The following is a 288,358-nucleotide window of genomic DNA, read 5'->3' as shown; positions in this document are numbered from 1 at the left end:
ACTTAAGAGTTCAGAAGGACTGTTTTAAACATTAAAATAAAGGCAGACTGTTTATTCAGCTTTATCATAGCATTTTAAAGGAAAAAGGCCCAGGAGGCCAAGACATCCATGTAGAAAGATATCCTCACACAAAGTCACCCACAGGAGCAACCTTACAGATCTAAGTACAGCAAAACCCCTGGTGTGAATAGTGCTACCCAGGCAGCATCCAGATGTTAGGGCTCCTTGGTCTCCTTGAGTAATATAACCCCCCAGTCACAGTAAATGAATTCTGGAAGATATTTGCATGAACAGGCCAACTTCTCAGTTTGCAGAAATCCTTTATGATTTCTCTTTCTGCCACATCAGACCTGCTAAATTAATCTTTGGCATTCTAATTTTTCTAAAGAGCAGCAAACGACAGAGCGAAGGCAAGGCAAGGTGCGGAGCTCCACATGAAGGGACAGCGTTACAGGAGCACAGCGAGAAGCAGAAACGAAGCTCTATGAATTGACCTACCGCCACCCCCAAGCAGAGACAGGTTCTTAGAATTCACCTAATCTCCATGTAAATGTCAGGCACCAAAAATGAGATATGGTTCGGAAATGAAACACAACTGTCTTTGTGATTTCCAGCTTTCCTTCTTTCCTCAACAGAGCAATCATGTTGCAAAAAGCCTTGTAAAGATTGCAGTAGTGATATGCGTAAAAGAATTACTCTGAAATGATTTTTATATTCATCACCATCAAACAAGAATTATTCAGAATCTTGTATGACTAAATTACATCTCAAACTAGATGACCTGGAAAGTTTTTTTCAAATGCAATTTCTTCTGCACATAACCTCAGGCAAAGGAACTCTGCATACGCTCATTCATGGCATGTAATTTGACTTTACAAAGATGTTTGATTCCTGACACAAGGAAGAAGCAAGATTTATGAAATCAACACAGTGACTCAGCAAGTTCAAAGGCAAGGCTCTTAAAGCTCACCCAGTGACTTTTTACACGTGCAAAATCCAGGCAAATTTCAACAGAATTCAAGACATTTTCAAAAATACTAAGGAGGAGAAAACTCCCAGCCATTAAGCCTCTATTAAGTTTAAAAATTGTAACTTGGAGGAAAGGGAGACACAAAAAAGCGATCAATTTTAAAGCTATCCGTTTTATACTCTGATTATCCTAACAGGAGAGAAAAAAACAAGACAGAAGCATTGCCACGTGCTAAACACATGACCCAAAGTACAAAGTCAACATTTCCACCACTCTGTTAAACCTCTTCGCCAACCAGACTAAGATGACAAATACGACCCTTTGCTCTTTGAAACCACACAACTGAATTGCGCAATCACACCCAGCTCCTGGCCGCTCTTTGCTCGGCGCGGGACCCGCGCCCAAATCCCCGCAAAGCGAGGCGCTAAGGCAGGCTGTCCTGGCTGGCATTTCGCCGGCGGGGCTGCCCTCAGCCGCTCCTTCGGCGCACGCCACACTTTCTCCCAAGGCTTCCACCCTTGCGGCATGGCCCGTCTGCAAGACGTCACCCGCTGACAGCGCCAGTAGGGACCTGCCTGAAGAGCCAGCACACCCTCATCTAAAAGCCAAATAATTGTCTAAGGGGCTTAGCAACGGAGAAGTGTTCACAAGGTAATCCTTTTCAAGACAAGGAACAGAAACATTAAATACCGAAGGCAAAAAGTATTATACCAAACTAGCTAGTTTTTCAGTATAATTTTCTCCCTGCAGTTTCTCCCTACCTCAAGGTCCAAGTAACAAAGGAAAGTCCAATTAGCACTTTCTTTTCGGGATCAGGCTTGGAAGCTGGCTTTAAGAAGCAGTTGTAAAATAAGGCTGGACAAAAGCAATGCACTCAGTTATTTTAGGCACGTACCGATCCCTTTAATGTGCCGGCAGTTCGGGAGGGTTACTGGGGCTATTTCCCGTGAAGCATTGAGCCTGTTCCTGCAAGAGGAAAGAGCAGGGTTAACAGCACACAGCCACTTTTAAAACAGGTAACATTCCTAGCGTAGTTTTATCTTCGTTTTATTGTCTGCCATATTGCAGCAACAAATCAGCCGTAAAATACTGAATACGCAAAACCCAGAACTGACAACAGCAATCACTCCAAATCACTGCGATGGTTACACACGTCCAGGGATTAAGTGATTCTCCTACACTGAATAACTTCAGGAACTTGACTTTGTTCATGAGCGTCGGGAACAAGCCTTCATGACCCACCACAGCTCAAATGAGAAAATAACATATCCACACTTTCTTCAGGTTTCAGCCACCTAAATATAGTAGCACCCCACAGTTAGGACCAGCATGTCAGATGAGGAGAGGATGACCTTCTACCCCAACCCACTGGCTATTTTTGGTGACCAGGCCATCGGTTGCACTTTCTTCATTTCTTAGTCCACATTCAAAGGTAGCGAAAGCACTGTTGCAAGGCAGGATTAGCCATTTCCTAACAGCAGGTAGGACTTGGCGGTACGATTTTCAGCAATTAACCTGTCCCTTCCTCTTCTCTCCTGGTACCCACACAGGGCATTACCTATCAGCACTTCCCGAATGCCCACAAAATGCGATCTCTGGCTCATGCTTTACTGGACAAGCAGATACAGACAGGTACCTACACATGAGTTCCTATTCCTCCATCCTCTCCATTCCAAGTTGTCTACAAATCTATATGAAAGGCATCCCACTACCAGGAGTGCTGTGTTTGACCATGCTGGTCCGCAGTACCCTAAGAAAACATGTTGTGTTTCTATATAAAATGTCAAGCTAGTGTACTAGAATATTTCTTCCTTTTTTCCCCCAAAAGAAAGCATTTAAACTAACCTAGTTATTCCTTTGCATGCCTGTCATACCCATGTGTTGAGGCTGTACCTGATCCAACCACATGAAATTCTGAATGCAAAGGATCCCATAGCAAAACTTAGCCATGTTTATGTTACAGTTTTAGGCATAAACATAAACTAAACAGCAGTATCAGTCTGTGATATGAAAACTATGCGATACAGCTGAGCACTGTATGGTATGTCCATCCTGCATTTTTTTTAATCACTTAATTATGAATTGTAAATTGCTTCAATGCTGTATCATTGACACAGGTTGTTAACATAAGGCCAGAAAAAAAAAAAGAAGAAAAAGGGTAAAAAGGGCAGAGGACAGCAACGGAAAGGAGCCAAGTTAAACTCTCCCAAGCCCTCTCCCCCAGCTCAGGAGCCCTGACAGAGAATCGCACTGGCTCCCAGCCCGCAAGCAGCACAGGAGGGATGTCAGCTCCCCCCTCGCCCCCCGGCATCCCGGCACAGCCGAACCCACCCGGCCCCCGAGGGTGGCTCGGGGCGATCATGCCCGAAGTTTGCACTGTTGCCTGCTTAGGGCTTTTCCCTTTCCTATCTGCATCAGTTTTTCCGGGGCAGGCTGCAAGCCGCCCAGCGCCAAAAGCACAGCAGGAACTCAGCCAGCAGCCGATGAGGGACTATGATATCCCGACAGCATTCCCAGGGAAGCACTTCATGGGTTGGAATGAGAGTAATTCAAAAGGACGCTGGTCACAAGCCTGCAGCATATATAGAGGCTTTTCCAAAATGTGTCAGTTTATCTATTTCAGACAGCCTTAGCTACTCAGCCAGATGGCCTAGATAACTAACTGGCCATACCAAAAACACGGCGGACCTGCAAACTGTGGGGGATGCAACTTAAAAGAAAAGCAGGAATGTTTCTCCTTGGAGCAACCCCAGTGCATGGCACCTTTCCCACCCAGTTCCTCTTTCCCAGTTTCAGTCCCCCATCCCCTGTCCCACTCTGTGGGAGACAAGACCACAGGCATTCCCTTTCCTTCAGCAGTAACCTGTTGCATATTCAAAGACCTCTCTCTCTTTCAGTTTTCCTCTTCTCTAGACTAACCAGTCCTGGATCTTTGGGGTTTTTTTCCTGACAGGACTGAAAATCACCTCTTTTTGGTTTTTTGCTCCTAATTCTTTTCAAACTGTCAGCATCTTCCTGGAAGCACGCTGCTGTTTTGAACATAGTATGCAAGCTCGGTGCTGTTATCAGAGTGTTATGAAATGATTACATTGTGTGTATATGTAAATATATATACATGAATAATAACATCACATGCATATTGTTCTGAGGAAAACAGTAACACAGTATAATGCACATTCAAGTTTTACAAATTAGCTCGAAGCTTTCTTCAGACAAGAATTAGCAATTTAAAATGTCAATAGGGGAATCGGTGTAATTTTAGTTGGTAACACACAAGAACTTCACCTGTTTGCTGCTGCACAAGCCCTACTCAAGTCCATTTGGTAGCTATCAACAATATAATAGATGCATGAACAAACCTGATTTAAGAAGAATTAAGTTTGTAAGAGATTTGGAGTAATTCTTCAGGCCTTATCTTTTAAGCACTTAATGGATTCTTGTGTCATACTATCTAGACACAATATACCAAACTCAGAAGGAACAGCAAAAAGTCTTTGCTGGATTCCTGTCTTCTTGGGTGGGTGATGTGTAACAAGAGGGGCCTGACAAGAGTTAACATTACCCCCAGTTTCTCCTCTCAAGGCTTTGTTAAATCATTTTAGAGTACTTTGCTACTTGGAGTCGTGTGTTTTCAAACTCTGCAACTGTCTTACGACTGCTGCTACACTGCAGTTTGCTGAAAACACAGCACAGAGGAAAAACCCACAGAGAGCTACAGAGACAGGGGGACCCTCTTTCCATCAGGAGGTTCTGCTTTACCAGATTCCTGATACTGCATTTGTTCATTCAATTTAGAGGGGACATGGGGTCCCCTGCTCTCCACAGTGCTTTGAAATGGCTTGCTCCCACTGAAGCCTGGGAGTGTTTTCCAGCTCCACCACCCCAGCTTGTGCAACGCCAGGGCAGGAGGGTCCTGTTGCGGCAGATTTCGTGCAAGATGCAAACGCATCTATGCGAGGTACCTGGGTCCAGGGGCTATAGCCCTCCTTCTGTAATTAGCTACAATTACTATCTACCCAAAGATCAATTAGCTGGATGTTGTTGCTCTGAAGTCAGGCATTTGGAGTAATTCACCATCACTTTTCTGGCCTGAAACAACCAGTTACCTGTTCAGTAGCTTTCAGGACAGAAGCTGCTGTAACACCAGGGTTCACATTCGCACCTCATGATCTGAGGTGTACGATATGGAGCACGATATGGCTGGGTGTCTTAGGTCAGAGCGGGTGAGGTCCCAACTTACAACCACAGAAGTCCGTGCTCCTTCAGAGGAAACTTCATGTACACAGGGGCTATTGTTAAAACCTCATGTACACAGGGGTTATTGTTAAAACCTCATGTACACAGGGGCTATTGTTACCCAGAGGTTAGCTTCGGTAGAAAACAACGCAAGTTTCTGGCAACCTGATTTCCAGTTACCATTTGGCTAACTGGCAGGAGATAAGGTAAATTTGCAGATACAGGCTTTGGCAGATCCCTGTTAACTGCAGCCTCTGCAAAAACAGAGGTGCCAGCCCCCCTGTCCCAGGGCACCCTCTCCTTTTGGCGCCCTTGACCCCAGCATCTTCCTGGGAAGGATTTCGCACCCTCCCTTACTGCAAAGGGCTGGACAAACGCTCCTGAAGTTAGCTGATGGCTGATGGAGGATGAGAAGGGCACCGCTGGGCAAGCCAGTGCCCAGTCCTTCTCTGGGGAAAACTGGTTCTCTTAATAACGATGATGGTGATGGTGATGATGATGATGAAGAAACCTTCTCCTCTGGCCGCAGCCGTGCTTGTGCCAGGGCAGCTATTCGCTGAAGTTACACCCCAGGCAGGAGCTGAAATGCCTCCACGCTCGGAGCGCAGAGGGGGGCTCCCGCCACCCCCGGCCGGCCGGGCCCCGCGCCGGCACCGGCTGCACACACACACACACACACACACACACACACACCCCCACCCGCCGCGGGGTCGGCACAGCCCCATCCCGCTCCGCGGCACCGGACCCCGCAGCCCATCCCGTCCGGGATCGCCGCTACCCCCCGGCTGCCCGCACCGCCGTTATCCCCCGCGCCGTCCGGCGGCCCCGCACGCCCCGCGGTCGCACGGCGGCTCACCGAAAGGCCAGCAGCCGCTCCGCCGCCAAGGCTACCGCTATCCCGACGACAGCCACCGCCAGCAGCTTCCCCATGGCCGCTCCCGCTCCCCGCGCCGCTCCCCGCTCCCGGCTCCCGGCTCCGCCGCGTCCCGCCCCGCCGCACCGCCCCCGGCGCCGCACACACCGCCGCCAGACCCCCCCGCCCTTCCCGGGCAGAGCGGCCCGAACCGGCGGCGGATAAAGGCGGAGAACGGAAAGCTTTCCCGGGCAGACAGGGCTCTGACGAGCCGCCGCCCCCGCCCACAAGCCCACGAGTTGCAGGGCGAGGGGCTGGGGGAGAAGGGCTGGGGGAGAAGGGTGGAAGGAGGAGGCAGGGCCCCGCCGCTCCGCGCGCTCCCGTTACGGCCCCCCTGCAAAGGGAAGCGGGCGAAGCTCCGGATTCTGGTGTAAAAACACCCAACAACCAAACAAGTGTTGTATAAAAATACGTGTGTTAGACTGCGTGATGCAGGTGCACAAGTACTCCATGTACACCTCTACACGGAGATATACGTGCTAGTACATGTGTGCCGATACCAAAGTTTCCCAAAAAACTTATGCTTGCTCTCACTCCCACAACAGCTTTCTTCTCCACGCAGGACAAGGGCTACAGAAGCCGCCATGGTTGCCTTCAGGGCTCCGGGGTCCCCAGGCAGCAATCTGCATTTGCATCAGCTGCAGCATTGGCCTCCCTGTGCTTTCTGCTTTTTTGGGGAGCGCACCTTGCTGCGTCGATGCCCTCCCTCAGCAGCTATCTTTCCCTTCCCTGCACAGTGAATGCCCTCACCTGCAAGGCTCACCTTCCTTTGCACATTTCTGAATGACTGAGAAATCACTAAAAAGTGCTTCTCCACTCTTTTTGCCCTTGCCCTCGAGGTCAAGCAGGCGCTCCACACTTAGGAACACATCAAGCAAAGCATGGCCAGGAAGAGGAGGAAATACATGTCATCATTGCATTTTACGGCAACAGTGCTATAATATCGCCCTCCCTCCCTTTTGTAATACCGCTTTTCCTCTTTCTGGTCCTTGATTACTTTGGAATTATAGGTAGGTGGGATTGGGGTTGGGAGGGGGAGGGTACGGGGATTGGCCCTTTTTTTTGCCTGTGTGTACAAATCTCACTCTCATGAAGTCTGCTTCAATCCTAGTAGTATGTGGTGGGATGGGTGCGAAGCGGTGTTTAAAGTTTTGGGATGTTGGGGTGACAAAATGAAGTTTGGTAGCCATTGTTCAGAACTAGCATTTATTAATGCTGACAATCCCCCAGTAGCCACGGGCTTTGCCTTCCCCATGAACACATGCACCTTTTGAAAATATATTCCATGGCATCAATAAGATCATGAAACATATTGTGTCTCATTTTGAATGTATCATTCAGAAGTGTGAAAAGGCTTACACAAAAATCATTTCTTAGCTTGCTGCAGCACCACTTCGTTGGCATTTGTTTCATTTATTTATTTACACCACAGTTTAATTTGCAAGAGCACATACTGCTTACCGTCTGGCTCTCAGTTTTGGCACAAAGTGGGTGCAATTCATCTCGTAAAATGTAAATATCTACAGGGGAGATGCAGACATCAGAATTGGTCATAAGATCCGAAGAGTGGCCATACTGTGTCAGATCAAGGTTCATCTAGCTCAAAAGCCAACAGAGGGGGTAGGCAGGGGCTTCGGCAAGAGTGAGGAAATGGGGGGCATGCTGGATAAATCCCCTAGTTTTCTTTCCCAGTTCCTAATTATTTTCAGCTCAGTATGATGAGCTTTACCTCTTTAGTATCTACTAATAGATCTATCTTTCAAGTATTTTTCTATCTTAGCTTGAAGTATGTTGTGCCTTTACCGTATTTTCCCTGACGTTGAGCCACCTAGGCACCCTGTATAGTCTGGGCAGGAAAACAGTCACCTTGAGGTAGCAATTCATGTGAAAGGTGTCTAAAATAGATCAAGAAAACTTCCCTAAAAAGTGTCTGTTTCTCTGCATTCATTGGAAAAGGCAACTACAGTGACTAATCCAAGTGCAGAAATCTGCTCTGTAGATGCCTGAAGGTAGATGGAGTGAATCTCCCTTGAAGTTGCCGCTCATCAAGTCACCTTTCACCGAAAAAAGAGCCTGGTTTTTTCTCAACAGCTCACCTCCTCAGCAGGATCCCAGCCAGCCTGGGGTCTGCTCGTTGGCACCGGCAGCATCGACTGCGGCTTCCCTCCCCGGCACCCCACCGGCTGGCCGAGTGGCTGCAGCAATACTAGAGAACACATGGCTGCTCTTCGGTCTGTTCCAAATTCCCCTGAGCTCTTTGCCTTCGGAGCACTCAGGAGAGACCTGGGAGTGACCTGCTGCCACGTAATATAATGACTAAAAGCAGGAATGAGTTGTGTGCACATAATCAGCTCTAGAGGGATATGTACCGAGCCTAGGAGTGGAGGAAGTGAGCAGAGCAGGGAGACAGGATAAGTCTTACTCTCTTTTAGTCATTTAGACTCCTCCACAGACAAGGAAAGAAATAAATACACCCACCCATCCAAGGGTGCATTTATTCTGTCAGGAGAAGCACAGGTGAAGCAGGACAAGTAGCACTCTATAGATGCTTAGCCTCCCTCTCTCTCCACTCACGCTAGAGGGAAGTTCGACAACTTGCTAAAGAAAATAATATAGCATTTACCTGGCTAAAGGGAATAGTTTCTAGAAAAAACTCTGGAAGCCTTAAATCTTTCAGTTGTGAAAGATATGCCCTTTACATGTGCTTCTCTGACATATATCATCATCTTTTTTTTTTAAGAGATAAGATACAGAAGCTGTGTACACACAGATTTGGATTTCACAGCAAACTATTTCAAAATGCATCATGCTTGAGTCATTAATGAAACACAATGTGTTTTACCAAACCAATTTTAAAAAAGCTGAAACTCTCTTTTCATCCAGATTTTTCTCTCTCATACTGATGTTAACCTGAACTAAATTCATCGATATCTGCATTGCCAAAGTATTTACAGTGGACTTGACTTACACTAAAGATTAAAGGTCAAATATTATTCTAGAGCATTTGGGGGGGGGCTGATCTGACTAAATACAGAAGCCTACATTGCAGACATGACAGTATTAACTAGACCCTTCAGACTATGGGGGGCTATGAGGCACCCAAGCTATGGAGGGCATTGAGGGCAAATCTGATCGACAGCTCGTGAGGAGCCAGACAGCACTCATTGACCCAGAGCTGCTTTACAAATACTGAATCGAATGCAGAAGAGGACATGCGGTCATGAAGACAAGGCAGACAAGAGGAAGCAACTAGAGATCAACCTCGATGTTGCTATGGTTTAACTGCAGAAACAAGAAGAAGATGTCAACACAGTGTGGAAAGTATCAAAGAGACACTAATGAGATCTTAAACTGAACTCATCGGTTTTGCCGAATGCAGATCTTAGGAGTGGGTTAATGAAAAGGGCACATCCATCAGATTGCTGCTGACATGCAGGTGCTGCACCAGCTTTAGGTAAAAATAAAAATTGGCAGGCAAGAAAGCTGCTTACCACAAACGCAGGCAGAAATCACAAGCAAAGCATACCGAAAGGTGAGGGGAAAAGCTTCAAAAGCTGTCCATCATATAAATTACAAGATTCTATACAAAGGCTGTGACTTATAACTACTTTAACTCTGTTAGTTGATCAAAGGGAAACTGCAGATAGCTCACTCAAAGACTTCAGCAATTTCTTAAACCCTGCATGCTTCAGCTCTGCTGGAGTTAAGAACCACTTCTCAGCTCCCCATTCCAAAGCAGGGAGCAGAGATTCCTACAGCTGCTGAGCAGCTGCCACAGGGCAAGGCAAAGTCCTGCTCACACCCTACCACTATACATAAGTACAGTGTCACCAATTAGTTACAAAACTGGAGTTCACCATAATTACCTAATAAAGAGATGGTACCTCAAGGGGTTCAAGAATACAGATGCATAGTGCCTTTTACAAAGAAAAAGATGAAAACATTCCTGTAGTGGCACCAAGGTATATCGATTTTCTCAACTCCTGTGAAAAATTCGTGTCAAAATGATATCAATGGGTTTGTTAGTGAGGATGTTGAAAAGGCTCTTGCAGAAACAATCTGGCTTTCAGCCTTGCCCTCTTTCAAAGTGAGCAAGGGTCTCTACCTGGCCTTTGCAGAGCTAACCAAGGACTCCAGCACTGTCAGCCACGGGCAGCCCAGAGACATCTGCATAAATTTGGATGTCCAAATAAGTTTGTGAGCATATTTTGCTTATTTCATGATGGTTTGAGGTAATGCAAGGGTTCTCAGTGATGACAAGATGTCAGAACAGGTCACTGTTAAAACCAGCCCCAAGCAGGGCTGTGTCCTAGCCCAAGTCTTGTTTACTGTCTTTTATGCAGCAGTGCTTCTTACTGCATCTGGAAGCAGCAGCGAAGGGAGCTGCTTTAATTATTTTATAGGTGGCAGAATTGCTAAACTGGAGAGATGCCAGGCTAAATCGAAAGCCAGAGAGGTCCTCCCAGGCACCCTGCCCTTTGCTGCTGACAGTGTGCTGGGTGTGCAGAATATTGCTGATGGCTTTGCACTGCCGTGGCTCAGCCTTGTCGCAAGCATACAGCAACTAACACTCTCTTTTCCCAGGCAGAAGCGTGCTGAGCCAGTAGTGTGCCTTGGCAATACAATGCTTAAGTCTTGCGGGTGAAATTCTGCTATCTTGGCAGCAAGGTCCTCAAACACCATGACTGATAACGGTTGTGCAAAGGAGGGAGGGGGCTATGCAGCTTTTGAGAGATTAAATCTGTGTATGAAATGACGAGGCTCCTGGCTTCTAATACATGTAAAGGAGAGCCATATTCCTGTCATCATCACTCTTCTGTACAGTAGGACTCTCAAGCGATACACAACGATTTCTCCAAGCCTCAGCCCAGCCTATGTGCCCTACTTTCACGCCCTTGCAGATAAAAAAGTCAGGATAACGTCCTGAACGCTGGGATTTGAACTACTGTCAAATATTAACCACTCCAAAGATTCTTGTGTGCTTAGCTACACTGGCGTGAGCACTGGTGCATGTATTGGGCAAAGCGCTGCGCATAGTTGTGTTCTGGGGTGGAAGGTGAAGTACATTCCAGTGCAACCTTACGAGAAGCCATCCAACACTGATTTTCAATTGTGACATGAGTTTCACAACACAGGAGGCTCACCACTGGCTGCAGTGGTAGGGATGATGCACGGATGCCATCGCAGCCTCTCACTGAAGTGGAACAACCCAATGACACAGAGGACGAAGAGGGAAATGCCTAATTAAACATTACTCCTGTGCTAGCCCTGTTTATGCATTGCAAATATCAGGGAAATTTCTCAGAAATGAAACCACAAAAGCTGAATTTTCAGGATTCAGTATCTCAATAAAAGATACAAAGTGACGTTTAGAACTTCAGGAGCTTTCAAGAGGCTTTAACACAAAGAAGGGGAGGACATATCCTTGACTCATAAACACAGTAACAAACAAGAAAAAAACTGTTCTGCTCACTATGCCATGAAGTCAGTGCGCTAAAACAAAATACAAGTGTGGTTAAGAGCTTTAGTATATAAAGTTTATTTATAAAATACAGTCGTCTTAAATTGTATTGGCACCATGAATGATAAAGAAAACAAGATGAAATGGAAGTGTAGAATGAACATAGCAGTGCATGTTTCTTCATCAACTATGACTCCTATACCTGGTTTCTCACTTTCTGGACTGCACTGCATGTACAGCCCAGCCTACTTTCAGACTTACATCAGTGTAAAGCCGGTATAATACCACCAGGATTAATTTAATCTTTTCTCACAGCTCTGAGTCCTGATACTAGTGTTACTGGAGTTGCTTCAAATACATGAGTGTAGATGTTGGCTATGGAGGCTCTTACATGAGACAAAGGTAAGGAGGCCTTCAAACCAGACTGTTCTAGTGGAGTAATCATAAATTCTGATGCTGTGGAAAGCACTTCGTCCTTCTTCATTGGAGGGATGGTGACCACAGCCTGAAACTGTACCGGTGGATTGGGACTATATGCAACATGTGGCTGGAATATTTGGGATTTCAGGCAAACAGAAGCAGCAGAGAGACCCAAATTAACATTCTTACCTCCAGGTGAGATGGCAGTGGGGGCTTATTAGTTCTATTTGGCCAGATCACCCTGTGTGCACTGAGCTGGCTGAGCCACAGTCTTATCATGTAGGTTGCTTCATGTCCTGTGAGGAGTGGCTGAGGACTCTAGTTTGGAGAGAAGGAAGGTTGAGGGACGACGTCATTGATCTCTACAGCTTCCTGAGGAGGGGAAGTGGAGAGGGAGGTGCTGAGCTCTTCTCCCTGGTATCCAGTGACAGGAAATGTGGGAATGGTTCAAAGCTGCTCCAGGGGAGGTTTAGGCTGGACAACAGGAAGCATTTCTTTACTGAGAGAGTGGTCAAACCCTGGAACAGGCTTCCTAGAGAAGTGGTCGATGCTTGAAGCCTGTCAGTGTTTAAGAGGCATTTGGACAATGACCTTAATAACATGCTTTAACTTTTGGTCAGCCCTGAAGTGGTCAGGTAGTTGGACTAGATCATTGTAGGTCCTTTCCAACTGAAATAGTCTACTCCTATTCCATTCCATTCCATTCCATTCCATTCTATTCTAATCTATGCTAGAGTTCAGCTTCATGTTCAGCTGTATCCAGCTGTAGCCACGTAGGAAGAGACAAGAGATGTTGTGAGGGGGCTCAGGGAGGTTGAACTGAAGTCTCTTCCTTACCAGCGAGGGAATCACACATGCAGAGAGAAGCCAGAGTTGCTGTGGTAGGGAGGTCATATATAGAGATAAAAAACCACATGCACACATCCACACCATTAATTTTATTGCCAGTATGCGGAGCAAAATGTTTACAAACCTGAGAGCAACCTTGTGATTAGCAGCCATTTCCTTTAGCATGGGAAGTACCTCTAGCAGGAGAAGTAGTTTGGAGGCCAAGACAGGAAGACAGAAGGGTCAGCACATGACAAGTAACAGAATCAACTTCACTCACATTTTTTGGCAGATTTGAGTAATTGCAGTTGTAAAAGATATTTGGCAGTTAGACCAAGTTATTACAAACCCAGCCCAGGAGCCTGCCTAAGCACAAGCAAGAGGAATTGCATATCCTTATCATTGCTTTCAGTGGGAAGAACTTTACACAGGTATTGTTTGATTGTTTTTATCTGTGTCTGGATTTGTTTTCTGAATTTTCAAACCTTTCTGGTAAAACTGATGTAAAAAAGAAATATACTGTTATAATGCTACGACTTACAAAAAATACTATTATCTAATCCTTTGGGTATATAGGGTGGGACAGACAACTAAATAATACGGAGTATGCACCTAAGAGCTGATCACTACACAGAGTATGATTATCCACCCTCCATTGGAATTAAGATGAAAATGATAAAGGAGGATCAAGGTTTTCTTGTCTGATCCGAGAGTTGACATGCTGCAACAGCCACATAATCTTTCCAGCTATCTCACTCTGGCTGGTATCTATCTTTGCACAGGTTTTTTATGCTTCTCTGTGCCTATGAAGGAAACAAAAGTCTGGTCTTGAGAAAGGTGGAGGCAAAAATGAGTAACTGTATCTTCCCCTGCCTAGTTACCCTTGCTTCAGAAACGTTCTCACTGCCTCTCCCTGTGCAAAAATCTTCCCCCAGCCTCAGGAGGAGAGGACACAGTGGTGTGCGGGCTCTTTAGCCTGTTCTTCTCTCGGAGAAGATAGATATATAGTTCAAGCAGGAATAAAACCACCACTTTAAATTACCATTTCTCAGAAGGAGGTAGATTATTGACAAGATTTGGGCTGCAACAGAGTGATAAATGGGTTGGTTTTTGTTAAGGTTTGTTTATAAAGAATCTTTCTGAAATATCAAGGCTTTTCTCCAAGAGCTTTTCAGTTTTAGATGCAATTCACCATATCTTTGGCATGACTGTTAGGTTCATACTAGAAGGTATCAGACTCCTAAGGCTTTTGATACTTCAGGACTCCTTCCTATATTAGGTCTGGCTGATCTGATGATGATAAAGAAAGCCCACAGTGTGCAGCATTGTATTTTCCTGTTTCTTACATAATTATTTAAAAGGAAGAGCCCAAGTAATGATCTTTATTTTAAACTCAGTCAGAACTCTTACTGACTTAATTGAGAATATGGTTGGAAAAGGTCAGACAATGAAAAGAATAAAAATGAGTTAAATGAGGACTTAGCCCAGAGAATGCAGGAGAAAACATCAAACAAAGCAAAAATATAGCATGCATCCAATTCGTAGACAAAGCTACTGAGAAAGTTGTGATTGGTCACTATGGCAACAGATTTTTAAATAGAAATAAAATGCTTTTAATACTCCAAGCACATTTTTCTATACAGATCTAATAAATTGACTCAGGCCTCATTAAAGTGAACATAATTTAACAATAGGTATCCTATATAATGTTAGAAACACCGATACACAGGGAATCAAAATATAAATAGCTATAAGATGTTGATGTGTTTACCATATTACTGGTGCAGTCATTCAGAGGCTCGGGAGGTAAATGGTAACATTAGTTATTTTCTTTCCTCAGGGAGTCTTTTAATAACCGGTATAAATCAAGGCAACTGTAAGTATAAATGAGAAATATTTGCTTTTGTTTTCTTGGCTTTTATACTAATGGACCCGCATTGGTGAATCAACATATTGAGCTCTATTCCACAACGTAAGAATTTGTTCATGAGGCCTCTACTCTGGTGGAGGTGACTCATTTCTCACTCCCTTTGCTCTGCACCCCTCACAAAGGCATCGGGGCCAAGCCAGCCTTGCATCCTTCACTCAAATTTTGGGTGTCTGTCCATAAGAGCTGGAATTCCTGCAGCTGGAGCAAGATTTATCCCGCACTGTAACAATAAAACTAGCGTCTAGTATGCACATTCTGATTTTGACTAATGGAACTACATTGTCACTTCTGCACTTAAGGACTTGGTCTGTCACGTTCAGGGAAGGCAGATGGCAAGACTTGGAAGGAGCAAGATCGACAGCTTATGTCGCTTAGAAATATAACAAGCAAACCACTCTGTATCAGTGACTGATTTATCATGAAAGGGTGGGAAACACAGGCAACAGCAGAGATTGAAAACATTCATCAAAAGCACTGGCACAACCATACTGGCACAGGATGGCTCTGGAGCCACCACAGACCTGCACTGTCCATGTCTGCCTCACCGCTGTGTCCAGCCCTGCTTGTGATGCGCTGCTTATTTCATGATATCTCATCCTCCCCCTCCACACGTTCCACCCTTTTGGCAGATTTTTCCTCATGCTTTGTTTTGGCATTGCTTCAAATTCAGTCCTTCAGAGCAGGAATAGTCTTATCCCTAGCCTGCCTGATGGCTGTTCAAAGAATACCAGTACAGCTTCTGCTGAATGTGTTCATATTCCTTCATACATCAGTATTTTGATCCAAAAAGACTGGCATTTTTGAGCAGTTGCAAAACTGGAGATCCTTTCACACCTTGGCTGTTTGCCTATCCTAAAACCCCCACGTCACTTTATCTGATGCATGTTTAATACAGAGGAAACAATTGATTAAACAGCAAACATCTCACACACACCATCTCAGCCCTGCACAGATTTCACTTCGGACGGCAAGGCAAAAGTCGCTGCGAAGAGCCTGATGAGAATGTCTCATCTTCGGTCAACCAGAAGATGTTGGAGTTCAGCCCGGCCAGCCCCGCCAGGGAGCACGGCCAGGCAGCGGGCATGAGAGAGGGTAGGAGAGACACAGCCGCCCGCAGGGCCCTTTCTATGGCCAAATGAATTTTTGTCTCGCTGCTGTGAAGGAACACTTGTCTTTAAAGAATGGCTTTCCCCAGGCTTCATTAAAACCCATAGTCCATGCCATCAGGAGGAAGGAGGTGGAAGAGATTCACATTTTAAGCTTGGTTGCAAAATCCCACTGTTTTAAATACTGTCAGATACTATGACATCCAGCTGCAAAAAATATGAGAAGAATTTCCCACTAAGCAGAGATAGGCAAGATTTGTTTTTTCCATGCCTTGAAAATACTGTCCACCTGATTTCTGTGGACAGTATTTAATTTCTGTTTGTGTACATGCATCCTGTTTACAACTCTCATGCCCTTTGAATCAAAGAGAACCTACAAGCATTGTGTCTCAGTAAGTATGGTATTTAACTGTTTTGCAGAATAAGTGTATTTTGTGCATACTTTTTATAGAACAACAAACTAATAATTATGTTATCTTAGTAGTAATTTTGGGGAGATCATTCCTCCTTTTAAAACATCCTAAATTCAACAGTTAACACCCTAACATCAATAGCTAATCCAACCCTGAGCTTCTGGACATCCTAATAAATACACTGATAGCAGGAGTTGGACCAATATGCAGGAACGAAGGAAACAGATATCTGGGGCTGAAGGTGGAAATAGTGGGCATAAAAGCCAAGCCAAAACCCATGGAAGGATGGGCTAAGCTTTTGCCATGTCCTCAGACACGAAGTTCAATGAGAACAAATTCAGGATTGTTGGCATCAACCTTTGTTTTCATAACATGCATGTACCTTAAGACTTAAGCAACTTGCTTGATCTATATTTCTAAATTACGCTTGCTTTACTGAAAACAATCCCCCCCCCACTCGCACAGATACATATGTTCCCAGCTCCCAGGAACTTGACTTCCAGTGATTTGGGGGTTTTATGTCCAAATGCCTTTGAGGATCTGTGACTATTTTTTCTGCAAATGAGGACAAAAGTGAAATAATACAACAAAGAACAAGAGGAGGATTCCAAACTAATGACACTGAGAAGGTTTCAGGTGAACCAGCCACAGGGATGAATTTACAGAGAGGACTTTTCTCAAAAGATGATTTACAGCTGAGCACCTGGAGAAAATAGTTTGCACCTGGCACAGCTAAAGAGCTTTTTTTCCTACTAAGAAATAAAGCAAGAAGCATGGGGAAGTTTTGTGTAATCTTCACACTCAGAGTCAGCATCCTGGAAGAAGAAAATCAGATAAAATATAGCCATGGCTAAAGCAGGCAGAAAGATGTACAGCAGTGAAAAAAAGTCAATATTAATATTAGCAAGAAGATGTGTGGTGTAAGTAAGAGGGCTGTGCTTAATCCAGTTTGGTAACTGAGATCTGTCAAGAAGAAACAAGGGATATACTTGGCAACACAAGGGTTATGCAAGGCAATACTGCCCACGGAGCGGGCAGCAGCGTGGCAGACGGGCTGCAGGTGCTGGAAGGGCCACAGCAAAGCGAGGGGATTGCGATCACGACTGCAACAGTATTTTTACAGGCGTGCGCTCTTCAGATGAGATGAAAGTGTGGGATTAACTCAAGGATCTGTTTTTTGCTTCAGGCCCACAGATCTGGTGTTCAGTACATTGCTCTCCTTAACACGTGAAGGCTTCAGAGCAGGACAGGCTGCTGCTTCAGGCGGAGGCTGCGTTACTACTGCTTTAGCAACACGCTTGAGCCAGCGACCTGCTGAGGGAAGGAAAGGGCAGAGTTAAAACCTCCCTAGCCAAGCGTGCTGGTACACTGCGGCAAGGCTCGGAGCGGGAGGCTGCGGGCAATGTTTCAAGGTCCCCGCTGTAAGTAGCGGGGGGAGAACATTCCTAACAGCCCTGCTAAAGCTGCGGGGAGGTGACCCTGCATCTATTACTTCTCTCCGTACCCATCCCCATGGGCGCTGCCGCTGGGACAGGCTGGCTGCAGAGCAGGCTGGCTGGCAGGCAGCTGCCAGGCTTTTCTGTGTTGCAGCTAGGAACAACTCCACTGCTCCGGTTGCATCACCACCATTCTTTTGGAGCGTTTCTCCTTTTGACTGCTTTCTGCATGCCCCAGCGTAGAGTTCAAGATGTTGGTTTTCACCTCCAAAACTCTGCTCGAGCCGTTCCCAGCACGGCTGTGACTTACCTAGCTGCCGACAGATTATTGCTCTGCATCAGCAAGGCCCTGGCGCCGCAGGAGACACACTCTGCACGGCCTGCCAGTACGTCTTCGCTCATTTTCTCCTTAAGGCTGTCCTTATCTTCTATGAGCAGTCACAAGGGGGCTTATAAGATGGGGACAGACGTTTTAGTAGGGCCTGTTGTGACAGGACAAGGGGTAATGGTTTTAAACTAAAAGACAGCAGATTTAGACTAGATCTAAGGAAGAAATTGTTCACAATGAAGGTGGTGAAACACTGGCACAGGTTGCCCAGGGAGGTGGGAGTTGCCCCATCCCTGGAAACATTCCAGGTCAGGTTGGACGGGGCTCTGAGCAACCTGCCCTAGTTGAAGATGTCCCTGCTCATTACAGGGGGGTTGGACAGATGACCTTAAAAGGTCCCTTCCAACCCAAAGATTCTATGATTCTATGATTTTGTGATTCTATGATTTTCATACACACCTTCTTGTAATACCACCCTGACAGTGTTCCTGCACTCACCTCCAGGCAGCTTTCCCTGGCTCAGCGCTGCTGCTTGGTGCCCAACCTAATCAGGGACTTGGCCCACTGAAATCAGTGAAAATACTTCCCTCGACTTCAGTGGGCTTTGGAGCAAGCCTGTGATAACCTTGCTGGAAAGGGTCCTCAGCAGCCCATCTGAAGCCAGTGATGACAGTCCCATCGCCTGACATGGAAAGCCGCATCCACCCCATTGGTGCTGCCTGCTCTTCTCTTGCTTGCTGTGCCCCTTCACACCTGGTTCTTCTGACCTGCTATGAAGGGCAGATCCAGCCTGTCCCCATGAGGTGCCGATACTTGTGCGCCTGCGGCTTGTCCTGTGAACAGGAGCGTGTTGGGTGGCACTGTGTGGAGCGGAAGGAAACCTTGGGGGCAGGAGTTGTCTCCCTGGTAAGAATGCGCCTTTGCATTACCTGTGTAACTTAGACAATGGATCCTAAGTGTGGAAACCAGGTTTTCTTAGTGTGTGAGTGCACAGTGCCCACCACAGTGGCCTCAAGTCTAACCTATAAATATCGTAAATACTAGTACTGTTATTTATATTAAAAAAGGGATGAGCTATTGTTTCACAGTGAGATGTTCAGCATATTTGGAAGCCTTGGGGCTTGGATGACATAAGTTTTGACTTTTAAAATCAAACTGCCACCTTGTGGTACGGTGGGGAAGATGTCTGTAGGGAATCACACTGGTAGCAAAAATACAGATACACAATAAAAACCGGTCCTTTTGCCCCACCAGTGACTTACAGTATTTATGCATTCTTATATATATTTTGACTAGACTTCAGGCAAGTTAACAAAAATTCTTATGTCATGCTTTAAAAAGTCAATCTAACGTTTTGTAATTTTTTTGTTTGTCAATGTAGAACATAAACCTATTTCCTCGTTCTTGTACTGAAACCACCAGTGCACTCATACGAGTAGGTTTTTCAAGATTAGACCCAAATGCAGCTTACAGGAAAACACAGAATCACAGAATCACTAGGTTGGAAAGGACCTTTAAGATCATCAAGTCCAACCATTAATCCAGCGCCACCATGTCCCCTAAACCATGTCCTGAAGCGCCACATCCACACGTTTTTTGAACACTTCCAGAGATGGCGACTCCACCACCTCCCTGGGCAGCCTGTTCCAATGCCTGACCACCCTCTCAGTGAAGAAATTTTTCCTAATATCCAATCTAAACCTCCCCTGGCGCAACTTGAGGCCATAACACTAACTATAAAGGTTATAAGTGTCTGTAATTGTTTCTCTTCTCTCTTTTAAGCTCATTAATGTTAAGAAAAATTTCTGTGAGAGTCGGAGCAGGGCCACACAAATTGTTGAAGTTGAGCAAGTTGTAATGCATCATCTGGTCTGAGGTGCCATTCCTGTGCATGCTCTTGAACCATGACAGATGTAAGGTAATTCTATTCAGCTCTCTCTTTCACTGTGGACCAAGCCATCACAAATTACTTCACCTTGCTTGTCAACCAAGAGCAAGCATGATGGATCAGCAGATGTGCAGTAATCTGTTACAGCAACGTGCTTATGCATCTCAACCTTCAAGAAGCAGCCCAGCATGGAGATGTACTGGCAAGATCCTTTCAGCTAGATTGAATGTCCTGGTGTCATCTAATACTATTTATGAAAGATGATAGATGAAAAGCTAGTCCATTTCAAATTGAAAAGTGTAGCTGAGGTGAACAACTGATTGCAGCCACATATCAGTGCTTTGTACATCCATGACTTTTCAGGAATACAGTGGTTTGAGAAAAAATGTGCAGGTAACATGAATACCGTAAGATCTGGCATTTGCATCTTGTCCCTCTGCTCATGCCAGACAAGCATTAACACTTTTTTTAAAGCATGAAGTGGAGTTGTCCACTACTGAAAGTAACAAAGTAAGAGGGAGGCAGTCATGCTGGATGGAATGTAAAGGTATGGAGCACCTGATGCTGACTGTCCTGGTTTCAGCCAGGATAGAGCTGGTTTTCCTCACAGAAGCTAGTGTGAGACTGTGTTTTGGATTTGGGATGAGGAACTGTTGATAATGTGCTGATGTTTTGGGTTGCTGCTGAGCCGTCAAGGACAGTCCAGCTTCTTGTGCTGGCCTGCCAGCGAGCAGGCTGGGGGTGCACGGGGAGCTGGGAGAGGACACAGCCGGGACAGCTGACCCAGACTGGCCAAAGAGATATTCCCTACCATACGACGTCATGCCCAGTACATAAACTGGAGTTGGCCGGGGGGGCGAAAATCGCTGCTCGGGGACGGGCTGTCGATCACGGGGTGGTGAGCAATTTCTGTATTGGGCCTCACTTGTTCTTGTACATTCCTTTGTTGGTATTATCATTATTGTTCCCTTCTTTCTTTCTGTCCTATTAAACCGTGTTTATCTCAACCCACGAGGTTTTTCCTAATTCTCTCTAGGCTGAAACCAGGACACTGACTCTCCTTTAAGTAAGCCTAGAAAGATCCAGATGAGCTGCCTGGAACCTATAGCACCAGGGCGAGCCGTTTTCCTTCCCACTGTGTCTATTTCAAAGTGCAGTACCTCAGGAAAGTAGCTTTTAGAAAGTATTGTTCATCCAAAAGTACATTGATAGAAGGAACTCACAAATGTCAGTTCTCCGTGAACTGCTGTCCTGTAACATCTTTGTTGAGCACTGGCTCTAGGAGAGAGCTGGTAAGCACTCCCATGGATGGGATCCTGCAGGTCCTCAGCGGGCTGCCCGAGGAGCCTGGCCCCTGGAAGCCTTATGAGCACAGAGGCTGCTCTGACTTCCAGCATCACCAGTATCACCTGGCTCACATTTCCCCATCAGCCCACTTGGCAGCCAAACTCCCAGGAAGGATAAACATGAAAATTTCTTCTTACTGGCTGTGGTGGCATCTGCTTTGTGGCAGGATTTAAATCAAGGGTGGACGGCCTCCTTGTAGCTATGGTCTCATCCAACAGCCCAAGCAGGTGCAAGTGTGAACTGCTTCTATGCGATGCATGGCAGCAGCTCATGCTAGCCATGTGTGGGTTTGCGTCTTCACAGACTGCTGTCAACACAGGAACAGGACTGGCTAAGACAGAAAGAAAAGGGAGGGAGAGGAAAGTGTTCAGTGGGTGATGGGGTTGTGAGGGAGAAGGTCTGAATTTAGATGAAGGGTAGGCAGGGGAAAGAGAAGAGCCCATGGATCCACAGAGCCTCCTGTGCTTGCAGGAGTCCATTCACATGTAAGCCCGCCGCAGTGTGTGAGATCCCCCACCCCATAACATGGCTGTACAGCTCTGCAGCCCCCTCGTCCCAGCATCTCTGCTTCCTGGGAGCACCGCTTGCGGCCCCTGAGCAAATTGGGGGAATCCTGCTGCTCAGGGTATTGAGTATATATAGGTATAGGTATATCTCCTATAAAGGAGGGTGGGCTAGATCAACACAGTGATCCCTTGGGGCTTTACAGATCAGGGTACCTGTGAGACCTGCAGGGAGAGGGGCTCTTGTGGAGGCCTGCCTGATGGCTGGAGGAAAGAAACCAGGATGAATGCGGTCCTGGGGAAGAGTGAGCTACCTCCCACAGGAAGAGTGCCTTGGGGATTTTAGGTTTTTTTCTGAAATGCACTAGTTAAGAGGCATCTGCAGGCAGCATATCACATCCCATTGCAGTCAGTAAATCAGCAATGGTAACCATGAAAGGAAATGTGAATGCTTCTCCAGCTGAGAAACAGCACCCGGGACCAGTCTCTTTTAATGTAAGTCTATGGCAGGAGCACATGGTAACCATGTGGTTAATGAATCTTAATGTGTATAAAGCCCATGGAGATAACTCTTATGTTGGTGTTATTGCCAGTGTGTCTGTCCTTGCTTTCATAAAAAGAGTGTGGTGATATCTAACAGTGGCATTTCGATGCCTGAAATGCTCCTCATATAAATAGAACAAGCAGATCAGCATGACCGAGTGATAAAATTACCTTCTGGTCTTCAGGAACTTCAGCATGCAACTGTGCTATAGGCACCTCAGCATAGCCCTCTTCACAGCACAAACAAATACATTTGGAAATGGATCTGGAGGAGACATACAAAGAGGGAGAGAATACGGAGGGGAAAATTACTCGAGCTGCAGGTGCGAAGTTGGTGAAAAAGGCTTTTCTCGAAGCCCTGAAGTCCAATGACTTTGAAACACTGGAAGAGCTCTTGAGCCAAAAGAAAATAGATGTGGACACGGTGTTTGAAGTGGAAGATGAAAACCTGATTCTGGCATCCTACAAACAAGGTAAATGTGGCAGCATTCACCAGCCAGGACGTAGATGGGTTTGAGTGATTTTCAAGAAACTGTGGCCTTTTATCTGTTCTGAAGCTGCAGCATAAGCTGATTCATAGGCAGTAACGTCCCAGTAGGTTCATACGGCCACGATCACCACAGCAGGGTTGCTTATCAGCTGTACCTGCTGGGTGGAGGGTAGAGACCAGCCATGGTGGAGGGTGGAGACCTCCATGTCACTGAGGCAGCTGCTGCAACTTCAGGGGTGTCCAGAAAGAGGAGTCCTTTGCCGTTCCCTTGCAGAGAACTCGGGTGCAAAGCCCAGAATAGACACATGCAGGCTAAGTGTGGTATATACATTTCTTGCATGTGCCCAGTCACATATACAGACCATTTAGAAACATAAAATATTCAATTCTTCCATTTTCAATTCACAGCAGTAGTAGAGTGAATTCCCCTTAGCTCAGGAGAGCTAAGGAAATCCTGTGGGCCTTGGATGTTGCTGGATAGTAGGAGATTTATTTTTCAAACTGACAGAAAGTGAGGATGTGCTAGTTTATCAAAACAGAAAAATCATCTGGAAAAACACAACCGGAAAAGACACCTGTTTTTGGAGTGTAGAAAATCCAAACCAGTTCTCAGCCAGGCACTGGTTGAGTTTCCAAAAACTTACAACGTAAAGCAATAAACCAAGTTTGCTCTCTGCTAAAATCAATACACTTTATGATCTACTTGCTAACAGACTCTGTGTGTGTATCCAGAAAACATTAATGATCAGCCTCTGCCAGAAGTTAACCGTATGTGGAGATAAACACCTCCAGTGCCAGCAGCACAGCAAATGCACTTTCTTTTCTGTGCCATCAAGAAGGGATGACATCCCACCTCTTCTCCTTTCCCGTGTTTACCTCTTATTTAATGATTGGCTCCTGTTCTTTTGATTCCATTAGGGTGAGGATGGTGTAGTCATGACGTACTTGCTTTGGGGACAGTGCCTGAACTAAGCCACACAGTGATATATGTATCTTAAAATACCTTTTCTTCCATCCTCAGCAGGCTGAGATGCATTCTGGTTGTGGTTTGAGACTACTGGATTAATGCGTAGATTTTTAATTGTGGATCATTTGACGGCAAGCATTAACTTGTCGCTTTTGGGGAAGTCTCTCCTTTCTCCAAAACGTAGAGAGGTAAATGCACCCTATGGCCTAAATCACAGCAGTGTATTCACTTTGTCTGAAAGGCAGGAGGCACTCTATCAACGCTCATGCAAATTTTACTTTTATTCCGAATCCCAGATAATCTGGGATTCAGTGTAACCTGCATAGTCAGTAGGTTGAGAGAGGGTTGATCGGCTGCAGAGAAGCCTGTTGTCCTGCTTGGGCACTCAGGTGCCTCAGAGCTGCCTCCTGTTGCCATTTGTGGCATTGGTTCCTTGGGGACTGGCTTTGGTAGTCCCCAAAATTTAGTCCTAGAGTGGATGCCACAGTCTGCAGACAGTTTCTCACCCCTGACATCTTACAGGCTGGTAGTAATATGCACTATAATAGATACCTAAATTGTACATGTACTTTGTAGTAATAGATACTATAATAGATACCTAAACCAGTCAGGAAGAAATCACTGCAGCCAGTCCAGAGCAGCTGCTGTTATGACTGTCCATTTTATATTTGTAACCTTTCAGTGGAAATCTAGCATTTTTCAGATGGATACAAGTACTGCATTACTGTCATCTGTCTCAGAATATACTTGCAATTTAACCAGGAGAGAAGAAGAACTTTAATCCAAGTTTCTCCCTGTCACCAACACTTTGTTTTTATCTCTTTCCTTCTCTCCATCTTCCTTCTGTCTTCTACAACACACGTGAATACTGTAAAAACTGTATCTGTATGACATTAAGGTTGAAAATATACAACTAGACATTAAAAGATGAAGGTCTGTATTAATCTGACCTCATACATCTTTAGTATTGTTTTCTGTGTCTTTTACATAACAGTATTCAACCAGGCATCCGTCTAAGAAGAAACAGATACATCAAACCCATACTTTTTTATAGGCACATTCTAGCTAAGATGCAGCTGTTATATCTAAAAAAAAAAAAAAAAGAGAGAAAAGAAGATCTTTTAGACTTCTCCTACCCTTCTGCACATTATTATTGTGGTTTACTTTTTTTAAAGAAATGATTACAGTAATCACTTCTGAGATTGTCTCTGTGCAGTCATTAAGCATGTAGTCCTATTTTGGGAACAAATATTTAAGCTTTATTTGGTCCTACACCTGTTTGTAAGTTTAAAAAAAAAATCATTGTGAAATTTTCAGAGAAAAATCCATATATTTTGGAGCCAAATTTCATGCTAAAATGCCGCTGTTGCTCTTCAACCTAATTTACATCAGCATCCAAACTCCTCACTCGATGCTCCTCAGGGGCAGTAGCTGGCAGGAGGTCTGCCTTACAGCTGCAGCCACATTGCCAGGGATCATCTATGTGCAATGCATCACTGGAGGTCTGAATCCAGCTCCTGACATGCAAGATCCTGCGATCTCCTACACAGAAACAGCAGGATGAGCTATCTGTTGAGTCACTGGCCTAAGTAAATGCTGTCTTCTTATTCCAATGCCACCTTTGTTCAGCTATTGGCAGGCTGAAGATCCCATTTCCCCCATACTTCTTAGCCGGTGGCATTTCAAATGCTCTAAGCATATTTTTTTATTTAGTCTACACAGGTCACAACAAAAACAACAGCTGCCTTCAGAGTACATCTACATGGGAATTATCTCTCTAAAAGGCAGGCTATTCAGCATGCATAGTAAAAGCGCTTAATGAACATGAAGTTATACGTGAGAGAACTTCATGTGCCCTAAGCTGTGGCTGATGAAATGACAGTAAATTAAAGCAAAACTCTAACCCTTCCTTCCCCCTCAATTGTTCTCAGTAGGTGGATAGTCCAAAGAAATGTCTTTGCCAAGGGTGTTAACACGTTTTCACTTTTTACAGGGTACTGGCTGCCTAGCTACAAATTAAAAATATCCTGGGCAACTGGGCTTCATCTAGCTGTCATGTATGGACATCTGGAGAGTCTTTCAGTTCTGCTCAATCACAAAGCTACAATCAACTGCAGGCCCAACGGAAAAGCTGCAATCCATGTAGCGTGTGAAACAGCAAATGTTGAGTGTCTCAAGATCCTTTGCAACCATGGAGCTAAGCTGAACTGCTTTTCAATGAGTGGGCAGGCGCCCTTGCACTTCTGTACGACACGAACCTCCATGCCTTGTGCCCAGCAGCTGGTTTGGAGAGGTAAGGTAAAGCTCTGGAGGGTCTCTCGTGGCATCGCTAGAGATAGTAGGCATGGTCTGCTGGTCTGCCTCCTCTTAGGAGGCAATTTGTCAAAAAAGTACATGTGTATTTATCCCTTCCATCCGCAGCTGACTCATGTCTTCATCTCAGACATTTTTTCCGCATCTCTTTGATCAGATGAAGTTTTTCCCATTCTGATTCTTCATCCCATCTGTCCTTCCCTCTCCCTGGACACTGGCCCTTACTCCAGGACTTTTTCCCATTTCAATGCCTCCAGACTGCTGCCTGGTCAGTCTCTCAGCTGAAGAGCTCCTCTGAATCAAGGAGTTTCTACTTCTCTGTTTTTTTCTGTCTTCTTCTTCTATGTTTACTACTGAGATGTTTTCACATGAAAGTGTGCCCCTGTCCTCTTCTTTCTTATTCAAATTTCCCTGATCTCATGAAATTCTTCCAACCACTTGTTTTTTAAGACCTGGCCTTGAAATGCTGGATGCAGTTGTTCATACCATCTCTTCATTTGTCAGCAGTCAAACTCTCACAGCTGTGTAGGGATTGGGTAAAAAAGGCTGTTGTATATGATTTTTTTTTTTTCCCCAAAGTAACATACATTATGCTGCTGGTCATCTGTAACAAATGAAGCTATGAACAGCCATAATTCCTAGATAAATCTATTGTTGTCACACACTATTTACTTAACACAAGGATGTTGACTCAGGACACAGTAAGACAGACATAAAAGGTACAGCAAAGTCAGGCAGTTCAAGTCTTAAGTTGCAAACAGACAGATTCCCCTCTTTATCACACTGTGCCATGGCAAATACAAACAGTTTGAGGTTTTTGTTTTTGCTACATGTGTTGTTATTTCTTGAGATGCAGAGCCCAAGTAAACTTTGTGGGCAAGGCAATCTGCAGTCCCAAATGAATAACCACATCGCTTTTCTTCTGCTGGAAAGATACATATTATTTTGTTTAGTTGAAAGGAAAATAAATAAGTGCTGCCAGTTGTGTCCTGCCCAAAGCAAACACTCCTGGCAGCAGAAGTTGAATTTGCTACCATGAAAAAGCTTAAAAGTCAAATGTAGTCTTAGAAAATGTAGCATAGGATGAATGCAAATGAAAGCATGTATTCTCTAGGCTTCCTCCACCCACCCTTCAGGAACAGAATAATAATACTTTACAAGCCACTCTGCATCCCAAAGCACTCTGTAAACTTGCATCTCCATATGATCTAAATGTCGAGACTCCAAAGAAAATGGGAAAGGTTTGGAACAAAACGTGGCAGGTGTGCACGTACACATAGCAGCACCACGCAGCAGCCAAAACCAGGTTTTAGGTTAATGTTCCTGCACCAAAGTCTCTGCAAAGCATCTCCCACCCTGCCACCTCCACTGGGTCCATTCAGGTAAATGCAGCTTAACCACTTCTGGTTTGGGCGACTCTCCAGCCAAGCAAAACTGATCCCATGTTCACTTAGCCACCTCCAAACTTAGATTGCTGGTGCTCTCATTGACATCTAACATGACTTAACACTCAACATGGCTTAACAGCATTAGCATTTCCAGCCCAGAGGTAATTTTTGACTCCTCTTCCTTCCTCCCAATCCTCACACCTCAGTCTTAGTGTAAGTTTGGCCACATAAGGGCTTTTGTGAGTCCAGAGAGAAGAGGGGTGGCCACACAGCATGCACTTGCTTATGCTCGAGCGCTTGCACAGCAGTTTGCCAAGGCCCCAGGTTCAAGGAGACCTTGTCCACCCTGCTGCCACCATCACCTTCAGCACCCTCCGTCACGGGAAGAAGCCCCTTTGACCCTCCAGCCTGCTGGCCCCGCTGCCGTCCTACACTGACTGCAGTTCTGCTTTGCTCTGGGGAGCGGGGTCTTGCCAGCCATCCCTCTTTTCCTAATAAGCAATGTTGAGTCCAACAGGTGTTCGTATTTCTTTAGAGCAAATTGCCGGTAACTGGAAGGTGGGAAGGCAGCCTGGCAAGTCAGGCTGCAGCCGGCAGGCCCTGCGGGGCCCCGCCGCTGCTGGGGCAGGGGCCGGGCAGACGCCGGGCCCGGCAAGGTCGAGCGGGGCCGGGCAGGGGCCTGGCAGGGCTGGGCAGGGGCAGGGTCGAGCGGGCCCGGGCAGGGTCGAGCGGGCCCGGGCAGGGTCGAGCGGGGCCGGGCAGGGGCCGGGCAGGGGCCGGGCAGGGGCCGGGGCCGGGCAGGGGTTCGGGCCGCCCCTCTTCGCTGCTCAGTAGATGGTGCTGTTGCTTCAGCCGCGACAGGCGCTCGGCACAACCAGAGCAGTCGTGGCCAGGCCGCTTGCCGGCTTGGAAACAGGATCCAGACCCTGGGGACTTCGGCTGTGGAGTTTTTATATCAGCTGTGGAGCTATCCTAAAATGTCCTCCCTTCCCGGCTCGCGATTAATGAGGTGCTGCAGGAAACGTTCTCAGGGTGTAGATTTGAGCAGAGCTGCTCTCGGGAGTAGGAGTAAAAGCTCTCCTTTTTCCTTTAGTTCTTGATTTATAGGAAAAAAGAATTTTACACAGATATTTATACCTGGATGCTGCTCCAAAACAGAGTGTTCAGAAAAGGTCTTCTGCCAGCTCGGGGCCAAGCTATCACTTCTGAAACTGGATCCAAGAACCTGAAGTTTCTAAAGGTTTCCTGAAGGCTTAAGAAATGCAGAATCCATGCCCCTAGCATTTTGCATTTCCATGTGTGTCTTTCATGCCAGTTGCCTACCTTCACCTTCCTCTCGGGTAGCAGGGCTCAAGCAGAGAGATGCCTCAACCAGGCTTTTGTTGCCTTCATATTTTCCCATCATCTTTCTTTGGCAGGAGCAAATGTGAACATAAAAACAAACAACCAAGATGAGGAGACTCCTCTGCACATCGTTGCACGCTTGGGTATCCCGGAGCTCGTCGCCTTTTACATGGAACAAGGAGCGCACGTTGATGCTCTCAATGCCTACATGGAGACTCCCCTGGCCTGTGCAGCCTATTGGGCCCTGCACTATAAGGATCAGATATACAGCCCAGATCACCACCTTGTCTGTCGGATGCTCTTAGACTATAAAGCTGAAGTGAATGCTCGTGATGAGGATTTCAAATCACCGCTCCACAAAGCTGCCTGGAACTGTGACCACGTCCTGCTGCATATGCTGCTGGAAGCAGGAGCAGAAGCAAACATTATGGATGTCAACGGCTGTGCACCCCTACAGTATATCATAAAAGTGACATCTGTGCGGCCAGCTGCCCAGCCTGATATCTGCTACCAGCTGCTACTGAATCATGGAGCAGCTAGGATATATCCGCTGCAATTCCACAAGGTTAAGGATGGATTTCTATAGTAACAATATGGAGAGAGGTGATGTCTTGAACAGGAATGGGATGAGAGATCCAAACTTCAGGGTTTGGTGGTATCTGGATTTGCTCAAGTCTTACAAACTACGGGCCCAGAATGCCCAAAACGTGACCTGACCTGCTGTGAGAGTGGTATCATTTAAATGAAGTGAAATTACAGCTGTTAATGCCAGAAACCAGACCCAGATCCCATTTTTGTTCTTACCCAACCTGAAACCCCGAACTCTAAATGCTGGTTCAAGCCTAACTTTTCACTTTCTCATTTCAGAAAACCTACATGCCTTTGTCAAACCTAGCTCCATACAGGCTTAACTGGGTTATATGAAATGCATATTTCATGACCTCTACCAAAGATTGGAGATCAGAGTAGTTGATTCAGTTTGTCATTTCTGACCTTTAAAAATCTATGCAAATCTATTCCAAATGAAATGGATCTCAGTAAAGCTTTGGCTTATTCCCAGGAAATGTGAGAAATTAAGTGGAAATGCTGGGCCTGGGCTCATAGTTGATGAAAAAAAAAATAGAAAAAGAATTGCAGGATCCCTCCCAAAGAATTTCTAAAGGTCTGCAAAGCCCAAGACACTGACAGAATTAGCTGTCAGACTTCTTATATCAGGCAACTAAGTAAGCTTGCTGTGGTCAGGACTCACTGTCTCTTCTCCAGTGCCCTGAGCAACATTTTGCAGCTCCTTCACCGTATATGAAAAGTTTTAAGAAGGCAAGCAACTAGAAGCCTTTGAATAAAATGCCAGATTTTTGGTTGTGCCCTCTTCAGCCCAGGATGAGCTGGCCCTGTCTATAACAGAACAATACTTAGTCTCCTAAAGCATGTTTGAGAGCCAGATCTGGGGTCTCCTCTTCCTGCCTCTGCCTTTCTCCTGTTGCATGGAGTGGGTCTCCCTTCCAAACCACCATTTCCCATCTGTAAAATACGTAGGATGATATTTATCCCAGAGGGATTTTCTGCAGTTTTGTTTGTGAAACCTTGTCTACGGAGTGGAACAAAGTTGTGCATCATACAGTGTGAATGCAAAGTGTTATTCCATGTGTGTGAGTGACAGTAGACTTTGTTTTTTCCTACTGAGCTAAAGTTACTAGGCAGAGCAGTTGTTTCAGAGGCCTCATGTGGCTTGGAAGCCTTACTTCTGAGCTGTGTTAACTCCCAGTGTCCTTGTTTCTGGGCTAAACCACGACACCCAGTCTTCCTTTAAATTTTCCTGTAACTGCATTTTTGACTCATATGATGGGATTTTTGCTGTTCCTGTGCTGCATGACTTGGAGCAGGGACTTTGTGCATGGCTTTGCCTGGTGTTGAGTTACTCAACTTAGCTATGAGCAAGTTATCTTCTGATTCAGGTGATAAAGCTACCCCCATCAGCTAGCTGCTGGAGATCTAAGCCAGTATTTCTGCATGGTGTTGCACTGGGGTGTGCACAGCTCTCCCGGGGGCTAGCCTGGGGTTTCTTGCTGCACTTGCACTGAGCAGTGTAGACTTTTGTCTTTTGCAGCGCCAACCTTATCCTATCGGGATTCTTTGGCTGTGATCTTAGTATGCCATTGCACAGTGCCAAGCATCCAGGCTAGCCCCAGCTTCTTGGTGATCCTCATGGTCTCTATGCATCCTGCCTGCAGGTACTACAAGCCTGTCATTCCCACCCCAGAGCTGTGGAGATTGTCGTCAATACCTACGAACACATCAAATCAACAACAAAGTGGAAAGCAGCCATACCTGATGATGTTTTTGAGGTAAGCTCTTAATGAGTTGCAATTGAGTAAAATCCAGGCTCATTATTTGCATTCCCTGTATCTGGTCAAAGAAAAGTGAGAATGCTTTTGAAAGAGAAGAACATCTTTGAGGATTCGGGACTTCCCCATTTAATGTCTTGCACTTGACAAAAGCATATCACTCACGGTTAAAAGATATTTTTGGGAAATTGTCATTGCAACATTATCCTTTGGAGCACCCCGTCAAGGGTGCTGCAGGATCTCAGCTGTCCCTGCACTCAACAAGTGCAAAGATTCTGGCTCTGATTGGTGTTTCTTCAGATGTATCAATACATATATTTTTTTTTTTTAAGTCAGCAAATGTTTTAAAATGCTACATGTGAATGACTATATGTCTTTAGGTTCTGTTGCACAGATTGGGTTTCTGTGAGCAGAACTAGTTAGTTGCAAATACAGGGGAGAATTGAAATGAAAAATAAGAGATCAAAGAGGAAAAGATGTTGTCAAAAGACAAAATTGTGGGACAAACTACACGCTTTGACATAATTATCCTTTTACTTCAGAAATCTGCATAGTCCCAATATTCCAGATTAAAACTAGTTTTTCAGTAGTACTGAGTTTTTTCAAAATTTTCAAGTCAGTGCTGAGGTTAAGTGCACCCATATGTGCTATGCATTATCAGTGGTGTTTAGGGAACCCCATCTGTATTATAACATGGAGTCATACAGCCAGAGGAACTGTGAGACTAACTGTTTTTTCAGGTCAGCTTTGTTCAGAAAAAAATTGAAAGAAACTATTTTGGGTGAACACAAAATTAAATGTTAAAGATCCTTTTTCACCTAAATATTATAACAACAACAACAACAGTAATAATAATTGCTGAGCTACAAGTGACATTAGAAAGGAAATAACTAATTCTTTTTCTCCAAATAAAAATTTTAATCTGAAATATTGAAACATTCTTATTTGGAAAATTGTACAGCTGGTCTATTTCTTTGTTGAGACTGTAATTTTTGTTGTCAAAGCCATTTGCAAAATTTGACATGGAATTGAAGAAAAAAATTTTGTTGACACAAATCTCTACTTTTCAGTACATAAAGTGTACATGAAAAAAATGTATCCAGATCTATGAAGTAGCAAGAATATAAAGTAAGGTCAAGTCACACATAGTCACACGTGTTTACCATTTGCTTCTTTTATTTCAACATCATTTGTAAGCATCTGCACTTTTCCTCTCGCGGGGGTGTGGTTTTATTTATTCTAAAAGGCCAGGGGCGTGCTGAGTTAAGACCAAAAGTCCTTTGCCATTCACAGCCCCAGTGAACTCGTCAGTAATGCCGGCATTACGTGGCCTCGCTGCCCCCCAGTGAGGTTTAGGGGATTAACTCATCCACGTGCACTGACCCTGAGCTGGCTGCAGCATCTGTTCAGATCAGGACTAACACCACAGAGGAACCCCCACCTCAGACTGATGGATATAAGACACATCAAGTGTAAAGATTTCATCATGGTCTTTAACTTAACACTAAATATTTGAGGCAAGGGTAAGAATTTTGTGCACGTATTTGGCTAAACCAAGTCCCTGGTGCTGGGTGTGCTTCCAAGGACAAGATTGTTCTCCATGCTTTTTACCTTGTTCTGCCAAGGGTTGCATGTGGGCAGGGGAAAGGGAGGGAAGGAAAACAGCCTTATTGCCCTAAAACAAACTTGTGGTTTTTTTACAGCAGCACCAGGATTTCTACAACTCTTTGTTCACTGTGTGCAGCAATTCACCACGGTCACTCATGCATCTATGCAGATGTACTATTCGGGCGATATTGTCAGAAAGGTGCCACCGAGGAGTCCCCTTGCTCTCCATCCCCCTGTCCATGAAGAAGTACTTGCTGCTGGAACCAGAAGGGATCATCTACTGAGCTGCAGCAGCATCTCCCTTCCCAGATCTGCACGCCTCTGCGGGGTGCTGGAGATCCAGGCACAACCCCTGCGCAGCCCTTTGCTTTTGTACAGTCGCAGGCCAGCCTGAAGCTGGGCTGGGATTTACCAACTCTCCTTGGAGCTGCTCTCTTTCCCTGTACTGAGGAATTGCAGCTGCAGGCTGTGGGTCACACTGGGGAAGGCAGAGCTGGAAAGGCCCCCTCGCTCCCCTCAAACAAAATCAGGGGTGCATACTTCCATGCCTTGTTCAGCCTAGCTTAAACAGTGCTGCTGCTGCCTTTGGTATTTATTCTGCTGCCTGCTAGATAGCATTAGATTAAATCTGAACAACCTTTGATACTGTTTTACTGCAATTTTCTTCAGCTGTCATTCTGGGAGTAAAAGAAAGGATACCTATCAAAAAAATAGGACATTTATTAGCGGCACAGAAATGCTTTCCCAGAAGGAAATGGGCAAACTGCTTTGAATCATGACCACAGACAAGTTTTCAGTAGTTTCCATATTTTCCTGTGGATTGACTGGCAATTCAGTGTTAGTTCACTATTCACCCTCTGTATCTTATAAAGCTTTGTCATAATAATATCCTTCTTAATTGTAAGATTTTTTTCCATTATCAATCACAATGTTGAAATCTGCAGCACTGAAATTTCTGTACATTGCTATTCATGCCCAGGTAGCTTTTAGCAGGTGCTGTCTCTGTTTCTGCTCTCAGTATGACTGATGATAATTTCATGTTCTGGTGTTGAGAAATGTGGGTAGCCCACATTTTGTGGGTAGCCCCTGCAACCTGGGCTTATACCCAGCCATATATCCCTCAGGAAGGTGTTGGATGGGATCTGGGAAGAATACGAGCCTTTCTTGCCATTGACTATAAAAAGACTCTAGCCTGTTAACATGGACTACACACCTCATTTTTTGGCAGCTAAACACAGGTGAGAGGAATGCCACCTTAACTGAAAGGTGTTTCCAAGATGCAGATGTGTTGGCTGAACGTCCCCCTGATTTGCAGGCCCTCTGCTTTTGGACCTGCCAATGCTGGTTTCCCTGCTCGCAGGAAAACTTTACTCCTGATTGAGCTGCTGTCTACAGTCCAGGAGGATGAAATGCAGGGCAGAGGCAGTTCACACACCAAGTATACTACAGCAAGGGCAAATGTGTGATCTGACCTACAGATAAAACCCATTTTTCTTCCCTTTTTTAGTTTGATGCAATCCATCTGGGCTGTTACACTTTTTTTAGACCCTGACAACTCCAGGCTTTGTTAAAAGAGAGGTGAGCTGTGCCCACCACTGGGAGCAAGACAGTCCTGACTTCTCATTGCATCTCTGACTGTGGAGCTGTCAGTCCTTATCATTATTATTATCTCTTTTCAAGAGAGCCCACAGCACGTTACGCTCTTCCCAGCTGGACAGGAGCGGCCAAGCTGTTCAGTGTCTCTGTGCCTTGCAAAGTGGCAACAACAGCACTTGAAGAAATGTGCAGATTATTTAGTGTGATAAATCACTTTGCTTTCTTTTCATCTCAGTTTTCATGAATCAAAGCCTGTAACACTGTGTTAGGAGAGAATCCAATTCATAGGTCTGTTTATGTTTAGCTAGACAGCGAAGTCGATTGCTATTTAACAGTTTCCAGTTCCAACAGAGAAGTTCAAAGACAACACAGACCATGAGAAAATGCTTTCTCATATGAATGAAGTTGTACTTTACTAAACTGATGAAAGATTTCTACAGGGTTGCAGAGGTATCTCTGTCAGAGACACCACAGTAGTTTACAGGGGAGAATGATCGGGATCTGGAGCAGACTGTCTACAGAAAAATCCACTTGAGGCATGGTCAATAGAATCCACTGAATTCTGTACTGAGGGAAACCAGTGAATTTGGAAGAACGAAAGAAACTTAGGTTATCTAAACCCACTGCTTTTTTAGTATGTGTACCTATGGAAGTCAGGCATGAAGAAGAGGATTTGCAAACTGGTTAAGGCAAGAAGATGTTTTTTGCTTTCTGAACAGTCTGACAACGTGGCGAGCTGGGTAGTCCAGAAGAAACAGATGGAGGTAGCTGATTTATCGGGAATGCATCCCTGCACTGGCTGCTTCTGGAAGCAAAATTCTGCATCTGGAAGAGGGAGGTTTAAGGCAGAACAATAGCAGCATTTTTTGACCTGTCATAGTCAGGACTCTCTTGCTGAGAAAGAAGAAAAAAGGCTGTCACCAGTGTTCCTAAATTCTCTGTGATCCTCCCCCTCTACAGTGAACATGCTTAATTTTTATTCTGTGGGCACCCAGCCTCACTTGCAAGCTTTGTACCAAGCAGGTGCCAGATTATAGCCATTGTGGTATCTGACAGGGAGCACAGTGGGATCAGGCTGATTATAGTCATAGGAATTTGCAAGCTGTTAAAAACACTGGAGAACATCCCTATCAAAGAAAAAAGACCTGATTGATGCACTTTAATTGCTTATGTTGTTGGAGATAGAAAGACCAACAGTAAGCAAACCTTATTATTTGTTACCTTTTAGCATTTCTTTCTTTTTTTCTCTTATTGTACTCTGTTCCCAGGCACTGGATGGAGTTGCTCATGTGAGGCATGGGGGTACCCGATAATAAGCTCATAATTTATTAAATTTATGGGATGCACAGTGTTATTATTCTGACTCAGTGTGGATGCCTTGAAATTTCATACTGTCATATAACTCCTGATCACGCTTTTATATTTTCAAAGCTGCAATAGATTGTATGGCTGCAGGTGGAAATAATGAGAGACCAAGCTGTCACCCCTACACTGCAAGTTTGAACCTAGGCATGACCTAAAATGACAGAAAATTGTTTTCAGGGTTGTTCTGTGTCTTCTGTGAAACGAGTTGCTTTTTGCCGTTTGACTTCTTAGATGTAGGCATGTTTGAGACATTTTCACTGCATTTCACAGCCTACTAGAATATTTAAAGCACAGATGGGCACAAAGAATGAACTATCCTTTCCTGTTGGCAGCCCTTTCCCACAGCAATAAGATTACATGTTTTGGTCCTTGTGCTTTTTAAGATGTGTATATGAAGGGATGTTCTTAAGCAATGTGCATTGTTCACAAAAGTTATTCCATCTATGAACATAGAGACACTCTGCGTGTTTTTGTAGGCCAGTGTAGAGCCATAATTCAGCTGTTTAGCTAACTGAATTCCAGTTCATGGAAATATGGACATCCTCTTTGTAAAGTGATCTTGCAATAATTTTAAACCTAGCCCCTGATGTCTGATTGGATCCAGCTTGACTCAGAACTCCACTGATTTCTCCATGCAGAGCATGTAGGTGACACTGAAGTCAGAGTCAGTCTAACAGTGTTCAGGAATGTATTTTCCTTCAACACCTTTAAACATCTATTCATATTTGGTCAGCCTTTAGAAACAAGCACAATGGGTCCAAAACAGCCTGTCTGGGCCAGCTCTCCAACACTGCTGCTTGTCCCGCCAGCCTAGTGCCAAGAAGAGGAACCAGAGTGTGCAAAGCAGAAACCTGGGACATTGGAGAATGAAGCAGTGAATCTTGACCAGTTCCTGCTCAGTCTTCAGTCAACATGTCCTTAAAACCTTCACCGTTCACCCTTGAGACAGGCTAGTTTTCCAGTGCTGCTGGCAGCAGGCGGCCAAGGATATGTTCTCAGCTGTGTTCCACTGTGTGCAGTGGTATCAAGACCACATGGGTTGCACAAGGGTTATGGATGTGATAAGTAGGTCTTTTCTCTACAAAGGTGGCTTTGGATGACTATTGACAACTGTCTGCATACCTATTGGTCTTAGAGCGTGATACATGTTTTGCTAATATGCTCATTACTGGTACTTTAAGACAATACTCATAAGTCAATGTCACCAACCCCTACTCCAAAACCAAGCTACCTGATGAGAGCCTATTGGTTGGATGAATGACAGCAATGCTTAAGTCTGAGGACCTTCAGCACAAGGGGTGCTGGTTTGACATACCTCGCTCCTCTCATAATGAACTGTACTAAGAAGAGTTTGCGTTATAAAGGCTCAAAGCCGAAACTATAAACATAGGGTCTTGGGGCCACCTGGCCCAGGCAGCCAGGATCTCCATGTCTTTCTGCCCTTAGCATTTGAAAAGCTGGCAGGGGAAGGGAATGAGTTGCCTGTGCCCCTTTTCATGCTCTTACATGGCATTGTGATTAGGGCAGTGTGGAGGATGATGAGGCTGTCTGCATCATCTTGAAAGATTTTGGATCAAAGCTCCCGACTACATGAAAGCATAATGCTGTTGAAATGCTTGTTTTGATTCTGGCAGCCCTGCATGGGTCTGTGTGTGCATCGGCATGTGTGAGGAGACTTGCACAGAGATTCTAGTCAAAATCTTTGCTCCAGAGCTGAAACCCATACATTCCCATAAGTGTTTTGGCACCAACGAAATTTTGCTTACTCAAAACCACTTACCATCTTGAAAGACCATTTCTCTTCTTTCTGTGGGGCAATACCTTACAGCCTATACACCAGTTGTGTGCATCAAGTTAACTGCTGTGATCATGAATTTATGTCTCCTAGACTGAGCAAGACTGATGGCTATTTTTGTAAAATTTCAGAAAGACAAATATTAGGGGGTGGGGGAAAAGGTCTGGTCTGCCATGAAAGCTGTCAACTTTACTTTTAGGTGTAAGCGCTGCTGGACCAATTAAAATGATCACGGAGGCTCACCTCATTTGTATTTGAGGAATGTCCTTTGAAAATCTGCTAATGCTTTTGGCAGCACATTTTGCCCATGGGACAAGTACCTTTAAATTAGACATACAAGAGTTCAGTCTTCAAGATTGGAAGGAAGACTGAAACAGTCTGGGGTGGCCTATTAATTTATATTAATAAATATACCTTTATTAAACTCTAAGAAGCCAAAGAGGCATGCCAGGTTTTTAGTGTGCTGGAAGATTTGCAGGGCTCTTGAAGCGCTGCTGCTGCTTTTCTGAAATGCTACAAGATATAGATGGGTCAGACACGGCAATATTTCCATTTACTTTCAGGATACGGCAGTAGAATTTCCCTGTACTCCCTAGGGTTCACTCTTCTACTAAATGACAGTGCAGAACATGCTATTAGCCGAGATGCCAAAGCCTAGCTAGTGTCTGACACCTTAACCTCACCAAGAATTATATTAAAGTAGTGGAAAGATCTACCACAGTCTCTCGGCAGGGACCTCTGGTACAGCAGATGAGTGGCCCAGAAAAGATTGCTAGATACAGCAACTGTCAGATGAAATTAGTTGGCTGTTCAGAGATTTGTTTCTGACTACTTGTCCAAATGTATCTTAAGCTTCTTAAGACACAAATGTGATGAGATATATTACACATTCCAATGACCTGTTTGATTTTAATACACAGTTAACATTTTCTTGGCATGTGGCAACTGTGTGTTGCCCTTTACCTTGCACAGGCTCCCTATGGAGTGCTGCTAAATTACAATTAAGGTGTTTGAAACAAGGACAGCAGGGCTCGTGTTGATTTTTACACCACTGACGAACCGTTCAGTTCTGTTCTGTCAAGGTGGGGCTGGGTAGGGATGCTGATATCAGCTTTTTGCCTGGTGCCAGAACACCACCACTCTTTAGCCTTGTAACAGTGTGGTTGATATCACTGCTTAGGCTATTCATACTGCAATTAGCACTGAGTTAGATCATGTCAATAGTAACTGTCAGTGGGGAGTTGCTCTGCCTGAGTATAGCCATAAGCTTGCTGGCTTTTTGTGGGGGGAAAGGTTGAATCCAGATTACTTTCGTCAAGAAAAGGGACCTTTACATATTCCTGATAACCTTACAAAAAAACACTAGTTTGTCAGGGACTAAGAATGAGTAACTCTTATGATCTGAGGGAAAAGGTGCAGGAACAAAAGAGCAGCAATACTTGCAGAAAGTCTATTTTATAATAACACACTATAAAGGAGGGAACAGAATTGTGCGCTCTATAAATATGTCAGTGTTGGTTCATGCCGTACGAAAACGCAGGCATTGCTGAAGGGCAGGGCAGCGCCTGTGCAGACTACATGCACACAGTGGGCTGGAGAGCATAGGCAAAGAGGCAATGCTGCGGTCAGGGCAAAGCCAATTCCTGACAAAAAGTAATAGAGGTATTTTAACACCCATGCAGGGTAAAACTGACCCTAAAGAGCCAGTTGCAGCAAAGTCCTTTGAATTACACCTACCTCCCAAAGTTGAGCCAATCCTTTGGTGAGTCTATCCTGCTGTTTCCAAGTTCACTGCTGGGGAAAAGGTGCGTGACTGCCCTAACTCAAGGGCACGCTGTCGGCCAGTGTCTGTGGGGAGCACACCCCTTGGTGCCAGCAGCTCTGAACTATATTTTGGGAATCCGGAACCCAGTCTGTCATCCCATAGCCCTGCCCTTCCCTCTACCATAAACCCACAGAATTTCAGTGATTTCTTTCTTTCCCACCTTATTGAGGGTTTTGATAGCTTTTGTTCAGGACAATTTTTTGACACAGTGAAGGGATTTCTCCCAGTTAAAAATAAACTGAAATGAGTTGCACTGGCACCTTCACACACAGAGTAACAAGACATGAACAAAGTCAAACTCTTCTCAACTAAAGGAGCTTCAACCAACTGGAAAGAAAAGGATTAATGTATTTTTATATGTAACATTTGGTTTTTTTATGTCAGTACACTGATGGTGTAATTTGCAGCTGTTGGGTAGATGGAGTACAGTATGTACCACAGCATTGCTCCAGTCTTAAAGGTCTCTAAGGCAATCAAGCCTGGTGTGACCTGCAGAATATGCAACATTCCAGCCTAAAACTGAGACCCAATTTCCTTACTATTTTTGTTGGATTACTTCAGATATTATTTGGAGGGTTTAACACAGGAATCTTTAGTTCCTGCAATAATTTACAGTATTTGCATATTATTTCAATGTTTCTCTGATGGTGTGCTCCGGCAGTCGGGTGCACAGCTTTGGAGACTGGGTGCAGTAGCCAGCAAAGGTGGCAAGCAAAGGCTGCAGCGCTTGGGCAGCTGGATTAGCCTGAGGATATGGATGGGAGAGAGCAGAGTGTCTTCCCCTCCCTGGCTCTGTGACCTCTGGTACGTGAGATGGTACCTGATCCCCACTACTAGTCCATCACTGCACCCTCTTTTAGCAAGGGTGGCAGAGCTGCTACCCCTCTCTGCTCCTCTGCAGTTCTGTGGGTTTGTGCTGCCCTCCACCACCTCTGGATTTTCTAGCCTGCAGGAACTCACATACCCAGCCTGCTGAAACAAAGTCTTCATTTAAATGCCGCTTGCTCATACGGCGGGTGGATGAAACCCAAATGCTGGATGGATTTTGGGGGGCAGGCAGTGTGCCTTACCTCACCCAGCACCAGCTGAGGTGACCCGTGCTCACACGTTTCATCTGCCAGTGTGGTGGGAGGTTCCTATCCTGTAGTCAGAAACATAGGAGACACTCCTTTTCCTGCCAGCTTTCCCCAAAATCAAATTCTGCATCCTCCAGTGGTGTGGGAGTAAGTACAAACCAGTGGCCTTGGCTTCTAATGACACCAAGACCCTCTGGAGACCTGAGGTTTATCAGCAAAGCCCCTGGTCCATGAAGACATTTATGAAGACAGCTTGTTGTGCCACCAGGGCAGTGGTTGCACCCTGCCCTGGCCAAGCCAGTGCCCTCTGGGTGGGTGGAAATGGGCAGATGGGGCAGGGAGCTGTGCAGGGAAGATGCAGGAGCTCAGCTGATCTGAGGGCAGGGGGGAAGAACTAAGGGAGAAAGGGGAGAAGCAGCATTAGAATTAGAAGTGATACTGTGGGTTTTCCCATGGTCAAAACTGAGTGTCTCAATAAACCAGGGAGAGTGGGCATGCACACCCTGAGGTGAAGTCCAAAAACAAACTAGAAAAAGAAAAAAGCAAATCCAATGTAAAACAAAAAGATTAAACATTGTTTATTTAACAGTGAGAAGCAGGATTTTAAGGGCTGTGATCTGTGACTTGTGATACTTGAAGCTAACAATATTGTTTTGAACACAGGACTCTGCACTTGGTCACAGATAACCTTTCTGTGTGCTCTTCCCCCAGGCACACCCAGTGGCCTGTCCCTGGCGTGAAGGACTCGTGAGCCACCAGTGTGGGCTCCAGCCCATCTGTGGAGAGCAGCTTCCCACCAGAGTGACTGCACTGAACAACACCACGCTGTGGGATGACACACCAATGTTAGAGGGACGGGTTGCTAGCGAGGCCCCTCAGCCTGTTGCACCAGAGAACAACCTGAGAGGAACTAAACTAGGTTCCTCTAAGAGGGTAACAGGGCCAACAGCCCAGCTGAAGTGCCTCTACACCAATGCACGCAGCGTGGGCAACAAACAGGAGGAGCTGGAAGCCACCATACTGCTAGAAAGCTATGACCTGGTTGCCATTACTGAAACTTGGTGGTTGAAACCCATGACTGGAGTGTGGCTATCGATGGCTACAGGCTGTTCAGAAGGGACAGACAAGGAAGGAAGGGCGGAGGTGTTGCCCTCTATGTCAAGAAATGGATAGAGTGTGAAGAATTGTCTCTGAGGAACAGCCACGAGCAGGTTGAAAGCTTATGGGTAAGAAACAGGGATCGAGACAACAAAGGGAACCTTGTAGTTGGTGTCTACTACAGGCCACCTGATCAAGGGGAATCTGTTGACGAAGCCTTCTCATTCCAGCTACACGAGGCATTGCACTCACAGGCTTTTGTCCTGCTGGGAGTCTTCAACCACCCTGACACCTGCTGAAAAAATAGCACAGCGAGCTGTAGGCAATCCAGGAGACTCCTGGAGTGCACTGAGGATAACTTCTTAAGCCAGGTAATAAGACAGCCCTACCAGAATGGATGTGATACTGGACCTGTTGGTCACCAGGGTCCTGCACCTGAGTCAGGGCAACCCCCAGTATCAGCACAGGCTGTGGGATGAAGGGATTGAGAGCAGTCCCGCTGAGAAGGACTTAGGGCTAATGCTGGATGAAAGGCTGGACATGAGCTGGCAATGTGCGCTTGCAGCCCAGAACGCCAACCACATCCTGAGCTGCATCCAAAGCAGCGTGGCCAGCAGGTCGAGGGAGGTGGTTCTGCCCCTCTGCTCTGGTGAGACCCCACCTGCAGTCCTGCATCCAGCTCTGGAGCCCTCAGGTGACCTGGGTACATTGGTGAGACTGGGGATAAGCGGCTCCACACAGGCAGGAGCAAACTGCAGGCAGTTCCTGAAACAGACTTAAACGTGGGCTTGAACTTTGACGTTGCTCCTTCCAGCATTCTTGAAAGGGAGGGAGAGTGGTGATGTGACCGGCCCGGGTGGCTCTTGCTGACTCAACATAAACATGTTTTTAAGTTCCTGGTGCAGCCGGCAGAGAACATGCTGTCCCCGTGGGTTCCCTGCCTTTTGCCCGTGAGGCTGCCAGAACAACTCCAAGAGGCACTGCTGCTTCCTGTGGCCCCCAGCCCTGACCGGAGGAGGCCATGTTGTATACTTAAGCCAGTTTTTGTTCTTTAAAAAACAGGAGAAAAAAAATGACGCAAAGCTGCAAGCAGAACAAAAGAGCCAGCAGCTAGCAACTGAACAGCAGCCATGCATTTCCAGAAGGGTCTTTTTAAGGTTTATAATCGTTCTCTCCTTACTTATAGTGCTGTTTTTTGTCCTTTTATCTAGCGCTAACTGCCAGTCTGCCCTCCGCTTAAACCAAGCTCTTCACATCCAAGTGTCTGGAGCTCCACTGACTACGGGAGGCAAGCTTAGCTTTTTCAGGCTCCCAGCCCCAAACAGCTGGAATAATCTTCCAGCTGTATTGAAGTGGGCCCTCACATTGTTCGAGGTTTGGACACTTTTAATCCTTTTTTTAAAAAAGCCTCAGCTGTGTGAAGTGAGCACAAGCAGTGGCTGGTCACTGTTGTATGCTGTAGCCTGTCCTTCTGTCTCCAGGCATGGGAAAAGCCCCTTTATCCCAGCCAAGATCTTGGTGGCCAGGGACACAAGGACAAATGGCCCACTTTGCTGGACAGGGACAGACTTGCTCCTGAAAGACCACAGCAGCTCTGCACCCAGACTTCCTCAGCATGGACCTGGGCTTTTGGTCCCTCCTGGCTTGAACAGAAAGGCTGAGAGCTGACCTCCCTCTGGTCTAGGGTGTTTGGAGCTCAAGGTCTTCTGGTACACCAGTTGCACTGCCTTGGATAAGGGCGACGGAGCTGAAGCCAGAGCCGTCAGCCAAATTGGCCTTATGTGCATATACACGTTTCTGTTCAATGTATCTTGAATGTCTAAATGTATATCACACACTCCTCTTCCTCCCCTAAGTGTGTCACTTGATTGTAAATTCCTCCAGCACAACATGTGCCGTCTTGCAGACTGTATGGCAGGTAACACAGTGAGGCTGGCCTCTTGCATGGTCTTGCACTCTGAAGGAGTTAAAAATTAATTTATTTCTTGTCTTCTAGAGACCTTCAGGAATGCGTGTATCTCCTGTGCTGACCAGCAACAAAAACCATTTTGGCTTTGTCCACAATTCACTGGTGTCAACAGGAAGCTTGTAATAGATTTCGCTGAGCATAGTGTGAGGTCTAAAAATGAATTCTTACTACTCTAATATTTATCATTTACATTGATTAATATATTGACCACACAATATATTACACTTTTTTATTGCTCAAAAAAGAAAATAAAGGGTTAGCATATGTTAGAAACACGTGACAGAAAAGAACAGTGTTGGCTATGGAAGGTGAAATTACATCAGCAGAACTTCTCAGACAAGCTTATAGACAATCTATTGATCCATCACCTATATTCTGTATTCTATACCCATACTCTATAAGAAGGAGAACAATTGAGTAACAGCTTCTGGAAAACTATTATCTTAAAAAAAACTCTTATAAGTGAAAGCTTAATATAATGTATGCCAATCTACTTCTATTCTGGTAGAAATGTTTAAATTAAAGAAAACCCCAACCTTCCAGTGTTAATATACTTTAAAGAAATGGTGAAGAACATTTATTATATTTTAGCTTTTCATTGTCAACAGCTTTGCTGGAATCTCCTTTCTGCTCTTACAAAATGAAATTATGTCCCTCTGAAAGAGCATGCTGTTGAGGACAGACCTTCTCCCCAAAACTCTCATTTCCTATAGCAGTGGCTGTGTTTATTCCTGGGAAGAAACAGAAGGACCTGCAGTTCTTCTTTGCTCTGAGTGCAATAGTGCAGGCTTAAAGTCAAGACACATCTTCTCCCTTAATATCAATACTCACAGGTGGAGAATATCTGCTGCAGAGGGAAGGAGAGGGCAAGGACAATTCTTTGGAGAAGGATAAAAACATCTCTTTCAGTCAGCCCTGAATACTAATCTTGGTAATATAATTTCCAAAGTCTGCCTACATCAATTTATGGTACACCAGTGAGTAGTTTTGCCATTTCTCCAGCTGTTCTAACACGGATGTTGTCATTCAAGAGACAGAAGCCTGGGAATATGCAGAAGGTGGAAGGTGCTATGATTTATTTTTTTTTCTCAAGTGAATTGATCATCCAGTGGCCTTGAAAAATCATCAGAAGCTTTTGGAAGTGTAATATGCCTCTGAAGCACTGTTCCCATCCTTCAGCTACAGATGATATGCCCAGAGCATGCACAGCCTGGCACCAGCAGCAGGAATAGGAAGAACAGAGGAAGAGGAGGCAAAGCTCATGAAGTGATCTGGACCAGCAGAAGGCTTCTGGGCATCTCCACAAATAACATGAATAATGAAAACTTCAGTGTCCCCTGTCAGAGTTTGAAAATGAAGCTTTCTTCATCATGTATTTATATAAAGGGAAAGTTGATTAGAAACAAGGGAGAGTTGTCCAGCGAGTTCAGAGGGTTTTACAACAGGCCCTAACTAACAAACAGGTGCTCTGTGTCAACACAAATGAAGTTTTATGCCTGAGCAAACAGCTTCCTACGGTCTGTGAAGCAATGACACATGCCCGTTAATATCCAGAGTGGCATAAACCACCTGATCCACCCCTGCACGAAGGCTGAGTTCCTCCAGTAATACCCTCTGGAAGCAGGGGAGTGACTCCGGGTCACCCGTACCCTTTGCAGCGCACGTTACTCGCCGGGCTGCATGCTACAGCCCTTGGGGGAAAGGACAAGTATCCCTGCCAGGTATTCCACCCTGTTTCCCAGTTAACCTGTTAAAAATCAACCAGGAGTGTTGTGGACAGCAAAGCCACTAGAAAAGAGAAAGCCACAAGCATAAACACTCAGAGAAGAGCTTTCAGTGCATCTGATTTCTCACTATGCCTCATGATATTTAACAATCGGCATCAGTTACAGTTAGTTCCTAATTTTCTGTAAAAGGTCGGCTCAGTTAGCAAGTTAAGTGGTATTTGGGTGTCCCAGGAGGAGTAAGCGAGGCTCAGACAGAGCACTCAGGTGCTTGTGCTGCTGCCCTGTGGGGTGCAGAGCCCCGAGTGATAAGCCTCGCGCTGCCTCCGGCGCTCGCGTGGCACCATGGCCAGCCCCAAACCCAGCCCCAAACCCAGCCCTGCGGTGCTGGGAAGTGCAGCCGGTGGTGCCGGGCTGCACGGGGGCAGCTCCAGGTGGACACAGCTTGTGCCGGCAGCCAGCAGGGTCCCTCTGCTATGATCCCACTGGCAGGTGTTGCAGGATAAATACTGTCTGGGATTTTCCATGATCTATCCACCCTGGCCAGCGACAACGCAGCGGTGACGTTGTTTCAAGCTCTGTAATTCCAGCCTCCCACAACCACCCAGAATTAGTAAAGGGGACTTGAGTCATTCACCTAAACATAAATGTTCACTGATACTTGAGAAAGCCAAGAGCGTCCATACAAGGTATGTGCATGGGACGGGCAGACGTGACAAAGGACCTGTGGAAGATCTCTGTTCTTCTGGAGTGACAGACGAGACAGGCGGAGTACTCTGGGGTCCCTCATATAGCATATGGCGTCTATTTTTAGGTAACTGAATTAGCTGAGAGCCGGCTCACAGCCGAAGCCATCTAAATGCCGGTGCCTACACGTGCCCCAGGTGCCTAGGGTCCCATTGCAGCCAGCTGAACTCTGCCGTTGAAGACGGGAGAGCTATTCAGCTGGCCAGAAGTAGGTGTCTGCTTCAGGAGAGGCCGAGAGCTTTCTGGGTTCCTCTGGATATATTGACTCTGGTCTCTAGAGAGGGAGCTTAGATATCCAACTCACACCTCGGCACATACGTGTATATAGTGTCATGATAAGGTGTCGTACTTGCTGTGCTGAATCCCATGCCAAGGTTCTCAGGTTTCAGGCCCAACCCCGTAATGCAACATAGTACAGAAAGGCCAACCTGTAAACAACAGTGAAAAAAATTATCCTTTTTAACTTGATTTTCTTATTTGAGCCTTTCAGACAAGGCATATCTGGATGTATCATACTAACGTAACTTAAAGTATGGTTGTCCTAAACTAGAAGCTGTCCATCACCTTTCAGGAGAATGCTCTGCAGCCCCAAATGGTGGGAATGGTGGTCACTCCTCTTGCTCTGTCTCCTGCATTGCAGGTCTGTCTGAGTTTTCAGCTGGACATGACTCCAGGAAGGCAGTGTGAGGCTTGTTCCTCAAGGTTGTCCCCCTCACACAGCGGAAAATCGGGGAGGTCCTTTCTTTTTTTGCCCCTTCATGCTAGGAACTGCAAAGCAAGGGAGTGACACAGGAAAATCTGTGCTAGTTCTACGGGGGCCAATTTGTTGCACTGCTTTGATTTTCTTTCATAGCTGTAGAACAAATATTGAGAAGAGTTGGTGAGGAAGAGCTCTTGATAGCCCATACATATTTTTCCACTTACATAAAAAATTACATTATTAAGAAGCCTCAGAATATTCTGATGACACATGATTGTGTTATAGCTGTTTCCTGTGCCATCCAGCATTTGAGACAGCAGGGAAGGATTCAGATTGCCTGTGGGGATTTTCTGCCCTTTCCTCCCTATGAGGTGAGTGGAGAGAAGCAGGACTGAGGCTTCCTGATGGGGTGTCCTGCTTTCTCCTTTGTTGACTGCAGGGTGGAGCCGCATCTGGCCAGGTATTGAGCAAGTCATTCTGTCTTGAATGTGCATGCCAGCACAGATGTGCAAAGCCACCTTAGGTCCTGTAATACAGGATCGGGATATAGGCATCTAAAATTATGTTGTCAGCTTCTGGGGAATGCGAACCCAAAGATGTTAACCCAGAAGTAGATTTAGACTAGATATAAGGAAGAAATTTTTCACAATGAAGGAGGTGAAACAGTGGAACAGGTTGCCCAGAGAGGAGGTAGATGCCCCATCCCTGGAACATTCCAGGTCAGGTTGGACGGGGCTCTGAGCAACCTGCTCTAGTTGAGAGATGTCCCTGCTCACTGAAGGGAGGTTGGACTAGATGGCCTTTAAAGGTCCCTTCCAACCCAAATGATTCTATCATTCTGTGGTTCTATGGCTCTATGAAGTGTGCCCCTTCCTCTTCATCATTCCCACTCCTCCAGATTAGCTGAGTTGAGGGATTATAAACTGTCAAATTCTACCTGCTGCCAAAACTGCTCAAAAATGTAAAGGCAGACAATTCTTGGAGGTTATAACCTGATCCTCTCAAGTCATCACTACTGTAAGGGGAAAAAAATAACCTATTTTTACAGTCCAGTAGTGTTTCTTATCAAAGGTAGCAAGGCTTGTTTTGTAATAATGCTATGGGAAGGACATTATTGCATGCTAAGGGCAAAGTCTGGTGGATCTGAAAGCTTGGTTAAGCATTAGGAAAAAGATGATAATGAACAACCACTCATCAAGACTCCAGGGAGATTAATCTGGATGTGAGCCCAAGGCGCCAGTATCAAAATTAGTGTACACATTTTAGCTAACGATCTGGAAGAGAAAACATAGGGTGCTTTGGCATGGTTTCTGTTGACATCAGGAACCTGGCTTTGTAAGGTCCTGATCAGGGGGCAAAGGGGGAAACATGTGACATCTGCTTATCTCCTGTGAAACCAGAATGTCTTTTAGCCATGAGTAAACTTGCTGATGCCAGTGAACCTCTGACGCACTAGAAGCAAGGCAGTCCTGGAACCTCTGGTGCTTTGCTGAATCAGGAGCTGGGTGCGTGGCCTCTGTCACTCATTGGGTTTGTGCTGGGGAAGGAAAAAAAAAACAAAACCAAACATTTCAACTTCTGGCACCTTCTGGACTTTGCAGGAGGTTGGCTGGAACTGAGGGCCTGCAAGCAGCGCACTGCGGGGAGACTGCGCATTGCCTGCTGGGGCTGCGTGCTCTACACGGAGCTGCGGAGGAAGTGGGGTACATCTCTCCAGCATCTGCGGCACCCCCAGCTCCCGCCTGTAGCTGTGGGTGAGGTATAGAGTGCACGTATATGTGTTGCTGCCTGGAAAAACCTGAGGGGAAATGCGCTAGTCCTGTCTCTGGGGGCTGCAGGACCATAAAGGTGGATGGGGAAAGGAAAACAACAATGGATGTTTTTGTTGTTGGTTTTGTTTTCTGTAGCAGCTTGTTAACATCCCCGGTGTACCTTGGTTCTGGGTTTTTTCTCCCAACAGACCTGACGTACTGATACATGTCAGAGTGGTACATTTCCATTAATTGCAAAAGGCTTGAAGTTTACACCATCTGATCCACCTCCCTGGCATTACAGGTGAAAAAACATTGTTAAGAAGGGGAAAAAAAAACATTGTTAAGAAAGGGAAACTCAGCACACAAGGCTGTCACTTGTATATTTACTGCCACACACCCAGTTTTTCACCTCTCCACTTTTAGGTAAAGTACCTACACACACTATTACAGTTACTCTATCTTCTTAAAATTAAGGGAGATGCAGGGCATGCCCAAGGGGAATCAAGCCCACTGAAGTTGTGCAGGACTGTTTTATCATGGCACAGCCTGTCCTGACTGATAACCACCATTCTCTTACAAACCAGCTAGTAAAAGCCCGTTGTCCCATTGCTTCAGTGCTGGAAGAGAAGCTTTCGTTTAGCCTGTGGAAGAAGTTGTTTGTTAAACAGAGACTTGATGATGGATGTCTTTTTTTACATAAAGCTAAAACTGATGCTGAATTTTCACATTCTTTACAGTTGAACAGCAAACATATTTTAGAGGGTAAAACATGCACTGATGAAGGATTCTAAATTCTCATCTCTGAAGATGGGTGCTATCCTAATTAGAAAGAATGAGGTGATGCACTGATTTTAGGCACTGTGTAAACTCTCAGCAGATGCAGCATTAAGCATAATTAGACATGTCAGTGTTTCTCTTCCCTGCTACATCTCTTTGACACAGTAGGAAAATTGCTTCGCTCAACTCCATTTGATAGGACTTTAAAGAAGGCCCTTGCTTGCACTAAGCTCCATAGAAGAAGAAAATAAAGATACTAGACAACCGTTTAGAAGATTTTATTACAAAATTATTTCAACATCTACATCCAAGTAAAAGGCTTAAAACTACAGCTCTACTTTCAGGAATAAAAATTCAGTAAATGCTGAAAGAGGTACTGTATTATCTAGGTAGATAGCCCTTAAGTAATTTTTAATACTACAGAGATTCCGCGTGGGTTCCTCAAGTGCTATACACACTCCTGTCTGCACAGTCAATATGTTCTGCAGCTTCCCTCCGCAAGCAACATTACAGACATATTTACAGCACCCGTGTGCTTCAGCTGCTTTGAGAGAGAAGTTACAGCTCCTACCTGGAGCAGCTGCAGCCCTGCTACCGCTGTACAGTATACCATGAGATGGTAACTCACATTCAAGCATTACCGGGAGCAGGAGAGAGTATCATTTGTGTTTACTTGACAACAATGCCTACCTAGGTATGTTTTTGTAACCTGGTATTCAATACAAAAATCAACAAATATTCAAGTATATTATGGCAGTGAAGGCAGCTTTTTAACACCTGTATATTCTAGACAAAGATATTTAATTTTTGTTATCCATTTCATTCAATGAGCTGAGCTCAGATACATGATCTGGTGACCTTTGGTGACTGCAGCTTATTCACTGGGATAAAAACAGCCTTGATGCAGTACTGAAGTCATTACGCTCAGTAATTACCACAAGCACTTCTAGATTTAGTTCTTAAAATAAATGAAGTATATCACAAAACTCTTACATTTTTGATTGGAGAATCTATCCCAAGAGGATTTCTGGAACACAAAGGTAGTTCCAGCTTTCTCTCATTCCTATTAAAAAAGTATTTTATATTCACAGCAGAGTATGGAGTGGCTTTCTACCCAACAAATACAGATCTGTTTTAGAAAACTGTCATACAACTGAGCAGGATGCTTTAAATATTGTACTTGCAACTTCTTGCAAAAAGATCATATACACTTAAGATTTAGTAAAAAAAATTCAAGTAATATTATACAGCCCTGATGAACTTTTACTGGCCAGTTTGGCCATGTCCAATAGTTTAACTTCTATTCTGTTGTTAAGTTTACCTTGCTTACAAGGGGAAAAATGCAGAAGGCAGACAGGAAAGGAAGCAGCTTATTGAGAATGGAGTATTTTCCCAACAGCTGTCCCACGGGGTCTGTTCCTGTGACAATTCCCCATTGTTTTGCTGTTCATAAAAGTTATTCTGTAGTTTTCAGTACTGTTCATCTTTTGACACTTCTCATTTCCTAAGCCCTTTCCACTGCAATGACGGTTCTTAGAATAAAATTCTAGTTCCAACACCACTCTTCCTGAAAACCTTTCAGACAGACCTTCACTGCTCATCACAACTTTCAAGGTATAGTATCCCCATGTACCTCTTTGAGCCAGTGTGCTCCAATACAAATTTGACACAGATGATCAATAGGCAGATTTTGGTTTAGTGTACTGAGCCACTAATTTTCTAACATTGTGACAAAAAGGAACCACAAGACCACGTTTTAAATGTGCCATTCCCCACATCATGCTTACATAATGCATACAGATCACCAAAACCTTTCTGTTCAACTTGCATGCCTGACTTCAGTTCTTGGAAAATCCTAACCTACTTACCTGGCACATGCTTTCCAGAGTGCAGGGATGTAGACTAGATGTAGCCTAACCTTATAGCTGCTATAACCAAGTAGCTTTCCATTTCTCTCCAGTAGCTTTCTGAAGTATCTTGATTTCGTTCTTAGTTACCTTATGTATAGGAGCCTTACTTGGCTAGTTTTTCCACGAACAGCTCAACATAAAAAAAAAAAATCTAGCAGTGTAACTCACAGAGCAAGGCATCACATAGGAATTATGACTGGAATACTTTTTTTTTTTTTTTAGATGGGGCTTCCTTATATATGGAAAGCACTTTTTCCCTACCTCCCAGGGCTTACTCCCAGTCAGGCTGTATTTGAACGCTGTTTGTATCTTGCTACAAGACTGCCATGCTAAGCGGATCTTTTCCAAATGTTATAAATACAGCTTTAAGGTACAGGTGTTATCTATCTACCTGAGAAGATCTGTAATAAGATGAACTGCTGATAACTATTCTAGGAGGAAAAATATACACCAGCATAACTGACGTTTATCAGTATTCAGAATTCAAGCATTAAACAGGATTCAAATTGCACACCTCTACCACATCAAGTCTTTGATCATAAGAAAAAAAATAGACTGATTTTCCTCTATACACATCTCTTCTTTAAAGACATATGTGCTCCTATGTTCCTCATCCTGAATTCCACAGCAAGATTTCACATTCAGTGCATACAGCCTAGGCTATAACATCCTTATCTTCTGTCTCTTCTGCCAGTCCTGAAACTGAAGAATTTGCTTGTTTGGAGGTAGACAAATACTTCCAAACACTAGTCTTTTTGGAGAAGCCAGCTTGATCCCCTTGGGTGCCTGGATACGAACTTCTCTTCAGAGCGCTGCACTCTGCTTTGACATGTTCTTTGGGTCTTTACTTGGGACACACCAGTCATCCGCCTCTGAGGTAGCTTGGTAATGCTTGGAAACCGATTTGTTAAAAACTGGGAGTTTTTCTACTGATTCTGTTGATAGGGCCTAAAAATCAAGAAGGAAAAAAGTTACTTTGTTTCTACCTTTCAATAATGCCACTTCACAAAAATTCATGCAGTGTATTTCAAGTAATAAGCCAGTGACACTACAAAACAAAGTTATCTACACAAATGTTTCTACAATAGATGCAGTAGTTTATGTGCTTCAGTATCTATGTTTGCTTTGCATAATTTGGCAGGACAAATGCAGTAACATCAAATCATATCTATGCCTTTTTATAGGCCTTAAGAGTTAGTCTGTAACCTGTTTTCAAGATAGTCCTGGCAGCAGTAGAAAGGAACGTTGATTTACAAAATTCCAGAGAAACTTTAAAATGTGTTCCTTTCCTACTTCCATATTTTGCAGATAAAAGAAAAAATCATATTCTATTTGGAAATTGTTAAATAGAAACGTAACATGTATATAGCTGAACCGCCTCTTCCTTTTGTACTGCTTCTCTGGTTGTGTTTCAGTGTGCTCGGAACTACGTTTTTCATTTATTACAAGAAATTCAAGCAAATTTTTCCCATGAGTAAGCGAAAAAAGTAGAAAAGAATATGTAGTCCTTTTTTACAGGTTACTTATAAAAACAGCAGTGCATGTTATACACCAGGTATTAAAGATTACCGATATCTGAATCCCATATATGGGCTATATATGACAGATGTTGAATAGGACCAGGTACTAGAGTCTTAAGGATTAGTTTATACAGACTTTCTAGTTGTCATGGTAAAGAAACAACAGTAAAGAAACCAGATCTGTTGCTCACACCTTTCTGTTTCTGATACTTCACTTTATCGCAGTATTTTGTATTCCACGAACCAGTAGATAACAAATCTTAATACAATCTAAAAACTAATGAGGCTGTCACTAGTAGTTATTCAAGTAGACTGCTTAAAGCCAAGTGACCTTTTTAATTCTAGATACCAGTTACAATCTTACTGGTGTTTCTTAATAAAAATGAGAGCTTTTCTACTCATGAGCAGAGAATTTGTTTACCTTAAAATGATACCAAGTAGTTACCTCCCTGCATTAATGGTAGCTATCTTTTTTTTAAACAAATCAAAATACGTACCTTCAAGTAGATAATAGCATCTGTTCCATAACCACATATGGAGTAGAGATTTAGGTCTCCTTGGAAGTATTTAGCATATAGACGAGAAATTGGCAAGCCGTACCCAAAGCCAGCCTAAAAATAAAGTGCAAGACAAAATTAATTTATTTTTTTTACTAGCTCTTATGACTTAAAATTAAATAGCTGGAAAGTGTTCAGAGATTTTAAACTTTTACAAAGTCCTCTGCACTTCCTCTTCTTCCTATTCATACAGAATATTGAAACTGACCTTTAAAATAACAAAAGCAAAAGAAAGAAAAAACCAAACCTCCATGAAGGAGGGAAGGTTTATATATACATCCTACTTTTATGCATTATATTTCTGTATTTTCCCTGACCTGTTTTAGCTAGTATAGCTCGATTAGTAAAAGCAGTTTGCTACTGGTAGATAAACAATAGTCCAAGCCCAATGCAGTTGTGCTTGCCTCCATAAAGATAGCACAATTTATAGTAAGTTTGAGGACTGAGCAGGAATGAAGACCAAGTAAATTTACCAAGTAAAAAAAAAAAATATTAGATTCACATTGGAATGTTCTTCTTTGTTTATACCCTAAGAGCATATTTTTTGTCCACTAAGCTAGATATTAAAAATCTGCTTCAGAAAGTGTTAATTTGTATTTATGAGGCTCAATAATCTCTGCATACCCCACAAAGCAGTATGGTGGACGTACATAGCGTTTTGTAATTTATTAACCTACCAATCTGTCCAACACTTATAGCAGCCTTATTAGTAACATGAGTATTGAAAATATCTTACAAGAGGGGTATTTCGACCATCATCCATCCTTGGCCTTGGTGCTGTGGAATACATGTAGCTGAAGAGCTGCTCAATTTTCCTTACTGGAACACCACCACCTCTGTCTGAAATCTGAGTTAAGAGAGATTAAAGTTAACTACAATCGTTGACTAGGAATGGTATTTAAAATGCTGTTATTTGAACAAACTCTTCCAACACTAATAAATGCAAACATTTGTTTTGCAGTGTATTATTTTTCAATTAGATAATTGTGCTAAATGGAAGCTATCTACAGAAGGTCTATGCATAGTATCTTTGATCTGTTGTCAGAGTCTGCAAATTCTGCTGCAGCATATGCAATGATAAAGATTACATTAAGCCCATCTTGTAGTAGGCCAACAAAATACCTTGATTGCCAGGTCTTCTTGCCCTAGAACAACTGTCACTTCAACCGGAGAAAGGGAAGGACTGTTTTCTTGGAATTCAACGGTTGCCCTCATTGAATTCTATGGAAATGAAGGTTACCATTATCAGAAACTGTTGGATCTGTGCACTTAAAATCATATCCCTGTTATGCAGAGGCTGAGCACAGTTACCCTGCATTCCTGTCAGTGACTAGCTTTCAAGGAACACACTTAGCAATTTAGTGTAACAGGAGCAGATGAGGTCTTACACTTAAAAGTGACTAAGCATAGCCAAGACTCTTCTATGCTTGAAAGATTACACTGTTCTTGCCCAAAGTATAACTCAGCCAATGTAAAATAAACAACATAACTCCTTTAAAAGTCACCAGGTATCTGGAGAAGAGCAGAGTTCAGCAGTTGCTAAAGGCTGCCAGAATTCTGCACTCTATGTTGGCAGCACATGAGTGCAGAGCCATTCACTACTTCAAGATGTACCACCCACTCCACAGAAAAGGCACCAGGGCAAACCTGCACTACAGATGTAACCTCTAAAAGCAGAAGGCTAGCGATGGTCACAACCCCATGTCCCACTTTTACTCTCTCTCTCCCTTACCCTGTCCCATTTACCACCACACAAAAGTGTCCAAATACTCTCCTACAAACTGCAATCATTCCCTTCCCAACTGCCAAAGCTATTTCCCCAAATAATAAAATTTTAGAAATCTCACTGTCCTGTGCAAAGCTTTAAAACCTCTAGCTGATCTGAATTAATTAAATATGGATGGTCCAGCTTGGACTACTAAGGGAAGAAACAGCTTATATTGACATACCTTAAAGAGCTCAAAAAGCATGTGAAAAAGATGAGATGGAACATATACGATGTTAATTGGCTCTCCTGGAAGTTTTCCTAGAGGAAGGGAAAAAGACAAGCAAGATTTAAAAGGGCAACAGAATCTTTCTGTATTGTATCCAAATTTTACTAAAAGCAAGTTATATGCCAGAACAAACAAGAAAATACATCAGGTCAGGTTTTGGTTTTTTCCCCCAAATGAGCAAAGAACTCTATGCACTCATAACAGTGTTTAGAATGTAATTACCACTTGCTTAATACAAATAAACAAACAAAAAAATCAAGTATTAATTCCACTTTATAAGTAAAAGATTTTAGAAGTTAAGCAGATTGCCTGAGATCAGACACTTGCAGGCAGCTTGGACCAGAACCAGCATTTCAGTCAGTAGCCCCAGATACACAGCTCCTTGCCAGCAACTTATCATGTTACTTTGAGTACAGGCTAGTCTTACTTCTCTTAAATTCGTAAGTATTACCTCAGGAAATCTAGTGTTTAAGATACAATGACATTTGAGTTCTAGCATGGGAGATTAAATGAGGTGCTTAAAATAGAAAATGAAGAGGAAGTAGCCCAAGACAGATCAACTGGTATCCACCATTATGGCTATAGAAATGGGAGCCTTTTGATTCAGTAAAAGCAGCAGTTTGGCTACCGATTGGGAGAGAGACATAAAAGCTCTCATCTTACCATTCACTTGAGTAAGTTTCAGTTCTGGAGATGTCAAATAATACTGGTCACACAACATCTTGGAACTTTCAAAAGCATCTGAAATATTTATTTAAATAAAATACAAGAAATGTAATGTCAAATACTGTAGAAATGCATGGTAAAATATGATTTTTAACTGCATTAGCTATTAAGGTGTTACAGACTCTAAGGCTGTATCCACTGTGTGCATTAAAAACTGAGAATAAATAGGCAATTACAGGAGCACAGGCAAATCTTCAGTACAATTTGATAATTCCGTAAAGCAGATGCATCTGTTATCTAACAGTGGGTAAGGCCGATTTCAACACCACAAACAACTTTAACTCCCACCTCATCTGTCACTTGCTAGGCCTTATTCCAACACATTTTTTACAGCTGCTTTGTCTTTTAAACTCTGTCCTACAAAAGCTTGTGTTTTGATAGACTGCTTTCAGTTTTATTTCAATAAAAAACAGTCAGCATCCTATACAGCGCATGTGGGTTACCCAAATTACTTGCAAGCAAATATAAATACTGATTATGAAGAGAAATGTTAAGGAGCTGAGAATACATACCATTCACTACTTCGACAACATCACAGCAAGGATCAATACTTCCAATGTGCCTTGGGTGCCCTGAGCCGGATTTATCATCAAAAAGAAGGGCTGTTTGAGATGAAAACAATACTCTATTCAATCCCAAATACTGTATTCTAGAAAAGCCTTTAAATTTAGACTAATACAGTGTGACCGCAGCCTAGAATCACATAAAATACTAAGGGTTGTTTATGCCTTTTGCAAGTTAAAAATGTTACCTACTGCTAACAAACTATGTTGGCTTTTTCTGTAGTTCAACATCTAACGGCTTGTCAGATGTAAAGAACAAGATCCCTACATATTCCACACGACACTTACTACAATTAGTCTGCAGTCTAGAAAACAAGTTTTCCCATTACTTTGCTAAGTCATACATTCAGTTTCTAACTTTTCAGTGTCACACAAAATCATCTGGGGCAGATCTCCCAACAGTTTTAAATGTTTGCATTAACACCCTTCTCATTAGGTTGAAGTTTTTCCCTCAGGTAAAAAATTCTACTTACTGTGTTGGTTCATTAGCATCCGGGTGGAAATACGGCTCATGTAAAAGCGATCCAAAAAGTACTGAATGTTTTGATTGGTGACAGGATCTACTTTAAAAGTATCTTTGTATTCAATTACTCCTTGTGCCATTGTAGGAACCACATCATGGTGTCTGTTTCGGACTCTAATTAATGTATCTATAAAGCTAGGTCAAAAAAGAGATCTTTTTAGTGTATTATTCTAAGACTACATAGAGGCAAGCTTTGTACAATGTCACTGTCTAACCCAGCCGCAGCACAGAAAACTGCAAAACAACCTTAATATTAAAATACAGTCGATTTTCTCATTCTTTTTAAAGTAATTCCTCACTGACCTAAAAGAGAAGAGTTTGATATTTTTAATATAACAGGTGTAATCATTAGCCATATCAAACTTGCTGCCTGTTTACTCATTCAAAATAGTTTCAGCAGAGAAGAATGCAGGGAGGTGAAAAGACCCCTAGCTGCTATCTTGGAAAGAAGGTAGTTTCTGCTGATATTTCTGCCATGACAGTTCAAGGGACAGCATGCCCTCAAAACCAAGCTGCAACGGGTCATGTTTATTTGCAGTAATGCTAAACATGATCACAGACTTAAGCCAGCTTGCTTGTGCACAGCACTTCTCCCTAGATTATCAAATTCAGCTCATGACAGCTGTCTTCCTAAACAGACTACATTACATTGTGAAAAATGGAATGTGAAATCTAAAGCTCAATGAAACAAATGAAGAGCTTACTCAGATAAGACTTTTTGGTCATCTGGGCTTTTCTGATGGAACTCCACCAGCTCCATTAGGCTTTGGATGTACCTATTGAAAAAGAACACAAGAAATACATGCTATTAATTTGATTTTTTATTAGTCTAGCAACAGGAAAAATACTGTCTTGTCCAAATCATTACTCTTAACAAGTCAGCTAGAAGTTTGAAGTATCAAAGTTCCAGCCAATGGAACTTTGGAATCACAGATGGACACTTCTTGACTGACTGAATGCTAGACGTTTTAAAAGCCTTTTCTTGTGCCTGCCACCCAGAAAGGAATCTGAACCCTCACTTTAGGTACACAGGATTTCCTTACAATTCTTGAGAAGAGAGGCATTTCAAAAGAAGATCCAAATGACAATACTGCTCAGGAAGCCACCTGAGCAAAATTCTTCCACATCTGATCAGCTTTGGCATAAGCTAAGCACTTGAGCCTCTTTTGCTAACATCTGACAGCCTTGAAGCCTATTGCAAAGGCACAACTGTTAGCTAGATTAAGAACAGTTTCTGGATCTCACTCTAATACTTTTGCCCTTTATGTCAGCCATCCTTGCAAAAGTGCCAGTAAAGCAACGTTAAATCAGATTCAACCACTCTGTCAACCCCAGAGATTATGTTAACTTAATTCCAAACACTTGGTGTACAGGCCAAGGCAGTTTGCTATGGAAGAGAAGCTCTGTTAGCAATTCTATCAGTAAGAGATGCAAACAAGTATATAGCCTGCTCTTCCATTTTTGGGTAGCTCTGAGGGTCTGTAATGCTACCTGAAAACAGAATACGTTTTCTTCTCTCCCTTCTTAAAAAGTAAGAAGTGAGATTTGCTCTACCAGCTATTTCAAACTGTTAGTTCAGAAAAAAAAAAGTTTAAAAATAACAATATAAATTCTTTTTCAATTTAATTTTAGTATGCTAGAAAAGGACAGTGTATAACAGCTTGCAATTCAGCTTTGATAAAGAAACTGCATTTCCAGTGTATTTTGTTATTGTCTTCTATTTAAAAAAGTCTATGACAACCAAGTTGTCAAAGCTATGTTATTGTAGAGGCTGAATTCAAGTAGTTCTTACTTACCAGCTTTTTACTAATTGTACTGATGGAGTGCCTAGTAATTTATCAGGAAGAAGATCAATTTCTCTCAGTATGTTTGCAAACCTCACCGGAAGTTCTTGTCGCAAAAATGCAAAAGAAGTTCTCTCACATCCATTAGTTGAGCCTATGAATAAATTCAAAATAAATATTTAGTAAAAAACCCAAGTACAATTCACTGCCTTTCCACAGACTTCAGGACTATACTGTTTTGCAACCAGCATGCTATTACTGGCCAGTTCTCCTAAGTGTATGTTTGTGCTGAATGTTGTTTATAAGATAGCAAGACACAGCATGTTCCTGCGAGGAATACTTGTACATTTCCCATTTAGACACGGGACTGATTTGTAATCCTCCAGAAGCAGCACTCCAGCCTTAGTAAACACGGGCTTCTTCAGGGTGACGTCTGAAAATGTCATGTGAGCACAAACTTCGCGGCTGCCAAAGAGGTAATCGGATCTGGGTACAGTTTGTTCACTCCATCAGCACAAGACTAATGACTCCTCCCCGATAACGTGTACCTCAGGACACGAAAACACCCATTAGCTCATTTAACTCTTAGCACAACCCCCCCCATCCCATTAACACCGCCGAAGCAGAGCTTGTAGCGTGTCTTCAGCGCTGACCGAGGCAGTCACAGGTCACCGTCGCCTGGCAACCGGCCGGCGGGTGTCTCCGGCCAGGGGTGGTCGCCCGAGGCCACCTCCCCACCGTCGCCACCCCCGAGGCCGGCAGGGCCCCGAGCGGGGCTCGGCCCCGCCGCACCCCTCTCTCCGCCTTGTCGTCGGGGTCTCAGGCTGGGGGAGAGCGCGGACCCCGGCAGGCGGGGGATGGCCGCCTCCTCCGGCCCGCGCAGCGCCGCTCCCGCAGCCCCCTCCTCCCGCCGCAGCCCCCGGGCTCGGCCCTCAGCAGGGAAACGAGCCTCCGAGCCACAGGCCTGCAGCCGTCTGCCGCCGGCCGGGCTCCCCCCGTCCCTCCTGACTCGTCCCGCCTCTCACCGAAGTCCAGCAACTGCTTGATGGAGAGCGGGGAGGGAGAGAAGCGGGAGAACTGCTCCACTTCCCGCGGCAACCGGCCGCGGCTGCTGCTCCCGCCGCCGCTGGCCCCTGCCAGGGGGGCGGCGGTGCGCAGAGCGATCCGGGCGGCCTTCATCGCTCCCGGGGCGCCGGTCGGTCGGTTGGTCGCTGGGTAGATGGGAGGCAGGTAAACCGGTCGGTCGGTCGGCGGGTGGAAGGTAAGCCGGCGGGTCGGTCGGTCGGTGGGAGGCAGGTAGGCCGGTGGGTCGGCGGCTGGGAGGGAGGTTAGCCGGTGGGTGGGTGGGCTGGTAGGTGCCGGTAGGACTCGCGTTGTCCCCTCGCGTGTGGCGGGTGGCTTCACGTGCCGCCTCTATTTACAAGTGCCCCGAGGGCGGGGCTCAGGCAGGCCACACCCCACCACGCTAACGGGACGTTCCCCGCGCGGGGCAGCTCGCGACAGCTGTTGGCGGGGCTCTCCCGTCCTTTCTCCCCGCCCCTTCCCCCCCCCCCCCCCGCGCCGTTCCCCGTCCCTGCGGGCAGCGGGCGCCCCGCCATCGCCCCGGGGGAAGCGCCAGGGGCGCCGAGCTGGCCAGGGAGGCCGCGGGCGAACCTCGGGGCCGGGGGGTGGGGCGCTGGCCCTGCGCCGCCCCCGGTGACCTTGTTTACGGGGCCGGGGCTGGGCAATGTCAGCGGCCGGGCGGCCTCGCCAAGAGCTGACGGCGCTGAGCTGCTCCCGCTCCTCATTGGCCGCTCGGGGGGATCTGGCCTTGTGGAGGCGTTGGCGCCGGCGGGGTCCCCTGGGCGGTGGGGCGCGGGTCCGGCCCGGCCAGGCCACTGCCCGGGCGGCTGTGGCGGGCGGCTGATGCGCAGCTGGTCTGCCAGCCCTGAGGGGAGCGCTGGTGTCTGGGGGTTAACCGGAGCGGACGGCGTCTCCCCGCGCTAAGGGCGGCGGTGATGGCGGTGGCATTGCTGAAAGTCCAGGGTCGGCGCAAAGAACACGTGGAGGTGCAAAGGGAGCAAAATCAGATCCACAGGGTTCGGGGTGCTTGACGTGTAGGTCATCACTGTGACCCGGCTTAATAGTGACGAAATAGCTAAAGACAGCTGCTTTGGTGACGCACTAGTCCCAAATCGCCGTGTGACCCTTATTTACTCTCTCTCTAGAGCGGACTTATGAGGTGACTGACCGAGCAGCCGTCTCACAGAACAGCTCATCTTCCAGGGCGTCGGATGAGCTGGGAAAAGCCTGCACACCTTTCCTCTCCACTGGAGAGGGAACTTTGGTCGCCAGGGGTGCCTGGCTTTTTCCCAAAACGCCAAGTCCACTCACTGAAGGCAGGGTTTGCATAATGCAGTTGAAGAACGGAGTTAATGTCAGCAGAGGACTTCCTGACATCCTAAATCTTGGTCAGTGGCAGCAGGGCTGCATAGCAATAAAACAACAATACAAAAGATTATTGCCTTAACACTTACACATATAACTCCTCAATCCGATTTTGATATGTGTATGTTTCTGTGCACGCACAAATATGTATATTTTTATTTTCATGGGAAGAAAGATACACTCCTAAAAAGAAATTAATATTTTAATGTTTAATAGACGCATGAGAAGACTTTAGCTTATCACTAGATTTTTTTTTAACTTTATCTCATTTTTGTCTTCCTAGTGATAACTATATCTGTTATCACTGCTTACTGTTCTATTTCCAGAGTACTTTCTGTTTTATTATTTTATTGCTTCCTGTTTTATTATTTTATTGGGAGAGTTACCCTGTTATTGTTCCATCAGATATATTAAGTTTTACCATAGTGATTGAATGTTGGCATATGAAATGTGAAATGAAGCAAAATGCAGACATCTAATAATAACAAATGTAACCATTTTGATTTTTCCTGTGCTTGCCAGAAGTTAAAAATTTGAGAGTAGATGTTGGGGTTTGCTTTTGACTGTTTTAACTTTGTTTGCCTGCAAGTTGCAGATGACTCATGGAAGTAGAAATATCCCACAAATTTGTTTAAATTATGGAGCATGTGTATGATAGCTTTTGTTTTGTTCCACATTCTTCCTGAAGCTACTAATCAACGGGAAGCAAGAATCTCTCAAGATTAACACTTTGCAATAAAATCTGAGCCATGAAAGTCCTCCATATTAGGCAGTTATTTTAGTTCATAAGGTCACTATTTCTGTTTTTGTTGAGATACTTCATTTTTATTCTGCTGGTGTGCTGACCCTGCTTAATGTAAGTAACTTGAATAACCTTTGTGAGTAGTCATATTACACACTCTACTCCGAATAGGGGAAAAGCCTACTAGGAATAATGCCTGTTGTTTACATTCCTTTTCTTTACGGCAACCTCTTTTTTCGGCACTTTCCTGGTAGTTATATGCACTAAGGGATGAACAAAAATCTTACATGTTCAGTTTAGCTCTTGAGAAAGAGTACCATTGTAGTTGCAGGAAGTATAGGAAGTGTGTTGCCTTCCCCAATTATTAAAAGGGCAAGGCTCCAATAACTCGAAACCTGGATGTTTTGCGAATGAGAAAACAAACTCCTACAAGAACTCTACGCATCAGCAGCGCAACAGTTAGCAGAGTTTTATTACTCCAGTGAGCTTCTGGAAGAAGTGTGTCTCCTTTACAACGCAGGTTTGGTTTTTGCTCTGTGGATGATGGGTTAGACATTATAGTAGGTTCTGAACAATATAACTTTACATTCCTGCAAACATAAATGATGTATCTGGGAAATCAATGTTAAGCATGTCCTAAATATTGGCCAAGATGGCTAAGTTTTAGGCAAAAAAGTAACAATGGCAGGATTCAGCCATTCCACCCGAGCTGCATGTGGAGAAGGCGGTGCTGTGAAAATTGTAACCACTTCATATAACTCCAGAAGCTACCCTGACTGCAGCACTGTTTGTTCTCACTTCATTCCCTCTCCAAACCACCATTTTCCTCCCCTCCTGAAGCCCCAGCTGTAAGTGCAGGTGTCAGAGAAGAGCGTTTTGATGGTGAAGGACAGTGCCCGATTCTGACCTGCAGCATATGTCAGGCGGGGACTCATTTCTGCTGCTTTAATATTTTAACTTTCTTCTTCTGAACTGCCCTGGTGCAGTTCAAGGTTTGAAGGTTTGAAAAAGCCAAGGTTTCAAAAGGCAGTAACAACTCTTTCAGTTGCTCGGTCACAGTGGTGTTTTGCCGACTATCCTTAATAAAATGGAGCTGTGTTAACATTCTACTTTTTTGTGTGATGACAACCGGCGGGGTTTCTGCTTTCTGGTAGAATAAGCCTTGGCCCTGCCTTTTCCTCAATGTGGACCAAAATTTGAATCTCTCCTCCCAAAACCATCTTCCAGTTTGCACCAAGTTTGTAGGAAGTTGATTATCTGTTCAAATTTGGTTGAAATAGTTAGGAGGGATGGTTTGGCAAATCGGTGAACCAGCAACATTACTGACTTTTTTTCCCTTAGGAAACTGAACTAACATTTTCTACTAGGGGCAAAGGCAACTTCTAATTCAGCTTTTGTAAGGAAGGGTAAATGATGACCCAGGAGGAGCCGTAAGTCAGGGTGGAAATTAATGGTAGCTCTAGAGAATTTTGAACGTAAGCGGAAGGAATGGTCTGATGACTGAAGGGCATGAGCTGCATTCGCAGCACATTTCCATCAGTGCCATGAGCAAAGCGCTCGCCCTCTGCCTGCGGATGGGTCTGCATTTATGGAGTTGGATTGATACTTTAATCCACTAACACGTTTGTTTTCTAAATATTTTATGTGGCCCTCTGCATGGAAAAAAAAGACAGAAATAGCATTACAAACAAGGATCATATCTTCCCGCTCTCATATTTCTATCACCCGACGCTGCAGCCGCAGGAGCTGTTGAGCTGCCGAGGGCTCCCGGCACGGCCAAAATAGCCAAAGTAGGTGAAAGGTTGTGGAGCAGCACACAAACAGGCTGGAGTGCCCAGCGCCAGTTCAGTGAGGGAAAGGTCCTGCAGCTGCTCCAGCACTTGCGCAATCTCCCCCGCCTGCTCATAGTTTGCAAAAGTCAAGAGTACAGTAGCGGGATCATTTTACTGCCGGAGCTCCGGCCGGCCAGCAGCTGCTCGGAGCTGTAAACACCAGGATGCGCGTGGCAACCCAGCAGCCCTGAACAGGAGACGCTTTTTCCTCATTCCCTGCCTTTGTTATCCATGTCTGAAATTGTGTGTTAACTGCTTTAAAATCAGGGAAAAGGAGAAGGAATCTCTGGTTTCAAAATTGTTTTTCGAAAAAATAGGGAGAGGCTTGCACGGGATTAACTGTGGGTGTTTCAAACGGGGAGTGTAGAGATAGCAGAGAGGGAGAAAACTGTTTTGGAGTATAGCTGTACACCTCAGGAAAAAAGCTAGGAGTCAAACTGTCGTAAAATACCACTCAAAAGTATTGATCTTGAAAAACTTTTTACTAGAGCATGTTGAATTCAGGAAGCTGCTTACTATGTAGGAGAATAGTAATCTTCAGCCAAGTACACCGCTGCAGAAGAAATAGAGGTGAGCTCTCATTGTGAGCGGGCACTGATCTAAAGTATATAACTAGGCAGAAAAGTGTCCTTCTCTAGCCTCAGCTGGCTACCGTAACAGTTCTTGTGGAAAAGCATGTGGCATCCTCTATGAGAGCTGCTGACGCAGAGGGAAAAAAAAGAGGAAAGGTATCATCAGGACAGCCGCCTCTCTGGGCGACGGCTGCCTTTACTGTCAACAGCCCTGCTCTGGAGAAGAGCTGCTGGGAAAAGGTGAACAACTTACGAAAAGTCAGAAAAAAGTGAATGCTACCAGGAGAATACAACTTTCATGGCCTAGATATGTTTCAGCGGAACCAGAAAACGCATACATTTTTCTGTAGAAATATGGGAAGGGAGTTAATGGAACAAGATGAATCAATTAAAAAGTTTTGGGTTAGACATCTTAAAAAACACCTCACCCTGAGAAGCAGGAGCTCTGGCTTCATCTGCAACCCTTACACAAGTCATGAGCTTTGAACTGGTACGCATACTGCTTGTCTTTTTCAGTGTGGACCGCTCTGGGTGAAGATGAGATGGTTTTGCTAATTGTTTTGTATCAGCTGCACTTGATACTGTTGACTGTCGCAGAGTATTTGGTAAAGTGGATGTGGTGGCTTGAGTTTCTGCTCAGAACAATAGCCTTGAACAGTCACTTTAGGTTATTTTGTCTGAGGATGATCTCAGAAAGCACTCCATTTCACCAGTTGTTCCCTCTCAGCATTTCTTTCATCAGATCTGGAAGAATTTATTTTCTTTCAGTATCTGACATAGGAACTTGAAGTGAGAAATCTAGCCTAGGAAATAGTGAGATAAGACAAGAGACATCATCTAGAAGAGGACTTGCTATGGTGTTATCTGGCCACGCTTTCAAAAGAGATGGGGAGTTTATGGTATTACCGGAATGCCGCTTCCTCCTAGTGTTTCGGATTACCCAGGGGAAGTTTGTTTCCTGTTTGCAGTGTTGTGACTATTATTACTGAAGTGTGAACTCACAGATAGTAAGAAGCTCATCTCCTAAAGATTGTTTCCATAATGTGCTCTACAGAAGATATCTGCACAGGAAGCCTATGGGACTTTTCTTATTTGATGAAATGTATAACCACAGGCTAAGCCATAATAGCTGCAGTTAAATATGAAAATGTGTATTAAAATAGTCCTGATAAAGAACCAGTACAATAAAAAACGTTGCGGTGCATAATTAAAATTGTTTGCCATTGGGTCCAAATAAGTACAACAATATTTTTGTGTCATGTGACTAACAGGTACCTAATTATGGGTAAATCATCAATGCACCGTTGCTGGAATATTAAGAGCAGCCTGCACATAGGAAGCTCTCAATTAATTGTGGAACTGTTTTAACTTCATTATATACTAGACTTTAGCAAAATACACAGAATTTCACTCTGCAGTATTAGTATGTGGATTTTTTTTTACTCTAATTATTTTAATATTCTTTATTGCTTTATCCACATTGTCATTGTGGATATTTGTCAATGTAGTGTCAAATTAATTTTGTCAATGTAGTGCTTATCTAATAGTCACTGAACTGGAAAATAAAGTAATCGGAGCTATGCTGGTACTTGGTTTCCAAGATTTCAATCTACCTAAAGTGACATAAAACCCTATGCTAGTTTAATATTTCTTCATTTCTCTCATTTAAATGACACCAATATTCTAAATTAATTGTGGTAGTTATGTTTATATGCAAACATTCAGATGCATACATGTTATTTAGTTTCTACTTGGGAAAAGACCCCTAGGAATTAAAAAATACCAAATGAAGAATGTAGAGTTTAAACTGACATACTTACCTATTTTTAAAAAGTTCAAAATGTGTGCCAATACAAATCTTGATTCCCTACTACCTGGGACATAATACCTGGGTATAAATAATCAACAATTTATTTGCAGGCATTGGTTTCAAAAAGCCACCTTTGAAAGAAAATCATACTCACAGTAGGATACAGTCTGTGAAATGGAAATGAAAAATGTCTTTGCCTCCTCTGAGACCAGCTGATTTATAAATTTAGATGGAAAAAGTTCTTTTATTAACAAGATAGCTTTTCGCTGCACAAAATTAAATTCATTGAAATGTGCAAGATGTCCATTTACACCTGATGGGAAACATTGTCATTTCCTCTTACATACTCACACAACTACTGTTGAAGTGTGAATTGTCAAGTCTTCCATTTATTGGCTGGTCATTATTAATACATATTTGAGTAGGGTTGAATATTTGGGGATTTCCTCATTCACAGAAAGAAATATAAACTTACTCTCTGGTTCATTTGGTACTGGAGAAATGTTATGAAATTTTAATATTCAGATCAAGCAATAAATCTACTATAAGGCACCAGAAGATGCTATAGCCAAGAGAAAACTTGGTAACCGCCACAAGAGACCTTGCTAGCTTTCGGTGAGTGCTGAGAGGAAGGGTGGTGTTTTCTCCCAGGATAGCTTCTGGAGCACCAGTTTCCCTTCTGTTTTCCATTCTAGATATGCTGTGTGGGATCCTGAAAACCTGTTCCTTATTTGCAACTCCCTGTATGCTGAAGCTTAAGAAACAGTGATAAGGAAGTTATCAAAGAAGCAACCTGGAATTCAGAAATGCATTTGTAGTTCCAGCAAGAACAGAGTAATAATTTGAGTAAGATACTTAAACTAATATTACATGGGTGTTGCCACACTGAAGTGAACAAGGGCTATCTGTATTTATTTCACAGAATCACAGAATCACTAAGGTTGGAAAGGACCTTCAAGATCATCAAGTCCAACCATTAACCCAACGCCACCATGTCCCCTAAACCATGTCCTGAAGCGCCACATCCATACGTTTTTTGAACACTTCCAGAGATGGTGACTCCACCACCTCCCTGGGCAGCCTGTTCCAATGCTTGACCACCCTCTCGGCGAAGAAATTTTTCCTAATATCCAATCTAAACCTCCCCTGGCGCAACTTGAGGCCATTTCCTCTCGTCCTATCACTAGTTAGTTGGGAGAAGAGACCAACACCCTCGTCACCACAACCCCCTTTCAGGTAGTTGTAGAGAGCGATAAGGTCTCCTCTCAGCCTCCTCTTCTCCAGACTGAACAACCCCAGTTCCTTCAGCTGCTCCTCAGAAGACTTGTTCTCCAGACCCCTCAACAGCTTTGTTGCCCTTCTCTGGACACACTCGAGCACCTCAACATCCTTCTTGTAGTGAGGGGCCCAAAACTGAACAGAGGATTTGAGCTGCAGCCTCACCAGTGCTGAGTACAGGGGCATGATCACTTCCCTACTCCTGCTGGCCACACTATTTCTGATACAGGCCAGGACGCTGTTGGCCTTCTTGGCCACCTGGGCACACTGCCGGCTCATATTCAGCTGGCAGTCAACCAGCACCCCCAGGTCCCTTTCCGCTGGGCAGCTCTCCAGCCACTCCTCCCCAAGCCTGTAGCGTTGCATGGGGCTGTTGTGACCCAAGTGCAGGACCTGGCACTTGGCCTTATTAAACTTCATACAGTTGACCTCTGCCCATCGATCCAGCCTGTCCAGATCCCTCTGCAGAGCCCTCCTGCCCTCCAGCAGATCAACACTCCCACCCAGCTTGGTGTCATCTGCAAACTTACTGAGGGAGCACTCAATCCCCTCATCCAGGTCATCTATAAAGTTATTGAACAAGACCGGCCCCAGAACTGAGCCCTGGGGAACACTGCTTGTGACCGGTTGCCAGCTGGATTTAACGCCATTCACCACAACTCTCTGGGCTCGGCCATCCAGCCAGTTCCTCACCCAGTGAAGAGTAAACCTGTCTAAGCCACAAGCCGCCAGTTTCTCCAGGAGAATGCTGTGGGAGATGCTGTCAAAGGCTTTACTAAAGTCCAGGTAGACAACATCCACAGCCTTTCCCTCATCCACTAGGCGGGTCACCTGGTCATAGAAGGAGATCAGGTTGGTCAAGCAGGACCTGCCTTTCATGAGCCCATGCTGGCTGGGCCTGATCCCTTGGTTGTCCTTCATATGCCCCATGAGCACTCTCAAGATGAACCGCCCCATCATCTTCCCCGGTACTGAGGTCAGGCTGACAGGCCTGTAGTTCCCAAGACCCTCCTTCCAGCCCTTCTTGTAGATGGGCGTCACATTGGCAAGCCTCCAGTCATCTGGGACCTCCCCTGTTAACCAGGACTGCTGATAAATGATGGAGAGTGGCTTGGCAAGCTCCTCCACCAGCTCTCTCAGTACTCTTGGGTGGATCCCATCAGGCCCCATAGACTTGTGGGTGTCCAGGTGGCTTAACAGGTCCTTAACTGCTTCCTGCTGGATTATGGGTGGGTTATTGTGCTCTCCATCCCTGTCTTCCAGTTTAGGGGCTGAATACCCTGTGGATACCCTGGACTGGCTATTAAAGCCTGAGGCAAAGAAGGCATTAAGTACTTCAGCCTTGTCCTCATCCTTGGAGACAATGTTCCCCGCCATATCCAGTAAGGGATGGAGATTCTCCTTGCCTCTTTTTTTGTTGTTAATATATTTGTAGAATATTTCTAATTTTGTCCCTGCTTGACCTAACAAGATCCTTGTAATCTCTATGGGTATTTTGGGCTGTCTTACAGCATGCACATCAAGTGATGTATATGCTAATCTCCCCTCATATAGGGTTACAGAGCATCTTTAAGTCGTAAACATACAAGTTAAAAAGTAAAATCCTTGCTGGATTCAAATCAGTGCTGAGAATCCCAGCTGGGATGTGATTTTTACTGAAAGTGACCTTCTTGGGAAAAATCAGAGAGTTTGCAAATGCAAACTAATACAGACACTTATATCACATTTCCCATTAAAAAAAACTTAGTCAAACCTTCATTACCCTTTTGACTCTTCCTGTAAAATACAGTGTGTGGATATGGTACCTGCACTTTCCAGGAGAAAGACTCGAAGAAGTTGTGGACTGCATTTTGAAAAGCAGTCTGTAATTCTGTGTGACTCAGTTTTGGCTGCTTAATAAAAGCTGTGAGACCCTGCAGCTCTGAGAGACTTCAGTCAGGGCTCTGAACCCATATCACCTTGAAAAATTAGGTGCTAGGTCTGACCAAGATCCTGAATTTGACTGTACAGTTGCAACTGTGAGATAAATTTCCACCCCAAGTCACTCAAAGAGACAAATTGCAACGTTTTGACTCCCAGAATTTTCTCTTTCAAATAAAAAGGGTGTGTGTGCCTTGTTTAACCATTCCCAGAGAAATCTATCTAAAATTGTACTTTTGAAACATCCAGATAATTCTAGCCCTTTACAGTCAGTTTGTGTTTCAAATCTTGTGCCAAATGCTTGAATGCCTTGTAGTAGAGAAGACCCAGAGGGAACACATAAAATGATGTAGGAAAGGCACCAATTCACTCTTGCTGAGCAGTTATTTGGTTTGGTTTAGTAACCTGTGAAGTGGTTCACTAAAATGATGAACTTTAAGGAAACTGTAAAGAGTGTGATTATTGATATTTGCTGCAGGTGACCCTTATGTGCTGAAAAGATCATGAGGTAGTCAAGGCAAAAAAATTACAGCCTCCTTTTCTTCTTCTTTCTAATAGTCTGAAATTGAAAAATTGGACTATTGAACCCCAGTTAGAAGTTAGGACAGCCAAATAAAACAAGGCTGCAACCTGCAACTTGCAGTTTTCCAGGTATGTTATTTATGTACCTTAGAGACTAAATGCTCCTGCTCAAGGGAGTCGTGACTCACCAGCCTCATCTGAACATAAATCACTTCAGGTTATTTCCGTCCATTCACCACCTCTTCCATTAACTTTCCCCTCTATGGTAAGAAACACGTACCAACATTTCAGAAGGAATAGATAAGGCACAAATGCAGATCATCCAAAGCTTTTTCTCCTGATTCCTTTTTCAGTGCTGTGATAAGGACTGGGTGCCTTGCTATCTTCCCTACTTCTGAGTATCTTTTTCTGGCTGCACTTTGTTTGCTGTTTGTATTAACATAATCTAAACTCCTGCCAGTATTGTCAAATTTATACTGGTATTGATCAGCTTGCTTGATATGGTTAGTGCTTTAGCATCACAGATCCTGGCATTACATCGATGTATAGCAGGTAACATTTCAAATGCATTAGCTGCGCAGGTGACCTTTTAACTCTCCTTAGGAGCATCTCTCACAGCTGTACAGACTCAGCATGCCGATTACCACAGCGTTCTGAGGGTGGCAGTTCAAGTGTCACTCCTCATCTTGATAAGGGACCAAAATGCAGTAGCATGCCATTGGGTGTGTCCCATGACACAGACATTGCCTGGGTGTGCTAGATGCTGGGAAATGCTGAAGGGGACCCCAGCCAGAGTCAGAAAAGCGTTGCTTTCCTTGATGTAAATAGCCTCTAACAATCCCCCTGTAATCACGTCAGTTGAATTATTTTTTCCACAGCTCCCTTTGGAAAGGGCCACTGTCTGGTCCTGTCCTATCCTACTCTTTTCATTTTCCAGAAGTACGCTGAGAAATGTGACTAGTGTTTGAAATATGCAATTGCATTATTATTCCAATTTTTCCATTAGAAAAATTACTAATTTCTGAATTTTTAAAAAATTAATTTTTGTATGATACACTGTTTACAGCATGGCCAAAAGGATGTGTTTCCCAGTTCTAATAGAACTGTGTGCACTCTCTGATCCCAGCTACTGTGTGTATTTGCTACATAGCCTTGGTTTGGCCTCAGAGGAAGTTTTTATGCTTGCAGAACAGATTTATTCTGTGTTATAACTGGGAAACTGCACCGTCACCAGCAGTGTTCAACCCAGACTTTCAAATGCTTTTTGAAGTATTTGGGGATGTGACAGCTGTGTGTCTGAAAATAGGTTAAGGAGAAGTTGTTTAGAGGAAAGGACAGGCTTGGTGTGCTCACTATGTGTTGCAGAGCTTGCTGTAATGTTCTGTACTCATCAGAGTTCAGATAAAGACCGACGAGTTCACATATGAGTAAAGCGGATGATTTTCAGCAAGGTGGTATGAAATCTTTTTGCCAGCTGCAAGTAGTATTAAGTATTATGCATAGATATTGCAATGTGCGATATCAGGGGGGATCACTGGGACATCCCTAAAGTGATGGGTTAACTTCTCAGCAAGAGGGAAGTTGTATATGTGTTACTTCCAGTTACTGGGTAGCATGTGAATGACTGTGAATGAAGTCCTAGTCCTATGTCCACTGCATTCAGTTAAATGTTTCCAGTCATTTCAGCTGTAGTCTTCAGTGTGAACTGGATCAAACCCCTGTAACATAGGAGAGGGCAAAACGCCCACTGAAAGGAAAAAATCAGTTTTAGGCTTCATATTTTAAAATTTTCAATCATTTTTAACAACATTCAGAAAAGTATTTTGGAGTCTAATTTGCCCCTTGTTCAGCTTCCTACATTGCACGTAGATTAATTCAATGAGTTGAAAATTGTTTTCTTATGACTACCTAATTTGAGGAAGACCATGACCTAGGCTGTCTTTACAGCAAGGAAAAATAAAACAGACATTCATATTCTTGTTTTGAAATCCTTTTCTGTGCATGCTTTGTTCTTTCTGGCTAAAATAAGCCGCACTTGAGGATGTCGTGTCCATCATTGGTCATGGACTGTCAGAGGAAAGAAGTACAGGATGCTTGAACTGAGAGAGACCAGCAAGGAGTTCTGGGATCTGGTGCCAGGAACCAGGAGGCATGAGTGGAGGATGAACTGATGATTCCTCTCGTGAGCACCAACATCCAAGTGCACTCAGATCAGGAGGGAAGCGGGGGACACTTGGAACACCCTGGAACTGCTGAATGACACAGCAGTGTTACCTGTCTCTTCTCCAGATGTCCTGTACTAGCTAGTAAGAAAATATTAGAAAGGCAGAGTGGAGCTCTGCATGGAAATCTGTAACACGTTCAATGTTGCTTTATGCAGGATCTCATGAAGATGAGCTCTCTCGTGAAGAGAGCCTCCTCCTTATTTCAGTTAACTGTTGGGGCCATGGACACTGCCTTCTGTTAAATAGCTGTTGTGAGCTTCCCAGACTGGACATGCATGACATGCTAGATAGCTTCACTAAGCCATCCCAGTTGTGTCCATACAGCATAGACTCCTTCTAGGACAGATATCCCATATAGTGGTCCTATCAAGGCCTTTTTACGATTCATACCACTATGATATAAAGGGCTCTGATTAGCTGATGCTATTACACTTCAGTACCTCATAGCTAATAACTGAGAAGAGATGATCTTGCTGGGTTTTCTTTTGGTGTTGGAGAGGGAGAGGAACTGCAAGAGAAAGTGTACTTAAGACCGATGTTCAAAACAAGACTAGAGAAGAAGACGAGACATGGATTGTAAGTGCTGCACACTTTACTCCTAGCAAGGCATGAAGGTGTCTTGCATTTTTCAGGTCAAAACATCTTTACTTTTCTTACTCCCTCAGACTTTGGATAGATGCTCTTGCTAGCAGCCTGAATATGATTTTTTCCACGACTCAGTGTGGAAAAACTCAGATATACAGATGTTTAGAAAACTGCCCAGACATTTTACAGGTGTAACTCTGTTGCCTGCATTACCTTAAATTCTGAAATGGGGTACTCAGCAGGGAATCAGATGCAGCCCACCTCAATCCAGACAGTAAGACTTGGTGAAACATGGGAAAAAGTGCTCAGAGCCCTTCAAAGAATTGCGTAAATTATGCATCCTATAGCAACAGTCTCTTAGCTCTAAGCTAGGTAAAATTCTCTGAAAGTTTTTCACACCTCACTCTGGCCTTTTGTGTTAGCTCCTAAGTCAAGACTGTGAGCTTTCTGCCCAGTTAATCAACATCTGGAGAGAATAACCCAAAGCTACCATTTGCTACTGCCTGCACGCATCCAGTCTGAAGATCCAAGTCAATGAAAACGTCTCTCATTGTAGAATGGTATCCAAAATGATCAGAAGCTGAAGAGTTTTCAGAAGAAAAAGAAATCTGAGCAGATTGTCACAAAGAATGCCTCTGGAAGATGGCTTGACTGCCTCTTTAAGAAGGTTAGAGGAGAGGACACAAGCTGACCCCTCTCTTTGTGCTGGCTTAGGAATGGTCCCAGAGATGTTATGAGAGTTGGTGTCTGTAGAGACCAATGCCCACACTTTGAGTTTTGCTTGAGGTTTGGCACCTCCATGCACCCCTGAGTAGGGCAGGGAATAGGGTTAATTTGGGGAAGAGGGGAGGATGCCTGAATGGAAGACCTCATGCCTTATCCTATAGGGAGGTCATTTTTCAGTCAACTGCACACAGATGCTTACCATTTGGCACAGGGGATGTTTGAGAGATGGGAGAGCTCTGCCCAGCAGTGGAGAGAGAATAGTAGGCATGGCTGAAGTAAGGGCAGGGCTTGGAAGGCACTGGAGGCATGTTTTTGTATGAAGCCCTGTGTCAAGGGCTTTGCAGATTGGGGTGGGGTTGGACTGAGGAGTGTGCAAGGCTGGTGGGTCTCAGGTGGACACTAAATCCTCAGTCCCAGCTCTCGCTGCCTGTGGGCAATGTTCAGCACTGTGTTCAGAGCCAATATCCTATGCTTTATATCAGGGTGGATAGCGGTGTTAGAATTGGGGTAGAGTTACAGTTAGGGAAAGGAAGAATGAAAGGAAAATTGAAAGAACCTTGGTACCATCGTGTCCTGTGTGATCTGCATGGACATGGACAGGTCTGGTGTTGACAGTGCACTTAGGCAACGTTTTAGTTTATGTACTCAGGTCATGTATTTTCTTGTGGGCACTAGTCTCTTTGCTGTTTTTACTTTAAGGATTATTTCAGATTTATGTTTAGGGAATGACTGAAACAGAGTGGTTTTTTACCACCTATCTAATTAGAGTTCAGATAAGGGTTGGTATCCATACAGGCTAATGATTTATGATTGATTTCAGTGAAAACTTTAGTCACAAAGTATGTTGAAGGCAGTGGCTTGGATTCAGAATGGGATTATGAATGGCAACCATTATGAAAGCCAAAGGGCTTCTCTCTCTAATTTTCACCTTCACAGAATTATCAGTGAGGTGGCCTCTTCTTTATGATGGCTTGAATATGAAGCAACATAAAACACTTCGGCTCCATTTCTCCATCTTTTTTTACTTCAAAAACTGTCAACAATGTATTTAATATATTGAGACTTTTGAGGGTGACACTGCCAAAACCAAAACATCTTGACATTTTTACTGCAGGTTTGTATCAAACTGACTGTCTTAATGGGAATTTATAGTCCTGAAAATCAATCTATGGCACGGGCTGTTTCGGGGAAGGCTCTGATGATAGCAGAGAGTCTTCTGGGAGGGTAACCTTTTGTGAAAGAACCCTGATCCTAGAGCCCTGAAAGTCACGCCGACTGGTGGAGGGTGGCAGGATAATTGCAAAGTGCATAATTTGCACAGTTCATGTCATGTATATTCCGCCAAAACACACTTCTGTGGTCTGTTATACAAGTTTTCAGAGCCAGCAGCCCATAATCCAAATTTAATCGAAGAAGTGCAGCAAAATCTGTTCTGAGGAACATCTGATAATGCTTCCAGGCACAAAGTTAGCACTGGCACCTGTTGTTTGGTCCCGGTGTATAGCCTAGCTTTTTGGGTCAAGTCTCTCATTAAACCACAATTTGTAACTCCAAGGTGACAGGGAAGGGTAGAACTTCCATGCCAAGGACAGACTGATATAAAAGTAATTTGACTAATCGCATTGCTGAGAGCATTAAAAAAAGTTTGTTCTCTAATGGTAAAGGACAAGATAAAGAATTTTGGCTCTTAGCACTGAATTAATCAGCTCCATCAGCATTTCCAGAGCGTGCTGCTACAGTGTATCTTTTGGAGATGTTATCTGCTTATTCTGCTTACTTTCACTGATTGCTGGAGTACATACTTTCCATCTTCTTCCTTTCATAATGATCATCCAGTTCATTATTACAGAGAAACTTCTACAAATATTATTACAAAGAAGCGCCTAACCTGCTTTGAAAATGGTGGAATTGTCTCAGAAAATAACATGCCTATGAAACAAGTTCTCCATTAAACCCTTGTTGACAATATATGAATTGCACATTAACTTAGCAAGCAGGGAGATGAAAGGAGTGTACCTGCGGGCTCCATTTCTGTTTAAAAGTTGGAGAGACAGAAGGGAGAATGCCTGAGAAAAAAAAAAAGGGAGTGATGGCAAAGAGGAAATTATTGAGTGGAAGAAAGAAAATGGAAGGAAGAAGTGGAAATAGATTCCTTGATGTGTTCTTCCTTACATCTTTTGGTTTTGTTTAACTTCCCTTATACTTTTACCTTATTCCACCTTTTTCTCTTCTCTGTTGTCCTTCACTATCAATGACCTCCATATTCTCTTGGTACAATCACTTTTGGAAATTGAAGAATTCGGGTCCAGTGACCAAGGTCTTTTTGAATACTATGAAGCCTAAATTAAAAAATTCCTAGAGCTTAAGAAATATTTAATTTGTTTTATTTTTGTTTCTATTGCTAAAAAGGTAACTTTTGTTAATTTTCCTCTCTATACAAAAATACCTCTAGAACATCAGGGAACCTTATTTTAAAATGCTTTTTTATAATGATTTTTTCACTTCATTCCACAAAGAATACTTGCTTGTCTCATGGTGAAGCATATTTTATGGTCTCCCCTGTCTGTAGTTTTGGAACAAAAAATATCTATGTGAAAGGTTGCCTGCATAGATGCCGCTGGGGGTGAGAGATAATGTAGCCTCCAGGCTGAGGCGGTGCTGCCACCTGCGTTCGTTCACCCTCCGACAGTTCCAGACCTTTTCTGAACCTTGACTCACAGAGAACATTTCCCATCGCCTAGTAGAGTAGTGTTACAGTTGGTGAAATGGAAAAAAGAAGTTCTGCTTTGGAAGCGTAAGAAAAGACTACGTACGCAGCCTGTGTGCCTGGCTAGCAACACAAATAGAGGAGCTAGTTTACCAGCCTGATGTTTCCAAGAAGCACTAGTATTTCATACCTGTGACTACCAGCCTGCTTGATCATGTCTTTCACAGAAAGATTTATATTCCCCCCTGAATGTTAATATTTTAGTCTTTTTTTTCAAACATTATCTATTTTATTGAGTACTTAGTAATGTTTCACTGTATTTCACCTCTACAAAAACCCCAAACCAGTCAACCGCAAAGTAGAAAACCCAGCAAATGAACCCAAAAAGCTCTGCATCGTTTATATACTGCTTGTGGTTGTTTTTTCTGGTGTGTCACATTCCTCTGATGGACAGGGAAGCAAACTCTGTCCTTTTGATTTGGAAAGCTTTATGATTAAAAGTTTTTGTGGAGGGAAAGGAAGATGACTAGCTAGAAGTGACTTATCTTCATAAATGATGTCAGACTTGAACTACCTGGGTAAAGATTAGATTTCTGGTCATTTTTACAAAACAAATTGATAGGCTTCATTATATGAATATCATATCATGTTATTCATCATAACATGCCTGTTATGCTGCATAACAGGCAGCACCCAGAAGAATAATGTCGAAAACAAATCTATAAAGTTTGGGCTACTATGGGTTATGAGCAACCTTTGATGTAACAGTATGGTTTCTCCAGTTGAGGTTCTGTTCTGCTAATAGGTAAAGGTGTACCACTGTCTGTTGTGTGAACAGTATGATTTTTGAGGATATAAATTTTCCATAAGTATTAAGCTCCTATAACTTCTTTTCCTGGAGAGAATACTGGTGAGAACTGACTCTAGTTCTGCAAGGAACTTCAGATACAATGTGGGTAGGACAATGAGAAAGGTAGTATATTACTATCATCTAGTTTCCAAGCAAACAGGTTGTGAGCATTTGAACTAAGTCTAGAGATAATTAGAGCCTGGATTACATCTGCTGCATGACATAAACCGAAGGTACTATCTCACATAAATGGAAATTACTTAGTTTAAGAAAGGTATGAAAGAGATATAAACATAGCTCAGACAAATTAGCTTCTGTCAGAAGCATGGCAGTTATAGGTGTTGATTCTTTAGAAAGAGTCTATTTATGAAAACTAGACAGCAGTAAAATGATACAACATTCCTATTTTACTCTGGGAGACATTATTTAAATATCACCTTGCAACTGAACACAATAAAATGAAAAATCTTATTTACTATTCCATGGACCTTTCCCCTTCCTTATGTCTGAATTTGTTGAAGATGCATTGTTTTTCTCATTTGTGAAGTGTCAACATTTCCATAACATGTAAATCTTTTCCCACCTTGGAAAGAAGCAATTTCCTGATTAATCGGCATTTGTCTGACAGCCTGGCATGCCTACATGGGACCAAGTATCCACACGCAGCATGATTTGTGTTTTGGCGTCTGAGCAGAGATGGTAAAGGAAAACATGATATTTGTGTACAGAAATAGATTAGGTATTTAGGATTCAAAACAAGTTGTTGTCAGACCTAATCTAGGCCTCTGGTCAAGCTGTACCTGTTTTCTCTTTTAACACAGACAAATTCTGTAATATTTTGGGGGAAAATGCTACAGAGTTGAAAATGAAAACTTCCATAGGAATTCAAGATTATTCTTCTGAAATTATTCTATACATTCAATGGTTTTCAAAATTCAAGTTTTCCATCTAAAATTTTCAAAGCTGTGCCAGTTCGCACTAACTGGAAGTCTGTCCCTTTGTTTAAATAAATACCAGCTAACAGGGGGATAGTATTGCCACTAAATCTCTGTGTATGCTTCTCGTGCAAAAATGGAGGGAAATGGTTTTAGAACTGACAAATGCCTTTTATATGCCCAAGTTTCTGGGAGTGCAACACAAAACATCTTAAATGGACAATGAAACCTTATTTCAGAAAGTTGACTTCCAGGCTTACACTGAGCAACCAGACAGTGCTGTATCCCCGATCTTCAGCATAGTGAAAATATCTGCTAGGGAAGCTGCTGCAAAACATATCAGCTCGTTCTTCCTGGACCAGAAAAACTGAGTTTCTCCTAAGTGCTTTTAACTGGAGTTTACTCCTGAAATGTAGAAAATCTTGGTGTGCCCTATGCAAACATGATTAATGTAGCTGTTCGGAGAAATGTATGTTGTAGCCATTCTTGGTAAATAGAGAGAAAGCTTGGAATTCAACAAACTCCCTAAGTTAAATGGATTCTAATAAATGAAGAAGTAAAATTTTGTAAAAACAGTGTTATTTTGTCTAGAGAGCAGAACGTTTTGAAATGGACAGTAGACATCATTACAACGGGTGAATTCTGGCTATGTTCTTCAAGACATCCCACCCCAGCAGATTTCTGTGGTGGTGCACAATGTGATGACAGTTAACCCAGGCTGGGTTAGGTATGCCCGTGTGGAACTGTCTGAGCTCAAGGCTGTTGCCTGCTGAGATCCTGAAATGTTTTCTTCTTATATTGCTGATTCTTTATTTTGCCTGGTTGCTTTCAGTCATACTTAAGACTCCTATTTACAGTTTTTATTTTTATTTGTTTTCAATGTTTATATTTGGTCATTTGAATGTCTTTTGGTGTTCACTGAAGAATCTTTTTTTTTTTTTTAAGTTTCTTTGAATCATAATTGCAGATTTCTGAGCAGAAATAACAAATATCCAAGAGAAGTCTCCAGGCTGCTTTAACAAGTCCCTTTTGCTTTTTACATTCCTGCATTGTGTCACCAGACATACAAAACCAACCTATCACAGCATTATTATATATGACCAACAGGCAGCCCTACGGAGTGTGGAAAGTCTGTAATTACTTTGAAGGTGACTTTATTACAAGTGCTAGAAAAATAATCTTTTTCCTGAACATTTTGTCTTCATTATTAGTTGCAGGCTGGTTCATGTTTCTGATGGTAGCAGTGGTGGCTTAAAATGAAACAGGAATCTCAGCTATAGCACACATAATATTAAAAATATAGTACAAGTATATAGTAATATACTTGGGTCCAGTCCCAAGTCGCAAGTCCAGTCCCCACACACAAAGAGATGACCCTCAAGTGACTTGGCAAAAGGAATCTGGGGTAGTTCTGTGGATCCTGCACAAAGGACTGCCAAACCCAGGGAAGTCAGTTGATGTCAACAGAATAAAACATATTGCATAACAGGTTCAATATACAGCACAAATTTAGATAGTAATATCTGCAAAATAATAATAATAACAACACAGTAGGACATAAGCAAGCCTGGAGGTTCCTGGAATGCATTGATGGTAACTCCCTCCTCCAAGTGATAGAAGAGCCAAGGAGGAGAGGTGCTCTGCTGGACCTTGTACTCACCAACAAGGTGGGGCTTGTTGGGGATGTGAAGATCAAAGGCAGTTTTGGCTGCAGTGACCATGAGATGGTGGAGTCCAGGATCACGAGGGCAGAGTGGTGGGTGAAAAGCAAGCTCACAACCCAGGACTTCAGGAGAGCAGACTTCAGCCTCTTCAAAGATCTGCTTGGAAGAGTCCTGTGGGATAAGGGCCTGGAGGAAAGAGATGGGGCAAGAAAGCTCGTTAATGTTCAAGGATTACTTCCTGCAAGCTCAAGAGAGCTCCATCCCAATGAATATGAAGTCAGGCAAAAATGCCAGGAGTGCCATGTCGATAAACAAGGAGCCCCGGGCCAAACTCAAACACAAAAAGGAAGCATACCAAGGGTGGAAGCAAGGATGAGTAACCTGGGAGGAATACAGTAACATTGTCCGAGAATCTAGGGATGAAGCTGCGAAAGCTAAAGCCCAAATGGAACTGTATGTGGCCAGGGATGCCAAACAAAACAAGAAGGGCTTCTATGAGTACATAGGAGACAAAAGGGAGACTGGGGAAAATGTAAGCCCATTGTTCAACAAGATGGGGGACCTAGTTACACAGGATATGGAAAAGGCTGAAGTACTGAATGCTGCCTTTGCTTCTGTCTTTACTAGCAAGACTAGCCTTCAGGAATCTCAGGTCCCAGAGACCAGGAGGAAAGGCTGGAGCAAGGAAGATGTACCCTTGGTGGAAGAGGATCAGGTCAGGGCATACTTAGACAAACTGGACATGCACTCCTATCTTGCAGAAGGGCAAGAAGGAGGACCCAGGGAATTACAGGCTGGTCAGCCTCACCTCGATACCTGGGATGGCAGCAGCTAATCCTGGAAACCATTTCCAGGAACATGAACAACAAGAAAATCACCAGGAGTAGTCAGCATGGCTGACCAACTTGATAAACTTCTATGATAAAATGACTGGCCTCGTAGATGAGGGGAGAGGAGTGGATATTGTTTACTTGGACTTCAGTAAGTCCTTTGGCACTGTCTCCCATAAGACCCTCTTAGAGAAGCAGTTGATATATGATCTGGAAAAGCAGACAGTGAGGTGGGTTGAAAACTGGCTGAATGGCCAGGCCCAGAGGGTGGTGATAAATGGCATAAGGTTTTGCTGGATTCTCACCAGTATGTCCAATGTCCCTCTTCTACTGGAGAGTCTAGAACTGGCCACAGTACTTCAGCTGTGGCCTCACCAGTGCCGAGTAGAGGGGAAGAATCACCTCCCTTGACGTGCTGGCAACAATCCTTCTAACACAGCTGAGGATACAATTAGGCTTCCTTGTTACAGGGGCACATTGCTGGTTCATATTCAACTTTGCATCCACCAGGACCCTGGATACTCTTCTGCAAGGCTGCTTTCCAGCTGGGTGGCCTCCAGCATCTACCGAACGTGGGGCTGTTCTTCCCCAGGTTCAGGGCTTCACACTTTCCCTTTTTGAACTTCATGAGGTTCCTGTCCACCCATTTCTGTCAAGGTCCCTCTGGATAGCAGCACGACCCTCTGGTGTATCAGCCACTTGTCCCAGCTCTCAGATTTGTGTCATCTGCAGACTTGCCAAGGGTACACTCTGCCCCATCACCCAGATCATTAACGAAGATGTTGAACAGGATTAGACCCAGCATTGACCCCTGAGGGGCATTACTTGGTGCCTGGTCTCCAACTAGACTTGGTGCTACAGATCACCACTCTCTGGGCCCAGCCAGACAGCCAGTTTACAGTATACCTCACTACCTGCTCATCCAGACCATATTTCATCAGGTTCTTTGTGGGGATCTTATGCGAAACAGTGTCGCAGGCCTTATGGAAGTCCAGGCAGACATTATCTACTGCTCTCCCCTTGTTCTTGTACTTTCTTTATACTTTGCCTCTAATTTCTCTCTGTAACTCCCTCACACTATGCTTACCAGGGTGGCAGAGCTGAGTGCATCAGTATACAGAGTTTTCAAAAAAGTGACCTTGTCAAAGAGAGGATCAATTCCACTACAGTTTTAAAGCCTCTAATTGAGAAATGTAAGAGAGTAGACAATATTATCACTAAATCCTTGGAAGACATGAGCAGGAATTAAGTCAGCTAACCGGTTGCCTTAACAGAGTGAATTATTGCCCTGCCACCTAGTGGCAACATGTCACTGTATAGCAGTAATTAAGTCTATAATATTAGCTTTATTATGATTCTCACATTTTTATGAGGTGTCTTATTTTTCTTTGCTATGTATTAAACCCCTTTGTACTAATGGAAGATCAAGCGTCAATCCATGTTGAGAGTCTTAATAAAAGTTCTTATATGTAATGAGAAGCCTGAATAAATAGGAGGATCAAGAATACTGAATAACTGTATTTTACTAGCAGTGTATCAAACATATCAAAACACCAATATCTGAACAAATTCAAAATACAGAGGTGAGTAGGGAAACAACAGTAGTGTTTTTGTAACAAGTCATTTAGGGATGTTTTTCTTATCTCCTAAATTCGACACAAAACTTAGTGCTTAAACAAGAATTTAAATGGGAAAATAATGAAAAATTAATGGTGGCTGTTCCAATCACTCTGTTGTATCATGTATATACTCTCCCTTGGAATATAGCCATACCCTGTTATCCACCCATCATATCTTCCTGAGAAGTGTGATGGTTAATGATACAATGCGCAGTGAAACAATTTCTCCCGTAAGAATTAAAGGGATGTGTTCATGGACTAAAGAAGTATTCATCATGTAAGTATGCAGGAACAGAATCCACGGTTTGGGTGATGGAGAGCAGGATCATCAACGGGATGAGGTGCTGGCTTTTCAGGGGCTGGCACTGTGCAGCAGCTCACTCTTCTGAAAGATCCCAGCCATTTCGTCTGGAGGCTGAACATCCAAGTGCTTCCCATCAACCGACTTGATTGATCCTGACATCTGAAGAAGATGATGATTATGCAAATGTACTATTCAGACAAAGGCAGCAAAAGCACTTACAGTGGAAGACTTACATCGAGCATCTCTGGAGCGAGGGATCACAAAGCATGAGAGAGGCTGCAGCTTTGGGTAGCAGAACATAGGATTGGTATCAATGGCATGAACCTAATGATCCGTTTATGAGGTTCCCAAATGCAGGCCTCCTTTGTGCTATGCAAATGGCCGTGCCAGACTGATCTCACAGCTCAAGAGTCACTTTGTACACAACTCAGCTTATCTTGAAGGAGGGTGGTGGTCTGAAATAAATGCTGTGAAATAAATACTGTGGCAGTGGTATGTAATACAAAAGCTTCTCCTTCAACATGACACCCAGACGGTGACGCTATATATCTAGCGTGAAGGTTTTCACAATATGCATTATATGCACTCTGAGCACGGGGGATTTTGGCACTGACTTCAGTGCAATCAGCGCTGGCTCCTATACACAGACATAGGCCCCGGGGTTGCCACTGTAGTGTTGCACACTTACATCTCCCATGGAGCTCACAGAAACTTTTTGCATAGTCTGTTTCACAGCCTACCTCTATGCCAGAGGTTTTGGCACAAGGATAGAATACTCCCCAAATATGAAGGAAAACCATAAAAATCAAAATATATACTATAAAAGAATAGAATTGTCTCAGCATGCATTGAAATTCACTGAAATGAAGCTTCCTGTTTAGACATAGAGAAACATTCTTCAGGCAAAGAGGGAAGATAGTATAATATAGCCTTTATTAAAAAGTAGAACATTAGCTGTCTTTCCTCAGGATAGTCATTAAAAAAAGTAGATTTATAGGATGAACCAGTGGAAAGCAGAGTATCTGGTCGTGCCCCCAAAAGGTATTTATATTTACCGGAGAGAGTTGTATGTATATTGTCTAGACACATACATAGAACTATTTTTATTTTCATCATAGCTGTGGTGAGAAACCCATGCTGAGGTGAGGATAGATTCATATTCCTGGTGTGGAGTGTGATACATAGGTAATGGTTCCTCTTGACATTTTTCATAGATATTTACTTTTCTATTAACTTTATCTCTCCTTTAGAGTAATACCACAGGGGTTGGGTTTTTTTAGGGGATGGGGGGAAAAGTAGTATGCCTTTATAAATCCATCTACTCTAGTTAGTGGTTGCAAACACAAAAATCCTTCATCATGATAATATAGTTACAGTGTAAAATCAGTAGTGCCCTTCCAGATCTTTATACGATCTGTTGTTGTTTGTTTTTTTTTCTTATGTAACCCTGGAGCAGGATTTCTTGGCTGTGTAATAGTTTGAGGGACAATTACAGCACCTTTGTAAACTTTTTACTCCTAAGCTGCTTACAATGCTTTCAGCATAACTCCATGTTATCATCATTTTGCCCTGGTACACTTCTATTAATAGGACATGAATAAAAGCTGCTGCTGGCGAGTAGGACGTTACCTCTGTACTGTACTGCAAAGCTTGACAGTTAATTTTCAAAAACTAATTCCTGCTAATGAGTTACTACTCCTGGATGCTTTTGGAGAGGCATAAACGTGCCAGACCTGCCAGCTACCCCGCTGGGAAGACGCGAGATCTAGGAAGCACATGCGGACTGCAGGCAGCTGACAGGCAATTATGTAAAAGAAGGTATTATAGAAAATATATGTGCACTGCACAGCAGGTGCAGCCCAAGGAAGAAGAGGCAACGCTAGCTGCTGACAGAGAAATGGGAAGGGCTGCTGCGGTATGGCTGGTGGCATGTCATGGCTGCCCGATGAAACACACGGTCCCAAGGCTGCAGTGAAGCCTCTGCCTTGCCTAGCTACGACTATGCAGGAGCAGGCTGTGAGAACTGAAGTGGCTAAAAGCGAGTCTCTGACAAGGTGCATGTACGGGATATTTTACAACGAATGGGTGTAGTTGATGTGCAGCTCATCTGGCTAAAAGATGTCATCCACATTTAGGCTACAGGCATCTCCCAAAGCCAAGGCCTGCGCTCAGTCAGGCAGCAGGTATCTTGGTCCTCTGTTCATTCAAGGGAAGCCTAGAGGCATGGAAGGCTGCAGGTGGAGCTCCAGCAGCCCTGAGCTGTTTGCCAAGGCGGCTGCAAGGCAGCCGGTGAGAGACCCCTCACCCTCTGCCCCATGTACCATAGCTCTCCCCCTGCAAAAAGGCCTTGGGAGCCCATGCTCTTCCCCGACAGATGAGACCCCCATGTACCACAAGGTCCAGGAAATGCCAGCGTTGCTGCGTGGATGGAGGGCAGCAGCCCTGGTAGGGACAGCAGATCTCCAGCCTCATGTGCATTCCCACACCTCAGCCACGTCATTGCCTTCTGCTGCTTACACGAGTAGCAAGAAGACACACCTTATCTTGGGAATGGCGGGGGTAGGGTGGGCTTGCAGTGAGGCACAGCAGCACCTTGGGCAAAAACTGTAGCCAAGTCAAGATAACACTGACAGATTTCTCTGCTGACAAAATTTCATGAGCAAAAATTTTGATCTTCAGTTTGGTGGTCCCCTCCCCTGATTTCCCCAGGCACCATGCAGCAAATTAGACCCATGGCAGCTCTGCATCAGCCCGGGTGGACGATTACAAATAACCCTGATGTAAGCAGGTTGAACAGTGTACACACATGAAATCAGCGCTTGCTCTAGCCACTCCAGAGCATGGCTTCTGCCTGCTCCGCAAGGAAACAAAACCCTTTCCAGGAGGATGACAGTGTGGCGTGGGGCCTCTGAGATGATGTAGCTCTGGCAAGAACTCCCTTTCCTCCTCCACATTTGACGTCATAAACAGACAGGCACTTTGGGGACTGTCACATTCCCTGCACTGGGCTCACACAGTCCTACAGGGAATGTGGGTCCATGGGTTTCCTGCTATGGCACTTAACTGATGCTCCACTCTGCAGCTGCCTGCGTTACAGACGGGAGTCTGGGATGCGATTGCGTTGCGGAAGTTAGGGACTAAGTTCATAGGGCAAAAAACAACTAATTTAATACAACAAGTCACCTCCAGCATGGCCAACAGTAAGGTATCAATGCAGACACAAGGCGTCTACTAATGACTCCTTACTAGTGCTCTTTCATCACACAGACGTCACCAAGCCAATGCATAAAAAGCACAGTACTTCTCCTCTGACCAGACTGTACATTTTCCCTTTCTCTGTACACACCATTGCCAGATGTCTCACAAGCTACATGGGAATATTGTCTGGGGACAGGCATTTACATGATTTGGCCATCACAGAGTCTGGCCACTTTTAACAGTCCAAGAAGTAACAGAGACTTACATACACAGACCTCCACCTCCCTAATACTCCTCTCCTCTCCCTAGTCTACACTGCAGCCCATCTCTCCCAGAAAGCAGCTATCCAGCAGAGAGAATTCTTCTTGAAAGATCATCTTGGTCTTACCTTCTCAATCAATGTCTTAGAATGTGGGCTGTCTTCTGTGCTGCAGAAAACAGAGGCCAGCAACTGTTGCACATTAAGATGTGCTGAGGCGCTTTGGCACTGCAGAGCACTATTGCAACAGTATGATCACTCATGGATATATTTCCCAGTGTCAGTTAATATCCCAGCACCTTCCTAATAATGAGGCCCGTCAAGCCAGTGTGCAAAAGGAAAGCCATGACTCAAGTGAGCCCTTGCTGTACTTGATGATCACAGTTCCAGAGGTAAGACAAGTTGCCACCACTTGGGGCCATGAAATTCAGACAGATCTCTCCTTTTTCTTAGATGGAGACAAAGATATGGCTTCTTTCCTCCTTCCATCACTGGCTGAACATCATCTGGGCTGTGCTAGAGGAAAGCCTAAACTTGACATCGCAGCAGGATCACCTTTGACAATTACCACCCCTCCTTCACTGCTCAGGGAATTTTTGTGCTGTGACTGTTGTCATTTATTCACAGACAACTACCCCTGGGGCGACTGCCACCTCAGCCTCTGCAGCTCCTGCCAGACCCTCCCTCCCCAAAAGGCTTAGGAGTGGATTCCTCCACCACACTCCTAGGAGACAAGGGAGGCACAGTGCTGCCTTTCAGACCCTCCTCACTCCCTAGCCCTATCGCTCTTGGACCCTTGCCTGAATCTTGCAGAGCTGCTTGTTCTGACCCCATCCAGAGCTACGTTCATCCCAGGCCTTAGCTCTCCCTAATTCCTATTTACTCTAATAGATACTGGCCTTATACCCATCTAGTGTACAATTTCCTAAACAATCCTGCTGCCTCCATCTCTTCTGCAGTCTTCACTAAACTCTAGGCTAAGCAGAGTGGGGCAGGAATTTTTATTACCAATGGACAAGATTCATTCTTGTTTTGCCCCAGGCATCTCATTCTAGAGATGCCTTTTTGGTGCAGACATAGTTCTGTCATGCCTGAGAAGAGCAAGCAGCCTGACCTTGAGAATGGCACTGGGCATGAAATGCCTTCATCGCAGGGGATGGATTAAAGGAGATGTGTCAGTTGTATATGTGTGAGTGTGACACAGGCAACCCTCAAAGCAAAAATGTCTGAATTGAGCTGCCTACCAAACACAGATATCTCAATGCAGGAGATGAGTGTGTTATAGAATTGTGGGGAAGTAGTCAAGATGCATCATTGTCATGTACCACGATGTCTAAAATGGCACTAGATGCCTGCCTACTTTCAGTTTCAAGTCATAATCTTAGTGTCCTGGGAGTCTTACCTTCTTCATGCTACAGACATGCAGCTCTTTGTTCAGGCATGAATTGAGGACAGATAGTCCCCATTCATCATGCTATTCATTTTGGCTACATGGAGGCAGCCTCCTAACTCTGGACTGAAATGCATCAGTTATCTGATTTTCTAAAAGCCTGGGTATGAAGGCCACTTGTCTGCTGAATTGTAATTTGCACTGTCTTGGTGGAACAGCCTGTGCTGCCCTAACTTTTCCCTTAGGCTGCCTTACTAAGATGGTTGCTGCGTCTGAAAGCTCATTGCATTCAGTAGTAATTTTCCCCAGCTCCTCCACTATTTACTTTTAGACTTCAGTGAGAAAAAACATACCCATGTACAACTCTAGGCACTGACAGCTATTTGGGATCAGAAACAGTGCCAAAATAATCATGATCACACGATGCAACATTAAATTCCCTTAACCAAGCAGCAATTCAAAGCAGTGGAACAAGCCCCACCCCAGAACTGTTTTATCAGCTAGCCCCTTTAAGAAGATTAAACTGTTATATTCCTCTGCTGCTGCTTTCATCTTCCCTCTGTGTGTGTCATCCAGGCCTCCAGGCAAGCATAGCTTCTTATCCTCCTCTGGAGACTTTGAGTCAGGAAAAACGAAGGAGAGAGCAGAAAATACAGGCCTGTTCGTCAACAAGCAACGGGTATGTATGGGAAAAGCATGGTCACAGAATGGAAGCCATGGCCAGGGCTGGATGTCTCAGGCCCCAGGTAAGTGGTTTTGTAAGACTACAGCATAAACTCAGAGCTAGGACACTGTTTGGAAACTTTTCTTGTGCACCAGCACATTGATAGGTACTTCTAAAGAGATCCAGATCACTACTATACTACCACCTATTGTTTTAGTCTTTGTAGATGGGACATTAAGGCCACAATTTCCTATTAACTTACACCAATTAGTCCATCCAATTCATGGTTAAGGCATAATGGAGAGGCCAGCAAAGATGACTGTCTTGGGCAGAACTAGGTATGAAAAATAAGGGACATGTCAAAGAGACATTTTAGGGAAATAATTTCTTTTCGGATCTTCTCTCCATAATGCATTTCTACTTTCAATCATATGAATAATTTGCCATAAGGTTCAATTTGTTGTCAAAAATAGCACTTAGCTGGTTTCATACATTTTAATACATCTTCATGATGTATTAAATTTATGGATCACCTTGTATGTACTGCTGATTTTATCTTTGACTGGTAAAGCTGAACTTCAAGCTAATATTTGGGAGGTCTCAGGAATCCTATAAAGAAATGTAGCATCCTTCAATGTTTGTAAAAATGCAGATTGTTGTTGTTTTAAATCAAACATGAAGGATTGGATTTCAAACCAAAGGTGGTGTGGGGAAATCAGACTGCATTTTATAAAAAGGACCCAATAATTGTAAAAATCTCTCAGTGCTGCCAGTAATTCTGTAAACTGAGACATTTCTTTTTCTCCCTTCAACCAAGTTCTTGAGTCATCAGGAGCTCAAACCAGAGCTGAATGGAGACTCCTATTTGGTTTGATTTTTAAGACAGTATTTCAGTCTATGTTCCCTAAACCACACATCCAGTCCTGCCCCAAGCCAATTTCTCTTCCGGGCCCTACCATACAAGCTGTGGAGCTCTCCTTTTGCAGCTTCCTCAGTAATTCAGAACATAAGCACAGTAGCAAAGCACAGTAAAACCCTTCAAGCCTGAAGTCCTCTACAGGTCACTGAGTCTGCAGAACCATTGCCAGGAAGCTTGGGGAACTGTCTCCCAGAACCTTCCAGTTCCTTCCTAAGGTAGCTGCTTTGCTGCTATGTTTCCAAGCCCTTCCCAGTACACTGAAATTTTTCAAATAAAAGGAACCAGTTGCATGACGTGGCAAGAACCTGATATTTAAAAGGCAGTAACAAAATTTCTGGAGGCTTTCTTTCTTGCATGCCATACCTCGGTTACAAGTGCAAAACCAGAACCTTGGGTAATGATGTGTTTTAACAGGCAGAGTCTCAAACGTGAAGTCATGTTCATGATTCCTAATCCAGATGTACAGTACTGTTGAGTTTTAAGGCAACATGAAAAAGACAGTTTCTTGGAGAATGAGGGTTAACATTTATCGAAAAACTAGGATTCCTTAGAGTGAATTCTAGCTTAAGAACCAGTTGAATCCACAGTCATCCTGCTCAAGTGTTGCTCTGCTAAGGTTTTATCAATTTATAGAAATGTAGCTCTAACTTCTAGCCAATTGCTATTTTAGTTGGTGCTTATTATTATCACTTAACATTTATACTACAGCTCACCAAGCTTTTTCAATCACAGTTAACACATTAATCTACTAACTATTGCATAGGTAGATTGACTGAAGAAATTATAGTCTCACATAAGTAGCAAATATAGAGTGTACATGAATCACAATGTATAGTCAACATTGTGAATGCAGTTAGCTTTTCAATTTTTTGAAAGTAGGATGGAAAGGAGGGCATGCTGCTATTCCTCTTTCTCTTGACCTGGACTAGGGTTCCTCTATAGGGTAACAGGCCATACATTATCCTCCCTCCAACTTTGTATCTCCACAAGCCAAAAAAGCTGAGAGAGCTTTCAAGGCGAAGTGAACCGGTCAGAGACAAGTCAAGGCTACGGAGTGATAGTTGTATAAACAGCAGGGATGGAGCTGAGGCACCAAATCCAAATGGTTGTGTCAAATGCTGCTCTGTTTGAGCATGGACATGTTTTCCTCACTTGCAAGTACCAGTGTGTTCTTGGCTCCCCTTAATTTCCTTTTCTGTTGTTTGAATAGCAGCCAAAATGAAATGGACTGCTGCAGCCTTGCTACTCCTTCCAGGGACACTCCAGGCATCATGTGGGCCACTGCGATCCTGAATTGGGTTGATTTGCAAATCCTGAAACTGGTACCTTGTATCTTCTAAGTCCCCCAGTTATCCACCCATGGTCCCACAGAACTTTGTTGAAACTATTATTTCCTGGCCATCTGACTAATGCCTTTGATGCCAATGTTGTAGGACAGTGAGGGACAAAGCAAGAAGAGAGGCTTAGAAAAAAGCCTGTCGCTAAAATCATTGTTTCTAAGAGCACAGGGTTGCAATATCTTTGAAGAGTAACCCAAATCCAGAACAACATGGAACTCACCCATCTGCCACAGATCTCCCTTTACCTTCTACTTCTCTACCACATCTCTGATTTTTGTTTCTTTCTGAGAAATAATTTGTCCTTTTTAAGATACATGCTTTTTTAGCTTTGTAGACGTGTTTGTGCAAAGATCTTGGAACTGGCAATCTACCAATAGCAAATCAGTTGTCAGAGGAATTATTAGTGGCTGTGGACGAGGTATATTTAAACTCTTTTTATATTCTCGCGCCTATTGTGGATATTCAGGCTTGCAGAATCTTCAACTCAGTGATCAGCCTGGAGAACTAACTGTTTTTAGCAAACAGTAAGAAAAGCTCTCCAATACTTTCTGCTTATCTTTTTCATAACCAGGTAACCACCCATGTATTTCTTCCAAGACTAACTATTTCATTTGCGAAGAAAAGATTTCTAAAGCCATGTGGAATAGTGCCCTAGAGTGACTTTACTGCCATAACAATAAACCTGACTTCAGTAGTGATATTCCTTACTTTTTCTAAAGCTTGCTTTTATTTTTAATTCTGCCTTTTGATCCTTTGTTTAAATCATTGTCTTTGAAAAGCTGGAAGGCATTTTGTAACATCCTCTGTTATTTGCAGAGCCCAGGTGAAGCCTATCATGCAAAGTGTCTAAAAAGTGCTGCCATTTCCATTAAGCCTTAGAAATGTCTGCTTTGAAGTTCATTTTTAATCTTCCAGTGGCACAAACTTCCAAGCGGGTTTGCTTATTTGTTACTGCCCTTTGTGAAGTAGGAGTTGCTGATGCCTAAGGCAGGGAAATGCAATGCACTACTAATTATTTGTCTCATGTTGCATCATAAATGGTTAGTGGTTTGTCAGAGCAACTTACGCCAATCTTCATTAATAACTTACATGTGAACAACTCCATATAAAGTAACTTCAAAAAGAAATTATGTCAAATCGTTTTCCCTTGAACTTTTCAAATATAGTAATCAACTACATATTGCACTTATTAATGTCCACAGAAACCTCTAAATTTTACAAGTGTAAGATAGAAGAGGCCAGACGGGCAAACAGTGAATTTTTGTAATTTTATCAATAGTCTTTTTTGCACACAATCCATGGTCTATGGTAAGCCCCAAACTTCCCCTTAATCTTTCATTTCTCTTTAGCTGACAGCACGATTGCCGTGTGTCCAACTGACCTGTGCTGGAGAGAAGGCAGCTTGTCAGATGTGCATAGTAAATACCCTCTGAATTCACAGAGTGAGAACTTTGAAGTTTTGAAAATAATCTTAACTCCACCTTACTGCACATTCACCTGGTAATTAAGACAGATACATAATCAGATAATGCTTACCAGCAGAGTATAACAAATTGGATAATATGGATTTGTGTTTCATGGGAAAATGTAAAATTAGTACACATCCTGGGGTGTACTGAAATGACTGGAAGTTTTTCATTAAATGCTGTTAAAAAAACATTATTGATCATAATGACTTTTTTATAAAAATGAACATAATCATATCTTCTTGGAATATAAAGATTTTAGCCCTGTCTTGTAAAATTAGTGATAACACAATCTGCGCCCCTAGAACATAAAACCCACAAAAATGGTGAGAACTTTTGCTGTGGAAGATTAGAGAAGACAATGGTGAGAATGAGGAATCACTTGTAGGGAAATCAGTTATTCTGTCAGACAACTCCTTAACTGGGCTGGTTGTGTATTTTTCTTGTGTTCTCGAAGTCTGTCAGTCCTGGGATCACCTATTAAGAATACAGAGCAAGGCTTGCTTCTCTCCAAATTTCTTTACAATAGTTGATTCTGAGGAGAAATTGTGTATTTTTTTATACTACCCTGTCCACTGAAGTTCTTTCCAAACTCTTCTGTATAGGATTCCCCATTATTCAATAATAATTTTTACCAGATCTGTCATTATTTTTCATGAAGGGGATTTTACAGTTTTTCTTTGATGTTTCCATTTTCGTACTTTACTTGTGTACTTTAAAAGTGTGGATCACCTCTGGCAAATGTGAGTACAACAAATATCAGAATTGTGTCCCGTTGAACTGAGGTTTACAGTGTTTTTTGAAAACATCCTATATGAGTTGTTCGTGGAACATAAAATACCATTACTTTGTAACAAAAAATGGAGGACTTAGCAAGCTTTGATGACTTATTTTTGATGTATATCAGTGTGCCTGATACCATCATACAGTGTGATGGCATGATAGTCTATGATACTGTGTTGCATGTATATGATACTATGGCATAGTGGTTATATGTATATGATAGCTTGTTAACAATAGCAGAACCTCACTGGGCACCCTGGAGAACCAGTCTGATCTGTTGATTCAGGAATACTAAATGACCACAAGGTCCCCCTTAGGTCAGGAACAATTTAAAGGAATCCGCTGAGTTTGCAGGGAATTTGCAAAGGATGCACAATCCAAAGAAATCTGAACAAACCCTGTGGGATTTATGCTAAAGCTGAGACTAAGGCCAATAGTTCCAAAAGCAGACAGCAGTCTCTGAAGCTCAATTTTCAGTGTCTGATTTTGGAAGGGTCTTATTTTAATAAAGAGTTGCAAACTGAGTGCCCCAAATTGTGTATTTAAAACCACAGACTCTTTTCCACATGCTCCAGCCTGCACAAGCAGAAAATGTTGCTCTTGAAGGACTCTTGGAGAGCAAGATATGAATCTTTCCTGCTTCAACTCCAGTTAAATTGAGAAACTGTTATTTCATCACTGTATCCTCACCCGCAATGGATGCCATTGTTCCTCTTCACTGTCCTTTGTCTCCTGACCAGGTGCAGCCCGGCTGGGTCTGGCAGGAACTGGAGGTGATGTGATCTTTGATGGCTTTTCAGTGGTCTGGGTATACCTCATTCTGCCCAGGACAGGCCCTGGAATGGCAGTGGCTGGAGTTAGTGCTTCCCACCAAAACAAGCCAAACATGGCTCCAGGGACAGGTTTCAGAAGGGTACCTTTCCTGCCCTCCCGGGCCAGAGGGCTGGAGCACAGTCAGGCATATGTCCAGGACATCACATTTTTAAAGACCAAACCATGGCACCAACAGGTCCATGTTTTCATCCAGTGTGGGGCAACATACCTGTGTGCAATAAGAGCGAGAGTGAAGCTGGGTTATCAACATCAGGGGTGGATGTTATCTGCAGGAACATGGACTACCTCCAGCAGCTCTGCTTGGCTGCTTTGCCCCGGGAGGTGGATGTGTCAGTGTGAGGAGAGGAGCAGGCCAGAAGGAGCCTGGCCCTCCTCTCTGGTACCCGTCCCCACAGGAGCGGTGTGAGCAAACAGGGACAAAACAAAACCTCTGCCCTTGGGCAGCCTTGCCCTTGTCTACTCATGACAGCTGGGTATGGCTCACCTGCTCTGGAGCTCTCCCCATTCTTCCCCAAAGGGGCAGGGCCTCAGCAGGAGCCTGCTGCCCTCAGGACAGTTGGCCAGGCTGCTGTGGGGCTGATGGCCAGGCCATGACAGGGCTGATGGCCAGGCTGCTGGACAGGTGATGGTGAGGCATGGGGGGGGATAACTAGGCAGGTTTCAGTGTGATGGCTAAGCCATTGTGGGGCTGATGGCTGCTGCCATGGGGATGGTGGCAAGGATGCTGTGGTGGTGCGTGATAGCCAGGCACAGGGGTGAGCCTGTGCCAAAGCGGGGGTGGCACCCACGGGTGACAGCGAGGGGACCTCGGAGGAGCCGGGGGAGCCCACTTCAGGCCGGCGCTGCTGCGGGGGCAGGCGCGGGGCTCCAGGCCAGGCGGAGCCCCGGGCGGGGCGTCGCCCCCGCCCCAGGAGACCCCGCCGGCGTTGCTGGGCTGCCGGGCGGCGGCGGCGGCGGCGGCGGGCGGGGGGAGGGTGTCGCTGCCGGGGGCGCGCGGGCGGAGGAAGAGGAGGAGGAGGCGGGAGGAGGAAGGCGGCAGCAGCAGCTCTCGGGAGGAGCCTGTCCAGCGTGAGACAGCACATTCAGCCGGCGGCGGCGGTCCTGCGGCAGCGGCGGGCGGCACGGCGCGGCACGGCACGGCACCGCGGGCGGCAGCCGTTCGGGCACCGGGGCGTCCCTCCGCTCCCCCGGCGGCGGAGGCTCGGTGAGGGCTGCACGGCGCCGGGAGACCTTCCGCATCTCCCGGGCGCCGGCGGAGGTAAGGCACCCGCGGCGGGGCCGGGACGCGGCCGTGCCGCGGCGGAGGGGGCGAGCGGGGACTCCCCATGGGGGCCTGGCGTTGGCGACGGAGGAGCCGGGCGAGGGGGACGCTCCTCGGGGTGTGCATCAGCCGCGGAGCATCGGCGCGGCCGCCGCAGGCGCTCCCCGGGCCGCCGGGCCGGGCTGGGCTAGGGAGCATCCCCCGGCTGCCCCGCGGGAACCGGCCCGCCCTCGCCCGGCGGTGTGGGCTCTTCCAGCCCGGCAGCTCGGGAGCGCTGCGGTGAGCCCCACCGGCCTCAGCGGCACCTGCTCCAGTCCCTGGGGCTCCTCCCGGCACCGGCACCGACACGGCCCCTTCGCCGTCCCTCTCCGCGGCGATGGGCTGCCCGGCTTGTGTCTCAGCGCCGCGCAGCTTAAAGCAAAGGGATGGTGAGAAAAAGTTTCCCCATCTTTAATTCTTTGCACATCGTGAGTAAAAGCGGGTTTACTCAAGCCCACGACGACAGCAGACGGAGAATTAGATCTTTTCCCGTTCCTAAGGTAATTCCTAAGGTAATTCCCTAAAAGGGTGAGGGAAGGAGGGAGTCAATGAGAGGCCTTTTTCACTAGCAGTCCATTGAAATATATTTTCAAAAGGATGTTATTACGGTTGCATCGTCCTGGGAATCCCCCTGGGTCAGCAGGGAGCACAAGGCCCCTAGATACCTCCTAGACAAAGCCCCTGTTTCAGTGACTGGAACAAAGTATGTTTTTCTGTCAATATTAGCATTGACAGAAAGTACAAATTTCAACTATAAATACATATAAAATAAGGATTCCTAACAGACCAAGCAATCTAACCTGCTATTATAGGGGAGATGAGATGGAAAGACCTGACATGAAGTTGGCACATGGCTTTGGCGCTTGCACCTGGTAGTTTATCCTGACATACAGGGTTTTGTCAGCCCTTTGCTTCTCCATGAGGACATTACATTACCTCTGAAATGTCTCTAAATATCATGAAGCACAGTGCTGCAAAACCTGTTTCAGAATGGAAATCCAAATCCCAAGACCATCTATCTCCTGAGAGATGGTATTATCAGAGCCACTGAGGAATTTCATTTCTGTTACTACCAATGTGCTTTGTTGGAGGGCCTCATTTGTTCTTGCTAAGTTAATGGGGAGAAGTTCCATGTTTTCTTTTCTGATTCTTTTAAGTTCTTCTTTTTACTTTCTTTGCATTTGAGAAGATATCTCTAGTGACAGTCTCCACACTTAGTGAAGGTGGATAAAATCCCTTCTAGAATTTGTGTGTAGCATTTCTCGGCAAGAATGGGTTTCCTCAACACAAAGCTTGGGACTGCACCCAGGTCTTTGCCCCTGGGAGTGCTCACTCTGATAACCATCCTCTGCTTCATTTTGTTTTCCCAAAACCATCCATTTATAGTCCATGAAAATACAAAATGTGTTGCCCCTTCTGCACCTTCTTCTCTGTGTACAGACTATTTTGAAGATTTGGACTTGCTACCCTCTTCCCTGATGTGTGAGAGACTTCTGAGGGCCAGGTATGTGGAGGTCCAAGAGATTGTTTAGGGTTGAATTAGCTAGATTTCTCCTAGCTCTAAACACCTGTCTCAAATCAGTCTACCCTAAAAATGCATTAACTGCAGTACTGCCTTATCCACAGTTTAAGAGAGGAATCTAATTTAAAGGAGCAGCAATAAAGCACACTCTACACATGCACTGACTGTTGAGAATTTGGAAATATGGCTACTCTAAGAATAGTCAGGCAAATACTCTTTTGTACCCTGCAGATTAAGCAGCTGACCTTCCAGCTCTTTCTATAGGAGGAAGGGCAGTGAGCTGCCCTCCTTTGTGACGCCTTTCGGTGGCTACGTTTTTCATTATTGAAATGCATTTGTTTGTTTTCCAGATTGTGTTTTTCCAGCTTCGGGTTCCTGGTTCCTGTTATGTTTCTGATAGATAAAAGTCTTGCCCAGCAGCTGTCTTCAGTGTAGGTAGTCTAAATGATGCAGCAAGAACTTACCTGCTTTATTTTCAAATAAATTAACAGATCAAGTCTCTTGGTCTCCTTTTCTTTTTTAAGACAGATTTCAAGAATCATTCCTTGCTGGCATCAGTTTTGCAATCTGCAAGAAAAGAGAGAGGGAATACTAAATAGAGCTGGATGCAATGGGTTGTGGTAGAGGTCTCACCATTACAGGATACTGGACAGTGAGGTGGAATGGGCTGGGAGGGAAAAAGTTAAGGGGGGGAAATAGAAAATTGTAAGGGTGCAGAAAGGCATTGCTGTTTTTCAAAGCTTCACCAACTCCTGCTAATGATTCAGGTAATCGTGTGGTATCTTTCACCTCCTCAAACTTGACTTCTTCTCGCAGAAGTTTAGAATATGTTCACAGCGTCTCTCTAGGACTGCTCAGGCTCACTAGCTAGGGCTGTGCCTCGGGTGCCCTTTGAGCTCCTTTGGCGTGGTTTGACCAACAACAGAAGTAGTAATTAGGAATCTTTCAGAGTCACTGATGCCTAGTGCCAAAATGAGCTGCTACTTGGAGATGGTGGAGGCATATTAACAGAAAGATTCTCCCTGTCCTACCCATGGGTTTTAATTTTCAGGGAAGTTAGAGGGAGCTAACACTGAAATCCTCACTGAGGTGCATGAGGAAATTCATATCTGCAGAGGTATGGTCTCAGGCTTTCTGCAGCCGTAGCCAGACATCATGACCTCAGTGCAATACTCATCTGATATCTTCATATTTTCATTTTAAAAACCTTAAATGAAAGAAACCATAATGACTGTAGATGCAGTCTGCGTGTAAAAGGGACGTTTTCTGGCAGGAATACTGATGGAGTATGCTGGCAAAGTGCCCTTAGTACAGAAGCAGCTTGTATTAGTAACTGTGCTTTTGCCAGTGCAGCTTATTTTAGTTCATCTGAGCAACACAGGTTACACAGGTGCATACACATTTATGTGTCCATAAGGGACTTGCTTTCCAGATGAGGAATCGCATGGTCTTCCTCTCAGCTGACCTATATAAGCAGGCAGAAATGGTGACGCAGGAATGATACTGCTTAAAAACAGCAAGTTTGAAAAATCTGAAAAAAAGTATCTGAAAATCTGCAGTGGCAGCCTGAGACCCTGGCTCAGTCTAAATCTCAGATAGAGACACAATATGTCCCTTTTGCTACTTGGTAGTTATCAATCTAAAACCATGCTAGCTCTTTGTCATCAGACATGACATTGGGAGCTATTGTTCACTTGTCCATCCGCAAGCACTCAAAGTAAGGCAGTGTGCAGTATACACGAGGTTGCTCCCCCAGTACTGTTCATTTTAGGTGGCATCGTCCTGTCAACTTTTCTGGGAAATGGCTACTTCCAGGCAGATGGCAGGAGCTGCAGGGTGCTCTGAAGCAGACTGATGTGGGAGCCATTAGATCTCAGACACAAGACACCTCTGATCACCTGCGAGAGCTATGACGTCCCACCTCCTCCTGAGCTTAAAACTATACCCCCTCTTTTTTTTTTTTTTTACTGTGCTTCTTCAGCATTTTTTTTCCCCTTTTGAGGCAGAAGCATTCTGGTGAGTGCCCGGGAGTGCACTGCAGCAGCAGGCACGGAGCAGGAATGGCAGTTCTGGAAGTGTTTTGTGGGCAGCACACCGTAAGACCATGCTGAAGTTTTAAGGGCAGAGGACTCAGCCCTACTATCACTACTGACGGTAATAGGAGTTTCTCTGTGACTTGTGTGGTGGTGAATCTAGCCTCTGGAGTGATGGCAGAAGTCAGCGATGTACATTGTTTGAAAGCCATGAGACATCTCCGAACTCTATTGAAGCCAATGAGAGTCTTTGCATTGACTTAACAGACTTCGGATGAGGTCCTGTGTAACTGCTGCTTTGACCTGTGTGTAGATACCTGTGTCACCTGATGAGTGATCACTGCTCAGATGACTCTTGTGATTCTTGGCTGTTAATCTTCAAGTAAAAGTACATGTTATCCTATTGTCATATTTAACACTGCTCCCATGCATGTAGATCAGCTTACCTGACCTGGAGAGAACAGGTTACATCAACCTGAGGAACAAACCTCCCTGGAGCCCTTCTTGACCAGCGCAGTTCTACCCTGTGTATTCCCCAGATGCTGGCTGACTGTCCCTGCTTGGCCCTAGAATAATTAATGAGTAATTAATTCAGCAGAGGAAGAAGGCTCATTTACTGCCACTCAGCAGAAAACAATTACAGAGGGAATCTTTTAAGGACATTTTGTTTCCACTGAGATCTTCTCTTCACATTTCCTTTCCTTTTTGCTATCACTCTCTGAGGCTTACCCTTTTCTCTCTTCCTCAGTATTAGTCTTAATGCCATGTTCCCTTCTCACCGGTCTTTCCTTCCCTTTTGTCTTCTCTCCCTGGGATAGAACTGGTTTTAGTTTCTTGTTCTTTTCTCCCTCCATTTGTGGTGCGGTACAAGTAATTCCAAATCCTGCTCCCAAGTTCATTTTTCAGTTCAGTCCAGCAGAAAGACGCAGTGAGTTCTGTGTTCAAACAATGGGGAGTTGTAATAAGGTAAAGATACAAAACTGCCTAGTACGATTAAATATAAATAAGTATAATGGAAGAGATTTTATCTATTTATATCAATATCTCCAATGGTTGGTTCTAATATTTTCAGGCTAAATTTGACAGAAAAAGCTACCCCCCAAACTATGCTATGTCAGTGTTGAAAGTTAATCTCTGTAGGTCCTAGACCACATGCAGGGAAAATATGGATCTCTCTTGCTTTAAACGGTTCAGCCCTTCCGTTCTGTATCCATTAGCACAGATCTTAGCTTTTAAAGTGCATAGATAGTGATATTAAATCCATACTATTCAAGGGATGCCCTTGTTTCGTGTTTTGCACATTAGGCCACCCCTCTTAGGATCAGAATGGTTACCAGGTCACTTGGTAATTGGGGCAAAGACATTTCAAATGATTGCTATTGTATATTTTCAGAAATTAAAATATTTAACAAAACAGGGTCACAGGAAACCAAAACAAAACAGACTACTATCTAATATGGTTCCTTGTATTTGAACCTGTCTGTCCTGGTTTAAGGACTGTTCCGCTGACTGGGCATTTAAAAGAACTTCTATGATTCTCACAGCACAAAGAAAGTTGGGGGACTGTCTGAACTCATGTCACTTTCTTCATAATCACGTTTGTCTTCTCTTTAATTAATATAAAAGGATCACCATTTTCATTAAACATACTATTCAAAGTCCTGTGACACTGGTTTTTTTCATCAGTTTGTTTCTAGTTACATTTTGAGCAGTTGCTGAACCAGAAGGTGGTTTGTACCATAATCTTGAAGGATTTCAGATCTCAATTTGCCCCTAAACGAATTCTTGTTTTCTTTGTCCTTTTTTAGCTCTGACTGCTCATAGAGCTTTTTTTACACACTCATAGCAGTTTGTTGAGAGAGAGATTATCAACTTTTGCCAGTCTTCATTGCCTAGGAACACAAGTTACTTCTGCAAAAAACAGAGAAAAGATAATTCATATTATATATATGTATGGATGTAAGCTGTGTGGTACATTAAACAATGAATGGCTTACAAATCTATAACCTTTTGGAATGAAACAAGAAATTTGACCTAAATCATACCCCCTAGTGTGCAGTTAGCTATTCATGTTTGTAATCTGCTGCACTTGGCAAAGCCTGTGAATGTCGTATTCCTGCCTTTCACTATCTCCATAGTAGTAATAATAATACAAAAAATTTGTGCTGATGGGATAGGGGGGTATTGTACTGGAGACAAAAAAACAGTGATGCCATTCTCTGTTTGTACTGAAAGAGCCCGTGGGAAAACTGTCCCATTATTTCCCACAATATTTTCTTTTTCACAGAAAGTTGATTAATAGCAAGAAAACAGAGGAAAGCCTAGTTTCTCAGCCTTTATGGGCCTCTTCAAATATATTAAAAACACCCTGTGCAAATTCAGCACTATTTTTATCTGATAAATATAAATCATAGAGCTTTAGGTTTTTTCCCATATGTTTAAAGCACAGAACCCAAAAGATGATGGTAAATAAAAAGAAATCATATATTATAATATAATGCAGTATTGGTATAAGTTTAATTCTTAACGTTTAGTTACAAGTTCTTCCCAAGAAAATTTCTGATCTCACTAAACTAAGTGAAGAATTAGGCATAAATATAATAAAAGTCAGTGGCCTTCCATTTTTTGTATTTTTTTTCTTAAAATACTGAATGTATCTATAAAGCAATAAGACTGCTGTGCTTTCTCATAGCACATAACATCCATTATTGCTAAACGGCTGCCTGTATTACTCATGCCTTTGTTGTCTCTTGTGATATTACAATGATATTATGTTCTTACCCTTGAACCCCCAGACTCCACAGCCTGGGTACCCAGTGTCTGTCTCTTCTAGGCTGCTTCATCTAGTTTGTATTTCATGAGCCCATCTGTCAGGCTGTGTGCTCCATGCCAAGCTGCAGCTGACGGCGTGTGCTCCCTCTTTTAGTGCACCTAATGGGTTTTAATGGACTTACCTAAGGTAAAGGAGTCTTGGGTAATTTTTGCCTTTGCTTAAAGAGTTTTTTGTCTTCACCTATGCTCTAATCAGCAAGCTACTCTGCAGTAGGCACCCTCCCAGTCTTTCCCACTGAAGCTGCTCCACGTAAGTCTAAAGTATTAAAGATTCTTTGGGTGTGACAGAATATGTGGGAAAATGAGAAAGGACTCTTCAGTGCTTTGCTTCAAGCACCCAGCAAGAAAGAGGAGCCTTGGACTCCAGATACTAAATACAGCATTGTATTTTAAAGTAAACAGTCATTGCGTATAATATAAATGAACCCTGGTTCAAAGACTAGAACCCAGGGGCCTCAGTTAGGGAGTCTTGCATCTGCTTCTTTTGGTCCAATGAATCTTTGCAGAAAAGAAATTAATAGAAAATACATTCAGTGGTTAAACATGCAATCTCCATTCCTGTAGTCTTTCTCCCCTGTTAGCCGACAGTCACGCTAGGGAGGTAGATTTCAGTCCTCTCAACACAAAAAAACCGAAAAAAACCCCCAAACCAAACCAAAACACCAACAACCACACACATACCCCCCCATTCCATTTGGGTGGAATACTTTAACCACAGAGGAGATAAATGGAAGACATAGACTTCTTGTCTTCTCAGTCCTCTCTCATATTAAAATTTTTTGCAGTTCTTTATATGTCCTTTAAATTATCCTGTTAGACATCTGCATTTGTCATCTTGCCTTCGTCTCTTGGCATATCTTTTTCCACTTATGTGGATCAACAGGGACGATTGGCTGAGGCTAGCTCTGATCATTCATGTTGCTTTGTTAGTATAGCTGAAGAAGCCCTGGGGAGTACATAGGGAATGGTAGTGGTGTTTCTCCCAGTCTGCTTCCTTAAAAATTATGAGAACTCATATGAGATACTCTGGATATTTCTAACAGCCAGGGCTCTTCCTTGCTTTCTAAATCTTTAGGTGCATTGACTTCAGAGATGAAATCAATGTGTAATATTTTTAGCCTAATTACATCCTTGCAAACATCAGCTGCAAAGCAAAGCATATTTTTGTTTTAAGAAAGAAGTGATATCTGGGTAAGTCTTCCAGCAAAACCTGTATGTCGGCAGCATAGCTTGTTCTTTGATGTCTGTCTGGCAGTTGTCATAACTGGGTCAAGAAGCAGACACCAGATCATGCATTTTTCATGTTTGGATAAATGGCTTTAAGTATCAGTTTGCTGACTATATACCTCTAGGGTTATCTCAGGAGGAAGGTAGAAAAGTTGGAGGGGTCAGTTTTACCCCCTGTAAGGACTGGAAGTACATGTTTTAATATCTGAAATGTTTGCAGAGTAGAGACAATGAGTCTTTGTTCCAGTTCAGGAGAGACTAGCAGACATCTTGAAGTGAAATTCTACGTTAGGTCTTAGTAAGTCATCAAATATACTCCCGGGAGTATATTTACTCTTTGGTACACTTATATTTACACTTTGGTACTGTTATGATGAACCAGGTGTTTTGCATAGGTTCTGAAGAAGCGATGATATCAGTGATAGCAGCAGATATCATTGAAATCTGAGCATTATATAAGAAGTACATACCAAAGCAATTGAAATCAGAAACACAAAATACAGGGCTCTTATTTTTTCTAGATAAGTGACCTGCAGCTTGAGGATTAGATTCTGTCATCTCTACGTTATCCATCTCTAAAATCGTATCAATTTATAGCTTGCATTTCGTTCTCTTTGGATGTCAGAAAACACTTTTAAGCTATCCTGCTTGGTCGTGCAGTTCCTCTCTGAAGCAAGCTGGGAAATTCACAGAAGACAACACAGCGCAACTGGTAAGACCAGTTAATGTCTGAGGAACATAGAGTCGCAAAGATTCAGGATTGTGATAAGTCCATTCCCCGCCAACTGCAGAGCCGCACATGAGCTCACATCTCCTCACATATGTGGAGCCCTGTGTTTTACTGCAGCCAAACAGTAAAAGATAACAGAAACGGAAGCTGATAGAAAGGGAACTGACCAAGAATACCTAGAAATCTTGTATTGTACAAGATCAAAATGTTGTCAGGCATGTAATTGGTTGTTTTGTTAAAAACACCCGCTCTTCATCACTGGGGCACAATTGCTGAGTCAGATCCTGAGGAGACACAAATCAGTATTGGCTGCATCATTGAGGATCATCTCCCAGCACCACATCTGAGATCACAGTGCGGTTATAACTGTGCTCATTAACGCTTATTGAGGGAACATCCAAGACATGTGAAAAGACCTATTTAGGATCTAGTTTTCTTTGAGGTGATACATGCAGTCGGTTCTGTGGAACTCAATATAAACGGGGCGCGTTTGGTGGGAGATGCGCAGCAGCTTTGCTAGAGTGACCTGTTAGTATGTAGTACTTAAATTCATTTTAATCCTAGCTGGAATGTCATGTGTTCCTTACCTCCAGTGAGTTGTTGCCAGCAGCTTGTTCTCTTCAACCTTGATGGCTCTTCCATGGAACTATGCTTGTTGGAATTGAAAAGGTCATGGTAAATTTAAGAGGCTAAGGGGACATGAGAGAATGGGATGATGAGAAGGTGATGCTTCATTGACACTACGCCTGGTGCCGGAAGAATGGGCCATGGTAGAGCTTTGCTCATATGCTGCTGTAATGGAGTTCATTTTGTAGAGGGGCCATTATGGAAGAACAAGGGTGAAAAGATTAACTGATAATAGATTGTAAGGGATGTATAATTGAGCAGTTGTGGGTACATGCCTTACACCCTGCCAGCCTAAAAATAAATAGGCTAGGGATACACTGACCTGTTGCATAGCAACCAGGAGGAAGCAGAGAACCAAATCTCTGGATGCTGTGATTCGTAAACCTTTACAGAACAAAGTACAAGACCTTTGCCCATCTGCTGGAAATGTTCAGAAGCTGAAGGCTAAAAATGGTACATTCCCTGAAATCTAACACCTAACAATGATTTTTATTTGTAGATAAAAATCACAGATGCAGTGTAAAAAGCTTGACTGTTTTGCCTAAAGGTTATGTAGGAAAAAATGCTTAGTTTGTCCAGTTTCACTTAGTGTTTCCCTGAACTCATCACACAGGAGATTCCTTAAAGATACTGCAAGTGCTAAGCTTTTGCAGCTGCAAAAATTTGCCCATTGTTGTGATCTTGTAAACATTGATATACATATTTAGCAAAAGTATGTGTTATTTGACTGAAGTCAAGTACAAATTCTGATGCATGATGAAAAGAGGTACTCCTATGTTTACTTAAAAATTGCTGTCAAGAAGATGATCCTAGCCCCTCTGGCCCATTTGAAGTGTGTTTCAAACATTATTTTCTAATTAATACCATGGATTAGAATGCCTTTATGCTAAGCTAACAGTTCGCTCTGGTTTCTTGCAGACTAAAGATGCTTATCTGCTTTGTACAGTTTCATACTTTGTATGCACGCTTTACACTTGTAAAAGTCCCATGGGAATTTTTTCTGTTGTAAAAATGTATAATATTCCTAATTGTAGGAAATATGTTAGTTTGTACAAAATAGAGACAAATATGGTCCATAATAGAAATGAATAGTTTTCTTCCAGTAGAAAACTCCATATGTAATAGTTTCAATAACAATAGTATTCCCACTCTATAAGCCCATTCTTTAAAACAATAAATCACTGAGTAACATCTTTTATTGTGCAACATCCTTTGCCTTTCAAACTAAAGACATTTTGCTGTTTTGGACTCAAGAGTAATGGGTTCTTTATGAAGGCATATGAATAATACATGGACAACATCTACAAGCACTAGATGCTGCCTATTTATTTTAGAAAAATATATTAACGAATCAATTATTTATAATTAGTGATATAGGATGACTAATGGCATATGTAACAGTATTTAATGAACCCCCTTGGTAATTGCAATGGAGATAATAAGAGGAAAACATAGGAAGTCACAAAACAGGAAAGACTTTGAGGCTGATGAAGTGGTGAACATAGTTCTACTCTAGTGCAGCCCACTGAATGAACAGCATGTAAAAAGTCCCCAAACACCGAAAAGCAATAAAACCTGTAGGCTTTTTTATCTCCTACCAGATTTGAAAACTAAGGTTTCTTTTTAGGTGACCTCGGTGGTAACATACAGACAAGATGCTATTCTAAGAGGTATAAAGAACAGACTTTAAGAGGAGGGAGATGTTTTATCTTCTTTTGTTTTTCTGCTTATAAAAAGTGTGTAGTGTCATAATTTTTTTTTGTCTTTATTGTATTCATTATACATTGCGCACTTTGTGCTTGTTTTTTTCTTATATTTTGTCCAAGCTACGTACATGTGTTGCCACTCTTTGTACCTCTGTAACTCTGTTGTTTTATTACTCTTGCAAGCCTCTATTTATTAGTTCTGCAATTGTAGTAAACCTATTTAGATGCCTGTGATGGTTTCTGCTGTTAAGCACTCACATAAATGGTTCAAAAAAATATCTGCTCAAATATTTTGATACTGATCATTGATAAAGACTTTGTAACTTATTATAAAACTGCAATAAGTCTCCTGGCTTGTGCCTGTAAAAGTACTTGCATGGCTTTTAGTCCAGTCGAGGTTAAAATGCTGTTGTTTGCATCTCCCATGCTTACGTGCTTACTGCTGCCACTAATGAAACGGTCGTGAGATGTTACTACCTGTGCGTTAAGCTTAGTGGAGTAGTTCTGTTATGTTCTGTACAGCAGAGAAGTTTGTGCAAACACCATTATTATTTTAAGGTCAATGTAAATGGTCGTTCAAAGATTTTGTTTCATACACCGACAAGCTAAAAGGAGCTGCTGGGAGCATATTAAGGATTCTTCTCACCCAGTCCAACATTTACAATGGAGATTTCTAGAACTTAACTGATCACCCAGGGCCCTGTTTCCATCACTGGAGAGGAACTGGTGGCTTTGGGACACACTTAATCTTAACTGCTTTTAGACGTCTGCTTTAGTAAAAGTGGAATCACATCCTAGGATACCCAGACTTTTTGATTTTACCTGCATTGATGGTAAGGATAGCTCTGCATCTACATTGTGGGCATCCAGATGTAGTGAGATAAGCCCGGTAGATGGTGATGTCCCAGAACGCAGTCCTCAGAAGCCTTGGTGCTGCATTTGCACGTGCCTGGGAGGCTGCCGTCCTGGTGGGTCTGGTGACCCTTTGATGTGTAAGCTGAATTGGCTGTATTTCCAAGCCCAAGAGGGGACTCTTGAGGCATATTTAATGCATACAGGGAAAACTAACATCTTGACAACAGTCTGTTTCATTAAAGTCATGCCAAGAGGAGCAGGCTCCTTTCTCCAGTAGCTCACAGTAAGGAGAATTTCCTCAGAGTATTAGGAGTGCAGGCAAGTGCTCTCTGTGCAAGGAGGTTCACATCCATGTATCCTGCTACATCTCAAGAACGTTAGCACGTGGGTGGTAAGCTCTTCTGGAGTGGGAGGACTTTCTCCTTTTAAAACTGTGTCACCTGACAGTAAACTGGGCCAAACAAAATAAAAATTGATGTAAGATTATGAACCTCCCTTGTGGAGGGGAGCCCTAGGCTGCTGCCCTGCTATGAGAACTATTTCTATAATTAATGCAATCTTCAGTGTGTTTGTTCCTATGTGTTCTTTCTCCCAGACAGGTGATTTAATTGCTTCACTACAAAATGTACTCCTTACCGTTTCCCTCTGACCAATGCCTTCTGCCAGGCTGGAGAAGATTAGGTCATACATAAGCCTTGGGCTGTCATTCTGCACCACAGAGAATGTTAAAAGTAAATCTTTTTTACTGTTTGCCTTTATCTCTCTCAGTGTGGCATGCCTTTTGGCACTCAGAATGGCAATTACTAGAAATTCGTTCCTAGTAATGAATACAGAGTGTTAACTCTGTGGTTAATGCCATTATGTGACGAGTACGCTTGCCTCATTGCTCACTGCTGACTTGCTGACATCTGAGAAAGGTGGTTACATAGCAGCGGTGTTAGATTTGTGATACAACTGTAAATAGCCATTTGAAGGTTGGTAAGCTGTTTGGGGGGCTAAGGCATGACTATAATATATGCAGGATGAAAGTAACTTGAGATTAATTCATTTCTGTAACTCTGCTCTGGCAACATTCTTTGAAGGAAATTTAATATATCGTCTTTGTTGCGTGTAAGATCCGTTTTGTTAAAAATAGGGTGAAGTTATAATAGGGTTTGATCACCCTGACCGGAGCACTGTAAAGAAGAGGCCAGGCACTAAACCATTGGTGCTCAAAAAAAAAGCTAGTTAGCTTCCCTGACATTAAGGGAACAGATTTTTAGAAAGCCGTTCATTGATCTCTGACAAACAGCTTGAAAGGGATGCCAAACCCTCAGGGTTTCTGTCATGAGCCTTAAAACGCATTTGCCTATTTTTTGCGTAGAAACAGGAGCTCGCCCTCCGTCGCCAAACTGCAGAACTAAAAGGATGTAAAAACCATCTAGTCTGAAGGGCTCTGAGGGGAAACTTCATATTCAGAATTCAAATGTGTACAAGAGATTAGGAAAATGACTTCAAATGGGATTTCAGCCATATCTGAGAGAGACCCACAAATCCTGAGCACGCTGATAGGCAAAATATTACCTGCATTGCCATTAAAAAGCTTGTTTTCTTCTCCGGACATTTCTCGTGAGAAAAATAGCTCGCTGACATCAACTGATCACACAGATTAATGTTGTTTAAGGTGCTACTGCTTCGTTTTCTTGATATCGAATGCAATTTTTCTGACAGTTTTTATTTCTCTTTCTCAAATTGAAAACAATATCATCATGAACAGAAACAGAGTGATGGAGGAATAAAGAAATGATGGTCCTCCGCATACAGCCAGTGCTCCCAGCAGTCCAGTTGGTTAGCTGTTTAATGTCCTTCCTAGCTATACCGTTTGCTGTGAGTTGTTGTGGACTGAACCTGGGCCTTGAGAGGACGGCAGGTCCTTGCCAGGGCGGGCAGCTCTGCTGGAGTAAGTGCAGCCTCTGTGACGGTGTGAGCCGGGCTGGGGTAACGCCTGCTGGTGGGCTTCAGCTGGGAGTTTGACTGGGAAATGGGAGCATCTGTGGTGTGGTCCACCCACAGATACAGGCGTGCTGGCCCCTCCGGCATCCCTCACGCTGCTCTAATGCCTGCCATTTTCATTGAATGGCTTCCTCTTATGATTTCACGTTTTATTCTTTTCTTTTGTTAAAGAAAATGCTTGCAAAGCAACAAAGAATTTGGGGCTGAGATTGCGTTTAACGTGCATTTTGTTGGCAATATCCTCCATATCGTGGGCTAACTATGCTTTTATCATTTTGAGGAGGAAGCTAATGACTGCAGAGGTATTTATGGCGGGTGAAAGTGCCATATAATTTTTAGCATATAGATTTACTCTCCATCCATCCATCCACCCCGGTAGTAATATGGATAGAGTTCTCATTACTATTAATAGAGAATTGCAGTTTAAATTTCCCATGCATCAAGCAAGCAATAGACTTCCTTTGCATATACATGGCACTGCCATTGATCTGATTGATTCTGGGTTGCAATGGTGGATGTGGTCAGTGATGGGTGAATGTCGTGGTTTAGCCCCAGCTGGCAACTAAGCACCACGCAGCCGCTCGCTCACTCCCCCACGGTGGGGTGGGGCAGAGAATCGGAAGAGTAAAAGTGAGGAAACTCGTGGTTTGAGGTAAAGACAGTTTAATGGGTAAAGCAGAAGCCGCGCACACAAGCAAAGCAAGACAAGGAATCCATTCCCCACTCCCCATGGGCAGGCAGGTGTTCAGCCATCTCCAGGGAAGCAGGGCTGCATCACGCGTAAGGGTCACTTGGGAAGACAGATGCCATCACTCTGAACATCCCCCCACCCCTTCCTTCTTCTCCATCCCAGCTTTATATACTGAGCATGATGTCATATGGTATGGAATATCCCTTCGGCCAGCCTGGGTCAGCTGTCCTGGCTGTGTCCCCTCCCAGCTTCCCGTGCACCCCCAGCCTGCTCGCTGGCAGGCCAGCACAAGAAGCTGGACCGTCCTTGACTACTTAGCAATAACTCAAAACATCAGCACGTTATCAACATTTTCTCATCCCAAATCCAAAACATAGCCTCACGCTAGCTTCTGTGAAGAAAATTAACTCTACCCTGGCTGAAACCAGGACAGTGAATTAATAGGAAAGGCAGAGTTAACTCTTTTCATGAGTGTCTATGAGTCAGGACTATCTTTGAAGTAAAGTGCTAGTAAGAAAATCAGTATTGATAGAGTTAGATGACAGCCCATAATGATGATGATGTTAGAAAAGAAATAAATTATCTGTGACTTAAGTTACGGATTTGTGCAACACTGGTGGGGTTTAAAAACTGTAGAATAAGGTTGGTATCCAGTGTTCTTTAAAGACCTGGCTCTGTTTCTATATGATGTGACTTTATATCTTTACCCTTCATTTTCAAGGCTCACGTAACAACAGCATAGGTTGAAAGAGATTCGCAACACAGAAGGGGTGTGTGGCTTCGTATTGCTGTCCTGCAGAGGATTGTGTTTAAGACTTTAAGGCAGGGCAGTCTTTTGGTAGCTAAGAAGAAGTGATTGTGCCAAGTTTTCTTGACTGGAGTCAAATCAGGAATATTAGGTATGTCTCCTGCCTCTTGGAAAGATCATCTGAGCATGAGACTATCGGCCGAGCAATGTGCCACTTCGTTAAAGAGAAGCTCAGGTTTGCTGGGTTGTCTGGTTTTGCGCCTCGTCTGCAGCCTTTTTGGGAGAATGGCCCAGCTTTCCCTGGAAAGGGTGGAGGAGATTCCTGTGCAGGATCACCCGTATCTTGGTGAGGATGCTCCCCAGAGGGGTGAATATGTGAAGGATACTGAGGCAGAGGTGGTGGTCTGCGAGGAACAAGAGGGGATCCTGGCCAGTGTTTATATAGAAATATATTTGTAGCAATTTTGGAAGCATTGGTTTTGATATAATTAAGCATCTTTCACCAGTAAATAGGGAAAACATTTTATTCTGTTTTCACCGTGGTTTCCATAATTTTGTTTCCAGCAGAGTCAAAATGTCAGACAAAAGTGATTTAAAAGCAGAACTTGAGCGCAAAAAGCAGCGTTTGGCTCAGATAAGAGAAGAAAAGAAACGGAAGGAGGAAGAAAGGAAGAAGAAAGAGGTAAATATGCAAAAACACCTTTTAGATAGCTTGCAGAGCGGGCTTGCTGAGGTTTTGTACATCTCAGTATTGTATACCCCAAGGTATCTGTCATGTGGAATGAGATCCTCAAACCCCCATCAGCCTAACCTTAACATCAAAATGCTTATTTTTAGTCAAGAAAGTTGGGGTGAAGCAATTGCTTTTAAAACCAGTGCACTGTCAGATGACAACAGTTTAGACAACATGATGTGTACGTGTGCATAGAAAGAAAATTTGATTTGCCACAATGCTTTTTCCTGGGCTGTCCTTCAATGGAAAGGGAGTGGAGAGTGGGGAAAGACAGAAAGAGGGCTCGCATTTTTTTCAAGCCATTACAATCTAAATATGTATTTTTGTACTCTGAAGACTAGTTTGATTACTAGCTAAGGTAACAGGTTTACAATTATTATTCTCCAGTAAAGTAAAGCATAATTGCAATTGCATTTTCATCTTCTGGCATGGGCGCATCTTTCAGTTCTGTTAAAATTTGATTGACATATTAGTTTATTTGTCCTTGACAATATGCATTAGGTTTTTCATTAAGGGATTTGTACTTCTTTTTATTCAGTCACTTAGTGGAATAGAGGTGAGAACTGACAGGGAATGGATATTCATTTTCATGCAAAGTCAGAGAAGCATTAAGTGATTATGTTTCCTTTCCTTCAAATGTCAACACTTACTATAGTTTAAAGCACCTGTTATCTTTTACTAATAACTGGTTTCCTTTTAAACTGACACTTTAATATTGTACATGAATTTCATGGAATTACTGTGGAAATGTGATGTGATCCAAGAAATCAGTGTTCCAGTTTTGGCTGTCTTTTTAATCTTTTTTCATGTGAGCCATTTTTGTGCAATTACCAGCACACGCCCCGGTGTGGCTCCTGGAGTCACTGGGGGAGTCCTCTGCAAGCACAACTTCAAATGTTAACATTTTCAGTGTTCTTACTAGCCTCTTAATGAATTAGAGGGAAGGGAGCCAAGCTAACGGCTCGAGGAAGCTATTAAGTCCTTTCCTTTGTCCCCTGCCTCTGATTTTATGCCTTGTGGAGATCTTGTGGAGGTTGGACCTTTCCATTGGCCCCGATAGCCAGATCCAGCTCGGGACAACCAGATCATCCTGGGTGCCTCACTGTGGTGCCCTAACTGGGGTGCACTGTGACACCTAAAGGCCGACGGGAGTGAACTCTAACATTCACTTAGGTGCTGAGCCATGTACACTGCTGCAGAAGAGTCGTCTACAACCCTATGTACTGGGAGATACTTCAGGCCAGCTCATGGGAAGATCTGAGCACAGGGATATGCCTGAACTTTGTCTGTAAAAGCGATGTTCTTCAGCGTCTTGGCCGTGTCCAAACTGGAGAACATGGGGATGCTTCTGAACTTCAAGGTTTTCTGCTGTGCCTGCACCAACATGAACGCCAGGCTGAGGCACTGTGCGAGTCCCCTGTGCCCCACACTCTGGTTTCAGCGGAAAGGAAAACGGGATAAGATCAGCAGATTTAGAAGGAACCTTAGGATCCCAAGTATAGAGGCAGATGCCTGCAGACATCCTCTGTAAGAGCTATGCTGGGATTTCTGTATTTAGGACATGATAAAATGATAGACACGACCACTTGCATTTTGTTTTACTTGCATTACTGGTTACAGCACTCGACTACAAAGAGAGTCATGGCTTCAGTTCCCTCATCTGCTGGGGAGAAGGGCTGCAAGCCTGTTTCTTTCAATGGAGTGCTCTAATTACCAGGCTGCGGTATCGGTTGTTTTCCTTCCACCCTACTAAATTGGGGAATCATGAGCCAAGTACAAGGGATTCTGCCTAATGCAGATGTTGGTCTTCCTGCTTCTAGGTCCCAGTAGACCAGATCAGGAGGATGTTAATGTGTGGAAGCTCCAAGGAGATATAGAGAACCTAAGCAAAGAGAGAGAGGTCTTGTGGACTGTTAGTTTTGGCTGTTGGTGCCCAGGGCTGCCAAAATGCTGTCTTAGACATGTTAGTCCCTTCCTCCTTTGCTGCTGTTAGATGTTGAAGTCTATGAGAAAGTATTTTTATTGCCAACAAGTGCTCTAAATGTAAGCCCTTAAGCTACATCAGTGAAGTCCAATGGAATTTTATTTCTTGACCCTGGAGGAAGTAGGAAGGGGCCATTTTTATTCAGGGTAATGATATCTGTTATTCTCTGGTCAGCTTTTATATTAGCTGAATAAGTTGCATCTGATGAGTGAGAGGCAGAACCATCAGTGTGCTGTAAAATCCTTGCAAATATCAGTTTTCCCATGCACTCAGGGAAAAATATTGTTACTGATCTATACAGTATAAATTACCTGTTATAAATTATCTAAACATATCGAAGTGAATTTTAAAGTGTACCTAAGCAGTGGTGCATGTAAATATTTTCCACACAGTTGCCAGAGCTGATTTTATGTGGATGAAACTCTTCTGTTTTGTTTTGTTTTAACTCAGGCTGATCTACAGCAAAAGAAGGAGCCAGCTCAGGAAGATTCTGACCTAGACCGCAAAAGAAGAGAGACAGAAGCTTTGTTACAGAGTATTGGTATATCCCCAGAACCACCTCTAGGTATTTAAGAGAAGCACAATGTAAAGCATTCAGCTCTGCCACAATGAATGCATTCTTTCTGTTAAAGCATGCTTGGCTTTTTTGATTTTTTGGCTGTATTAGTGAAGTGAACTCTTCTGTTTGAATGCCTGCCATACCATTCACATATACCAGCTCATGGCATTTTGAGTACTTGTCGTTGCCAAAAACATCTGTTTCATTTCTTCAAGAAATTTTTGTGAATGTAATGCAGGTTTTTTTCGCATACCAGCAGTGATTTCTTTTCTGATGGACTGTGTTATCTTCTCTCACATCTGATGACACACAAATTATTATTATAAATGCTTTGCTTCATTAGCCCCAAATTTTGTTTCAAAAATTCAGATTAAGCCTTTGCTAAGGAAGGAGGAGCATAGTCATGTGGGAACTCCCACTGATTTTCTTTTAAAATCGAACACAGCTGGAGAGAGGAAATTAAAAGACAAATCACAAATAGGAAAAAGCTTATAATCAGCTCATTATTGTAGATTTTTGATCTGATTTCATGTGCTTGACCTCTTTTTTTGGTTTTGATGTTTCAGTTCTAGAATCTGAGGTCCTCAGTTTAAAAATACATGTGGCAAAATTTATAGTATCTGAGTATTGGTTACCTTTATTAAGTTCTGTCTCACTTATTGGGTGGCCCTAACGTGAGAAATCCTTTTCCTTCTTTCCTTCCTTCCTTCCTTCCTTCCTTCCTTCCTTCCTTCCTTCCTTCCTTCCTTCCTTCCTTCCTTCCTTCCTTCCTGTACTTTCTTCTCCCTTGAATCCAGAATCACTCTAATTATTTTAGCTGAAATATTGGCCCCTCTGGAGGTATCAAGCCTTGTCATTAAATTCATTGGAGCTGAATCTAGGATTTTATCCCTAGACATTCTTGCTTGTAATGTTTAGGAAAAACCCCACATCTGACAAAATACTGCAGCCTTGATTTAGGAAAGCACCTTATACAGATGCTTGGGTGCATATGCAAGTAGGTTGTGACATTCTGAATTGGGATTTCAATTCATAACTTGCATCAACCACCGTTTATTGAGAAAAGTTACTATTTTTATAGATTGTTATATAGTGACTGAACCTGGTCACTATAACAAGAATTGTCTGACAAGTAATGGTCAGGTTATTTTTATGTATCATAAAACAATGATTTGTAAATGATATCATGATATTCTAAAATAATATACATTTTTAATGTTCTAGCATTTAAAATACTAATTCTTATCTAAAAATGAGGATATAGTTCCTTAACACATTATTAACTGAACACATGTATTCATGTTGCAAATTATCAATTCTTAGTTCATTATTTTGTGTTTGATACTGTCAAAAGAACAAGAAAAATCACATGTAAGATGATTCATTTTAGTTAAACAATAGTATTTTGTCCTCTTTCATTCCCTGTGTGTACACTCACAATTAATATACAAAGGAGGCTTTAATTCTGCCTTCACATATGCATATGATACCCAGATCACACTGAATATGGAATACATAAACAGCCACGACGTACCTGGAACCTGCCAAAGGGCTGTCACAAAGATGAATTCACTTTTCATGCTGCAGTCATTTCTGTGACGGTCTCTAGTGGGAATCTGCATGAAATGTTTGACCACATGGAAAATCCAAATCTCTTGACAAGTCTGTCATTATACATTATAAAGCATAACAAAATAGTTTAAAGTTTTACTCTGTTAAATCTATAAAAGGAAATGCACATGATTTAAACCAAATGGGAAACTTCGCTCTTGCATTATAACCCGTTTTTGTGTTTTATTCAATGTGGCTGCTTTGAAGAATACTTGCATTAAATCTTGACCGGAGCCATCTCTGCATTTTAAAGACTTTTGAGAAACCATTTTAAAAGAAATCAGGATATTTTTACTTTTATATTTATTATTTCCTTGCTGAAAAGCTTTAACTCGGGCTGACCTTGAGCTATGAACTTCCTTTCCTGTTTCAGGAAACAAAACTGCCTTTGCATGAAATATGCTTCAAAAGCCCTGGCAAGACAAAGAGAAAATCATTTGTAGAGCTTGGGCAAATAGTATCTAAACCAAGGGAAACTTTTCCTTGAGTGTTGAAATCATGTCCCACCCAAAATGGAAACTTTATATGACCTAAATTGCTTAAGAAAACACGATCACTAAGCAAATTAATGTGTATTCTCACCATCTTTGGGAAATGATTTTAACTTAGCTCGATTTCCTTAATTTAGCTTTCATTTTTTATGTCATTTCCACACTGCAGCCTTAGGCCATATCTAATGGACACTGGCTTTTGATTTAAATTCAAAATTTGGAAAGTATGCTTGTTCTATTGACTACTTGACGTTACCAGAAGAGTTCACTTAGATTTTTGACAAGACAAGCCCCTGATATCTCTTCATACCTTTAAAATCTTTTGCAAGTCAACTTTAAACTATACCCAAGAAAACAAGTGCTATTTTATTCCCACAGGTATCTCCTCCATTGATTAGCTGTAGATTCCCATTGGGCTCTTAGTCCTGTCTAAATTCATGTCAGTTTTAACACTTCCAAAAGACTTAACATTCACTTGACTCTCTTCCTTTTCTTTTTCTTTCCTTCCTTATTTGCTTTCACCATTTCAAACTCTCCTACTCATTCACCCACTATCATTTTGGTCCATTGGTTTTGATTTGTCTGACACTGCTCTTCATCAGTGCAGTCGCTGCATGTGTTAACATGGGATACCTGTTATTTTCATTATTTAGTCCCAACCCCTATGTCTCCCTCTTCGAAATCAGTGAGCACACCCAGTGACGCAGGCAGCCAGGACTCGGGAGATCTGGGACCCATAGGGAGGTAAGACACAGAGTCAATAGAGTTGAATAAATGTGGGTTTTTTTCGCTTCACTCTTAATTCCCCATTTTTACCTTTGCTTCTCTAAATGAGAATGACCCGTATCTAACATGTACTTCTGTTTCTGCATTTTCCACTGTGTGTTACCCTCCGGTAAGGCTGGTCTCAGACGCGAGATAAATAAATGCATGCAGCAAGCGGATCTTAAGCTATGGACCCCAAACCTCATACTGGAAGCAAGAGCTGAATTTACCCTTCTAAAATTGGCCCACAGAAAGCTGTCATTCTGTGTGGACACACACTAAAAAGAGGGGAAGTGCCCAGTGGTAGAACTCATGTGAGCTCTCTTTGTTCACACAACCAGTCCCCTTTGAAGCCCTCCCAGGTGTAATGCCAGGCTGCCGCGGGTTCTTGTGCGGCTGCCCATCGCAGTGTGTGGCATTGCGATGGCAGGGAAGAGCTGCTACAGAAACGTGCTGGAACGCCCCAGGACCAACTGGCAATTCTGCCTTGGAAACTGCGGGAGTCAGAGAGTTTTATGCAGAATGGGAGGGAAGCAGCTCTCTTCTTGTTGAAAAGGGGTGGTGGGGTGTGTGTAAGGGATGGGCACAAGAGCAACCTTCCTTGTCTTTGTTTGTATGGCTGAAATAGGAAATGAAGTGATAGTCACCAAATTATTCCTACTCTGGAGCAGAAAAGAAAGGAGGACGCTGCTGGTAAAGGAGAATGTGTTCAAGCAAGAAGAGGTCCAAGCAACTAACCACACTGTGTATTTTGAGAAATGTAAAACATGAGTCCTAATAGCTGTTTTTGTAGTAGCTGAGCTGCCAGCTTATCCAAATCTGTGAGCAAAGACTCTGCTAACGGCTTGAAAACACAGTGCTTGCTCTCTGCAGTTAACAGTTGTCAGGAGTAGACACCATGCCTTTGCAGACATTGACACTAATGTCACAGAGCTTCAGGTCACCAGGTTTCATACCACACCAGCCTTCTGCTAACAAAAATCACAATTTTGTAAGCTGAAAGTATATTGGGTCCCCCGTCAGCCAGATGCAGACACTGTACCTTGTGATGTGCAGGTTGCACAGATGCTGCTGAAGTCTGCTCAGCCCTTCTCCCAGGGCTACCCTCCAGGAGAAATGGAGGTTGTTAAGTAGGAAAGCCCTAGCCTGTAAGATACAGCAGTTCAAAACACAGAAAATAGTGTAATGCTACATTCATAAATAAATGCAGTAGACTTCAGCAAATCAAAGTACTTTGAGCAGAGTAAAAATTGGTTTTAACCAAAGCATAGTCTGCTGTTCAGGATGAGTTATTTCCCACAGTCCTACATGTAGCTATGACAATGTTGGCTGGAGACTTCTAATTCCTGGTTTTCTTCTGAACTTTGATGGTGTAACTTTTTTACTGTTAAGGTAGTGAAATGCCCATGGAAGAATTTATTTTACTCTGACCCATGCTAGCACTTTGACTCTCTGTTGGCAGCACGCAATGAAAGCACGAGACCATGTGTCCTTACAGAGGAGAACGGAGTTCGTCCTCTTCGTCAATGACATACTGCATTGTGGACTTTTCTTTTGGATCCATTTTCTGGCTTCTTGTGGCCACGCTAGGAATTCAGTGGGTATGCCAAGACCTTGTTTGTAGTCCACCAGTTTGCTTGCCACCCTCTCTGGTATTGAAAGGGCTGTGCTGTGTGCCAGGAAGGATGCTTGCAGGTGTTTGACTGGAGCGATTGGTTTGTGGTAATAGAAATTCGATGATGTCTGGTCCAGGCCCTGGGGAATCTCTGTAACCTGTGGATAGAACTGGGTGGCAATTAGTTTGTCACTGGGTGCGGGCAGATGTGCTCAGTGTGTGATTCTGTGAACGAGTACACCCAAGCATGCGTGCATGATAGAGCAAACCCGGAGAGCGAAATGTTGGTAGACCTGTCATCACAGCAGGTAAAAAGCATGAAATCACCTCTGCTGTTTTCTCTCTGAGGGATGCCGAGACCTATTTCTGACTTGTTTTGACTACTGCATATATAAATGCCTGCTTATCTGCATAAGCGAGGTTACTCTGCTTCATTTTAATGTATCCTTCCGTTTCTCTCTCTATGATAGCGGGCACTTTTGCTGGATCCCCTCTCATGCCATCATCCTTGTAGCATCGTCCCCTTTTCCCCATTCTGCTGCAAATGTGCTGTACAACAGTAAACTGAGCACAGGCATTAGAGGAGAGCAGATTAATTCCAAAGCTGCTGATGCCCCAATCTCAGAGATCACAGCTCGTCTGTCATTGTTGCTGCTAGCACTGCAGCAGAAATAACGAGCTTGCACAGGCTGGCAGAAATCCTGCATGCAGTCTGATTACTCATTGCTAAAGCATTCTCCGGAGGAAGATATTAAAAAAAAAAAAAAAAAAGCTGTGAAGTCATAGATTTTGGTTCACTACAGGAGAGAGGCTCTGTTTGAAAGCTTTGAAGAAAACAAGAGATCTTCGTACGTTCCCATGTGAGGCAGCAGCTTCTGGTGCAGAACTAGGTTGGGTTCATACTTGTGTGAGTTCTCGGCACTTCTGGGAGTTGTCAGACTTAATCTATTGGTCTCAATATCACCAGGTATATCTGAGGTATGTTTTGATTGGCAAACACCACAGAACTGTGAACATAGTTTAGCCAGAAATCCAGGTTTCTGACATCCACTTTTCAGGAAGGACAATTGATAAATTGGAGAGTTTGGACAGTGTTAAGTAGTTGTTCTCCTGGAACCACAGACCTCACTCAATCTTACTTTGCAAGATGAAAACTAACTGGTAACTTGCTCACCAAGTGTAACAGTTACATGGGGAGCAAAAGGGCTCCAGCAGGCAATGTGTAAGAGCAGCAAATTATTTAGCATTGAAGCTGGACAAATATAAAACCAGAAGAACTTTGTAAAATTTTTATGGTGAGACAAATTAATCAGTAAAGAATTTACCTAAAGACTCTGTTGGGTCTTCTATCACTGGTCATTGCTCATTCAGGATAATGTGCCTGCCCAATAGGCACATAACTGGTCAAACAACAATTCATTCAGAAGACTCATACGGCTTTTTTGTTGCACAGGAAGAAAAGCTGCACGGTCACAATGGTCCCTTCTGCCATACGATCTATAGACTAGTAGTGCTGCTGTCCTGTAGGACCATTGTCCATTATCTCCAGCACAACAGCTAGAGCAATGTTGTCTTTTCCCTAGAGCAATGTTGTCTTTTCCCTGATGCCACTAAGCTTATTAGGAGAAGGTGTGGGATGGACTGTGTAATAGCACTAAATTATGGAACCATTTCTGTCCTGTGCAGCCCAGGTTTCTACGGGGGTTTTTGCTGCTTGATCTTTAGTACCACGTTGCTATTTGTCATAGCCTTTTCCCTAGGGATAACACTAGGTTTCAGGAGTGTTCCAGCTTCCCCCTGAGCCATGACAATAACTGTAAAAATGAGCAGATATTAGATGAGTAAAGGTGCTAGAAACTACTGACAGTTTTCTCGGAATACTTTCAAGTGGACAAGAGAGCCAACTTTTTCTTTTTTTGTGGTCTTGGGGATCAATTCTGGGTAGGCAGATGCATGTTATACTTTGATTCTGGAAGATTTCACCATAACTATGGACTTAAGAACTAGGTTTGGTACGTGCTGCTCTTTGTTATCAGGCTGCTCTGAACAATTCGTTAGAGCCCTGTTGTTGCACAGCGAGCAGCTTGCCTATCTCCACATTGCTTTGCACTCCCCACTTCACTTTTCTGATGGCTGTGTTGCTTGTGCTACGCGGATAGGACAGGAAAATGACATCACAGCCTGAGCAGCTACCTACCTCTGGATAGATGGGCTATTGGTTCACAGGGTTTTCTGTTATGATGTATTCAGACGTGACTCATTTTCCACAAGACAATATTGCAGGATCCCATGAAAATTCTCCTTGGAATAGAGTATGCTTGGCTCTTTCAGGACAAGTATTTTGTTTTGTTTAGTATTTTGCAAGCCTGTTGTTGATGCCCTGTATCCTGCTGCTGACGGTCAGCTTATGCAGATATGCACAACTGAAATGTAGATTTGAATAAATGTTGTGAAGAAAGGGGCTGAGGTAAAGGCATTTGCCAACAGCTCCTGTGTTGTAGCATGGTGTGAAACACAGATTTGCCTCTGCGGGGCTATTAATATGGAGCTTTTTTTGTGATAACTATATGCATCTCAGCTCTCCCTAGCAGATATGCTGAACTTTTGCTACCTTAGCGTGCCAGAGAGAGTGCTAGCTATTACAGTACAGCTGTCATGAAACAGTGCCCATGGAGAGGTATGTTTTACTACTCGGCATACCTTAGATATTCATAGAGCTCATCTTCTCAGCACTCATAGCCGTGAACTGCATGTTTGTGTGGTCTGGGAGAGTACACAAGGACAGCCCTTGTACAGTGCTTCCGAGCCAGGCAGTGCAATACCAGCTCTTGTGGGCTGAGCCAGCTCTCTGGAAAAGCCCCAGTGTCCTGCCACAGGTAGAGCCAGAGCACTAGGGTTGGTCTACGCTTTGTATGCTCAACATAAGACAGCAGAAGTGTATCTGCTGGAAGGATGTGCTCCTGTGGCTGGGTAGCTTTCATGTGCTAATACTGGCCCGTATTGCTATGTATTCTTGTCTTATCCACAGAGTGTCCGTCTGTTCACCCTGGCGTATTGCACGCTTGGAGGAGTTGCATTTCTGGACCAAGGTGTGATTGATCTGTGTGGTCCATTTTTTCCCTGAATCTTTCACTGCTTCTCTATGTTTCCTGCCAGCTTTATTACCCTACAATGGTAGGTTTGCACAGTAACATCCCATTTATTGTTGAGCTGGGCTGTGTGTGCGTGTGCATGTGGCGAAGTGTCATGCGTGTGGCACTTCCCCGTGTGCATTTTGTACTGGAACGTGAGAATCCCAGTAGGCTGCATATAAGGTTTCCCACCTTCCATCTGCTGACAACTGCACCAGGCTCAGCTGTCTTGGACATGTAAAGGTTAATGGTTGCCATTCTTTCTGCAACAGCTTCATCTGTGCTCTTTCACTTTCTAACTTGCATATTTTGCTGCCCATACATTTAGATACCTGATTATTTTATGTTCTCCTGTAAAGACAAAGATGATAGGAAGCACTCTTCATCTTCTGGTAGCTTATTTCAGAGAATGGTTACTTCAATGTGGTGTTTTATCTGCTGTAAAATAACGCAAGGTGGATTATTTTGTACTATTTCTCTCACAGTCCATTGGTTTTGGTGTGTTTGTCTGGCTACAGCTACGCATTCTATAATTATTGTTCTTACTTGGATTAGGGCACTACCTAATACTTAGCTTAAATGGTTCTTGCCTGAATTATGTTGTCATTCCATTGATATTGCAGTTTTGGAGATGTGTTTGATGCACTGAAATTGGTTAGCTTCCTTCAGTGTGTGTGAAGTTTGCTTGCAGTAAAGCAGAGTTAGTCCTTATTTAGATGAAGCTGTAAATATTTAAGGAAAGTTCCAGTGAGAATGAGTTGGAGCATAGCATTAGACAGCAAAGAAAATAAAAAATAAAGGGAAATCAGATTTCTCAAAGAGGTTTTGTAGCAGTAATATGCCATTTTTGTAGCAGTAATATTCCACAGAAGTTAGACCACTCTGGAATCCTGATTGCCTCATCATCACCTAGTTTTTTATTTCTAGGTAAAATACAGTGCATGAGCAAGCCTAGAAATAGAACAGCTCTCTGTAATGCTGGAGGACTTTCTCTGAGGAGCTATTTCACCTTTGGCTTTGGCTGTTGGCATAATTTTTTGCCCATTGTGCCAGTCCATCTTGCAGTTACTGTGACCTCTGAATGTGTTCCCAGTTGTATTCCAGAGAACGTAGTAGCAGCTGTCACATTAGGTTGGATGTCCTTAGTGGTAGGGAGTCAAGAGCATTTCTTCTCTCTCATTCTCTTTTGAAGTCTGCTGACAATATTAGTCTGCATCCATGTATGTTTTCATCAGATGTGATTCTGAGTTGCTTCAATCTACCATGGCCACTTTCAGCCATTTATATAAGAGAATATATAAAGTATAAAAAGAAATACTTTAGGATGTGTTTTCTTTCACTGTGTCAATGTTCACGCTCAGTTTGTATGGGCCTGGTACAGGGAGAAACAGATGTAATTCCAGTCCTTTTTCTCTGCAACATGTTATTTACTAATTTGTACATAGTCATTAGGTATTCTGCTTTATAATGCAATACCTAAACACACACATGAGACTTGTGTTAATCCTGCATTGCTTCATGTCTGACTCTGAAACACAAACATTTCTTGTTTCTCAGATATACAACCAAAAGGAAAGAGGTAGTTCTGGAGCACCTGGGCACTGAGTGAGTCAGAGCATGTCATTATTGTATTTACCCTTTTACAGTTTTGTATTTAATCAAGTAAAAAAAGAAAAAGGCATCTCTAGCTCAGAAGTGACATAATATTTAAAATCCGAAAGATTCTTTGCTGATCTCTCTGTATCTAAATGTCACCCAGGCATTAGGTTCTGTGCTTTTTAGGCTTTTTGCTTGAAAAATCAGACTTGGCAACTCAGCTTTCATTTTTACAGTTTTATTTTTAAACAGCTCCTCACCTGGTACAGTAATATAACACATTGACAAGCTGAAGAAAGGGTATCAGAATGCCATTCTCCCGTTTAAATATCTGCTTTGCTGTCAAATTAGACAGATAAAGAAGGCAAAGGAAGAAGGTGGATGCCGGTCTCAGTTTCAATTATATGGGAAGGTTGGATTATTGTAGCAGATCGTCTTTTACAATCCATGCAGCGAATTTCCTATCTTCTCTTTAACTACAGAAAACATCTCTTGTAGACATGAACAAAACCATGTTTCTGGAAGGTCTGCTAACACCACTGCTAACATAACCGTATCGCCCAGGGCTTAGCCGCTTTATCATTAAGTGAATTGTGCGACGATGCCGTTTCATCATTGCCACTCAGCTTTGCGTTACCAGCTCTTCATTGTGTCACTGTGTTCACAAGTGATAGGGATCCTTCTTCAAACGCGACCAGTGCGAGTCGGGCTGTGTTGCATTGCCTCAGGAGTAGCAGCGGTAACAGTTATTAGTAGCAGATTATTTTTTTAAATGGTGTTTTTTTTAAGATGTTTATATGTACAAAATGGCTTTTAAACAGCTTCTTTAGTGGCATACATATTTCATAAAGGGGCTGAGTCAAAGGGAAGCACACAACAAGGTAAAGACTCTGAGGGACCTACAGGAAAGACCCAGGGAAAATAACTACTTTATGGTGACCTTCGCTTGAATGGTGTTTTATTCAGAAAAAGGATTATAACCCTAGGGACTGTTGTGTAGTGCAGACATGAGCCTTTCACTGTGGACAGTCAAGAGAAGTGTTTGCTTGGCGGCTAGAGGCGAACGGGATAACCCGTGGGATGCTGGTATCGCCACTCTTTCTTGGTGGCTTTGGGCTTGCTATGGGATGTTTGCTGTTACGTGGTAAGGCAGAACTGCACACCCCAGCTGTCAAATTTTTCCCCGTATAATTTACCATGACACCATCATCGGGATCTCTTGGCACACGTGTTTTATCTTACGGTTTCCAACAGTGTTAGAAGCCAAATTGTGCCTTAAGCCTTCGTGACCTGAATCGTGCTGGCATCTGTGAAGGAGCGGCAGCGTCGGCCTCCCCCCCTTGCCCGGGGGGACCCCGGCTGCCTCAGCTGTCTTTGCTCTAGGAACTCTCCTATTTTTAAAGCCGTGCTGCAACTCTCTCGCGCTGCCCACCCCCAGCCCATGTAGAGGACAGTAACAGGGACGGCCGGTCCTCCTTCCCCAGCGCCTGGGCTGCCCGGTGTGGGTGCTGCCTTGAGCCGCTCGCAGGCAGCGCGGCTTGCCCTGCGCAGCTTGGTGTACGAGGCTGGAGGAAGGCAGGTTTCTTGCAGTCTTTTCCCTCCTTTTGTGCCTGCACAAAAGGAACTACAATCCTTCTCCTTTATATTCAAAGTATATTTAGCCCTAGATATCTGAGCCTCGCCTTGCCAATTTTTTTTTTTTTTTTTTAGCCTATAAACATAAGCAGACACCTTAGGGACTGATATTTGGCAGTTGCTTTCAAGTGTCTGTGTATCTGACCTAGAAAGTAGGGAGTGTTTTTCAGTGCGTGCCAGTTACAGAGTCAGAATAGTCTGTATTAATTAGAATCATCTGCAATCCTTTTAGCATGTGAGCCTGTGGCATCATTAAGAATTTTCATGCTTTCATTCCTAAAGGATGGATAGAGTTCAGTCCTCCAGATCTTTGATTATTTTTCTCATTAGCAAGCATCTCCATGCTATAAATTAATGGAGAAGGAAAGATTGCCATTCCCAGGGTGCTTCATAAAATGCCTTGGAAACCTGAGTCCCAGCTGCATCCAGAAGAAAATAATATTAATGTATAAAGCCCCACTTAACCATTTAGGTTATCAGCCCAGCTGTAGTTACTTCTTTGTAGTTATTTTCAGGCATATCATGCATATATTTAGTCAGATAACCAGATGATTTTAGGGACTAAAACACTAATCCTCTTAAAACAAAACAACTTACTTGCTAAGGTCAGCTTGGCTTAGGCAGTTCTCTTGCACAGAATTTCATCTTGATTTAATTAAACTGTGTGAGATCACCTCCTATGTTAAACAGTTTAACATAGTTAAACTGGTGCAGTTTGCGCATCTAGATATTTTCCCCTTCACTAGCCCATTAAAAAGCCCCTCAGAAAATACCCATTCACAATTTTGTGTTTAATCTGGAAAGATAAAATGAGGCTCTGAGTAGCTATTTCAGTTACTAATTTTTTAGGAATTTTCTTCAAATCTGTAAAATGGGAATTGCTGCCACTGGAAAGATATGGGTAAATCTCCAGATAACTTACTTTCTTTTTTTTCAAGGAGTTTTGAAACAGTCTAAGCACCCCATATTAAATTTTTCATAAGCAGAACATTTTGGTTTTCCATTTAAAACTGATTTTGATTCAGAAATTTTAGTTATTTACCTTAATAATTTAAAGTTAGAATATAATTCCTGAGCTGGTCTATTAAAAGTCAGGTAATTGGGTCATGAAAACTTTTGATATTTTGACTGTTGATGTGAAAAATTTTTGATAACTCCCATAGAGTGAGCTCTTGTTTCAACCCAGTTGTAGCAAAAATCGCATCCCTTCTGGAATGATTTAGCTCTTTCTAGCACAAAATAAATTTTATAAAGGAAGACAAACACCAGCTCTTCTTCCAACTAGTAGTTACTGGATTTTAGCACTGAAACAAAAGTGAAAATTTGCTGAAATCTTTTACCTTCTTCTTCAGCTGAATAATACCAGACCTAAAAATTGTAGGTTCCGGCCTTCATGTTAGGTCTTTGACTCCTCTGTAAGGCTATGGGTTGTCTTACCTAGATTTGACCAATAAATGTAACTTTCTCTTTTATGTGATTGTATCCAAAGTCCCTTGAAGTTTAAGAGAAAACTTCCCTTATATGCATATCCATGGACTCCGGATCAAAGTGTCTTAACGTGAGTATTGCAGTTCCCTTAAAGCACCTGCAGGAGCTGATAACATGTAAAACTTCTCCTGCCAAAGTCTTTCTTTACATCTGTGGTCATTTGAGTTCTATTTTGTCTCATAGACTCACTCTTGGTATAAAAACCAAGATGAAAACATTGTTTTAAAAAAGAATTTTCAGGGTTTGCTACAAGAACAAAACAACTTGTGCCTTCCCCCTCCTGAACGTGTTTTATATTACTGCACTTTCAAAATGACCGTTCATGCTCTCCGGCACTTACAGTAAATCTGTGTCAGTTCGTAGGCTCAACAGAAGCTTCTAACTATTTGACCTTCTATCCTCGCAGATGCAGCCTGCTGCTCACAGTGACCCTCCTCGTAAACCAGAATAAATTTCCAGACTGAGATTTCTGTAGCTATCGCATATAAATTGTGAGAATGACAAGGTTCATTGCATCGCCGGGAGACTATATTCTGTAATGTAGACCTGAATCAAAGGACAGGCTTTAAATATATCAAATAAGTTCAGCAGATTGGATAAATATAGCTGCTGATTTAATTAGTGTAATTCTGTGAAATGGGAATCAACAAAGTGTTGGTCCTGTGATATGTTCTTACAGTTAAAGACATCCCAGAATTGTTCATTCTGATTTAAATGTCAGGCGGATTTTGAAAATTATGAAATACATTCAGCAGCATAGCCTTGATTTAAAAGAAATTTTGAAATTTACATGCGTTTTAAATTTCATTTGTCCATGATATTTTATAAATATACCTAAAAAAAAAAAAAAAAGAGTATTTTAAACTCCTGCCCTTCTGAGAAGGGCTGTTATGGTTGCCAGGCAGCTGAAAGATAGTGCTGTGCTCTCAGGGAGGCCATAGTTGCTCTTTTTAGTGGTGAAGACTGGAAGTCAGAGGTGTCAGCCTGCTTGGAAGTGTAAATGCAAACCCAAGTATCTGGCTGCGCTCCAAGAGTGGTGCCAAACTCCTTGTTCGCCGTATGTATTATGGCATTTTATTTTATGATTAGCAGCCCAACTCCAAACACAAGAACCCGCAGAGAAGTCAGAGCATACTGCTCTACAAGCGTAAGCGAGCATCTTGTCGAGAGGCACAAATCCTCCCTAACTGCTGAGAGACGTCTTGCTTATGTGCTTCAGAAAACAAGTAGCACAAGGAAGGTATTTTCTTCTTGCCAATCCTTTCAAAGTGGAACAGATCTGCAAAACAGAGCACAGATGGCAGCAGAATGGTGGCTTAAATGCAGAGCAACAATTGAAGCAAGTGATACTTTTCCATCTCTCAATAGTAGCTTTGAATCTTCTTTTTCTTGATGTATTTTGCTTTGGAGACACATTTTAAATGTATGACAAATATCAGAAGGTGAAAATTATAGTGGATGAAATTAAGGTTATAAAAATCTAGAATGAAAGGAATAAACACAAATAGCTTATCTACATGCATATATATTTTTAAACATCTGCAGTTATTTCTCACCAACAGTTTCTTAGTTCAGATTTTCTAATTAATCAAAAGCAAAGTAGGAACTTTGGAGAAACTGACACAACGAAGTAGGTAGAACTCTTTAATAGCTAAGTAATTGCAGCCTTAAATTCATCCTGGCAATATTCAGACCTTCAAAAAAAAAGTCTAGATACAGGGTAGACTACGTCTTGAAAGTGCAGATAATACTGGATCGTAATTTGGTGGTAATATTTGTTATCATATTGAAAAAAGGCATTCAAATGCATCTTAAGCATTGTATTCTACTGATTTTAAAATAGGTCTCATATCTCACAGTTGTTGCATCCAGTACTTTTAAGAATACATGATTTGGCTGGAACCTGTTTTTCAGTTTATCAGTCATCCATGTGCAGGTGCACAGTTCTTCATGTAAGCAGTACTGAATCTTTTGGAAATTGTATTTTAAGCATGGGGCTCCTCTTTGCGTCAAAGCGAAAAACAAGAATCCTGTTATTCTTTGCACTTTGGGGCTTTTTGCTTCACTCTTTTTTCCTAGTTCACTTCTTTTGCTAGTTGCATTTGAAGTTAGAATAAAAGAAAGCAAGAAGCAGACTGAACCTTGAAGACTTTCAAGTAGCTCTCCTGTCAATGCAGGTAGCACCTTGGCTCTTCATGGGGTGCTAGCAGGGACATGAAAGGTAGAGCACAGAATCACACAACCAAGAGTGGCTGAGGTGTGAAGGCACCTCTGGAGATCATCTAGTCGACATCCCCTGCTCAGAGCAGGGTCACCTGGAGCTCGGTCTGTGTCCAGTTTAGTGGGCATGGTGGTGTTGAGTTGACGGCTGGACTTGAAGATCTTAAAGGTCTTTTCCAACCTTAATGATTCTATGATTCTATGACTCTATTTTATCATTCAGTTGGGTTTTGAGTCTCTGAAAGTACGGAGACTCCGCAAACTCCCTGGCCAACCTGTTCTAGTCTTTGACCATTGCCTCTTGTCCTGTCACTGTGCACCACCAAGAATAGTCTGGCTCCATCTTCTTTACTCACCCTCCCAAGTCACCCACCCAAGTTAGTTGGACTATTCCCCACAAATCTTCTGTGGACAATCACCTCTGAATCCTACTTACAGTTGGAATCTGAGTTGGGTGCTCAGAACTGCTGCATGGAGCAACCTCCTGTCTTTCTGTTCCTATGCAGAGAGCTCATGGTGACATGTTTCATTGCTGGAGCACTTCATTTAGGTGTCTGAAGGTAGTGTAAATACCCACTGTAATGTCAAGATCCTCTGGTTTCCCTGGGTGGGGAAAATGAGATCGTCATTTCTTCCTAACATTCGTACCATTTTAGAAGCTTTACTCCGCTAAGCAAAGATGCTATGAGACTTCATACGCAGTGGATGACTCCATACGCTGTGGGTGAGTCTCTCCTTCAATTCTTGTCTCTCAGTTTAGTAACAATCTATGCTCTGCTTAATGGGATTGGCTTTTGATCTCTGAAAACCTCAGCGCAGTTTAACCTGCAGAGTCACAGCGTACTCCCTCAGTGTACTTTAGGGTCAGGAAGGCATAGCTATTTCCCACACAAAGGGTCGTTTTAGGGCGTTGCTGTTGCTGCAAGGGAAGATGCTGGGTTTGGGACCTCTCAGGTCTAATGGTGTTTCATTAAGGACACATATGGGCATCTCAGCTGAGCAGATACCTCGAGACTCCGTATACTGTCAGTGCAGTTTTCTGCCGGTTTGGAAAACACAACAGCTCTTGGTGACAGAGGATGCCGCAGTATGGTGTTTGCTTTCCTCTAGTTCTGCTTGAAGGTGTGATTTGCAATGCAGCAAAGAGGTTTCTACCCTGCACGAGGCCCCTTGGGAAAGCAGGGTTTGCTGTTATTTCTGAGAGTAGCCTTTTTCAAAAGCATGGATTTTCAGGCCTGATTGCTCTTGACCTGGGGAAGGAGGGCGGGGGGAGAAAAGAAGTCATGCAGAACACATGTTCTGCAGCATCAGCAACAGATGAGGGAGGATTTGATTTTAGCTTCAGGGAAGCGGAGTCAGAACAAAGCAGCCAGCATGTTGCACACTGGTTGAATGAAAAGTGTTGGACTGGGGCACTTACCAGAGCCAAGTTGCACTGTAATCTGACCGTGATTCTGGATATTAAATATCACTTTATGATGGTGATTTAATAAGTATGTGTATTGGCACTGATGCCTTTCGTGTTTCATATACCATCACGGAGGCCAGACCCAAAGTTGTTTAAATCAGCTGAGAAGTTCTCATGGATTCCAGATGGTTTTAGAAGAGAGACTCCATGCTTAATTAATGCATTCAGAGGTTGGGAACTTTCTAAAAGAGTTCAAATATTTCATTTTATTTTTAGTTTATTTATTTTAGTCTATTCCACATTTTTAATCTACATAATTGACATTATGCCATCAGAATAAAATCTTCTGGAAGTAAGGTTCCACAGGGCATCGTAACAGATAGCAGTGTGCCTGGTTTTCCATGGTGATAATCATATGGAAAAGGGAATGCTGCTGTTCAAATTCCTTTCACCTCCCGCCTTAAATTTTGCAATGGTCTCTGTCCTCTTAAAACTGTGCTCTGAGTATCTCCCTAATGCTTTGGACATGTATTCAGAATAGAAAAATATAACAAGTTGCTTTACCTTCCAATCCTTCAATAAAGGTATGACATCTGGGTCTCTTCCTCCTGTTGGTTTCTTTCTGCAGGTTATTCCCTTACTGAGTGGGGAGAAAGAAGATGCATTGTATCAAAATAATCTGGTATTTTTTTCCTATTAAGAGCTGAAACAGCACCAGCATTAATACTGTCCTAAATTCGAGGAGAAAAATAGCTTATTGAGATCGTAATACAGAGCAAATAGAGAATAGTCACATATGCCAATCTAAAGGAAGAGAGTGAGAGCAGATCGGTTTCAAGAGAGGTAATAACGCTCGTACCTTGCCTAGTTAGTGCAAGACCTAAAAGCTCTCATTCCCTTCACGCTGCTTTAGAACAATCTGTTATTTGGTAATAGTTACAGCTTTTTATCCTACAGTCAGCTGAGGGCAGCCGCTGGGCGCCGAAGGCGTAAAAGGGAGATTGATAGCAGGGCTATTGTTTGTCACTGTGCGGGAGACCGATACGGCGGCCGGCTTTGAGCAGTGTTGGGTAGTTCTGGTTTAAATAGTGCCTGTGCTGTCTGGGCGGTGGGAACGGGCTGATCTGGCTGAGTCCCGACCCTGCTGCTCATGCCTGAGCCTCCAGGAGCCCTTCCCGTGCCACGTGCACGCGCGTCACCCGCTGGAGGAGCTCGGGTGGTCTGCAGGAGAGTTGTGGAAGGACTGGAAAGCGCAAGGGAGCACTACTATTCCCTGCTTGGTCTAGTGCTCATCTCTTTTCCCCATAAAAATGTTAAGGTAAAAAGTTTTGTATCTCTTCTACATAGATCTGTGCCAAAATCTGTTGAATCTGTTTAGGGGGACTTTCACCAACTTGTGCTCTCTGAAAGGGTCAAGGGTGGGAGCACTTCTGCCTGACTGCTGACCAGCAGTTCTATGCCACGCACTTGTCTTCAGGGTCTGTAACGCTACTCCCTCTGCCCCTGTCTTTAGGTGACTAGAAGTCCCAAAGCTAATTTCAGTTTTCTTCTATGAAGAAGAAAGAAGAGGAACAGCACCTAATCCTTTTCTCTATGAAGAAAATTCTGGAGAAAGAGCTCATGCACTAGATTTGAAAAAGGTTGGCACTGCTTTTTCACTGAGATCCAACGGCATTTCACAATCCCCTCTGAGAACTATCCACAGGAGAACAAGCATAATTGTGATGCTCATCCAAACGATCAAGGAATGTCATACGCTATGTCTGCTCGTCACAGACAGATTAGCTTTAATTTCCTAGTCTAGATGACAGCACAGGCTATTCAACATCGTCTTTGGGTTGCTAATCCTCAAAGAATCTATTTATCTCTTTTTCAGTGTTATTGCCATGGAAACTAGCTAAATTGCAGGTCCAGATTACATCTTTACTGTTCATTCACTTTCATTTTGATCTGCAGACATTCTTCAGGTGCCAGGAAGAGGCAAAGGACAAATCAATATTTTTCCTTGAAACATATAGTCACTCCCTGTGCTCTCCAGCCTCCACAATGCGAGCGTAGCCACTTGCATTCTGTGTCTCCTAGGGCGAGAGACTTGAAACCCGAAAATCTGCTACCTGCAGCCTCATTTTCTGCAATAGCATTGCTCAGCCAAGCTTGAGAGGACAACACAGCAGATTGCTTCCTTATCTATTTGCAAGTGGTAACACAATGATGCAGAGAGAACAATTACTATTTGGAGCACAAATCTAGGAAATGTTTTGCAGATGCACTAGAACTGTTGAAAACAGGTGTATTCAGAAGTCAAGGAGAATTGCTATTAAAAGTAAATATATACAAAAGTACAATGTCAAGAATGGTGAAGTCTCTGTGTCAGAATCCAGATAACGAAGTACTTAAGGCAAAAACATGTCTCTACTAAATGCATGGTCTGCATGTAACAAATGATGACCTGAACCATAGTGTTGCTATTCTCATATTTTGGGGATTTGAGTGCTGTCTTGAGTTTGTGAGATCTTGAAATTTATTTTGTTTGGGCATTCAGCTGGGTACCTGGTAAATGTGCCCTCTCTTGTAAGCTGGTCTGTATTCTTAGAGGTGGAATGTAGAGGCTGTACCTCTGTTGCAAGCTCTTGTTTTAATCAGATGATAATAGAGTTCTTCCTGATGGAGTAGGCTTTATCCCTTGAGAAATTTTGTAGGTTTGAAAGTGGATGGAGTGGGGGGTACATGGACTGAGTTATGTATGTTTTCTTTGAAGTGTTTAGAAAACCTGGATATGCGTGTATAAGTAGCCTCCAGACAGCTGTAAGATTAGAAACTGGCATTTACACAGCAAGTCCTAATATATGCTACTGACCTTGGTGATGTTACAAGAATAATTTTCAGAGATAGTATTTTTAATGGAGTATCTATAATGCATTAGTCCCTGATGCCTTTCCCTTGCATCAGTCATTCAGATCCTTATGTCCACTTTCTTGATTTACAAGTTACAAGGAAAAAATCTGTTCTTTATTACTGTATTGTTTTGTCTCTGAACTTTTTGTAATACAGTTTCATTTTGGAGAGTCTTTCTGCATCACTGTAAAGTCTTTCCTGCCAATACACATCACTATGGATCATAAGAAGTTGAGGGGAATAAGTGCCCTTACGTTGCATGGGAAAGCACCTTTGCATTACAATTCTTCATTCTTTTTGTACGTACAAGGTGTTGAGATTGATTCTCTTTCACTCTGACATGACAGAGTGCACCACATGCCCTTGTCTATCTCTCCAGAGAGTTAACATCGGTAATAGAACAGGTGAGCTTACTAAGTGCAGGAGGTTGCATAATTATATGGGTTTAAGAGATCCGTTTCTAACCTAATTCAATAACTTGTTAGTTTATATGAGTGATTCATTGGCAGAGGTTGCTCTTGTTGCAGAAAGGCTTGCGTAAATTGAGCATGGCTAGTTATATGGCTGTTTTTGGCTGAACCTGGTAATATTATGTTCTCTGTATCCTCAAAATTTGTATTCAGAAGAAATGAGGGGAGTTTTTAATTTTGAGGACTATCATTATCCAGCGTGTCTGCATGACTTGCTTGCTTTAGTGAAGGAGGGCTTTCCTTTGCTTTAGCCTCTGCTAGTGAAAGCAGCACATAATCTGGCGTTTATACTGCAGGAAAAGGTGCTCAGGAGCCAGACTCGTACTCCTGATTCTGGCATGGATTCTGGCAGTTTTCTTGCATATGGGATGTGGCTTCCTGAGGGAAGAAAAATAAAGTAAAATCAAGAAGCAGGGAATGAGTGGGCACTTTTTAAAATGTTGGCCTCAATATGTCAATTTTTGTATTTCTAAATGAGGGATTATAAGTATTTCACAGGACTCTGGAAAGGCTCTGTGAGTGTTTGAAGAATGTTTTAGAGATGGTAGCATGGCAAGTTGCACTGCACTGCAATGGAAGGAACAACATCTTCACTTCAGACCACACCTGTGGACCATTTGTACATTTGGTGACAGTCCCATATGGCAGCAGTCCATTAAAAGACTGTCGGAGATCTGATTTCCCCAGATGTATCATTCCCCTCTTCCCCAGAGATTTTATCTGGAGGAAAAGAAAAATTTCTTCATTAGTCTCAGATGCCCCCAGCATATGTCATAGCTGGTGTCAGCGTGCCGTTTGTTGGCATAAGCACTGTGTGATGTTCGTGCCCAGAGCACTGTTTTACAGGATGGCTTACCACCAGTCCCAGGAGTGTGCAAAGGGATAGACTCTTCAGTGGAGCTCATGGCAAGGGCTCAGTCCACCTTATCATAATAACATGATTACAATAAATTGTGCCTGCAGATTTTACAGATTACTGTGAATGCATCAACCATAGTTAAAGTTAGAAACTTTCAGAAAAAGAAAAAAAAGTATGTTTCATTAACCAACATCTGCAAGGAAACCCAGCTTCTTCCCTTTGTTTACCAATAATGTGTAATTTTAATAAGTTGCCTGCCCTGTTGCAGTTTGACATACAAACCTTGTTTGACATACTGTGGCTGTCCCTTGCACTTGGAGGTTGAATGTACTACATAAAGCATGTAACTAATGAGATGGGGTTTTGTTCATCCTTTCAGTTAATTCTGTGTGTTCTTTTCTCCCCCCCCTTCGTGCTGCACGGCTGATTACCACCCTAGGACCTTGCAATGGGACACAGACCCCTCAGTGCTGCAGCTCCAGTCTGACTCTGAACTTGGGTATATGTCAGCTCTTTTTGTTATTCATTTATCATTTCTTTGCAAGAATTATGTTGAAAATGCTTCCCAGTTGAGCTTTTTAATGTGATTTTAATTTGCTTTGTTGACTGAAAAAGACTATAATTTAAGTTTCGTTTTTTACTTTCATCAATAAGAAGCTTCAGCAAAGCCATCTTTGGTGAAAAAAACAACTATTTAAAGAAGCTCGTGAAAAGATAAGCTGCTATTTCTGTTGCCTGAAACACAATACAAATAACTATTTCATTACAGATGAAATGTTATTATTGTGGCACTTAAATGTGCATGTGCAGTTACATTGGTCTTGTTTGTACCTGTTGATTCAGACTTTTCTCTCTGAATCATTTGCAAGCTACTTTTTCTCCTCCTTCCTGACTGCCATAGTTACGCTGTTTCCACAGTAACAGTCTTGCCTTTTTCTTTAGGAGCAAAAATGATAATAGCTCAAAAGTAATTGCCATCTTAGTTGAGTCCAGGCCAATCAAGCATTTAAAAAATTGTACTAGAGCTAAAATTAATATTTTCCAGTTTGGGATGGAAATTCTCTACCCCAAGCATCTGAAAAAATTAGTTAATTTAAATAATTTATAAATGCCTAACTGCAGAGTTATTTAGGATAAACTGTTCCTCTAAAAAGGACAGGTAGCAGTCCCTCAAGTTCTTCAGAATTTGAGTCATAGGCAAAACCAAATCTCTATGTTGAAGAAATTTCTCTACCTATGAATTTACGGGCTTGCCTGTCTGAGTCTCCAGGAAAGCATCTTTTTACATGTGAAATTTATTCACCATTCTATAAGAAAAACAACAATTTCCCTTTAACTATTGATTGACAGTGTTCCCAGCTGCAGTTAGGGACGTTAGGGCTATTCACCAGGAAAGATCAGAAGGAGTGGAAGGTATCCAGAGAGCTTTCTAAACAGGGTTTCTCCACATCCAGAACTGCTAGGAATGTTTGTAATTTCTACCTGAGTGTGTCTTCACATAGATCAGCTTTGACAACTTTTACCTGGACCATACCAAAAAGGTAGAGTTTTTTTAGCTATTTTAATATACAGAAACCTTTTAGAAATCTCAGCTGCCCTTTCCCAGAAGTTTGGATTCAAAGATGAGCACTCCCACGAGCAAGGTTCCTCAAATGGCTGTGCAAGACATGTTCATTTATTTGACTTGTGAAAAGATAACCCTGTGTATAGCCACAAGACTTCAATCTTTTACGAGCGGTCAGTGCAAAGACAGAAGAGTGCACAGAAGGATGCTCCAGTTGTCCCTAAGTGCTTGGGACCAAGGGCTAGGCCAACTTTTAGTGACACAAGAACCATTACAGGTTGCTTAACAGGGACAAAAAAGAGCTAAGAGACCTCGTTCCTTCAGATGAATACAGACCTTCCTGTCTTCACTAGTAATTACCAGGGTATGGGCAACACTACACATTTCTACAGGCATCAGCAATTCCTGAATTAGAAACATTTTAGGTGCAAAATTCCACACATTTGGTCATCACAGTGCTCTAGGATGTAGCTCACTTCCTGGTTAGCAGTCTACAAAGGGGATAACCCAACTAGCGGTTAAATCCAGTTCTCCGTTAGGATTGGTGTTCCCCATCCTCGAGCAGTTGAGGAGATATGGAGTGACCTCATGTGAAACTGTTGTTAGAATTAGGTGAGGTTCTAATTAGACCCAGATTAGACACATAATTAATTAGAAATTATACCTAAGCAGGACCACAGTCAAGAAGATCTTTCAATGCAGAAGGCTTAAGAAGCTCAGTAAATGGAATGCGTAGCCGGGGGCAGCAAGAGACTGGTTAAGTAGGGAAGTGTGGCTGACCAAGTAGGCAACAGAGATTGCACATCTGGTGCTGAAGGAGGGAAAAGCACATGAGATTTTGCTGGGGTGAGATATTTATTAAAGCTTGAATTCACACAAACACTCAGTTAGAGCAGCTACAAAAATGTAAAGCTACTAAAACTTTCGTTAGCTGAAGTATATCACAAGCTGCAGAAGTTTTTTGTAGGATTTTCAGACAACTGTAGCTTTTGTTCTTACTGGCAAAGTCACAGATGGCCGTAAGGAGGGAGACTTGTTAATTTTTCCTCTTTGGAAAGAAGAAAGACTCAGAGCTGTAACAACTATTTCTGCTCTAGTGGTTTGTTATGCGATACGGCTGATTTGTACTGACTACCTGCTGAATTGCATTCAGGTTAATAACAGCTCAGGCAATAAGATAGATTAGAAAAATATATAACTGATGTAACATTAGCCAGCTGAAGAATCCAGTAGGTGTCATCCAATGATGACGATTTCCTTTTGAGACTCCCATTTCCTTTGAGACATCAATCTTAATTGACTACCTAAACCATTGTAAATGAATTGGATCAAATCCCCTTTGACCTCTATTCTTCTGACAATCTGGAAAATGGAGAGGATAGGGATAATGTGTATGCATTGTCTGCTTTTCAAAATTGCTCTTTCTAATGACATAGCTGTTCAGAAACGTGTCCATGAATTTATTTCCCATAAACATATAAGTGTGGTTGCACTTGTTGATCTAGGCAACTGGCCTTATTTAGTTGATTTGTTCATTATGTGCATATTCTTTTCTCTGCTGAAAGTTGGCATTTTTTCCAGTAAAACACTTGCAAGTAACTGTTTGTTTATTCTTCCCTCCCTACAGACAATCAAATAGTATTCAGGAAATAAATCGATTTCACACACACACACACTCACACACTGTTGAGTCAACTGTGTATGACTAAAAGTGTTCATGACCATGTTCAGCAATCTTCTTTTTCCCTTACCCACTTACAGTTAGTTGGCTTTATTGCTTTATTTCATATGATTTATTTAAAGTAAAGGAATTAGTTGGAAAAGTCTATACTTGCCCTTTTCCAGCTGTGTCTCAGAGCTCCCCTCCAACCCTTGCATTAGGACTCTACTAATCATAAACCTACATCAGTTCAACTACTTATGACTCCTGTGGAAGGGAGAATCTCCTTCTTTATGGAAATTACCCACCTTGGCAATTAAAGGCTCTATTATTGCTCTCAGGTGAACACCTGACAGTCCTAATCCAGCCTGGTTTACACCCACTGTGTCCTTTCCACTATTGTGTATCTCAGGTTGAGGATTAACTCTTTCAAGCAGGCAGAACATTGTAGTAATGATGGTACGAATGAGAATTTTGTTGCATGTTGTGAGGGGTTTTTCTCTCCCATTTACAGTTCCTTTCAGCAGCATGATCTAGAGGTTCGGTATCTGTACTTTATTAAGGCAAATGGTTCCCAGGTTAATTTTCTTCACTGCAATGAGGTACTTCTTATGCAGAGTGTATTGTGTTTCATCTTAACACACACTGAAGTATTTTTTTTTACTCTGTTCATAAAAGCAAGCACTTTTGTTCCTGCTGCTGATTTACATTTAGCATGGCTAACCTTTTGATGTCATGTATTCCATCTTAGACGCAGACTGCACAAACTAGGGGTGTCAAAGATTACCCAGGTTGATTTCTTACCTCGGGAGGTGGTATCATACTCCAAGGAGACACAGACACCTCTTGCCACACATCAATCTGAAGGTAAGATTTTTTTTTTTTTCCAAAAAAACATTTTTGTAGAAAATAAGTATTCACGCAAGAGTTAAAGAATGTAAGAAAAATAATAGTAAATCATAATATAGCTACTTATCACATATTTTCTGCAAGCCAAGTATTGTTTATGTGATTAATGGATGTTCTGGTGAGAATAATTATAATAATGACTTTAAATTCAGGTGGAACCAAACTACTTCTACCTTACAATGGGTTGTGCTTAGATAGCAGTTTAATGAGAACATATTTTCAAATGAATCATTATGAATATAATTAAAATAGTGCTTTATTCCATTTTTCTTGTTTTCTCAAGGAAGTTATTCATTCCGTGCCTTGTAAAGAGGCAGTGATGGAAAGTTGACCTCAGATATTTGGTCAGTGTAATTGTGTCCCCCTCCAGTAGGTGAATCTTAGAAGTTACAGTTCAGCTCCATGTGCTGAAAAAGGAGGCTTACATACTTTGATGTGGACAGTGCTGCTCGCTCTCTGCTGTCGGTTACGTTATCTGTACTCGTGGAGCTGTTTGTTAGCTGTTTGGCTTTCCTGTTGACCAGTAAATATGTGGAGTAGTTAGTCAGGGAGTGCTGATCTATCTGTTCCTTAGCCTACACGCGTGCCGTTGTACTGCAGAACACTGAATGCAGGTCAACTGAAACCATTTAAACTGAACGTAAAACTGTATATTAGACTGATGTAATTTACACACTATTACAAAGCAGGTAGAAAAAGAAATACTGAAGACAGTCTTGACTGTAATTTTTGCTGTTAACAGCAAAGGATCAAGAAAAGTTCAACAGTTGGGTGCTTTCCTGCAGCAGATAGAGTAGAACTTCACCAGGCTCCATACAGAAGAAGAAGATTCAAGTAGGTTGCAAAAGGTGTGCGAGTAAATCTGTCTAAATATAAGTTACTGTCAGGGAAGATACGGAGATAAACATAGCCAGCTTTTTTTTCAGCAGCTGAGTTACCAGGTCTGCCTTTAAGAAACCAGAAATGAAAACTGCTGAGCTAGATACTCAGATTCTACTTCCCCAGACCATAAGTTTGCCCTAGTCATCTGCTGTCTGAAATGGTGCCTTCAAGCATAGACAACCCTGTTGCTTGGATGATGCTTCTTGAGCAGCATATCTTGACAGCTTTGCCTTCTCAGAGGGAGAGGCTGCCTCAGAAGCCTCCTTAGTTCAATCCAGTTCACCTCTGCTCGTCTCTCTGAGGGCTGTTTGAAGCCTCGAGCAGATGAGGTTTGCCCTTGAGGCCTTAACTTCCTGGCTTGAGACCAGCAGGTGCTCAACCCTGGGGCATTGTCATGGAGTCATTGTTAGAAAAGATGGAGAGGATGCTCTTCCTCCTTGACACAGGGCCTTTATCCAGTGCAAGAGCCTATGGGTACAGGGAGTTGAAGAAATGTCTTTGATGTGTTTACCTCTCTCAGGCCTTCAACTCCAGCACTCATTAGCTGACATGCCCTTCTGAACAGGCCAACCTCTCCTGAGGAAGCAACCTCTTCCAATAAGTTCTTCTAGCTTTTTTCCAAGGAGCTCTTCAACTATTATAAAGTCCTTTTCTGGGGTAGACAAGAGGACAATCTCCTACCCTTCAAGGGGAAAAAAAAAGCCAACAGAATGCTGCTGTGGAGCCTGGCAGTCAGAACAGCGAGCACGGAGGGCAATGTGGCTTGTCTTGGTTCTCCCAACACAGAGGAAGCTCTTGTTCCTCACTTGTATGAAAGAAGATAAGTGCAAACATAAGAAGTGATGGACTTTAAACTTCCTAGGCCAAACCTGTGGTGGGAAAGGTCAAATGGTGATAAGTGGCTTTGGTGACTGGTTTTATTATCTTTCGTATTCTCTGTGTCATCCCAGTCAAGGAAAAAACATCAACACCAAACAAGGAAAAAACATTCAACAACATCCGTGAAGTTTCAATTTTTAAACACAGAGGAAAATATCACCTGATCACTTCTCTCAGATGTGTGGGGGAGAGAAAGTTTAACTTTTATTACCTTTCCTATCTGCTGCTAGGGAATTCTCTGCACGTAACGTGGACGTGAATATGGCCCTGCATCAGTAAAGGAGAGTCAGGGAAGCTTGATTATTCCATTGAAATGGTATTTAATTGGAAACTCTCTAGGGGGTAAATAAGCTCTGTGATTTTGGTCTCCCAGGTCTGATGGAAATGACTTCTCAGGTTTTAAATCTCCCAAGCCTCTTTATGAATGCTGAGCCCTTCATATTGTCACTTGAAACAGCAAACAGAGGGGAATTCCTTGGGAGAGCAGTTTTGAGGAGAAGTCTCTATGCTGTTCCTATGCATTCATGTGATAAAATATAGCCATTATCTTTTCAAGATAAATTGTTCAGCTATTACTATGGTTATGTGCTCAGTTATTCAGTATCTGAAGCCTTAGGGTTTGAGAAAAGGAAAAAAAATGAAACCCCTTATTTACTTAGATGAGTCTGACTTCAGCTTTCAGAATTCACTCTTTCGCTGCCTGCCTTGGACACTGGAAATGTCAAAATACGGAATTTTAGGATGAGATTGTCACATGCTTGCTTCTGGTTTGGAAGACAACTAGTGAAGCTGGAAGGAAAGACCTTTCCTGCATGATTAAGCCACCAAAAGAGGACTTTGAGTCCATTCAAAGTTCTGCAGTGCTTTTGAAACATCGATATCGGGTTTTCTGCACGTTGCTTCTCTAGAAAGAAAGAAAGAAACTCTGAGGTACCTTAGACCTACTGCTGTTCTGGAGCTGCCTTGGGTAACGGCTGTTCCCCACCAATCCTTATAAAACTGGTAAAGGAAAGCTCCATTGTGGTAAGTATGGTGCGGTGCCTGAGCGCCAGATGCTATAAGCACTGAAGTCTCAGCTTGTCAGCTGCTAATTTTAGAAAAAATAGTGTGGCATTATTCTTCACTGTATAAAAACAGACTAACTCCTCTTTTCAGAACAGGTAATTTGCTTTATTTGAGAGGAATAATGACATGTCATTTCCCCCACCCACTCTATTATTTAGGGAGATGTGTATATGCATCATTCAACCCTTTGATCACAAGTACTTAATTCTTTTGCTTTATTTAGGTCACAGTAAGCTTCAGCCTTTTCTTCTCTTCCTTGTAGGATGACTTCAAAAACACCCAGATCTTGGCTCTGGAGCCTGAGAAAAAAAGCATTCTTTACTTTTCCCCTTTCTCCTTCTATAATTGGACTTGAATGTAGGTATTCGTAGGCATTGAGAGACATTTCACTTGTGCTGTTTTTTCCATTCTGGAGCTGATTAAGACCTAGACTATGCCAAATGTTTTCTGAGAGATCTCTGGGACACATTCCTTCACTGTTCAGAGACTCTCACATTGCCCCAGAATGGCAGCCCCATGTAGCCTTGGTTGGACCCTCTAAAGCACTGCAGAACTACGCTTTGCTGAAGGCACACCTAGGAGAAAGCAGCAACAGAAAAGCCATGGCCTGACCTCTGCTCAGGATGAATCCCTCACTGCCGTAGAGCAGTGGAGGGAGGTCTGGGTGCCCACCTCAGCTCCAGCTTACTGTTCTCGTGCTCTCTAATGGGCCAGGAGGTAAAATCTCAGTGAGGAAAACATCACACTGTACCTGCACTAAAAAGGGAGATACTCCTCTGATCGGGCTCCCCTCAAAACCAGGGCGGGCAGCAAGAAGGTGAAGGTCTGTGAACTCTCTGGCTTTGCTGGCCAGTGTCAGGAACATTGTTATTCCTCTTCCATGAAGTAGAAACTACTGCTTTATTGATAAAATGAGATGTTCTCACTTTTATGGCTTGCCAGACCGTCACTGCAAATAGGTTATTCTGAAATGCATTTCTGAAAAAGCAGATCCCATATACAGGGGAAGAATATGTGACTTTCTAGAACAATGGAGGTCCTATGTACTTTACCTGTTTATCGTCTTCAACAGGTGGTTGTTCACGTGGGAAAACAAATGTGTTACCATTCTCACCTCCTGAACAGGGTAACTTCATCCTACGCCACAAATGTTTGCTCAATTCTGGCAAGGAGCACAATTCAGGCCCCTGCTCCATCTATTTATCTGCTGTATTCAAATAATGAGGATATTTTGGCTATTAGGGAAAGAAGAAGAAGCAGCTCTCTACTCCAGTTGGAAGTAGACTAGAATGAAGTGAAACTGGGTTGGGTTCTGCATCTCTCTGACACTGTAATTCTCTGAACTAACGTTCCTGAAAGTTATCCTTCTGAAGACACTGAGGAAGGAGAGGGGAATTCTGCTCACAGTCATGAGACCAAGACACATGAGTTTAAGTATCTCTGTGTGATACCAAATGTAAGTGACTACTGTAGGGTGAAGCAAAATTCTCTCTAGGCACCACTGACTGCATTGACTAGTTCTTCACTGACTAGCTTGACAGCAGAGCGCTTCATGTAGGCATATTAATGTAGGTTTCTCATTACTGAGTAAACTGTGTATGACTAAAAGTGTCATACACTGACACCATGCGAAGGCTGTGTCCTATTTTGAGTTTCGGTAATCACATGAGGAGTTACCTGTGACTAGTAATGACAAGACCCAATGCTGTGAAAACAAGTCAGGGCTCTGGTAGTTCTATGATAAAATCCATAAATAAAGTTATTTTTACTTTGTTTGTTATGGGCTGAGATTTCCAGGTTTAATCAGTGTGGAGTTCTGGTTCTGTCTATCCCGCAACATAATGTGCAGCTGACCTCTAGCACAGCAAATCCTGCACCAGGCCTGCTGTGCCTTCCCATGTCTGAGTGTAGCTCAGCTCTAGCTTTGTCAATGCACGCCATACTTAAGAAAAAGCCAGTCCCAGAACTAAGTGAGATCGTACTTCAGCTTTCCCATGCCCAATCTGTCTAGAGCTCATGGATCAGAAGGTGGGGGTTAAGTTAAAGAGCTTACTTTGGCTTTTCCCTTCCAGAGAATCTTAGAGTTCAGCTCCAGTCTGAAGAGGACAAGTCAAGTCTGGACCCAAGAACAGCTTTGAACCCCTCATTTAATGGGAAATGCAGATGCACATTTGTGCATCACCACGTGTGCAAGATACGTGTAGGATACATTAAAATATGTGCGATGGAAAGGCATTGGACATAACCGGGGGGAAAGCAGAGACCTCCTGTTGTAAACAAAAGTTGGTGTTGGAAAGCAGAGCAGAACTGGGCTAGAAATCACTGCTAAAAAGAGGAGACAACCTAAAGATGAGTCAGTGTTAAAGCAGAAGTTCTGTTTATAAAGAGACAGAGCTTTAGTATTACTACTAATGGACACTAATTTTGTAAGAAATGTTATGGTCTATCCTAGGCAGTATCATGTATCACTGAGTGTTTAGTTAGCTACAAAAATCTAGTTTGCCTTTTCTTCTCAAACCTCAGTCTGTCAGAGTCATACTGTGGATCTCAGTAGCTGGCATAAACACCCTAATTCAAGACCGCTTTGTTAGATTAAATCAACAAAGCTTATTTTGTACTGTTGTACCAGACTGTACAAGATTGGATGAGACTAGAACGAAGCAGAGCAAAGATTTGAGGCATTTCACTGCACAGCAGTCTTTCAGTAATTCCCTTTTATGCCTGTCACAACTGCATCCTCTCTTCTAAACAACAAGATTTCAAAGGTGGAATAGTTCTTTATTTTTTAATTTACTTTGGGCATAGAAAGCTTCAAAGGCATTCCGGCAGCTCCCTCTGGTGGTGAAGTGATGAACGGACGCGTCGTGAGGGAGGGATGCTGGAGGTGAGGGAGGGATGCTGGAGGTGAGGGAGGGATGCTGGAGGTGACCTGCAGAAAAACACTTGCCTGATCTTTTGTCTGAGGCAAGAATTACACTTAACAGAAGATGCTTGAGTTGTGTGACTGAAAAGCTGTATGAATATAAGTGCTGATGAAAGAAGTGTTTTATATAAAGCTATTACATAAAAAGTTGGAAAACAAGAAGAGGAATCTGGAAACCTAAAAAAACCGCACCAACCTTAAAAACTCACTTATATCTATTATGACAAAAATCCAGGGGAATAATACAGTAGTGAATCAGCTGCAATTTTTGTTCTTGCCAATCCCTTCTTAAACTACAATTAGTAAAGTACAGTTTGTTAAAATACGTATTCTCCAGGACAGCCACACCAGGCAGGTACCACATGTGGTGGGTCTGTTCCACTCTGAGGAAGCTATAGACGTTAGGTGTATTCCGCTAAAGGCTTTCTTCTACCAGCCGACTCATGATAATTTTTTGTAGCACAGAATTAGGAGAAAGGCTTGGCTTTGGAAACTGTTTCTCTGGCTTTTGTTGTGCAGAATAATGTATTTGACACTGACAAGGGTTTACTCTGAGAGGAAGAATGAAGAAGCCATAGTCTGTGGTCATGCACAGTTTGGTGTTTGGGAGCAGGAGGAGACATCGAATGTCCTATTTCCTAAAATATGTAACACCCATGGGCTAAAATAGGATTTCTGTAAGACAGTCCCACTCCGTTTCAAAAAGGTGGCCTGTTACGTCCACAGTCTACTGGTATACTTACCAGTGATCGTTGCTGCAGTGTTTGCGCCCATTCCCTGCCTCTCCTCTCATGTCCTCTCTGAAGCCTTCTGGAGAAGAGTTTTTCTTATACGCAAGATGGTTTCCAGATAGTTTTCAGCAGAGAGCCCTCTTAAATGCTAAACTGTTTTGAACAGGCAGATCTGAGAATGTATTAAGCATCAGTAATTCTCTGGGAATTATCCACTAAGAACTGATTTAACAGGGAGAAGATTGTCTCTGGTCACACACAATAGGAGGTCTGAAGAAGGAAAACTCTTTAGGGACCTTAGGCTTCATCTCTGACCATTTCATTAAACAGGGACAGAGTAATTTGACTCATTGCAGCTCTTCCACAGTCTTAACAAAATCCTGGGAAGGTCTTTTGAAAACCAGGCACACATACATGGGATTTTTCTGCTCCAAAGTGGCTCAGGCCTCCTGCAGACTCTGGTTTCTCCTGTGCAAGGTACTCCTGCATCAAATACAAGCCCAGGAAACACATCTAATAATTCTCTACAAGGCTGGAAGGAGAGCAACAGACTTGTCATGGCTGGGCCTACACCTTCTCTAAGCTGTTCAGGCTCCAGAAGGTGGGAAAAAACCACGAAGGTTAACTGCCTTTCTCAGTGAAACAAGGAAGCAGTTTTGAGGCTGTGGATGCCTCAGAGAAGACTGTGCAACTGTCATACTATGCGTGGAAGGAAGAGTGCTTCAAAGCCTCTGCAGACAGCATGGAGAAGGACCATGCTCTACCTCCTCTCCTTGCAGGTCCTGCTTGATCCTACTGGATGATCCTTGCTCCGTGCTTTTGAGCAAATGGATCCCATCTTCCACCCAAGAGATTGGAGGCTACTCTATCCTAGAATAAATCAAAAAATACTGTAGTCAGCTCTCTTGTATGAAACCCAACCTGCTCCTTTAGTTGCAGTGGGAAATAAGTAATTGAACAAGACCCTGGTACATCTGGCGTCACTTGGTGGAAAAGAAGAGCTCTGATGTTAGCAGCCTTGACCTCAGACTCCTTTAACTATCTGCAAGTCATCTCACAGTGCCTTTGACCTATCTGTGTGTCCTGACATCTGAAACTAGCAGTGATCCATTAATTCAGAGAAAAGCCCTGTAACACCTGTATGCAAATTGAGTCCTTTGTCAGCTGGAAATGAAAACCTTCCTCTAAGTCTTTCCTCTCTGGAAAAGATCCTGGCTGTGTTTTACACATTTTTACAACTGCCATATTGAGCTGATTTGTTATGTGTTCCCCTCAAGCAACCAAAGACTTCTAAACTTATTTGCAAACACATGACTATCAGTATGTTACAACTGAGCTTTAACATGAGAACAGAAGGAAACTATCCCACTAATGAACAGCACCGTGATTTCCCCAGTCAACCGTTGGTGAAAAGATGGTGGCCAGTTTTTATTTGCCATTTTCACATATTCCTAGTTCTCTCTTTACCATATGTATAATTTCAGTAGTATTTGAATGTACTTTGAATTAACAATGTGTTGTACATATTACAATGTTCAAATTAGAAGTTATAGATATGAAAATATAAAAAGGGGGAAAGTTGGGTTAACAGTGCTTCCAACAGAACAGTGAAGACACAGCTGTTTGTTTTCTTCAGAAACAAAGCATGCTTTTTCCTACCATCCCTGTAATTCCTTCTTTAGCCTAATGGATGATGACTATTCAGTATATACAAGAAAACTAATACCCAGCACCTTCCATTGCACATTTAGTAACCTTTGGCAAACTCTGGCTTTGTAACATGGACCGATCTCCACTGGAATTAAAGGCAAGATTAAGAAAAATGTGCATTGCAGAAGTAGCAGTTATTAATCCTCAGTGCTCTAATTAGCACTTAATCTTTCTAATCCTGTAAGTAGATACAAAATCAGTGCTGAAAAAGACATAGGCCATAATGTGGAAAGCCTTTCATTAGTAATGTTAAAAAGACGTACAGAAAAAAACCCCACTGCTCTGTTACTTCACACTTCTCAATTTGTTTCTTGGCACTTGTGACTCAAAGGAAAAAGATTCACATGCCAAAATCCCCTCCTCTGTTTTAACCCGCACTACTAATGTACTGGGTCAAAAATTATGCAGCTGAAAATTCTCCGGTTCATCACCTCTCTATCTTCAATTCTATAGCTGAGGCACAGCTTAAGAAGCTGGCCAATTGTGCCCCTCTATAGTCTCCTTTAATTGGCTCATTTCCATAGGAGAGGCCACCTGCCTTGGATAGAGGCGTGCCAGCTGCTTGCCCTCAGACTGACTGGAGAGGGAGCCGAGGGGCTGGGTTGGGTAGAATGGAGAGGGTTTGCCACACGCCTCCTTATGACCCACCATAAAGATGGATGGGGATGCCCCCCACGCTGGCTCCTCGTTCACCAGGTGTATCTTCACAGCCTGACTTGAGCACCTGGGCAGAGCCCTCCACTGGCAACCCTGGCCCCCCTTCTCCCTCCCGAGAGCTACTCCCAAGGTTGTGTAAAGCCGTGTTGTATTTATTATAATGACGAATTGTAGACCTCATCTGAAGTACTTGAGCATCCCTCCTTCAAAATTAGTAGTAGCTGGATCCTTTCCAGAGAATCCTTTTGCTTGCTCACTCTCAAGAGTTACTATGAAAACTGAAGAAAGGATCTAGATGAAGTAACTTTTAATGAAATAGATATGTCAGCGAAATAAAAATCTCAGCATGAATTCCCACTGGCCACTATTAATAGAAGATGGAATTCTCTTTTGCTGCAATACAATAGACTGTCTCCACAAATAATGTCACTTTTCAACCAGACCCTGGCTGCCACTTGCCCATCCATCTTATTTTAAATAAACTTAGCATAAATTCACTCTGAGCCACAATTAATTTAGATGTACGTCCCAGCCATAAACCTCCAACACAGTGCTCGCTGTTTCTGCAAGTTAATTCCCTACTTAATGCCCACAGGAAGTGAGAATACAATCATTATTTTTCTGAGATGTGTTGCACTCGAGCCATGATGCCTCACACTTATTTTAAGTCTATAATTGCATGTTGTTGCTGGGGATACTCTTTTCTTTTTTTTCCTCACCCCGCTTGCCTTGTAAAGTTTGCCACATCAGAGCTCAAAATGGATCCAGCTTCTCTAAGTTTGGCACAAGCAGATCCCTGCACTTATGAATAGCCCCACCGGTCTCAGTAGCAGCTGCTGGGTTTTGAGGATTCTTTCAGATCTCACTACTTGGTTTGGAGCTGAACTTTTTCTGAAGGTCTGGCCCCAACTGCAGAGCTGGAGAATTTTTGAAATTTTAGCCCTTCATCATGGTTGTTTCATATTTTGTTTCTTGTCATCTCCACCCAGACGTTCGGGTCTTACTCTCCCTCTCCTATGCACCAGTTACTCAGCAACAACATGCTCAAAACAGCCACTCATCTGCTATGAAACACAGAAAACACTGAAGATTTTGCCTGTGACTGTGTGAAGAACTCCCTGTGCGCTGATGCTCCATCACAGATAACATGCAGGTTGCAAACACAGCTCAAACCAACCTTCCAGAGTGGAGTCTCAAAATTGCCTTGACCTGTTGACTTCACAAATGAAAGTTGGGGGACATATACATTGTGGTGGGTTGACTTTGGTTGCTCACCCAGCAACTTTCCCACTCCCGCTTCCTGAACAGGATGGGGGAGAAAATAAGATAATAAAAGCTCATGTGTTGACATAAGGACAGGGGCATCACTTACCAGTTACTGGCATGGGCAAAACAGTCTCAGCTTGGGGAAAATTAATTTATTTATTGCCAATTAAAATAGATTTGGATGGTGAGAAACAAAGACATAATTGAAATAACACCTTTCTGCTCTCCTTTTTCCCAGGCTCACCTTCACTCATTCACTCTCAGCTCCTTTCCCTTCCCTCTGCCCTGAGCAGCTCAGGGGGATGGGTATGGGTGGTTGTGATCATCAGTCCATAGCCTTTTCTCTCTGCCACTCCTTTCTCCTCACACTTTTCCCCTCCTTCAGTGTGGGTTTTCCCCATGGGCTGCAGTGGGGAACCTGCTCCAGCATGGGCCACAGTTACTTCAGGAAATATCCACACGTGCTCCCATGACTATCTGGGATAATTATTTGTTAGACCAAGCACCAGAAGTGTAACATTCAATATTCTAGCTGAATAGTCATTATCATCATGACATAGGACTGATTTGTTTCTGGATATTTAAAGCAGCCAATCCTGTCTTACCTTGGTATTTATGGATCTGAGACAATGTTTTAAAGTTATTGGCTAATTTGTGTCCCTTTTATGTTTTCTGGCAATAGAAAATCTGGTGATAGGTTCTTTACTTTGGAGGAGATCCATTGCTGAGAATGCTCAGAAATCAGAGATGCTTGCCTAGACCAGGGGTAGGAGCTTGGTTCTTGTCAGGTCAGCTACACAGGCTATATATTTCTGGTGGTGATCCCAGAAAATGATCCATGACGCCTGTACCAAATGGTATGGATTGGGTCATCTCTCCTCCCATGTTAAAACCTCAGAATCCGTTGGAGCAGTCAGTTGCACCCACATTGTTTCTTGTCAGGCTCACAGTTTACTGTGGTAGATATCCCATCATCTTATACGATGAGACAGCACAAGCTCTTCTTGCATGCATTTCACAGACTTCTTACCTATGAGTGTGAGATGTGCTGGGATTCACTTGGAGAGATGATTGAGGCCAAGAAAGCTGAACCCAACACAGCCTTGTAAGGTGGGATATGGACCCTAGCCCAGACTGTCCTTCAGTCTATGCCCAAGTTTCCAGGCCAGTGAAACTACTTGATTTGGTCCAGATGTGAACTGGGTGTGATATAATATGCTTGCAGTTCAGACTGATCAGGAATAAGGATGTTGTCTTGTCTGTGTTTTACTCTTTGCTAGGTCGGGTAATGTGGAAAGCTTGGATTCAGGGCTGTGGGTTTCCAAACAGCCAGGATTCCTAGGAGTTAGGCACTGAAATGTTCGCATACATTTTAACGATGTAAGAGTTGCTGTTTAAGCTAAGATAGAATAAATTTACATCTGTGTCTCAGTTGTGCAGTCATGAAAAGGTGTCCGGTGAACAAATTGAGCTTCCATTTTGAAGAAGGCCTTGGACAGAGTTAATGTTGAGTGCGCGGGCATGAGTGCGCTGCTGATACTGTATGTTTGGGAGGCATCTGTCCCGCAATTCCTAGGTTATACCATTATGGAGGCAGAGAGTGAACAGGAGGTTAATCTGGTGTCCCTTTTCACTTTTTGTCTCTCTAATCTATGGACTGAACTGTGTTAAAAAGTTGTAGATATAGTTATATAGTTATTTAAGTATTTACCTGTAGGTTTAGCTATAGATACAACATTTAGGTAACATGTTGTCTATCTGTATTATACTTATAGATGTACAGATACTTGTAGATACTTACATAAAGCTGACCATGACAAGATCTCACCACCTGGCAAGTGATAGCCTTGAGGACAGAACAATGGAGTGAACGTCAGGAGTCTTTGTTACAATCTGTACGTGTAACTGCGAGCAAATCACAAACTGAGCTACAGTCACGGCAGAGACATAGATATAGCTCTTCATTTACCCATAGTGGAGACGACTAACAGTTTAAACATGAACCAAGTGAACTCACAGCAGCCAAATTTACTAGAATTTGTAGCTGTCACAGAGCTAGCTGATCTGGCAGCATGACGGATGCTAGTACCCAAGCTAACTAGTTACATCCTTGTTGAGATACTTCAATATTTCAGTCATGCAATCACATGCAATAGCTCTACCTTGAGGGGCCTAGCCTATCTGTGTAGACTTTCTACGGTCAAAAGAGTGAGACAGACCCTTCCAGAAGGCAATTTACCCTACCTATTTTATTTATCATAACACTGAAAGAATTACTTTCTATTTGTGCCTTTCTCCATTGCCTACAGGACTTAGCCAATGCATTTAAATTATGAGCTTCATTTTTAAATGATTGAGGATAGATGAGATAATTCCCACCATTTTGTGATGGGAATATGGGCAAATGCATTATGCAGTGTTTTTCTGTCAAGCCCTGAAACTGTTCTGGGACTATTATTATTGCTGTTTCTTTTCTTCAGCTCCTTCATCTCTTAGCTATTCTCCTTTGCAGTTGCTTGCTGTGTGAAAGCAAAGTGAAAAAGCAGGCATCTTATTTTCTGCTGAAACCTATGTAATTTAGGGCAGCACTTCTACAGCTGATATTTAAAGGCAATAGGACAGAGAAAAAATAGAAAAATTACTTTGCTCTTTTGTTTCTTCAGTTAAATAGTGTTTTCATACTAGTCAGAATACTTTATTGTGTAGACTCAATACTACGCTTTATGTGCTAACATTGATTTTGATCCACCAAGCTAATTTTTGTATTGTATAGTTGCTCGAATGCATGTTTCTGTCACATTTTGCTCAGGGCATATGCCTTACAGTAAAGGTAGAACTAAAGCCCATCAAATTCCTTGCCCCAAAGAGCACTGAGCATCAAGTGGATACAGATCTAAATCTAAAATTTATAGCACTGTGACTATGAAATGGCCAAAACCACAAGTCTGTTTGCTGAGGTAAAGGATGGAGAATATACATTTTTGTCTGCTCTTTCCCCACTTTCAAGCGTATCACATAGGTTGTGGGACACTTGACCTGTGATATTTCTTGTATCAGAGCATCTTGTTGAAGTATGAAAAATGAATACCCAACCTTTATGTATTAGCTATGCAGTGAGTATGTTTTCAGACCTAATTACTGAATTAGTTAGTACTAGTTTACAATTATCCTTAATAAGTCTGGATTAGCAATGGTTAGTAAAAGTAACTTTTCTGTTTCACAGTTCATCGGCTTGAGATAATTTAGTAACAAAGGCTCATGTTGCAATCAGGGAAAGGACTCCCACTGACTTCAATGGGACCTGGACTGGGACCAAAATTAAGTGCTTGCCATGAGTCTAAATAGCTGACATTGTCACTGACTCATCATGTGAAGCCCTTTGCTACATTGTAGAATCATTTTATTTGGATTTGATTAAACATAAAAGTATTTTGCAAGGCTTTCCAGCTCTGAAAAACAAGGTCATTTACATAAGAGCTAAGCAACCACATAGCTATCCTCTTTTACCCTGGTTAGTAGGCTTAATCCTGCAAATATTTATGCATGCTCTGTGCTCATGATTAGTTCCCTGGCATATTTGATTGTCTGACATCAGGCATGTATGTGTTTGCAGGAGAAGGTCTGGTGTTGTTACATTCATTTGTTGTATCCTGCTTTGCTGAAAGACTGCAGGCTCTGAAGGGCAGGAAATGTAATTGTATATCATATTTATCAGTGTAGGATACAGAAGACATACTGTAAAGAAATACTGATCGTGAAAAATGGTTTTATATATCATAGAATCATAGACTAGTTTGGGTTGGAAGGGACTTTTAAAGGTCATCTAGTCCACCCCCCCCTGCAATGAGCACGAACATCTTCAACCAGATCAGGTTGCTCAGAGGCTTGTCCAACCTGAACTTGAACATTTCCAGGGATGGGGCACCTACCACCTCTCCAGGCAACCTGTTCCACTGTTTCACCACCCTCACTGGGAAAAATTTTTCCTTAGATATAGTCTAAATCTACCCTCTTTTAATTTAAAACCATTACCCCTTGTCCTACCGCAACAGGCTCTGCTAAATATATATATATATATATTTTAAGGGGAAAATACGCTTCTTTCCTATATTCCAGGTTGATTCACTTTGTCAACTGCTAAAAATGTGCCTTTTATTATTAACACCTTTTATCAATCCAATGAACAATAGAAACAGCCACTCTGCTCCAAGACTGGCCACATCTTGCAATAATTTATAAATGCCCCATATTAAAAATAATACACTTACTCAAACTTTTTCAAAATGTCCCAGGGTGAGCAAATGCTTTTGTATTATTATTAGTTTTGACAAACCTGATTGTGTGCTGGCCATTGTTAAAGTCTTCTATCTGCCTCCAAACACAGTGAGAGACAAAGAATTTTTAATGAATTTAATTAAAACTTTATGTGGTTTATGGTGTTCACCTCCAGCTGGTGTGCCATTCTTCTCTGGTGAATGAAGTTTCCTCTAATGCATAATGATGTGTTTTATACGAGGGATGTTTGAACCCCCTTCCTAGTAGCCCTGAGGTAGTTTCCATGGTATGACACAGTGGTGAAGTATTTAAAAGCAGGTCTCTTAAACTTAAGTGAATTATGTATATGGATAAATGCACATGCGTGAATGCATAGATATGAATCTTAAAATAAGTTTAAGAATATTTTTTTTTTCCCCAGAAAGAGTCTGTGTGGGCTAGCTTTTATGACCCATGCAGCTGAGCATTTGTCTGTACAAATGGCACATTGACATGAAAGGGTTGTGTTATTTGACTGCTTATATTGGGAGTAGGCAGTTGAATAATCTGGTCTCTTTTGGTTAACACACTGAAAACTGACCTCTGTACCAGGCACAAGGTCCTCATATTGATGGGCATTCTTAATCCTGCTGTAATAAATATGGACGATAACATGCAGATAGTCCTGTTAGCAAATGTTTCAGTGCATTTTATGAGACACACTGAGACACTGCAACAAGCTGGGTCATTCCCATGGCTGGTTAGAGTTAGTGGAATTCTAGTCATCAGAATCTCTCATGCTGATGGGGCTTTCATAGAGGGTCTCTAAAAAGGGCAATGATCAGTCAATATTTCTTTGTGGAGAAACAAGTTCTTGCTAAAAAGGTAAGCTGTTGATTTGTTTTAAGCACTTGCTTTTCAAAATCTTGAGTCTGGGTGTGGCCAAACTGAAATACAGAGCTGTCTTTTTGTGGTTCTTTGGATGCTGAGATCTCAGTTGTGTAAGAATCTTGAACAAGTTTCTCAGGGAAGGAAGGAATGAATGAAGCAAGATGTCTTGGACCAAAGGAACAGGACTCAGGAAGAACTCACATCTCTACAGGGAGTAGCGTGATCCCTGGAGAATTCTCAGTAATGGAGTCTACAAACTTTCAGTGGTTTTGCAGAGACCGGAAAAACTTAGATGAATGTTGAAAGGCATCTTCATAAATAATTCCTCTTTTTCTAATGGTTGTGAGGAATTGGATCGGAAACTGGTTACAAAATCACCATGTTCCAGCATCACCCGTTTATATCATTGACCAACTCACTGAGGTGGGGAAAGACTTTTATATGGCCTCATTGGAAGTTCACTAAGAGGAGAGGCTTTCCAGGAGGTGAATCTTCAGTGTATCCTCTGGAAAACCAATAATCAGTAGTTATCTGGAGATGAGACCTTTTTCCTGGTGGGAGGGATTTCAGTTTTTAAATCCACCTGTGATTTCTAATACAGTTTTCCAAGGATTAGCCAATAGTAATAACAACAGTAAATCACCATATGTGTTGTTCCCCAACTGATGGAGAAACAAAATGATACAGGAGAGGACCAGTCATAAGCTAAATCAGAAAAAGTCTTTGGAGAAAATACTGAAAAAGCAGCCATTTGTCACTTGGTGGAATGACAAAGATCTGAAGAGATGCAGGAGCATCGTAAGCTAAAGAATAGCTCCTTGCGATAGGGATGGACAAGAAATCAAGATGAATAGAACAAGCAGGCAGATGAGTAATAGATTGTAAAGAATGAAGAAAGAATGAAGAAATAATGAAGAGGAAGTGGAGGGAGTCCTGAAAACCACAAAGACATATTTGTATTTTTCTAAGAAATTAAGAGGTGCCACCTGGAGGTGGCAGAGGGAGCAGATGTGAGGAGCTGACATCCTGCACTGGAAGAAGTTTGACCACAGACTAATGAGTCATCTCGTTGCATTGCTCCTGATTCCGGATGCTCTGATTGCAGTCTCCACTGCTGTTTTGCTCTTTAGAGTAAATGAGCAATAAACTTGGTCTGATCAGCTGCAGCGTACCCTTCAGAGGAGGTAAGGCTTCTGTCAGTCGACACAGAGCTCTTGGACTAAATGTACCAGCGGCTGAGTGTCTGGTCATGTTCTGTCTTTGGGGGACTGTTGTCAGCTGGTGGACTAGACACTGTGCAGTGTAAATCAGAACAAACTTGATTTAGGCTGGGAGTGAAGATGGCAGTCTCAGAACGGCCACCCTGTGCGTCCCGGCATGGAAAGTCTGTCTCTGGAGGTGGGCACGGGGAGGGAAAGGAAGGAAGGGAAGATTACACAGCTATAAGGTCATAATTTCATCATGCAACATGGAGGTGTGCACCTCACTAAACAGTACCAGTCAGGACATCAAAGGCTCTATATCTCACCTCCTGGTAAAGCAGTGCTGCTCTTTGCCTTTGGTTAGTGTTGTCAAGTGGTCAGGCTTTGAGGGTCCTGTCTGTATTCCTCTCGTCTCCAGCTCTAAAACATTATGTTTAACTAGTGCCCTTTGTTCCTGGGTTACTTTTGGCAAGCAGTGTTGGGAATAAAGTAAAAGAAACCTGAGAAGGACTAAGGCTTGGGACTGCAAGGGCTGAGTTTCAGCTGCGCATGGCTGTGACGCACTGCTACTATTTCATCAGCCTGTGAACACTGACAGTCTTGACAGTGGACCAGTGGGTCCTTTATGGGCATAAGCAGAAAGGCAGGGCCATAAGAAAGTGTTGGAGTCCTGGTGTTGGTTGTAGTTTTGCTGTTAAAAGCAGAGAGGTAAGAAAAAACACTGAAACCAAATTTATTTCCATGGTTTGTAGATACTTTGCACAAAATGGCCGGTTACCAAAGGAGGAAGATGCATGAGAGTCTGATTTATAGCAGATTCTATTGGCACATGAAACTGCCACAGCAACACTGAGGATTGAAGAATGATCTTAGCTTGAAAAAGGGGAGCTTTCTCAGTTCAGCTGGAGGATAAAGTGCAAGCCAGTCTGCCACAGTCTTTATGCAGAACAAGGGCACTGTATAAAATGGTGCTGCTAAGAACATTGTGGTAGGTAGTCAAGGTACAGCCAAGGGACACATCCAAGGACGTGCCATAGGAAGCACTTGTCCTTCAAAGTACACTTCTAGGTGACCTGAGTGGGAAACTTCTAGATGATTTGGGCCAATGCTGGATTTTGGAAGCAAATTGGTGCACATATGTTCATAGTAACTCTTGGCAGGACAATACTGGGAAACAGAAACAGAAAATCTGTGCCACTCACTCTTTCGCCCATTTTAGGGACTTCTTGAAGCACAAAGTAACGTAGTGCTAGAGCAGTCATTAGGGGGTATCTTACATACTTGGTCTGTATACACAAATGTCTGTTTCTTTTTCTTTGCTTGTTTTAAGAGTCTTAGGACTCAGTCCTGCTCTTTAAAGATGAGTTTCTCGCACTCTTCTAAGCTTACTGTCACTGTCATATATATTGTTGCAGGGCAGCAGCATGCGATGAGAGTTAAGTGGGTTTTGGTATTTATTTCATAGCTTTGCAGTTGAAATATTGCATGATCATTGGAAAAGATATACATCTGCGTGTACATAGACTGACAGGTCATTTTAGGGTGAAATAGAGTAATTTTGATGCAAAATATGGATAATTATTAAGATACACTGTAGATATCCTTTAAGTATTTTCGGATTGGAGTCACTGATTCTATCAGAATATGAAGAAAAACTTATAAAGATGAAAAATAATCAAAATAACAGACTTAAAAAAATAATGGACAGTTAAGAAGTCTGCCTGTATTTTTCTTGGTCTCTGGCTTTAGGCCAGATTGTCCGTGTGTGGAATGTCCTTAAAAGCATGAGGAAATTATACCATATTTTCTTCAGAAGAAATATGAGATTTGGCTCCTGTATCTTCCTTAAATGCTTGAAAATCCCTGGATCAAAGCCCACAGAATCTCTCCTGAGGAGAGACTTGAATGTGGATAATTATGCAGGAAACTATGAGCACTTTTATGTTTTAGCTTCATTTACTATTTAAGTAGAAGTTAAAATGAAATAAAAAGATGTATCATGTCTTATCTTGACAAGTGTTTTTTCTTTGTTTTGGAATCCAGTATTCACACTGTCTCCAAAGACATAATGAAAATTTTTATGTAGAATCAGTTTAAATCTTTCCTCCAGTATTCTTTTTATTGAAAAATATGATCTTTGAAAAGAAAAAGTTCATACAAAACTTGCCAGTATTGTCAAAATGAGACACTTTTTGTTGACCTTTGCTAAATCTGCATAAATATTTGTCACTTTTGGTTGAGTATTTTTTCTGCAGTTTAGAAAGTACTATCCCATCTACGTCCATGTGATTAGCAAAAGTCATGAGCACCTTCTTTTCTGGGGGAAAATTTTTCTCTCCTATACTTAGCCACCCATCTGAAAAACACAATCTTCAGCTCTGAGCCCTTTGACACTTCTGGTCATTTCAGGAGTTACTCAGGCCAGGAAGCTGTGCAGCAGAGGATGCAGTTGTGGAGGATGTAAATCAATTATCTGTGTAGGACATGAGTCAATCACCTTTTGGCAGTTCGACACACTTCTTCAGTCACTGTGCATTGAATGATACTTGCCATCCGACTAACCTTCTGTAGGCGTGTGCCATGTAGCCAGCGGTAGCCATTCCCTTCTTGGACTCCCGGGCAGAAATACTCGCTGAAGCCAATTTACAAAACCTCCACTGACAAAAGTGGGATCAAGGTTTTACTCTAGGGATCTACATGCCCTGCATAACTGGGCTGCTTTACAGTGTTGTGTCAGACTATAAATCACATTTACATTAGCCTTAATGCCCTTCTCCAGCCCTAGTGCTGTGTAAAACAGCTTCAGTGTACCTGAAAGTGAGGCCAGGACAATTTGCGCCCATTTGAATGATTTGCCCCGAAGTGATAGCCTCATAATGCCACAGGAGGAAAATCAGCAACGTAGCCTCAGACCTCCCCGCCCTGCCCACCCCAGCCCCACCGTCCCATTCCCGGGCCAGCTTGATTAGGTTCTGCCATAAGAAATCTAGCCCAGAATTCATTCATGTTAGACGCGGTACTGCACATGAAAGATGGAAAAGCACCTAACCCTATACCTGAAGGAAGCTCTTCGGTAGCCTCGGAGCCTGCACCGTACAGTAAGAACCTGGTATCAAACAGCTCTTCAGGCTTCCTCTGAGTGCATGGCTGATTCGTCTCAGTGGTCACCATTTACAACATGGATTAATGAAAAAAGGCAATATATGTAAAATGATTAAAGTGCTGATCGTTCTGCAGCCTAAGGCTGACTCAGGAAATGACGGTTGCTTTGCCTTGCTGCGGGGATCTCCTGCCTTATTGAGGTAGACGTGCATCGGCTTCATATCATTAGCTGGTGGTGTGTTCTGGAGTTGTTATAAATACACTCATTTTGGGTCAAGATTTAAAAAAAAAAAGCGGTCTCTCTGATTTGTTGTAATGACGGTGTGCTGTCTGCACTGTGTCATTTTCTTTACCCTTGTAGTGGGATAACATACAATTAGGGACTGATGTCAGCCTGTAAAATTTTGGTGTAAAATTTTGGTCGCACCAAAATACCATACTTCTTAACAAAGCTGGCAGACGTGTCCTTTGGCAGCAGCTGCTTGCCATGTGATTTAAAACTTCCTGTCACTATAATTGATGTGTTTTTATTCTTTCCACTTCCTGAAGCCTGATCAGAATTAAAATTGCTGTTGGAATTTCCTGTCAAAGCAACTCATTTATTCGCTGGGCGCTGCACTGACAGTACTTTGATTGGACATTGCCTTCAGCTATTCTCGGGCAGAGAGATTGCTGTGAATTATGCTCCTTGCCCAGGTTTGACTTCCCCGCATGCCACATCTGCAAATATATACAGATTGTCCATCATGTGGTAACCTTGTCCTAATGAAAACTCCACATGTAAAATGTTAATGATTTGAATATCAAACTTGGCCACCTGCTGGGGCCCTGGCTTTTGTGTTTATTTAGGAAACCCCACGGAGTTTTTCAACTGATTGTCTCACCGTAACTTTCGTGTCGCCTACCAAAAAGGGCTCTGCTATATTTCTACACTGAGGAGAATTTATGCCCTTTTTCAGCTTTCCTTTAAAGAAGCTCATGTTTGTGTGGGTTTTTTCTTTAATTTTGTGCTCCGCTATGCTATCTGCGTTCCTTCCCGGAGGTGGCTGTGTTTTGCTGCCGTGTGGCAGTCCTCAGCTGCTACTGCAGAGAGTTTGTCCAGTGCTTTAGGATCATTCAGGGTGAAAGATGCTGTACAGATGCAAGTTGTTATTATTTGCAGTGTGAGTGCAATGTGGTGGTAATTCTGCCTTTTAGGAGAGTAAGCTGTTAAATTCACTGATGGATAAATCATTGTTGCCCCATTTGTAACTTTGTTTTCCTGTTAGAGTTGCATAGAGAATTACAGGTTATTTTAGGAAGCTGAATAATGGGTAAGTATGGGGTTGTTCTGCAGTTATAACTGACACGAAGTCATTGTCACCTCAGAGTAGAATAGATATAATAATACTGACTTAACTGCCTTTGTAAAGTGTTTTGATAACCTAGGTTGAAAGGTACTTAGAACCCTGCAAAGTATTACTCTTATTATTAGGGGCAATACATAATTTTTAAAGTTTTAACTTACATTATTTTGAGGATGTACTGGGAGTCTAAATATTCATGTGCAGTCTCCTTTCCTTGGACAAACTGGGTGCCAAGTACTCTTCCAATATTATAAGGAAATGACCGTGACTATTTTGGCTGGTAGTGGGGGTACGAGATCATAATTTTCTGTGTGTGATTTGCACTCTGCCTGCAGCTAGTGGAAACAGCTCCCACTAGACTCTAATTGGTGGTGTAAGCTACTGTTGAGCATTTATAAAATCTACCATTTTTCTTACACTAAAAAAAAAAAAAAGGATTTTTTTTTTTCCCCCAAGATAGTTGCCCTAAGAATATACTTGCCTTATATTCATTATATTTTCTTTGTGGTCAGGAACTTGGACTTTTTATCCAACACAGAGGCAAGTAAACAGCATGTCCCCTCCAAGCCTCTGCAGTGCCTGCAGGAATAGAGCAGCGTCCCAGGGCTCTCCAGCTGAAGAGGTGGGAACGGGGATGCAGGTGTTTGATGGAGGTGGGAGAGTACGGTTACAAAGCAGGAGCTGTGGAAGGGAGTAGGTTACAAGGGAGCAGAGTTCAGGGCCGGACAGTGGGGAAGCAAAGGAATGGCCTTGCTTTAAAGACCAGCACCTATCTCCACCCCACAGATAAAATGTCAGGTCTCCTCTGTACTCAGGTTCACTCTGCATTTAGACACACTTGGTATATAGGATGAAATATTGAGTAATGGGTTTGAAAGAAGATGACAAGAAGAACGGTACAAAGTCAGTAAGAGAAATGTCCAGCCGTGGGAGGCAGGAGCATTAACAGGACCGTGGGGTTTCACTGACCGAGTGATACAGTCAGAAAACCTGAAAATGTGTATTTTACTGAAGGAAAGCAAAAGTAACATTCTACTTTTTGAAAAAAAATTGGCTTCTACTCTGAGGGTCAGGACAAGGCTAATGACTGCTAATGACTCGTTTTAGTGCAGGATTTAAGGAAGGCTCAAGCTTTTTAAAGGTTGGTCTTTTGGGCAGGGCCGGATAGATGAAACCTCTCACTAAAGGGAGGATTACAGAGTTCTACACACATGCATCGTGAGACACGGCAGCAGGAGCCCCACTGGCCAGTCCTTAACGGCGGAGATAGATAAAGCCGGGACATCTGATCAAGGGAGAAGGAGACATCACATTTAAAGAGTTGCAACAGGTCACTCACTCACCCTAAGCAGTAGACACCAATTTCTCTTCAAGAAGCTGTAGGGATGAGGCTGCACATTGCAACATGTTTGACAAAATCGGTTCAAAGCGAGTCTCCGGCTCTGGGCTGGACTCCTGCCTGCGATGCGTGGCGCGGGGGGAGCACGGGCAGACTTCTGCGAAGGAGGGGAAAGGACAGTCAAAGTGAGCTCAGTTCTCCTGATGTGGGTTGTGTTGGTTTGGTTTTTCTTTTTTTCAGGAGGGGGGCCAGGATAAAGAGTGAGGTATAATAGAAAACACAAACAAATACACTCGCTATGCTGCTTCTTCAGCTGCCACGTCAGCCCAGCTGTAAATGCCCAGCGTAGGGACAAGCCAAACCAACAGTGCTGAAGGCTCCAGGAAAGACATAATGCTGACACAACAGTAACTGAGTTCCCAACTGATTTCAATCACTAGATAAATATCAGTTTCAACCCTAAATGATATTCTCAAGTAATTGTCCAATGCCCAGTTGGGCTGGAACGGTGCTCCTCTGGAACCAGCTCAGGCCAACTTTAACTGCTTGGGAGTGCGTGGCCAAGAGCAAACTTACGTGCTGGAGCCTGAAATGCCATTAAACAGGCTGTAGTCAAGAGGACAAAATGCCTCGTGTGTTTAGTCTAATACACCATGGGACTTGTTTGCTACAGTTACAGTATTAAAGCTGTAATTATAGTCAGTGAACCGCAGATGTACTGTAGCCATAGGGTTTAAACAGGGTGTTATTGCAGTAGAAACCACCCCCAGTAGGTTATAAGTTCAAAGGGTCATTTTTCCCTCTCTGTTTAATCAGATACTCAAGCCTACGGACTTCTTAGTAATCATCGTCAGGTATTTAACGTCTCAACCTGTTTTATGCAGTCCCTTTGGATTGATTTTGGGTTTTTGTTTGTTTCAAAAGAAAGAGTATAGCTTAATGCTTGCATATGACTTTGTAGTAGGCATTTAGTGTGAAGTGCAAGTGGAATACCATTTTTATGATGTGGTGGTTAGATAGAGGTATGCCACCCTGCTGCAAGATTGAGCCACGGTTCTCAGTAAATGGCGATGTAGATGCTTTGTACTTGAGTGGAGATTGCAAATCATAGCAGAAAACATGGATTTTGGTGCAGCAAAAAAGAAAAATAATCTCTTTGAGACAGTGCAAGTACAGCGTATTTGGGGGTGGTTTTAAAATACACTTTTTTATAATGGTAAACAAAGAGATTTGGGGTTTTTGACACTGTCAGTGCCATTGCGTGGTGGCAGCCTGTATGGAAATGGTCTGAACATGAACACATGTGAACACAGTCTGAACATGAATACGTTCTGATAGCAGGTATAGGTGTCAAGTCTCGATTGAAGTGACTGAGGAAAAATGTCAAAATTCATATTCCTTTTGCTCCCTGTGCTTGACAGACAAAATTTCTTATTGAACCTAAAAGAGATGATAGCTGAATATTGACTTTCCATTTTAGCAGTGAGCATAACCTTTTTTTTTTCCTGATTAAGCAGGACTGTAATGGTTACCATGTAGGAAAATATAGGTAATATTAAACTGAAATATGTCTGTCTAGGGATCCATTCATTTCCCCAAAATAGCCAGTTTCTATTTATATATGAATGTCTGTATGTTTATATATATTTAAATGCCCCATTTGCTACACTGGTTTTAGCTTCTTGTTAGCATCACTTCTTGTTAGCATGATGTTCTACAGCACAAGGCAGCTGGAAAAGTGAAACATGTGTTCAAGAATTTACGCAGTGTCTTTACTTTCTTTCATTAAGAGGACTAACAATAATAGGTGCATATTATAAGTTAGCAGTGTTAAGCAGTATGTTATAGCCATGTCTGACAGACATGTTGTTTACTTTCATATTTTATATTGGTGAAACTGTAGCTTTTTTATCAACATGACATTTTTCAAATGCAGTATTTATACCTCTTCTTCCATACAGAGGAAACTTAGTCATCTAAAAACACGATGTGTTTTAAATCCACTTGTCTCCTTTTCAGTAAGAAAATATTTCCAATTATTTCCCCAGCAAAATACGTAAGTCAGCATGTTCTGTATTCCAGGCCTTCTATTAATTGACGAGGGGAAAATTTCTCACCTCATACTAACAATAACCCATCTTATTTTAACATGGCTGAAACCTTCTCTGTGGGTATGTACAACCCTCCCTTGTTGCCCTTAGCAGTTTCTTTTGGGCTGTGTGTACCCTCATTTGGTATGTGCTGTCTCTGCCAGTGTCAGTGGGAGTTGTTCGCATCCTAAAATTTTCCCAGAGGAATATCCTTGCCTAAACTGTCTGAACTGTGATCTCTCTGGTCCTCAGAGACAGCTAAAAATGCAAAATCTTTTCTTACATACATATACCCCAGGGAGATCATGTAATAGTGAGCTCCAAAGTCTAATTACACTTTATGTGAAATGAATATATACGTGGCTTGGAAAGACATCTCTGACACTGAAGTAAATAAAAAACCAAATAGCTAATTAATCCATCTGAACGTCCTGCCCTTAAAGTAACACACCTCGTGTACAGTACTGTCTTATTGTCGTGTACAGTCAACAATAGAGATATTCGGTAACATAAATGCCAGTTTGGATCAACTCTGAGATCCATCCAGCTGCAGCACTTTTATTTTCAACAGCATCCAGAACGAGGTATTTCAGAGGGAGGTTTCAGCAACTCAGAGCGGGCAGAGGTGGATAATTCCTCCCTCTTTTCATCACACTCAGAAAGATCTCTCTTAGTAAATTGAGATTGCTTTAAATCCTGAAGCATAAGGTTTCGTTTTTGTTCCCATACTCTTCCTTTTAGCATTAACTATTACAACCCTGGATATTACTACTGTTTCAGTTCATGCCTACACTCTTGTAAGACCATAACCCCAGCAACATCCTGCCATAATGAGCTCCAAGGTCCAATTACACCTTATTTGAAAAAAGTATTTCCTCCTTTCAGGTTTGAATTTGCTGCCGTTCAGTTGCACGGGCTCTTCTCTTGCTCTTGTACGGTGCAATAGGTATTTCAAACTGCGGCACAGCAGCTCTGCGTTGTAGACACACCCGTACCTGAAACGTGCCCTCATTGTCAGCTGGCCCTCCAAATATTACAAGCTTTTCTCATATTCGCCAGTGGATCAAATCCACGTAGATAAAAGTAGCAAGACACCAAAGCTGCCACTCGTAAGGAGAGAAGAATAATGATGGTGCCCAGCAGGGCGCGTTCACCAGGTCAGCGGTCAGTTAGAAGGAGGTACTCTCCTAACCTTTTGCTGGGTGCTCCTGGTGAAGACTTCAAGGGACGCCGTGCTTACCGCTCTTTGAGCCAGCCCCTTTGAAGACCCCAGCTGCAGCCTGATCACTGAACGCAGCATCCGTCTTCCCCAGCTCTCTGTAAAGCACCTTGTTTATGTTAGTTGCTGGGGTCGCCTGCATAGCGAAACAATTTTTTGAGTTTAAATTTCTTAAGTTTGAATTTCTTTGAATCAATAGTCAGGGGCATCTCCAGAGAGCAGCAACATGAGGATCTAAGGTGGGATGAGCTGCCTTCAGGAGATGCCTACTTCAACCTGTTGACCACATGGAGACCCCAGATACCTTGCTTAAACGGGACTAAATTTAGGTAGGAGCAGACCCACCCTATATCAGCAGGCAGCAACAGTGGAGAACACAGCAGTGGTCGTTGGACCACCAGCACAATCACGTACCACTCACTGTCTGGCAAGCTCCGCAGTAGGCAAAGAGTTTGAAAGGTGCTTTGGGAAAGAGATGGAATAAATCCATGCAGCTGACTATTTGCTTAGTAATCAATTTCCAGCGGTCACAATTTTCTTCCACATTTAGACGATACGAGTAAGGCTAGACAGCCCCCTGATTACTTCCTATTTCATACAATTGCAGGTTGTAGCAACATTTCTCTTTTGCTGTGCTTATGTTTCATCAAGTTTTCAAAAAATACTAGGTCGTAAGACAGAAATAACTCCAAGCTTTTTAGGCAGTTATTAACACGTAATTCTGAATCTATTTTAGAAGGATATGTTTGTTTGTGTTTGATGATGAGCTGATGTAATAATTAGATTTCTTCTCTACATTCTAAAGGGGAATTTTGTGACTGTGTGTATTCTAGAATTTTGCTTAGTGATTACACAAAAGATTATTTGAATGAATTTGGTAAAGAAACAGTAAAAGGTACAAGCAATGGACAGTGCACATAGCTTCTCATTTTTGTGTACTTCAGGCAATCCATTAATTAGAATGGAAAAGGTATAAGCATGCAGACAGGTTGGCAGACTCCCACATTATCGTAAAGGAGGTAAGTAAATAAGAAGGACTCGTGCAATATTATTACTGCACTTAGAGAAAGAAGAAAATAAGGAAATTAGTGAGGAGGAACTAGCAAAAAAAAGACAGTGGCTTTGGTGGTTGTATAGCTTTATAGACTGACTGTCTGTGTTATACCCTTTTGGTTCTGCTTTGGAGAGTGATATTTTTGCACATTGTATTCTCTGCCATATCGAACTAAATGCAAAAATCTTCCTTTCAGCTGCTCTACACTTATTTTACCAGAAAGTTACACACTTCTTTTGGATATGAAAATGGCACTAATTTTTCTCTAGATATACAGACTGAACGCATTTGATCCTTATCACATTATCCCGATTCTTTATAAACCTTCTGTACTATTTTATACTGTTTTTCTGTTGTTAGACCCTCAATCACAAGAGCATTGACTGCATTTTTATGGAGTTCAGCAGTCAGGTCCTTTGTATTACTCATTTGGACCTATGGGATGTACTTTAATTTTGGTAACAGTGAGAAGCAATGTGATTTCAGGAAATGCTCATATGGTCAAATGGCTTTGACACAAGTACTTGACATGGGAGAGCTGTTTCTTGCAAGTGGCTCTGCCAACAGTCCGTATTATCTGACCATTGCATTGGGTCTGATAACAATGAAATATAATTCTTTCTGGTGAGAATATGAAGGGAAAAAGGACCCACAGATGTCACTCACACTACTCAGTGCTCTACTGAATAATGCATGGCTGCTAGAGTACCATGGAGATGCAGATTATAGAAGAAAAAAGAGAAAGGCAGCACCTCTCCGAGAGGAATCTGGGGTTCTGGATGGCATCCTGCTAGGGCTTGGAGAGATTCAGAGACACTTAAAACACATGTAATGGGCACTGTGAATTCTACCTTTGTAAATTTAGACTGATTGTAATCACCATATAAAAGGAGAGTCCTTGTGCATCCAACCCCTACTATTATATTTGTAAGTGTCTGTTCTGTTAATTGGTGCCATTGGGATGCGGGGAGCCTTCTGCCATGCACACTCCCCCGCAGTGAAGGGCTCCGAGAGCCCAGCTCTGAGTAGGTCCCCTTTGCTGGGAAGGAATGCAGGGCTGGGAGAAAGTTGTTTTCTGAGATGAATTGTAGTAGTTTCCAGCCAGAACCTGGCCTTATATTCTGCCAGTAAAATAAAAACAGCTGAATTAGTTTCTGGATACGAATTCCTTTGGCACACTAAAAATCTTAGCTGTCTCAAGCCAACCATTCTTCTGAGCCCATTATGAAGATACATCAGAGGAGAAGGTACAATAGATTGATGCTGTATCCCCCCTGGTTAGTTCTTTGGAAGATAATATTAGCTGAAGTAATTTAGAGCAGCCCTGAGGCTCCTCTAAACCATGAAACATGCACGCTGGTTCTAAGGTTTGGGAAGGAGGGAAGGAATATGGGTAAGCGAAGGGTATAGGAGCATGGTTTAGCATCTGAGCTGAAGTTACTGCAGTCAGGGGAAGTCTGTCTGTTGACTTCAAAAGATTTTGAATCAAGTCCTAAGGATGAAGGAACTGAAGTCTGACTGGTTGAATTACAATGCCAGAAGGATTTAGCTTCTCTTAAAGGGATATATTTCATCCCTCCTTATCTGTGAGACAGAAATAAATATGTGAAATGTGCCAGCTGCCCCAAAGATGCCATGCTCTGAAAACTATCTTACCTGTTTTCCTGTGATACTGTATATGATCATATATTCTTTTGTACACAGTGAAGTAGTTTCATGAAGCAAACTCTTGTCCAGTTTTCTGGATAAAAGAGCTGAGTGCTCTATTCATAGTTGCAATTGGTTGAATGCAATCTCTTGTAAACAAGGAAAAATAAACTTGAAATTCTGTTGAGAACTTAATAAAGAGGAGTTCAGTTTAGTGCCATTATAAAGAGTCAGAGTTTTGTGGAGACGGTATTGATTTGTTTTCATATAAACTAAAAATGACAGCTGCACATAAGAGCCAATTTGACTTTCAGTGACCCCAGTGAATTGTCTCTTTCTCTGTAGAATAAAAGCCTGGAAGTCTCTTGCAATCATCTTGTCTCTTTTGCAGACTCTGTAAGAGTTTGGTTATATTTCTTTACCTGCAAGCAAAAAAGGCAAAATCATGTTAAAAGTGAATTTATACTAAAGAAATAGGTTATTCATAAAAATGTTTCTGTGTAAATATGAACAGAATTATTTGTAGGATCTGGGTTTTGTTACTTTTTTTTTCTTGTCACAATTCTGTATCTCTAGTTAGGAAGTTTCGTTTAATAGTGTTATAAGTAGTCTGCACGTATGCAAAGCTGTAGTAGGGGTTCTTTTGAATTAGAGAGCTGTTAGTGTAGAGTTGTGATAAGGAAACAAAGATGTCCGTTTTATTTCATGCATAAAATGAGAGTTACGGATTTGTTTGAAACTATTGCAGTACCCTAATGACTACTGATAGTTGTTTGCGAAACCAATGCTTTGGCCTTAGGAGCTGGGTTTTTTGTTTGTTTGTTTAAATAGATTAATTTATTTTAACCTGAAAGAAGAGTTCCCTGTATATGACATTTAGGGATGTTTAAGTATGCAAGTTGTTGTTTTAACAGTAACATTTTTGGAATGTACTGAATCGTTATATTTTGAAAGGAATAACATGTTAAACCAATCAGTTGCATGAAACTGGATTCTGGTACCGGGTGCTAACAGCAGAAACCTCACACAACTCTGGAGCACAAGTTTAACTGTTTCTTGTGGTCTAACACACCACTTGGCATGTAGGGCATATGCCTCTGAGATGGACTTTTCATCAGGGTGAATGACATCTCTTTGTAATGTACTCCATGCAAAATCAGCAAAATAGCAGTCTTCAGTTTCATCAGTTATATACTTTCCAGGCAAAATTCATGTATTTGCACAGAGACACAAAGCTAAAGAACAGAAAAAGTTTAACCACAAACATCTTGATAAGTATACAGACATGCATCCTCCTGCAACCGTGCTGTGCTAAAATGTGGAAGAATCTTGAACGACTGAGCTGGTGTGAAAGACAAAATTTAAGCCTCTACCATTGTATTTTCGTTGTTAATAAACAACGGTACTAATTCTATCTGTGCCTTTAAACTGTGAATGTCAGTGTGCTTTGCAATGGTTGGTGTCATTCCCCTTATTCTTTTAAAGTGGAAACTGCAGTGCTGCAAGTCAAGTCATTTACCTCGAGTAATACGAGCTGGTGGCAGAAGCAGGGCTTGCCATCCGTGTCCTTCAGTTTTCTTTTTTTCCAGCTACACTATGTTGTCTCTGATTGTATCAGTGGAACAGTAGGAGGTACTGATTTACAGTAATGCATAGGGGTTTATCGAGAAAACTGCAAGGGAGCAGCCAGTAGAGTGTGCTGCTCTCTTATAATGAAACGGGGAGGGGGGAAATTCGTTATTTTGCTTAAAACCTCCTGAATATCTTTCCTTTTTATTATTCCTTAATGTAAAATTATTTCTTAATGTGAAATTATTCTTGCTGGGTTAGAATTTATATCCCTTTACCATTGCCTTTTCTGGAGTGGCACTCACGAAATCAGCAGGTAAAATAACTTTGGGTCATGTAGAAGACACTGTGAACCCCGAACCAGAAGTACAGTATAGGAGAGCAATGGAGTCAGATTATCTCATTTTTCTTGCAACCCGAAGTTCCTATTCTGAGAGTCCCATTCATGAAGGTCCAAAAAAAGTGTTTATATTCCCCCTTTTCCAGCTGACCTTACCAGTTATCCTCTGACCCTGTGTTATGATCTCAAAACATCTGTGAAACCCTGGCAACTTCAGTATTTGGGGGAGGAACAGGGAGGGGGAATTGAGGTTGTACAGGATCTTTCATCACCTTTTGCTTGGGTTATACAGACATTGCAGCATTTTCATGCCAGAGCTTGCATAAGAATATTTAAAGTAGTTTAATGAATTGTTTCTGAAAGACTCTGTGACACTGTTATATTATCTTTTATGATGTTGTCATAAGGGTTTGGTTTTTTGTTTGCTTTTTAACAAATAGCTTATTAGAAGCAGCATTTCTCCATGTGTCCAAACTTTTCCCTACATGGCACTTCTCCACCAACTGGGAATGGAGGTGATGAGCGTCCTCTGCAGCTGGTGGGTGCCACTCTTGGCTGGCTGATTAGCTGGCACAAGATGTATTGTGACAGCATGAAAAATGTCGTGCGTTGGCAAATGAACCCATGACTTCTACCACGCATTGCTGCTTTTGGGCTGGGAGTTCAAAAGAAAAAAACATGAGTCATGCCTCAGAGTGGATGGGTTTTGCTGTTCACTATAATTTGAATAAGCCTCTCTCTTTAATGCAAAGACTAGGAGAAAAGATTGGAATAGTTCTTAATCTTTATTTCTGGTAAAAATCAATAAGCAAAAAGAGGGCCCTTATCTTCCTAGGCTCCACAGTATCCACTTTGCAGTTCAGCTTGTTCTCAGACTTTTGTATAATGAGAGAGGATGTCTCCAGATTATTGTTTTGGCTTTGTATCAAAAAATATTGTCATTAAAACAAGCCCGTACCATTACTACAATCTTAATAATGTAACTAGAAATGTGAAACTAAAAACATGAAAAATTTTCCATATTCATTGGCACACACAGAGAAAAGATTAGTCTATCAGAAGACATTTTATTTTCATGTTAATCAGTTCAGATTTCTCTAAATGATGGGAAAAGTGGCCATAGTTAAAAAGATGGGCTCAATAGGTAAAACTGTGCGTGTGAGATCAAAAGAGAACCATACTCAAATGTAGACAGCTCTCTGTGGCTTGTATAAACAAGTGCTCCTGTTGTTACTACCTCTGTTGGAGCTGCAGGCATCATCATGATCACAGAAAACACCATAGAAAAGGGCAGATTTAGCAAATGCCTAAGATGACTGAGGGAAGATCACAGCTTTCTTAATGACGTTTGTTTAACTTTTGCAACCATATATTTAGCGGGATAGGAGTGCACAGACTTAAGTCATGATGAGCTTTTAAGGGCCTGAATGCAGCAGTGCCAGAGGATGTAGCAAAATCAACGTGAGAGTCCGTACTGCCTAAAGCAGGTGCCATTTTATTAACATATAGGGGCAATATTTCTGGTGTGACTTCCTAAAAATGCTCTGGCGATGGCTACACACTCAGAAATTAGACAAGTCAACATTTTCCTATATGCTTTATAGCAGGGAAAGTAAAGCAGAGAGTGTGAGACCTCTCCGAAACCACGCTGGCAACTTCTGTGCCGTTTGTGGGCACATGGGGCAGGGGCTGAGCTATAAAGCACAGCGCTCTCCCCGACCTGTGCTCCCACTACCATGTTGTGCACCCTGGGACAAATCTAGGGCAGCTGTCTTAACAGGGTTACGGGAGCTCAGGCTTCACCTCTTCCATATTCTGGGTTGCACACAAGCATACGTTGCAGCATGGGTCATGCATGGTCCATGTGGCTGCACAGGGAACTTGGGCAGACACAGGAACTCTTGTCCCACACTTCTCCCCTGACTACCCTTAGTAATATGTGATATAAGGCATACCATGATCAAATCCTGCCAGAGGTAGTGGTTTTGTGTCTCTGTTTTGACCCTAGTCTTGCTCTGAGTCTTTGAGACAGCACCTCATTCAGATATCTAGGCTAGAAAATTAGTTCAATTCTTTCTGCACCCCATTAATGAAACAAGTTTTCCTAAAAAAACCCCAAAACAAAACAGAAAAAAACCCCTAAACTAAAAAACCCCAGATGCATACATGTACATGCCACTTTTACTGTAATCTGTGGGAGGTGCATGACTGACATGAAGATGGGATTTCATACTGCTTTCATTTGAGGTACTGTAAGAATTGACTATATAAAGCTTTGGCATCATTACTGTACCTACATCTGACAAGAGTTCATTACACTAGAACAAAGTGTATAGTACTCAGGAGGCATAATCAACTGTGCCTAACAAAATATTTAAGTTTATTAAAAATTTGAAGGTGCAAAATATACTAGATTGCTAGATGAAGGTAGAATTTAGTGCAGCAAGAATCAGTCAGAGAGATTGTCTTAAATCCTGGCATTTTCTGCAAGGAGGAAGAAAATGGGAAGAGAGTGTGCTTTGTGTGCTTGTCCTTTGCCTGTGTGCCTTTGTAATATAATTACTAGGTAAAAATGTAACAGCATAAAAAACATGGCGTGTTTGAATTAAGCACAGCCTACTGCATATGTGCGTAGGAGCAGAGGCTTCTGTTAAATTCCTGGTGTTCCCCGTGCGGCTTGTGAAGTAGGTGCACGATTTTTATTTAGCAGCAAAGTCCAGTGCTTGCAGTGCAGTTACATGAAGACTCGGATTCTGCAATGGGTATCAGCATGCTGTAGTTGTTGCTGTATTTCTTAAAAAGTTTGTGAGAACAAATGCTCCTGCGGTACATGCTTCTAATAACACCCACTGTCTTCTTCCTCGGCACTTCAGCTTTCCCTTTCATATGCTTGCTCTTGTTTAAAAGAACAATATATATTTAGTTTGTTGCCAGAGCTGTGCTTGAGTAACACTGTCTGGGGTGGTAGGCTTGAGTTTCCAGAGGATAATCTGAACATCAGCCTCGTTATCTCAGATGTTGACACAACAGTCACCTAACCCAGATAGAGGAAATATGTCAGATGAAGTGCACGGCCCTTACGGCAGCTTTACGGTAAGACTAAGCAATCTGGAGTGCTCCAAAATTGAGAGAGACCAGCGCTGCGGCGTGCACCTTTTACAGGGAAAAAGTGGTGGAACGGTGATCGTACACTGAGGGTTCTGACGTTCTAAGGTGACAGCTCTGCTCTCTCCCCAGCCGGCCATCGCGTTAACGCGGTCAAGGTACAACACACAAAAGAACGCGTGGTTCATTGCGGGTGGCTTTCGGCATCAGTCCAGAAGAACTCAAAACCCGTGTCTCTGTGTGCATAGCAAAACACCTCAACCACCAAGCTCTGTGTGCTCTTGTAAACGTCCCTCATTTATACACATGTGCGTTTGCACACTCCCAGAGTTTAGGCTTTGTCCATGTGAGTCCCAGCGTTTGCATGCTTGAGGGACAGCGTGTAAAATCTGCACCCACAAAATGATGTGTATCTAAACCAGGCTTTCTTGGGTCTTTCAAGATGTGACATTTGCTATTGCAGAGGCACATTTTATCCTCAGAAATAAGTGCAAAAGTTATGTGACTGCTAGGATTTCTAATAACAGAACACCTTTTTTGACCCTTAAGAGACTGTAGAATGATATAATTCTACAATTTTTGAGAAGTTTATCAAGCTAGGTATAAGTAGATATGTGACAACCGTCTGAAAAGATTTACCTAGGTTTCCCAGCACAGCCAATTTACATTTTAACTAGCATCCGGTTACATTTTTTTCCCCAGGTTTAATCATTAAACACTGAAAATCTTAATTTCATCAAATGCAATCAAAGAATTTTGTATAGTAGCAATTAAAAGTATAAAACTAGCATTTGAGCTACAGCAAATTAAACAGCTGCATTGGAGTATTTTTAGCAGCCATCCCAATCAAAATGCACAAAAGGCTTTTATTTTTTTAAGGAATATCTGCCGGGTGTAGCTCAAATTTCTGCAATTCAACAACCTCCCTAAATATACGCGCATACTTTTAAAAATTCAGTTACTGATAAGCAAGAAACTGTATTTTTTTTCTGCAAGGCAACTTGGGTGAAAAAGTTCAGAGGGCTTGTGCTGACTGGGTTGTTTTTGCAGAAGGGGAGCTTCCAGCTGTAGTTGAAGTGTTTAAATACGGAAACCAAGAGCTACTTTGTTGTTTCTGTTACTTTTACTGTACTTCATGTGTGGCATTGAGTTTTCCATATTGTAAATGCCACACATGAAGCCAGAGGACCTTGCTTCTCATCATTCCTAGCTCCTGCCACGTTGTGGCAGTAGGTCTTTCTATTTATTTTACTTTTTTTTACTGAAATGCCCAAGCTTTTGTGTGTAAGTCAGCCAACAGAGTCCTATATAATCAGCTATATAATTAACAAAGTGGTAGTTCTAAGCTTCAAGTACCAACATGTTCCACATCCCTGCTCTGTTTAGAGACTGAGTGAAGAAATTTGGAGGAATTTTAGAAGCCTGTTCAATCCTGAGTTGCACTGTGGGAATTTGCCTGCATCCCCCTACTCCAGGAGATTTAAGAGACCTTAGTCTTGTTATGAAATGATACCTAGAAATTTAGAGAGCGTCACAAGTTTGGTTTCTGTCCTGACCCTCCTGGAATCTTTTGACCAAGTGTTTGAGCGGAGGATGTACAGAATACACTCAGAAAGGGACAAAGTGGGCCCAAGGCATGAGTGGAGAAAGAAATTTCGGAGTAGAGAGGAGGCGGGGCTGGGTGGGAAAGGCAGAGATGCATGAGTAGCTGCATCAGTGTGTGTGCTCCTGGAGAAGCGTCTGGCCTGCATCCAGGACAGCCATGGAGTCTGGTGCAACTGTGAGGTGGATTCACAGCTTCTCTGCAATCTAAGCAGCAACCTGATCGCTCGAGTTACCTTGAAACTGCTGCTGACCAACAAAGACCATTTGAGTTATGGTATGTGAAATAGTCATAAACTGACATGGTTGCATACCCAGTTCTCCCGTCAGCTTCTCCATATGTTTTTTTTCTGAAAAAAGAATAAAGTAAGTGAACACCCTAGGCATCCGTTGGGACAGAGATCCTACTTTGTCTAATAAACACCGAGAGAACCTACATCTTGGATTTTTTTGTGTTGCCAGTCCTGTGCTTAGAGTTTGTATTCTCTTCCATTCTTCTTCCAGCTTCCTCCATCTTCCTCTGTTTCATCCTTTGCTCCATTTGTCTTTTGGGCATTCCTGATATTTTACAGATCATCTCCTGTTAATCAAAGCTGTTCTCTCTCCCCTAGTGATTCAGTTTGTTGTCTCTCATGAAATGTATTAGCTTAAAGTTAATGAACTTTCACTAGAGCTCTTTTCTGTTACTTGCTGCCATGAAGCATCAATCAGTATCACAACAGTAAGTGCTAGTTTAGTGTGGATGACATCTTTAGAAGGAGGGATGCAGCTGAGGAGGTGAAGTGGCTATTTAGAGCTCAAATCATCAATTAAATTACTCAGTGATAAAGTCACTGTCTTGTTCTTTAGTGACGTTTATGTCATGTTGCTGTGGGGGGGGGTGGTGATGCATCATTGCTCTCTGGTGCTTTGTGATGTTGTATCAGCGCTGGGGATATTTTGGGATAGTGCCAATATTCTGCAAGCTTTTCAGGCACGAGATGCTATAACGAACAAGAGAAATAATTACTAAATCACCCCTCCCCTTACACTGGGAGCCGGGACTGGAACTCAGCTTTCATTTAAGTGCATTTCCCAGAGCGACAGAGGTGGCCTCCTCGCTGCTACCAAAACCGCATTCTCTGGCTGGCTGGAGAACATGTTTTCGTATGTCTTTATGCCTGCTTGAGGAAGTGACATTATGTTTTTCACTGCACTTTTGAAACCTTCCAACCAAATAAACAAAACTAGTGTTGCTTCTTGTTGTGGACTAGCAGACTGAGAACCCTCCAGACCTCGGCATAGCTGTCTCAATCCCTGGCCTCTTCTTAAAAATTTACTCTGACTTGAAAGGAAGGGACGAGATGCTGTTGGCCGTTCCCCCGAGAAGGTTCCGCAGAGGAAGTGTTTTCTCAGAAGGTGTTTGGAGGTCATACTGAGTACAGCAGAACTGGGAAAATATGGACACTCAAAAGGGGGAGTAACCATTTGAAGAAGGGAGGGACTCACGAGCACCCGGTTTACTTCATGATCTGGCTTGCTCCACCACGCTATCTGGCATGGTAAGCCTAGAAATGTTAGTGATGTTACACTATGTTACACACCTAGCTAGGACAAAACTTCTGTGCACTGTCAGCCAGTCCTGGCCACAACGACGTACAGTGTGTAGTGTTCACCTAAATTCCTGTGAGTAAACATTTCTCTTGCCCAAGACCGCTGCCTCTGGGTTTTGTAGACTCATGCTTTGGGGAACCGTAGCATGCACTGAAAGCCATTTTACTATTAACTACTGGCATGAAAACACCAACCTCAGTATATGGAACACGTGATTACAGTGGCATTAATTAAAAATACTTATCAGTCCACCCTGTTGCCAGTGCCTGAAGAGGTTTCTAAGGGATTTCACCAGCAGCACTTTAAATTATTTGTCAATGAATAATGAAAACATTGGGTTGTTTATACTCCAGGGATGCCATCTTAATAAACGACTGCTTGCCTGCCACCCCCCTTAATTTTTTTTTCCCCACTTCAGAAAGGTATCTAAGGTGGGGGTCCATTGTGGGAGTTAAGATACCATGTTTATATTTCAAAGGGCAAGCGCGAAGCCTTTAGATTTGGTCTCCAGCTGAGAGAAGCACACATTTAGAAATTACAACATTGGTGTTGGCTATCTGGAGCTTTAGGAAGTGGCTGAGAGCTGGCAGTCAATTAAAACTGGGCTGGAGTTCAATATCAGAGTTATGCTGCCTGTTTTTGTAGGATGTGTTTGAATCCCAGGCTAGGCTGCAATATGGTTTTGATGTAGAAGTATGTAAAAAGGAAATGTAACCCTTAAGAAGCTGTCTGCATTTTCTGGTACAGACAGGTTGTTCTACATAACTCCAGTTCAAGACCATATTTGGGCTGGAAAGTTGCACCCCACTTACTGTGGTGCAGATTCTGATCCTGGTTTTTTGTGGTGTAAACATGGGGTGAAGCTGTTAACTTTGCTCCTTTGAGCAAGGAGCTGCGTTACATGGATTCCGGAGTGTGACCAAGGGTGGCCTTTCTGTCTCCAGCACAACGCCGGCTTCGGCGTGAGCAGTGGCAGAAGTAGGAGATCGTGCTTCTGTCCCACAAGGGAAGATGTAATCCTTGGGCTGTCGAAGCGAACGTAGATGTCTAGTGGTTCGGTCCCCAGACTTCCTGGCTATGCTGTGGAAGACCTAACTGATCATAGCGAATCTCTGTGCCGGGCATTTTTAAGCAGCTGATTTATACAGCTGAATTCCCAGCTGCTTCTATATAAGGACCCTGATTTTTTATCTTCGTGGGGTTTTTTTGTTTGTTTTGGGTTTTTTGGGGTTTTTTTTTTCACTGTGGCACCTTTCAGTGGTTAGCACGACCTTCACTCGCACAGATCGGGACCCTAAAAGTAATATGCCCTGTCTACTTGCTGGGAGTGAGGTGCCCAGATCTGTTAGCACTACAGCATTTGGTGTTCACTGGAATATTCTTGCTCTTATCAGACAAAGCAGATCAGATTTGTATTCCAGAGACCTGTTATTTTTTTTTTTTCATTTTTTTCCCGGTATGGTTTGGGGGTTGTAATAAGAGCGCTTGGGAGCATTTGCAGCACTGTTGGGTATGCATGAAAAATACCACCTCCCGGCCCCACGAGTTGGAGAACAAGTTTCGAAAAGGAATATTTGCCCTAAGGTCCTTCCCCAAAGACACTGAAACTAATTAAAAGGCTCCCATTAACTTCAAGAAGCTTTGGATCCGATCCCTGGTGTTTTTGTTTTCAGAAAGCTGACTGTAACCGCGGTTCTCAAGTGGTGGTGCGAGGCGGCTTAGCTCCGATGGCGTTCCCAGCAACCGATGCCCCTTGGAACAGGCCGCAAATGTGTAAAACAGATTCGCCTGTTTACAAAACCGTTCTCAGATGAAACCATTTAAACTCACTTTAAAAAGAAAGGAAATAATTGTTCCATTTGCTTTAAGGGTTAATTACGCTGCCTAACTAGACTATGCAGTAAGGAAAGGATCCAGGGATCTTAGGTCTAGGAGTGAAGTCATGCCCCTTACCAGTAGAGAAAAGAATGGTAATTGCCTGCTGTGAGTACGAACATATTTTGCTGGCTAGCAAAGAAATGGCATTGACAACTAGCAAATCCACTCTGCTGAGGAAAAAATGTATTTTTGAGGCAGGCACACAGCCAGCGTTTTCATTCGGGAAGTCTCATAAGTGGAATCAAAACTCTTGCGGAGGTAACATGAAACTGTGTGTTAGAAGGTTGTGTTTTTTTAATCCCACATTTAATTCTGTCAACATTTCATGCTGGAATAAGAAAAATATTCCTTAGGTTGGTTTTAGGCAATTCCCCTCATCTTTTTTTTCCCCCCTGAGTTCCTTCCTCCACCCCTCTCCTCAAGATTTCTTTCAGCGACATATTTGTTTAGAAAGCAGGAGTCCTTAGGAAAATGGTGATACGGCCTCCTCTCAGACGTGCCATGCGAGCAGCACCACGCATTTTGAACTTGGCCCTGATCTGGGGATGTGCTGAAGACCGAGGATTCACACAGAAAGAGTGGACTGGTGGACAAGTGGCAGGGCCGGGGAGCAGCAACCCATGGGGGGCACCTCTGATGCACCCATGTCTTCTGCAACCCCTCCTGCCCTCACATAGCGACGGTGGTTTTGCAATGAAATAAGAATTGTAAAACCACCGTGTGTTAGTGAAATTCACTGGAGATGAAGGGGCAGAGCTGAGGCCTCAGAGATGGGGCAAGTCTCACACAGTGCATCTAATAGTAGTAGGCACAGAAATTAACTGTTTTAGTGTATTTATGGATTGAGTCCTAGGGTCATGTCTGTAAATACATTTAGGCCTTATTTAGGTCTAAGATAAACAGGCTTTGTAACTGATTCTCTATGAGCCTCAAGGTGGCCATACTGGGGTTTTTTTGGCATTGAGGTCTTCTGAAAATCCTCTCTACAATGTAGATTTGCACCTAATCTTTTTTAATATAATAAAGAACTGAGCAATTCTGAAATATTAACCCTCTGCCTTTGTGCTTAAGGATTTATAAAGAGCTGGAACCTTTGCTCATAAATCTGTATACAGGCACTTAAACAAATAGCCTGGTTACCTAAAGTGCTGAGCACTCGGCCTTTCCAGTTGATTTTCTAGGGTTTGGCCTAAAAAAGGCCTGTAGAGCTGAGGTCCCATTCTTTCCTTTCCTCCCACACTTTTTAGTGGTTTAAACTGTGTTCCTTTCTGTAGAGCTTCAATTTGCAGTCATGTCTGCTGCATTTCCTGTATATCACTTGCAAAGTGAATCACTAAGGTACGTTGCATCCAGTATTTGAAATCGCAGGTATCCTGCAATTGCCAGAACATGATGCCCTTTTTGTACCAAAAACTTCATTTTGGCAAAATTCTTTGACAACTCCATTTTTTAGCTAAACCTCTGCCACTCTTTGTGCCTATCCTGGTCTCAACACGCTTCAAGCGGTCATGGCACCAAATGTTTCAGAGTTCAAGGAGCATCTGGACGATGCTCTTAGTCATATGATTTAGTTTTAGGTAGTCCTGCGAGGAGCAGGGAGTTGGACTCGATGATCCTTGTGGGTCCCTCCGAACCTGAGATATGCTGTGGTTCTATGTTTCTATGACAATATATAGCTTGTAGTTGGTGTATGGTTTTGGTGTTTGCCTATTAAGCTAAGTATGCTTTGTATGCTGTGATGAACAGCTTTCATTTAGCAGTTCCTTCTTGCCATCAGACAGAATTTGATCCACAGAAGTGAAAGTTCCTCAAGACCATTTCTTTGTATCATTCGTTTCCCTGGTCATTACTCTTCCTTATAACTTGAACACTGCAATAAATGCTCTGTTGTTTAAGATTTAGCTTAGAAAGCCCGTTATTCTCAGTCTTCAGATCTTTGTTGATGCTGTTTGCTGTGGTTCTTTATCACAAAGAACCTTAACTTAAGGGAAATAAAATAAGTGTCTGATGCCGTAAATTTCTAACACAGCATCTTTTTTCCCCCTATTTTTAAAAGACTTCATAAATGAGCAAACTTGTTGCCAGAAAATTGGTTTGTTCAGGCTTTTTTATTTGTTACAGAACAAGTAGCATAACACAGTACAAATGTGCAACAAAAAGTTGTGGAAGAGTGGAAGAACTTTTGGAATGGGAGCTATAGAGGCATTAGCATGGCCTTATTTATGGATGAACTTTAAAAAAACTATTTGGAGGCAGGAAACAAACGGTTTATTTTCTCTAGAAATGATTTGCTGTTGTGTTAGCATTTTCTGTTGTGGCAATTTTGTGATGGCACTTGCAGTAGCAAAACAGAGAACAAAATAAAAATTCCTGAAATTCTTAGAAGAGTAAAAAAAATCTCAGATGATTGTTAGTGCCAGGAAAAAAAAAAAAAAGAGAAGATATTTTAATAGTCTGTCTGGATTTCCTCTAAAGAAACATGAAAGTAACTTTGGAGGTAACTCTGCTTAGAATGGGTCAAGATTTTTTTGCCCTGCATTGTTCTATAGTACTTCCAAAAAGATGTAATTGATGGAGGTAAATACGAAAGATAAAATATATTTGTCGTTAACTCTGGGAGATATTTTTTGTCTTTTTACAAAAGCATGTGTAATAACTTTAATGGGATTGAAAAGTGAGGGGGGGACAGAAGTCCTCTATAGAGTCAGGGATACAGTGCACCTGCCTACCATTTTATTTGGCCTCAGTATAAATAGAGGGCTTTGGACCAGGTTGCCATTAATCTCTCATCTTTCATTATTATTCGGTAATTTAATCCACAAAATACTTTAAGTGGTACGTTTTGACCCTTTGATTTCTGAATTATTTTCATCACAGATCTTTTTCTCCCTGTGTGTTTATTACATTCCTGTGCACATGGAAAGTCTGGGTCTGTTAGCAAGGCCAGAGCAGAGTTTTCCGAACAGAAAACAGTTCACCCTCACTTTTGAATTGTAAAGTACTTCTAAAGGAAGACCAAGCCCTTTTAAACATCAGAGGAGAACTGAGCGTGAACAGACTTTGCAGGGCTGAGTCCTTCAGAAGCCAGGCTGGCTTTGTGCCTGAACTTGCACTCACTGAAATTATGAGAGAGAAGTGAAATAGAGCCGTGCTTGTGGTGTGTAAAATAGCCCTCTGAATGGAAATGAAATGTAGAAGGAGGTTCTAGATGTGTTCCATTATTGTAGGTTCCGGAAGAATTACAGAAGTAAAGGAACAGCACTTTCCACTCTCCTCCTACCAGATACAGATAACTGCTACTCCAAGTAGAGGGTGTTGGTCTCAGGCTATCAAAAAGGACGAGAGAGACCTCAGCTTCAAACACTGTGAGGGTAACTGTTCAGAAATGCATTTAGCATTTTATTAGTAAGTGCTGGCCATAGGAATGTTCAAATAAAAAAAAAAATTCAAACAACTCATATTTTTAAAGACCCAGTTAACTTCATTTTTAGTCAGTTTTCAGAGAATCATGGAATGATTCATGATTCATGAATGAATCATGGAATGAGCCTGGAAGGGACCTCTGGAGGTCATCTCCTCATCATTTTCCTCTAATACCTTTTGGGCCTGAGTGAACCCGTGAAACAAAAATGAGGGCAAACTGCAAAATACTGTCTCTGACTTGGATGAAACCTGAATGATGTGAAGATTTGAGAGCAAAAAGATTTTCTTGTGAAATTTCCAGTGTAGTTTCAGAAAAAAATAGATGTTGGAATGAAGTCCTCTAAACTTTGGAGAAACATCTGAACTCTGGGATAGTCACCAAAACCAGACTGTAAAAAATAAAAAAAAGAGCATTAAAATGCAATGAATGTTTATGAAAGAGGCACAATTGACATCTGTGGAGATCAAACATCTCTGCTTAAGAACGGTGCTGTTGGCAGTGTGGGTTCGCATGCTGCCAGTGCTCCTCAGTCAGGGCTGGGCTGAGGTAGTAGTGCTTTTCCTCAAGTGAACTGTGTCCCCTGTGTCCACAACCTTTTAATTCTTCCATTTCACTGAAGGATCACTCAAGAAAAATCTCAATATTCCCTGTTTAGAGCGTTAGAAATCTCTAACTGGTTAATTTTATCCTTGATGTAAATGGAAATTGTGATTTCGTGTCTTTCCCAAGATAGGTGATTATTTTGGTGTAATTCCTCCCAGAAGTCAACTGGTACAATACACATGATGACTGGGTAGTTTCACCTCTCAGTTTGACCTCTTGTGGTCTATGCCTGTGGCTGCTTCTCCTCACATACATGGTTGGCTCTTGGGGCCATCTACTCCAAAAATCACAGTTCCTTCCACTCAAAGCACTTCGTAGATACACCATCATTTTTGTAGAGAAATCTTGCTTCTAAGAATAAGAGGCTAATTCAAGATCTTGTCCTTTTGCTGAGACAACCAACGCCTGTGTCAGGTAGTAGAAACACCTGTCGCTTAGGCTTGGAGAGAGAGACTCAGCTTTTCACCCCATTTCATTGCAATCCTCTACTGGAAATAGATTATGGACCACTTTAATAATTGCTTTCTTCTGTTTGTTTGTTTTTAGTTAACAGGAAAAAACAGAAACATTCCAAACCAAGTTCAAAGGGAACTTGGACATCTCTACTTCCCCATCCAGGAGAAAAGGGGTAAAATCTGTTTTGAGTTTAGCTATCAATCCAGAAGTAAATTGAATTAAATACGAAAATGTTTGAAAGCCGAGTTGTATTTCATTCCAACTGCATTGCTGATTTAAATGGGGTGGTGGAAGGGGGAAAGGGCTTAAATATTCAGCATTTTTATGATTAGGTATCCCTTGTGCCCCCACCACACCTCCTCTGAAAACAAAACACGAAGCATGTTTGGAAGAGCTCGTTACTTCTACGCTTCAAGGCCCCGACGCCTGTTGTATTAAGGCATAGCCCAAAGCAAAGTGAAGCGCTGAGCTGCACCAGGGCATGTTGGCACCATCTGTTTGAATCTGCATGTGTACGCTTGCACATGCACGTTACACCTTGTACAAACATATCACAAGAGCCAGAGCCCGTGTTTTATACATATGTTACAGTGGACTTCCAAGGCAAATGAAAAGAAAAAAATGTTTCCTGAATTAGAAACCATGCTAGTGAAAGAAAATGCTGTTTGAATGATCAGTGGGCAGAAGGAGAACAACGCTATTTAGAGTTTTCCAAAGGCAGGAAAAGAAAGCAAGTCGGGCCTTTCATTCTGAATTCCACGAGCAGGACAGGGAGGGAAGTGTATCTCTGGTATTTATTTCATGTAAGGATTTTGTACTCTACAAGTGGTCTGTGTCACTAATTTGTATAGAATATTCTTTGGTCAGTGTTAGGCAGGCTCAGCAGGGTGACTGATACACCAGTTGAAATGAGAAAAATGACATGCATAGAGATGAAGGCTGCCATTCACCAACATGTAACAACAGGAGACAGTATGAATAAGCATGTTCATATTCAGCATACCGAGGAAGTTCTCTGATGCTTGGGCTATGCCTTTCTGTTGTCATGAGTGTTCACAGTTCGAGCCTCTGCTCAAGGCTGAAGGCCTCCGTGTTGCCTGGTGGCTGACATGCAGTCTGGCACAACTGTGAGCCAGCTGTGATCTCCAGGTGGAGAAACTCAGTTGGGTGGGAACACAGCAAGACACTGATCTGAGCTCAAATGTCACCTCCACAAGCAGGATGGATGGAACTGGTTGAAGCCATATGGCACAGGGAACGTGAGCAGACATTTAGACAAGGCTAAATAGGAAAGGGCCAACACATCCTGAACTGGGGACTTGTAAAGTGGGAAATGATGACCAGGAGGACAGACAGAGGATTAGGCCAAACGCTGTGGCATGGACTGACTTGTTGCAGGGTCCAGACAGAAGGTATCTCAGGGGACCTGTTGAGTACTGCTGCAGCAAACACTACAGGAGGAAGCTGGGGTGGTTGTAATATTTATGTGCTGTTGATGAAGCTTTTCTCCGTAATACTTGTAAAGATCTCTGGAGCGCACTATTTGCTAGATTAACCTGCACTGATTTTGCATCCATTTATATGGGAAGACAGGTATTTTTAACGTGAGCTCTGCTGCATGTTTAAATGAGACATGCTTTACAATGTAATTAAGACACTCTTCTTTTCGCACAATTGTCAGCTCGCACTTTTCCCACTTCGCTAATGCCTTCAATGCACAAAAGCCATGAAGAAAATCTTTCCGTGACATGATGGCATTACCAGCTCTTTTCAAGTGGGAGGACTGTACTCCTACACAGCAGATTTTCCCTGTGTTGTGGTATTCATGCAGCAAAGAGCTGCACTTCTGAAGGGTTTCTTGTTTAAGCTCTTTCATGCTTCTTGCCTTGGAGACTTCTTTTAGACTTGTAGCCAAGAGGAGGTCAGGAAGTGCTCCGTGCTGCAGCTTCTTTTTCTGTATATGTTTCTATGTGGTTCTCCACAGATCCATGGAACACATTCCCTTCCATCTCTCTCCCTTTCAGAGTAGTTTATGTTTCATTATTTGCAGATGGAAAAATGACGACTTGACAAACAGGGGAGGATCTTTTTATTTGAATCGTTGTCTTCTTTCAGGCTCCCATGTAATGTAACGGGGTGATACTGAGAAAACAAAAACCAATGGGATTTTATTTGCCCACTGTGTGAAAAATGAACTTCCGTGCACATTTCCATGTGAGGTTATTTTTAGCTGTCGTTCTGCTGATGGAATTTGCTCATCTTTGTGACTTTCCGATTTGGCCAAACTACTGATGCATTTACTGATGCCTTTACTGCCTTTGATTTTAGGGGGCTGAGTTTAGCTTTATAAAGTCTGTATTTTCATCTCTTTTGTACTTCTTTTTTCATTGCTAAGCACACAGAGTAACGAGCAGGGATAAATGAAAACTCGAAAAAGCCACTAGGAATTCAGCAGCCCAAACCATCCCATCTAACCCAAGACACACAAGCTCCATTCCCCAGTTTTGTTTATTCTTTTCCTACCATGATTTACAGCCAAAACACACTAGCTGAGCTTGCTCCTCATATCCCAATCACAAAACCAGGAAAGATTTTCTTGAACTGAACAGCACTGTTAAACCCTTGTCTCACAGTTTCAGATTTAACTGTGAGCACAAAGTTAATGAAGCTTCACAAAGATCTGGGTGTCTTCTCAGTTATGTTAGTAGGAGCTATGAAAAGTGGTGGAGTTTGAGGGCAATGTCCTCCCAGCCGTTTTGTCCCAAGCTGCTTCTCCTGTACTTCTTTCCCTGCTGTTACATTTCAGTACTGTAGGGGAAATGAAGCTCTGAGACAGCACAAGGCCAGAAATGGTTCAAAATCTTTCAGCGGCATATGCAAAACTGGGTGGTGGGGAAGGATGGGACAGGCTCAGGGTAGAGCCTACCTCAGAGTGGAGTCATCAGCTCAGGGAAACAAAGATGGGCACCAGCTGGCATTGCCTGACCATCTTTCCTCCATCTTCCACCTTTGCTGGGCTGCCCATGTGAGAGGGCCGTGCTTCCACTTTCCTCCCCGTGAGCGCAGGGCCATTGACTGGAGTGCCTTCCTACCCAACTGGCTGATCTTCTTGTGCCTAAAGCCACCCTACTCTGTACTGCTGTAATCATCAGCAGCAAAGCTATCTCGGCATCACAGATGCAGCGGGGTTGGCAGAGCTGAGTTCAGGGGTTGTTAATTAAAGAGGACATCCTTCTGCCTTTCTGCTCTGCTGGCCCTTGAGCACAGTGGATGGCCTGACCACTGCATTCACTATTGCATTTTGCGTTTGTGTCTACAATAAGAGATGTAGTACACCAGGAGATCTCTTCCAGCATCCCCGTTTTCTGAGCTTTGAAGTGATTTGTGTTCATGAAAGCAAGCAATTACTTCATAGCAGCATATACTGTCATGAGTCTCTACTATGAGCCAGCAGCAAAACCCTAAATTTCCTGTATCCTATGTTGTTGGAATAGGTGTTTTTACAGAAATTGATGCCATGGAATCAAAACAAAATACTTCTTTTTTGTCTGTGTTTTGCTCTGAATCATAGTTGTTACTGCAGTATAACAGAGTTCTGCTGTTATCTTCCACCTTCTCTCCCCAAAAATCAACCCATAAAAAACCTGTCTGGATTTTAGACACCTGGTTATAGTTAGTTTCTTATTTTAAAATAGCTTTCAAAATAGATCAGACATTACACCGTTAAAAACAATTTTCCCTGTAGGTATTGAATATCAGACAGGGCTTGTAGTAATAACTGATAGGTATCTAGAATAATCTTCAGTATGGACTGAGACTACAAAGATCTGTCAATCACTGCATTTAACTTTAAACACAGATGATTTGAATTCTTGTTAGCAGCATGAGGAAGTCAAAAAGATGGAATGGTGCTGTCGGAGAAAAGATGATAGGATTACCTCTGCTGTTAGCCTTTCCTGCTACTTGTTTGAGATACTAAATCAAGGTGAAGTTTATGAAAAAGGCTACAACGGGGGTTTCTAAATCTTCATTCCTGCTGGGATTTTCCTATTATAAATCTGCTGTCAGAAATAAGTGCTTTACTTGTGGCTTAATTTTATGCAGGCACAAACACCTTGGCTCAACACGTTTTGCCAGAGACAATCTTGACTGTCTTAATGCAACAGAGTCCTCATTAACAGGGACCCGTGAAAAAGAAAAATGCACACATGCTCTTTTGTTGTTGGTCATTCATGAGCAGTCCGATGAAAACTGAAATAAAACATAAATCCCGAGGTGGTGTGGAGCTGGTGTGGAGACATGAGTGTTTGAATCACACAGCTTATGTGAATTATCCATCTTGAAGAACATTACACTCCACCTTTTGAATGAATTTTCATTAATGTGGTGGAAAGCTTACAGTTTCTATTTGTTCTGCTGTGGCTGCTGAATTTAGCACTACCCCCAGTGCTCACCCCCAAAGAAAACACCTCTGTTGTGGTGATTTTTCTGTTTTTATCCAACTCTATAACAGTACAGGCGACTAAGACAATGGTTTCCGAGAAGCTTGTCAGACTTGCTTGAGCAGTTCTTTCCTCACGCTGGGGCCATCAAGTCAGATTGGTAGTACTTTGCTGGCCTCGTGATGCATTTGTCCCATTCATTTGGACTTCTGCATGCAAAAAAAAAAAAAAAAAAAGTCAGGATTGGGCCTCAAAGGCAATACATGCCTGTTTGCATATTTCCTCCAAATATTGGCACTGTCTGGTGTACTGGGCTATGTTTCAAATGTGCACCAGGTAGGTTTGTCACCGGTGCCTGTTATCTTGTTCTCAGGACATGGATGTGAAATTTGCCTTCTGGCACTCAGTACTGGAAGCATTACTTTAAGTTTGTCCCATCTTGAAGAAATCATTAACCTGAAGTTGTAGGCAAGGGAATCTCAGATCACAAGAAAAGAGATCTTGTTATTACTATGATGAAAAACATCCTTACCCCCAACTCAGTCTGTGCTTCTGTGTTGCTTTAACATCAGATTTTAAAATCCCCACTCAACTAAGACCGCATCCCTCAGGCAGTGACAGCATTAAAGTCAGGCCTAGAAGGAATCCCTTCTTCATGCAGTGCTGTCAAATTTCAAATAATTTGAAAACATAATTTTGTTCCAGGTTGAAAGAAGACTTCAATGTACTGAAACTCCACCTTAAGTAAAATTTTGCCTTATTTTCCAGTCTGGTCACTCAACACATGTACATTTTAACAAAGCCAAAATATTTTCGTTTTTATTTGCATCATCTCATATTTTAAAATGGCCTAAAAGTAAAAGATATGAGAAGTACTTTTTAATGGCAAGCCCCCAAAAATCCATTCGGAAGACGTGATGTCGTGGTTTAACAAGCCATTTTGATATTTCCAGAACTGTCTCTTCATCTTGCTGTTTTTAATCCCCCCGGCACCCCCCGCCAATTCCACTAAGAAAGTGGCACAGTTTTGCAAAAGACTAAGATTTTACGACGCCGCACCTTTTTGACGGAATAGTGTTGCTGGCTTTTGTGATGGGCTGTAGATGGAATAGTCAACTGATGAAATATAATGTGCTTTGAATTATCTCAGCAAAACGCTTCGCTTGCGGTGAATTCATTGGCATGTACGCACACTGTGTTTCCTCAGATGGGGATGACAGCCTCGCTGCTGGCTGGCTTGTGGCATCCCCAGTTAACACGTGCGAACTTCGCAGCTGTGAGCGGTGTTACAACCGAAAGGACGCAGGGGCTGAAGCCAGCAACTTCTTTCTTTCGTTTTCCTCTAAAAAAAAAAAGTCTCTGCAAAGATGCTTCTTCAAATGAAGGACTAAGAGGTAGCTTAACCCGGTTTATTCCATCTCCGTTTTCATGTGGTTGCCTTGACTTAACGCCCCTGACTGTGGCCGAGCGCTCCCGAGGGCCGGCTGGGAGAGGGTCTTTAACAGTGTTTCAAGAGAAAAGGGAGGATTTTGCTTTACAGGCAGCCCGTTGTACCGCACTTCAAAGCATCCATTTCCCGAAGTGTGACAGCTAGAAAGTAGCCACAGAAATTATTTTCCTGATGAATCCGAACCGTGAAGTGGGAAAAGGGAAGCATATTTCAGCGAGCGGTTGCGGTGCTGTTTAATCTTCCCATGTACCCCAGCTGCAGATGCAGTCTGCCGTTTGAAGCCACTGAAGTCTGTTGACTTCACAGCAAAACGTACCTGATCTGCTGAGCCGCAGCGGATAAACTGGGTTTTAACCATAGCATTTGGGAACTTGTGGCGGGGCGGGGGGGCTGGTTTTGGTTTTGTTTTTTTTTTAATTAGTGTCTTACAACCCAAGTTCTCAGAAAAACCTTGAAGTGTTCACCCGAGAATCCAAATCAGAGGGCATGTCTGTGTCAGACAGGTATCTGCAGGTGGGCATGGCTCTCGGCGTGCACAAACCCCCAGATGGCGAGTAGGGGATTTTTGCTATCTGCTTCAGGAAGGCCGGTGCCAGGGAGGCTGGAGAGGGGCCAGGAGGAAGGAAGAGGCCTTCCTGGGCGGGCGGGAGACTTTGAAGCGTGACCCCGAGCAGAACCGGGGTGGGAAGGGTGGGAGCGCGGGCGAGGGGCAGCCGGGGCGGGCAGCGGGGTGCAGCGGCTGCGGAGGCAGGGAGGGTGAGGCGAGGGTCGGGGGGAGGCTCCCGGCAGTGGGGACAGCAGCGCCCGGGGCCGGGTGCTCTCCAGACAGGTTGCAACAAGCGGCTGGGGGAAATCGGTGGTGTTTTTAACAGCTGGCTTGACATAATGAAGGCTGAGCAGCCTCCGAAGCAGCCCTGATCACGTGCCCCGGGGGAAGCAGTGGCTGAAGAATCAGCCTAGGGATCGGGGGACCAGGACTTTAATCCGTCATCTGCAGCTCCTTCAGGAGTGACTTTGGGCAAGCAGCCCACGTGCTTGCACCTCGGTTTCCCCCGCACCAAAAGGTCTTGCTCACCTTGATACCCCCGAAACTGAGATGCTAGAAGCGGAAGCCTCTCCTCTCCCAGTGCGGTAGGACAAAGGCAGTGAAATTAAAATATGGCATGTTCAAAACTGTCAGAGGGAATTCCTTTTTCACATACACGGATGCAAATCAGGGCTAACACCAGTGACTAAGGTGAAGTGGCGTCAGTGGGAAACAGAATTAAGTGGGGTCTGCTCAGTCCCTCTATAAGTAATAAGCACACACTCATCGAGCCCTGACCCGGCTATCCTTCTGTAGTTTAAATTTTTAATAAAGCACTTGAGCAAAGTATATGCATGTGTGTGCCAGGGAGACAAAGAGAGGGAGTCTTTGTGTATTTGCTGTTGTAATTGTTTATGAATATAGTTGTTTTTTCCAGTTATCCTTTCCAATTGTAGTACGTCAGCAGTCTTGTCTCTATTTCTCTCTGTTGAGGTTTTGTATAAATGTAGAGATTTATGCTCTCGGATATTTCAGTTACAAAAGTATGTGCTGCATCTTCAGCATTAATTTTTATTCATAAAATGCCATAGAACAGAGAGAGATATTTGTGGAAAAGATGGAGTTAAAAGTTAAACCATGGTCATGCAAACAACTATGTGGCCGTACGGCTAATTTCAGGGCCTTGTACTGAATATCCAAAAAATAAAGGAGAAACTCTGAAAGGCCAGAACTCATGTTAATGCCTGCAAGAAAAGTTAAGCCCAGAGTCAGGGCTGGAGAATTTGACCTAAAGCATATTAGTGTGGCTTCATGGACAGAGACGCAGTACGGAAGTGGAGAATTAATTCCTTCCACAATATCAAGATTTTGTAATCTCACTCAAGCAAAAGCACAGTGGAAAATAGGAGAGGTGGCCTGTGGAGTATAAACTCATTTGCACTTGGAAAATGAGTCTATGAGTGAAGTCCCAGCCCCTATATGTCAACAGTAAAAATCCCACTGAATTTACATGGTCTACATTGTACTTAAGGTTTTAAGTACCTAGTGCCCAGCTGAGGCAACCATCTTCTGTGACTGACCTCCAGATCAGGCACTGTGTAAATGCAAGATACATCATCCGTGTGCCTCTCGCTGGGTGTGTGTAATATGAAAGCAGCTTTTGTTTTACAATTGCTGCTAGTGCCATAGGTTGTGGGGACTGGTTTTCATTAACATACTTAGGCTTTTGTGATTTAACACTATTACATGATCTGAGTATTTGAAAACGACTTGAGCAGGCCCAATCCAGAAGGTCTGCCACGTGTCTCGGTGCCCTTTCCCAGGGCAGGAGTCCTTTCCCGCTACTGGCACGATGTGATTTCTTCCAGCAGCACAGCAAGAGAAATCCTTACAGGTTTCAGAGGTTTCAGAAAACCTGCATGGTTTAGCAACCCCTTCTTCATCCACAGAAATGAAGGGTCTCCATCTCTTTCTTCCTCAAAGATAACACCACCACAGTTATACTGTAGCAGGATATTTTAAATTTATGATATTTGTTTTCAGAGCTAGAAGTCTGTAAACGCTGCTGTAAGGCTTCTGCTGTTCAACCATTATTTCATGTTGGCATTCTTATTTGAAGGCCCAACCATGGCCAAGAAAAGGAAACTTCTGCACTTTTTTCCTTTTTGTGTTACATCTTCCAACTGGAATATTTTCAAGCACAATAGAATTGAACATGAGCTTTGCAGAGGGAGGAAGAGGAGAAAAGGGAATCGGCTAGAAGAGATGATGACTCCAGTGGGGTACTCTGCAGTTTAGTTCTCTGGGGAGTGAAAAATGCTTTCAACCAGTGTGATGTTGCAACAGTCCAAAAGAGGAGAGAAAAATCCATGTCTGGTCTAGACCGACCAGAAACTAAAAACAAGGGACACTTTGAATTCTGAGACTCTCACCACAACTGAAAACTGTGCTCAGGCCAAGTAACTGGAAAATCAGTTTCTTGGGTTAGAGAAATGCTTCCCTGAAGAATCAGAGGCAGCTTTCCATTGTAATTGGTAAAGAAATTATTATATTCTGAAGCATTGATTCTAACACTTGAACTGGTGCAAAGGTTTGCAATCAGGGCTGTGAAGAGATTTGGATAGTTTCATATACAGCTTAGTGAATTGTTACAGTAAAACAAATTTTTCTGTGACATTTTCTTGCCATTTGGCTGTGATAGTCTATCATTTGTCACAAAATGGAAAAATAAGATCTGTCTTCATAATGTACAAAAAAGAAGTCTGACTGCAAACACAAGTCAGGAAGAGGCATAGGGACTGAGGCTGAGTGGTGAAACCCTAGATCAGGAGATGATTAGGAGAAATCATATACCAGGAGACCTGAGAGTCCCCCGACCAGGAGTAATTGAATGCCGTAATTGTTAAGGAGCGCTTTAAAAAGAAATGTTGAGTAAAAATTACTTACGGGGTGCTTGTTTTAAGAGGGAAGTGTAGTAAATTTCAGGACAAATTTTAAGTAGCAATAGTACAGGCACGGCGTATGCTGTAGGCAAAATAAATTTTCTGAACTAAATTACTCCTCTCAATCAGCCAGGCTACAGTGTTTGTTTTTTGGGGTGAAATATGTATTTCCTTCATTGCGCTGGAACAAGGATAGCTGAAGCCTGAGAGGAGGACTCTAGGAATCTGGTCGTAATGCCTGGCAATACCACCTGCTCCTTATGGGACGAGGGGTGAAGTTTTGCAGGACAAGGGATGGGATCAGAAAACCCTTCTTGGATGTGGCAGAGGTATGTGAGTAGTACTTCATTTTGCAAGAAACAAGAAAACTGAGGGTTTTCTTAGTCCTGCACTTTTAAAACTGGTGTATTATTACTAGTCTACTCTCTGTGGAAGACGTTAGGCTAAATATGTTAATTCCAGGGAAAAGTGTCCTGCAATCTTCTGGTTTAAAGTGATATACGTGTCAAACAGTGTATTATTTTATGATTAAGTTTTAAAGCAATATTTTCTTCCAAAAGATTCAGTCAATATACTTGAGTCTGGTAAAAGTAATATGGCTCATACAGCCTGTAAAGAGCACCACAGCACTTCAAGATATCAAAAAATCCAGGGAGTGTGAAGATGCTAGACAGTCTGATGTTATAGTGCTGTGATTTACTTTTGCTCTTGCAGAACTGCAGTCAAAGAATATACAGATAGACTGTTTTCTTCAGACAATTAAAAACATACAGTTGGAAAGTGAGGGAAGAATGTCACATGCCTCTGTTCTAGTCTTTTAGGTGCTGTGGCCATATGATAGTTTCAGACATTCATTCATTCATTCATTCAGTTTTACCCTGTCTTTTCCTAATGTTCTCTTTTCATTGGACAGCCATTAGAAAGCATGACTTCTCTGTACTAGTTCGTAAGGACAAGATGGTATGTTGGGCATGTGCCATATCAGGGATGGAGAACTCTGGAAGGATGACCTGGAACTTTTTAATGCTCCTGCAATGCACATTTAAGTCCCTTTCTGGGTAGGGGACAGAGATACCTCACATGCATATGATTCTTGCATGCAAACATGCTTGCAAGCTCAGGCTCACATGAAATTCTCATCTGAAATTTGTTGCCTGTTGCACAGAGCTTCGGCCAAGGTCTCTTCACCTCTGGTTTTTTTCAGTATTCAGCACTGAGTAGTCTTCCCTGCTTTGGCTAACTGAAATACATTTTAGAAGGCAGCTGCCTATTGCCAAGAAGAGCCTGTATGCACGAATATTTCCATCTGGGATGACTAACATGAGCCCAATGTACTTCCAGTCTCACATCCCACTCTGCAAACAAAATCCACTGATGAATTAATTCTCTTCTTGCTTCAAAGGGTAGCCAAAAGATGAAAGTGAAAAACTGGACATTTTTCAAAAAATTACATTTTATGAAAAATAGGTCATTCAGCCAGATTGCAAATCATAGATTTTCAAAAATGTGAAATGTCAAGCAGTCCTATTTGAAAAAGTATGTGTTCCCTTGCTTGTTACATATTTCGCTGGTGATGGAAAGAATGTATTCAAAAAAGACAGACAGTGTTTTAACTCCTTCTCAGGATAATGCCAACAATATTCAACTTGTTGGATCCACGCTTATGTTAATGTAAACACAATGCATTTCTCCTTGCTTAGTTTGTAATTATTTCAGAACAGAAACAGCAAAATTAATTTGAACAATTATAAATATAAATATAAAACAGTTTCTGGTATTTCATCATTGCAAATATCAAGTCTGCTTCCCGTGAAGACACTTGATTTTATTGAATGTGTCATATGCATGGCTGATCCTTCTCACGCACTGAAGGAACATCGATGCTGATTTAAAATCCCATATAATAACCCACTGGCTTGTCATATATCAGTGACTCAGGCAATAAAATATATAATTGTGATGCTAATTAAATTGCTATTTTAAAGATATGTCTTTAATAAAGGGATTGTTTGTACCTACCCAGAATTAAAAACAGAACTGTCAGTCTAATTCAGTATAGCTGTCAGTACTAAAAACAATACACAGAAGCTGCAACTTCTTAGCTAGTCTCAGAGATGCAGGTCTGGGGAGGTGTAAATCCTCCACCCAAGAAGAATGCACAACATGCTGCCTGCTGCTTAACTGGTGGTACATATATTAGCAGAGCAGAGGCCTATAATTACATAAATCCAAAAAAAAAAAATAGCTATTTAGTAAACTGTTTGAGCAGTACCAGTGGTAACTGCCTACAACTGGAAATCCAAAACTCAGACAACCAACAAAGAAAGTGTTGACCCAAGCAAAACAGTATTCATCTCAAGAATTAAAATCCTAAACCAGTGTCATGTGCAGCCCTCTCAGATGTAATCATTGTATTCTAGTTTGTCCTGAATGCACCTGGTATGTTTTTATATGCTGTAAAAATAAATAACAGTGATTTAAAACCCTAGAAAGTCCAAGTAGGTAATAAATAGTCCAGCTCTGTAGAAATGCGAGGTCTGACTTTCTGAGATGATCTGTGCCCTCCGTGAACATTTAATCCAGTTCAGCACATCTGAGCATTTCTTCTGCAGGTGCCAGGGAGTTAGCCACGTGTTTACAGGGCTTCCCCCTCAATTTATTTATATCGCAAAGTGGTGATCCATCCTTCTGGAGGCCAAGGCAAAGGCCAGGCATAGAGCAGGCTCATTTGAGCGAGTACATGGGCAACATTCAAAAACCAGTAGTTTACACGCAGATTAAACAAAACCAGGTTTGTAGGGAGAGGTCAAACTTTTTTATTAGAGCAACTTCTATAGTTGGTAAAAAACAGGCAAGCTTTTAGGCAGGCAAGACCACTTTTGGTCTGGAGCAGCAGCAGGAGTGTTCAAAGCTAAGTACAAGCTGAGAACAATTGCTCTGCTTTTACTTCATCATGTTAAACAAAGCACTGTTAGGACTGATTTGCCACGTCCTAGAGCCTGGAGAGTCATCAAGCTCTGAGCTAAGAAGAAATGGTATTTGGTCCAGCTATGTCAGTCTATATTAATCCTGCATATGGCTCCACCAGCATCAGCAGACAAACATCTTTAAGCTAAGCATTTAATGATCATTTCCATTGAGGAATTGTTTATTTACAGTAAAGGGCAGGGAGGCCTTAGTGGGCAGGACTCCAGGCTGAAACTCTGAAGCCAACCCTCTATTCTTCACTCAGTTGCTGGTCTACCAAGTGATCTACAGTGAGTGGGTCTGTCCATCAACTTCTGCGTGGTAAATGGGCATAATAAAACTGGCCTCCCTGCAAAGTCCTTTGAGATCTACAAAGGAGAAGTGTTACACAGCAGCTATACACTTCTTCATTATTAGCTCTTTTTCATGTGGTTCCTATAATAGGCATTTGGGTTCTGATTTAGATCTTCTGAACAGGGTGTAACACTACCAGTGCTAGTAGCAGCTCTGTGTTTGCCAAATGTGACTAGAAGCCTCCTACTACTGTGATGTAAGCAGTTAAAAAGTTATTTCTCTAAACTTCACAATATCAGATATGCTCTTACAGAGGGAAAGGCTATTTGTGTTCAGGATCTACAGAAGTGTCTTCATCTCCCTGGACAGTTATTCCTATGGCACACCCAGTCTGAGTAGGCAGATGTGGAAACAAATAACCATGTAGATGCTCACAGATTCTCCAATAAATGTACAATAATTGTTACCTCTTTCACGTTTAAAATGAAAATGAATGCTGAAGCATTTCTCATTATTCTGTAGTGTAAGGATAATGCACAGTCAAATGTACCAATGCATAACCATACTTAAGCACAATAGCAAATGTGTGTACTACGGACATATACAAGTATGCAAATATTGACATTAAACAGCATGCAATATCTAAAAAAAGAAAGGCAAATAAATATTCAGGTTGCAAAGCCAAGCAACACTGGATATTCCAGAATGTAGGTTTTCTGGGCATCCTTAATTAGCCCTCTTGAATATGTACGATGATACAATTTTAATTATATGATAACGTGTAGGGTTTTTTACCTTAACAGATTCTCGTTTCAGCCAGTCATTGGGGAGGCAGTTTTTTAATCTTCTGGTTTTTATCTTGTGCCAATTGGTGCTCTGGCCTCAGATCTCATGTTAATGCCCATGGTCCAAGTACTACACTGAACACAGAAAACCGTAATCCCCTTCCAAGCTTTTGTTTCCTCTGTTGCTCCCATGACAGCATCTTAATGTGCCCCAAATCCTGATGACCATAACTCTGCAACACATCTGTGCAGGGTGAGAAAACTACTATCTTCACAATATCATTGCCATCATGCAAAAGCACGGGGAGGGGAAGGAAAAAAAAAAGTCAGAATGACAACTTTGAGTGAAAGCTGAGAGAGAGATGTGGGAGCTTTCGCATGCGTAGCATTTCCCTAGCACTTTCTCCAGTCAAAGCACGAGGCCAGATGACTTCAGCTCTCAGCGCTTCTGCATTTCAGGCCCCAGGTGTCTCTTGTTGAGCACCCAGAAAATGAGGCCAAGCACTCAAGAGGGAGGAAATTCCAGAATGATGTCATCATGCCTACATATGGGGAGGGGGAAGGAGCTAATCGTGCCCAGGCAATCCAAATTCTGGCATTTGCTAACATTTTAGCATTTGGCTCACAACACTGTCATTCTTTTAGCTGAGTTTCTCTTTGTATGTGTATACATTTCTCTGGAAATAAATAAGGACATCTGAACTGTGGCTAATCTGCTAAAAACTCTTGCACTGCCTTCTCAGTAAAACTAATTTATTGATGTGAGTGCCCTTGGAAAAAGGCATGGCATGTGTTGTAATAACCTTTACTTATTTTTCCTGCTGCAATTAAATCTAGACAAATCTAGGGAAACTTGGTTTTGATTGTTCCCAGAAGGGGAAGGAAGGGGAAGTAAAGAAGATCTATCTTAATAGGTGCTGAAGTATCAATACATTCCCCTGTTCCAGCTGTGCCTCAGCCATTCACTCCTACTCTGCTTTAGAAGCAGGAATGGGCTATAGGCAGGCAGACAATTTGACACCCAAAATCAGGGGGATCAAGCACTTCTAGGGGACAGGGATAAATTTCCTTCACTTCAGTCTGAAAAGCCGCTACTAAATCTCAAGTTCTACATTTGCTACATCACCCCTATCCATTCCCAAATTACAGGTGAGGCATCAAAAAGCGTAACATGCTGCCTTAAAAATCCCAAGATTTTCAATTGAATATTGGTTTATTTTTTGTTTGCTGCCTGCAAGTTTTCTCAAGCCCTTCCTCTCCTGAAACTTCCCTGCACAAGCTGACAGGTTGGAAACAGGTTAAAAATGGAAGCTGAAATCCATATGTAAACAGCTGGCTCCAAGAGCTGGTGCTCTAGGGAATGAAAACTCGTAATGCAAGACTCACAAAACTCTTGTGGGAGTTGGCTTCATTAGGTATCTACCATAAGCGTGTCTGTGTGCATATATCTGTACACCGTTGCGATCCTATCTATGGGCGCCTGTGTACCTGAGGTTAGCAGAGTATTCACTCCCTGCCGCACCAGTCGCTCCTCTCTCTTCTCACACTTCTCATCTGTTCTTTGAAACTGGGAGTGCCTCTCGCTCTTCCATACATCCCCATCCCCGCTAGCGCCGCAGACCGATGGCAGAAGGACCTTTTGTTACCCCTCCTGTGTGTGTACAGCAGGAGAGCTTTTCTCACTGGCGCGCTGCTGACTGCGCCGGATGTTATCTGTCTTTCAGCCAGTGGACGGAGCAATGTGTTTACCCCGCCGAATTGAGGTGCCCTGGCTTGCTCTCTGACAGCTCTTCTCTGTAGCCCTTCTATATAGGGTACCCAGGGAAACTTAGTTGTCAAGGCAGGCGTCATGAGTACCCCACCTTTTCCCCTTTCTGAGTTTCATGCTCTGAAAAAATCCCTGATAAAGGGGTGGCATTCGTTCATAGTGCTTTTAATTCTGGCAGTGCCTCCCCAGCCGTGCCGGATCCCTCCTCCCTTCCCAGCCTGCGGAGCGTGGTTACCCCTCCTCCCTGACGACTGGGGAGCTGAGCTTTCCCTTTCTCCTCGCTGCAGTTGCTAGCGGTTGGGGGAGCGATGGGAGATCTTATGCCAAGAATTCCTCATTTTCCCAAGAGGGGAGAGCATATCTGTCCATGCTGAGACACTTCGTCACAGTATGTGGCTAAGCCATGCTCTCCAGCCAAGATGTCAGCTAGCAAGATGCACTCTGTGGGCTTCTGGACGGAGAAGTCCTAGGGTAGGCAACGTGGTGGGAATAGTATGGTGCCTATTACGTTATTGAAAACAAATACCGCTGCGTGTTACTGTTGGCTGAATGCAACCTGTCAGCACCAACATCTCCCCAAGAAGACAGGACTGACTGCAACCAGCCTTCGCAGGAGAAGGTACCAGTAGCCGAGCAGTTGGAGAAGCATGACATGTTGCCCCCTGCCCACTTCCAGGCCGTGTTAACGCAGCAGTGGTAGAGCAGGGAGCGTGCCTGCAGAAGCGCCGTGTCTTCAGGAACCGTGTGGTGAGAGGCAGATTGCTCAGAAAGCCCTGAAGGAACCGCAGTGGTTTTGCTGATGGCTGAATGCCCCAGGGCCAGGACAACATGTGTTATCTCATGCAATGGACTGACCCAGGGCACCGGTGGTGCTTGCTATGCCTTGATGGTACGTCAAGCTCCAGAATCATTTCAGAATAATTCCTCCATAGCCCATGGATTTGTTCATCCTAATTGCTAGTTACTGTAACTCACTATTTTAGGACCAGGTCTATTTTCAGGCTTCAGACCAGCTCACTGAATCTCGAAGGCTGAGTGACCCTACACTCTCAAGTAACTTCAAGCAGACATCAAGGAATGAATGGTTCGCCCTCCTGAATAAAATGAGAACATGCGAATGTGGGGAGAGAAGGGAAGGGAGAGAGGCATTTGCATAGGTCAGGAAAGGTCATTAAAACATCTGGCAGTAGTAACTGACATGTGTCAAATTTTAGTGTTCATTAAATTCGTATTAATGCAAGAATGGTTCTTAAGCTCCAAATGCCACTTTTGGTTGTTGTGTTCCCCCAGTTGATGGTGATGACTTTTCAGAACTGTACCATGCTTGTTTGCTTGCTAGTGGCATCTGACCTGAGGTCAGATTTCTATTTAACCCCTTCCTGTAGGTCAAAAGACAAATTAATCTGGTGAGAATTGAATTGGAAATGAGGTGTCTGGATAGCAGGTGTCCCAACCGTGGAATAGCTGCCAGGCTGAAATGTTTGCATCTGTTCCTATGCCATCCAAGAAGTCATCTCTGAGGTCAGGGGGATATTCAGCCAACATCTGAGATGGGAAGTTGCTACAGGGAGCAGAAGTGGCAGGTGCCCTGTGTTAACAGATTATTTTGCAGTCTTGGGAGAAATGTCTGAGAGTTGTCACTCTGGGTATAAATGTAGATGTTTCCATTTATTGTACACTTTGCTTTTCCTGTATTTACTACCAGTTTATAATCGTAAAGATACACAACTTCCATCCCCCTTAAAGCAGAGAATCTCACAAATATTTTTCTTTCTTTTTTTTAGAGGATGAAGATGATGAAGAGATGGTGGAGCCAAAAGCACAGGATGACTTGGAGATGGAAAATCAAGACCAGAAGCAGGAAGTGAAAGAAGGTACTTTAAAAAATGAAAAGGATTTTGTTACAGCTTTAAAGGACTGAATCCTGCAAGTAGTTATTCTCATAGGTATTTTCTATTATTGAGAACACTGTGAAGTCGAGACAGCCACCAGTTCTATCGATTCAAAACCACATGAATGACATAAAAGTAGAAAATTGTATCCCAGGACCCAGCTGGTAGGTCTGAGGTGCTTGTGAAAGGCACAAGGCTTCAGCTGTTTAGAAGCTGCATGTCCTCATAATTTGGGAACAAAGTAGAGATTCTTGGATTCCAGGACTGGTGCTTACTTGTCCTCTAGCTCAAATAGCCTGCTTACGTGAAAGATTTAAAATGCAAATGCCAGGCATTCCAGTGGCTCAATAAAGTTGGTTGGTCTTCAAAGGTACTTAGAGCCCATAACTGTCTGCATGCTTGAGAGGGGCAAACTTAAACCTAGTGGTGAGTAATCTTCCATGAGAAAACCATTTCACTGGAAAATATTGACTGTCAAAATCAAAACTTTCTGTGAGAGCTGCCCCAAGGGAACTTAAGCTCAAAACTGAAGGCAGGCAGGACCAGCCTTTCTGTCCATTCCTCTGGACTGAGACACTCTCCAGGGTTACAAGGGACAAAAATTCAGGTTACTACTTCTTTCTAGTGCAAGCAAGAGTAACTTGCTGAAGTTGTGCATGTCAGCACTGGACACCGTAGATATGCTGGGTGTCTCTTGTTTGCTTCTCTTTCGTAATTAGAAGAGGGATGTGAAACTTGGTCTTCCTCATCTGGGGATTTATACTGGAGTGTTGGCTGTTCTGGCGTGTCACTTCGAACAGTCAATGCTCACCCCTGTGTGGAGTGGGGGAAAAGACCTGAAATATCAGCAGCTCCAGTGTAAGAAGAAATGAGTTTCTTGCCCAGGATTTCTTACCTCTCTATTGCCAGGACTGCTCACAACACCATTTACCTTCTTGAAAGGTAACTCACTTCCTCGGGTAGGGCCTAAGTCTCTCCTTGCTATGCTGATCATTATCAGGATGATTCTGTGACCTTGGTTTTCATTTTCACAAGATAGTCTCACTAAAATATGGAGTCATTTTACAGAGAAGCCCGTGAAATTGTTAACTGTGAATACAGCAGTGGATGCTCCTTTCTCATCTGGGGGAGCCTGGTATGATTTACATCGCTGTCCAAGAAAACTGACTCTGGTGTATAGGGCCCACATTCGCTATCCGCGCACACTGAAGTGAGTTGCAGTACCAGCCATGCTGTTTTGATTATAAATGTATCTTTTTTCCCTTTTAACAGCATCACAGAAAATCATTTGTGTCACAAATCCTGCAGGGTCCATTGCTCATCAGGTCCTTCTAGAAACACGGAGGGGGGAACTCACTCCTCCCACTCCTCATCCTTCTGCTTCTCCCACTGCCCCCAGCCACTGCTGCTGTGGGTGCAGGGGAGCAGTGGGAGCAGCGGTGACAGCAGGAACCGGAGTCACACAAGAGTCTGCAAAGGCAGAACTGAAGATATGAGCAAGAAACATGCCAACGTAGAAAAAATTACTTTTTCCTAAAAACGACTCTTCCTCCAAAACTTTAGGGTCAACTCACATATGAGCACTAGCAGTCACTGGACCCAACGTAGTATCTCTTTTACTCATGACAACAGGAAGCCATAAAAATCGATATCACTGCACTTACGCACTGTCCTGAGTTGCTGCATGTCCCTCTAGTATTCAGTTTACAGCTGATCCCACCCCCATTTATTTCCATGTAAAAGTAACACTAGCGCTTATACCTGGGGAGAAAGCACAAACTCCTGCATGAAGAGAAGAAAAAAATCTAAATGCATTCCGTAACTGATCTATTTGACTTTTTCATAGACTTTCAAGTTAGTTTTTTATGTACTCTGCTGACCAAGGGCCACCGCCAACATCTTTTCTTTGTTGTGTGTTAGCCTCGGAGCAGCACTCCCCTTCCCTGCCTAGCAGACCCCCCTGGAACGGCAGATCAACGGGGCTAGTTTAGCACAGTCTCAGACACACAAACTGCAGGCTGTAAAAGCAAGGCATGGCTTGTTTTAGCAGAACCGGCTTTGTGAGGTGCTAACACTTGACTGGGTTCAAGAGAGAAGAAAACATGCTCATTGCCTGATAGAAAGTGAACTTGACCTGCAGTACATATTGTGACGGATAAAATAGTGCATGCTGATGACTGGCATTAAATGCTGTGAGTCGAATGAAGCAGCCGTCCCCAAATTGACAGGGAAACCAGTCCCATTTTTTAGCGTTTGGTGTCGTTCTCTCCCTGTTGGCTTTAGCCCTTTCGCCAACAAAATCCCGTTTTCCTCTCTGTTGTAATCACCCTTCTCATGTTCTGAGCAACATTCAGAGTTTGAAGCCATCGTTTGTGTTTCATGGAAGTGATTAAAACCATGTTACAAGTCAAACAGGAGTTTAGAAGAACATTTCCTGTCGGTGCTGCACTCTGTGTGCCTACGCAGAATTAATAGCTTTTCTGCAAATTAGCACATAATGGGTTAAAAGCATGTTTATGTTGGCATTAAGTACTCTGGCTTCTTTTTCTCTGCAAGGCAAGACAATATTTTGCAAACTTTTTAAAGAATCTCTAATAGATATTATAGTGGCGCCATTCACACTGCTATATAGTAGTTAAGGCTGTGTCAGCACTTCCATTATGAATCCTGTTTTTCAGGGATTTATAACCCAGCCGTAAAAATTTGCTCTGGGCTGAAATTTGGTTTCAGCTCAGGGACCGCATTTTTTAACAGATTAAAAAAAATCAGCATGGCCTTTTTTGAGTTGCAGGAGTGTAAGAAAAAAAAAAAACATGGGAGAGAGAAGTGTGAGGAGAGAAAGGCAGACATTTTTTTCATGAATATAACTAAAAAATAGGTCAGGATGAAAAATAAAGCTTGGATCCACTCTGTTCAGTCTCCCTCTCCTCAAGCCAACAGGACAGGAGTACTCTATTTTTATAATGGTATTTTAAGAGGAAAAGTGATTTTTTTTCCCTGTGGTTTATAGGTAGTCCAATTTAGCTCCACAGACATTTATTGCATGCTTGATTTCCTCGTCTTCCCCCCGCACACCCCGGCGTCGCTCTGCAGGGTTTGGTGGGTTGTTCAGCAGACGCGGCTGTTTGTGGGGTCCGACCCTCGTTCTGGACATGTCTCAGCATCACCCTAAGGCACACAATGCACCTGCCATAGGGCCGCCTGCCTGGCACAACACCTCTTGTGGCACTTCAACGCCATGGAGATGTGCTAAGGGCAGAGGAGCAGCTCAAGCCCTCCAAAGTGGTTCTGGAGTGGGAGGTGAAGACCTGGCTTCTTGACTGTTCAAAGCATACGAAGTCTTGGAACTCCCTTCCATGGGGCTGCCTGTTGACAGCTGTGTCTCAGGTTCATGGTCTCCCCACCATCCTTGGAAGAACCGAGTGTGGGATACTAGCTGGTGAACTGGGCTGGGCTCTGCCTATTCCCAGCCTCTCCTGACCACATAAACAAGAGACTGGTCCCAAACTGTGGCATCAAGTGGGTTGGGGCTTTCCACCGCCAGAGAGCTCTGGAGCTCCACCTAAGGCACCCCTTTGTGTCAGTAGGAACAACATGCACGAGCAGTGGGGCAAGCTGGGTCTTGAAAGTGGGCCTCAACCTGCATTTATCTGAAGCCGTGGATATATCCACAGAAACCTGCATGAAAGGCTGTGACGGGAAGGCTGGAAAGACCTGCTGTGCCCCCCTCTCACCCTGGCCCTGCACGCGGGGCTCAGGTGCCCACGTAGCGGGCTGCAGTGGGGGAGACGGTCTAGCTCTCGGCAGCTCAGGCATCAGCATCGGAGAAGCAGGGCGAGGCTGCCAGCTTCGCCCCGTGATCTCTCTGAGGTTTGTCATAGCCCGTAACACCACGGTTTCACTGCCGCTGCCGCCGCAGCGGGCGCGGGCGTGCCGACCCACCCGGGCAGCCCGGCTCGGGGGGCTCGGGGACGGTGCTCAGCGCGGGTCCTGGCGCAGCACGATCGACGGCAACAGCTCTGCCTGGCACAGTTTCGGATTTAAGGCTCTGGACCCTGCTACTCCAGAACTGAAAAATCCCTACGTGCCCCCTGACATCTCCCCTTACACGTTCTCAGCAGTTGTGCCGTGCAGGGACTCGCATTTTAAACCCAACACAGCCAGGATACGGCCCAAATCAAACCAGGATACGGCACGTATCAAGCCTGACGTGAAAGTGAGAAGCACAAATAAACCGAGACGATCACAGGTTATCGGCTGACAAGGACTAAGAGCTGCTGAGAGCCCCTTAGCACCTTGCAGTTCTCACGCTGCACGTTTCTACCACCCTTGGTCGTCAGCACATCTGAAGTTTACACGGGTTTAAAGACATGCTGAAAGAAATAATACAGCTCTTAAAAGGGTTTTACTGATCTCCTCCTGTCTCTCGTTATATCTCTGGGCTCATAACAAGGCTGCTTCCTGCTTTACTGCTTTTATTAGTGCACCCTTTCTTTTATTTGCTTACTCTTTCTGTTCTTTTTTTCTTTTTTGCCTTCAACAGACTTCATTTCTTTTGTCAGGTTTTTAAAATTGGTTAGGTTTCAGGAGAATATTTTTTATATTCTATTATACTTATTGAAGTGCGGGTCTTTTTTCTGTTTGTTTTTTTTTTATATGTCTTTTTGGCTCCCTCGGGAGAAGACTCAAATCCTGGTACTCAAATATTTGTGAATTTGATACTGCACTGTTATCACAACAATTTATATTATATTTACTACAAACCTGCTTCTGCCAGGTAAGAACAAGTCTGCAGCAGTTTTTACTTTAGTTCCTAAAGATCCAAGGAAATATTTTCATATCTTTTTTTTTTTCTGTTTTGTCCAAGGAAATTTGTGGACAAAGGACCTGATGTGAAATACGGTACTTCTGAGGATCATGTTAAATCACATGTGAAATTAAAAAATGCTCTTATTTTTCAGAACTAAGTGCTGAATAAATCTGTTGTTTTCAGGTCATGTTAAATTTTTGTTATGCATTTTAGTCCTTTTTGCTCATGCACAAGTATGCAGTGTCTCTCATTACAGATGTACCTCGCGTTTTCTTCCCCTGTGGTGTCCTCTGTGCATATATAACTGCAGGGTGTTTTAATTTTAAATGTAAATTCCAGTTTATTTTGTACAGTATTATACATTAACATGAGTACGGGGCTTCTTTGGTACATGCTGTTGACCTTATAACCCCAGAGCCACCCAGACAGCGCTCTGCTTGTGGGCACGCGATCCCATCGGCGTTTCAGTGGGTCCGTGGGTAGAACGGAATGCCCGGCGGCTCTGTCAGGCTGAACTTGGCGGCCGCACCACGGGTCCTCCCGCCGCGGGCTGTGCGGGGCCGCAGACGGCTTCAGCTCCTGCGGGTGGGAAGCGGAGCACCGGCACGACAGTTCGTTACGAAGCTGCGGCATAAGAAACAAGAGCAAAGTACGGGTCTTCCTTTGCAGAAGCTTTCATTGCACTCCAGGCAGTAAGCACGTAACGTTTAGCACGGGTAAGCTAAGCGCTGCACTAGGCTTTGTTAGACGCGGAAGGTTAGATGTGGTTTGTTTGGTTTTTACGCCAGGGAGGCAAGATACTTGAAGGCAAACGCTGTATTCTTACAGGGAGTTTCTGAAGATATTGTCACATCACATAGGTCTCTGCGACAAAATAAAACAAAAAATACGTTGGTCAGCTACTTATGTTTCTCAGCGTTTTCCTTGAAGAGAACCTGTGTCTCTTGAAAGCCGAGATCAAAGTAACTGTAAGCTCCCGGATAGGAAGAAAAATTGCGGAAAATTACACAGGTTCTTTTTATTTTATTCAAGGTAATGGACAGACAGGGAGAAGGAACAAGGGGAAAATGGAAGCGGCTCTGAAAGATAAATGTTTAGAAATTCTTCATATTTGAAAGAACAAGCCTGTCTGTTTTGGGGTTTTTTGCTTATACTTCATGTATTTGCAGTAGTTACAGCAGTGTTTTACACTGGAAAAAGTAATGATGTTAACATTCTTGTAAGAAGAGATTGCCTCAAATAAAACTTCAGAGGCAGCCGAATGAAAGAAGAAAATAAGGTTAAAATATGAAGCTTAATATTGCCAGGGGGCATCTGGTGTGTCAGTCAGATGAATGAGGTAAGCTGATTTATGCCCTACAAACTTTAGCCAAGGTGTTTCTGATGCCAAAGCGGGTTTAATAGACTGCTGGCCTCCCACAGATCAGTGCGAACTGCAAGGGAGACTTTGCTGAGGTAGAACTGCAGTCATGTGTGTCTCCGTTGCCTGTGAACACTCCACAGCTCCCAAGCTGTTTATTTTTTTGCCTTTTCCCTTTCTATTGATTTTTGGTTGTATTTTCTTTGCCAGTTATAGTCGGCAAATGGCCGAGTAATAAATTTATATTTCCAAGCTGTAGAGAGGATTTGATTTAGCAAATAATTTTTACCATTTGGAGCAGTTTAAAATGAGTTTTCCAGTTGCCTTTGCAGTTATTTTCTCCCCTTTTATTCCGTTTTGCTGCATTGTCATGCTTGTTGTCTTTGATTCTCGGAAAGCGATGCTTTAGTGGTGACAGTGGGATATTGCCTCATTACAGGCTTCCTTGCCAGATGAGTTCCCTTAGTGCCAATTACTATTCAGCGGTGGATGCTGCAATAGGTCAACCTGTACTTTTTGCTAGTCATTCTTTTTTTTCACATGCATTGCTTCTGTCTAAAGCACTTAGAGGCAAATTGTGCTCCTGCCTTGGTAATTGGTCGCTCTGCTACTCAGGGGGGACCGTGCGGGGGGGACGTAAATATTCTCTGGATGTTTGGCGCTCCACAGGGACCACTAACCTGGTGGTAGGAGGCATAGGGCCAAGGCCATAGGAGATCATCAAAGGCTAAAGTTTCTAACTCCTTAGCTGCTTTGCCTCCTGAGGGCCAAATTGCTCCTCCACCTTTTGCATTTTTCCTACCCTCTATATTTAGCCCAGGTGTAGTGCAGAGATTTTGTCTTTCAGAGCTAACGCTTTGACCGGTTGAGGCAAACCTAAGGGTGGTGATAACAGCCTCTCCCAACCACAGGGAGTGCTCTGAAAGCAAGTGCTGCGAAAACTGGGGGAGCGGAGTACTGCGGTAACGCTGACGGCGTCGCTGCTCCTGCCTGCTGCGGCGCCTTTCAATCCCTCCTCGCCCCTGGGGCTGGTGGTGGCGTGTGCTCGGGCACCGGAGCTCACGAATCCAGTGTGAACCACGGGAAAATCGGACGGCGAGCGAGGGCTCCATCTCCCTGGTGGCTGAAAGCAGCTGTGTGGCACAGCACAGCAGCTGGAAAACGATTTTGACCTGCAACTTTAATCTGTGACACTCGTCATTTAATTGAATATGAAGATACGTATGACAGAGCTGGGAGTTAAAGTTTGATGTATACTGGGTGTTCTCTGAGGCACCGTGCTGAATTATCTTTCTTTGGCTGCTGGTGTTTTAACCCAGCATGGCCTAGGGAGACTGCAAGGTCATTTTCACAAGTAAACGCCTCAAATCTGTAGTGTAAAGCCGATGCAGGAGACCTTTGATTGACGGTTAAACAATAAGTACATGTCTCTGTAATCTTGCAATAAATCTGTTTATGCTATGTTGTTTGTGTACCTAATTATAAATGTGGAACAAAATTCTCTGTTAGCATAATTCCTGTGATGCCAACAGAGCTTTTCATGCTGGGAATTTAAGCTAGTTGCAAAGTTGGTTTGGTCTAACTGTGAAGATACTAACGACATTTTTTGAAATACAAGTAATTTTGAAATATAACTAAAATGATGGTTTAAAAGCACATGTGGGCAAAGGCACAACTGATATACAACACTGCCACAATATCAATATGACCCTGCTAGTGTAATTGAGAGCAGAATTTTACACAGTAACGATAACAGCATCCCAATTTCCTTTCCCTCTGATGCTCACGTCTGAGTTGGAATTTAGCAACAGGTCATTAAACTGATGGAGACGTAGCATTGGTGCATCCTGCAAAGACAGTATTTTTCAAACAGAGGGCCGTACTGGGAATATTTACTTGGAAGTGAAGGTTTAGCGCCTCTGCATACGTGTAAAGAAACAACTTCACCTCGGGGGGGCCAGGCTATCCTGACCGGTGCCCGAGAGGGCTCCTGCCCCCTCCCAGGGCAGCTTTGGCCACGGCTCAGTGGCATTTGTTGCTCTGGCTCTTGGGATTCCTCTGCAAGGAATAAACCTGCCTTAAAGCAACTGGTGTTTGGTCGGTTGCTTTCGATTTTGCTGCCTCAGAGAATACCTTTGGTTATTTTCTTCATTGCTTCACAACAGCTCTAAAGCAGAGAGAGAATTTATCAGTGACACCGAGGAGAAATGGGAAGAAGTGAAGGGAGAGATTATGTGAGCCTTTTTAACACAAAGAACTGTAGTATAAGTTAAGAAGATTATTTTATCTTTGGCTTCTCTGACAGGTCCCCTGTTACATAAGTGTTCTGCTTTTTCAAGTTAGGTATTGCCTAAATGTCAGTCACAGCCATTTCCTGAAATAGGAACACTGAGTTTATTTAATCTGGGGGGTTTAAGTATTTTCCATTTCAGAATAATAAATATATAAGATAAAAGATCTCTTCTATGTAAATGCTACATTCTGGGAATATACAGGAGTATGTTTAGATATACTAAAAAATTCTTAGTCATGATTTTAAGAGCAAAGCTTTGATTTTTGTCCTGACATTGCTACGGCAAACTTTCATGTCAAAAGAAACTCACTGAAGTTGTTGATTCATTGGGAAAGGGGTGAAATGTCATACTCTTAACTACATCTTTTCATTTTCCAAGCTCCTCCTAGAGAACTGACAGAAGAAGAAAAACAGCAAGTTCTCCATTCAGAGGAATTCCTGATATTTTTTGACCGGACAATACGTGTAATTGAGCGAGCTTTGGCTGAAGATTCAGACATCTTCTTCGACTACAGTGGCAGGGATGTAGAAGAGAAAGATGGGTCAGTCTGGCATTTGTTTGTTTTTGTAAAACAACCTTTATAAAAAGAATTCCAATGACAGGCAGCCTTAATTGTAAAATTAAACAAAACAAAATAAATTTATAGTTAAGAGAAGTTTAAAACCTCTCTGTGAAGGCCTGGGTCACTTTGTTAGCCTAAATTATTTTGTAAAATAGCTTCACGTTGTATTGCACTGGGGTTTTTTTTGGTTGATGTATTATGCAGGTGGCTTAATATCTTGTTTCTTCTTTTTGGGATGAAATTTCAAATTCTGAAGAGAAAACATTAATAACTGAAATAGATAAAGGTGCGTGTACGCATCTATATGTAGACGTGCATGTGTACGTTCCAGTGTGCTTGTATCATGATATTTTTACAAACTCGAATTGCTGTTGTTTATATTCTACTACCGCCTCCGGTCAGTAATGGGTCCCGCTGTGCTACGCATTGTGTGGATGAAAACGATGGTCTCCCAAAGTGTTTGCAATCTAAACGCGTAAGGCGAGAGGTGACAGGTTCTGTACTCAGCAGCTGATACGGGAGTAGAAGCAGCAACACTTGTTAGTATGAGAGGAAGTATTTACATTTCAGCAGCTGCGTATCCACTGAAGCCTCATGGCAAATCGGTAGCTGTGTTGCACTGAAGTTACTTACTGGCGGTTACTCTAGAGCATCGCCCCTGTGACCGGCTAAACGCGCCGGTGTGGCAGCGTCGGACCAGCTCTGAACTTCAGCTCATCCTAATGGTGCCAGCAGGCACCTGCCCTCTCCGTCGCTGGGAGGAGGTGCTGTAACTTTACGATTTCAGGAGTCAAAAACAAGAGAGATTTGGTTACAGCTTGGAGGTGAAGATTCAGAAAGGGGGGAGGTGAATACCAGAGCCAGGTTCGGTCCTGAGAGACAGAGTTGGCAGAGGTGGCCCAGGCTGACCCAGAAGAGTCAGGCAGGCAGTGGGAGATTAAGAAATGTGGTTTTGTGAAACAGATGTAAAATTTGTTCCTCGGTGCAGATTTGTTATCAGCAAGACAGTCAGTGAGAGCAGCTAAACCAAGGTGGCAGAATTCCCCAGGCTGGGCAGAGATTTGAGAAGTAGTAGTCAGAAACTTTTTCATTGCTTTTCACAGCGTGTGAATGCTGGTACTTCAAAAAGTGTCACTTTCTTTGAATTCACACAGAGATGTTCAAGCAGGAGCCAACCTTTCTTTTAACCGTCAGTTTTATGATGAGCACTGGTCAAAGCATCGTGTCGTCACCTGTATGGATTGGTCTCTTCAGGTAAGATGTGAAGGCAGGACATATGTTTCCATATCCCTTCCAAGATCTCCCTAAAAAAATACACCCTGCCTCAGTTTGCCCTTCGCTCTGCAGAATATTATGTTATGTTTTAGCTAACAGCAGGGCCCTGAATCAGCGAATGCATGTTTCTCCCCAAGAATGAGTAGTGGGCAATAATGAAGCTGTCATTTTTTTGTATATGTTACTTGGTCTTCAGAACTAGGATGCTGTATTAAAACTATAGGTTAACAGACATGCTAAGATGAAGGAGTCTTTACTTTTCCTCCCCCCTCCACTCTGTCAGCACACGGAGATTTTTTTAGGACAAAAGGTTTAAAATTAAACCAATTAAACATAATTTACTAAATATGTGGTAATTTATTTAATAAATAATTATACGTAATAATATATAAAATCAAAAATAAGAATAGCGAGGAAGAAAATTTATTTTTCTGATATACTAAAACTCAAAATGTGAAAGTATCTGAACACGTTGAAAAGACTGAAAAGAGGTCTTTTGAAAAATGCTGGGTCCTCTCCTCAAGCGAGGGAAGAGGAGGCTGCAGCTGCCCAGGGCGCATGCTAAAGCAGCGTGCCTGGAACGTATCCAGTTTCTGCGCACCGCAAAGCATTGTCATATTGCAAAGTAAAACTCGACGATAGAGTTTAAGCTTAAGCTTCCCAAAACCAATACAGCCGCATCAGCAAAGCACAGGAAACCAGGTTAATTAGTTAATCCGTTGGAGATCTGGGATTAGCACACACGTGCATCACCCCAGGTCCTGTCAAATTCATTCGGTCCCAGCTTTGCTTCAGCCACCCTTGTCCTCTCTGCGTCGTCCCTGTCAGCCTGTCCCTAGGTTCCAGCCCGGAGCAAAGCAGCTGGTTTCCCTGGGGAGGAAACCAGGGAGACTCTGCTCCAAGGTCCACAATACAGACATAACGAAACTGCTCCAGGAGGACAGAGGCTTGAAAAAAGCCAACGCAAGCCAGCCTGCCTAGCCGGCCCCGAACCCAGCCGCAGGCATGCCCCGGTGTGCCCAGAGCCCTGCTGTAGCCTGCTGCGGGTAGCCAAGATGCTATAGGTGTAGCTCGGCCCAGGGCTAAGAGCAAGCTTTGCTCAGCCTAATCTTAGAAGCAGCCACTCTTTCTGCACCGTGTTAGGTGTTGCCTGTGGAGACAGCACGTGTTTAAGGCTGAGTACGTAAATGGTGCGTGCGGGCTGGGGAGAGGCAGTGGATAAGGAGTACGGTGACTCTCACGTCCTTCCAGAAGGTCTCTCCTTCTCCTTGAAATGGCAGCAGCTCTGCTTCCATCCCTCTGGGTGCTTCTCAGGTAAGGTGGCAGCTGACAGCATGGAGGAGGACGTGGCAGGCAGCAGGGAGGAGCTGGAGGGTCTCAGAGCATCACCAGTAGGTTGTGCTGGTCCGGCTGTCCAGCTGGGTGTGGTGCACAACAGCCAGCTGCAGAGAGGCTTCTTGTAATATCCACCTCACGCCCTGTGTGTGAAATGAAGGATTTATCCCTTTGCTTTCAGACAAAATATCAGCTTAACAACAGGTATGCACTGGTGTGATGTGGGTGGCCTTTAAGCACATACGGATTTCCACAGAAATCAAATATAAGCCTGAGGAAACACTTATCTTAGGTTGTTCACTTGTTCAGGGGCTGGAAATTACATGGAATTCTTATCTGATATTTTCCTAACAGGCAGCTCTTACTGTATTCCCAGGGCAGCAAGAAAAAAAGCCGCCTCAGAAGAACACTGCCAAATGTAACTGCTCAGCCCCTGGGGCTCGCAGGCATGTTCTGCTTCCCACCTCTTTGTTCCAGGGTGGCCCCTCCTGCCTTCCCCTCCGTTAACTCTTCACGCTCAGCTCCCTGGCACCCCAGCGGGGGCTCCTCCATGCCGGAGGGCTTCTGCGTGCCGCCTCGCACTAGCCTGGGAGGAGGACTTGCCTCCTCTCTTGCCTGCTTTGAGGTGTATCGTGCAGCAGGCGCTGGAGCCGGACAGATGTATTTCACCTAACCGCTAGCTCCGCTTCTCACCCACGCTCCAGGACATGGCAGTGTCCAGTATGCCAAAGGATAGTTTGAATAATCACGGGAACTCCTGAACACATTGCTCAATTTTCTGCGATAAAACTGTTGCTGCAAAACAGCCTGGAGGCAAATAGAAGCTTAATCAAACAAAGGACCTTGATGCATTGATTAAACAAGTTATTCTGTTCCCAGTCACATGTAAAACACAGTCCCAAACATGTGGGATCATTCACACCATTAAAGCTAACCCACTAGCCCCTTGATTCTTTCGCAAAGCAAAAGGAAAATGGCTTAGATGCTTCATCAAAGATCTAAGGGAAAAGCCCAACAGACTGGTTGTAAGCGTAGAGAGTGGGATCACCTTGCTCTGTCCATGAGGAGGTAACTTAGCTCATCTAAAGCCAAGAAAACCACAGTCTCAGGGATGCTGCTGTGTCTATCTTGACTCCAGGGCGCAGCCTTGAATGCTGCTTCCCACAGCACCATTTCCACCTTGTTTCCAGTTGCAGTCACAGGACAGATGGGCAGCTGGTGCGGACCGCAATTGTGTAAATGCAAGTAGATTGAATGAAGCCAGGAGTGTGCAATGCCAGCATGGATTTAGGATGCTGCACGTAGCTCTGTCTTTTTAAGAGTCAAAAAGCCTCATAATGGTGTTGCCCAGCTCCGTATGACGCCAGCGTCTGTGTAAACTTGAAACTGTATTTCCAGTCAGATGGATAAACTGTGATTGCAAAACCTACATATAGGCCAGCAAGATTTGAGTCAGTGTTTGCTTATGGCCAGACATGCTGCCAACCAGAACATGTCCGCTACACTTTCCAGGAGCATGAACCAACCCCAAAGTGCCTCTAAACTGGTGCTTCAGACCTGGTCACACACCCTGGCTGGCTGCAGTCATGCCAGCGGAAGGGCTTGTCGCTTCTGCCTGCCAAAGTATCTGCCCCTTCATGGCTGCAGGCTCACGCGAATGGTATCTAACCTGTTCGGACAAAAAGAGATGGCCTGGCAAGAGCCTACTGCACACGCTGTTTACTTGGACCTGGGCCAAAAGCGGGATGAAGAGCTTCAAAGGAGAAGCCGAGCTCACTGTTCAGAAGTGGTTGCAATCTCTGTCGCAGGAGAGAGAGAGAAGAGCGGGGTGAGATGGATGAGGGCAGTGAAGGGCAGGCTGGCACAACTGTGGCCAGAGAGGTGGTGCTCAGGTGTGGGACTAAACCACTCTCAGGTGTCCCTCCGTTCTTGAGGGAGAAGAGGTGATTGGCCTGCAGCATGCTCTAAACCCCATGCAAGTGATTTGGGTGCTAAATTGCCCTTACAAGCTGTGCCAGCAGCCAGGGTCTGCCAGGATGTAGGTACAACCCAGCCAGAGCCACCCCAAAATGGGAAAGAGGCAGTTATAGTAGTCATGTGTCGTTGCTGGTTCTCCCACACGTGGGTCCAGGCTCATTTGGAACAATGAGCTTGAATAGAAAAATCATCAACTCCATGATGTATTGTCCATGGAAGTGTACACAAAGTGGGAAAGAACAGCTGCTGATGGAAAAAGTTATAGCTGTGCGCATTATTTCTTCCAAATTTGACAGATTTTGAGAGCAGAGAGGTTCAAACCCCAATGATAACGATATAAAGGTCGGTGGGTGGGTTTTTATTTTTAAAGTGCCTGGTGTAGACCAAATTCACAGCTCCCAGTAGCACTATTGGCAGTTTCTTTGTCCCATTTCCTTTACATCTACCAGCTGCACTGTTCCCCTATAAAGCGGTGAATGGTTCGGTGGGAATTTACCTGCGAAAGGCAAAGAGTGACAACGGTTTGTGGAGATCACCAAGAAATTTGGAGGGAAAGCATTCCTAGTTTACAAGAGGAGGGTGTGGGTCCTGCCTTAGGCTGCTGGCTCGTTGGTCTGCAGAAGCCACCTGATTTTCTCTGGACATACCATAAGGCCCGCTGCCTTACTTTGACTATTTAAGGGGAAGGACAGAGGCTACTAGAGGTGCCTAGTGTCAAACATGTGTGAGTACAGCACTGGGTGCTATTGATTAAGCAGAAAGTAATTGATGTTTTGTGGGCAAATTGTTACTTCTCATGGTGTTTTGAAACGATACAATGTCATCAACGGAATGTGAAAATCTTATTTTTCGTATATGATGTCATGTGTGTGTATGTGTGTGTGTATATAAACGGAGCAAATACATACATGTGTGTTGCATATCTACTTCTATACATCAGTGGTTAATGGGGGTACAAGAAAATATGGATCTGATTTTAGAGGACTCGTTGCATCAATGTTCCTGAGTCAGTGGAATTCGAGGTCACCCTGTGCTTTACAAGATGACCTCAGCATCTTGCAAAACTGAGCTTCTGCAAAGAAAATGTTTTGTTTGCTATTTGAGTCATCAAGAAGAGCTTTCGAGTTGATTCTATGCATAAGTGAATGGGAAGAGTGCATAATGAAATGAGAAAGAATAGTTTACAGGGATACTGAAAAAACTGTGAATTTCAGAATAAGAGCAAGTCAACACTATGGTCACAGTGTTTTTATTATTAAAACCAATTAAGACAACATTTTGTCCCTGAAGAAATGGTTAAGAAATCACATTACAATTGCTCAAGCATTCAGACTTTACCTCTTCCTTGCTTTGCATTCCCTTTATGAATACCCTGCTAGTTGTCTTTTCTGAGAATTACCTGCAGAAAATAACATTGCCTTTGTGATATCTGAAAATACCTGATAGAGAGCAAGGAGCAGGGGTTTTAAAGATGTCAGGGATGAGTACCAAGAGGAAGCTGAATGATTGGATTTAGTGTGTAATATAATTAAAATCAGATATTGCACATGTAGTGTGAGATTATTTCTGCCTAATTTGATTTTGCATAGGTCCTTCATCATCCAGGTTATTTCATTTGCTTTTTCTTTTTTATTTCTAGTACCCTGAGTTGATGGTTGCATCTTATAACAATAATGAAGATGCTCCACATGAGCCTGATGGGGTAGCCTTGGTATGGAACATGAAGTTCAAGAAAACCACACCGGAATATGTTTTCCATTGTCAGGTAAGACTGAAGAAGCCATTCATTTCATGCTAGACAAAACAGAGTTTACTACATGGTGCATCTGCCCACTGTTTATACGAAGAGGTTGAGGTTAAAAATAGACATTTTTGGAAAAAGTACAAGCAGCAGTCCAGTGTTTTTAGAAGGCAACCAGCCTTCTCAAACAATACTGAAAGCCTGTCAGGGCTGCATGTCATTCTTTGTCTATTTGAAACAGTCCCTAGGAGATTTAGTTTTTAAAGCCCCTGCACTTATGAAGTAACTGTGGTGTACCACTTCCTCATCCAGGCAGCAACATATGCTTTCCCACCCACGTTAGCTTCCTCGCATCCTCTGCACTCCCTTGCCTTGGTTCTGCTCAGTATCATGTTTTGCCTTTAGAACTGGGAAGTACACTTTACGTTTCTGGGCATGCATCTTTCTTACAGCTTGATAAAAACAGTTTCGATTACAAGGACTACTCCACCAACTCCTGTTTGACTGTCCTTTAGGTTAGCAAACCAGTGTTTCACTTCACTCAATGCTACTTTATGACCATACTATTTTAGAAGTTTATGGACAATGCAAAAATAGTCAGATGTTTTATTTCTTAGGTCTGTTTACACCTCTTTTGCTTTCGTGTGTGAAAAGACACAGCCTTGTATTGACAGAAATGTTCTGCTCATTGGCTCTATCTCCATCAAACCGTCCAAACTATGGAGTAGGGCTTGGGCCAAATTTCCAACCTCTTCGTTAATATCCTTCTGTGGTAATTAAATACAGGACAGTGGTATTCAAAAAGCCATATGGAAAAGTTTCAGCAAATAAAACTTAACAATCAGAGATTAGTAAAATGCAGATTATTCTGCGGTAAAAATTGCTTCTCTTGGAAGGATATGTATTACCTGGCTAATTGTGTAAGCTAAGTGTCATTTTACATTTAAGGACCAAACATCTTTTTGAACTAAGTTTATGTTTGGACTTGGGTACATTATCAGATGTAACATAGTGGGAGGGAGTTGCTGGAATTGAAGTTACTGCTTCAACCCGATTAAGTAACCTTTAATTCTGGGCATGTTTTTCTAATTTGCTATACTGAAAAACAACTTCACAAGGAGCCTAGGCCTGCACAGCAAATATGCCATACAGATTTAGATACATATATATGCATGTGTGTCTGTGTGTGTATTACCTTTGAAATGAGAACTTGTATTTTTCTGGATATCATATTCGTCAGACTGATGTGTTCTTTCAGACTGCTTAAGATCTTAGCTCAGATCCCATGCTCAAAGTCTTCTAGGATGTACACGCAGCTTAGTGTTTTAAACAAAATATTCAAGGGAAGAGATTGCCCATTGCATTTTCAGGAAGAATAATCCTTAAACTGGATTGATTTTGCAAGATAATAAACAGATTCAGGGTAGCTCTTCTGAGTACACAAAGGGGAGATTGACTACAGTCATAACTGTGCTCCGTTAATTAAAAATTCTATCTAGTTTTAAAAGTAGGTACACTTAAACAGGGGAGGTATGACTCACTAAATTGAAAACATTGAGGCAGGCTGTACTCTTCATTAGAAAAACGCACATAGGACAAAGTGGTGGCCAGAGATTTGTCCTGGCTGAGCTTCTATCTAATTCTCCCATTAAGTTGGATGTCCCTTTTTTAGAACTGGAACCTTAAAACCTGTGAACTGAAGGACACATATGGCACTGTGCTTTCACAAGCATCCTGAATTCATCATCTTTCAGATAAATGAAATCAGTTCTTCTCTCCATGGGAAATATCTTTTTTTTTTTGTCAAACTGTCCACACATAATTTGCATTATAAGTGCGTTATGAGTTGGAACCATGTTTGAACCACCATTATGGGGCTTCTGACATGTGGAATATCTTGCATCTCAGATCAGATGGGGATACCCACATGAGATTAAATGGGGAAGCAAAAAGCATGAGACTTGGTCTCTTGAATACAGGTTATATTCTAACTGACTCAGATGGAAAATAAGAAAGAAAAATTATCTTAGCTCAGAGTCTGGAATTCAGTTCTGTAGATCATCATGTTTTTCTGTTAGTTAGTGGAAACCAACTGTATTATTAGTCAGCCCCGTATCATTTATATTACCATTTTGCAAGAGAAACATTCCCTTATTCAGTCCTGATTCGGTCATTTCTCCAAGTCTTCTGTGAGACAGGCCCAATTTTTCTTCCGCAATACATGACCTTATAGCATTCCAGCCCAGCAGCTAGAGATTAACCTTATTGTTACAGCTAGGTTGCCCAGATATGACACAGTACTTTGAGTATATTTTCCCAATAGACTTCTATTTTCCTTTCCAAAGACTTTCTGTAAAAACTTGGTCTAAATAAATACTATATGGTGCTGACTAATACACCTTTTGCCTTTCAATTTTTGGGCTCACAAAGTGAGATATAAGCAAGCAGAAACTCATTTCAGATGTGAGTGTCAAGGAATTCATGAAAGCAAATTCTGAGAAACCAAATCAATAAATAGGTTTATGAAGCCATTTCTGAGGACCTTCTAAGAAATCCTACCTCAGGAGTTCTGGTAACATCAATATAATAGATATGTGAAACACCTCTGGACAGCTAAAGAGTTGGCTGAACTTCAGCAGGTAGAACTTTAGATACCTATTGTGCACATTTGGTAAATTCTTGAAGCTAGGAACCGTAATGTTTTCCTGTCTTTCCTGGTATATTATACAGATTTAAGTAAGAGGATTACCAAGTTATTTCTTTACCTCTTTCTATCACTTTTTGTAATCTTATCTAGGATTATTGAAATTGGCATAATCAGAACAACAGATTTCCTTGTGCCTTTGCTGAAAGCTGCCATAACCCAGGGGCTTCAACTGAAGTTGTCTATCAGCCATGGCATACAATGATGCAAAAATCTACAAACAATGATGTTTTCTCGTAACTCCAATCAGCAAAACGTTTGATTTCAGTCCTTAGATGTGAGGGTTGATGTATTCTGTAAATGTTTATCTTAGCTGTTGTCACTAATGATTTTACTGTTATGAAATTCTCGTCCAATTTAAAGTCACATTAGATTGTTGGCTCATTAATACATGGTAGGTGGTAGTAAATTTCATAGTTCTACAATATGTTGTGCTACAAATACTGGGTTCAATTTTAGTTAATATGCATTAAGGGAAAAATGACTATCAGCCAAGTGGACTTGTTTACTCATTAATCCATGTGAACCGCCATGTGATCTATCAGATCCTTTCTAAACAAAACAGTCCTACTGGCTTCTACTCTCTCCTCCTGTGGAATATTTATTTTCTTCTACTTGTTTTATTTTTGTCCTTCTTTGGGATTTTATATTTCTACTTTACTCAGTGATGTGCTGACAGTATTTTAGCTGGGACTCCCACAGATTTTTTCCGTTATAACTCATCATACATTTCTTCACCACAAGGTTAGAAATGCAAAAACATGGAAGAGTGAGAGATTGGGCAATTTGTTCATTTGTTTTCCTATGCAAGTAAACGAATGTTGTCTCAGAAGCAAAATCAAAGTGGAAGGGTGATATCATTTGCCCAAGGAATGAACGCTCAATGCTTTCCTTAGGTAGAGAGGAATAAATTGAGCATGCAGTTAACACTGCAGAGTGCAGACTTGGAATGTCCTTGTAGGGAAGAGTCAGGGATATCCTCTTCCCCCACGCTGGAGCATCACAAACTTTTGGTGTAATCCAGTGCATTCCAAAGGCAAAACCCAAGCCTTTCAGAAGTACTTTATGAGGCCCTGAGGATGAGTCATCCATGGTTGGGTTGGTTTGGCAGTATCCAAAGAGGGAATTAATTCCAGCAAAGACATGGAAATCGCATTGACTCTCCCTCATTTTGGTGGGAGAATTTAAGCAGTAGTTCACACTGCTTCTCTCAGCTACTGTTCTGTGTTTAGGTGGGGGTGACAAAAATGAAAATAGTATGGCATAGTTATTGATGATATGACTCAACATGAGCTCAATCCTATATTGATTTATGCAATGCATGGGGCTGGCCTTGTACGTGAACATTCTTGTACTATTGATCCATAGAGTAGCATCAATGATATTTCTCAGTCTTACTCTTTTTCTTAGAAAGCGCATGTCTGTGACCTGTTTTTTCACTGAACAAACAAATAAAAATCTACATTACCCATTAATTATGAGGATTATTTGTAATGCAACGCCCATTGTTTAAGTACTACTGTTCATCTTTGCCCATAAGGTTGTTTCTGTTTCCTGGTGGACTGATCTAAGCTTTCTAAGCCAAAGTGACCTGAAGATCTGAAACTTTGGACCAACATATCTGGTTGAGTGAGGCAAATGAGAACTCAGACTGTCTTTGCCCTAAAGTGGCTAGTTGAAGTCTAAGTTATTATGCCCTTCCTTTCAGCAGAGCCTGTTAGCATGGGTACAGCACTGCTCTGCACATACACCAGATCTCATAGCTTTTGAGTTAGAGCTGATCTACAGAGACAGAAGATACAAGAGAAAGAAATAATCAGTGGGTCTAGTGAACTTTAGGATATTGCAAACCATTTCCTTTCTTCTGGAACCAAACAGGGGTTATTAAAGTTGGTTGAGGTATCTGGACATCAGCTTCAAACATCCATCACTTTAAGAAAGGAGGGGTGGGGGGAAGACAGCTCAAGGTATTAGTTTCATGCAAATAAACCAAATTGAATGTTACTTTCTGATTTGGAGGACTCTGCATTGTGTTTGGAAAGTTCAACAAATTCTGCTTTCCTACACCCAGTCTAATGATAGCAGCAATAAAAAAATTACTACATTGACTGCATTTTGATTTATTATAGTTTATTTCCTGATCTATTAATTTCCCCTTTCCCAGCTATGTGTTTTCCAAGTGTCTCAAAAGGGCAGTGAGAAGTATGAATCTGACACTTAGAAGTAACTCCATTCAGTGTATTTTTAAGGAAGGAGAGTATATGTGAAGTAGCTGCTATTTGAGGAAGCAGTAACCATTTAAGAGTTCTTTCAAGAAGTCAGATCGACTTTTAGCATAATCAGAAAAAGATTTCAGCAGTATATCACTTTTAATAGTTGCAGCTATTTCTGTCTTTTTCCTAAAATGCCATGCAGTCAGATTTACTTGGTTGGTTCCATCCCTTTACTAAACTGTCAGTTTTTTGTGGGATATGGGACTTGTGTTTTCTATTTTAATTTCAAGAAAAGCTGTCCATGCTTGGAAAATATTGGTGGATTGGGTACAGAAATCAGCCACTCAGCCGCACCACAAAATGTTTCATTCTCCCCTAGCTTTTTTGTAGTGGCTTCTATACACTGTCATTAAGTTATGTGTTTGACCACTCTTCATTGCTTATCCTGGTGTGGTCTTTCCCTTTTCAACTGAATGGATGGAGTCAGAAATGCGTATCTTAGAATTAGATGCACTGAGGTAAGTGAAGGACTATATTTAGTGGCTGATACTGGCCGGAGTTCCCTTTTTTTTCCTGATTTGGTTCCTTTGTTGTTGCCTGCTCTTTCAAAATCAACATAAATTCCTTCAGATGTGCTTTTTGCTCCAGCAGCCTGCCTTCTAAAGGTGCTGAGCGCCCAAATCCATGAGACTTGTGTGCAGAGCAGGCTGAGGTAACTGCATGAATGACTAATATACTCCTTTTCCTCTTGTCCTTGAGTTTCCTTTTCTGTGGAAGCCAGACCAGAGCTCAGTCCCAGAACTTTAAAAGAAAAGAAGTAGCACAACAAGTTTAATTGTCAAGAAAGTATGCTTGGAACACTTAAAAAAAAAAAAAAAAAAGAACATTTTTCCTCATAATTATATTGGTGCTTTTCCACAAAGGCTTCCTCACTTTGTTGCTGCTATCTAAGTTTCAAGTAAGGATTCATCTCTTCAGAGCCATAAAAGAAATGACAGCCCCTGAACTCCCTCCAAGCTTCCCAGAAATTCCTAAGTAAGATTAGTCTGAAGAACCAGCAGTATACCCACTCCCAGAACTGACTCGGCTGGTTCCTCAGTTTCTGGGGAGAAGAGGCACCTGTGGTCAGTCTTTAAAGTGCTGCAAATCTCAGAGAGGACATGTGGCTCTGAGATCACTGCAAATTTTCTAAAAAGAAACCCCCAGCTTTGGAAAAGACTTTTTCATCAAAAAGTGTCTAGTTGCTAAAATAGAACTGTTCAACAGAAGATAAGTAGTTTTGATGGGTAACCACTGAAGCTTGGTGCACAGTGAGAGAATGAGAGACAGCGGAAGGAGAAGTTCAGACTACATGGAAGGAAAAGGCTTTTCCCCATAGGGACAGCCAAGCATTGAGGCAGGTTGTCCAGACAGATCGTGCAGTTTCCATCATTATCTTTTCAAGACAGGCTGGATGAAACCCTGAGCAACCTCGTCTAATCTCATAGCTGGCTCTGCTTTGAACAGAAAGTTGGACTAGAGATTTCATGAGGTCTTTTCCAACCTGAATTGTCCTGTGATCCTATGATCCTGGACATAAATCAGATTCTGACAGGTTTGGTAGCAATTCTCTGGTAAATGGACCTCTGAACGTCTGTCTTTGAAGTTGCTGGGGCAGCTCCCATACTAGGAATGCTCCAGTACCCAGAGACCCAAATTTGTTGCAGAATTTCTGTAAACACATACAAAAATGTTGTTAAATGAATCGGGTGGGACTTCTTCATAGATATAGAGGTTGTTCTGTTTTCTTTTCTGTTTTGTTTCCTGCTATGCATCATTGGCAGAATGATCTTTGTGGACCTGCGTAGAGCTCTTCTGTGCCTGTTCTCCAGGACCCTTTGTTGCTATTACATTTGTGACTACACAGTCATTTGCACACTGCAATAATTCATGCAGAGGTATAGTTATGGCATTTTGAATTAAAATTTGGGGGAATTTCCAACTGTGCTACTGGGCAAGAACAGTTTCATCTGTGGCTTGTGATAGAAGGACACCGTCATTCTGTTCTTATTTTAAATTTTTTTTCCTCTGTCCTGTTGCGTTTGCCCACGTTGGAACATAGAAACACAGAGCACAGTTTGTGCTGTGAGGATTTCATTAAACAGGCTTTGTTTAGGCTCTTTCAGATTCTTCCTCCTGTTCTCAGCTGATAATGGCTGTCTTTTTTACTCCTCTTGCTGGAGTTTGCACCACTTCTGCCTTTGGTGATTAAAAATAACTATCATTTGGCCTAAGATTAGTGCTCCAATACTTGTGGAGAGATTGTGTGTGAGTCAGTAGAAGTTACACCCACACATCTGAAGGCTGAATGTAGTGTTTGGAAAATGGGTTTTGGTGTCTTAAGGTGAGAACAGGTGCCTGCAGCAGATTTGTAGAGGGGGGCAAAGAGGACCAAATATACAAGAGGCAGAGTCTCCTGTCTCCCAGGTACTACCAAACTCAGGCGTCAGTGAGGGAGGACAGAAAAGGCACTAAAAATGTGGAAATGTATATTCTGTCTTGGGTGCTACAGTGTCTTACACGGTTCTGAAATCACCAGAATGAAATGCCCCAGGTGAGCCTCAAGTCCTGCTTTATTGCTGAAATGCCACAGCTATTAGTGTGGCAACTGCAAGCATCTGCAGCTCAAGAAAAAGTATGCTATGTTTTCCACATAGCCTTTCAGTCCTAAAATCTCTTAAAAAATACTTTATTCCCACATAAAATCAAATCGTAATATTTTTCCTAACAAGAGTGGGAGAAAGAAACCTTCTTCCAGGCAAGGTTGGAGAGAAACAAAGCATCATTATTTAGACTGAAGGGATGTCAGTTGGATCCACAGAGTTTGACGCCTTCTCTTGGGCTTACCTGTATCTTTCCTAACCCTTAGCAAAGCTGCTTTTTCCATGATGACACAGATCTATTGCTCTTTTGTGCAGAATCCTGAAGAGCAACACACCCATCAAAGCCAATGTGCACATTATAACAGCAAAATTGTATGCCATATCCCACCAGCCTGTGAAATGACTGCTAATACAAAAGGTGGGTTTCCCTGTTAGTGATTAATATTCTGAATTACTTGAGGACTGTGTTTATACATACACTGTCTGTTAGCAACAGAATGGTCCTTTGCTTAGAAAAATGCTTAACATAGATCATCTTCCTCATTTGACACTGAGATTCCAATTATGAATCAAAGAATTAGGAAGTGACAAATTTTCTTGTCTTGGATAGAAAATTTTAGGCGGTTCCTGCTTCTAAGCCTTTTTTGGAGGGGGTAGATTATCATACGCTTAAATGATATGCTGTCACTGCTAGCAATAGCATTGTGCCTTTTGTAGGTACTAAAATAGTGATTTGTAATGAATCTGTACTTAAAGATGCTGTTTCTCTTCTTAAAGTTCGCATATTCTTCTTTTAAGACTAAATATAAAGAATATGTTGGCCACTCGATATGGCAGGCATTCTTTTTTTTTTAAGTTTCTTTTTTTCATTGATAGCCTGCATTGTACCTTTCTGAATTACTGGCATCTAAGATGCAATATGCAAATAATGCAATTTGGAGAAAACCTAACCTTTGAATTTGCAGAGTTAGACATGTAGTATTTTTAAACTTTAGCTAGCTAAGGAAAAAAAAAGATCTCAGTCAAAAACTATATTTCATAAGAGAAAATTATAGTGATATTGATGGTTTGCCAAAACCTCAAGCAGTGACAAAATCCACAGTGTCCTGAAAGAGATGCCTTTGCAAAACCATTCCTTTGCAGATGGCTTAGATTATTGATACTTACAAACACATGACATTATTCGTTTGACTTAGAATTTTGAAAAACTCTGTTGTTAAAAAATGCAAATTTGTCACACTATCCCAAAATCACAGAGAAAAAAATCACCAAATCCTGCAATTGTTCCTGAGGGTGTTTTATAGGTTAGTAGTTGTTGATTTGGTTACGTTTCAACATGACCTAGTGTAAAATATTTTAAGAAAAAGGGAGGAAGGAAGGAAAAAAAGAGCGTTACTTTCCTTTGTTGATGCAAACATTACATTTTAAAGTTTTTCCTGTATATCTGAAACTCCCAGTGCTAAAAGGGTTTTGGGTGAACAAGAAATGCAGGATCAGATGTGAAATCAATAAGTCATTGGGATACTTCCACAGATTTTTTTTCCATAAAGGATATAAAATACCATGCAATTCCCTAGCTGCACTGCAAATGATGGATAAACAGCCATAGGCATGACTTTTCTGTTTGGGTTATGTAACTGTTCTCAGTGCAGGCTACTTGCAATCGAGAGTACATTTGGTCCAAATTCGAGAAAATTATTTTCACCTCATGATTTTTGTCTCTGTGGGAGCTCTATGTGAGGAGTGAAGCCCCTTTCTGTGTTACCTGGCACAAAATATAAACCAGTTACTCTTCTAAAGTGCTGTAAAAGGCCCCAGAAACCAAGGAATCCATCATTACAGCCTAGGATACAACTGTCCTCTGCCTTAGGTCTAACATCAACAGTTTTCTGCACTCTGCCCCCCACAGCTGGATGACTGACAAGTACTTCCCTGAAAAGAACTTTTGTATATGGGCAATATTGATTTAATGATGATTAACGCTCCCTACTTCCCACAAAGGGAAAGCAGAAGCACGTGCTGACGGGCTGAGATACTGATATTATCCTTAGAAGACGTTTCCCCTGTGGGGCAGAAAGTTTTCTGGAAAGTGACAAAAAGCCTGCTTTAGAGACTGCCCAGTAATTCTTACTGGATAAGCGCTACTCTGCATAATGATATCATATTTGCTGTCACTATAATGATGATTATAAGAAGTAGGCCTTTGTTAGTAATAAGTGCCCATATGAAGTCATTCGTAGTGTTTTGTGAAAAATTCACGATCCATTATATAACCATAATAACAGAATATGAATGATGACAGATACCATAGATTTAACTTTCACAAAGCAGATCTTTCTTGTGAAATTTTATTAAAACAGGATTGTCTTTATCGTGAAAAGTATCAGAGAAGAAAACTTAAAGTACATTTATTTTAGTGTAAGATGACAAGCAAATGTCCTACGTCCAAGAAACAATATACTTTTAAAAACTTGTCATATTGGAGAGATCAGAGTGTTTTCATTATCTCTACAACAAAATGTGCCAGGGTACATTAGGATCTATGATTAATTCATTTTGATTGCTCTTCTAACAGCGTTTAGTATTTTTGTAGCTAAGATAAATATCAATTCCACTTTCAGTTCCATATTGTTCATTAACATATACTGAATCACCAGTCATTTCATGAGGAGAAGAACATGCTTAACCTTTGTGATCTCATGTTTACATCTGTAAATAAATAGACTAAGCTCAACTTGGACTGAGTTAATAACGTACAGGAGTTGTGCAAAACTGCTGTTTGCCATGAGCTGTCTGGAGTAAATCCATTCTTCCTGGCAGGATAGTGATACACTATAAAATGTCCCATCACTGGTGAGACTAGATGACCCAGGCGAATTGTTTTTGAGCAAGGTGGGGTCCTCTCTTACTCTAGGAGTCAGTAAAGTAAGCTGGCATAACTATGGTGATTTATGGTAACTAAGGCTTTGACCCTGAAACTGGAAAAACGCTTGTCTCCTTCCTTCCTCCTCCAAGACTACTCATGGAAAAAAAATAGCAGAAACCGCGCAGCAGAACCTTGCAGGTGAGGAAAGCGGGATGTGAAATTTCAGGAAACTAAGGTTTGTTTGGAGAAAGGAGAATTAAAAATTTGGTTTATAATGGGAAGTAGTCACCTATTCCTGTGTGTCCTTAGCTGCTCCCTAATGCTCTATGGGTGCAGAGCCGGGCTACTCTCATCAGAATTTGTGCAGTTATTTACTGTAGGAGACATGAACAATGCAAAGGCAACTCATGTTTCCGCCCTCATTCTTAAATACAGACTTGCCTGTGGTATCTTCTGCATTTCCACTAGATAGCTGTTTGTCTGTGCCTCTCAGTCTCTCAATCCTCATATCTATGTGCAATGTTTAATTAATTTTCTATTATTTCCAATGATGTAGTGACACTACTTATAAATGACACATTAGTGAAAGTGATGGATTTGGGCAAATATAATATCCTGTCAGTCTTCACTAGAAGCTACGATTAAATCAAAAAGATAAGAAAATATTACTGTAATTATTTTGATAGTGAATTGATAGAAGTTTGACCAAGTGACACAGACTACAGAGTACAAAATGCCAATTGCTTAGAAACAAGTAAAATAAGATATACCACTGTCCCTTTGCTCCCGTAGGACTTCCTGCAGAAGTCACCTCATAGCCTTAACCTGGAAAATCAGGTGACCTATCTCCAGGATCAGGCAAAGGTCCATTCAGTCGAAGATTTGTAGGGTCCTTGATAAATAAAGAGGGGTCCAGTAAGTAGAGATCCGTTCAGTTCTGGGCTCCCCAGTGCAAGAGAGACTTGGACATACTGGAGCAAGTCCAGCAAAGGGCCTCTAAGATGATTTAGGGGCTGGATCATCTCTCATATGAGGAGAGGCTGAGAGGGCTGGGACTGCTCAGTCTAGAGAAGACTCAGGGGGATCTTCTCAGTGTGTACAAATATCTGATGGAGGAGGAAAGAGGATGGAGCCAGGCTCTTCTCAGTGCACCCTGTGACAGGACAAGAGGCAATGGGCAAAATTAGAAATACAGGAAATTGCATTTAAACATAAGGAAAAACTCTTTCATGGTGAGAGTGACTGAGCACTGGCGCAGGTTGCCCAGAGAGCTCATGGGGTCTCCATCCATGGAGATACTCAAAACCCAATTGAACACAATCCTGAACAATCTGATCCAGCTGACTTGGTTCTAAGCAATGGGTTAAACTAAGACAATCTCCAGAGGTGTCTTCCAACCTTGGAGATTCAGTGAGTCTGTCTCTAACACTTCATGCTCCTTTTGCCTTGTCTGTAGTTCTGAGGTTATGCTGAAGCTAGCTGGGACAAAATTGTCTCCAATTCTAGAGTCTTCCCAGGATCAGCTGAACATGAGGGCCTCCTTCCTTCCTTTCTGAAAGGAGGTCACTGGCTCTAAGAAGTCCTACATTAAGAAATCTTGTTTAAAAAAGCACTTACCAATTTGCTTGGCTGTGAGCAGGGTCTTGAGTCACTCAAGTCATGGGAGATGTAGAAGAATCACCTACAGTTAAGTTCATGGAAAAACATCCTTTTGAGAAAAGATGGACTTAAGTATATAGATAAGTTCTTTCCTCAGCTGAGAAACCTCTGGCTTCATGTAGTTTGATTAATTAAATGCATGGTTTGGGGAACTACTTCCATAGAAACCACCGAGTTACCACCGCACCTGAAGAACAACTCGTGTTTCTGTTCTAGTTCTCCAAGCCTGGAATTTACTATCACTATGTGCTCTGTAAAGCTGAACTCCGATATTTTCAGAGATTGCCATCAAGTGATCATCTGGTTTTCTTTCCCTGTGAGGAGAAGAACCCAGGACACCAGGATGCCAGGCGAGCCTAGCCCATACCTCACTCTCCAGGGGATATCTTCTGCTATTGCACAGTGTTAGTTGGGGACCACCCTGGATAGGAACTCCCGAGCTTCACTCCTGAGACCAAGTCGTCGTTCCAGCAGAAAGCAGACTTTGCCGGGAGAAGAGATGAACAGCAACAAGAAGCTTAAGTCCTTAGCCCCATGACTGGGGCACTTTCTGAGCAAAAGGCTCATCTTCCAAGACTATATCTGTATTTTATACTAGATAATATCAGAGAATATGCAGAATTAATTCAGAAAAAGTGACCAGAACTCCTGGACTTGTCCCTCCCAGCCAGGTTCCCCAGGCATTTGCTAGATACAAGAAACGGCTTCATCTTCATAGATGGTTTTGCCTGGAGTTGCCCGACTGCAGCTCTTAGAGAGGGCTTCCGTTTCTGTGATGTTTTGCGTATAATCTTCTCAAAGCCCTATCTTTCACTTTGCAGTACTTAAAATATTCCTTCCCCACCTAAACCTGTAGGAATGCAGAGATACGATGATGAAAAGATTGACCAAAACAGGCTAAACTGAACACTTCTTCTTTTTTTCACTATGGACTCTAATCTTTTTATCTCTATTCTGCCATCCACACACATGGATAATAATACATGGAGATGTAAACAGTGCTTTAAGGCCATGAAGATGGAGATGGCTTTTGAAAACTCTACCTCTTTCAGGACCTTCTGGCACTGAACACTGCAATCTCTGCCCTGCTTGCCAAAATGAGTGCTAAAGAGAATGAAGAAGGGTTAGGGAAGCATCAGATTTCATTCTTTGTTATATTATCAGCATGTACTTACAGTAGATTCATTATATACACAGCAGACTACTCATAGGGTATAGTTTTCAACACTTAGTATGTTAGAGGTATTGGCCACAGCAATTGTTGGTGTCGTAGTTAAACTGTTCCTGAAATTCTGCAAAGAATGTCCTTAAGCGTATTTCTTTAGAGTCTGTAGGGAATGGAGAATTAATCATTTCAAAGGAGCTGAAAAGTTGAATGTAAATGCTTCTTTCTCTTCAGTTATTGTCCCTTCGTGAATTACTGCAGACAGTTCATTGTAACTTATCTTACTGATTTGCTGAGCGTAGATGAAACCCAAACACAACTAAGCTAACATGCAGGTTGCACTACCACTTCCACAGGAGGGTGGTCACACTACAGCAAGATGGAGGTCATGGTTTGGTTGCGGTTCTTTATTTGGGGTAACTATCTGTGTTAAACAGCCCTTTAATATTAGAAGTCCAGTCCAATAAGCCCTTTTCTGACCAAAAAAAAGATCGGTGACAATTGCAACCTGACATTACTTATTGTTGAAGGGAAAACTGTATACATTCTCCAGAGCAAACAGTGTGCAAGCTAAAAATAGAAGACTCACGTCTTGCCCTGAATTAGCAATGAAATACAGTTGGGAATTGATTGTTGCTGAATCTGAATTTTGGCTGCTGGCAGACCAAAACTGTTAAGACATTAATTTATGTTCCAATGATGTTGAGCTAGATTTATAAGTGTGGTTAGGTGCTTAAAGATTAAGAGGAAGGCAGGCAACAGGATTCCCCAATGCACTTTACAGCACCTAAATACCTTTTTTGCACCACCAGCCAGTGTATGGATGGACACCTTTTGTGTTTGAGATGCTTTTTAAAACAGAAGTCAAACGGATTAAATGTAAATGTGTGCAGAACGTTAAGGAGGTTTCACCACTAGAAAATTATTCAGTCTGCAATTCACCAAAGATTTTAATTTCTAAATATCTCTTGGAATTTCCCTCTGTATGAAAACAGCAACCACTAGTTAACAGAATCAAAAGCGCCATTAGAAACACTCCAGACAGCTTCTGTTTTGTCATGTCCCATATAGGTGATGACTTATTTCTAAAGGATTTCTGGTAGTTGATAGGAACATTCTGTCACCAGCCCCACATTTTCAGAAAGCAAGTGAACACTCTTCAGTGTAAGAACCGCTTCTTACCTAACGGCATTTCTGACCTGTGTGCCAAGTACATTTTTCATGTAATGTTATTATTTGGTCAATCCTAGAGGCCTCGACCAGACTGAGATGCCTTTGGAAGAAATTTGTTACAAACCCATCGTAACAAAGCAGTCTCTGTCCCAAAGAACTTGCAGCTGTAGTTAGGGGTGGTGGCAGGCAGTGACACCATGACCCATGCCCTGAGCTGGCTGCCTGTATAGAAACTCCGGTCCAGAAGACTTTGGCTAATACTGTGCTGAAACTAGAGAGCCCCGCTGCACGCAAGCGGCGTGCCAAAGCGCCACGCTCATCTGACACCTACCATCTGCTCCAACTTCTGGCCAGCCTGTGGTATGAGCGGGGACAGCAGAAGGTCTCTGCACTCCATCTGCAGATACATGCCCTAAGGCTCCAGGTCTGCAAGGGTGGCACAGACCTGTCACTTCAGGCTTGTGAATAATTTCATCAAAACAATTAAGAGTGCTCTTGTATAACTGTTAGAGTATCATGACCTAAATAAAACAGACAAACCAAGGAAGTGCTTGCTTCTCTGACACACAGGCACATGGACATTAAGGATTTGACCCTGCAGTTTGATAAGCAGCCAGCTCCCAATCAGAAAAAATAGACGAATTTGGGTATTTAGCATGTAAGCAGTTGAGTGGAAAGAAAACTTGATTTTGATGTGCTCTTGTTATAAAATTACTCTTTATTTCTCCAGGCTTTAATTCTCTCATCCTCAGTCTAACGAAGTAGGATATTCAGCAAAGATCTTATTCTTCGGCTTGCACATATGTGTAGTAGTTCAGGGTTAGGAATTCAGGGCTACCAAATTGATTTGTTATTGCAGTCATGGATAAAGGCAGGCAGGATCTCCCTGTATGGCATTTCAGAAGTATCATGCTTTTGCAATACAGCAAACAGTTTTGCTGCTTTTCTGAGTCATCACACCACCACCAAATGAATAATATTAGTAAATACACTTTCCAAAAGGGCTGAAGTGCAGATTCCCCTTTGGCAAGGCAGTGTGTGGACTTTCTTCTGATTATTTTATTCTTGTAGTTACACAGGCTGAACCTGCAGTTATAGAGATGAAAGCAGAAATATTCAGCTTTCTGCCCTGCTTGAAATGAAGGCATGAGGCTGGATATTGCCTCTCTGCAGACTTGGGCAGAGTGCTCTGATTCTGCTGTAACACTCAGATGTCAGTTCTGAGGTTAGATTGTCAGAGTTACCTACCCTGTAAACTCAGCTAAGAAAGAGCTGCATTTCCTGACATACTCTTTTCCTTCTTTTTAAGGACTTAGTACTTTTTCAATAAAAATAAATTTAATTTGTGGCTACATTTCAGCTCCATTGGTTTGATGGTATAAGTGGAGCAATACCAGCTTTGGATTTAGAGCAGTCGTGTGGCTGAGTCTCTCTGTGCAGCTTTCATGTGGTCGGGTGAGACATTCTTAGAATCCCCAAACATTTTTGAAGATCCTAAACTGGAGACATTCACAATTCTTCCCTCCCTTTCTACCATTAATCCTTCATGTTTTAACAAGCACTGAAGTTAATACAGCCTACACTCTTTCCTGTCACACTGGGCCCCCCTCCCTCCTTTCTTTCTCTTGAATAAAGCAATCTGTTCTTTCCAGTCCATACTCTTGTAAATCAAAGGGGTAGATGTCGACACACACCATAACCAAGTATAAACTTCCTTTTTTTAATTAAACAGGATTCTGACATTTGGTTTGAAGAAGTGTGTGTTTGGTTTTATTTATTTTTTTTAAATATGTGAAAGATGTCAACTGCTTTTATTTTATTTTTAGTAGAAGATGAATTTTGTATGGTACCACAAATAATCTCTAGCACAAAATATTTCAGATGTTGTTTCGTAGTTGAATAGGAAAAGTGTTGGGGGGAGCAATACAGAAGTCTCAGCATCTGAAGCTTTTAGAATTAAAAGTTAACCTCTTTGGAAAAGGTTTCCGTACACATAAATCATGTTTTAGGTACCTTTTGAAATTTAATTGGGAAAAACGGTTGTAATTCTGTTGATATCCTCTCTGCCTTTTGCTTATTACTATTAATTATACTAAGACATTTATGTGAAACACAGAAATACCCAGATTCATAACAGCTGATACTAAAAATAAGCAAGACTCTTGGAAGGAACACAGTCTGTATTTCAGTGTACAAATCCAGCTATCTCAGTAGGCAGGGCAAAGTCACCCTAGAATTGACTCTTTCAAGGTATCTCACACCTTCTTTTGTGGTGCAAAAAGGACATAATAGGACACTAAACCAGACAAACCAGTGTTCAGATCTGATACCACTACTTTCCATGCTGATTCTCAGTCCTTGGACTGGCAGGAAAAAAGGACTTTCTTTAATGAATCGGTTGCTGGTTTGTTTCTAGATGATGATTTTAATCTACCTTTGCAGTTGAGGTATATCATCTGTATCTGTTCTGGGGCCACATCTGTTCTGGTGTGTGTGGCAATGCAAGCATGAGGAGATAGTCTCCTGATTGCCTGGCCAGAAGAAAGTAGGGCAGGTCTCAGAGGGGTTGGGAGTGCTTAGGCTCTTTAAATGCTGTTCTTGATGAGCAGGTGTGAGAGCAAAAGGTTATGAATAAATTGTACGTGTACTTTTGGCCTTTGTCTTTATTTATTTATTCCTCAGGAGGGCATGCGTAGGTGATCAGAGGTCCAGTCCCTATTCTTCAGTTCCTATGGATAAAGGACGACGAGTTTGGCACCTTTTTGTGGTTCTAGCTAGGTGACAATACCACAGCTTTGTTCCTCTGCTCTCAATCCCTCTAAGCCAATTCCCTCAAGCATTGAAAAGGATCTGCCTCTTCATCTCAGCTGCAATTAATTTTATTGCCTGCTGTTGTCTGTGTTAGACTGACCTATAGTAGCATGCCACAGACTGTAGTGCTTTTTCACATGTGTTTGCTCAGCTAGAAAATCTACCCAGGAGTTTCCTGAGTGCCTGCTGCAATATAACCTGGTATTTTGGAGTCCAGAAATGCCTGTGAACTCCTCAGATCGCTTCTTCCCACTGACGAAGTATTGTTTTGAGATCCATCTGGTGTCAAGTGTAGGCATATGGCATCAGTATGGCAGCGCTGCCTACGGGGGTGGTTTCCTGCAGAAGAGGTCTCGCTGAACGCAGTAGTCATTGCCTATTGAAAGTCATTATTGTTTAGCACCCAGGTCTTTGTGAACTTGTTCAACTGGTGGCTGGGCAGAGTGCCATCCAAATCTATGGACATGAGCACAGACAGCTGAGTCTCTGGGGCCTTACACACATCAGATGTGGGTACTGAGGTCAGGCTTCTCAGTAAGGAGAATCTAAATGACTGTCTGTCCCAAGCATGTGTATCTGTGGTTGAAGGGATACACCATCATTAATCCAAATCTGGGCTGGATTAAGCTTCTAAAATAAAAACCAGCTCTGCCAGCCACTTGAAGAGGGCTCGGGGCCTGTTTGAATCGAGTGCATCAGCGAGGAGGAAGGGAGGGACAGAGGGACAGAGGAGGCAGAGGTAGCTGAGCAAAGTCACCACCTCCTCGCCCCTGTAGCGCTTCTCTCCATACAGGTTGAGACGACCTGACAGCTGCCAAAACAGGGGGCCAGGGTGTGCTATCTTCGTCCCTTTGACTGCAGGCCTTCCCAAGGCCTGGGCAACACTCATAGAATCATAGAATCACTAAGGCTGGAAAAGACCTTTATGATCATCAAGTCTGTCAACCCAACACCACCATGCCCACTAAACCACATCCTGAAGTGCCACTTCTACACGTTTTTTGAACACTTCCAGTGATGGTCGACTCCACCACCTCCCTGGGCAGCCTGTTCCAATGCTTGACCACCCTCTCAGTAAAGAATTTTTTCCTAATATCCAATCTAAGCCTTCCCTGGCGCAACTTGAGGCCATTTCCTCTTGTCCTATCGCTGGTTACTTGGGAGAAGAGACCAACACCCACCTCATCACAACTCCCTTTCAGGTAGTTGTAGAGAATGATAAGGTCTCCCCTCAGCCTCCTCTTCTCCAGACTGAACAACCCCAGTTCCCTCAGCCGCTCCTCAGAAGACTTGTTCTCCAGCCCCCTCACCAGCTGTTGGCCTTCATGGCCACCTGGGCACACTGCTGGCTCATGTTTAGCCGGCTGTCAACCAGCACCCCCAGGTCCCTTTCCGCCGGGCAGCTCTCCAGCCACTCCTCCCCAAGCCTGTAGCGTTGCATGGCATTGTTCTGACCCAAGTGCAGGGCCCAGCACTTGGCCTTATGTTTCTGAGGCCAGACCTCTCTTTGCTATGAAAAAAGCACAGACAATTCATGCTTTGTTTCTTAATTATGGTTTCAGCGTTGTTCTTGTAACATCTAGGAGCAGGAGCTTTAGCATTTGGGGAGCAGGATCACCCATTTGCCAGGCAAAAATCTGAGGATTGCCAGCCCGGGCCTGGCTCTCCTTTTTGCCTGAGCAGTGCTCCCACGTGGAGTTAATTCGGGCTTGCTCAACTGGCCCTTCCTGAGAGCTGCTTACCTCCACGGACAGGCAGAGACTGCACAGGGGACGCAGCAGCAGCACCAGCCTGGTGGAGCCCACCAGAAAGCCACCACCAAGATACAGAAGTAGAAAATCTGGGTGAAGATGACAAAGCCAGAAGTACCAGAAATACTTTAGCAGAGTTGCTGAGAAAACTAAGGAGACACAGACTGTATTTGCACAGAGGGAGAGAACATCAGAGCATTAAGCTGAAGTGTATAATGAAATGATTGACCGCGCAGAGTAATTCAGAGAAATGAAGGTGGCCAAACACTGGGGTTTGCCTGTCCCTTGCGGGTCCCGACATCTTGCAGACACACACGCTGTGTGGCACCCATGTAAAAATAATGCTGGGAACCTCCTATTCTAAATGCCGCTTTTATGCTGTGGACACTAAACTACCTGTGGAATTGCCTTCTGACATGATCCCTCTTACATTTCTTTATGCACTACTGCTGCCATATACTATGAAACTGTCTGCTGCTGTCCTCTGCAATGGGTAATCAAGCACCTACCACATATAAAATATGCCTAACTGAAAAAACGGGAATCTTTACCATCATCATTAGAAAATGTCGTGAGACTTCCCTAGAAAGGTGTGGTAGAAGTGCAGAGACAAATCCACTGTTATTTTAAAACCTGACCATACGCTCGTTCCTCCCCCTTTGAAGTCAGTGGCAAAACTCTGTTTTAGAGGAGCAAGACTGCTTGAATCGGCAAACAAGAAGCAGCCTGGAGGCAGGAGAGGCTTACAGGGAATGGTTTCTGCTGCTCTTCTTGAGCACAATGCTGTTCAGACAGACTGGAGATCCATTAAGGCTAAGAAATGAATGCTTTTAAAGTTGTTAAATGAATGGGCTGGATCTTACAGCCCTTACTCATCTGAGAACCGCCATTAACTTTAAGAAAATAATCACTGTATTAAGTGCTATGGACTGGAGTCCTTAAATTGTTAAATTCTAATATTTGACAGAAGCTTTTCCTTGGTAGAAAAATAATATTGACATAATTAAAAGGATGTGAACATTTCATCAGATGAAGAATGAAAGTTACTTTGGAGCGATATGTAAAACTAGAAGCAGCACAGAGGGCTTAAGTCCATGTCATGTCTGTAGGCTATTTTTGAACTTTATGAAAAACACACTTTAGCAGTTTATATCCTGACCATTCAACTGTATTCTGGGATTCTGAATTCAAAACCATGCTAACCATGAAAACACAACATTTAAAAATACACTGTCCACTTGGCTTCTTTGCCCTGCTTCAGAGTCTCCCAAGTTTGTTTCGGACAAACTAAGAACTTTGTTGTGGAATGACTGTTTGAATTGGGGTTTCTTAAAATACATGTGGAGCCTTGTAGCTGCTGTGGGGTGTACACAGTGGTGGAGCTGTACTATTTTAAAATCATCTGGCTATTTCACTTCATGTAAGAATATCTGTCAGCTTAGTTATAAGGAATGAGAGGGGTTGATTAAAACAACTCATGAAGCCATTAAACAAAGAGATAAAATGTAGAACATGTGCTGTAGGGTCGTTTTAATTATAATGTATGGGGGATCTGTGGAAACCGGATGGCAGCTGCATTGTATCTGAGTTTTAAGACCCTCTTAGCAGTACTGAAGTCCTGTTACTCAGATATGGGTTTTCTTATCTGTAAAGCTAATAGGTCCTTTGGAAATGGTGCTTGTTGCTACAACTGACCATAGTGTAATTACTATGCTCAAGCGCTTAGATAGATATGGACTACAATAGGCAATTATGTATATTAATCATCTAGTCATTAGATACTAGACTATATAACATCAAAGAAACGTATGCAAAAGCTTTAGTCAAGAAGGGAAGGGATCAAAGATGTCAAGTGAATAGCCATGAGACTCTAGAGAGAAGAAAAAAAGGTAGTGGCAGCTTATTTCATTGTCTTGGCAATCTTATTAGGTGAAAAAAACAGTACTGAATATACTACTGTATGCCATGTCTACATAATTAATTCTAGCCCTATCAGAAGGAGTTTTAAATCTCTGGTGTAAGAGTTCAAACCAGTCTCTAGCCACTAGAAAACAGGATGATGAGCAGTAAGGAAAGAAGACAACACATCTGCCCACGTCAAAGCTTTTACAACTCCATCCACTCCTGCCAGAGAATCGTCAGCTAGGTAGACACTGGGTCTAGTTCAGCTTGGCAGCTCCTATGTTCCCAAGTCAACAAAGTTTGCGTAAATGTCTGCAATGTTTTTTTTGCAGCTGAAATACGGTAATTTAGTTAACCCCTTGTCATTGAGTAAAATGAGTTCACACATAGGAACATCACCACTTCAAAATATCCAGTCATTAAACTATATCAAAGATTTGTTACCAAAACTCATTGGGAACAACCAGAAAATGAATTTTTAAGAATGCGACCACTAACAGTGAATATAACTTTCTGACTGTAATTGCCGCAGCAGTTTAAGTCTTGCTCTGTGGCTTGTAAGCATCACTAAAGCTGCCCATGAAAAAATGACATTTGCTTCTGTTTGCAAACTGTCTTTATTAGTATGTGAATTCTCAGGAAATTATATGAATGCTGTATCTTTTGCTTTCCCATTTGCATAAAACCAAGACATAACATCCAGGACCAATTATATAAAAATGGGAAATAATTCCTTAGAAAGAGGATGGAGGACCTGAAGGAGTTACAGCATGTTGCTCTTGGCTGTAGCTTGTTGGCACACGAAGGCTCTGGGGACTGTTCCCTTGAGGACTTCAGATGTTGTATGTTATTTTAAAGAGACTGGAAGGCAGTAGCTGGGATAGATACCCATCTCCATACTGGCTTGTGAGGCACTCTACCACATAGCCAAGGGTAACCATTACACCAGTCTGGCTTCTCAGCATCCACAGCTAAAGAAAATCTACAAAGGTAACTCTGCTGTCATTAAAATGAGGAAAAACTCATTTCTGCTCAAACAGTGTAAGGGAAAGTATGATTCCCTCTGCTACCAGAAGAGGACCTCTCTGTAGCAGAGAAATCAGTCATTGATCCAACAATGAGACACGGCTTGTCAGCTGATGCTCTCAAGGCAGCTCACCTTCAGGTGAACTTTGGAGGGTCTCTCACAAACTCATCTCAAATTTTTTGAGTTAGAAACTAGAGGAGCAATAGGGGAAGAGCTCTCCCTGATAGAAAATCATAGGCCAGGATACCAACCGCTGTTGGCATCTGGTTACTTCCACTTTTGGAAAGGAAATTAAGCACTCTCCCATCACTGTCATGGAGAGGTTATCTCAGGTTTTTAGCATCATGCTAAGACTCATCCTGTGGTGCATGTTTTCCCTAGGACCAATGGAACTACACATTTCAGGGGCAAAATCAGCTCTTTGCATGTGTCCTATTGGCTTTAGCAGAATTACTGGTGTGCAAGGGATATGAATAGAGCTCATACAGTGATTTCTAAAATATAAAAATCTAATTACAAGATGCTTCCTTAAGGAGAAAATTGATGACTGACCCTGAAACCCCACTCTTCTTCCCTACCTGTTTTACTCCAGTCCTCCGTGATGTCTGTCTGTTTTGCCCGCTTTCACCCAAACCTGGTTGTTGGTGGAACATACTCTGGCCAAATTGTCTTGTGGGATAATCGCAGTCACAGGCGCACTCCAGTTCAGAGAACTCCCTTATCTGCTGCTGCTCACACGGTAAGGATAAAAATCATCTCCTCCTTTCCTTAGACGAAATGGTCAGCAGAGAAGTGGAGCTGTCTAGTTGTGTCTACAATGCTGGTTGTCACATGGTTGAAAACATAAGTGTGGCCCTTGAAGGGAAAGAAATAGGTAAGAGAGATTTACAACCACCTCCTGTAAGTGCTTAACCATCACACTGCGTACGGTCAGATCAGGAGATTATCCTCCTTTCCAAGGAAGAGGGCAGGATCAATCACAACACTGGAGTGAGGCACCTTTGTGCCAGCACAGTGGCACTGTGACTCTTGCTCTCCATTGCCTGCAAAGAGAGCCAGGTCACTATAGGGACTGTGTGTCTGTCAGTCCAGCATGGCAGGCAATTTGAATAATTTATTGTTGTCTTGTTGTACACGAGCTTCTCTTTTGAACCAGATTAGGCACCTATGGTGGTCTCAGTGGAGTCCTGTAATAAGGCGCTGGTGCCCTTGAAAAGAGTATATCGAGCAATACATAAATGCCTGTCATGGTCTCCTACTCCAGACAGGGCCGTAGGGCAGAGCTTGCACAGTAAGAGGGAGTTTGTTTCAATAGAATGATGTGGAAGAGCATCTTGCCGACACACACAGATACCTGCAGATGTGATGGTGGCACAAGGCTCTGGTGATGTCTGGGACATATGCAGGCAAAGCAGTAGCACAAAATGCCTGAGAAGGAAGAGAGTTTCTCTGTGATACAAAGATGATGTCTGTGGTAGAAGACTCTCTTACATTGCAAAGAACTCATTTTGTGTCGGAGGAAGAGACAAGCCTGGACTGCCTGCTGAAGTGTCCTCACTCTGCTATGGCGCTGACCTCCAGTCCATCCGGCACTAAGATGTTGTTCTTGGGCTCTCCTATTCCAGAGTTTGGGCTCAGGCAGCCTCTTCATAAGAGCTGGAAGGTATACTCTGTGGATGGTAAATATATCTCATCTTGGGAGCGGGCTTGGGACCATTCCCGAGTGGGAAGCAGAAAACAAAATATAGGCTGAAAGGAGAAGAAAAATGTAATAGTATGATATAAGAATGCAGAAAAATGCAGATTTCCTGAAACGTAAGAAACTGAGCGACACAAAGCTCTCTGAGAGATAAGATAATAATCTTGTTCTAGCAGAGTGAGGGATCAGACAAAGTGATAGGTCTTTTGCACCTCCAGCTTTTACAATTCTGTGATTCTTATCTTTGGAATTTGCAGATCAAGGTTCAGCTTTTAGTTGATTGTGACAACATAATCCCTGGAGTTAAAAGACAACTCTAGAAGCTATGCCACGTGAATTAATGCGAACGATTCAGTGTGGGGCCAGTATTACGATGGCAAGTCTCGTATATCAAAACATGACAGGTGTGCACAGACATGCTTACTGGGCCAGGCAGTACAAATATTGTTCCCTAGATTTCCACTATCATGAATGTTGATGTAATAATCTAATGATCTATGCCATGGCTTGCAACTTCAACATCACTTTTCATTTCCCTAATGTTTTTGCTCATTTTGTCACCAGTAATGTTGTTCAATCTGCATGAAAAGAAACAGTCTCTCCTGGAAGTGCAATTTAGCGATGTAGCAGACCGGAAAACTAGTGGCAAGAAGCTGGCTATCACTGAAAATTGAACAACTGGGACTCAAAATCTAGTGGAAAATAAAAGATTAATGGGAAGTAATTTGTTTACACTCAAAAAACGTTTAAGACAAAATTGTACCTCCTGGAATTATATACTAAACTACCTTTATTATTGCAATAGAACAACATGTGATGTTTCACTTCTGACAAATATAAATAAATGACTTTCAGTTGTGGATGGGCACTTTATGTGCTGTCATGGATTGGTATAAATAAGTGTTTACACAGTCTAACATGAGGAAGGAGTTTTTAAGGAGTGATCAGATTTTACAATAAAAGAATGCTTACTTTATGTTCATATATAGGAATCACTTATATAAACTGTAAACTAGTTGCAAAAGGCCTGCTTGGATCCTAGCTGCCAAGAAAAAAAAAAGATTAAATTAAGACAACTTTACTGTAGCAATATTACTTTATGTACTGCTAGATACATGAGTTGAACAGTCATTTTTTAATTTGAACTTATGCCATATGTGAAAAAAGGATTTTTCTCTTTTCTTTCTCTCACTTTGTTTATTTGAAACAGAGTCTGTTGTTATCACTGACTTAAACCTTCCTGAAGTTTAGTATCACTGATTGCCGCCTGGATTCACCAGGAAAGAGAATTCTACCCACAGCTTACTCACTAATTTCCTTTCACACCCACCACACATCTGCACTTGGGACAACAGGAAATTTTAATTAAGACAAAACCCTTTTTGCATGATGATTTCATTTCCAAAATAAATAAAAGCAAGCTGGCAGCGACCCTTTGAAAGGAAGGAGCCTGTTTAGACTTTCTGTTACATACAGTTGGTTGTCTTTTTCATCCATTTTCCTTAGGTCTTTTCATTTCTGCCGTGAGTTTTATTGTGCATGAAATTGATGGCTGATAGCCCTGATTAAAGCCAGACCTGGCACACTGAGGTGCTGCTGGAAAGTCATGGCTCGCTCTCTCCCACCCTGCTAAATATTCTAGATACTCCACTGCTTTCTTTAGCTTCCTCCCACCCACTCTGTCCCTGTCTGTTTGGACTACTGGAGGTCAAACACCCATGAAAAAATAGGTCTATCCTTATTTCACACATCACTGTGCTAATCATGGCTAGCACTGGGGTCAGTAGCTCACCACTAAGCAGCAAGAAGGTCCATCATATGAGCGTGAGACACTTGTGAGGGACAGATTGGGGTCCATTTGATGACCTGGGGGAAACCAGGTGCCTGACAACCTTGTGAGAGTGAAAAATCAGCATCAGAATGGACCTTGCAGCTTACTGGTGTGTACAGTTGGCCTCTGAGCACAAGGTACCATTTCAGCAACACTTGCTGAAACACCGTCTTCGGTGTGCGCACACACACGCTGTGCATTCACAGGCTGCCCTTTTCACACTTCGGGAGGGGGCATTTACTGAGCCCACTCAGGTATCAAACCTGACAGCTGGCCAGTGCTCTGAAGATTTCTGCCTTTCCCTACTGACTGGGTAGGTGACCTGCAGCTGGATCTTAAAGTAGTCTTAAAATAAGTGATAGCTCTGCCACTCCTTTCAGCGGGAGCACATGCTAGGATTCTAACCCTACATGGAGATGGCTTAGAAGTTCTATCGGGATCTCTTGTAAGTTGGTCCTAATTTTCTCTAAATAAGGATAGTAGTGAAAAGTATTTTTTCTTCCTGGAGACACAGCTCTTTATTCATCAGCAGAAGAGGCAGAGAAATACAGTTTTTCTTTGCTTGACTTGTGTATATGTCTTACCCTTAATTCAGAAGTAGCACTTGCACTGGTCAAAGGAAATTAAATCTTATTGTTCAGTCTGATTTTTCAATCTGGAGATTGCTGAATTGAACCATCCCTCATATGTCACCATCAGATATCAGATGACGCTTTAGGCTCAAAATGTTGCCAGGTTCCTTGGAAAAGGAATAGGCCAAGTTTCATTATTGCATACTAAGTGGAATTCAGCCTCCATAGAATGACTATGCTATGGTGAACCAGGTGTAACACCCTAAATTTAGTCACTCCACATTCATAACGACGGATTTAGAAAGGTATATTGGCCAATGCCGGAGTACGCTGATGGCCTAGTTCGTGTTTTTCAACTGTAAAAATGAGTACATTTGCAAATATTTAGCATGCAAGCCAAGTTCTGGAAAAGTTCAAGGTTTATGCAGCTGTTTTCTTTAATAAAGTTTTCATTTTGCTTCCATTTGGACAATTTGCCTCTTTCTGCCAGTTATTTTCAGTGTCAAAAGCCATCAGTAGAATGACACATGTCCCCGTGGGTGAAATCTCATCCACATAATTCAGTATTTTCACAGCATTACTCAGCTGGGTTGTTTTATTATGAGGAAAATGAAACTTTGAAAACATTTCCACCTCCATAACGTACCTCTTAAGTTTTAAATAAAATTTAAAAACCCAACAATTCCTATCTGGCAAAAGTGGAGTCCTGTATTTTCCAGGCATTATGTGACTACTTAATCATTCTTTAAAATAACATATGAGACGTTAGAAATTTGTTCTTCAAGATGTGAGAACGGCTCTCTGATTTCCAGTGTTAATGTGTTTTCAGCACCCTGTGTATTGTGTGAATGTAGTTGGAACACAGAATGCGCACAATCTCATTACCGTCTCTACAGATGGAAAAATGTGCTCCTGGAGCCTGGACATGCTCTCAACTCCACAGGTGGGTTTGTTTTCACCTATACAGGCAAAAAAGCACCTTCGGTAGAGCAGGATGCCTGCTTAATGGAACAGAGCTCCTAAAAGCCAAAACCTCACGTCCTATACAAACTAAAACCAATGGATGCACTTGAAAGAGTACAGCTTGCTTCCAGCAGTCTCTGCTAAGAGCCAAAACCCATTTCCTTTACCACAAATCATGTAATTATTGTAATACGTTAATACATAGGTCAGTTTCAAGTGAAAATGAAATAATCCATTTTAAAGCACAGTAATTACAGAAGTCGCCTGTGGTATAAATTGTACTTACTCTACAGCATTGTTTAACAAATATGGACTAGATTGTATTGCTGCTGAACACACCCTAAGCACTACGGGTTTCCAAGGCACACAGTCAGAAAGCTTACTTTGCTGCCTGCCTTCAGTAGCCGAAGGAACAAACAATGCAAATCAAAAGTTTTAGAACTAATTTCCCCCTCTGGAATGTTTGCTACTATTGTCTTCCCCTCCTCCGCCTCCTCTCATTTGTATCAGAAATGAAAGGAAACCCAGGAAAATTGTCCAAACCACTAGTGATTATAATAATGGAAACTAAACAAAGAATCCGATGCTGAAAAAGGTCTATGGAAAGCATCTAAGTGTTATCTTTTGGAGTAGTACATTTTCTATTCCAATGCATCGCTCATTTTTTATACATAATTTCTTAGGAAAAAAATTTAGTATCATTTTTACTAAGCATCATGGCATCTGGTCTTGTTTCAAAGTGCTGCATAGAAAATTCTCTTAATGATTCCATAAATCGTCCATTAATCATGCATTAATGTGCAATTACTATGGAATTATTTGCTTTTCAGTGTTGACACAAGAGGTGGGACTCTTCTATCCCAACCTTAGCCATCTAAAAGCTAGGTCTCTCTCACATCTAAGCTAGCAATTTGAGTTCCCTTCCCAGTTAATGTAGAGAGAGACTGGGCACTTCTGGAGGACAACTCATCCCATCCCAGTGTGAAATACCATTTCAGATATCCACCCCGGGGTACAGAACTGTCAGATCTGAGGATGGAAGGGACTTCTGGAAGTCATTCCATCTACTCCCCTACTCAAAGTACTTCCCTAACTTCAAAGTTAGATCGTGTTGTTCATGCTCCTCTAAGGCAACAGTATGGGTCTGGTAGTTGTGTCCTGGGACAGTGAGAAACCAATACTCTTCTAGAATAGAAGTGGAGGAATCTAAAATGGCCCAGACATCTATGCTTAGGCACCTGAATCCCTTCCCCAGTTTCGCACTGAAACGTCAAGAAGATAAATCCCACTCTTATGTATTCACTTACTGGAATACTACATTTTGAAGCAGAGTTTTCAGTTCCAGTGCTTCATCACTCGGATGGAATTTCCCTGCTTCAAAACCGGCTTTCAGCAAGGATGGGAACACACCCCACATTACGCTGAAGTCTGGTGCATGGCTCATGGTGATCTAGAAAAGAAAGGCACAGGACTTGGTGTCAAGCTACATGCCACAGCTTTAAATTAGGAGGAGTAGAGTGTTGCTGATGTGTGTCAGCCTGAAACTTTCCGAAGACACAGATCCAGAACACTCGTGTACAGCTGTGATGTAGGCGCTGGGAGGAGAAAGTCCACCACAGTATCTGGCAGTGTCTCCACAGAGACACTAAATGATGATCTCACCCCAGAAGATTTTCACAGAAATATATGGTCCACAGGTGCTCTGCCAATCCATTTTCCAGGTCTTGTTTTGCCTTTTTAGGAGAACCACATGTATTTCAAATAAATGTGCAAACCAAGCAAAAGTATTTCTCTATAGATTTGTAGCCCTCTCCTCTCACAGGGACACCCACTTTCTTTAGCTACAGCAAAAAGCCCTTCTGAGAAAAACACTACAGGCTTTGGCCCTAGAAAAATAGCAGTTTAGACATTTTAAACATAGAAAACATACCCACTTAAATAGCCAAAAAAGAAAATTGCTAAATCACTCATCCCCTTTGTGGATTCTTGGGTTACACCATTTCGGCTGAACAACCAAAAAGTTGTGCAAAATCTGCTCAAAGTGTATGCATCTTGCAACAGCCACAAACTGCCCATGCTGGTTGTACTTGCAATAGCAAAACTGGGCATGTTGATTTACTTTGAAATATAGCTACCAAATGAAAAAAGAAAATGTGCTTGCTGGTTTGTAGCTTCATGGTGGAGTCTAGAGGGAGTGTTTATGGTTACCTCAGAAAATCCCTGAAATGCAGTGCTTAGAGTGGTGACGGTGACAGGACCACAACTTTTAAATTTTGTTCCACTAAGAGACGAATGGCAGAGTCTGATAAATGCCTCAGCTGCACATGATATTACATGTGTTTCCTGATGAACAATTGATTTGAAAAATGTTTGTAAATAGAAGGGTGTTGCATGTTTTATTAGAACCTGGGGCTGGCAAGTGTAACCATTAAGGTATTATCTTTAGTTTCTGCACCATTAGATTTTAAATTCTCACCTGTCCTCTCTGCCTGATTTAAGATGATGTAGCAAAGGCCAATGCCTTCCAGCTGCTCTCAAACGTGTGACAGACAGCGGCGGGGATGGCAGGAGTAGTGCATCCTAGTTTGTGACACTGTATTTTCTAGCAACGTCCTGTGTAGAAACCAAAGTCTTGTGGTTGAGTCAAATGATTTCTTCTTCCCCTCCTGCTACTTTGTGTAACATTTAGAAATTTATTTGGAAAAAAAAAAAAAGCAAAACAGCCAAACAAAAGGATGACTGCAGAATAATAATGAAGACCTGTTTTGGTAGGAGAGCATGGAGCTGGTGTACAATAAGTCCAAACCAGTGGCCGTTACAGGAATGGCTTTCCCAACCGGAGATGTCAATAACTTTGTCGTTGGCAGTGAAGAGGGAACAGTCTACACAGCCTGTCGTCATGGAAGGTGATGTTCAGCATTTTGTACTTAAATAACATTGTGTACCTGTGTTGGCATGTGGTAGCCAAGTGTGTGTGGAGAGTGTTTCATGTATTTTCTCTTGGATCAACAGTGTCTGTACTGTTCTACTTCACATGGCTAGGACAGGAGCCGCCCAACTTTGAGCATCTGTGCTACAGCCTGTTATACTGGGCTGTATGCAGGCTCCCTGCATAGCTGGTGGGGAGCAACGACTGCTCTTAGGGTTTGATTTCCTTTACCTTTTTCAGACATCTGCATGAAGAAGAGATGAACGAGACCTCAGAAATGCCACTTTGTCACCCATGAGGTGAGACGCTGAGACGGAGGTCTAGGCAGCTAGCTGAGCTGTAGGTGTCTATGTCTGGGCAGGTCAAATCAGGCCCTAGGAGATGGTTTTGTTGCAGACCTAAACCACCCATAAGAGATGGTAATCCGCTTTATTTTTTACCATCTTTGGTCTCCACAGGCATGTATCAGAGAAAAGCCACCACGGGCACACGTGAGCATGCATGTCCCAGTGCACGGCCATCCAGCGCCGGGTCTTCGCGCGCAGCACTGCCGGCTGCATCTGTGCAGCCAGGCTAGAGATTGAGTCCTGCTGGCCCCCGCTCTCGGTGGGCAGTCTGGGCACAGTTTGGACATGCCCACCCTCTCCAGGAGGGTGAGAGGGTTTTGTTGTGCAGCCAGGACCCATGCCACGCTGTTTCCCCTCAGCCTGGGCTGCCGCCTGGTTTATTTGCTAACAAACACGGACGTAGCCGCAGTGTGCCACGCGGGTACACAAGATCTGGCTGACCCACTCCCAGGACAGGTACCCTGTGATCTCTCACACATGGTGGTCATATCCCTTCCTCACATAACCCAGGCTGTACTTTAATACTGCAAGTTCCTTATTTTTCACCCTGTAAATCTGCAGGACGCTAGCATGCTCAGGTAGCATCTGGTAGTAGTTTCATCCTCTGGGATGCTTGAAAGACTATTGCAAAGAAGAAACTTTTTTCACTGATAGACTTAAAGCTCACCCCAACACTTCAATCATTTGCAATATTCTCTGAATTCATATTTTATCATATTCTGTGTTTCTATTGATCAAATAGACATCGATACACTGGTTTAAGATTATGACGCTTCTACTACAAATTCCCAACGTTGTATAAATACATTTTACATATATTTTGTTAACTTTTTTAATGAACTCTTTTTACATGAACAATTTTTATTTTAAAATATTTTTATTTTAGCCTGACCGCCGACAGTATTGCAAAATTGTGTTGTTATACTGATAGGCTGTGTGTCAGCTGATGGTTTGAATTAGTCTTAGGCTGCTAGGATAAATGAAGCATGCCCAAGGGCAGTTCTCACTTCTGATCTTTCAGACATGCCTGGTTTGTACCTCACAAGAGGAGGAAGGTGTCAGATCCTCTTGTTAGCCCACCTTTTTAGCAAACCTTCTGTTGACCATCAGCAATCGCACGACTTTTCTGCTCCTGCCTGTTTTTCCTGGAGCTTTTTGCTGTCGTCCCCATTTTATTTCCAGAGGCTCCTGTGTCCCTCAGCCCAGCACAGTGGAGAGCCATATGTCACTCTGGAAAAAGGTGTGTCAAAGCACAGCAGACACACAAGGTGTTCTCCGTGCTCCACAACTCCCCTCATCCCACCGACTCCATGGCAGACAGATGGGGATAAAATAAGAGGTGTGCTTTGTACCCAGCGTTGCAGAGGCACTGCAGAACTCAGCCCCTGCTCCAGCACATGCTGCGAGGTCTGGCAGAGGAGCCTAAGTGAGGCCACACTGTCATGGTCAACGGGAGAAGTGAGGGGACATCACGCTAGCAATACAAGGAAGCAATTTCCTTCAGAGCAGGTCCTCATCTCTCTGGGTACGCTGTATTCATACTCGCACAGGGCTGGCAACCTCGTCAGAGCTGTGGCTATTTTTAATGTATTTTCTTTCACTGGCAATTTTTCTATAATATGACTAAAAGGGCAATTTCATGATTCCCCTTTCTGTACACACTGTGAGACAGCACTGACAACTGATCTGGCGTCATTTGCTTCCAGAAAGAAGAGAACTGCGCATATTCTCTCTTACACAGCATTGTATTTTTCCTTCCTAATAGCTATTCTAGCCTCAGGCCAATGAAATGCACATCTCCCCTTGTTCAAAGTAATGACTGTATGATGCCTGATTACAGGAACAGTTCCTTCACTTCTTGTGAAAAAGGATTTACTTCCTAGTGACTTGATTGACTGCTGTGGAAAGTTACTTTAGATATTTAAGAGAAAAAGAATTGCTCATGAAAAGTCATTAATGTATTTGCATTTTTGTTTTAATTATTATTTCTTGTGATAATGGCTTAGAGGCATAAGCTATAGTGTAATTATAATTTAGAATTATTTTATAATTATACATAAAATTTCTTTCAAGCTACAGTAGTAGACAGTGTATGTAAAAGTAAGTAAGGCAAGTAAGTCTTCAGAAGTAAGAGAAAGCCTCCCTGTGCTGGATCCTGAGCATTAATTGTGCCCACAGCAGTAAACCTCTGCAGGCAAAGGCCTTACTGAAAGGGGAGAGATTTACAGATTAAATGGAACTTTAAAAGGAAAGAGGAACCTAAAAGTAAGGAAAAACTATGTTAAATCAACAGATGTTAAATCACTCTCTGAATGCAAATGTCTCTTCTTCCTGCAGTAAAGCTGGCATTGGTGAAATTTTTGAAGGCCACCAAGGACCCGTCACAGGAATCAATTGCCACATGGCAGTGGGTCCAATTGACTTTTCCCATCTCTTTGTCACATCATCATTTGACTGGACGGTCAAGTTGTGGACCACAAAGGTGAGAAATCTGAGCTGGGGTGGGATGGGTAATGCTATTTGTGAAAATGCTTGTTGTCAGAAATATTTCACTATTGTCTCTATCAAGTCCTAAGAGTCAGTTAATTGAAAGGCTGTGCTTAGAATAGGCATAGTCATAAAATTGTAAGTAAAATATATACCTAGTGTAACTGTGTCAAACCTATTTGCTCTGGAGCACACCCTGCAGCTTAAAGGTAGCTTCAGCTGGCCTGCATTTCAATATTAACTCTACTGCTGAGCAATTTTACTAGGCAAGGAGATTAGGATGTCTTGTACTGCAAGTCATCAAACAATCCATCCAGCACTCCCTGTGCAGGCTAAATGGCAAGGCTAATACTATGCACCATGGTGGTGCAGCATCAGGAACACTTTCTTCTGATGAAGCAACAGGGGAAGCATGTGTATGACTTAATGCCATCAATATCATTCATGAAATTCATTGCTGTAGGAGGTTGTGATAGCCAAAAAGTATAAATTGTCCTAATGACATTAGACACCGATGGCTGGAAGCAGGGAGGAAATACATGCTGGAACTTACATTCATGACCGCCATGGATCTGTTGCTGACTACTCTAAGGACATGTGCCTGTGACCTCTTACAGCAGAAGCGAATACACAGTCCTGTGAAGCTTTGAAGCCCCAACACCCCATAGAACTGTATGAATATAGGGTAATGATAGCATGAGTGAGAACTGTGGGACAGACTAAACAGACCAACCTGTTTCATTGTACAGGCTGAGTAAAACAGGAGAGTGAGAGGTAAAATCCTAATTATATAAGTCATTTAAACAGCTATTTTTGTCATACACCAGAGTAGAGAACTGCCTTCCAAATACCAGGTTTTTGTGTTAACTCTGTTTCTATGCCTGCGTTTGGTTCGCATCTTGAGCTGCACCCAGCAGAGTTCCAGTACTGTAAGCTGACCCCAGTCAGGAAGTATCTCAGCGTGTGTTCCTCCAAGACATCGGGGCTTGGAGATGCTAGGACAGATGCACAGCAAATGTAAATACAAAAGTGATCAGAAAGGCTCATGTGACAGCCTTGTGCTGGAAACAGAAGCACGGTTACCTAGATAATAACCTGAATCAGCTTCCACAGTGGCTTCACAATGCATTTGTTAATGGCCTGATCCAATGTGCATGCTAATTAACAGGTATCTTTTCCTGATCAACAGTGACCACAGCTGACGGTTTTGTCTTGAGTGTTACATTTTAGGAAACTCATTATAAGAAAGGTGCATGATTTACCTAATTTGCATGCAACCATATACATCAGTGGACCTGGCCTTAACCAATGCAGAAGTGGTCCAGGGGAGTGGTCATGGGCAGGCTGGAATGGGCCTGGGATGGGTCCTAGGTGGTAAATATTAGAAAGGGCTGCAGGATAACCAAGTGATGGAGAGCTCAGTTGTTAGCTGGCTGGGGCTGGCTAGGCTGTCTGGCATCTGAGATAAGGGAGTCCTGGACAGTGACAACTGGTGGCAAGGGAATAATGGAGGGTTGAAGTTGAAGCTGAGTTAAGGAGAAAAGAATTTGTAGGGACTGGGGGAAACATGAAAGCCAGGTACTGATTCCAAACATCTGTGTCCAGAAAAGTCTAGGATGAGTATCTGACCCTCAGCTTGAGGTTGAACATGGCAATAAGGGTATCATCCATCTGCAGCTTAAATGAAATATAAAGGGATAATAAGGCCTGGTTTTTATTTATCTCCTGGGATTTTAGAATTTAGCAGTAACACTAACACAGCATATTTTGGGCACAAAGACACTGCAGTTAGCAGTACAGTTACCCTTGTGGAAGAATTCAGTGCCAAAGAGGTTAGGTCAGCTTCTGTTCAATACAGTCGGTTTTCAAAGAGCCAAACGATTTACATTTCTAATATCTACCAAGCTGTGGCTCATCTGGCAAGAGGGGCTTCCTGAGAAAGCTGTTTGACCTAGCTGATGTGAGCTGTGATGTGCATGTGACACACCACAGCACCACTCAGAGCTGGAAGCCGCATCGCTGTATTGGATCACTTGCTTTCTTCCGGAGCAGGTTTGAGCAGCAGCAGTCCCAGGCTGATGCACTGCCAGCCACTGCCCAGTGAAGACATCCTCTGAGACTCTAGAAGAGTTCTTGAACTGTGGTGAATGTTTTCTTTTTCTTCCAATTTGACTCCAGCAGAAGTTTCTTTCCATACTGTCTGGATAATTCTCTTGGCTGGAGCTATTACATATTTAGAGCTCTCTTTGTTCATTTCCCATAGTCAGGGCCCGGTCAACCAGTGGGCTTTGAATAAACCCACCAGCATGTTTGATTCTCTGAAAAAAATATCAGATTGCTATGAAGCATTGAGTGCTACTGTTGGTTTATGAGAGTTTACTCAGAATTGTTTTATTCCTTTGGTTTCTTATTTGTAAATTTAATCTCTCTATCAGCATCCAATGCTTTATTGCTTTCCTGCTTCTACCAGTGTTGTCTACTTAATCCTGTGCACATTATCCTCTTTGGTCATGAAATTCAATCCCTTTCTGTTTCACAGGTTCAGAGTCAATGTCCAATTGTAAAGTGAACCATAAAAGCTCTGTGTTTATATTGTCTATTGATGTTGTGTAGCACCCTGGGGTGCTTACAAGAAAGGCACTTTCATAACAGGTCTTTGACTGATGGATTGAAAGCACCATCTCCCTTAAAAACTCTAGCTTGAAATTTTATAATCTGTTTTGTGGTTAACACATTTTCTATCCAAAAGCAGTTCAACCAGGTGACTGAGAATAAGGTTTTCACTAACGGAAGAATGACGGTTTTGTAGATAACACCAGTACAAGGTTCACATTATCACCCATCACATTAGCCAATAATTAGATCCCTGGGTGAATAGTAAGCAACCAGAAGCAATAGGAAAAGAAAAGGAATTTGCAAAGATAGTCACCTGATAGCCAGGGCATTACCTGATTCCTGATGAAGTCAAGAGGGTTTTCAACTTGAATTCATGCTACACCATGTGAGCAAGTCTTGGATGCAGAGCTGCCAAAGGGAAGTCCTGATGTGAAGTGTCTGCCTAGCTCTGCCCTTAATTAGATATTGTCTGTACAATGCTTTGAAGAGGTAAAGTGCTAAGTGGAAATGCTAAGTGTTGTTAATTAATTAAGCCCTAATCCTCATGAACGAATAGCACGAGGTTAGATAATGAAATATAAGTGTTGTTATTATTACAGAAATTGCTGTTTGGAGTGCAAATTTTTAGATATTATGTCAAGGGACAGGAACTAGCTTGGAATTGTTAAAGCGTAGCAAAACGTAAGCTCTTTTCAGGAAAAGCCTAGAAGAGGGCTTGTTTGCTGCTGAGAGAGTTAATAAAGGTCTGGGTAGAGAGCTGGATTTTGTTAGCTCTTTCATCCTTCACATGTTTCTTTTATCTCTTATCCTTCCATTGAGGGGAGGTGCTAATGACTGTTTTTTTCCTCTTGCATCTATGCCTAAATCACGCTCAGATGGGCAGTGAGAGATTGCAATAACTGTAGCAGCATTGCTGTATCCCCATTCACGCTTACCTCCCTCTTTGCCTGATGTTTAAGTAATGGTGGCGGGTGCCATAATCAGGAGGGACAGAGGTGAGCAGACTGGCGGTAGGACCACCACATAACCATTAGCAAGGACTAACTGAGCCAGAGGACATGTGTGCCTTCAGTGATAGACTAGCTGCTTTTGTGTCCGTGCTCCATTTTGCTGTACTAGCACGTGCATCAACAGTAGCTCCTTCCTAGACCCTTGTCCTTTGTCTTCTTTTTCTTATGCTCTTCACATGCTGCCCTTCTCTTTTGGTGTCCTGCGTTGTTCCAGTCTGCAGTCTGTTGCGCTTTTTGGGAAACCACATTTCAAACAGCAAGAATTCACATTTCTATGCTATGTGCCTTCATGTACATTCCTGTACCTCCAATATCTTATGCCCAACTGTTTGCTGATTATCTTGGTATGACCCAGTCCTCCTGGCTCTTGGAGTAAATTATTTTATCTTGCACCTTCATACCTTCCTATCAGCATGTAAGTTCAAACTCCACTGGTTTTAATTTGAACATCGTCTCCTCAGAGGTCAAGCTGAAGCACATCACTAGAACAATGCAAAGAAGTATGTGGTGGTGGTGGTGCTAAAGATAGGAACCTCTACCCCCTGAATCCTCCCCAAAAGCCTGGCTGACAGCATCTGATGGGATCAATCTGATAGACCAAACTTACTGTGATGGAAAATGGTATAGCAAAATGAATCAGAGTATTACATGATTGTGTGGATTAGTCACCAAGAAAAAAACGCACTGACAAATGGACAATTTTTGAAGTTTACTAAAATAACAGGGTCAGGTTGTCACCTTTTTGTGATTAAGAACTTACTATTTTTTACATTACAAATACCATGTATCAAGATATATGGTTACTAGCTCAGATTTTTTTCTAGTATGATTTCAATCTCATTAAGCAGGCACGTGAGAACCTCGTGTTATAGATAGCATTGACTGAAGTTAAAGATCCAAATAGAAATGTAGTCAAACATGTAGTCATGATAAAAGAACAGTAAACTTAGTGAACTATTACAACAACTTGGTGAATTCTCCCTCATGAATACTGTTTTAACTGTAACTGGAAATGCTGGAGTCAATGACTTGATATAGAGAAGTCCCATGGCAGATGATTAGAGTGGATCACAGATTGGAGACACTGATGTTAGTGGTTAATGGTATATAGCATTCCCCTCCCTTATGGAAGATGTTCCTATTCCAGTGAATATGCAGTTATTTTTGATGAGTGTAGAGGCTCCACGAGAGCATCCTGTAAGCCAGTGGTTTGGGCACCAAGCCACGCTGCAAAGGTCTGCCTGAGTAGGACTGGAACACGTGTCTTCCCTAAGCGGGGGAAGTGCTGTGATGATCTTGCCATTTTGCTCTGAGCTGTATCTTGTACCTATGTACAACCCTGGTTTCACTGAAAGTAGGTTCTCCTCAGAGTAAAGCTTTGATTTTAATGTGCTGACGCTTCCTGATGAAAACCAGTTTTGTCCACTTGGGGCCAGCCCTACTTCTCCAGTTTTTAACAGGATCAGACTGGTCTCCGACAGCTGAATGGACTGGTGAAATGCAGAGGTTACTTATGTACCTTATCTTGCACACACTTAATTGTAGATGAGAGCTGGACTTAGTGAAATTTAGAAAATATCACTACTTGAACCTGTTCATTCTTGATGCTATTTTCTAAGCTTTCCTAAATGCTTTGGGCCATATTCAGCCTTCTCACATTAGCACATGAGGCATTTTAGATGACTCTTACTGCATATGAAGTTGGATCCTCCTGGATCCTTTATCATTTAGGGCTTCCATACTTTGGTTTCTTATGCAGCCACTGGGAAGAAGTCATTGCAATGCATACATTAGACATCCCTTGGAGGTACCACCATTACTTCCCACCACTGACTATACAGGAGCCCAAGTCTGGCAGACAATCAGTTGTTGTAGCTTTTGATGGCTTTCTTGCATCTGGACAGCCTCAGGTCGTATCTAAACTGGCAGATGCAGCAGCATTTCTGAGCTCTTGGGTCTGCCTTCTTATTTTGACTTCTCCCAAACCACTACCAGGAAGGAATCTGCCTCTTCATCCCACGCCACACACACAGCTATACGTTGATTCTGCAGCCAGAAAAGCTAAGAATACGAGCTGAAGAAAGCTAGGGTGTGCTCTGACCAGATGCTAAATCAAACTACAGGGGTGTCAGGACCTCTGGCTTTCTGCATCTACCACCCCACTGAATCTGGATGCAATCTGCATCTGTCTCTAGTGCCACGGTGGGTGATCTCAAAAGGGCCTGGAGAGTTTAGGGAGGCATAAAAAATAACATCAAGAAGAAAAAGAGGAAAAGAAACAATGTACTGTGAGGGAGACCAAAACTTTACTCTGTTTTGGGAGGAGGTGGACGGAATACAGACAGTTCTCCCTATTTTCTTCTCTCTGTGGACTCCTTTACTAATCCCTCCCTCCCATTGATTTTGGTGGGGCTCAAATGACTAGCTCAGGGGATGATTCAACCCCTCTTATTTGGGATACCTGGCTATAGAACAGTCCCCCCCACTGCTGCTTCACAATACAGAGCTCCTTCTTGACTCTGCTCGTAAGGCAATCGCCTTCCTTTGACAACACTGCATTTCCAGTGCAGGCTTTTCTCTCTGATAAAAGCAATTAAAATGATTAATCTGATTAATCACTGTCCAAGTGCTAATTTTATCTGATTATAGGAAAAGACAAAGGTTGATAAAATAGCATGCAATAGATTTCATGGAAACAGCCTCTCTGTGGTGTGAGTTCAGAATTTTGAGTTTTATCCAAAAGCAAGGCAATGAATGAATTTGCTTCAGAGCTCACTTTCTGTCAAAAGGCCAAGCTGACTTGGGAAGAGGGTGGAGTTGCCTGTTCAGACAGGATTTTTTTAGTTTTTGCCCTTTACCTCTGGAGCCAGAGGTCTGGCTCTCATCCAGCTGTACAAAAAAAGAAGATTATGGCATTTTCTAGGTAATTTTAAGGAGCAAAACCAAAGTGAAGTCAGGTGGCTTGAAATCAGCCCCAAGTTCTTCGCATGAAATGTTTCTCATGATTTTGGTTTTTGGTGTAGCCATATTTGAAAAGTGATAGGAAAATATTCTTCAGCTGGCTGACATACTTCATTTACTCACGCGAACCATGCTGCTTCTTTGTGAAATGCTTCGTGAAGAACAGTGCGCACACACACACAAAAATAAAACAGTCATCTAAAATACGGAGGTTGTTCTGAAAAACTCAGTGGGCTAAACGCCATTTCAGAAAACCCTAACATAAATCCAGCTGTAGCCAGTGAAAGCTTTATTTGCACATGGAAAGCAGAATTGGATTTCAGGAGCTCATATAATCTGTACAAAACAAAGTCGTGATTCCTTTTTCCCTCAAATCAAACCTCCCACTGACTGTTCTTTTGCAGAATTACACCAGAGGATTGAGCTCGCATGTAATAGTGAAACACTTCAGGAAAATTATCAATATATAAAGCCCAGGACCTCTTCCCTAATGGAAATTTTCTCCCACCTGCTTCATGCAGCCGTTCTTTCTCTGCTGTGTGAGAGACTTTTGTTACCAGTAAAAAAAAGGAACTGTATTCAAAATCCTACAAGATGGAGTTCTCTTCAATAATAATTAGCCTCAAAATCATTGCTTGCTGACCCATGAAAACTTTGCAGGCATCCTGGTGGCATCAGCTACAAATACTAATCTTGACTGTTCAGCAGACGGTGCTGTATCATCAGGCTGTGCCAGCCATCCTGCAATGCTCCCCATGCTCCTGCCTGCGCTTTCTGGCAGCTGGAACTGCAGCAGCAGAGTCGCTTGAAAGCCTGGTAATTCGGAATCAGTAAGTCCACATGCAATGCCCAGCTGTGATGAAGCAACATTTTCCATTAAAAAGAAAAACTGAATTTTCAGGGACCTCATACTGAATGTTCCTGTCAGAGTCACTGGGGTGGGAAACAATCCCCTGAAACCGCAGCTAAATTATCCCGCTCCCCTCCTCACCTCGCAGTTTGAGCTAAACTACCTCTATTTAACAACTTGAAGGCCTGAAGCAGTCCCATTGACTCCAGCAGGAGTAGGCTCAGGACGTAAGTGCATGCCACTTGCCTCTCCTGCATGACGGGAGAGCACTAGGACAGTGATCCAGCTTCTCCCACAGCATCCCTCTCACTCTCCAGTTCTGCTTCCTGATACCACCTATGTGGGATATAAACAGGGAGTGACAACTGGAGGTAGAAGACCAGATCTGCCCCTCTTCAGTGTTTCACTCTGTGTTCAGTGTTTTGTCTGACCAGGATTTGGTGATTCTTCTGCCAGTCTAGCAAAACCATAGCTGGCTTGTATTTCTCAGCAAGTCCCCCAAGTGCTTCTCTGAAAAAAAATCCAGGAATATAGTAATATAAAGGCAGGAGTATGAGCTACAGAAACTATAAATCAGTTTGCTAGGCAGGGACAATAAGACTTTGTATAGTGTTCTGAGCTTCTTAAAAGAAGAAATTTAGCCACCTTTAGAAGTAGGCAGAAATGCCAAAAGAATATGATAGTATGTCTAAAGAAATTTCATGACCGAAATGCATAGTTAGTAGGATAGGAAGAAGTGCTGGCTTGCTTAAAGCGTGCTTTAAATAAAAGGTGGAAAACTTGATTAACATTTAGTGATTAACTCAGCAGTCTGAGGAAATACAGAACAAATGGCAAATAGCTGTACAGCCTTCTCCACTGTTGCCATCCACACTGCATCCAGCTTGATGTGGGCGAGTGGAACAGGAGGTTTTAAACCTCAAGCAGTGCAAACCTGCAAGCACAACTCTCTCAAGTGTGGAGTAAGAGGGGCTCCAGACTGGGAAGCTTCCAGACAGAAGCAAGCATGCGTCAGCCCAGCCAGTAGGAACTGGGAAGAAAAGTGGGCTGGGGAACACTGTCCTCCCTGATGCCTCACTATAACCCAGTCTGCATATTAGCTTCTTCAGAAAATCTTTCTTAAGCCTGTTTTGTAGAGTTTCAAGGCCTTACATACCTTCTGATGTTTGTAAAGTTCATCCATGGCAAGCAGATATCTTACCATTAATTCATTTACATTTACATTAGACATGAAGTAATACACATTTATATCAATCTCACTGAAAAAAATGCAGTGGTGAAGAGGAATGCCATACTTTCTGCTTTTTTTCTTCAGAAAATAAAAAGGTCTTTTTTCCATTGAGTAAGTGAAAAGGCAGGGTAGAAGAGAGCTGGAAGACCAAAGTGAACAACAGAAGTCTAGCAGCACAGCCGAAGGTGTCGCATCTCTGCAGAGGACTTAAAACACTTAAGGAGGATTAACCAAATAAGCAGTTCACCTGTCAGTATAGCTTCCAGACTATCTCCACAGACCCTGAAAGCTCTGCTGTCTGCCTTTCTGATGCTCCTGAAAGTCAGGTGATGTCTGACTTCCCAAGGTCTTTTATTTTTTTTCCTCCATGCCACAGTATTAGACATTAAGATCACTTCTCATTAAAACTGCCTGTGCCAATCATCAAACCTTTTTCCCTTTGATTCCTTCTTGTATGCCCACCCATGACATTTTGACTTTGAAGAAAACCACAAAATTGTAATCATTATGTTATCTCCAGACTTGGTCTATTCTCATAGCCCTTTTCCTTTTGGTATCACCCTTGTCCCCTCCTCCATCTATAATAATTCCCACGTGTTTATGCAAAAATATTTTACTTTCTTTTATTATTGGCAATTAAGAGAGGCAACAGTTTCAGCATTTCTGCAAGAACAATCATTTCTGAAAGTGAACGGTTTTCTGCTTTGCCTGCCTGCAACTTTGAGGATGCCAAAAAACAATCAGCGTAGTAACACTACAGTACTTAAACAGGGCTGTGAATAGTATGGGGATCATTTCCATACTCGTTTCTTCCCCCCTGTTGCTACTGAATCTAAAAATTAAGCCTGTTCCCTCACCCAAAAATGCAGTTTAGACTTGATTCAGTGACCTAATAATCATCTGACAGTGTGTCCATTGAGCCCCAGAGGCTCCTCTGTGATTCAGCACTGAATCTGACTGCCAGAAGGGATTTAAAAACAGGTAGAGGAGCTATTACTCATGTAACTCAATTTAGGGCACCTCAGTTAGCCAGTGACGTTGGGTAGCTAAAGCTGAAGAGCATAAACATCCCTCTTTTGCTTTCCCGTTGCCATCCTTAAAGGTCTGGCTGGTCCTGGAAAAGGTGAAGCAGACTGCAAGTTGTGAGTTGTATAGTATCAGGGTCTGTGGGATAATGATTCCCTTTGGGGAGAATGCAGACAGGCTGTGCTAAGCCATCAGGGATGTACCTGTAACTAGCGCCTCTGATTTATGGCATCTCCTAACAGTTCTTGGGATTGCTATAGCTTTTAAAAGCTAGCATAGTCTGAACTAAGTTAAGTCTCTCAAGTATAATATTAAAGCAGGAGCTACTGGATTATCCTAAATTATCATAACTCTCAGAAAAGAGATTTGGGACAAACATGGTAGTCCAGAACTGGCAAAATTCCTATGGAGATCAATCAGTTTGAATAAAAACCGGAACCTCTTTGATTCAAGAGATGGAGAGCATGAAGGCTTACAAGAATATTAGAGCCTTATACACAGCAGAGGACTTACTCCCCACCACAAGAGGTATGCACAAGTAACCCCAAACAGCTAACATTTGGCGACCCAGGAAGAAGACTGTTGAAGGAGGAAAGGTCAAAACCAGGCTAAAGCTGATTTGAGGAGTATTTGCCTCAAAATTCCCAACAGCTTTTAGTTTCTGCTTATACTGTCTGCATCTTTTGGGTTTGCCTGGCTAACCAGCAGGGTGAGAAAGGAAAAGATGAGCCTGGATTCAGCAAAGTAGTAAGATGTTTGTCTCAAGGTGGAGAAGACTGGACCTAGCAGCTAGTGTCCATAAAACAGTGAAAGAGATCAGCTCCTAACCTGAGTGGAAGTCCCACAAGCTGGGCCCTATCCTATCCCTCTGGCCAGCATCACACTGTTAACACTTGCTTTAAATAAAGAGTGCAGAGTTTTGCTTCCCTATGCGTTATCTATGCCAAAGAGATGTCTTCCTTTGACACCATTTTGTAGGGTTTGTTGGGGTTTTTTTTAATGAATAAAGGCTATTTATATGATATTTGGTCTCATAGGGGCCAAATTCATAGAATCATAGAATGGTTTGGGTTGGAAGGGACCTTAAAGATCATCTAGTTCCAACCCCCTGTTCAAGGGCCAGACACAAGGTAGTCTGCTCAGAACTGCTCTGGCTCTGCTCTTTCCAAGTGCCCAAGAGCCAGAGCTTGGGCCTAAACAAACACATCAGCTTGTTCAGAAAGTTTCTATGCCAAGGACTAATGAATCTGTCATATTTTCTGCACACCTAGAAAAATCAAATTAGCTTGAATCAACTTACAGTACCGCACAACACTCATGGCTGTTGTTGATACAGTGTGAGCCAGAAGTACAGGCTCAGGTTATTGGCTTTAGAATGGCAGACGATGGGGCAGAAAGAAAGAAGGGAAGCCAACAGAGTATGTGGTGTCACCGTGCATCTGTACTGCTGAAGGTACAGTCCAGGGAAGTACCTTTAGGTGGAGCTGACACCCACAGAAGTTGTGCCAACGTGTAAAACGCTCCTTTCATGAAACAGGCAAAGCCAATAGCTTTTTCCATGGCTTTTCAGAAGTCAGATGCTAGTTAAAACCTGTGGATATGTATACATTCCTTTATATGGATAATTAGCTACTTTATGTGTGGCGCCTCCTGGATTAAAGAAAATTCTTCTATGCAAATAAGAAGTGGAATAGACTGGTCAAATTTATATGTGGAAAAAAAGACCTCTTTTATATAAATATGTAGTATTTATTTAGGTGAGCTTCTTATTGCATAGACAAATGCTAATTCCTAGACAGCTCCCATGTATTTAAAATATTCACTCTGCATTGTTCTTTTAAACAATGCCCATATACAAACACTGAGGATGAACAATAGATTTTGACAACATGCTTAGATAAATGGAACAAAACCACGTGTCTTGGAATTGGCTCGTTCGCTTTTTCCATTAAATGCTCAAATCCTCTCCTATTGAAATCAATGGCAAAACTCCATCGATTCAGTAGGGCCACATTTTCACTCCAAACTCTCTTTTACAGTCATAAGTAGATTTGGCCCAAGTTTGTCTGAAGATACTGCTTTAAACTATTTCTTCTGTTCTATTGAATAACAGAGTGGGTTGATATTTAAGAATGAAAGCTCATCAAGTTTAAATTTCAGTTGTTTTGTAATAATAGCCATATGTTAGTTATAGATCGTGTAAGTCTGAAGTTTTGGTAATTTAAAACTGCTTTAAAGTGACCTTTACATGGTTCCACATTTCAACATTTTCTAAAAGTGGTCGGTATCGGTCCTTACTCATAAATCCTTACATTAAAAGAATCTGCAGGCCTGGGCCCTTAGTTAATAGGCTTACAGTAAGGAAGTCCTGAAAACATTTATATACACATTTAACCTTACAAATCGAGTCTTCACAATGAAATCAACATAACTGCTCTCAGTGGGAAAAATCAGACCAGGATGAATGTCATCTTTTAAGAAAGGCCACTGCCTCTTACCACTGAAGACAGGATGCTAAGCAGGAGGGACCTCCACCCTGACCTGATGCAGTTGTTATGTTCTTCTCTAGTTAAATGGTGCAAAACAACAAGGCATGGTATGGGAAATACTTTTTTTCCACTGGAGGCTAGTGACGCTGGGAGGGCAGAGATTCTGGGGGCACTGTGAAGGCTGCAGCTCAGCTCCACGACCACTGCCTAGCGGTGCCCTATCATTTCTCCCTGTTCTCCCAACCACACGGCAGTTGATCTTGCCTTTTGCTTGGGCTGTTCACATGGCTGCAATTTCTTATTTCCTTGCAGTGCTCCATTCCCTATTCATCTCTATTCATTTCTGTGTCATTCCCCGCATGTCTGAGGTCTTTCTCAAAAGCCGTATTATTCCTGTTGTCCAGATTTTCCCTCTGACTTCCTATCTGACCAAATATTTCCACTGTTATGGTAAAGGCAATGCACACTGCATATCTGCTGTGCTTTTCACCTCAAATACCAGCACTCCAAAAGTGTTTTTATTTTGCTGACAGGGAAACTGAGGCACATCAGCTAAAGCTATTTGCCAGAGATTGTACAGGAGGCGAACAGCAAGATACAGACTCAAACCACGTATCTTGACCTGTCATTCTAATGCTTTGATCTTTAGGCATGAATTGGAAAATAAACTGGCAAAACTCAAAAGAGCATAAATGTGTCACACTCAAAACAAGTTTTGATATGTTGACAAATAGGAAACGCTGACTGAAGTCTGCCCTGGATTGATTGATACCTTGACAGTCCTCTTCGGTGGAATTTTGTTACTTCTCCCATGATGTTTTATGTGCAGCACATTACCCATGAATAAGAAAAATACTAGCCACCTGGCAGTTGAGCAGATTTCCTTTCCCTTCAGTGTACAATATCCTGTTCAGTGCTCATTTTCCTAGCATTTAAACAGTTGATATATTTGAACCTAAATTAGATGTGTTCAGTGAAAATACACAATACGGCAGATAGACATAGTGGATCCATACGGCGCACTCGAAATACTATTTCCTGGCTAACAGCTGAAGAGATTCACTTTGAAATTTCCTATTAAATACCTCTGCCTCTTCAAAAGCTTAGTCTTCATTTGGCCCTCAACCCTGCAAATGTTTTAGCACAGGCATGGAAGTAATTCCATTAACACGTGTAAGTAACTCCGCTGGCACTGATAATATACTAACCAGATACATATGTTTGGGGAACAAGACCTTGTTTAGGTAAGAAAATATTCTTGTCATTTTTTTCCTTTTCTTTTGCAAAACTTCTTTTGCAAGCACCACGTAGCGCGGGAGGACTGAAACCAAAACCAGGCAGGTTAAACAGATTGCTTTATTGTTCGAAATTAATAACATACAAAAGAGAAGAGATACAGTAGTTGCAACCAGTTGCTCCACTTTTCGGAAAAATAATGCAGGGCTAGGCCGTGCACTGCAGGCATTCCCGATTTTGTTTCCTTTGTAGAATGACCGGGGATGCATTCTAGAGGGACCTGACCGGGACATCCTATATAGATAGCACTCGGACATTTGCAGAGGCACTCTGTGTGACACTTTATTTCCCGCAGAAGCCTTCGTGAGAGGTGGGCGGGGGCTGCGGGCGCTGGTCCCCGCCGTGCCCCCGTTCCCGCCGTGCCCCGCTTGCCAGGGAGCCGGCGGAGCCGCCGCAGGCAGCTGGTGCGGACGGGCGGGCTGGCGGGCGGGAGACAGACCCTCCGAGAAGTCCCATTGTTTAGATTTCTGTCACAAGCCGTGAGAATACTTAATTTCTTTCATCTCTGGAGTTTTCATTATCATTCAAATTTCATTTTCCATTAATTGATCGGGGATTAGCGAAGCCATTATGCAAAAATTAGACAAGCCAGATGCGATGAATAATTCATGACGGACAATTACACTTTATTCCTGGTGCACTTCCTAACTTCCCTCCGACTTCCCGCCTGCTGGAGATGACAGCCTTCCCTCCCGGCCGGGCCGGCACGGCTGGCGGCGCGGCGCCCCGCCGGGGCTGCCGCAGGGCGAGGGCCGGCGGCGGCGGGAAGCCGGGCCCTGAGGCGGCACGCGGAGCCGGCGCGGTGGGGGAGGGGGGGGAGGTGCGCGCGGGGGCGCTCCCCGCGCCCGCCGCTAGGTGGCAGGCGCGGCCCGCGGTGCGCGGAGCGCCGCGGAGGGCGCCGCGCGGCTCCCGCCGATCTCACGATCCTTATCGGGTGCGACCGCAAGCGCGGTTGGCTCGGGCGGGCGCGGCGGTGCCCGCCTGTCCCCCGCACCCCCCTTCCGCCGCCGGGGTGCCGGCCGGGAGCAGGAGAGGCGGCGGGCGCTCCCCCCCGCCCCGTCACCCGCGCGTCCCACACCCCTCACGCCGGGCATCTCATTTATCCCACCGGACAGTTGTTGCCCCATTAAAGCGCAGTCCCACCCTTCGCGAGGACCTTTCATCTGGGGAAGTTTTATGACACTTTGTAAATGTGCAAAGTTTTTAATTAGACTCGCCAGACAGCCCCAGGCAGCACTAGCGCCACGAAGTCTTCATGCTTCTCTCTGCTTTACAGCACAACAAGCCGCTCTACTCCTTTGAAGACAATGCCGACTATGTCTACGATGTCATGTGGTCGCCAGTGCATCCCGCGCTCTTCGCCTGCGTGGACGGGATGGGGCGCCTGGATCTGTGGAACCTGAATAACGACACCGAGGTGAGGCGGCGCGGCGGCCCGACGGCGGCCGGTGGCGGGAAGGCGAGGGCGGGCGGCGGGGCGCCGGGCGAGACCTTAACCCTGTGAGGGCCGGCGGCGCGGCGCTGCCGAGCACCCCGTCGCCGGGGGTCTGCGGGGGCGCCGGGCTCCCTCAGGCCGCCGCCCGCGCCCCGGGGCGCGGCGGGGAGGGCAGGTCCCGCTGCCGGGGGCGCCTGACCGCCCCCCTCCCGCGCCCGCCTTCCTTCCTTCCCTTCCTCCCGCCTCCCTCCCTCCCTGCCCCGCGGCGGGGCTGCTGCTCTCGGGTACCTGTCAGGGCCGGGGAGGGCCGACTGCGGCACCGCCGGCGGAAAGCCAACACAAATAAATAGCCGCGGTGCCGGCTCGGGAAGGAGTCTGCCTCCCCTCTCTTGTATTTTAAGGTGCACTTTTAAACCGCGCCCGTTTTGTCGTTTACTCCACTTTGCCTCCCCCGGCCCCCTTTCTAGCGCACCCGCGCCTCAAAGGCCACGGCGCCGGTGCCTCCCCGCACGCGGGTGCTCGCGCCTCGGCCGCCACAGGCCTACTCCCGCTAGCGGCGTGGGCCGGGGCGCCGGGCAGCCCTTCGCCAGCCGCGGGAGGTGCTTCGCCTGTGGGCGGGAGGCTTCATTTCCCTCCGTGTTCGTCCCCGGCTCCAGATGCTCTGAAGATGACAAGGCGCAAGCCCCGTACCAGTGCCTGCGGCGTGGCGGGAAGCCGGCGTGCCCCTGCGGCGTCCCTCGCCCCCCGAGTCGCTAGCTGCTCTGCTTGAGCTTTGTAAGCACGGGGCATCTCTCACGTGTGATTTGTGATTTTATTACCCTCACTTTTTTTTTTTTTTTTCCTTCCTCCTCTTTAAAATTTGCTGTGAGACTTACAGGCACAAATGCAAATGAAAAATAACAAGCTTTCTTTTCGTCGCTGTTAACTAAATAGCGGGGACCACTGGGGAGGGAAAGTCGCACTTTTGAATTTCGCTGACGAGAAAGGATTAATCAGAGAGCTTTTTGCAAAGATTGAGAATGGTAAACACTGTATTTTGAAAAAAAGTCATTTTCTAAACATGCCAAACACCCCCTTTTCCCCCTTACTACTTCAGATTTTTTAAAATGCTGCAGACGTATATTAATACTATTTTTTCTGGATTTGAGTTTACCCAAAAAAAGGTTTTGAGAAAACCTGTCATGTCGCTTGAAGTCAGTCTTAGATGGCTAGCCACCAGTATTCAGCACAAGAACTGAAGTATTTTTCCACAACTTGCGTGTTTTTACTCAATGCCACATAAAATTAAGAACAAACAGACTGTAAAAAAAAAAAAAAGTCATGTATTAACTGACAGTTTCTTTTTATTTCCAAAAAAGAGAAGACCGAAGAGCAAGCAGCAGTATTTCCCCCCATACACCCTACTTTTTACATTTTTTTTAAAGATTAGCTTGATCATTAATACGCCTTTCACATAAACATGCTATACATTTCAGACAGAGTAAAATACAGGCGCAGTTTATGGCTTCTAGTGAGTGGTGCTTGCCATAAATAAGCACGGACAGGTAAGAGGAACCAGCACCGGGCACTGCATTGTCAAGGGGAGCAGTGAGGCCTTTTGAAGTGCTCTGAGCAGGAAGCAGCACAGCCTTTTTAATTAGAGCCCATACAGCTGGAGGATATACAGGAGGAGTCTCCTCAGAATTTATTTTGGGAAGGGAGGGACATATCCTTCAGGTGTTCTCATTAATGCAGGCTTAAACACAGAGCATAAAACCCAGCATTTTAAGGAGGGAGAAAAAAAAATAACCCTTTCCCCTCAAATACCAGCGCTGAAATCCTGCTTTGCTTGAAATCAACTGATGTTTTGCCATTTAACTCAATGAGACCAGAATTCCTTTCCAAAAAATTAGTATGGACCGCTTGATCCCATTCCCATCAATAGTAACGGCTGTACGTAGAAAACTGCTGATACATTTTGAGTGTGTTTATGTATAAATACATAGGAACATCAGGAAAAAAAATTAATTTCAAGCTCGATCCTGCTTTTCTTCTGCACACAAGGCCACCCCTGATTTCACAAATGATTGCCATTCAGAGAAGTCAAAATCAGCTCTCATGTAAGGATCAGGCTGGAATTATTTCTGTGGTGTCCAAGCTTTGTATTTTTGAGAATCGAATTTGGGTCTGTGGAGGCAGAAATACCATTTGGTTTCCTTACTCAGCACTGACAAATGAAAAAATCTCTATAAATTATAAACTGGCAGATTCTGAATATATGTGAGGTTTTGTTAGGTGGGAGAAGCAGCAAAAGTACCACTGAAAGAACTGTAAGCAGTTCTTTTAGACATAGTAACTGAAAATGATCGTTGTTTGCTTTTACCCTCTGTCTGGTAGGTCATAATTAGTTTATAATTTTCAAAATTTCTGTCATTGATTATACCCTTTAAATCTGCACTGCTATTTGCTGAGAAAAAGTCCTTGTCACCACTTTTGCCTTTGTCATAAGAAATCTTGAAACACCTGGTTTTTTAGATCATTATTTCTTTTAGATGTCAGATATGTGATGTCAAAGTATTTGTGAAGACCGCAAAAAATGACAAGTATATTAATGTGTTTAACTGCTAGCTATTGATAAAAATCTCTGTGTAAGAACTAGATATGATTGTTATTAATAAGACCTGCTTTTGTTTAATTTTGGAAATAAGCCACATTATTATTTAGGCATTATTTTGTAAACCAATTAAGAAAATACCGGGTTTTAGTTACAATATGCTACCTTCAAATTTTTGAACTATAAGACAGTTTCCACTAGTGTTACTTCCCATATTTATTAAAAACATTTCTTCTGAGAGCTGGATGCCTTCCGATCAAAATAACTAAAACCATTTGACAGTACCATGGATTTAATCAATCTAATAATTCTCAAAATCACAGTGTAAAGTAACAAGGGTATTTGTGTGCTTTGTGTTGATCTGTAGATACTAGAAATTGTTTTTGTAATAGCAATGCAAGTCATCATGTTTTATTTTATATTTGACAAATGTATATAAAAAAACTTAAAAAGCAAAAAAACCCTTACCCACTCCTTCATTCTGTTGCAAACACAGTATGTTATGGAACAGTATAGTGAGGATTGCAGATAGTTTCACGATACCAAATGCTGATTTCTTACCTACGTGTCCGTAACATTCCTTTTTTGATCAAGACTAGAGAAAGTCTCTAGGTTATTGATGAGTCTTATTTATCTATGAACTGATATTAAACTGACTTACAAAATTGCTTATTTCTGCTGTGTTACGTCCTATTCAGATGTTTGCTGGGGTTTTTTTGCATGCCGTACCGTAGCTTTGAAAGTGTGAAGAAGATGTCTACTTCTAGAAACAGAGATATATTTGCAAGCAGGTTTTGACACTATGTAAGCAATAAAAGTAAAAAAATTAAAGGTATGTTCTTATCGTGCAGACTTTTCTGACTTGATCTTTCTTAATCTGTTACCTGTTAAAATCTCATTTCAAAATTGTTAAAAATTTGACAAGCACCAACTTCAGAGAATTTATGAAGTATTTCAACTGTGATTCTAAAAACATAATGCAACTATAATAAAATAAATTCTTACCTTTGAAATCTAAAATAGACATGTGTGATTTGACCTATCACTATTGAGAACAGACAAATCTATTTTAAGATACTGTGGTTTAACTGTATACCTCTCCATATCACCGGAGAAAAGATTTTTTATTTAGATTTTTAAAGATTGTTTCGTTATTGCTTTTTATTTTGTTAGATACCTTTGTGGAATAGTAACAGGATTTTACAAAACCGTCACGTTTTGGAAAAAAGCATGGGTTGTGTCTTGTGTGTGCGGCATGCGTGCTGCTTATTTTTATGTGGAACACTGAAAGAATGATGTATTAACCAAAAAAACCCAGCTCTAGAGTTATGTATTTCAGCCTTCTGAAAGATTTTGTGAAAATGCAGTGCCTTAAATATACGCTGTGTATATTTGTATATGAAACAAATATCTTTGATCTACAGTTTTCTGAGAAACATAGCTGGTTAGTGGATTAGTCCTCTAAAATGTGGCATTTAGTTGTTGTTTGAAGAAACCCATTTCCAAATGTTATGAAATCAATTTGGGCTGGAATTAAAATAGCTTTTTTTTTTTTTTTTTTTTTAGAAGTCAGTGATCACAGGAGTAAAACTTGCTTGTTTTCTACTGTGATTTTATCATGAATCGATGACCCCATGTCAGATTTAGGCCATTGACTCTCGCCCACTAAGCAGTAACAGACTTGGGACGAGGAGTTAGCGCGTGCCAGCTTTTTTGGGTAATACTGCCTTGGACAGGATCTAGGCCTTGCACAATGGGGAGATGAGTCCAGTAGCTTATTTGCATTTGAATGACTTCTTAAAGCCGGGGGAGGATGGTATCTGCTTTCTGATTGCTATCCAGCATTATTTCTACATCATTCTGCAAACAAAATCCTCTTGCATTTCACATGTGGGGCTCTGGACGCTACCGTGAAGCCCTTTGCGGAGGTGACCTTGAGCTTGGCAGGTGCGTTGGGCTCGAGGTGCCAGTTTGGTTTTGCAGCCTTGTGTCAGGGTTGGTGAGGAGGAGGAGGAGGAGCAGGCACTGTGCAGGGCGAGAGGGGCAAGGCAAGCAGCCCTGCTTCCCAGTCCTTGTCCTGCCGCTGGCGCGGCTGCGCACGCGCCGCGGCCGTAGCACCAGTCTCGGGAAGTCTGCAAAGGTTCAGCTTCCTACCGTCACTCATCTTGTGTGACACAGTGAAGACGTTAGAGCTGAGGAGGAGGAGATTGCCATGGGAGCTGTACAATGTTTGTTTTAAAATTGTCTCCTGGATCTCTAGGCCTATCTCACAACTACAGTATAAAGCTACAACCAGAGAACCAAGAGGAAGTCAGCAAAATATTGGTTTTGTTCATCTTGATAGTTTGTCAGTGTTCAGACCAGGCTTTAATGCCACCTTCAAGCTGCTCTCTTCCTGCTTCTGCTGCATTGTGCCTGCAATGAGGACAGAAGGAGTACCAGTCACTCCTCCACAGGTGGCCCAGACTCTGGTTCCCATCCATCTCTTCTTGGCTGGACTGCACTCCAATTCCATGTCCATTTACAGATCCCCGGACACACCCTTGTCCCCTCCTTGTCACTGTGTGACCAAGACCTGTTCCTACAGATGGATCTGGTGGAGGAACTGCTTTTGCAGCTATCCTATCCTGTTTGCCCTGACCAAAAAAGCATTCAAGCTAAAAAGCATTAGGGCTAAACAGCCTTGTTTGGAAGACCGTCAAGCCAAGCTACAGGCTTCTTGCTCAGGCAGGTTCTTCTATTAAAAGCAGCTGGGTGGAGCATTAGCAGACTTGCAGGTTACCGTCATTTGGCTTACAAGGTGACCTAAATCAACTGAGTGATCTACCTCTCTGGGACAAACACCCACACAGTTCCTCCCTCCTGCAGCATCTTTTGATGCCCTCATTCCAGCATAGATTACAAATACTTCACCTAAGATCGTGTTCATTGATTTATCCATCCCACACATTAAACAGAATCTTTATGTATTTTTGTGGATCACCTGTTAAGTTGGTTGACTTGGGGTGGGGAGGGGGATTGGAAATTAGACAGCATCCAGGTGTATTTAAAGCAGAAGCAGTTTCCTGGGGATGTAAAAGAGAATTGTGGGAATATATTGTAGGAGTTCCTAAATGTCAGCTCAGCTGTTCTCACTTCTGCTGTGTCCTTGCTCTGAAGTCATTAGCTCAGGACTTTTCTGACATAATACCTGTTTTGACCTCTGCACCTAGCCACAGAGGTGAGTATGGACTTAAAGGATGCGTCAGCATGAAAACAGGGATGTGTCTGCCGACCGTCAGATTACCTGGGCCCGAGTCAGAAGCCAGGGCAGGACTGAAGCCAAGTCCTACCCTCAGTTGGTTCTTGGTTATGTCAGTGACTTTTGAGAAAGAAGCAGATGTGGTTTCACATGTCTCTGAGGTTAAGGGGAAAAAGGTGTTTCATGTACTCCCTTTTACTGTGGAAAAGTCTTCCCTGCTCATTCTGTACAGTCTCTTACTCTTTAGTCTTTTTAGCACGTGATCGGAGAAACAATGAACCCTTTTTTCCCTCCCCCTGATGAGGGTTGTGTGTTACTTCCAGCAATGCCAAGGGACTTGTGACTCACCCAGCTGAACAGGACATTCAGAACTGACCTCCAGGTTCGCAGGCAGTGTGATTTTATTGTCCTTCCTGTTCCTATTGTTTTGACAGGTTCCCACAGCCAGCGTCACCATAGAAGGAGCTTCTGCCCTCAACCGTGTCCGCTGGGCCCAGGCTGGGAAGGAGGTAGCAGTTGGTGATTCAGAAGGCCGCATATGGATCTATGATGTTGGAGAGGTATTATCACTGTTCTGTTTTGTTTTTTTAAAGCTTAGCTCCTGGAGAATGCCACATCCATGTTTGAGAAAAGATCATGTATCATAACATGTGAGTAGGACACCTCCAAAGAATAAGCCAGATTTCCTTCAGTGGAGTCCCTGTTGATTTTGGGTTGCCAACCGTGTGTTAGTCATAACACTACCTTGCATTATTATTTTATAATACATGTATTATAATAATACCTTGCAAAAGAGTTAACTAGCTCAAGTCTCATGAGGGAAGTATTTTTTGAAAGTTTTCAGTGTTTTTAAAACTTTTGTTTTTTTAAATGGTTCTATGGGTACAGTTGGAAAAAGTTACAAGGGAACATAAAGATGAAAATAGAGGTGCAAAAAGAAGCTGTGGTGTTCTGAAGTTGGTCCTGAAGGGTTCACCTTTTATACTCCAGTATCTCTTTATTTCATGACTGGCTTAATGCTGTAGATTTTTCTCAGCATGACATGTACAGAATATATCTGTTCTTTTAATACTGAATAATGCTGAATATGTCTGAATATGTGTACTAACAAAAATATTAACAGGAGGAAATAAGAGGTGTCATTTTGGAGGATGGTAGGTGCGTGTGTGATAAAGAGTATGTAGGTGCTGAGAAATAGCAGGATGCGTATTCTGTGTCTAAGGCTGCTCTCAATTCACCCTGCTAAATCTTATGAAAAACATCTAAACTGCAGTGTGTTTGGCACTGATGGAATCTACCTCTTTGTTGATGAATATGGTATAAAGTGTTCTGTCAGCATTACAATCCCTTGGAACAGTTAAGGGTGAATCTCTGAGCAATCAGCTTTTATGTAGAGAATTTGTTTTCCATCATTATCTGTGATAGGATACTGAGATATCCATCTCTACACAGTACGGAAACATTATAGAATACATACAGAATTATCTGTAACTCTCATAAAGTGATTTTATGGCCCATAGCAAAATTGCTTGTGCATGACTCATATTTTTGGATTGCACTCACTCATGCAGGAGTTGCCTTTCCTCACAAATGTTTGCTGGAACGTCTTGCCGTATTGTTAGCACAATTTCTGAATTGTCTAAGGTTACTGCGTTCAGATTTCCACTATGACACTGGCAGGTCAGGCTGTTTTTATTTATTTTTCATTTTTGCATGACTGTTCCGAAAAGGTGGGTTTTCTGTCTTCCAAGTGATATGACAGGCTATGGAAATGTCTTTGATGACAGTGCAGTCTGATCTTGTCTGGCAGACTAGACGGGCTGTAGAAATGTCTTTTTTTGCATATCATACACCAAGTCGTTCATAGGATTGCTCACCCCTGCAAGCTCACCTGGGAGAAAATAGATTTAGTGTTCTATGCAGAAGAAGTAATATTTAAGTTTTTGGCCCTTTGTCTGTATAATCAGACTTCAGCTTGCAAAATGAGTCACGGTGATACATCCGATCAAAAAGAAAGACAGGCTTCTATTGCTTGAAAAGGGAAAAGAAAAGAGAGTCATTCAACAGTATTTATTTGTGTGAGTCCAGATCAGCGTTATGTAAAGTGTTCTGCTTCAGGGACGTTCCATGCCCTGCCCGTGCAGAGCCCCAGCATCTCCAGCTCAGCTTGATGCACACTAATGCAAACAGATGGATGTCCATCCACGTGGCTGGTGACAGGTCATGGGCCATTGCCACCCTTCCTCCTCTTCCCTAATGAATGAAGGAGCTCATTAATTTGTTGCCTGGTTTGTTTTGGCAGTATCAGTCTCTGCAGTAATCCCTGTACCAAATTTAGGAGAGGTGGTCTGGACTGCAACAACTTCAAATACTACCAGGGCTGCTGTGGTGTTAGTGGCTTTTCCTGGTTTAAAAAAGAAGGGTGCTCATGTGTTCTCCAGCACAACTCTTCTCACTATAAAGCCTTAAGTGAGATGCAGAAATACCTCACAGCTCAAGAGCCTGGAACGGAGGGCTTGTACAGTGAATAACAGCCTCTTCAGTCATTAACTCTCTGTGCCAGTCCATAAAGAGCTCTCTGATGAGTTATTCCGTGCTTAGCTGTCCTCAGGCATGACGCACAGGGGATTCACAGCATGCACATGCACTTCTGGAAGTGTCTGGCAGAAGAATGGCAGCCTTTAAGGCTCTCTCTTTACTTCAGTGTGCAGACACCGGCCGGTTCCTTGGCTCAGCTGGGGTCCTCCTTTGATGGTCCTTTTGTACGGGTTTGATTCTGGGATATGATGGGGCTGGTCTGTCAGCCTGAAAAGGCGCAGTGCTTCTGCCCCTGCCAGCCAGCCAGCCCTGGCTGCCCAGTTTGTGTGCTGGTAGCAGTGCTTGTCACCGCCCACATTGTGGGGAGGGAGGGAGATCAGCAGAGAAGTATTGATTTTTTTTGGTTGTTGGTGTTTGGTTTGTTTTTTTGTATTTTCCTCCATGAACTGACGCGGCATGAGAGTAGGTAAGTGAGCACGTGGCTGGGGGCGAGGGGCTGGGAGCTGGACCGTGCAGCACCTAGCTTTCGTGTTTGACCCAGCAGCATTGCCAAGCCTGGCACTACGCTGTGACAGTTGACCTTTCAGTAATAGCACTCTACCCATCTCCTACAGCATCAACTTCTGAAAAGGCCTCATCACTGGAAGAACTCATCCCTGCCTGACTGATAACTCAGTAGCATCCTCTTATTTGAAGATGCATCTCTCTGATTTGGGAAGATGGGTGTGATTACTCGCATTAGAAAGTCAGCGGGCCACTTTACAAAGACCCTAAATACACTCACCAAAAACATTAATGCTCCACTTATACTGCATCCTTTTTAAAAACCTTTATTTTCTCACAGCTGTTCCAAATATCATATTAGATCAGCTGTAAATTCATAAAACATTGGTTCCATCAGAAAAAAAGATACTATATTTGTGTTACAATAAAGCATAGTGTCTTTGAATGTCACATTACTGTATAAGAAATTTCTCTTACTTGTTTGAACAGACAGAATTGACTCCATGAATTTTGATCAGATGTTTTCTGCTCTGGATATCAAATCATTAAGGAAAAAATTTAAGTGATAAGAATTTTTACTTTGATAGATTCATCAAAGTTTTAAGGAACTATTCTAGAGAACAGTTAAGTTTACTGCTGCTATTAACCCATATGGTGTAAAGAGAAGACATTATACGGCCTAAGTGAAAACATAAGACACGAGGCCTAGCCTGGCGTCCTTTGTGAAGGCAAGGTGTGTGACATCAGGGCTGTTTCACTTGTGTAAGAGTTTAGGTTTTGGCCCTTGTGGTATGTTATCAGTCATAGTCTTTATGACACAAAAAATGGCAGAAATGTGAAGAATGTGGCAGGGTCCATGACCAGGGAGTTAAAAATAACGGTGACATTTTCAGTTAGGCTATATAACGTTATCTCTTAGAGTATGTCCTTTTAGTTGTTTGATTTCGGCATCGTGTCTGAAAATAACTGAACATATTTATTTTCACAGTGAGGGGTCTATTTTCTCCTCGATGCATGTGCTTTATGCCCATTAGCATTAAGGGGAGTTATACACACAATTCAAGGGGAGAGGGGACTTAAACAGTCCATATAGATGTGCTCTTGTGGATCAGTAACCACTGATTTAAAGAATGTAAATTATAAAATTAAATAAAAACTCAAACACACAACAATCTGATTGTTTCAGGGTGATGGGATCTAAACCTATATAACTTAACCAGAGAATATAACCAGTCATTGTAAATACACTTTACCCTCTGTAATTTCTAAATATTCAAACCTTTGCTGGTCTAGTATTGAGATATTATTATTGTGATAGTATGTGTAACATATTTTAGCTTCTGTGGTCTTATGGCTTATTTACTGGGCAGCAAGTTTTCTGTGTGGTAGAGTTGACTTTAACAGAACATGGACCACTGGCTATAGATTTATTCACATGTCCAGATGATTGATGGTTAGACCTAACTGCATGTCTCTTTTGTAGATATATTTTCTAGAAAGCTTGCTCCCATTGTGCATGCTTCAGTGATGTTACACAGTTGCCGCTGTCATAAATATTCTCTAGCAACCACATTTGTTGCTTACCTGGCTTATTGAGAATGCTCTTTGCACCTTTGGTTGTGAAAGAAGCAGCTTCTCATCTACCTTCCATTATTTCTTTTTTTTTTCCCCATTAATCTCTTCCAGGTCATATTCTGCTTGCACTGTGGATAAATAGATAGAAACTGTAAATCAATGATTTATTATTGGATTGTAATAAAATACAAAGTAAGTTTGCAGCACAGGGTTGGAGAGTTTGAGACTGTAATCACAAGGAGCTTATTACTGTATGTTATTTTGTTAAACTAGTTACAGGACGAACTATTGCATCTGTTTGGCAGTCTTTCAGACAGTTGATTCTAGTTATGCTTTTAAAGGGCAACTAGTATGACAAGTAGAACTGGAGAAAAGCAGGAAAAGGCCTTTTCCTAGACAATCCAGGAAAGCTGGCTCTGCCAAAGAAAGCAGTTACCTGGAATTCTTTAAACAGTTATTACCTCTGTCCTCATTTTCTTGCAGTGAAATCAGAATCGTATTGATGTTCGTGTGACTTTGTTAGGTTTCAGCGTTAGTATCTCCTTAAGCCCTTTTAGGGCTGCTGCATTAGATTGTTTCTGTGCTTCCCCATTTACTGCATGATGGGTGTTAATCCTGTATCTCATTTTCAAGTACATGACCAGCGAGGGAGGAGCTGGCAACTGCCTGAAATATGTGGATGAAGTTGTACAGTAAGGAATACCCCACTGGTGCCTATAAAATAATTTCCTTTGATTTCAGCAGCCTTCAATAGCTGCTCTGAGATTCCTAGGGTTCTAGACAGGGAGAAATGCGTATTTGTGACCAACTGTCGCATTTCAGCGTGGCTACTGAGTCACTTATTTTTCTCGGTAGAGTGGGGAAGGGTTAGTACTTTGTACTCCTATCTTGAGATCCCTGTGTTTCATTATAGATTTCATATGGAAAGCACATCCAGCATCTCTTTCGTGCAGTTAAAAACTGCTGTAGCCCAGAGAGAGAAATATGAAACTAGGTTTTGTGTCATGTAGTTATCCAGGTAGATTTTCCAGTAGGTTTACTTTTGCCATCATAAAGCTCCCGTAGAGCATATATTGAGTTAGGAAATGTTTTTGCCACAAAAGCAGAGTTGAGACTCGCCATAAAATATTTTATTTTAAAATCTGTGTTGTGTTACAAGTATTCTTGGAACAAAGATAAATGGCTCACACATACCGTGAAGGCAAATTTGAGCAATAATAAGGGGTTGTGCTTACAAGCAAGTTTTATTCAAAAGCGTTCAAAGATCAAGTAAGATAGTAGTTACACCACCACACACAGTCCAGGCATAAAGGATAATTAAATAGATTGTGAGGCAGTGGCTGAATTTCACCATTGATATTTTTGCTAGGGAGGTTGGAACGCTGGCCTCGGAGAATTTTAAAAGCATGTTTTAACAAAGCAGAATCTCTTAAGAGTTGTTGGAAAATGTGAAGAGCTAAGGTTTTGATTTGCTTCCCCTCTGCCCCCAGTCTTATAATGTTCAGTCTTGAGAGACTTTTAAAACTGGAAGCTCTTAGAGATGACCAAAAAAAAGAAGAATGACAGCATACTAGGAACTCCAGCTTTTTACTTGAATAATGTCTGAAATATTGAACAGAACAAGCTCTTCATCCCTCGTTGTTGGAATTTTGACTGATATAGCCAGTATTCAGAAAGGCATTTTTGAAGTAGGTTAAATAAGAACTCCCTAATGAAAAAAATGCACTAGTTTGAAATCAGTCAATTTAATTACTGTGTTTTATGAAGGCCATTACCCATTGCTGATTACTAGGGTGATAAAATCTTTAAGCTTTGGTAGCCTCCATAGGGGGTGAGCCGATCTAAGTAGAGCAAAGTCCAGTCATTATCACCCTAAATACTTGTGTTTCTCATTACAATATTCATTACTTTAGGTTACTGTGAATGCTTTGAGGTCTTTATGTAAGCACTGGTTTAGTCTCCGGTAGAAAAACAATGTTGTTATGTTGATAAGTTAAAACCAAGCATTTATATACTTTTACAGTTTAAAACGAGGCTTGGCTACATCCAGACATAGAAATACATACATTTATGCCTGTGAGTACCCCTACACACTCCTTTTCATGGTTGTGTGCGTGTTGGTATTGTTGTCCTAGTCTGATAAGAAAGGGAAAAGGATATGAGTTACCTTCTTCTTTCAGTCTGTTTTGGTACTTAAATAAGCTGGAATGGAGGCTTGTGTTGCTAATAACAATCTTTATTACGGAAATAATACTTTTCAAGAGGGAAAACTGAGCCATGATCTAACTAACCTGACTTACCCCATGCTGGTTGCTGAGGATCAGAGTTGTTTATCTCCAGTGCCAGTTGGGAAAGCCAGCCCTGCGCTTCCCTTTCCCTGCCACCTCTTGCACATCGTGCACCATCACTATCTCTCTGCTCTTCTCAGTCACGTTTGTCGTGGCCTTCTGACTTACAAAGCAGCTTCATAAAGCCAATGTTATGTAAAAGATGACCTCAAAATCATTTCCCCTCTTGTTTAAAAATGTGTATTTTTTACAAGAATGCTTGAAATCTATCAGGGAGAGATGGGGATCTGGGCTACTGGGAGAGGAGAATAGCCTGTAGAAAGAGGCTGAAGAACTTGGTGTGACTAGCCAAGGAAATCTGAGCCTAGTGGCAATATAGATGATTCATGTACTTACATAGATGGGAGTACTTGGGGCCAGAGAGGGAGAACTAGTGAGGCTGAGGACGTGCTGCCACCAGCGTATTCGAGTCAAAAATTAGAAGAATATTTTAAACTATCAGAAGGTTGAATTTCCAGAGTGGGTAGGGACAGTGGGATGAACAGCCTCTCAAAGTGGACCCTGTCAGTAGGATTTTGTGATGTGCTTGTTTGTGATACAGCAGTGGGTTGCACCTGGCCTACAGGGTCACTCTCCTGCTTATGCCATGACCATAGAATCCCAGAATCATGATGTACGCTCATTCTAGGTAATGACAGAGTTTCTGCTGTTACGCTATATATATGTAAATGAACATGAAATTCCACTTTCATTTTACTACCAGAATATTACTTGCTAAAACTAAAGGATGAAATACCAGATTTTTAACGAAGATACCCTTCTTCTCATTTGTTGATTGGGCAGTGGAATTAAATGGGCATTAGTGAAAACAGACAGAAAGGAGGGCGCTGGGGTGTTAAATAGTCATCCTAAAAATTAAGTTGATCCTTTATCCTTACCATCCAGTTGCTTACAATGAAGTATTTCAGTAGTTCTCTAGAGATAGCTTACTAGCTCCCTGGAGATTTTCATGGGGTGAAAAGACATGAGTTTCTGATAAGATACAAATATCTCTTATAAGAATTCCTCAACTCCTCATCTTATGAAATAAAAAGCTTAAGAAAACTAGTCAACCAACCAACAAAAATCTGGCTCCAGTCCTTTTTATTCATTTGCACACTACTTTTAAAGCCGACGTATGTTTCCTTTTCCCTTGCAAAGGCCCAGATCCTCCCCCTGCAGAGAAGATCAGAGGGAACAAGCCACATGTGACATGAGTTAATCATGTAGCTTAATGCACTATTAGAAGGCACTCAGATAATGAAGTGATGAGAACGGCAGAAGAGAAGCTGTAAGACATCATTCCCTTTCTGCACAGTAAAGCCTGCGGGAGAGGGAGAAGGGAGAGCTATATGTGATAATCCTCCTGCTGGTATTTTCCTGCTGATCTGGGAAACACTGTAAAAGGGCGAGAGAGAAAGGAGAAGGGCAGGCTCTAGATCAGACATACCAGTTCGTCCACTGTGTGTTTAGGGCATCCGCACTGCCGGTGGCTTCACTACTAGCTCCTCAGTTACTGCTTCACCCGAAAACCTTTCAAGAGGCTTAGTGGAAAAGATAATCTGGGTCCAGGCTTTCCATGGTAGTTGTAGGTTGAGGCAGTGGAACCTGAGCGAGTCCTTTATCTGGTCTGCCCCATCCTGACCCTGCATCCTGGAACACCAGTGGGGGACAGAGCTAAAGTCAAGGCATGTTAATAGTGTCACTGAGTATGTATTTTAAATATCTAGTTAGTCTGTTGGGTGATATTTTCTCTGAAAGTTTTCACCCCCTTTCTGATGCAAAAAGAAGTGTTACTGAAAAATCTTCATAGCTTTAAGTAACAGAGAGTATGGAAGGTGAAAAGGACCAGTGAAAAATTTAGTTTAAGCTCAGTTTGTGTGCAGCAATTTGCAAATTTCATTGAAATTCATGTGTTATCATTGTGCTGTAAAAACACTTCTGAAACAAGAGCTGCTTTGTATAATTAATTTTCTTCATGATGCTTCTGTGGTTTCAACCTGTCACATCCAGTAGCAGTTTTCATTTTGAGAATCCTTAACTACGTTTTCAGTCTTTTTTTATGGTTTGCAAAATGGTCTGTATTTCGAACATGAAAAAATATTTAATTTGTGACTTGGAAAGTAATGGTTAACCCTAAAATATCAACTAAGGATAACTCTGGGCCTTAATACATCCTATTTGGTGGTTCAATTCCATATTCAGTGTTTAATTTAAAAGTGAAATGTATCCTCCAGTGCCTAGAGTGACAGAAAAGTCTATGTCTGAAATGAAAAAAATGAAAAAACCCAATAAAATAAAAACCTTTGTTATTTCATGGATGAGCTTTTGCAGATAATGGAATGTGTGCAAAATCTCAGGGAAGGCAGCAACTGCTGGAGCAAGGAGCTGCAAACCAAAATCTTTGAGCAGTTCATAAGCTACTCTTGGTGAGAGTCCGTTTGGCAACTGGGAGCCAGAAAGCTGTGGCAAAAGTCCTTTACAGTTCTTGTTCTGCCAGATTTCCTGGCATGAATCATGGTATGGACATGGCCAACTTGATTTGGAAAGGAAGCAAGCTGAGCTGAAGACTCCATGATTTATTTCTTTCCTGAGGCAATAGTCCTTCACTCAGCTGAACTTTCAGGGAGGCACCTTTGGCAGTGCAGTTACCCCACAGCCTGAAGCTCTAGTATTTCAAGTAAAAATGATGGGACAGTTCTTCCAATCAAGGTAGTTGTCTGTAAAAGAAAAATGTAGATATTGGAAAGAACAATAGGTTGAAGGCTCCCTACCTTCTGGTTTTGATCCATTTGGTATTTTCAGGCTTTCTAGTGCAATGATGAGAACTGATGATGTAATTTGGTAGAGGAGGAATTCTCCTGATCCCTTAGCTCCAAGCGTTTTATGTCCTGAAACTCATGCAAAAAATTAGAGGAGTTTTCAATGACTTTGAGAAATGTCAATCAAATCAGGACTGCGATCCCTGTGGGAGATGAATGGCAGGCAGCATGCCTCACTCTTTTTCTTAATCAACCTGTAAATTGGGGGCATTACAGAAGTGGTAGCAAGGTAGGAAATGCAAGAACTTTGCTGTTTAGGGCACCACCTCTTTTGAAGAAGAATTGTTAGCTTTTCTGAAGCATAGCAAATTCTCTTTCTGCTCCCGTAGGTGATTAGTTATATTAAACCTCTTCTGTTTCCAAGGAGTTAGGCCAATAGCCTCTGCCATTGAAATTATCACTTGAGGAGGTCTGTAGGAGGGGATCCCAATGTGGCAGGTGAAAGCACTCTGATGTGCTTAAGAACAGGCTATAAGCTTACAGCTTAACATTTGTATTTTAAAAATAAGAGGTGATCTAAGGAAAATAATCTAATTTCCACTTTCAGTCATCTCTTTCAAGATGGTGATTACTCAATATTTGATCCTCTGTAGTTGATATTAAGTGCAGTATTTTGATACATTAATTGAGGGAAGCATAATTTGTTTGACAGCTTGGACATCATTCTTTCTGGCTAATTCAGGAGAGCCTAAGCCAACTCTAGTATTACAGGTGGTACTGTAGCGTTGTCTACAATTAAAGATACTTCCCACTTCCTTGTTTTCTTTTCCATATGCCCTGTCAAGTTTTAATCCTTCAGGCTGAAGTTTTCCATAATTGGTGTTTGCTTCCAGCACAGGTTTTGTTGTTTCTTACTTTTTTTTTTTTCCTTTTTTAAGATTAAAGACAGTATCATAATGCAAAATGAATAACATACTCAAATTGAGGGAGTTAGCCTTTACTCAGGTATTTCCTATCTTTGAAGTGTTACAGTCTGCAGTCTTAATGTTCTGTTAACATGCATTTGTGTGTCATGTATGTATAATTTATGGACTACATTTTAGTCTGTTCTCCTGTTAGACTGGCATCAAGATGACTGCTGCAGACAAAGAGGACTAAGTTTAGAAAAGAATTAATGGGCATTCAAATGCTTGAGTTCCTATGTAGGCCCTTTATACAGTGTATCTTTGCACATTACATATAAATTATTAAAATAACACCATTGTTTGCTTGGTATTCAAAACATAATTTACCATCAACTATGTAACAATTCAGCAGCTACTGTTGTCCTTAGGAGAAAAAGTCAAAGTTTGCTGAAAATGGATTCAGTTTCTGTTTGAGATTAAGCCTTTTTTTTGTCATATAAGCTAATATTTTGTCGTCTTTTTACTATGGCAGCACTAGTTAAATCAGACCCTGCTGGTGAATTGCAAAGAAATAAATCACAACAGACATTAATCTAGATGAGGGCTAAGTAATTAACTTCATATAAGGGTGGTGTATACTGTGTCTGTGACACTAGACTGACTGCTGTGCATAGAATAAATGCAGTATTTAGCCCGCCTATGGTATTCCACCCCTTCAATTAAGTAAACAAATATATATAGAGCTACTCTGGAGTGTATCCTTTGTGGTCTAAACACTGTATCTTATTAAAATCATCTGCATGCAGTATGTGGGGTTTGAGTTCCTGCCAGTGGTTTCATCCATTGTTAACAGTGATGCTCGGCTCTCCCAAGAGTTAAATACAGTGGTACTATAGTTATGTGAAAAGGGTGCTCTTGGTTACTTTGGTGGCCATTTCGTTGCATATTACCTCCCACTTTGTTTCCATCCATGTGTGTGGCATAGGGTGTTGCCTGGAAAAATATAGGCTTTTTCAGGGAAAAAAAAAAAAATCCATATAGGTTGAGAAAAATATCAAAGGCGGTCTGTAATCAATTCTGGGGGGCAAGGCTAGGGCCAGAATAGGTGCATGCCTGCCTGCTCTATGTGTGCGTATGAAGCTGTTTAATATTTACATTTACATATCTGTTTTCACCTCAACGATAATGATAAAACATCTGTTGAACACCAGAAGATCGGATCTGTTGCTTAAAGAGGAACTATAATTCTTGTTTTTCATTTGTAAGTATTACAATCTTCATTCTGTAAGTGGTCTCTTTTACCCAGAAAATTAGACTGATTGTCTGTTCTACTTTTTAGAAAACACCAAGCTGAAGTAGTTATATTTTATCATTGTTAAAAATATTTTTACCTACAATGTCATAACTGCATTCAGATGTTAATCCATGGCACAAAGTATTTGCAGCAGATTTCTTTTCAATACAGCACTTAATTTTAGAGGGTAGTATGGACAATATATGTTGAAAAAAATTCTGCTTAGATAAAATAGCTAAAATCATATTTGTCTGAAGCTACATTTATTTGATGATGCTATTGAATTGAAAGAATATAAAAATGGTGATAAACCATATACACAAATAACTTAGTGTGAAGTCTGAGATTTTAGTCATTAATTGTAGTTTACCAGACTTGCTGTTTTCCACAAACTCAAATTAATCTGAATATTTTCTAAGTTTTAATTAGCTATCTCTTCAAAGAGTGTTTAACTTCCCCTTCTCAAAATTTATAATAGCAACAGAGTGTTTTAGAGATGAGAGGAAGATCAATTTTCATATAGTTTTTATTTTCCCTGCTGGATATGAGATTTTTTCACAAATATGGCTGTGTTGTAGCAGTGACAAGTAAACAGGATTGTCTAAAATAAGATCAGCCTTTGCCTCCAAACAGCAACAAACCTGAATGCAACTAATAAAAGATGCATGTTAATCAGAAAGCTTCTGATCTCTAGGAGCATGGTGACTAGCTATAGAAACCCATCAACTTAGATCAGAACAAGGTTTTCTATATAGAAAAAATAAGAAAGCACTATACTTCTACGAAATGTGCTTGAATGGGTCGCAGATTTTTGACTCGGGAACCGCTGTCACCCTTAGAGTGTATCTTGGACCACCATGCAGGCTCGTCTGCAAATGGCTAATTGAAAACAGTGTGTGGCAATACGGTTGCGCGGGCTGGCTGCAGACCACATACTTTGGCAGATCGTTCCAAGTCGTGGTGTAACGGTTCATTTTCAGATTCTCCTTTTACACCTGTGTCCATGGGACGTGTGTGTTAGAAGCAATTATAGACCATTCTGGTTGGAAAAATTCACCCCTTCAGAACAACCCCTCAGTCAGAGACAATGTTGAGGAAGTTCTTCCCACAGCTGTTTTTGCTTTGAGGCATCTGAACTCTAGGTGAAGATGAAAAACAAATGTGATTATTAACCTGCTGATTGGGATTGCACGATACTTTCACCAGTGATCAGCGCTGCAGGTTATGTCTCTCAAGTGACAGGTAGATTGACCCATGAGGTACAGTCATTACAAGGGAAGGCAATAGGTTGAACATGGATGACTGTGCTCCCTTTGAGCCTATGGGACACTGGTTTCTCCAAAGTGGAGGCGGCTGCTGCTGCTGCTGAAATTGCATTTTATCTCCTTCTTGGGAGAGTCCCCAGCCCTCAGGGGAGGGCTGTGCTGGACAAGAGCATGGCAGGATGAAGGTGGGAAGAGTTTGTCTGCTCCCATCCCAAAGATTTACAGGCTCCAGGGAAGGCTAGCAGCCAAGAATAAAGTGAAATATCCTCAATGAATAATTCATTTGCTGGAAAGTGGTTTTTCAGGGAAACTGAAGCTATACAGAGATTTGGACAAATTGAGCTGAAACGCTCTCAGCCATAAAGAAGATGGATAGGAGGGGAATATATGAAATCTTGAAATATGTTGTAATATCTTATTTCAACCTTTTGGATAGATTCCTTTAAAAGGGACATTCAAAGCTTTCGCTTTTTTTTGGTCTCAAAATCATTCCTTTTTCTTTTTTCTTTTTTTTTTTTTTTTAATAGACCTAACTTAAAGAGCAAATGTTACTAGAAGGTGTTAAATGACCTGAAAATTAAAATAAATTTATGTCCATTTGTGTCTTCAGGCACTATTTTTCTCTTGTTTTTCTGCTTGCTTGGGGAGCCCAGCACTAGCTGACACAAATGGCAGCATCGAGAGCTGTCTGGTCAGAGCATTTCCTTTTCTTGAGTTCTGTCTTACAGTTTTAAGAGTAGTAGTGTTCAGTGAAGTTGCTAGTAGCACAGTTTCTGGAAAAATACAGGAAATACAGTTGGTGTTTGTAAGATCTCTGGTGTATGGATTGGAAGAGGAAATTTTTGTCTTGACGAGAAGATGGAGGAGGCTGTTCCTGGTGAAACTCACATTCGTGCTGCTACCTGCCACTAGCTGGCCTGGTGAACCTCGGGGGGAGAGGGCTCTGTTACTCTCTTACCGGATGCACATAAACCATCTCCTTGGTCAGTACTAGCATCGAGGTGGGCACATGTTTGTGCTTCAGGGCTGGAAAGCTAACAGGTAAAGGAAGTGCTTGGATAGAGTGATGACCGAGGGAACACAGAGAAGCTTCAGAAGGTTCAAAACCCAAGGGCTCCGTGGTGGCACCGTGAGGTATAGTTTTGTCATGCACTGCATAAATCACATAGAACTGTGACACATTGGCAAGGCAAAGGTACTTGTCAGGAAGATCCTGGTGGTCACTTCCCTTGGGTATGGTCGTTTTATCCTTTATCTACAGTGGAGAATAGGCACAGGCTGGAACAATCAGAGTACTGAGAGAGCTGGCAGAGGAGCTTGCCAAGCCACTCTCCATCATTTATCAGCAGACCTGGTTAACAGGGGAGGTCCCAGATGAGTGGAGGCTTGCCAATGTGACGCCCATGTACAAGAAGGGCCATAAGGAGGATCCAGTGAACTACAGGCCTGTCAGCCTGACCTCCGTGCCAGGGAAGATTATGGAGCGGTTCATCTTGAAGGTGCTCACAAGGCATGTGCAGGACAACCAAGGGATCAGGCCCAGCCAGCATGGGCTCATGAAAGGCAGGTCCTGCTTGACCAACCTGATCTCCTTCTATGACCAGGTGACCCACCTAGTGGATGAGGGAAAGGCTGTGGATGTTGTCTACCTGGACTTTAGTAGAGCCTTTGACAGCATATCCCACAGCATTCTCCTGGAGAAACTGGCGGCTCGTGGCTTAGACGGGTGCACTCTTCGCTCGATAAAGAACTGGCTGGACAGCCGAGCTCAGAGAGTCGTGGTGAATGGCGTTAAAACCAGTTGGCGACCGGTCACAAGTGGTATTCCCCAGGGCTTGGTTCTGGGGCCGATCTTGTTCAATATCTTTATCAATGACCTGGATGAGCGTATCGAGTGCTCCCTCAGTAAGTTTGCAGATGACACCAAGTTGGGTGGGAGTGTTGATCTGCTGGAGGGTAGGAGGGATCTGGACAGGCTCAACTGATGGGCCGAGATCAACTGTATGAGGTTTAATAAGGCCAAGTGCCAGGTCCTGCACTTGGGTCATAACCCCATGCAACGCTACAGGCTTGGGGAGGAGTGGCTGGAGAGCTGCCCGGTGGAAAGGGACCTGGGGGTGCTGGTCGACAGCCAGCTGAATACGAGCCGGCAGTGTGCTCAGGTGGCCAAGGCGGCCAACAGCGTCCTGGCCTGTATCAGAAATAGTGTGGCCAGCAGGAGTAGGGAAGTGATCGTGCCCCTGTACTCGGCCCTGGTAAGGCCGCACCTCGAATCCTGCGTTCAGTTTTGGGCCCCTCACTACAAGAAGGACGTTGAGGTGCTCGAGCGTGTCCAAAGAAGGGCAATGAAGCTGGTGAGGGGTCTGGAGCACAAGTCTTCTGAGGAGCAGCTGAGGGAACTGGGGTTGTTCAGTCTGGAGAAGAGGAGGCTGAGGGGAGACCTTATCGCTCTCTACAACTACCTGAAAAAGGGTTGTGGCGAGGTGGGTGTTGGTCTCTTCTCCCAAGTAACTACCGATAGGACAAGAAGAAACAGCCTCAAGTTGCACCAGGGGAGTTTTAAATTGGATATTAGCAAAAATTTATTCATTGAAAGGGTTGTCAAGCATTGGAACAGGCTGCCCAGGGAGGTGGTGGAGTCCCCATCTCTGGAAGTGTTCAAAAAACGTGTGGATGGGGCGCTTCAGGACATGGTTTAGGGGCATGGTGGCGTTGGGTTAACGGTCGGACTTGATGGTCTTGAAGGTCCTTTCCAACCTTAATGATTCTGTGAATTTTACCTTTAAACTTTACAAACCTGTTGCTTCAAAGTCTGCTGTAACCCCGTGACTCTGAAAAATAACTGGGGGGACCTACTGTGGTTGACCTATGTGGCCCAGCTAGACAAATCCCTTCTTTCCAAATCCAGATGTTGTTTAGATCCTCTCTAGTCTTGAAAGCACAGCTCAACACATTATCAACCAACAAAGAAGAGGCTGAGAATGATACTAGAGACACTGGGCTTCTAGCTGGCCAGGAACCAGCCACCTCTAGCAGATGGGAAGGAGAAGAACAAGAGGTCAGGGAGATCTCAGCTCCTACTTAACCATTCTTTTGCTGTTGCATCCCATCATCTCACTTTCTAGGCCCTTTGTATTCTGTTCTGTCCAGTCAAGTGTTGACTTGGCGTATGCACTGGTGGACTGGGGACGCACAGGCTGGGAAAGATTCACATAGGAATAGTGTTATTTATCTATAATAAGATCAACTGATGACTGTAATGCCTCCCAGGGATAAGCAGAAGTCTATTTAGTGTTACTGTCTAGAGGCCACCCCTGGGCTTGCTGAAATTACCAGTCCACCTCTCCAGTGGCTGCTGCATATCATCCCTCGCGTGCAGCATTGCAGCCAGTCTCAGTCGGGGGGGCTCAACTGAGCTCGCTTTGCATGGGGGTCTGAAGACTGCTGGCGGGCAGGTGCTGCCCAGGGAGGCTTTCCTTTTCCAGCAACGTTATTTGTGCTGCACCGCTCAGCCAGCCAGGAGTTATCTTTTCTTATTCCAAATCTGCTTATCTAAAATCATAGTAACGGAGGTGGTGGAAAAATTTTGAAAGTTTGCATCATGTAAATCAGTTTTTTAATATCAGCAAGAAAAACAGTGTGTGAACTAGTTCAAATGATAAAATCTTAAATGTGTCTAGTCTTTAGTATATTACATATCTTTGTTTTTTGTTATACGGTATTGATCATGTAGGCAGCACTTACAGATACTCAGATATTGAGTGCTTTTGGAAGAGTATTTTATGAAAGTGAATGGGGGGTGGAGATCTAAAAAGTTGATAGTGATATAAAGAAAACTTTAGGGGGGTTTTTTTGAGAAATGAGAGACCCTAATTGTCCCAGTTAAAGATGGGTCACCATCCTACCATCTTGAGAAGATGTTTTCTTGTACTGATGTCTCGCTCCTGTAACCAGCTGAGCACATGTGACTTCACAAACAGAAACAGGTTTATTTGGATGCGTAAACTTGTAGTCACACTTGCAGGTCAGTAGGCTTGCAGCCTGAACTCTTGATATTTTAAAAGCCAGACAGAATATAAAAGTACCCCTCTTCCCAACAGCTTAACAGGCAAAGTTTGGCTAGAGTCAGCACCTTTGCTTTGATAATAGAACTCATAACAACACCTATTAGACTTACTATCTGATGCAACCTAAATTTACCATGGTATTTAAGTTAAAGCAGTGTGAGTAATTCAGTCAATTAATTAGGTGCGGGTAGCACTTACCTTCCTTGTGAAGGGATCAAAGGAGAGCACTTAATAGCATTTATTTTCTTATTCTGCTCCATACCTAAGGTGTCAATTTATTCAAATAACCTTCTAACCCAAATGGTAATATAAGTTATTATATTACGTTATTATGCTTTGGTGAACATTTCTACCCTGCATCGACATCATGACTGCTGGGACTCAACATGTGCTGCTTTGTAGTAGCTGGAAGCGGACAGAAAAACGGCAAAAAACACCAAATGAGTGAGGAACACCCTGATAGCTCTAACCCTCTGCCCTTCCTCTATGAAGCATCTGCTTGTTTCTTCCACCTCTGCCCTGGTATTTACAGAAAAAACTTGTGCAGAGAAGCTGAAAGGGGGATTCCACAGAGCCACAGGGCCTCCAACACTTGTGGGTGTCAGTGTGCCCGGCTGAAGGAACTTGAATGGAAAATGACTGGAAGAGGAGCATTAATTCAAACAAGAATTTGAATTGGAGTTTGTGGATGCTTTTGTTTGTGTTTGTGGTCTTTTGCTGTATAACTGTTGTGGTTCGGTATTAGGGCCTTCACAGAAAGAGGGCGGGGGGAATAAAAGTCAGTTTTTCCTTTGACTTCATTGTTGCCAAGGTTTCCCTCAGCATCCCTGAGGCATTTATATTAGAGAGGTTTATTCTATTAACAGTCTGTTAGCAGGATTGGCCCCTCGTTGAAAGCATGATGCAGTGCGTGAGACTAAATAAGGTAAAATAAGACGACTTCTAAGTAATTAGATTGTGTGTGGGCACTGAATGTTTTCCTCTCTGTGCTAAAGGTATTCTCTTCAATCATTAATTGTTTTGTGAACTGACTCATTAAAAATGGCCCAGGTTTTGCTAATGCTGTCAGCTAACATTAATGCACATAATGCATACATTTGTGGGGAGGCTTTTCAAGTTTGAGATACCTAGTTGTTTTAATAGGCTGGACTTTGATTTTATTTGTCTGTGGCCGTGCTGTGGAGTAAAGGAAATTAAATTATCTCAGTGTCATAAATATATTTTTTTTTTTTCTTTAGAATGACATGCTTGTCTTCTTCAGCCATTTAATACAAGGTAATGCTGTTTAGGACTTTGAAAGACATGGGGAAATGAGGCTTTATTAAACTCAGTAAATACTTTGCCTGGGATATTGTTCCACTTTAATGATTTTACTACTTGAAATAAGTGAGACTCATTTCAGGTTTTCATTCAAGAGTTTGATAAATGATAGTGCCGTACACATCACAAGAAATAAAATCTTTCAGGACACAAGCAATATTAACAGGGAAATTTCTATATAGCTGGGTTTGGTTGCATCTATCGTAGCAGGATCTCTGCACTGTCCCTTAACTTACTGTACAGTAGCTTGTATAGGTGTGTGGCTGAGACCAAACCTGTGCTATGGGTACTTGTGTGTCGGGGCACCGACCTCCATTCTGGTGTTACATTTCCTTCTGCTGAAGGTTTTTGAAAGAACAGAGCTGTCTTTCAAACACAGATCATAACAGATCCACATCTGGGCATGTGAGACGGCTGTCTCAAATCATTTACTCCTGTAACTCTGGTCTCCGTTCCTGGAAAAAGTAAAGGAGAAAAATGCAAAAAGTGGAAGACGAAGAAGGGAAAACCCAGAGAGTGCAGCAAAACCCATTATTGAGGGCCGAGATGGCTTTCACAGAGATTGCATTTCTCAGTCTGTAGCCCCAGTAATTGCTGAACTGTACTATATTCAATGTTTCAATAGACAAAAACCCAAACTTCTTGTACACCAGCCCTTGGTAATGTAACAGAGTCACTGATACATGTGCTATACATGGGAAGCTTTAAAACACATGCTACGTTTTTTCCCAAAATACTGGATGTAGAGGCAAAATTAGATACAAAATAGTTGAAAAACTCATTGGCGCCAGTGAGATACGGAGGAGATATTTAGATCCAGTGTTGCAAATTCCTGTCTGTACAATTAACACTGCACTTCCAGCAGTGTACGTGGAGCTTTCACACGTGGTTAATGTTGGGCACGTACACAAGCTCTTTCCCCAGCTGCCCGTGCTAGTTCATGTAATAGATCCTTTTCTTAGTCTCCAGTTACATGTATTGCTGTTGGGATGTAAAGACGGGAGAATAATCTGACTGTGTTCCAGTACGGTGTACCATACGGCCTCGTGTGCACCTACGATGTTTTAGTGGGTGTGGTGGTGTTTGATTGACAGTTGGACTTGATCTTAGAGGTCCTTTCCATCCTTAATGAGTCTGTGATTCTATAATCTGCTAGTGCCAAGTGGACATAGTTAGCCAGCCATCTGCATGGCATTTTTGGTGGTGGTTTAAAAGTAGTCAGTACAGATTGAAAATTGGGTACCACAAACTGGATTAGGTAAGGTCATACTCATTCTTTAGTCTAAGGGCATCCATTTGCTAAGGTGGACAGCAGTTTATTATATATGCCCTGTATCCAAACAGTTGCCTTCTTCAGTACCAAGCACTGCATAATACCTTGAAACAGTTATTTTTTCATACTATTTTCAGGACATGATCACAGGTCTTCAAGAAGGCAGTAAAAATGTGCATGGTTCATCTGGATGCTTGTTGCTGTTTTCTGGAATTTGAGTTAATGAAAACAAAGTTTGAGAAAACTGCTTGCCTTTTTTTTTTTTTTTTTTTTTAATTATCTCAATCCCAGCTTGCATTATCTTCCAAAAATCACACTGTTGGATCCAGCTGGAAATGACTGCAATATTATTTTGCCATAGCACTAAAGTGTTTTGTCTGGAAGTTTAGCTATTTAGATTACATGTCCCTCTTGAAGCCTAATGTTCAAGAGCTCATCATTAGAAACATCAATGGTATTAAATGGAAATGGATCTTGCATGATGATATAAAAAATCAGAGCAGTAACACAGTATCCAGTTGGTATAACATTTCTGTTATAATGCATTTCTTGTAATTGTGAATTCCTTAACACAGAGGAGGGTAGCTAAAATAACACAATATATTTATTTTACTGTTAAGAGCTTTAATGAACTTCAGGAAAATAGTTTCAGTACAGTGTTGTAAAAGCTCTGTTACCTTGCGCACACTGACCTCGGTCCTGCAAACAATTACACTTGGGCACAGCCTCGCTGACTTCAAATGGCCAGCTCACGTTAAACCTACGTGTAGAGATCAAGGCCTCGCCTTAGTTTGGAAAACCTGAAATATTTTAACCAAGGAGTAGATTTTGCAACAACAGTCCAGCAAGAAACTTTTCCTTAAAGTCAAGGAGATAAAGCTTTTTTCTTTGCCGCTGACTGCAAAAGCTCCTTCTAGCTGGTACTGGATAGGAAGCTGCCAGGTTTGTCCTGGGGACTCGGCAGCACTTCACAGCGTAACCAACCCACAGCCCACGCCTCGGTCCTTCGCCATGCACAACCCCACTGATTGCCGTAGGAGCTCTCCCCAGAGGAGGTGCCTCGCTTTTGGGCCAGAGAGACAACTGGTCTCCCCATGCGGTCTCTTAATTCCCTGTCGGTTTCTCCCCCAGCTGGCTGTTCCGCACAACGATGAATGGACCCGCTTCGCACGGACCCTGGTGGAAATCCGCGCCAACCGAGCAGACAGCGAAGAGGAAGGAGCGGTGGAGCTGTCGGCCTAGAGGAAGAGTGGGAGCAGTGCCCGCCGTCGCCAGAACAGCAGCTTTCCCCCACGGAGTACACCGGTGTTCAGTGTCAGAGTCAGTCTTGCTGTGGCTTTTGATGCCAGTGTACGTGCCAGTATTGCTCAAAGCATTCCATATTAATCACGCTGCTTTACACAAGGCTGAAAATATCCAGAGCGTTTTCATACTTTATATTTCTGTCTGAAAAGTAAGAAAGAAAAGACAAATCAACCCTTTATGGGTTTAGTTGTTGCCTTTTAACTACTTAGTAGCTGTATTTAATAGCTAGGAACCCCTGGTTAAACTTGTGCTCACATTGCCCTTCTGGCATAGTCCTATTAAATCCATATGAAGCCAGATATGATTATGTGCAGATGTGGTGTGCTTCACTGTATGGGACTGGGCCAAAGACTTTAGATGTGGTGTTTCACATGGTGACTTACATTATGAATGGATGTACTATACGAAAGTTGCTGCTCCTTATTTATTGCGGTGTGCTGCATGGAACATATTTATTTGAAAGCATTAAAATAAACGATCCTAAAGCATGTGCATAATGAGAGAACTGCATTGTCTGTGTGCTGCTGTAGAGGTTACATTAAAGTCCACATAACAATTACACTACATCAGTTGTGCTTAAGATGTAAGATCTATAAAGGTTGGCTTGAGTGAATGGAATGAGTTTCCTTTTTTTTTTTAAGACGCCTATTATTTCTAGGCACTTTAACTATATTTCAGATACAGTTGGTCACTGATACTTGTCATGGAAGTTGACACTAACAGTCTGACAAAGGGTTGTGGTTCCCAAGTATGACACTACTATTGCCAATAAACTGTATCATCAAGCCCGTTCTGTCGCAGTGTGGTTTATCTTTCCTTGCCAGCAGTGCTCAGCATGCTCATTACTGGCCACTGGCGAGGCACTGGGAAAATGTGACCGCCTCAACCCGCAGAATGCTCACGCAGTGCCCCGTAAACAGATACCTTCGGCTATGGCCACTGGCCTGTAATGGACGTGCACGCATCAGATCCTGCTACAAATTTCACGTGAGCAGATAGATACTAATGTCAGCCTCTACGCTTGATTTAGTTCCATTTTCTCCCTCCATCCCTAGCTGTGCATGCCTACTTACACACGCATGCACAGGCAGAGCAGCACCATGCGGCCATATGCACTAACGGAAAAGGAATAGGATAGACAAGACCGCCCCAAACTGTCCTGAGAGACAGGCTGGGATAGGGGAGAAGGGAATATTGACCTTTACAACAAACTCTTGTGGCTTGAGCAAAGAAATAGGGTGCAGGCTGATCTCCGTGAGTGCTGTGGCCCCGAGGGACGTTGGCGAATGCTAACCTTGGTGGTGAGGCTGCTAGTTAACGTATGCATCACAGTGTGACGCTGAGCCAGAGCGTGGCTCTGGCACCTGGGTTTAACAGCGGCTCGCACTCGCTTGGGAAGGCAGGTCAACCATTACAGCAAGAAACTGAAACTCAGCAACACAGATTTTGT

General features: G+C 42.7%; 4 protein-coding genes across 7 annotated transcripts in view; 2 read left to right on the top strand and 2 right to left on the bottom strand.

Moving 5' to 3' along the window:
• The window catches only part of LOC309417914 (serum paraoxonase/arylesterase 2), a 15,110-nt gene extending 8,901 nt beyond the window's left edge, over positions 1 to 6,209 (bottom strand). The window contains exons 1-2 of the mRNA XM_082015540.1: positions 6,063 to 6,209; positions 1,866 to 1,936 (exon numbers count right to left, since the gene is read on the bottom strand). Of these exons, the coding sequence (XP_081871666.1) occupies positions 1,866 to 1,936; positions 6,063 to 6,136 (145 nt within the window). The 5' untranslated portion in view covers positions 6,137 to 6,209. The remainder of the gene's footprint in view (positions 1 to 1,865; positions 1,937 to 6,062) is intronic.
• A 16,309-nt stretch (positions 6,210 to 22,518) lies between these two features.
• On the top strand, positions 22,519 to 33,061 carry ASB4 (ankyrin repeat and SOCS box containing 4; the record flags this gene model as incomplete). The annotated part of the gene is made up of 5 exons (XM_082015032.1): positions 22,519 to 22,795; positions 25,773 to 26,072; positions 28,899 to 29,389; positions 31,056 to 31,169; positions 32,873 to 33,061. The coding sequence occupies exons 1-5, from the start codon at positions 22,582 to 22,584 to the stop codon at positions 33,059 to 33,061; spliced, it is 1,308 nt and encodes a 435-aa protein (XP_081871158.1). The 5' UTR covers positions 22,519 to 22,581.
• An 18,856-nt stretch (positions 33,062 to 51,917) lies between these two features.
• On the bottom strand, positions 51,918 to 59,959 carry PDK4 (pyruvate dehydrogenase kinase 4; the record flags this gene model as incomplete). The annotated part of the gene is made up of 11 exons (XM_081996988.1): positions 51,918 to 52,061; positions 53,131 to 53,244; positions 53,927 to 54,037; positions 54,313 to 54,411; positions 55,140 to 55,216; positions 55,848 to 55,925; positions 56,423 to 56,512; positions 56,947 to 57,131; positions 57,701 to 57,772; positions 58,793 to 58,934; positions 59,806 to 59,959. The coding sequence occupies 11 exons, from the start codon at positions 59,957 to 59,959 to the stop codon at positions 51,918 to 51,920; spliced, it is 1,266 nt and encodes a 421-aa protein (XP_081853114.1).
• A 50,059-nt stretch (positions 59,960 to 110,018) lies between these two features.
• DYNC1I1 (dynein cytoplasmic 1 intermediate chain 1) lies at positions 110,019 to 286,845 on the top strand (the record flags this gene model as incomplete). 4 transcript variants are annotated; one of them, XM_081996289.1, is made up of 16 exons in its annotated part: positions 110,019 to 110,126; positions 112,612 to 112,726; positions 115,476 to 115,566; positions 133,344 to 133,403; positions 136,880 to 136,995; positions 196,823 to 196,912; positions 205,773 to 205,935; positions 207,111 to 207,210; positions 212,183 to 212,308; positions 234,790 to 234,936; positions 239,129 to 239,242; positions 242,035 to 242,168; positions 244,876 to 245,020; positions 259,781 to 259,921; positions 266,208 to 266,333; positions 286,735 to 286,845. In XM_081996289.1, 16 exons carry the CDS (start codon positions 110,019 to 110,021, stop codon positions 286,843 to 286,845), a joined length of 1,887 nt encoding a protein of 628 aa, XP_081852415.1. The 4 variants fall into 4 exon arrangements, with proteins under 4 accessions (XP_081852415.1, XP_081852414.1, XP_081852417.1 ...); XM_081996288.1 differs by having other exon boundaries at positions 115,425 to 115,566; XM_081996291.1 differs by lacking the exon at positions 133,344 to 133,403.
• Between the last annotated feature and the right edge of the window lie 1,513 nt (positions 286,846 to 288,358).

The sequence above is a fragment of the Phaethon aethereus genome (assembly GCF_964289735.1).
Source record: "Phaethon aethereus genome assembly, chromosome: 2".
Lineage (NCBI taxonomy): Eukaryota > Metazoa > Chordata > Aves > Phaethontiformes > Phaethontidae > Phaethon > Phaethon aethereus.
This window is presented reverse-complemented; position numbering and strand designations above follow the sequence as displayed.